The following is a 222,590-nucleotide window of genomic DNA, read 5'->3' on the forward strand; positions in this document are numbered from 1 at the left end:
AAAGGGCTGAGATTACAAGTGTGAGCCACTGTGCCTGGGCAACTCAAGTCCCCTTCACCTTCAGTCATTCAGTCAACAAACACCAAATACTTGCTCCACACTAGGCATGCCCCAGGCCAATGAATGAGGCTTGGTCCCCGCCCTTAGTGAGCTTATATAAGAGGAAGACTCACAAACAGTGGGCTTTTTGGATGGAAACATGAATGAATGAATGAATGAATGAGTGAATACAAGCTGCCTTTCCTCTCCACTGCTGTCTGGGTGATCACGCAGTATGTGCGGCAGGTGCCTATCCCGTCCCATTCCACGTCCGCTCTGGAGGGTCCTAATCTAGGACACCTTAGCGTATCTCATAGATGGCCAGCTATGGATCTAAGATTCATTGGGCCAATGGATTTGTACTTTTTTGGTGGGCTAATAGTCACAGCTGTGTCTCTCTATTTTATTTTATTATGTTATTATCTTTTATTTTTTATTCTTTTTTGAGACAGGGTCTCTGTCACCCAGGCTGGAGTGCAGTGGTGTGATCTCAGCCCACTGCAACGTCTGCCTCCTGGGTTCAAGCGATTCTCGTGCATCCACCTCCCGAGTAGCTGGGACATCCGGCTAATTTTTGTATTTTCAGTAGAGACGGGGTTTCGCCATGCTGGCCAGACTGGTCTTGAATTCTAGACATCAAGTGATTCACCTGCCTCGGCCTCCCAGAGTGGCAGGATTACAGGGGTGAGCCACTGTACCTGGCCTGTTTTTGTATTTTATTATCAAAATCTAGTGGATTTTATTAACTAGGCTTATGTTGAGGGCCGGACGCGGTGGCTCATGTCTGTAATCCCAGCACTTTGGGAGGCTGAGGTGGGCAGATCACCTGAGGCCAGGAGTTCAAGATCATCCTGGCCAACATGGTGAAACCTCGTCTCTACTAAAACTACAAAAATTAGCCTAGCATGGTGGCACGTGCCTGTAATCTCAGCTATTCAGGAGGCTGAGGCAGGACAATCACTTGAATCCGGGAGACAGAGGTTGCAGCAAGCCGAGATTATGCCACTGCACTGCAGCTGGGGCGACAGAGCGAAACTCCGTCTCAAAACAAAAAAACAAAAAACAAAAAAACTAGGGTTATGTTGGCATCGCTTGCTTTTTTTTTTTTTTTTGAGACAAGGTCTCGCTCTGTCACCCAGGCTGGATTCCAGTGCTGTGATCATAGCTCACCACAGCCTCAAACTCCTGGGCTCAGATGATCCTCCCACCACAACCTTCTGAGTAGGTGGGAATACAGGGGTGCACCACGACACCTGGATAATTTTTAAAATTTTTTGTAGAGGTCAGGGGTCTCACTATCTTGCCCAGGCTGGTCTTGAACTCCGGGCCTCAAGCGATTCTCCTGCCTTGGCCTCCCAAAGTGCTGGTATTACAGGCACACCATACCAAGCCTGCATTTTCACTTAAATTCGCATTTGGAGTACCTAACCCCCACACATGTGGGTAAAGAACCAAACATAAGTTTCCTTGTCAGCTGCTGCTGCTTTTTTTTTTCTTTTGAAACTGAGTTTCACTTTTATTGCCCAGGTTGGAGTGCAATGGTGAGGTCTTGGCTCACTGCAACCTCTGTCTCCCAGGTTCAAGCCATTCTCCTGCCTCAGCCTCCCAAGTAGCTGGGATTACAGACATCCGCCACCACGCCCGGCTAATTTTTGTATTTTCAGTAGAGAAAGGGTTTCACCATGTTGGCCAGGCTGGTCTCAAACTCCTGACCTCAGGTGATCCACCCGCCTTGGCCTCCCAAAGTGCTGGGATTGAGCCACTGCACCCGGCCCCCTGTCAGCTTCTAAATGTAATGGCTTTCCTGGTTCCTTGGTGCCTAGAACAGTGCTGAAATTTCTCATGTATTCGGATATCTGTTGCTAATAAGTTTTGTTCGTTTTGTTTGCCAAAACTTGATTTTCCCATCCCTTTGGGAAGCCAAGGCAAGAGGATCACTTGAGGCCAGAAGTTTAAGACTAGCATGGCCAGGCCGGGCACGGTGGCTCACGCTAGTAATCCCAGCACATTGGGAGGCTGAGGCAGGCGGATCATGAGGTCAGGAGTTTGAGACCAGTCTGGCCAACACGGTGAAACCCTGTCTCTACTAAAGATACAAAAATTAGCCCGGCGTAGTAGCACGCGCCTGTAGTCCCAGCTACTCAGGAGGCTGAGACAGGATAATTGCTTGAACCCAGGAGGCGGAGGTTGCAGTGAGCCGAGATCGCGCCATTGCACTCCACCCTGGGCGACTGAGCGAGACTCCATCTCAAAAAAAAGACCAGCGTGGCCAACATGATGAAACTCCGTCTCTACTAAAAATACAAAAATTAGCCAGGCGTGGTGGTGCACGCCTGTAATCCCAGCTACTCAGGAGGCTGCGGCACGAGAATTGCTTGAACCCAGGAGTTGGAGGCTGCAGTGAGCCTAGATTTCACCACTGTACTCCAGCCTGGGTGACAGAGTGAGACTCTGTCTCAAAAAAAAAGAAAAGAAAAAAAAAGAACTTGATTTTCAGGGAATGAACTTTCCTAGTGAGGTTTCTTTAAAAATCTTTAATTTCCTGTGTCTGCAGTATGTCAGGAGGTGGTTCACAGCTCATTTCACTTTGCTTGAAACAAAGTATAAGCTTTCAGTTGGGGAGGAGTGTTGCTTGTTTACTACTTTTCAATTCATTAGTAGAAGAGATAAAATTGTGCCTTATGTTTTACCTCATGGTAGGGCCCAGAACAATGCAATCTGGAAATAAGTACACCTGTTTTAATTTTTTTGCACTTTTTGTGTGTGTGGAGACAGGATCTCCCTATGTTGTCCAGGCTGGTCTCAAACTCCTGGGCTCCAGCCATCCTCCCACCTCTGCCTCCCAAAGTGCTGGGATTACAGCATGAGCCACCACGCCTAGCCTATATTTTATTATTTTATTTTAGTTTACTTTAGTTTCTATTTATTTATTTATTTATTTTTGAGACAGCGTCTCACTCTGTTGCCCAGGCTACAGTGCAAAGACATGATCTCAGCTCACTGCAACCTCCGCCTCCCGGGTTCAAGTGATTCTCCTGCCTCAGCCTCCCGAGTAGCTGGGACTACAGGCACCCACCACCACGCCAAGCTAATTTTTATATTTTTAATAGAGACGGGGTTTTACCATGTTGGCCAGGATGGTCTCAATCTCTTGACCTCGTGATCTGCCCGCCTCGGCCTCCCAAAGTGCTGGGATTACAGGCATGAGCCACTGCGCCCAGCCAGTTTACTTTAGTTTCTTTTTTTCCTCTCTTTAAATTTTTTATGCACAAGTAGATTTTTTATTTTTCTTTTGAGACAGGGTTTCTAGCACCAGGCTGGAGTATACTGGTGCAATCATGGCTCACTGCAGCCTCTAACTCCTGACCTTAGGCAGTCCTCTTACCTTACCTCAGTAACATGATATAGGTTGTTTTTTTGTTTGTTTGTTTGTTTTTTGTTTGTTTGTTTTTTTTTTTTGAGACGGAGTCTCCCTCTGTCGCCTAGGCTGGAGTGCAGTGGCACGATCTCGGCTGACTGCAAGCTCCGCCTTCCGGGTTCACGCCATTATCCTGCCTCAGCCTCTTGAGTAGCTGGGACTACAGGTGCCTGCCACCACGCCCGGCTAATTTTTTGTATTTTTAGTAGAGACAGGTTTTCACCGTGTTAGCCAGGATAGTCTTGATCTCCTGACCTCATGATCTGCCCACCTCAGCCTCCCAAAGTGCTGGGATTACAGGCGTGAGCCACTGCGCCGGGCAATATAGGTTTTTATAAGAATTAAATCTATTATCAAGCCAGGTGTGGCCGCTCATGCCTGTAGTCCCAGCACTTTGGGAGGCCAAGGCAGGCGGATCCCCTGAGGTCAGGAGTTCGAGACCAGCCTGGCCAACATGGTGAAACCCCGTCTCTGTTAAAAATACAAAAATTAGCTGGGCATTGTGGCAGGCAACCTATAATCTCAGCTACTTGGGAGGCTGAGGCAGGAGGAGTGCTTGAGCCCAGGGCAAGGCTACAGTGAGCTGTGATCACATCAGTGCTCTCTAGCATGGGAGAGAGAGTGAGACCCTGTCTCTCAAAAAAACAAACAAACTATGATAACTGAATAATAAAAAGACAAGCAACCTTCACAAAATGGGCAAGAAACACACATGACCAATGAGCAAAAGATGCTCCACTTCGTCTGTTATTAGGGTAATGCAAATCAGAATTACAGTGAGATATCTTTCATACCCATAGCAATCAGACAGGAAAAAGCAAAAGCAGAAAATAAGTATTGACAAGGATGTGGAGACACTGGAACCCTAGCGCATTGCTGGTGGGAGTGGAAAAATCATGCAGCCACTGTGGTACTTTGATGGTTCCTCAAAAAGTTAAATATAAAATTACCATGCGAGGCTGGGCACAGTGACTCACGCCTGTAATCCCAGAACTTTGAAAGGCCGAGGTGGGAGGATTGCTTGAGGTCAGGAGCTTGAGACCAGCTTAGCCAACATAGTAAAATCCCGTCTCTACTAAAAATACAAAAATTAGCCAGGCGTGGTGGGACTGTAGGTGGGACTACAGTCCCAGCTACTTGGGAGGTTGAGGCACTGCACTGCAGCCTGGGTGACAGAGTGAGAGAGACTTTGTCTCAAAAAAAAAAAAGAAAAAAGAAAAAGAAAAATGTCATGTGAGGCTGGGCATGGTGGCTCACGCCTGTAATCCCAGCACTTTGGGAGGCTGAAGTCGGAGGATTGCTTGAGGCCAGGATATCAAGACCAGTCTGGGCAACATAGTAAGACCCCATCTCAATTTTTTTTTTTTTTTTGAGACAGAGTCTCACTCTGGAGTACAGTGGCGTGATCTCGGCTCACTGCAACCTCCACCTCCGGGTTCAAGCGATTCTCCTGTCTCAGCCTCTCAAATAGCTGGTATTACAGGTGTGCACCACCATGCCCGGCTAATTTCTGCATTTTTAGTAGAGACGGGGTTTTACTATGTTGGCCAGGCTAGAAAAATATTTTTTTAATTAAAAAAAAAAGAATTAGGGACCGGGCGCGGTGACTCACGCCTGTAATCCCAGCACTTTGGGAGGCCGAGGTGGGCGGATCATGAGGTCAGGAGCTCGAGACCAGCTTGGCCAACATGGTGAAATCCCATTGCTACTAAAAATACAAAAATTAGCTGGGCATGGTGGCTTGCACCTATAATCCCAGCTACTCAGGAGGCTGAGGCAAGAGAATCGCTTAAACCCTGGAGGCAGAGGTTGCAGTGAGCTGAGATCACGCCATTGCACTCCAGCGTGGGTGACAGAGCGAGACACCGTCTCAAAAAAAAAAAAAAGGTTAAAATGGCAAATTTCATGTCATGTATATTTTGCAAAAAGGAAAACAAATCCACACCAAACTGAGACTTTTTCTTCAACTAGTTAGAATGAGATTAAGTTAAAGGGAAACCTTTTCACGGTTTACTCCAGTGCCCTGTGGTTGCGCATGGAGGCAGGCTGGCTGGCTCAACACGACTGAGATCGGGATTACGGAGGTAACTCATGCTAACCAAGCTCCTACAGACTGAACTATAAAACTAGAGCACCTTTCCCCCATGCACAGTTTATAAGGGGAAACAGAATTGTCAGCTGGACTTAACAGAGCTTTCGTTCTAAGCTGTTTACGTTCTCTCCGTCTGCCAACTGCATGCATGGAAATCCCCATAGGGCGGCAGCTGCCCAGGGAAGGGATTGCATTAGGATTTAGCAATGTCATCGGTCCTGTCCCCCACCTCCTCATACTGGGGTACCCTCCCGAACACTCCCTTGCCCCACATACTTGTGGGATTTCAGAACCAGTGGGGAAGGGCACGGCTCTGAGTGCAGGGCGGAGGAGGACTTCCGCCACCTGGAAACCGAGGGCCTGGGGCTGCAGGGGAAGTGACCAGTGTCTGTGCTGCCAGGGAGCCCTGGGAGGTGGCCATTCAGAGGAGGGCAGCGGCGGGGGAAGGTGCCCACAGGCCACCAAAGGCCACAGCAGGCGCAAGGGCTTGGGGCCAGGAGGGACAGCCCTAAAGCCACCGTGAAAAGGATAGCCCTGGACAGCCAGGCTGACGCAGGAGAGAGAAAAAGATCTCGGTGTTGGAAGAGAGAGAGAGAGAGAGAGAGAGAGAGAGAGAGAGAGAGAGACACTAATTATTGGGGTGGGGAGGGCATTTCTCACTGTTGATTTTTAACACCGAAGACATTAAGAAAAAAAAAATTGTACTCCAGCCTGGGCAACAGAGTGAGACTCTGTCTCAAAAAACAGAAAAAGAAAAAAATTGGTAAGTTTCACTATGTAAAAATGAAACTTCAGTATAACGATACAAAAAAAGGCCGGGCACGGTGGCTCATGCCTGTAATCCCAGCACTTTGGGAGGCGGAGGTGGGAGGATCACCTGAGGTCAGGAGTTCGAGACCAACCTGGCCAACATGGTGAAACCCCGTTTCTACTAAAAAAAAATACAAAATTAGCTGGGCGTGGTGGCAGGCGCCTGTAATCCCAGCTACTCGGGAGGCTGAGGCAGGAGAATTGCTTGAACCCAAGAGGCAGAGTTTACAGTGAGCTGAGATCACGCCACTGCACTCTAGCCTGGACAACAGAACGAGACTCTGTCTCAAAAAAAAAAAGCCACAAAAAGTCAAAAGACAAACAGCTACACATAACAAACAAAAGGCTTTTTTAAAGATAGGGTCTTGTTCTATCACCCAGGCTGAGTGCAGTGGTGCAACCTCAGCTCACTGCAGCCTCTGCCTCCCAGGCTCAAGCGATTCTCCTGCCTCAGCCTCCCAAGTAGCTAGGATTACAGGCATGCACCATCACACCCAGCTAATATTCCTATTTTTAGTAGAGATGGGGTTTCACCAGGCTGGTCTCAAGCTCCTGACCTCAGGTGATCCACCCACCTCGGCCTCCCAAAGTTCTGGGATTATAGGTGTGAACCACTGCATTGGGCCTTTCTTTTTTCATGTATAAAGCGCTTATACAAGAGAGTAAGGGAAAAAAGCAAAAGACCTGGACTGGGCGCGGTGGCTCACGCCTGTAATCCCAGCACTTTGGGAGGCTGAGGTGGGTGGATCACCTGAGGTCGGGAATTCGAGAGCAGCCTGACCAACATGGAGAAACCCAGTCTCTAGTAAAAACACAAAATCAGCCAGGCGTGGTGGCACATGCCTGTAATCCCAGCTACTCGGGAGGCTGAGGCAGGAGAATTGCTTGAACCCAGGAGGCAGAGGTTGTGGTGAGCTGAGATCACACCATTGCACTCCAATGTGGGCGACAGAGCAAAACTCGGTCTCAAAAAACAAACAAACAAAAAAAGCAAAAGACCAAATTGTGAAATGCAAAAGACATCATGAATATTGTTCGCAGAAACAGAAATGCAAATGGTTAATAAAAATATAAAAAGATGCCCAACTTTGCTCACAATTAATGTACATGTCAGAATTGCTATAAAATGCTACTTTCCCCCAGAAATGGGAAGGTATGGAGGATATGGACATTCTCTTTTATTTTCTTTTTTTTTTAAGACAGAGCCTTGCTCTGTCACCTAGGCTGGAGTGCAACAGCATGATATTGACTCACTGCAAACTCTGCCTCCTGGGTTCAAGCAATTCTTCTGCCTCAGCCTCCCGAGTGGCTGGGATTACAGGCACCCACCAACACACCTGGCTGATTTTTGCATTTTTAGTAGAGACAAAGTTTCATCATGTTGGCCGGGCTGGTCTCTAACGCTTGACCTCGTGATCCGCCTGCCTCGGCCTCTCAAAGTGCTGGGATTACAGGTGTGAGCTACCGCGCTGGGCCGATATGGACATTTTCATACCCTGTTCATTGTACAGTGGTCCAATCTTTTTGGAAAGAAAATTGGCAATGTGTATCAAAATTTTAGGTGCACAGATCCTTTGATAATGTTGATGCTAAGAATTTGCTTTAAAGATATACTCATGGATGGCTGGGTGCGGTGGCTCACGCCTGTAATCCCCACACTTTGGGAGGCCGAGGCGGGCGGATCACGAGGTCAGGAGATTGAGACCAGCCTGGCTAACACAGTGAAACCCCGTCTCTACTAAAAATACAAAAACAAAATTAGCTGGGCGTGGTGGCAGGCACCTGTAGTCCCAGCTACTCGGGAGGCTGAGGCAGGAGAATGGAGTGAACCTGGGAGGCGGAGCTTGCAGTGAGCTGAGATCATGCCACTGCACTCGAGCCTGTGCAACAGAGCAAGACTCCCTCTCAAAAAAAAAAAAAAAAAGATATACTCATTGCCAGATGCCGTGGCTCACCCCTGTAATCCCAGCACTTTGGGAGGCTGAGGTGGAAGGATCACTTGAGCCCAGGAGTTTGAGACTAGCCTGGCCAACATGGCAAAACCCTATCTCTACGAAAATACAAAAATTAGCTGGGTGTGGTGGCGGATGCCTGTAATCTCAGCTACTCAAGAGGCTACGGCACAAGAATTGCTTGAACTCAGGAGGCAGAGGTTGCCATGAGCTGAGATTGTGCCACTGCACTCCAGACTGGGTGACACAGTGAGACTCCGTCTTAAAAAAAAAAAAAAAAGATATAAGAGAATGCCAAGCCAATTAACATTGCAAAAATATAAGAAACAACTTAGGCTGGGCGCGGTGGCTCACGCCTGTAATCCCAGCACTTTGGGAGGCCGAGACGGGCGGATCACGAGGTCAGGAGATCGAGACCATCCTGGCTAACACGGTGAAACCCCATCTCTACTAAAAATACAAAAATTAGCCGGGCGTGGTGGCGCGCTCCTGTAGTTCCAGCTACACGGGAGGCTAAGGCAGGAGAATGGTGTGAACCCGGAAGGCGGAGCTTGCAGTGAGTCGAGATCGCGCCACTGCACTCCAGCCTGGGCGACAGAGCGAAACTCCGTCTCAAAAAAAAAAAAAAAAAGAAAAAAAAAAAAAAGAAACAACTTAAATGTTCATCATTAGGGGACTGGTTAGAAAAATATGCATAGTATGATCTCATTTTTATACACATTAAAAGGATGTGTGTGTGCCAGTACAGGTTTTTGTTTGTTTGTTTCCTGAAAGGATGTCTTTGATTACAGGTACTAGAGGACTAAGAGAGTACACTCCCCCTTTTAAAAATCATATTCATGGCCCGGCGCGGTGGCTCACGCCTGTAATCCCAACACTTTGGGAGGCTGAGGCGGGCAGATGACCTGAGGTCAGGTGTTCGATATCAGCCTGGCCAACATGGTGAAGCCCCGTCTCTACTAAAAATAAAAAAATTAGCCGAGCCAGGTGGTGCATGCCTGTGATCCCAGCTAACTCGGGAGGCTGAGGCAAGAGAATCGTTTGAACCCGGGTAGCAGAGGTTGCAGTGAGCTGAGATCATGTCATTGCATTCCAGCCTGGGCAAGAACAGCAAAACTCAATCTCAAAAAAAAAAAAAAAAAAAAAAAAATCGTCCAGGCACAGTGGCTCAAGCCTGTAATCCCAGCACTTTGGGAGGCCCAGGCGGGCGGATCACGAGGTCAGGAGATCGAGACCATCCTGGCTAACACGGTGAAACCCCGTCTCCACTAAAAATATAAAAAAATTAGCCGGGCGTGGTGGCGGGCGCCTGTAGTCCCAGCTACTTGGGAGGCTGAGGCAGGAGAATGGCGTGAACCTGGGAGGCAGAGGTTGCAGTGGGCCGAGATCGCGCCTCTGCACTCTAGCCTGGGTGACAGAGTGAGACTCTGTCTTAAAAAAAAAAAAAAAATCACATTCATAGCTAGGCACGGTGGCTCATCCCTATAATCCCAGCACTTTGGGAGGCTGAGGTGGGCAGATCACTTGAGCCTAGGAGTTCCAGACCAGCCTGGGCAACATGGCAAGACCCTGTCTCTACAAAAAAATACAAAAATTAGCTGGGCGTGGTGGTGTGCACCTGTAGTCCCAGCTACTTAGGAGGCTGAGGTGGGAGGATCACTTGGGACCAAGAGATAGAGGCTACAGTGAGCAGTGATTGTACCCCTGCACTGTAGCCTGGGTAACAGAGCCAGACACTGTCTCAAAAAATAATAATAATAACAAATAGAAAAATTAAAATCATATTTATCTTACTTTGTTTTTTAAAAATTCATTCATCCTAGGATGGGTGCAGTGGCTCACGCCTGTAATCCCAGCACTTTGGGAGGCCGAGGTGGGAGGATCACCTGAGGTCAGGAGTTCGAGACCAGCCTGATCAACATGGAGAAGCCCTGTCTGTAATAAAAATACAACATTAGCCGGGCATGGTGGTGCATGCCTGTAATCCCAGCTACTTGGGAGGCTGAGGCAGGAGAATCACTTGATTCCGAGAGGTGGAGGTTGTGGTGAGCCGAGATTGCGCCATTGCACTCCAGCCTGGGCAACAAGAGCGAGACTCCGTCTTTAAAAAAAAAATTAGCCCAGTGTGGTGGTGCACACTTGTGGTCCTCGCTACTTGGTGGGGGTTGAGGCAGGAGAATTGCTTGATCCTGGGAGGTGGATGTTGCAATGAGCTGAGATCATGCAACTGCACTCCAGCTTGGGCGACAGAGTGAGACTTCGTCTCAAAATAAATAAATAATTAATTAATTAAAAAATCCACCCATCCTTTACTTTTCATTGCAAATGCTACTTTCTTTTTTCTTTTCTTTCTTTTTTTTGAGACAGAGTCTTGCTCTGTTGCCCAGGCTGGAGTGCAGTGGTGCTATCTCGGCTCACTACAAGCTCCGTCTCCTAGGTACACGCCATTCTCCTGCCTCAGCCTCCCAAGTAGCTGGGACTACAGGTGCCTGCCACCATGCCTGGCTAATTTTTTTGTATTTTTAGTAGAGACGGGTTTTCACCGTGTTAGCCAGGATGGTCTCCATCTGCTGACCTTGTGATCTGCCCGTCTCGGCCTCCCAAAGTGCTAGGATTACAGGCGTGAGCCACCGCACCTGGCTGCAAATGCTACTTTCTCCATGAAAAATTTTCTGCTTTGTGTCTAGCTTTCTTGTGCCATCTTGACACATTTACCTGAGTGTATATTGTATTTGATTCATTCGTCATATCTGCTTGAATCAGATGGTTATTGCTGGCGAATAGACAACAGTATTTAAGAATTCGGGCTTTGGATCCGAGCAGGTTTAGATCAAAATCTGGTTGTGCCATCTGTGTATCCCAGGCTGAGTACTGAGCCTTTCTGAGCCTCTTTAGCATGAGGGTGGAGGGGCATTCGGAGCACTTGCCACAAAGGCAGCAAGCAATGAGATAATCTATTAAGTGTCGAGCCTGGTGTGTGGCTCCAAGGACTGCTCAATACATGTCAGCCATAATCACATGTTTCTGGAGAGCACAGATGGTCTTGCAGGCTTTCCAGAATATAGTAGGTGTTCAGATTCTTTCTTGATACTCATTGGTGCCCCTCGCTTTCTTCCATTATCTCCGGGTCAGTCTGAGCTCATCTGGGATTGGAAAACACAGCAGGCTGGTATGAATGAAGTCAGCCTACAGCCCCAGGTACAAGCCAGAGTGTGGTCAGCCCCCTCTCTAGGTTTAGCGGGAAGGGAATGGATAATTAACACTTTCTCACTGCTGGGAAAACAATGAAAAGTACTTGATAGTGGGTTAATTTCTTTTTCTTTTTTCTTTTTTTCATACAGAGTTTCACTCTGTCCCCCAGGCTGGAGTGCAGTGGCGTGATCTCAGCTCACTGCAACCTCCACCTCCCAGGTTTAGGCAATTCTCCTGCCTCAGCCTCCCAAGTAACTGGGATTACAGGCACCTGCCACCATGCCCGGCGAATTATTGTATTTTTGGTAAAGACAGGGTTTCACCATGTTGGCCAGGCTGCTCTTGAACTCCTGACCTCAGATGATCCATCCGCCTCGGCCTCCCAAAGTGCTGGGATTACAGGTGTGAACCACCGCGCCTGGCCAGATGGTGGGTTAATTTCACTTTTGAACAGCATCATTCTGATTGGCTTTTCCTCCTCCTTCCAACCCACTGTTCAAAAATTCCCTTTATTATTTGATGAAAACTTTCCCAAGTGGGTCATCTACCTTAAGTGTAATAAACACCAGGTCTTGAAGGGGTTAAAAAAGGTTGCTATGATTCACCAGAAAAAGAGGAAAGGCTTGGTAAATGAAATGCTAAAGAATCAAGAAACTGGTAGTTAGGTCCACGGTGGAAACAAAAAGAGAAAAGGAAGGATGCAGGTATTTGTTGTCAGCATTTAACCTAGATTTTTCTTCTCTTGATTTTATGACTATGTTGCAAAGCTATAGGTTGTCTATATTTTATATATATATATATATATATATATATATATGGAATTGTTCTAACATCTATAACAATATACCGTAATAAAAGTTATGTGACTGTGGTCTGTCTCTGCCTCTCTCTCAAAAATATCTTCTTGTACTGAACTCAGCTATTTTTGGACCGCGGTTGACCGTGGGTAACTGAAACTGCAGAAAGCGAAACTGCAGATAAGAGGGGGAACTACGGTAGACGCCACCCACCCGTTAGTCACTTGGGAGCCGTCTGGGTTATCAGATCAACTGTCTGCAAGTATTGCATTGTTTGTGTTCAAATCACCCTTATTTTCCATCATAATGGCCCCAAAGCACAAGAGTAGTGATGCTGGGAATTTGGATAGGCCAAAGAGAAGCCGTAAAGTGCTTCCTCTAAGTGAAAAGGTGAAAGTTCTCGACTTAATCAGGAAAGACAAAAAATCCTATGCTGAGGTTGCTAAGATCTACGGGAAGAATGAATCTTCCATCCGTGAAATTGTGAAGAAGGAAAAAGAAATTCGTGCTAGTTTTGCTGTCTCACCTCCAACTGCTAAAGTGACGGCCACAGTGCGTGATAAGTGCTTAGTTAAGATGGAACAGGCACTGCATTTGTGGGTGGAAGAGATGAACAGAAAACGTGTCCCCATTGACAGCAACATGTTGCGCCAGAAAGCCTTGAGCCTATACCAAGACTTCAGCAAGGGATGCTCTGAAACTGACACCAAGCCATTTACTGCGAGTAAGGGATGGTTACACAGATTCAGGCATAGATTCTCACATCATTACAAGAAGAAGAAGGGTGAGTACAGTACAAGTTATTTTGAGAAAGAGGAGAGAGAGAGAGAGATGGATCACATTCGCCTAACTTAGTACTTGCTATACTTGTTCTATTTTGTTATCATTGTTGTTAATTTCTTCCTGTGCCTAATTGGATTTGGTATTATCCAAGGTTTCAGGCATCCACTAGCCATCTTGGAATGTGTCCCCCACAGATAAGAGGGGACTACTGTATTCGCTCTCTCTCTCTCTCTCTTTTTTAACTTTTATTTTAGGTTCATGGGTACATATGCAGGTTTGTTATATAGGTAAACTTGTGTCACCAGCGTTTGTTGTATAGATTATTTTGCCACCTGGGTACTAAGCCTATCTAATAGTTATTTTTTTTCTGCTCCTCATCCTTCTCCCACTGAGGCAGGCGGATCACCTGAGGTTGGGAGCTCGAGATCAGCCTGACCAACACGGAGAAACCCCGTCTCTACTAAAAATACAAAATTAGCCGGGTATGGTGGCGCATGCCTGTAATCCCAGCTACTTGGTACGCTGAGGCAGGAGAATCGCTTGAACCCGGGAGGCAAAGGTTGCGGTGAGCTGAGATCACGCCATTGCACTCCAGCCTGGGCAACAAGAGCGAAACTCTGTCTCAAAAAAAGAAAGAAAGAAAGAAAAGAAACATGGACTTTTTTCATATTAAAAAAAGTTTTGAATGCTAAATAATACCATCTAATATTTATATAACACGTACCCAAGTTGATAAAGTATTTTCATCTACATATCATCTGATTTCCCCAAATCCCTGGAGGAGGCAGAGAAAATACTATGGAGGTTTTATTTTTAACAACTTAAATTTAGAGCTTTATATTTAAAAACTTAAATTTTAAAACTTCAAAAAACAACTACAATGTTAACATAATCCTAAATAGCAGATAAAATTCATCTAAATCCTGCTACCCCAACAAAGAAAACTGTTTATTTCAACTGGTGCTACATGAATATTCGTTTTACTGTGTCGGCCAGATGCTCACACAAAAGGCAGAGCTGGAGCTGGAAGGTCTATTTAGATCACACCTACATTATTAATTGTTATGAATAAATTATAACTTGGATTTAGTCTTTTTTCCCCACCTTTGGATGAATTCTAAGAACCATACATACTGGAAAAGGTCGTCATTTATTCAGGATTCTAAATATTCAAATTATTCAAACAAAAAACCATTCAAAAACAGTGTTTTATAATCAGTATTAAAAAATATCATTGTGGTTGGATGTGTTGGCTCATGCCTGTAATCCCAGCACTTTGCGAGGCTGAGGCAGGCAGATTACAAGGTCAGGAGTTTGAGACCAGCCTGACCAACATGGTAGAATCCCGTCTCTACCAAAAATACAGAAATTAGCCGGGCGTGGTGGTGCTCGCCTGTAATCCTAGCTACTCAGGAGGCTGAGGCAGGAGAATCGCTTGAACATGGGAGACGGAGGTTGCAGTGAGCCGAGATCACGCCACTGCTCTCCAGCATGGGATACAGAGTGAAACTCTGTCTTAAAAGAAAACAAACAAAAGAAAAAGTGGCTGGGCACGGTGGCTCATGCCTGTAATCCCAACACTTTGGGAGGCCGAGGTGGGCGGATCATGAGGTCAGGAGTTCGAGACCAGCCTGACCAACATAGTGAAACCCTGTCTCTACTAAAAATACAAAAATTAGCTGGGCCTGGTGGCACGCACCTGTAATCCCAGCTACTCAGGAGGCTGAGACAGGAGAATTGCTTGAACCCGGGAGGCGGAGGTTGCAGGAGCCGAGATCGCGCCATTGCACTCCAGCCTGGGCAACTGGAGTGAGAGACCTTGTCTCAAAACAAAAAGCAGAAAACAAAAAAACAGAGTATCTGAACTTTCACCAGAATTATGGTTTTGGGCAATCTGGTCTGGGCGCAGTGGCTGAAAGTGCAATGGCAGCACTTTGGGAGTCCGAGGTGGAAGGATCACCTGGGCTTAGGAGTTTGAGACCAGCCTGGCCAACATGACCAACATGGTGAAACCTCGTCTCTACTAAAAATCCAAAAATTAGCCGGGTGTGGTGGTGTGCACCTATAATCCCGGCTACTCAAGGGCCTGGGGCAGGAGAATCGCTTGAACCTGGGAGGTGGAGGTTGCAGTGAGCTGAGCTTGTGCCACTGCACTCCAACCTGTGTGACAGAGTGAGACTCCATCAAAAATAATAATAATAATAATAAATAAATATAATATAATATATGAGAGACGGTGGGTGCAGGTGCTCTCGCCTGTAATCATAGCACTTTGGAAGGCTGAGGCAGGAGGATTGCTTGAAGCCAGGAGTTTGGAACCAGCCCGGTCAACATAGCAAGACTCCATCTCTACCAAAAAAAAAATGATATAACAGAGTCACCAAAAGAGTATTCAGTTTGGATTCAAAAAAACATCTTTAAAAAGAGCATATGATCCCAACAACAGAGATCTCAACAAAGTGGCATAACCACCGTTCTGTCACCGTGGGCTTTCAGGGGTTCCTATGCAGGGTCCCATGATCACGTGCTATTTCTTTTTTCTTTTCTTTTCTTTTTTGTTTTGAGATGGAGTCTCGCTCTGTCTCCCAGGTTGGAGTGCAGTGGCGCGATATCGGCTCACTACAACCTCCGCCTCCCGGGTTCAAGCAGTTCTCTGCCTCAGCCTCCCGAGTAGCTGGCATTACAGGCGCCTGCCACCACGCCCGGCTAATTTTTTGTATTTTTAGTAGAGACAGGTTTCACCATCTTGAGACGGAGTCTCGCTCTTTTGCCCAGACTGGAGTGCAATGGCGCGATCTCAGCTCACTGCAACCTCTGCCTCCCCGGTTCAAGCGATTCTACTGCCTCAGCCTCCCGAGTAGCTGGGATTACAGGCACATGCCACCATGCTCGGCTAATTTTTTTTGTATTTTTAGTATCGATGGGGTTTCACCATGTTGGCCAGGCTGGTCTCAAACTCCTGACCTCGTGATCCTCCCACTTCGGCCTCCCAAACTGCTGGGATTACAGGCATGAGCCACCGCGCCAATCACATGCTATTTCAAAGCAGTCAACGAAGCTCTAAGCCCAGAGTCTAAGCGAAGATGCATCTGAGTTGGTGGAAGTGCTCACGTGGGGTCCAGATCCATCTCTAGCTTGGCCAAGGCCCATTTGACCTGGCTTTGTTTCCCACCAAACAGAAGAATGGAAAAGTCACATCATATGGACGCTTATCTGAAGACTAAGCTAAACATTAACAAAAAGAGAGGGGGAAATAATTGAAATAACATGGATGGTTCTGCCAGCTGTTGGACTCTGTACTTATGTCCTGACTGACCATGAGCTGAGAGCCGCAAATCTGCTCTTGCTGAAGCCCCAATCCAGTCTGCATCTCTTGGTATATGCATCCTGTGATTCTAGTATTTTTTTTTTTTTTTTTGAGACGGAGTTTCGCTCTTGTTGTCCATGCTGGAGTGCAATGGCATGATCTCGGCTCACAACAACCTTTCCCTCCCAGGTTCAAGCGATTCTCCTGCCTCAGCCTCCTGAGTAGCTGGGATTACAGGCATGCGCCACCACGCCCGGCTAATTTTATATTTTTAGAAGAGATGTGGTTTCTCCATGTTGCTGAGGCTGGTCTCGAACTCCTAACCTCAGGTGATCTGCCTGCCTCGGCCTTCTAAAGTGCTGGGATTACAGGCATGAGCCACTGTGCCCAGCCCGATTCTAGTCTTTAAAGGAGGATTTCCTGGCTGGGTGCAGTGGTTTACGCCTGTAATCTCAGCACCTTGGGGGGCTGAGGCAGGCAGATCACTTGAGGTCAGGAATTTGAGACCAGACAGACCAACATGGTGAAACCCTGTCTCTACTAAAAATCCAAAAATTAGCCGGGCATGGTGGTGCATACCTGTAATCCCAGCTACTCGGGAGGCTGAGGCAGCAGAATCGCTTGAGCCCAGGAGTTGGAGGTTGCAGTGAGCCAAGATCGCACCATGCACTCCAGCCTGGGCACCGGAGTAAGACCCCGTCCCCTCCCAAAAAAATCAATAAATAAAATAAAGGAGGACTTCCTACTACATCATTTTTAGACACAAATCAACTATTATTTTTCTTCTGTTGCCCAATCCCCAAAACAGTAATCTGATCCTACATTTGAAAAAAAACCTGGGCCCAGTGCAGTGCCTCATGCCTGTAATCGCAGCACTTTGGAGGCCACGGCAGGAGGCTTATTTGAGCCCAAGAAGTCAAGACCAGCCTGGGCAACATAGTGAGACCCGTCTCTACAAAAAACGAAATTAGCTGGGTGTGGTGGCACATACATGTTGTCCCAGGCATTTGGGAGGCTAAGGTGGGAGGATGGCTTGAATCTGGAGTTGGAGGCTGCAGTGAGCTGTGATCGAACCACTGCAGTGCAGCCTGGGTGATACAGTAAGACCCTGTCTCAAAAACAGGAAAAAAAAAAAGTAAAACAAAACCCCAGCTTTGCAGAGAGATAGTATCCAAAGTGATTTATAACAATGGCCACAATTAATGTAGTATCTATGCCACTAAGATGAAGGAGAAATTGGTTGACAAGTGTTCCAACAAGCCGCAGTGAGCCAGACCTTAATGAAGACAGAACACGCAAGATCTTTATGACTGTAACACATGAATTTGAGGGTTACAAACCTTAATGGCAAAATGCTCAGAAAAACGCTTTGTCTGCATACACATTGCCTCAACAGAGACAGCTTTCTGACTAGAGGTAATTCAAAACCAGCTCATGTTGACCTAACCGTTTTAGGAATTGCTTCAGTCTCAAAGAAGTTGGAGTTGTTTATGAAGAGGCAGCAAAATTCCACTGTGGGCCCGGTGCGGTGCTCACGCCTGTAATCTCAGCACTTTGGGAGGCTGAGGAAGGCAGATCACTTGAGGTCAGGAGTTCGAGAACAGTCTGGGCAACATGTTTAGTAGAAACCCGTCTCTACTAAAAATACAAAAATTAGCTGGGCGTGGTAGTGCACGCCTATAATCCTAGCTACTCAGGAAGCTGAGGCAGGAGAATCACTTGAACCCGGGAGGTAGACGTTGCCGTGAGCCGAGATCGCGCCACTGCACTCCAGCGTGGGTGACGGAGCGAGGCTCGGTCTCAAAAAAAAAATTCCACTGTGAACCACTAAACAAATTCATAGAAGAAAGGAACTACCTTCCAAACGTTTTCACGATGATAAGAGTCATCTTGGCTAAATAAACTTCTGCCTTGCTAACTCACTTTGTAACATCCCCCCAAATTCTACTCCACGACTCCACTATACCCAGGAAATCCTTTCCCTGACCCCTCCAGGTGGAGAAACCACTCTCTCAACAAAAGATACTCACTGAAGTCCACAGCAGCTGAAATCTGCATCTCGTAGGCTGGCTGCTCTTACTAGAGTGAGTTATAGGCTTCTCAAGAGTTAAATTTGTTCCTAAATATATGCCAGTGGCACGTGGTATTGGGAATAGAGAATTTAATTAAATATTACTAAATGTCAATGAAATACAAGTGCAAAAAGAAAGTTGCTCTTGTGCAAACTTAATGAATGACTTTCGAGACAATCGACAAAGGAGAGTCACAATCTTATTAGGCAAGGACCGAAGGGATCCTAGACATTGTCCGGGAAATCGCAAAAATTCAGGCTTCTGTAATCAGATTGCTTCTCCGGTGAGCTTTACGCTCTCCATGTATTTTTCAAAAAAAATCCAACATGAAAATTCTAGAGGAGGCTTTATTGGGTGCGGTCTGTGCAAGAGAGACGATGGGGAATGCCAATCGGAGAACCCAGATTGAAAGGAAAGGTTTTTGGAACCCACATCAAAAGACTGGCTGCTCGGAAAGTTTTCTCGCTAGCGACAAAGGCTTGGAGGCTGGAAAAAGCGTCGTGGTCGCCACCTACCGAGAAGCGGCGGGTGGGGGGAGGATGGCCGTCGTGGCCCGAATCCCCAGTGGGTGGTACTGGGTGGGGGGGCGGGCGGGAATCAAAAAACCACTCAATCTCGTGCTTTACATAAACATCTAAAAATCGTCGGCCTCGGGGTTGTAAAGTTTTGGAGTTTAACTTAGGTGAACAGTAATGTCTCTCCATTTTCAAAACCCACCGGCTAATTCAAGTTGAGAAGCAAAAAATAGTGGTAGGGGGAGGAGTTTGAGTTAAATCGCATCGCGGTTGACAGAACAAAACAGGAGCTACGAGTCAGGATTTCTGCTCCCACTCCCTTGCAAGTTTCCTTCCAAATCCTGAGGGAGAGATAGAGGCGGAGGGTCTGGGGGAGGAATTAAAACACAAGGTCTCCTCCCCTCTCGCCTGTCCGAACTTGGGGGCAACGGTCTCTTTGGAGGCCAGCTTGGAAAACACTAGAGAGGAGTTCTTTGTGTCCTGGAGGGTGGTGCAAGGCGGAAGGACTCCCCTTTTGCAGAGCAAGGAGGGCGACGGCCCAGCCCGGGGCTCCCCGGCTTTTGCAGCTTCCCTGCCTCGCAATTTGCAAGGAATGTGGGGTGCAAGAGCAAGTGGCGGACTTGGACGGCGGCTGGCGCTCGGTGGGGACGACGCCGGAGCCACCACCCGTCCAGATTTCCGTTTCTGCACCCCGGCTCCCCTCCCCCACCCGGGCGGCCGCGCAGGCCCCAGGTGCAGCCATGTTCTCGCTCCCACCACCCTCGCCTCCATTGACAGCCCTTGCTGGAGAGGGCCGGGCGCCGCGCTTGCCTCGTCCTCGGGTTCGGGGCTAGCCGGCGCGGTGCTTCCTGGGAGTTGTAGTCCACGACCGCCGCCGCCGCGTTGACGGGGAACGCATCCGAAACTACAACTCCCGCTGGGCGGCGCTGCGGATGCGCAGGCGCAACGCGCCTTCGAGGAACAAAAAAAAAAAAAAAAAAAAAAAAAAAGAAAAAAAAGAAAAAAAAAAGGAGGAGGAGGAGGAGGGTGAGAGAGAAGCTGGGAGAGCAGAGAAAAGGGGCCACCGGTCGCCCCCCCGCTTCCCCGCACGCGCTCTCCAGCCGCGGCCGCCCGCCTGCCGCGGTCACCCCGGCCTCTGCCTCTGTCCCCCAGTGATCGGATCAAGGCGCTGAGCGAGGCCCTGCCTGCGGGGCGGCCATGCGGCGGTGACAGGAGCGCGACCGACACGCACGGGCCCCTCGCCCCCTCTCGCCTCCCGTCCGCTCGCCAGCTCCCCTCAGCCGAGGCTGCTCCGCGGCGGCCGCAGCCCGCGCGCGGCCCACACTCGCCTCCCCTCGGCACCCCCGGCCCCGGAGCTGCCTGGAGGCGGCCGCACTCGGGTGAGTCCCTCTCGCCTCATCCCCGCGCCCCCCGCCCCCGCCTCGGGGGCCATTGCGAGCGGGGGCCTTTATTAGAGACTTTGCCCCGCCGGGGCCTGCAGGGACAGGGGCCTGGGAGCCGCGGCCCGCCGCGCGCGGTGTGGGGCCTTGGGGGGCGCCCGTGCCGCCTCCCCCTACCCCCACCCCCACCGCCTCGCCGGGTCTCGAGCCCCGCCGGCCTTGGCAGTGGCCGAAACGAGGCGATGGGGGTGGGGCGGCACGGACGCGGTCGCGGGGGACGACAGTGGCACGCGCGCGCCTCAGTGCGCGTGGGGGAGGGGCGCGCGCGCCGACCGGCGTGCGGTGGGGGGGCGCCTCGCGCGTGCGATCCCGCGCGCGAGCGAGCGAGCGGCCCTGCGGGCTGCGCATGCCCCGCCGCGCTGATTGGCCGGCTAGGCGGTGCGGGGGCGCGCGCGGTGCCAGGCCCGAGCCGTCGTGGGGTCGCGCTCGCCTGGTGTATCTGGGGCTCCTGCGCCGGGGCAGCAGACGCGCGGGATTGGCCAACCGGCGCGGGGGCGGGGCCGCGCGTTGCCTGGTAACTGCGGCGGGCGGGGGAGCGGGAGCGCTGTCCCCCGCCCCGCCCCGCTCCCAGGTGGAGTCCGCAGTGGGCTTTGTCCCGGGCCGGCCCGGCGCGCCTGCCCCGCGGGGCCTGTTCTTTGGGGGAAATAAACACAATGACCGGAAGGAAAACTTCAGCTTTAGGCCATGAAAATTAAGCCGTCTGGGTTCAGCCAGCACCCAGACGACGGGAGTGCAGAGGAAGAAGGAAAATGAAATGGAAAAAGCTGTCTCCTTCCCGCTCCCCGACTTCTCCACTTTTTCTTAATCCAGCTTTTGCTTTTTCGTGTAGCGAATTTTGTCCTCCCTAGGTTATGGATTTGCGCTGATTTGCGGCTGGGGATGTTCACAGGTGGGGTGCTGTTGGAGTAGTGTCCACTCTTGGCGATGCGCAGCTCTTGCTGACTACTGACCTCCTTTTTTTAAAAAAAATTATTTGTGGAGATGCGTTCTCACTTTGTTGCCCAGGCTGGTCTTGAACTCCTAGGCTCAAGCGATCCTCCCACCTTGGCCCCCCATAGTGCTGGGATTACAGGTGTGAGCCATCGCTTTCGGCTTAATTTTCTTTTTTTTTTTTAGAAACAGGGTCTCTCTGTGTTGCCCTGGCTGAAGCGCAGAGTGGCACAATCATAGCACATTGCAGCCTCCAACACCTGGGCTCCAGCGATCCTCCTGCCTCAGCCTCCTCAGTGGCTGGGACTACAGGCGCATGCCATCATGCCCTGCTAATTTTTTTTTTTTTGAGATGGAGTCTCACTCTGTGGCCCAGGCTGAAGTGCACTGGTGTGATCTCGGCTCACTGCAACCTCTGCCTCCCGGGTTCAAGCCGTTCTCCTGCCTCAGCCTCCTGAGTAGCTGGGATTACAGGCGTGCCCACCACGCCCGGCTAATTTTTGTATTTTTAGTAGAGATGGCGTTTCACCATGTTGGCCAGGCTGGTCTCCAACTCTTGAATCAAGCTGAAAGCAATCGGCCCGCCTCGGCCTGCCACCAAAGTGCTGGGATTACAGGCGTGAGCCACCGCCCTGGGTCACGCCTGGCTAATTTAAAATTTTTTTTTAGAGATGGGGTCTTCTTGTGTTGCCTAGGCTGGTCGGGAACTCCTGGACTCTGGTGATCCTCCCGTTTAGGCCTCCCAAAGTGGTGGGAGTACAGGCTTGAGCCACCACGCTGGGCCTCATCTCTTTTAAATTCAACTTTGCCGCAGACAATGGCTTGATCAGCCAACAGTGCAGAGGAGAAGTCTCCAGTCCTTCAGGGAACAAAAGGGGAAGTTAGTTTGCAAATGAGAACGTGCAGGTAGAGTGCCCTGCGGAGGCGGGGTCTTCTCCCCAGGCTGAGGCCTGTGGTGTGGGATGACCGATTTTATTTCCTGCTACAGGATTTTTCTGTGGCTGCTACCTTGGCTTTCGTTTCTCCTCCTCCTTGAGATCTTGGTCTTTTGGCTGGAATGACATTTTTCAGCCTATGGAAATCTTTCTTGCTCATATGCAGCCACTTCCTTAAGGTCTTCTCTTTTTTTTTTTTTTTTGCTGCTGTTGTTGAGAGGGTTTCGTTCTATCCCCCCAGGCTGGAGTGCAGTGGCGCGATCTTCGCTCACTGCAACCTCCACCTCCCGGGTTCAAGCGATTTTCCTGCCTCAGTCTCCCCCGAGTAGCTGGGATTACAGGCGCCTGCCCCCAAGCCCCGCTAATATTTGTATTTTTAATAGAGACGGTGTTTCGCCATGTTTGTCAGGCTGGTCTTGAACTCCTGACTTCAGGTGATCCGCCTGCCTCGGTCTCCGAAAGTGCTGGGATTACAGGCGTGAGCCACCGCTCCCGGCCTGTGGTCTTCTCTTATATTGCATAGTCAGAGTTTGTTCCTTCTTAGTCTCCCAATCAACTTGTGTGCCCTTCCTCGCAGGGCACCTTTATTTTCTCTCTTTTTTTTCCTTTTCCTTTTTCTTTTCTTTTCTTTTTTTTTTTTTTTCGGAAGCGGAGTTTCGCTCTCGTTGCCCAGGCTGGAGTGCAGTGGCGCGATCTCGGCTCACTGCAACCTCCGCCTCCCGGGTTCAAGCGATTCTCCTGCTTCAGACTCCTGAGTAGCTGGGATTACAGGAGCGCTCCACCACGCCCGGCTAAGGGCACTTTTACTTTCCTCTGCATCTGGCCTAGTCACTGGGTGTTGAGCTCGTAGGGGCAGGGACAAGAAGCCTTTTCCTCCTATGTCTTTCTCCCTCCACTTCCCCCTCCAGTTTGGCATCGTCCTCGTGCCTTGCCGGTGGTAGCAATGCTGCTTACATTTGAGTGTCTTCCGTGCCCCCTCCATGGCTCTTGAGCGCTTTGGATGTACAGTATTTTTCTTATTTAATCTTTGTGACAAGTCTGTAATTCTATTCTATAGAGCGGAACAAGTCTAGAGAAGTTGGAGAGTTCTGTACTCTTGCTTGCCTAGCACATGAACCTGGCCAGTGTGACTCAACCCCTAAGCCGAGGTTGTGAAACCACCGCGCCTGGGCGTCCCCGGGAGAGCTGGCATGTGCGGACTCTGCTTGCTGGGCCCTACCTCCCAGGCTGATTCTGCAGGTCTGGGGAGTTGCCCCACAATTTGCATTTCGATTAGCTCCCCAGGTGGTGTTGATGGTGGCTGCTTCCCGGACAGCCCTTTGAGAACCATTCACAATGGTGCAAAATGAAGGGAGAGAAATTTATTGGAGATATTTGCTTTTTCTTACTTTAAAATTAGATCTTGGCCGGGTGCGGTGGCTCACACCTGTAATCCCAGCACTTTGGGAGGCCGAGGGAGGTGGAACACCTGAAGTCAGGAGTTGGAGACCAGCCTGCCGACATGGCGAAACCCCGTCTGTACTAAAAATACAAAAATTAGCCGGGTGTGGTGGCGTGCGTACGTAGTTTCAGCTACTTGGGGAGGCTGAGGCAGGGGGATCTCTTGAACCCAGGAGGTGGAGGTTGCAGTGAGATGAGATCTCACCACTGCACTCCAGCCTGGGCGACAGAGCGAGACTGTGTCTCAAAAAAAATAAAAATAAAATAGATGTTAAAGAATGAAAAATAATTCGGACGACTGACGGTAGATTGCTCAGAAAACTGGCTGAGAGTTGAGAATTCCTGTTAGCCATGATTAGAAAAGTTAAAAGTTTCATAAGTCTCCAGTTTAAAAAGGGGCCATGGATTTAAGTGTGGAATAAAATGGGAAATCTTTGGAAGTTTGGCTTTTTTCCCACTCTGATTTATTTATTAATTTAGTCGCAGCACGGGCATTTGTTACATTATCCTCTTCAGATGCCCAAAGTCTGCCACACCACCACACAGAAGGTTTGAGTGATAGGACCACAGCTTGTAGTTTTGGCCCTTGGAGGTAGGGGGGTTGGGGAGCATTGTGTGCTGAGTCTCCTCTGCCACATGCCCCTCCAGCGATTCAGCTTACTCAAATATGACTACAGAGACTGACATTAAAATGTAGGCTTTGGGGGTTCTTTTTGCGGGACGGGGTTGGGGGCAATTCTTGCTGAGAAAGATTTTTAGGTTTTTTCTTTCTTTTTTTTTTTTTTTTTTTTTTTTTTTGATGGAGTTTCACTCTGTCGCCCAGGCTGGAGTGCAATGGCACAATCAGCTCACTGCAACTTACGCCCCCCCAGGGTCAAGTGATTCTCCTGCCTCAGCCTCCGGAGTAGCTGGGATCATAGGCATGCGCCACCATGCCTGGCTAACTTTGTATTTTTAGTAGAGACGGGGTTTCTGCATGTTGGTCAGGCTGGTCTCGAACTCCTGACCTCAGGTGATCCGCCTGCCTTGGCCTCCTTAAGTGCTGGGATTACAGGCGTGAGCCACTGCACCTGGACCCTTTTTTTTTTTTTTTTTTTTTTTTTTTTTGAGACACAGTCTTGCTCTATCGCCCAGGCGGGAGTGTAGGTGCGTGGTCTCGGCTCACTGCTACCTCTGCCTCCTGGGTTGAAGTGATTCTCCTGACTGAGCCTCCTGAGTAGCTGGGATTACAAGCACGCACCACCACGCCTGGCTAATTTTTTGTATTTTTAGTAGACACGGGGTTTCATCATGCTGGCCAGGCTTGTCTCCAACTCCTGACCTTGTGATCTGCCCGCCTAGGCCTCCCAAAGTGTTGGGCTTACAGGCGCCCTGTGATTTTTAGGTTTTTAAAATTATAATGGATTTCTTTCCGGGGAAAATAACCGCAGATAGGTGGGAGGAATGGTTTTAGTTTACAGTTGATGACCCCCCTCCTTTCCCCACCTACACCCTTAGGCGAGTTGTACACACTCCTCAGGGGATCCCAACTTCCATGGCCACTGTCCTATGTTCTGGCATTTTCGATGACCCATAGGTGGACAGGTTGTTATCATCTAAAGGAGCTGAACACTGAACAATTACTAAACACTTAACCTTTTCTGTTATTACTGGTTACCAGCTATTTGCATTGCATTTCACCTAATTCATTTCTACTGTTGTTTCATTCTTTGTTGATGACATGAATGTTTTATATAAACATGAGTTTTTGCAATATGCTTCATAACTGGGGTGGTATAATTAACACGAAATTGTTTTACCACTGGCTTAAATAGATGGATGTCAAATCATTTTTATGTCAGTCTAAGGGAAAGTATTTATTTATTTTTTTGAGATGGAGTCTCGCTCTGTGGCCCAGGCTGGAGTGCAGTGGTGCCATCTCAGCTCTCTGCAACCTCCGATTCCCGGGCTCAAGCGATTCTTGTGCCTTAGCCTCACGAGTAGCTGGGATTACAGGCATGTGCCACCATGCCCAGCTAATTTTTTTGTATTTTTCATAGAGATGGGGTTTCACCATGTTAGCCAGGCTGGTGGTCTCCAACTCCTGACCTCAAGTGATCCACCCACCTCGGCCTCCCCAAGTGCTGAGATTACAGGCGTGAGCCACTGCGCCTGGTTCGTTTATTGAGTGAAGGTTATTCATTGTTAATAACTGAAAGAAAGTAGAAAATACACCTAATCAGTTGCTTATTCTAATTGTAGAGTTGAGATACTTGGGAATCAGTAGGCTTAAGCTGGCAGCATAGCTCTATGAAGACTCATACTCGGTTAACTAAAGTGTATTGGGGCTACCTACCTGGGGGAGCAAAACGCCTTAGTGTCTTAGAAGATGTGTGTTTTTTTATTGCATTTTATTTTATTATTATTTATTTTTGAGACAGAGTCTCGCTTTTGTCACCCAGGCTGGAGTGCAGTGGCGTGATCTTGGCTCACTGCAACCTTCGCCTCCTGGGTTCAAGCGATTCTCCTGCCTCAGTCTCCTAAGTAGCTGGGACTATAGGCACCCGCCACCATGCCCGGCTAATTTTGTATTTTTAGTAGAGACGGGGTTTCACCGTGTTGGCCAGGTTGGTCTCAAACTCCTGACCTCAGGTGATCTGCCCGCCTTGGCCTCCGAAAGTGCTGGGCCACCGCACCCAGCCAAGGATGTGTGTATCCTGTAAAAATTGTGTGGGTACGTCATCGGAAGAGGTGAAGGTATTGTCTTGATAATTCTTCATTCTCCATTCTTGCCCTGTCGTCCTTTACTGTTGTCCTTTTGTTCTGGAACTCTCCCTGCTGTCTTCCTGTTTGTTTTCTCCTCTGTAAAATTCTTGTTTTGGTATTCCATGCCTGTTTCTGGCAGTACTCATTTGCTTTTTACCACTTTGGCCTACTGAGAAAGTAAGAGAAAGTTCAGTATAGCCAGGAACTGTCAGAGTTGTTGGAGGATTGACTCATTCTCCTTTGGTTGTAACTTGTTTCTGTTTTTGTTTTTTTGAGAAGGAGTCTCCCTCTGTCGCACAGGCTAAAGTGCAATGGCGCGATCTCGGCTCACTGCAACTCTCGCCTCCCAGGTTCAAGCGATTCTCCTGCCTCAGTCTCCTGAGTAGCTGGGATTACAGGTGTGTGCCACCATGCCCGGCTAATTTTTGTATTTTTAGTAGATACAGGTTTCACCATGTTGGCCAGGCTGGTCTCAAACTGCTGACCTCAAATGATCCACCTGCCTCAGCCTCCCAAAGTGCTGGGATTACAGGCATGAGCCACCACGCCTGGCCAACACTCTATGTAGGATTTTTAAAGAACTAGTTACTTAAAAAATATATCATGAGAGGGAAGACAAATTTATAAATTGAGAGAGGGTTTATAGCTTATGGCTAGCGACACAAGTTTGAAGTCTGACTGCCTGGATTCCAGTCCTGGCCCTTGCCGTTTCCTGCCTGTGCGACCTTGGGCATTTCACTTCATCTTTGTATGTTTCCCTATTTTTTGTTTTTTTTTTTTGAGACAGAGTTTTGCTCTTGTTGCCCAGGCTGGAGTGTAGTGGCGCGCCTGGCTCACCGCAATCTCCGCCTACTGGGTTCAAGCGATTTTCCTGCCTCAGCCTCCTGAGTAGCTGGGATTACAGGTATGTGCCACCACCACGCCTGGCTAATTTTGTATTTTTAGTAGAGACGGGGTTTCTCCATTTTGGTCAGGCTGGTCTCGAACTCCTGACCTCAGGTGATCCACCCGCCTCGGCCTCCCAAAGTGCTGGGATTACAGGTGTGAGCCAACAGTGCCCGGCCTATTTTTTATTTTTATTTTTATTTTTTGAGACAGTGTCTTGCTCTGTTACCCAGGCTGGAATGCAGTGGCATGATCTCAGCTCACTACAACCCCTGCCTCTCGGGTTCGAGTGATTCTTGTGCCTCAGCCTCCCGAGTAGCTGGAATTATAGGCATGCGCCACCACACCTGGCTAATTTTTGTATTTTTAGCAGAGACAGGGTTTCACCATGTTGGCCAGGCTGGTCTCCAACTCTTGACCTCAGATGGTCCGCCCACCTCAGCCTCTCAAAGGCTGGGATTACAGGCCTGAGCCACCACGCCTGGCCCCTATTTTTAAAAATGGAGTTGATAATAGAACATGTTTCGCTTCTAAGAGCTGTTGCAAGGATAGAGTTTAAGTGCTTAGGTTGCTGTCTGGCATGTAGTAGACACTCAAGAAATATTAGTCATAAAAGTACTATTATAAAGACTTTTGGGAAATTGAGGAAGCGAAAATTTTACTAGTAATATCGACTATGACGTTAATCTCCAAGAACTCTGGAGAATATGAATTGCAAGGGCAAGGACTTATTCCTCTGTGGGATTTTCCCCTGTGACTGTTACATTGTTTTTATGTTTTGTTTTGTTGAGATGGAGTCTCCCTCTGTCACCCAGGCTGGAGTGCAGTGGCGGGATCCCAGCTCATTGCAACCTTCACCTCTGCCTCCCGGGTTCAAGTGATTCTCCTGTCTTAGCTTCCCAAGTAGCTGGGACTACAGGCGTGCGCCACCATGCCCAGCTAATTTTTGTATTTTTTAGTAGAGAAGGGGTTTTACTATATGTTGGCCAGGCTGGTCTGGAACCCCTGACCTCAGGTGATCTGCCCATCTCAGCCTCCCAAAGTGCTGGGATTACAGACGTGATCCACCGCGCCTGGCCAGAGCTTGACAGTTGGATTGATGAAACCTGAGAATGTATGCTTTATATGTTGTTCATTTTAATTTGTTATATCTAGAAATTTAGCTCTTACTGTTGACTATAACACATACATGACGTGAGTAGAATTTTATCTAGATTGAGTTTTCAGACCGTAATTGGTTTCAAGAAAATAAATAAGGTATTGGAAGTGAACTAAAATTAGTAACTGGCTTTGGCATTAGACTTTAATGCACTTAAATTACATGATCTCATCTGTGAGATAATTTGACAGAGGAGGACGATGGCATGTATTATGTCCATATGAGGAAAGGGCAGAGAAATAGACCCTGCAAGATTCATTAGTGTTACTCCTTCCTCCTGTTCGTTTTCTTTCTTCGTTTTCCCCCCCGGTAAGCATTAAAAAAAATTTTTTTTGGCTGGGTGTGGTGGCTCACTCCTGTACTCCCAGCACTTTGGGAGGCCATGACTCACTTGAGGTCAGGAGTTTGAGACCAGCCTGGCCAACATGGTGAAACCCCGTCTCTACTAAAAATACAAAAAATTGGCCGGGCACGGTGGCTCACACCTGTAATCCCAGCACTTTGGGAGTCCAAGGCGGGTGGATCACGAGGTCAGGAGATCGAGACCATCATGGCTAACATGGTGAAACCCTGTCTCTACTAAAAATACAAAAAAAAAAAAAAAAAAATTAGCCAGGCGTGATGGCGGGTGCCTGTAGTCCCAGCTACTCAGGAGGCTGAGGCAGGAGAATGGTGTGAAACCGGCAGGCGGAGCTTGCAGTGAGCTGAGATCGCACCACTGCACTCCAGCCTGGGTGACAGTGTGACACTCTGTCTCAAAAAACAAAAACAAATTAGCTAGGCGTGGTGGTGCGCACCTGTAATCCCAGACACTCGGGAGGCTGAGGCAGGAGAATCACTTGAACCCTGGAGGCGGAGGTTGCAGTGAGCCAAGATCACGCCATTCCACTCCAGCCTGGGCCATAGAACAAGACTATGTCTCAAGGAAAACAAACAAACAAAAAAACACATCTCTACTGAAAATACAGAAGTTAGCTGGGAGTGGTGACAGGTGCCTGTAATGCCAGCTGCTTGAGTGGCTGAGGCATGAGAATCACTTGAACCCGGGAGGTGGAGGTTACAGTGTACCGAGATCTTGCCACTGCTCTCCAGCCTAGGCGACAGAGCAAGACACCATCTCAAAAAAAAGAAAATCCTGTAAGATGAATTTGTTCCTTTATGAAGAATAAATTTGTGTCTGCCATTTACACCGTGAATGCCTTTCTTTGGAGTGGTTCCTTGTAGTGTTTTTTGTTGTTGTCGTTGTTGTTAAATTGTGGTAACATATACTTAACACAAAAATTACCATTTTAACCTTTTTTTGTGGGGGGAGGGACGGGATGTCACTCTGTTGCCCAGGCTGGAGTGCAGTGGTATGCTTTTGGCTCACTGTAACCTTCGTGTCCTAGGGTCAAGACATCCTCCCACCTCAGTCTCCCGAGTAGCTGGGACTACAGGTGCATGCCACCACGTCTGGCTTGATTTTTTTATTTTTTGTGGAGATGGGGGTCTCACTATGTTGCCCAGGCTGGTCTCCAACTCCTGAGCTCAAACAATCTGCCTGCATCTGCCTCCCAAAGTGCTGGGATTAGAGACATGAGCTACCACACCCAGCCTGATTTTACCAAAAGAAACTTTTTTTTTTTTTTTTGAGACAGAGTCTTGCTTTGTTGTCAGGCTGGAGTTCAGGGGCATGATCTCGGCTCATGGCAACCTCCATCTCCCGGGTTCAAGTGATTCTTCTGCCTCAGCCTCTCAAGTAGCTGGGACTACAGGTGCGCACCACCACGCCCAGCTAATTTTTGTATTTTTAGTAGAGATGGGGTTTCACCATGTTAGCCAGGATGGTCTCAGTCTCCTGACCTCATGATCCACTTGCCTCGGCCTCCCAAAGTGCTGGGATTACAGGCGTGAGCCACCGCGCCCAGTCTTAACCATTTTTAAGTGTATGTATAGTTCAGTGGTGCAGAACTTTTTTTTTTTTTTTTTTTTTTTGAGACAGGGTCTTGCTCTGTTGCCCAGGCTGGAATGTAGGATATTATCAAGTTCATCTGTGTGTTAGAATCTCCTTCTTATTTAATCCTTCTTGTGGTTTTTGGAGTCTTTGTTTTGTAGCATGGCAAAGCCCATTGTGTGTGTGTGTGTGTGTGTGTGTATGTAAGAAGTATATATAATTATATTATGGTGTACTTGGAGAAGTGGAGCATGATGAAGAGTTTGATCCATAATATAACTGGTTATATAGAACCCTGTTTAGCAGACAGAGCCTAGGAAGTTTTCTGATTGTATAGGTTCTATGCTTTTGAGAATTCCTGCTTGTGTTTTGATCTCATTTCCATACACAGTCCTTAAAGATCATATTTATTTATTTATTTATTTATTTATTTATCGAGATGGAGTCTCACTCTGTCACCCAGGCTGGAGTGCAGTGGCATGATCTTGGCTCACTGCAACCTCCACTTCCTGGGTTCAAGCAATTCTCCTGCCTCAGCCACCTGAGTAGCTGGGATTACAGGAGCCGGCCACCACGCCTGGCTAATTTTTGTATTTTTAGAAAAGATGGGGTTTCACCATGTTGGCCAGGCTGGTCTTGAACTCCTGACCTCGTGATCCACCTGCCTTGGCCTCCCAGAGTGCTGAAATTACATATGTGAGCCACCGTGCCTGGCTAAGAAGGGATCGTTTAAATTTTTAAAAATACATTAATTTATTTTTATAGAGACAGGATCTCGCTGTGTTGCCCAGGCTGGTCTCAAACTCCTGGGCTCAAGTGATCCTCCCACCTCAGTCTCCCAAAGTGCTGGGATTCAGGTGTAAGCCACCACGCCCGGCCCAAAAGAAGGGATCTTTTATCATGTCGGGAACAGTAACTATTCATTTATTCAACATACTGATGGGCTCATCCTATGAGGCCTCAGAACACAGCATGTTTCTTGGAAAATACTGGCATGGGCAAATGACATTGTTGAGAGCTTCAGGATAAAGAATCTTTTAGTTTAGTTTGTATATCCAGACTAGTTTAGTTTTTTTTTTTTTTTTTTTTTTTTGAGACAGTCTCGCTCTGTCTCCCAGGCTGGAGTGCAATGGCACAATCTCAGCTCAGTACAACCTCCACTTCCTGGGTTCAAGCGATTCTGGTGCCTCAGCCTCCTGAGTAGCTGGGATTACAGGCGTGCACCACAATGTCTGGCTAATCTTTGTGTTTTTTGGTAGAGAACGAGGTTTCATCATGTTGGCCAGGCTGGTCTCAAACTCCTGACCTGAAGTGATCCGCCCGCCTAGGCCTCCCAAACTGTTGGGATTACAGGCGTGAACCATCGCTCCCAGCTGGAAGGTGACTTTTTTTTTTTTTGAGACAGTGTCTCCCTCTGTTGCCCAGGCTGGAGTGCAGTGGCACGATCTCGGCTCACTGAAACCTCCGCCTCCTGTTCAAGCTCTTCTCGTGCCTCAGCTTCCTGAGTAGCTGGGACTACAGGTGCACGCCACCATGCCCAGCAATTTTTGTATTATTAGTAGAGACGGGGTTTCACCATATTGGCCAGGCTGGTCTCAAATTCCTGACTTTGTGATCCACTCACTTCGACCTCCCAAAGTGCGGGGATTACAGGTGTGAGCCACCGTGTCCGGCCAAGGTGACTTTTTAAAGTTAAATTTTAAAACGATCTTTGAGGAGTAAATTTGACATAAGCAGGTGTTCATGCACAAATGCCTTAAAAGGTACACATACTTCATTTCAAAGCAGTTATTTATTTTGACACTTGTCTCATTAATTTTCCTGCTCTCTCAGAAAATAGGTTATTTTATTTAGCCGTGATAATTAATGCAGTTTGTTGGGAAATAAGCTATTTTCAATTTACCAGGCTTGGATTTGGTGAGTTTTTATGTAAATTAATAGATATATGTACATATATTTTTAAAATAACTATTTTAGTGAAGTTTAAATTATAAATGCTTGCTCATTCACTGAATGCTTTTGTGATGCACTTTATTAAGAATTGACATGCATTCTGATAACAACTTTGTAAGGTAAGTATGCAGACTGTTGTCATTTTCCAGACTAGTAAATTTGGGATTAAAGAATCCCAGGGTCACCTGTAAGATTTGAGACAGGACTTGAATTCAGAACTTTTGCCTGATTGCAAAGCTCACCTTCCTAATAGCTTTGCTCTGTTGCCTGCCTTCTGTGAACAGTGCTTTTAAAAAAGTAAAGATTGTCGGGTGTGGGTGGCTCACGCCTGTAATCCCAGCACTTTGGGAGGCCGAGGTGGGTGGATCATCTGAGGTCAGGAGTTTGAGACCATCCTGGCCAACATGGTAAAACCCCGTCTCTACTAAAAATACAAAAAATTAGCCAGGTGTGGTGGCATCTACCTGTAGTCCCAGGTACTCGAGGCAGGAGAATTGCTTGAACCTGGGAGACGGAGGTTGCAGTGAGCTGAGACTACGCCACTGCATTCTAGCCTGAACGACAGAGTCAGACTCTTTCTCAAAAAAAAACAAAAAAAAAACAAAAAAAAAAAACACCTCAAGAACAAAGTAAAGATGGACCTTTAGATAATAGCTACTTGATTTTCATTTTCTCTTCCAAATGGTTTTTCCAAAATCCAACTGAGTTTTAAATTTGGAGTCATGTCAAAGGGACACATTCTTTGTGTATTGGCAGAGTAAGCTGCTGCTGTTTAAAAATCTGGACTATCAATTTAAAAGTATAATTAATACATATGCAAAAATGGTGTCTTAAACTGTGGTGCAAGGAAAATAGGTCTTTCCGAATAGCTGGTAAGATTTTTCCTTGTTTGTTTTTTAAGGATGTTGTTTTGGCTACTGTGAAACTCAGAACTCAGAGCTGAACTTGTGATCCACTGATTGGGCAGATCCTTTTTTTTTTTTTTTTTTTTTTTTTGAGACAGAGTCTCACTCTGTTGCCCAGGGTGGAGTGCAGTGGCGTGATCTCAGCTCACTGCAACCTCAGCCTCCTAGGTTCAAGTGATTCTCTTGCCTCAGCCTCCCGAGTAGCTGAGATTACAGGCGTGCACCACCACACCCGGCTAATTTTTGTATTTTTGGTAGAGACAGAATTTCACCATGATGTCCAGGCTGGTCTTGAACTCCTGACCTCAGGTGATTTGCCCACCCTGGCCTCCCAAAGTGCTGGGATTATAGGCATGAGCCACTGCACCTGGCTAGATCTTTTCTTTATTATTTTGTCATTCTTTCCTTCACCTGGCTTTTTAAAAAAGTTAAATTTAGCTATTAGCTGTCTGAAGTGTCTTGTTTTTTTTTTTTCTTTAATGGGGTCACCATACTATAAAGCTTTAAGTACGAATACAACACAGTTGTAAATCGTTTCAAATCTTAACCCTTCAAATTTATTTTATTTTTTCTTGAGGGATATTTGTTATTTATTGATGTAAGTGCCAGCTTTATTTCAGCAGATAGAAATTAACAATTTTGTATCTTAAAATGTCAGCATACGCCCCTAGAAAAATTTCACAGCCGGCTGGCCATGGTGTCTCACGCCTGTAATCTGAGTACTTTGAAAGGCCACGGTGGGAGGACTGCTTGAGCACGGGAGTTTGACACCAGCCTGGGCAACATAGTGAGACCCTGTCTCTACCAAAAAATCAAAAAAATTAGCCGGGTGTGGTGGTGCATTCCTGTAGTCTCAGCTACTAAGAAGGATGAGGTGGGAGGATTGCTTGAGCCCAGGAGGTTGAGGCTACAATGAGCCATGTCCCTGCCACTGCATTCCAGCCTGGGTGACAGAGCAAGACCCTGTCTCAAAAAAAAAAATTCAAACCCTTGATTTAAAAATCAATCCTGATCAAAGATTTGGCCTAGGGATTTCTTATTTTATTTGGAAGTACTTGCCATTCATATATATGTATGAGTTATATATATTCATATATATATGAGTTAAAAATTAAAGTCAAATGAACTAAAATGAGTTCTTTGGCTCTATTTCTTATCTGCTGAAGTGTATATGTTAATATACATTAATATAAATCGTGATAGTTTATATCCTGTTATTAAATATTTGTAAAACAGAACCTCTGGCCGGGCACGATGGCTCTCGCCAGTAATCCCAGCACTTCGGGAGGCTGAGGCGTGCAGATATTGCCTGGGCTCAGGAGTTTGAGACCAGCCTGGGCAACATGGTGAAACCCCGTCTCTACTAAAATTACAAAAATTAGCCAGGAGTGATGGTGCACCCCTGTAATCCCAGCTACTCGGGAGCTGAGGCAGCAGAATCACTTGGACCCGGAAAGCAGAGTTTCCAGTGAGCCAGGATCGTGCCACTGTACTCCGGCCTGGGCAACAGAGTGAGACTCTGTCTCAAGAAAAACAAACAAACAAACAAAAAAAAACACAGAGCCTGTGAATTGCTGACCTAATTTATTTTCCTTGGGAAAATACCTAGTAAGCCTATGGAGATAAACTCTTAGAATTGAAGTATTGTTCATTATAAGCAAGGCATACAGAAGTCCTGCCTATTCCAGGTCTAGTGTAGTCTCTGGAGAACTTATCTTTTCTAAGATACTATGTACAGTAAACAGGAAGCTCTCTGTTGGAGGATATGTCAGAGCTGGAGATTGGACTAGAATACTGAAGACAATATCGACAACAATGACATTTTTTGAGAGTTTATGAGTTTACTGTTTTGTTTTTTTTCTTTTGAGACAGAGTCTCATTCTGCTGCCCAGGCTGGAGTGCAGTGGCACGATCTCGGCTCACTGCAACCTCTGCCTCCTGGGTTCAAGCGATTCTCCTGCCTCAGCCTCCCTAGTAGCTGGGACTACAGGCGCGTGCCACCACGCCCGGCTAATTTTTTGTATTTTTAGTAAAGATGGGGTATCACCGTGTTAGCCAGGATGGTCTCCATTTCCTGACCTCATGATCTGCCCGCCTTGGCCTCCCAAAGTGCTGGGATTACAGGCCTGAGCCACTGCCCCGAGCTGAGTTTACTGTTTTAAGTGCTACCTGCATTAACATCTTTAATCCTCATAGCAATCCTGAGATGTGAGGTAGGCACTATTATGATCCCATTTTAAAGTTGAGAAAAATGAGGTTAACTAATCTGAAAAATATAGTAAGGGACAGTGTTAATATAAAACTAGGCAGCCAGACAACTCCTGCTCTTAACTGCTATGTGGTTTTTGGATTTGTTTGTTTGTTTGTTTTTGTTTTGTCTGAGATGGAGTTTCTCTCTTGTTGCCCAGGCTAGAGTGCAATGGTGTGATCTGACCTCAGCTCACTGCAACCTCTGCCCCTCAGGTTCAAGCAATTCTCCTGTCTCAGCCTCCCGAGTAGCTGGAATTACAGGCATGCGCAGCCATGCCTGGCTAATTTTGTATTTTTAGTAGAGACAAGGTTTCTCTGTTAGTCAGGCTGGTCTCGAACTCCTGACCTCAGGTGATTGCCTCACCTCGCCCTCCCAAAGTGTTGAGATTACAGGGATGAGCCACCACGCCCGGCCTCTTTTTTTTTTTTTTTTTTTTGAGACCAGTCTTGCTCTGTCGCCAATCTAAAGTGCAGTGGTGTGATCTCAGCTCACTGCAACCTCCACCTCCCAGGTTCAAGCGATTCTCCCGCCTCAGCCTCCCGAGTAGCTGGGATTACAGGCACCCACCACCACACCCAGCTAATTTTTGTAGTTTTAGTAGAGACAGGGTTTCACCGAGTTGGCCAGGATGGTCTAGATCTCTTGACCTCGTGATCTGCCCACCTCGGCCTCCCAAAGTGCTGGGATTACAAGCGTGAGCCACCGCGCCTGGCATAAAACTATTTTTAAAAGAAGAAAAATAGCTACAAAATTTAAAAAGCAGGTAAAATGTACAACTAATATAAACCAGCTAGTGATCTATGACTTTTTTTTTTTTTTTTTTTTAACAGGGTCTTGTTCTGTCTCCCAAGCTGGAGTGCAGTGGTGTGGTCATAGGTCACTGCAGCGTCGAACTCCTAGGCTCAAGTGATCCTCTTGCCTCAGGCTCCTGAGTAGCTGGGACAACAGGCGTGTACCACACCTGGATACTTTTTAAATTTTTGGTAGAGAAGGGATCTCACTCTATTGCCAAGCTGGTGTCGAACTCTTGGTCTTAAGCAGCCCTCCCACGTCAGCATCCCAAAGTGTTGGGATTTCAGAGGTGAGCCACGGCGCCCAGTCTGAGTCACTTTTAAACTTAGAAAATAGTTGCAAGAACAGCAAATAAACAAAACTTGCTCACATATCTTTCACGTAGAGACTTGCATTCAAGTTCTGCCCATCGTTTTGGTGATGGATGTCCTTTATTGCAAGACTGTAATCCAGGATCACATTTCCACCCAGTTTCCTTGCCTCTCTAATATACTTTTTTGAGATGGAGTTTCACTCTTGTTGCTCAGACTGGAGTGCAGTCGTGCAATCTCAGCTCACTGTAACCTCTGCCTCCCGGTTTCAAGCAATTCTCCTGCCTCAGCCTCCCGGGTAGCTGGGATTACAGGCATGAGCCACCACGCTCAACTAATTTTGCATTTTTTTTTTTTTTAGTGGAGACGGGGTTTCTCCATGTTGGTCAGGCTGGTCTTGAACTCCCAACCTCAGGTGATCCGCCCACCTCGGCCTCCCAAAGTGCTGGGATGATGGGCATGAGCCACTATGCCCAGCCCTCTAATATATATATATATTTTTTTGAGACGGAGTTTCACTCTTTCACCCAGGCTGGAGTGCAGTGGCACCATCTCAGCTCACTGCAACTTCTTCCTCCTGGTTCAAGCGATTCTCCTGCCTCAGTCTCCCAAGTAGCTGGGATTACAGGCACCTGCCACCACACCCAGCCAATTTTTGTATTTTTAGTAGAGATGGGGTTTTGCCATGTTGGCCAGGCTGGTGTCGAACTCCTGACCTCAGGTGATCCACCCACCTCGGCCTCCCAAAGTGCTGGGATTACAGGTGTGAGCCATCCATCCCGGCCTAATATACTTTATTTTAGAACAGTTTTTCAGTGTTTTGAGTTTCATTCATGCCCTTGACCTTTTTGAAGACTAGAGGCATTTTTATAGACTGTCTCTTAACTCAGGTTTGTCCAGTGCTTCCTCATGCTTATATTGAGGTTAAGCATTTTGAGCAGGAATATCCATGTTTTCCTTGCATTTTGTTGGGTGGGACGTGGTGTTTGTCTGTCTGGAGACTAGTGTTAACTTTGATGACTTGGTTACGATGGGATGTGCCATGTTCTCCTTTTTTTTAAAAGAATGAATATTTTTAAAAGAAGAAAAGTAGCTATGAACTAGTATTTTGTGGTACAATACTTTGGCAAAATGAAAATATCTCCTTTTAGTATTGAGGAATCCTATTTCTTTGAGAGGCTGTTTTTTTTGGGGGGGGCAGAAGGTCAGTTCATAGACTTAAATACCATTATAGTTGTTGTCTAAGCCCTTGAAAACTTAATGTTTTTCTAAAGTTTAAATTTGTAGATAATGGAATTTGAAAAATATTTAAAATCGGATTAAATTTTACAGTGTATAGTGTGGTTTGAAAGAGAATGGGGGGCTGGGCGCAGTGGCTCACACCTGTAATCCCAGCACTTGGGAGGCCGAGGTGGGCAGATCACTAGAGGTCAGGAGTTGGAGACCAGCCTAGCAAACATGGCAAAACCCCGTCTCTACTAAAAATACAAAAATTAGCTGGGCATGGTGATGGGCGCCTATAGTCCCAGCTACGCAGGAGGCTGAGGCAGGAGAATCGCTTGAACCCGGGAGGCAGAGGTTGCAGTGAGCCAAGATCATGCCACTGCACTGCAGCCTGGGTGACAGAGCAAGACTCCATCTAAAACAAACAAACAAACAAACAAACCAAATAAAAAGACAGAGAATGGGGAATTGAGGACATCTAGTCAGTTGGATAGATCTGGATTCTATTCTTAGCAATTCTGTGATCTTGGGCAATTTACATTGTCTTTTAAGTTATCAGCTGTTCTTAGGTTATAAAAAGATCCATTTTGTAAATTGTGTCAAGCAGATGTCGACCATTTATAATAAACTTATCAAGATATGAAGTTAATTTCTTTGCTGTCATTCGAAAGACAAACTGATAGGGTCAGCAAACTACCTTAAACATGTTCTCATTAAAACAAAAATTAAAAACACAGCTCCTATAGCCAGACGTGGTGGCAGATGCCTGTAGTCCCAGCTAATTGGGAGACTGAGGTAGGAGGATCCTTTGAGCCCAGGAGTTTGCAGCCATCTTGGGCAACATAGTGAGACCCTTATCTGAAAAACAAACAAACAAACAAACCAAAACCCTAGCAAAGCACATTTTCTATAGAAGCTACTCAGTGGACATAATTAAAACAAATGGTAGTATCTTGAAAAAATTAAGACATTTAGTGTGAACCACATGTCTAGAAAAAAAAATTAAATAGAAAACATTAAGATATTTACAAAGTCTGTGTTTACAATCTGAACTGATTATATTAAATGTATACTGACATTTTAGGGATGAATAAATTTCCTTCTGAAAAACAGATTTTAGTTTTGGCTTTTAGTACTTAATAATTATAGGGAGAACATGGAAATATTAAATACCAACAATTTGGCTGGGCATGATGGCTCATGCCTGTAATCCCAGCACTTTAGGAGGCTGAGGCGGGCAAATCACTTGAGGTCAGGAGTTCAAGACCAGCCTGGCCAACATGGGGAAACCCTGTCTCTACTAAAAATACAAAAAAAGCTAGCTGGGTGTGGTGTCAGGTGCCTGTAATCCCAGCTACTCCGGAGATCCAGCCAGGAGAATTGCTTGAACCCAAGAGGTGGAGGTTGCAGTGAGCCGAGATTACGCCCCTGCACTCCAGCCTGGGCGACAGAGTGAGACTCTGTCTCCAAAACAAAACAAAAACAAAACAAAAAACCGAAAAAACCCCAACAGTTTCAGAGATGAAAAGATTTAGGCGGCCTAAAAGATTGCCAAAATGTAGTATTACATGATAATCTAAACTAGTTTTAATGCAGCTGAATCCTGGTTTAGACTAAAGTCAGCTGATTGAACTACTAGTATTAGATCTTTTGGATTTATTTTAAGCACTATTTTAGGACAAAATATCTAACATTTTACTTGATGAATTTTAACTTTTTCTTACCACTCATTGTTTTGAAGAAATTACTTTGTAAAAGTTTGAGATGTCACTAATTTTTCCCTTGGCATTAAGCGATACATGAATTCATTTTATTCTTCTGACTGAGGATGTTTCTGTTAGTGTATACATTCAAGAATATGATGATGCCATTAGTCATTTAATTTTGTTGAAACTTGGCTTTAGTGGCTGTTAATAAAATGAATTGGTTGGCCAGGTGTGGCACTTTGGGAGGCTGAGGCGGGCAGATCACCTGAGGTCAGGAGTTCCAAGACCAGCCTGGCCAACATGCTGAAACCCCATCTCTACTAAAAAAAAGAAAATTAGCCGGGCGTGGTGACATACACCTGTAATCCTAGCTACTCGGGAGGCTGAGGCAGGAGAATTGCTTGAACCCAGGAGGCGGAGGTTGCAGTGAGCCAAGATCACGCCACTGCACTCCAGCCTGGGCGACAGAGTGAGATTCTGTCTCAAAAAAAAAAAAAAAGTAAATTTGGGTTTTACAGTTTTTCCTCTTATACAAAAGATAACTGGAGACTAGATCTCAAAGAATGAAGACAGCTGGAAAGCTGGAAGACACCAGAAAACCAAGAAAGAGAGAACTTCCCTGAAATACTGGCCAAGGCAGAAGTGCATCCACCAGTACTGCAGACTCACCGCTGTAGTCCATTTTTTGGAATAGGGGGACAAAAACTTAGGTTTGGACGGAAAATTTCTCTGGTAAAAGTATTATTTCTGTCTGTCTCTCTCTCTCTCTCTTTAATGGACACGGGCTTACTCTGTCACCCAGGCTGGAGTGCAGTGGTGCCATCATGGCTCACTGCAGCCTTCACCTCCTGGGCTCAAGCCATCCTCCTGTCTCGGCCTCCCAGAGCGCTGGGATTACAGGTGTGAGCTACTGAGCCCGGCTTTTTTTTTTTTTTTTTTTTAACTCAAGCCTGTTGAATAATTACAGAATTGAATACCATTACCTGTCTTAAATACTGTCTTCCAGGGACAATATCCTAGTGGCAATTATTTTAGCTAATTTTGAAGGTTTTTCTCAGTTTTTATTCATCTAAGCATCTAGGGGTTTAGTGATTATTGTCTGAATGCAAAACATTGAGTTAAGAAAGATACTGATTTTTGCAGTCTTGAGTTTATCTCGCCTTCCTTAAGTAAAGGTGCAGTGTAGATCTTCATTGCTTATTACAAGTAAAAATAGTAGCCTGTAGAAATTTGTGCAGAAGAAAATAAAATAATGGGCCTGGTGTTTCTCATCAGTTTAAATCCATTTCACCTTCGTTGAGACTGAGTCTTCAGTCTTTTAGGTGGCGAGTCAAGGTTTTACTAATTTAAACTATTGTCTAAATTCAGGGCTGTCTTTCATTGTTAAAGGAGATAGTTTGCCTGACAGTACCTGGAAGCAGTGTTTTGTGACATAAGTAATGTGTTCACCTAGATAATCGGTCTGTAACCTACTCATATATATATATTTTTTGAGACAGAGTCTCGCTCTGTCACCCAGGCTGGAGTGCAGTGGCGCGATCTCGGCTCACTGCAACCTCCGCCTCCCGGGTTCAAGCAATTCTCCTGCGTCAGCCTCCTGAGTAGCTGGGAATCCAGGTGTGCGCCACCATGCCTGGCTAATTTTTGTATTTTTAATAGAGATGGGGTTTTAGCATGTTGGCCAGGCTGGTCTCGAACTCCTGACCTTGTGATTTGCCCACCTCAGCCTCCCAAAATGCTGGGATTACAGGCATGAGCCACCGCGCCCAGCTATATTTTTAAAAATTTTTTAATTTTTTGAGATGGAGTCTCACTCTGTTGCTCAGGCTGGAGTGCAGTGGCGTGAACTTGGATCACTGCAACCTCCGCCTCCCGGGTTCAAGGGATTCTCCTGCCTCAGCCTCCTGAGTAGCTGGGATTACAGGCGCCCACCACACCCAGCTTATTTTTGTATTTTTAGTAGAGATGGGGTTTCACCATGTTGGCCAGGCTGGTCTCGAATTCCTGACCTCAAGTGATCCACCTGACTTGACCTCCCAAAATGCTGGGATTACAGGCGTGAGCCGCTGCCATATTTTCCATTTATTTTTTTTTTAACCAAATGCCTTATTTTCTTAGAATGTGACTGATGCTGATACAGAAAGTTCAGTGTCCACTATCATCTTTGCTTTCTAATGAAAAGGATATTATACTTTGCTTCAGTCAGTTCGTTTATGATGAGTGGCAGTTAATTCTCTGCTGAAAGACTGTGTAGTATTATAGTTGCAATCACTGTCTAATTATTTACCTTGTGTTGATTATGTTTTTAAAACCTGCCATTCTTTGATTGTTATTATGCATTAAAAAGGCAGTTTGGTCTTGAACTCTAGACCTCAAGCGATCCTCCTACCTTGGCCTCCCAAAATGCTGAGATTACAGGTGTGAGCCACCACACCTGGCTGTAAAGAGGCAATTTGGAATTTAGAGAGGGATTCTAGTCCCTTGTTAAAGAACTAACTCTAGGCTGTGCACAGTGGCTCTCGCCTGTAATCCCAGCCCTTTCGGAGGCCGAGGCAGGCAGATTTCCTGAGGTCAGGAGTTCAAGACCAGCCTGGCCAACGTGGTGAAACCCCATTTTTACTAAAAATAGAAAAATTATCTGGGTGGTGGCGGACACCTGTAATCCCAGCTACTCAGGAGTCTGAGGCAGGAGAATCGCTTGAACCCGGGAGGCAGAGGTTGCAATGAGCTGAGATCACACCATTGTACTCCAGCCTGGGTGACAAGAGCCAGAGTCCATCTCAAAAAAAAAAAAAAAAAAAAATATATATATATATATATGTATGTATGTATGTATATACACATATATATATGTATGTATATACACACATATATATAATTTTATATATTTATTTATATATATTTGTGTATATATATTATAACATGAAAAAGAAATAGGGCATGAATGTAATTTAAATAAAAGAGTGTTCTAGCACCTGCCCACTTGCCAGTCTGACTGGAACCTTGTTTTGAAGCAGAAATGTATTGAAAGTTCAGAAGTATCTCAGAGAACAGCATCATAAAAAATATTAAGAACCTCAGTTTTTATGAGGGTAATGATAAGGTTTGTAAAAATCTTCAAGCGCGTTCTTCCTTTCACTCACTATAAAATATTTTTTTTTGTCTGGGTGCAGTGGCTTATGCTTTTAATCCTAGCACTTTGGTAGACTGAGGCGGGAGGATCATTTGATCTCAGGAGTTCGAGACCAGCCTGCGCAACATAGTGAGACCCGATCTCTACTAAAAATACAAAAAATTAGCCGGGCGTGGTGCTGCAAGTCTGTAGTCCCAGCTAGTAGGGATGCTGAGGTGGGAAGATCGCTTGAACACAGGAGGTGGAGGCTTCAGTTAGCAGTGATGGTGCCACTGTACTCGTCCAGGCAACAGAGTGAGACTTTGTCTCATAAAACCCAAAACCAAATGTTGTTGTGTGCTGTTTGGTATTAACAGCAAGGAATCAGATAATTAAAGCAGAAGTACAGACAAAAAGAAAATTTTATGGAATTAGTTATTGGCTTATTTTGAGGAAGAATGGATCAGAACAGCAAGGACACGGATAAATCTAATACCTGAAATGGATCTCCAACAGGAAACTCGAGGATTTCAAACAATGGCTAGAGTCTTGTTTTCAGAGATAAAGAAGGCATCACATATACAGTAGCCAACCAGAATCGGAGATAAACAATGAAATAGCAACAGGCCAATTGAGTTCAACTTTGAAACTCATGAAGGAGAATTAAAATCAAATCAGGGAAACGAAAGGTGAAGTCAAAAAACGTTGAGAATAGAAGAACTGAGGAGATTGAAAAAATGGGAGGCTGGGCGCAGTGGCTTATGCCTGTAATCCCAGCACTTGGGGAGGCCAAGGCGGGCAGATCACCTGACGTCAGTAGTTCAAGATCAGCCTGACCAACATGACGAAACCCCATCTCTAAAAAAAATACAAAAATTAGCTGGGTTTGGTGGCAGGCACCTGTAATCCGAACTACTTGGGAGGCTGAGGCAGGAGAATTGCTTGAACCTGGGAGGCAGAGGTTGCAGTGAGCCGAGATCGTGCCATTGCACTCTAGCCTGGGCGATAGAGCAAGACTCTGTCTCAAAAATAAAAAAAAAGAAAAAAAGAAAAAAAAATGGGAAAGAAGGCATACCAGGCTCACATAGCTGTTATTTTTTGTGTGTCTGTTTAATCACAGTATATCCCGTGTCATCTTGTTCTGACCAGCCCACAGTAATTGGGTTTGGGTAGGCTCATGACACATATGCCCAGATCTTTTACACAAAATGTAATGGGAAGGCTGGGCATAGTGGCTTACGCCTGTAATCCTAGCATTTTGGGAGCCCAAAGCAGACGGATCAACTGAGATCAGAAGTTCGAGACCAGCCTGGCCAACATGGCAAAATCCTGTCTCTACTAAAAATACAAAAATTAGTCAGACGTGGTGGTGCACGCCTGTAATCCCAGCTACTCGGGAGGCTGAGGCAGGAGAATCACTTGAACCCAGGAGGTGGAGGTTGCAGTGAGTTGAGATTGTGTTACTGCACTCCAACCTGGGCGATAAGTGAGACTCCGTCTCAAAAAAAAAAAAAAAGTAATGGGAGGATGTGATAGTTCTCTGCCTCTGGGATCACAGGACAGGAATGTGGTACGCATGAAGGTGCATGTGGCTGTCAGGTCTGCCTTAGGGAGGACACCCTTCTGCTTAAGCTGAGAGAATTCTAATGACTTATTTTGTGGTTTTGGATCTAGCTATATGTGGAGCCAGTATAACCTTTAGACTTAATTAATTAAATGAAGCAATAAAAGTTCTCTTTTGTACTTGATCTTGTTTGAATTGGGAATTGGTAACCTCGCAATCTAAAGTAGTTCTGGCTAATTCATAAATTGTTCTTGAGAATAAAGGATATGGAAGGTATGGTTCCCAGAGTTGGTGAGGTTAGTTATTCTTACTGAAAACAACCAACACTGTTGTAAAATTATAAAACAAAACTTTTGTGAAAACACCAGAAAGTTGAAAAGTAGAGAAAATTTGAAGGGCTGGGTTATGGGAACTCAATTGACAGAAGTGAGAATTACTCTTGTCCTGAAGGCAAACATTTCACCACTTGACCTTGAGTTTTAAAAGCTTTGTGGGGTGAGAGACTCAGAATAGTCTGCATCCTTACTTGTGGCCTGGGTTAACTTCTACTGGGTGGGCCAAGGAACCAAGTCTCGAACTTGGATTAGAGTGATTCTAGGCAGGTGTTGTCTCTTGACACCTGGAGGAAGCTGCCTTCACCCTAGGCTTAAGATTATAAGTAATTTTTTCACGTAAAATAACTAACTCACTAAGATAATTAGGCATAGAAGGGAATAAGAACCATGCATAAGGGTAAGAACCACTGGGAACAACAGAAATAGTCCTGCAAAAACTTGAGATTTGGAATTATCAGAGACTATAAAATAACTGCCCCATTACCAAAGAAATATGACAATCTTGAAATTCCTTAGAGAGTAGGAAACTATAAAATATGACTTAGCAGTAACTAGAAATCATAGAAATGAAAATTACAAACAAAATTAAAAACCGGATAGGTGTTTTAACAACAGAATAAAAAGATGAAGAAGGAGTTAGTGAAATGGAAGGTAAGCCAGAAGAAATAATTGTTTAGTATGGAGAAGAAAACGTAAAAAAAGGTAAGAAGCTAAAAGGATAAAGTGATGACTAACATACATTAATGTGAGTCCCAGTAGGATAGGAGATAGAGAATGGGGCAGAATCTAAAGAGACAATAGCTTAGAGTTTTCCACATCGAAGGATACCATTTCATAGTTAAGCCCATGAATGACAGACATATGTTTAATAAAAATAAAATCTACACCTAGAATACACAGTGAAACTGTAGAAAACATCTTAGACAAAGAAAACCTCTTAAAAACAGCAGGAGTAGGAATGGGAATCACCTAAAAAGAGACCGTAGATTACTTCTCAATAGCGACAGTGGAAGCCAAAATATAATGACACCAACAGATAATGAAATAACCTTAGTGTGCTGAAAGAATATAATTGTCAACCTAGGTTTCTATTCCAGCGAAAATACCTTTCAAGAAAAATTTTTTAGCAAACAAAAACAGTTTGTCACCAGAGGACAGCAGGAACACAAAAGAATGAGCAAATTATGTCATAAATACGTGGTTACATCTAAAGGAAAATTAAATTAAGCAAAAATAGTGTTGCATCTAAAAATACAGAATTAGGCCGGGTGCGGTGGCTCACGCCTGTAATCTCAGCACTTTGGGAGGCTGAAGCGGGCAGATCACCTGAGGTCAGGAGCTCAAGACCAGCCTGCCCAATGTGGTGAAACCCCATCTCTACTAAAAATACAAAAATTACCCGGGTGTGGTGGCGGGCGCCTGTCATCCCAGCTACTCGGGAGGCAGAGGCAGGAGAATTACTCGCACCCAGGAGCTGGAGATTTCAGTGAGCCAGGATCGTGCCACTGCACTCCAGCCGGGGCAACAGAGCGAGACTCCTTCCCCCCACCAAAGAAAAAAAAAACTTAAAAACTCGTACCTAGTTGCATTCCTTATGAGCACAGAGCAAAATGTCCTCATTTTACCTGGTTTAATTTTTTTTTTCTTCCACGGCCTCTTTTACTGGGAGACCTCTGAGTTTTGATGTGTCATGACAGATAGGAGAGGTCATATCCTTGTGATTTGTGGTTCATTGCTGGTGACATCAGAAAGTAAAGTCAACCAGGAAAAGACTCCATGGGCCTGGCTCAGGTGGCTTCTGGAGCACCACCTCCATCAAGGAGCTTTTCCTGGGGTCCATGTGTAGTCCATGTTGCCTGCTCTCCCACCCAGGGTTGCTGTGCTTATTATACAAGATGGCCAATAAAGCATGACATATATTCAATAAATGTTCATTTCTTTTTCCAACCCTTCTTATTTTAAGTTGAGGGTATTCATAAAAGGGATTGAGCATTTCCATTTATGGACGAGGCAACTGAGTACAGCCCCCAGGGGCACGCAGCGAGATGGCTGTCTGCTGAACCCATACACCAGCTCTCTAGGCGTTTGGTCCTGTGGGGACCGGTGCATCAGATGCTTCCTAAGCTGGCGTCACCTGCCTGGCCCGATGCCTCCTCTGGTGTTCATTGTTTAATTAATGCCACCTCCTGATGGCAGTTTCTTTCTGGGAAGAGGAGAAAAGAGAGCCGTCCCCAAGTGAAGGGTGCAGGGAAGCCTCCACGAATAGTTTCAACTAAGGACTGTCCCAGGAAGGAAACTCTTGGGATGGGCAAAGAACAGCGAACTTCCGGTGTGACCCGGATGCACCCATTTCCAGAGAGCAGGAAGCACAGAGAAGGCCCGTGGGTCGCCCTTGGGGTGCTTTCCATCCTGCAGGGCTCGCTGCCTGCCCTGAAAGTTCTGATAAAGACATAGGACCTTCATCACCAGGGGCGCCCCGTGGGCTGTTGCTGTAGCGTCTGTCCCCCATTTCTTACACACATTGAGTGTGATTGTTACCAGTGGAGGGTGTCCAATGGAAGAAGCACCAAAAGCCGAGATTTATTGAAAGTGGAAGGTACAGTCCACAAAGAGGGGGCGGGCCGAGCCTGGGGGCTGAAGAGCCCCTTTACAGAATTTTCTGGGGTTTAACTACTTTCTGGGGTTTAACTTTCTGGGGTTTAATTTTCTAGAGGTTTCCCATTGGTTACCTGGTGTACATCCTTTGTAAATACAGTAGTGGCCTGCAAGCAGTCTGATTGGTTGTGAAAAGCAACCAATTAGAGGCTGACTTGAAGTTACAAAGGTTACACCCTATGCAAGCATCTGTGGAAAGCAACCAATCAGAGACTAAAGTGAAGTTACAAAGTTACACTTGTATGCAAATGACGACTTGCCCTGCCGGGCTCCAGTAATCCCAGTACTTTGGGAGGCCAAGATGGGTGGATTACTTGAGGTCACGAGTTCCAGACCAGCCTGACCAATATGGTGAAACCCCCTCTCTACTAAAAATACAAAAAATTAGCCAGGTGTGGTGGCAGTTACCTGTAATCTCAGCTACTCGGGAGGCTGAGGCAGGAGAATCGCTTGAACCCGGGAGGCAGAGGTTGCAGTGAGCTGAGATAGCGCCATTGCACTTCAGCCTGGGCAACAAAGCAAGACCCTGTCTCAAAACAAAAACAAAAGGCCGGGCGTGGTGGGAGGCCAAGGTAGGTGGATAACCTGAAGTCAGAAGTTCCAGACCAGCCTGGCCAACATGGCGAAACTCCATCTCTACTAAAAATACAAAAATTAGTTGGGCGTGGTGGCGGGCACCTGTAGTCCCAGGTACTCGCGAGGCTGAAGCAGGAGAATCGTTTGAACCCGGAAGGCCGAGGTTGCAGGGAACCCAGAACGTGCCACTGCACTCCAGCCTCGGCGATAGAGCTAGACTCCGTCTTAAAAAAAGAAAAAAAAAAGTCCGGGGGCGATGGCTCACGCCGGTAATCCGGCCGAGGCGGGCGGATCATGAGGTCAGGAGATCGATACCATCCTGGCTAACATGGTGAAAACCCGTCTCTACTAAAAAACACAAAAATTAGCTGCGCGTGGTGGCGGGCGCCTGTAGTCCCAGCTACTCTGGAGGCTGAGGTGGGAGAATGGCGTGAACCCGGGAGGCGGAGCTTGCAGTGAGCCGAGATCGTGCCACTGCACTAAAGAAAAAGGAAAGGAAAAAAGACTTGGTCGCAGTCAGTCTGGGATTCGTTGCAGGAAGCAACCAATCAGAGGCTGAAGTGAAGTTACAATGTTACACTCCTGTGCAAACGTCTGATTGGTTGCAGAAAGCAACCAATCAGAGATACTTTGAATTTTCCATCTGGGACACAGAAAAAGTGGGGGTGGTGGTTTGCAAACTGAGTAGCCTCCCATCCTTTTGTTACTTAGGTGTGAAAAGTTGGGGTTTTCCTTTTGATTTAGTTCTAGGAAGTCAGCATGAATTGGCCTTAGGTTCCCTGCCTCCAGACCCTATTCTCCGGCCTCATGATGACTTGATGGCAGATTTATGGCGATTAAAGATGAGAAAAAGTGGTAACAGCAGTAGGCAGAAAATTGCCCTAGTTTCATGTTCTGACTGTGATAGTGGCAATATGACCTTGACAAATCACTGCATTTGTAAAATGAGAACACATCTCTGTTTTCTTTCGCTGGGGAATTAAAGGAAAAGTGAGATTATGAAGAAATACTATGAATTTTCAGAAATAATGAAAGTGTACGCTAAGTGAATGTCTAATTATAGAAACATATATGCCTTTGTTGTCCATTTCGCCTAAGCCACATTTTAATGGAAATTTACTTAGACTTGGGGGAGAGGGAGAGGGAAAGAAAACCAGACAAATTCACTTAGTTTTATCCAAGAGAAAAAGAATGGGACCTAAGCTGTTAGGCCAAATAATTTCTATAATTTACCTATTCACTTGCTTGATACGGCCTTTACTTCCGTCTCTAGTCAGGGACCCTTGTGTTGGGAATCAGATTTGCTTCTGTTTGTTCAAATATATGGGGATAAGTGTTTTGTTTGTTTTGTTTTTGTTTTTTTTTTTTGAGATAGAGTCTTGCTTTGTTGTTTGGGTTGGAGTGCTGTGGCGTGATTTTGGCTCACTGCAACCTCCACCTACTGGATTCAATTGATTCTCGTGCCTCAGCCTCCTGAGTGACTGGAATTACAGATGGTACACCACCATGCCTGGCTAATTTTTGTATTTTTAGTAGAGACAGTGTTTCGCCACATTGCCCAGGATGGTCTCGAACTCCTGGCCTCATGAGAGTCACCTGCCACGGCCTCCCAAAGTGCTGGGATTACAGGTTTGAGCCACTGGGCCCAGCCAAGTGTCAATTATTTTTTATTATGGTTTGTATTTATTTATTTTATTTTTTTTGAGGCGGAGTCTCACTCTGTCGCCCAGGCTGGAGTGCAGCAGCGCAATCTTGGCTCACTGCAACCTCCGCCTCCTGGGCTCAAGCGATTCTCCTGCCTCAGCCTCCCAAGTAGCTGGGATTACAGGTGCGTGCCACCATGCCCGGCTATTTGGAATTTTTAATAGAGACAGGGTTTCACCATGTTGGCCATGCTGATCTCGAACTCCTGACCTCAAGAGATCCACCCGCCTCGGCCTTCCAAAGGGCTGGGATTACAGGCGTGAGCCACCACGCCCAGTGGATTATGGTTTTTATTATAAAGCGCAACTTCCTAAGTATGTATGCTTCGTTACTTGTTGATGGGTAATCTGGGCTAGCAGTTAATTCACATGGTAACAGATAAAGCTAGATCACAGTCTTTAATAATAGGGAAATAGAGCATCCTCTTTAATAATAGGGAAAAGATTTACTGACATTTTTAGGCATAACAGTTTTCTGCTGACAGCTCCTCAGCTGCTTGTCCACGTTCTCCAGAACCCTGGGGCTTTAGTTAAGGAATACTCGGGTGTTGTCAGTAAATTAATTTGTTTTTACAGTTACTATTCTTGTTTCCAGTGTTTAATTTTTAAATTTTTCAGTTATCTTTCCATATTAAGTTTATTTAATTATTCAATAGCTCCCTAAAAGTAGAATTAATTCAACTAAATTAAAAGGGACAATTTTTAATAGGCATCTAATTTGCATGCTATTTACAGAAAACCTTTTTAGTGTTTCAGTTTTAGAAATTTGCTTTAGATTTTGCCATCTTAGTATGTCTTTATATGGTGTATTGTTTTGGTTTTATTTTGGTAAAATATACATAATTTTTTTGTGTGTGTGACAGGCTCACTCTGTCACCAAGGCTCCAGTGAGGTGGCGTGATCTCGGCTCACTGCAACCTCCGTCTCCCAGGTTCAAGCGATTCCCCTGTCTCAGACTCTTGAGTAGCCGGGATTACAGGCGCCCACCACCCTGCCTGGCTCATTTTTGTATTTTTAGTAGAGGCAGAGTTTTGCCATGTTGGCCAGGCTAATCTCGAACTCCCGACCTCAGGTGATCCACCTGCCTCGGCCTCCCAAAGAGCTGGGATTAGAGACATGAGCCACCACGCCTGGCCAGTATGTTTTTATATGGTGTGTTGTTTTCATTTTATTTTGGTAAAATATACTTAACATAAAATTTACACTTCTAACCATTTTGTTTTGTTTTTTTGAGACGGAGTTTTGCTCTTGTCACCCAGACTGGAGTGCAGTGCTGCGATCTCCGCTCACTGCAGCCTCCGCCTCCTGGGTTCAAGCAATTCTCCTGCCTCAGCCTCCCAAAGTGCTGGGATGATAGGCATGAGCCATCGTGCCTGGCCAGAATATGCTGTATTATAAAGAATCTTACATGTTACTTGATGCCTGTGATCTATTTTCTTAGTAAGAAGAGAAACTTCTCTCCACTCAGCCTCAGTCCACTGTACCCACTCTTTTGTGTGTCAGGATGTTCAGGGGAGAAGAGGGCTTAGCATCTCTGTCCTGTGTTGAGTTGTGGTTGCCCGTCACTGGGCTGTAAAGTGCCTTGCCTCGTCTTGTTCTTACTTGGGAGAAATTTCACTGATTCTGGGTGCCACCTGGATTTATTTGGGGTGTGATATTGACCCAATTTTCTGGAAATAACAATATATAGAAAATTAGGGGATAGATTCTTTATCTTATGAGGGTTTGGGCAAGTCAAATACTTAGTTTCTGAGCCTTATTTTGTCTCTAGAGCAAGAAAACTGTAAATTAGGCAGCCGGTGAGGGGCCCTCACAGCTTTGGCTGTGGGTTCAGGACACCAGATTTCTACCACTCACTTTCTTCTTACTTCTCCTGCACAGGGATCATGGCCCAAGTTGCAATGTCCACCCTCCCCGTTGAAGATGAGGAGTCCTCGGAGAGCAGGATGGTGGTGACATTCCTCATGTCAGCTCTCGAGTCCATGGTGAGGCCTTCTGTTCCATCATTCCATAGTTGGGTAGGCCTGCACTGTAGATAAGGTTGATTTGTTTTTGTGGAAGATAGAATTTTATGGTTTTTAGTTTTAATGAGTACTTTTTCTTTACTTTTTTTTTTTTTTTTTTTTTTTTGAGACGGAGTCTTGCTCTGTTGCCCAGGCTAGAGTGCAGTGGCGAGATCTTGGCTCACTGCAACCTTTACCTCCCGGGTTCAAGCGATTCTCCTGCCTTAGCCTTCCGAGTAGCTGGGATTACAGGCGCCTGCCACCACACCTGGCTAATTTTTTGTATTTTTAGTAAAGACAGGGTTTGACCATCTTGGCCAGGCCGGTCTCGAACTCCTGACCTCTTGATCCACCTGCCTCAGCCGCCCAAAGTGCTGGGATTACAGGTGTGAACCACTGCCCCAACCAATGAGTAGTTTTTCTTCTTGAATAGTTATGGGTTTAAGCCTTTCACATCACAGTCATTCATTCATTCATTCATTTATTTGAGACAGAGTTTCGCTCTTGTTGCCCAGGCTGGGGTGCAATGGCATGATATAGGCTCCCTGCAACCTCTGCCCCCTGGGTTCAAGTGATTCTCATGCCTCAGACTCCCGAGTAGCTGGGATTGCAGGTGTGCGCCACCACGCTCGGGTAATTTTTTGTATTTTTAGTAGAGACAGGGTTTCACCATGTTGGTCACGCGGGTCTCGAACTCCCGACCTCAGGTGATCCACCCACCTTGGCCTCCCAAAGTGCTGGGATTATAGGCTGAGGTCAGGAGTTCAAGACTAGCCTGGCCAACATTGTGAAACCCTATCTCTACTAAAAATACAAAAAAATTAGCCAGCGTGGCAGCGTGTGCCTGTAGTCCCAGTAACCCGGGAGGCTGAGACAGGAGAATTGCTTGAACCCGTGAGGTGGAGGTTGCAGTGAGCCGAGATCGCGCCACCACACTCCAGCCTGGGCGACAGAGTGGAACTCTGTCTTAAAAAAAAAAAGAAAAAGATGCCCATAAATATTTTGTTCCCAGGTTGTTATGGTGGTATTATTTTTAGGGGGGAAAATTGGAATCACCAACCTTTTAAATAATGTTATCAGTAAATCATTCAAGGTATATTCATTAAATGGAATACTATATACTCTGTAACATTTTAAAAGAATATTTAATCTCGTAGAAATATGCTTAGTAAAAGTCAGTAAATACTCTGCCCACCTAAAAGTGATTCTGGCTGTGTGTACACAGGGGAATACTTCTGGAGGTGGGGATTATGTAATGAATGCTGTAGTGTGGGTTTCAGACCCCCACCCTCCTTTTGTACTGAGGGCACTAATTGCCCCAGGTGCCATGGCTGTTCGAGCCACCTTGTACAAGATTCCACCCTTTCCCAGGGGAGGGCCATGCCAGCTCCCAGCTCTGGGTGCAGCTACATCAGTGTTCAGTGCTTCGTCTGTCCAGCCCTGCCTGCCTTCCGCCTCCCAAGTGCTGTAATTGACAGTGCCCCCCAGCAAGCCTGTGTAAACTCTCAGTCTACTACTTGGAGAATCTGACCTATAAGAGATTACAAGGGAATTGTGTTTTTTTTTTCCTTATAAATTCTGTGTTGTCTTTTGTTTAAAATCAGGCCAAAAACTATCTTGAAAGAGAAGTACCTTTAAAAAATGTTGTTAGTTTTTTTAATTCATCGAGCAGAAATGATGCTCTTAAACGTCCGCCTGTAACATGATGTTTGCTGTTTGTATTGTAGTGTAAAGAACTGGCCAAGTCCAAAGCCGAAGTGGCCTGCATTGCAGTGTATGAAACAGACGTGTTTGTCGTCGGAACTGAAAGAGGACGTGCTTTTGTCAATACCAGAAAGGATTTTCAAAAAGATTTTGTAAAATATTGTAAGCATTGTATTTTTATCTTTTGCATTTCATTAATTTTAAGCCTAAATATTTGTAGGTAAGACAAGTTATATTATTTTCTTTCTTTCTTTCTTTCTTTTTTTTTTTTTTTGAGATGGAGTTTTGCTCATGTTGCCTAGGCTGGAGTGCAGTGGCACACTCTTGGCTCACCACAACCCCCGCTGCGTGAGTTCAAGTGATTCTCCTGCCTCAGCCTCCCAAGTAGCTGGGATTACAGGCACGCGCCAGCACGCCTGGCTAATTTTGTATTTTTAGTAGAGACGGGGTTTCTCCATGTTGGTCAGGCTGGTCTCAAACTCCCGACCTCAGGTGATCTGCCCACCTTGGCCTCCCAAAGTGCAGAGGGATTATAGGCGTGGGCCACTGCGCCTGGCCAAGTTATATTTTCTTCTAAAACAGAATGAGGTTTAAACTAAAAAAGATTTTCTGAAATGTTTATGGAGACATTTCAAAATGCTCAAAAGGAATCACTGAAATATGTCAGGATAGATACTGAAGAGTTAAGAAAAATGGTAGTGTTTGTTGTACGGTGTTCCTTGCTTGGCTTTACTCTGGGTTAATGAGATGCATTAGAGAGAAGGTAATGAAGGTAGAGAAATTTTGAATAGGTTAAAACTTTTACTCAGATAAGGAGTTATTTTCTTTTTCTTTTTTTTTTTTGAGACAGAGTTTCACTCTTGGCCCCCTGGGCTGGAGTGCAATGGCACGATCTCGGCTCATTGCAACCTCCACCTCCCATGTTCAAGCAATTCTTCTACCTCATCCTCCCGAGTAGCTGGGATTACAGGTGCCCACCACCATGCCTGGCTAATTTTTGTAATTTTAGTAAAGACAGGGTTTTGCCATGTTGGCCAAGTTGGTCTCAAACTCCTGACCTCAGGTGATCTGCTTGCCTTGGCCTCCCAAAGTGCTAGGATTTCAGGCATGAGCCACCACTCTCGGCTTTTTTTTTTTTTTTAAGAGATGGGGTCTCGCTCCGTCACCAGGCTGGAGTGCAGTGGCGCGATCTCCGCTCACTGCAACTTCCACCTCCTGTATTCAAGCAATTCTTCTACCTCAGCCTCTGGAGTAGCTGGGATTACAGGTGCACACCACCATACCTAGATAATTTTTTGTATTTTTAGTACAGACAGGGTTTCTCCATGTTGGCCAGGCTGGTCTTGAGCTCCTGACCCGAGGAGCCCACCTCGGCCTCCCAAAGTGCTGGGATTACAGGCGTGAGCCACCACATCCGGCCGGGAGTTCTTTTCTAGATAAAAAGTTGGTGTGTTGAAAACCAGTGATTCACTGTGCAAGTTTGTTTAAGCATATTGCAAAATTAAACAGTTCTCCTCCACTCCCTCACAGATACGAGTCACCTTATCACAGTCTTCAGTGAGTTTTGTAATCTGCATTTAGAGCAGTGGTGAGCTTATTTGACATTGGAACAGTGTTGAAATTTACTATAGGGTTTTAATACCCACAGCCTTTCACAGTATGACCATTTTCATATCTGTGTTTAACCTAACACTGTAGGTTTTATGTTAACTGATTGATACAGCATTTTCTTAAAAACATGGAAAGGGAACAAAAAAAGCTAGGGTATCTATAGGCACATATTATATATGGGCATACCTCATTTTTTGTTGTTGTCATTTTTGTTTTTTTGAGACGGAGTTTTGCTCTTGTTGCCCAGGCTAGAGTGCAATGGTGCGATCTCGGCTCACCGCAACCTCTGCCTCTTGGGTTCAAGTGATTCTCCTGCCTCAGCCTCCCGAGTAGCTGGGATTACAGGCATGCACCACCACACCCAGCTAGTTTTGTATTTTTAGTAGAGATGGGGTTTCTCCATGTTGGTCAGGCTGGTCTCGTACTCCTGACCTCAGGTTATCTGCCCGCCTCGGCCTCCCAAAGTGCTGGGATTACAGGCATGAGCCACTGTGCCCGACCGGGCATATCTCATTTTTTTTTTTTGTGCCTTGCAGACACTGCAGTTTTCACACATTGAAGATTTGTGGCAACCTTGTGTCAAGTCTATTGGTGCCATTTTTCCTGCAGCATGTGCTTACTTGGTTCTCTGTGTTGCATTTTGGTAACTCTTGGCATAGCATTATTTGAGACTTTTTCATGATTATTGTATCCGCTGTAGTGGAATTTTTTTTTTTTTTTTTTTTTTTTTTTTGAGATGGAGGTTTGCTCCGTCACCCTGGCTGGAGTGCAGTGGTGCGATCTCGGCTCACTGCATCCCCTGCCTCCTTGGTTCAAGGTATTGAGATCAGTGATCTTTGATGTTACTATTGTAATTGTACTGGGAGTCCTCGAACGCACACATATAATATGGCAAACCTAATAGGTAAATATGTGTTCTGACTGCTTCACCAATCGCCTGGTCCCCCATCATTCCCTTTCCTCAGGCCTCCCTGGTCCCTGAGACACAATATTGAAATTAGGCCGGCCAGGCACGGTGGCTCATGCCTGTCATCCTAGCACTTTGGGAGGCCGAGATGTGTGGACCACGAGGTCAAGAGATCGAGACCATCCTGGCCAACATGGTGAAACACCATCTCTACTAAAAATACAAAAAATTAGCTGGGTGTGGTGGCGCGTGCTTGTAGTCCCAGCTATTTGGGAGGCTGAGGCAGGTGAATTACTTGAACCTGGGAGGTGGAGGTTGCAGTGAGCCAAGATCGCACCACTGCACTCCAGCCTGGCGAAAGAGCAAGACTCCGTCTCAACGAAAAAAAAAGGAAATTAGGCCAATTAATAGACCTATAGTGGCCTCTGAGTGTTCAAGTGAAAGGAAGACTTGCAGGCTGCTCACTTTACATCAAAAGCAGAAATGATGAAGCTTAGTGAGGAAGGCATGTCAGCAGCTGAGGTAGGCTGAAAGCTAGGCTGAACAGGTAGCCAGGTGGAGAATGCGTAGGAAAAGTTCTCGAAGGAAATGAAAACTGCTGCTCCAGTGAACACGCAAATGATAAAGCAAAACAGCTTATTGCTGATAGGAAGAAAGTTTGAATGGTGTGGATAGAAGATCAAACCAGCCACAGCATTCCCTTAAGCCACAGCGTAATCCAGAGTGAGGCCCTAACTCTCTTCAATTCTGTGAAGGCTGAGATGGGTGAGGAAGCTGCAGAAGAAAAATTGGAAGCTAGCAGAGGTTGGCTCATGAGGTTTAAGGAAAGACACAGTCAGCTGGGGGCGGTGGCTCACGCCTGTAATCCCAGCACTTTGGGAGGCTGAGGTGGGCAGATCGTCTGAGCTCAGGAGTTCAAGACCACCCTAGGCACCCTGGTGAAACCCCGTCTCTTCTAAAATACAAAAAATTAGCCAGGCCTGGTGGCGTGCACCTGTAGTCCCAGCTGCTCTGGAGGCTGAGGTACGAGAATCGCTTGAGCCCAGGAGGCGGAGGTTGCAGTGAGCTGAGATCTCGCCATTGCACTCCAGCCTGGACTCTTGAGATCTGTCTCAAAAGAAAAAAAAAGGAAAGACAGAGTCTCTATAACATAAAAGTGCAAGGTAAAGCAGCAAGTGTTTGATGTAGAAACTGCAGCAAGTTCTTTAGAAGATCTAGCTGAGGTAATTCATGAAGATGGCTACACTCACAAAACCCGATTTTCAACGTAGACAAAACAGCCTTATATTGGAAGATACTCTCTAGGACTTTGCTAGCTAGAGAGAAGTTCATTCCTGGCTTCAAAGCTTCAAAGGACAAGCTGAATTCCTTGTGAGGGGTTAACGCCGCTGGTTACTTTGAAGCCATGTTCATTTACCATTCTGAAAATCCTGGGGTCCTGAAGAGTTACACTAAATCTGCTCTGCCTGTGCTCTATTGATAGAACAATAAAGCCTGGATGACAGCACATCTCTTGATAGTGTTGTTCACCGAATATTTTAAGCCCACTTTTGAGACCTACTGCTCAGAAAAAAAGATTGCTTTCAAAATATGACTGCTCACAGTCACTCACAGAGTCCTGATGGAGGTGTATAAGGAGATGCTTGCCATTTTATTTTTATTTTTTATTTAGTTTTTTTTGAGACAGAGTTTTGCTCTTGTTGCCCATGCTGGAGTGCAATGGCGCGATCTCAGCTCACTGCAACCTCCATGAACACTGTTGAAATGATAACAAAGGATTTAGAGTATGACATAAACTTAGTTCATAAAGCAATGGCAGGGTTTTGGAGGATTGACTCCAATTTTGAAACAAGTTCTACCGTGGGTGAAATGCTACCAAATAGCCTCACACTACAGAGAGACCTTTCATGAAAGCAAGAGTCAATGTAACTTTTATATGCATTGGGAAACCAAAACATCTGTGTGACTTTACTTTATACTTGTATTATTGTGGTGATTTGGAAATGAACCTGCAGATGCTTGTATGCCACTAAGGTCTAAAGTTAAACTTCTGATGTCAGTTTAGATTAAATTGGTGATACATTCAGCAACTTATTAGTGAACAAAAAGTTTTGTTAATTCACGAATTTTAATTCCCAATTGTATTTTTAGTTTGTTTTAAAAACTATCCCCTGCCACTGTATTCCTCCCCCTGTCCCTTACCCCCATGCTGTAATCTTCTAAGCTTTATGTTAGTAACTTATTTTTAAAATGTTGACATTATTATAATGTTGAGAAATGTTCAAGCATTGATTATGTTTCTGTGTTTCTTTATACTAATAATGCTGTTTTGATTGTGTGTGTATCAGCTGCTGTCTGCCCCACCAATACCATAAGCCCGCCTGCAGCTGTACTTATTCTCCCCTTCCCTGTCCTGCCTGGCTTATGTGGTTCTCCACTGGTTAGAACTAAGCATTAAGGGCGCTGTCCTCAGCTGCAAGCTGTAGTCACTGTCCATCAGTATTCATACTTTGTTTTTATTGCTAATAATTTTTTTTTTTTTTTTAAGGAGTCTCGCCCTGTCACCCAGGCTGGAGTGCAGTGGCGTGATCTTGGCTCACTGCAACCTCAGCCTCCCAGGTTCAAGCGATTCTTCTGTCTCAGCCTCCCGAGTAGCTGGGATTACAGGCACACCTGGCTAATTTTTGTATTTTTAGTAGAGATGGGGTTTTGCCCTGTTGGCCTGGCTGGTCTCGAACTCCTTACCTCAAGTGATCCACCCACCTTGGCCTCCCAAAGTGCTAGGATTACCGGCGTGAGCCACCGTGACTGGCCTCATTGTTAATAATTTGATCCATGGAGAATGGTTTCTGTATCTAATTCTCCTTCTTCTCTTTTTTTTTGAGACAGAGTCTCACTATCGCCCATGGAGTGCAGTGGTGCGATCTTGGCTCACTGCAACTTCTGCCTCCCAGGTTCAAGCAAGTCTCCTGCCTCAGCCTTTCTAGTAGCTGGGATTACAGGCGTGTGTCACTACACTCGGCTAATTTTTTTTTTTTTTTTCGAGACGGAGTCTCGCTCTGTCGCCCAGGCTAGAGTGCAGTGGCACGATCTCAGCTCACTGCAAGCTTCACCTCCCGGGTTCACGCCATTCTTCTGCCTCCGCCTCCCAAGTAGCTGGGACTACAGGCGCCCACCACCATGCCTGGCTAATTTTTTGTATTTTTTAGTAGAGGTGGGGTTTCACCATGTTGGCCAGACTGATCTTAAACTCCTGACCTCAGGCGATCTGCCCTCCTTGGCCTCCCAAAGTGCTGGGATTACAGGCATGAGCCACTGCACCCGGCCTAATTCTCAAGTACCTCTTACTTGTTTGTGTAAAGTACTTTGCAGATAAGGAGCAATAATGGTCTTCTGGAAGGTAATCAATAGGTTTATGAGGCAATCATAGAAATTCTTCAGGAGAATTCTGAGCGCTTTTCTGGGATTTAGAAAAGCGTTGTTCAGCAGAAAAAAGTATCATGTGAGTCTCTCACATAATTTAAAACTTTCTAGTTAGAACATTAAAGAAAAATAAAGAAAAACAAGTGAAATTCATTTTACTGGTAATACTTTAACTTATTATATCTAAAATATTTCAACATGTAATCAATTTAAAAATTATTAATGGGCCGGGTGTGGTGGCTCATGCCTGTAATCCCAGCACTTTGGGAGGCAGAGGCAGGCGGATCACGAGGTCAGGAGATCGAGACCATGTGGCCAACATGGTGAAACCCTGTCTCTACTAAAAATACAAAAATTAGCTGGGAGTGGTGGCGCGCACCTGTAATCCCAGCTACTCGGGAGGCTGAGGCAGAAGAATCGTTTGAACCTGGGAGGTGGAGATTGCAGTGAGCCACGATCGTGCCACTGCACTCCAGCCTGGTGACAGAGCAAGACTCCGTCTCCAGAAAAAAAAAATTATTAATGGGATATTTGTCATACTTTTTTTGTACCAAGTCTTCAAAATCCAGTGTGTATTGTACACTCATGAAACATCTGAATTTGGACCAGCCAAGTTGCAAGTGCCACATGTATCTATTTGTTATCGTGCTAGACTTTGCAAGCCTAGAATTTTTTTGTGTCGATAATCTTCTCATATTTAAATTTGTAACCAATACAAATTTTCTTTTTTAAAGTAGTACAAGGGTACTGGTATGTAGTATTTTTAGCTATAGCTACACTTATTTCAGAGATGGTCACCATTTCATATTACTTTCATTCATCTAAGTATTTTAGATTTTTATTTGAAAAGTTCCCTTTTAAATCTCCATCTCCCTGCCTTTTATTTTTTATTTTTTTGAGACGGAGTCTTGCTCTGTCGCCAGGCTGGAGTGCAGTGGTGCAATCTTGGCTCACTGCACCCTCCACCTCCCGGGTTCAAGCAATTCTCCTGCCTCAGCCTCCCAAGTAGCTGAGACTACAGGTGTGTGCCACCATGCCCAGCTAATTTTTGTATTTTTTGTTTGTTTGTTTGTTTGTTTGTTTGAGACGGAGTCTCACTCTGTCGCCCAGGCTGGAGTGCAGTGGCGCAATTTCCGCTCGCTGCAAGCTCCACCTCCCGGGCTCACGCCATTCTCTTGCCCCAGCCTCCTGAGTAGCTGGGACCACAGGCGCCCGCCACCACGCCCGGAGAATTTTTTGTATTTTTAGTAGAGACGGAGTTTCACTGTGTTAGCCAGGATGGTCTCGATCTCCTGACCTCGTGATCCACCCGCCTCGGCCTCCCAAAGTGCAGGGATTACAGGCGTGAGCCACCGCGCCCGGCCTAATTTTTGTATTTTTAGTAGAGACGGTGGTTTCATCATGTTGACCAGGACGCTCTCAATCTCTTGACCTTGTCATCTGCCAGCCTCAGCCTCCCAAAGTGCTGGGATTACAGGTGTGAGCCACCGCACCTGGCCTTTTTTTTTTTTTTTTTTTTTTTTTTTAATTTAAGAGACACAGTCTCTATCCATCACCCAGGCTGGAGTGCTGTGGTATGTTCTCGGCCCCATCATAGCTCACTGCAGCCTTAAACTTCTAGACTCAAGCAGCCCTCACTTCAGCCCCCAGACAGCTAGGACTGCAGACATACAACACTATACCTGGCTATTTTCATTTTTTTGCAGAGATGTGTCCTTGTTATGTTGCCAAAGCTGGTCTTGAACTCCTGGGCTCAAGCAATCCTCCTGCTTCAGCCTCACAAGGTGGTGGAATTACAGGCGTGAGCCCTTGGGCTTGTCCTCTTTTTTGCTTTTATAACAAATCACAAATGACTTGCTATTTTGTTACAAAATAACAAATCATTGGTTACAATGATTAATAAATGTTAAAGAATGGTTAAGAAATAGTTTTTTCCTGTTAGAATACATGATAAAAGTAGTTTTCCCTGTTAGGATACAGGAAAACGATTTTTACTAAAAACCAAATATTAAGGTAATGGATATGGACCTTATTATTATTTTTTTATTTTATTTTTTATTTTTTTTACAGGTGTTGAAGAAGAAGAAAAAGCTGCAGAGATGCATAAAATGAAATCTACAACCCAGGCAAATCGGATGAGTGTAGATGCTGTAGAAATTGAAACACTCAGAAAAACAGTTGAGGACTATTTCTGCTTTTGCTATGGTAAAAACAATAGATTTAATTTTTCTAAAAGATACATTATATAATTGAATTTTCTAAAGGGAAGCTTATGTAATTGATTCGAAAATCATATAACACACATTTTCAGTGACTGAATGGATTAGCAATAACCTTACTTTCTTCCACTTCCATTTTGAAGGAACCCAGGAGGAAGTGTGGCCAGTAGAGCTGTTTCTTTCTTTCTGTTTTTTTTTTTTGAGATGGAGTCTCGCTCTGTCGCCCAGGCTGGAGTGCAGTGGCACGATCTCAGCTCACTGCAATCTCCGCCTCCCGGTTTCAAGTGATTCTCCTGCCTCAGCCCCCTGAGTAACTAGGATTACAGGTGTCCGCCACCATGCCCGGCTAATTTTTGTGTTAAATTTTAGTAGAGATGGGGTTTCACCACATTCGCCAGGCTGGTCTCGAACTCCTGATCTCAGGTGATCCACCCACCTTGGCCTCCCAAAGTGCTGGGATTACAGGCGTGAGCCACCATGCCTGGCCTAGCTGTTTCTTTCTAATAAGCATGCTCATCTCTCTAATTCCATGCAAAGCCACCTTTTCTTACTCTTGTCACATCATAAAACAAAGCTCTTACAAGAAAACAGTCAAAGGAGGAGATTGAGGTTTTACTGCAGGGTCATAGGTGAAAATCAATTCTCTGGAATGGGATTTTCAGTATGTGTGAGGCTCGCTGCCCAATAGGTTGACAGTATATACTCATTTGTAAATGGGAAGTTTGTATTTACCTGATAAGTTTTCAATGAGAATATTAGCCAAAACATTCCTGGTATTTTATGGTAATAGTTGGATGTGCTGGGCTTCTGTATTCTGAGGCCAAATTGTACCTGAGAATATGCCAGGATGGGACCATCTTCAAGAAAGACAATAGTGCAAGAAACCAACCATTGCTCTCTCTATGTGTTTTTTAAAGTAAAATATTTTATCTACTTTTCATTTTGGCCCTTCGGATCAGTTTCAGGTTTAGACCTTCTGCTGACATGGGGAGATAGAATGCTGTAGTATTAATTAATTTTGAAATCATATATTATAAAAAATCATGGATGCCCTTATTAAGCCACAATAAGCTAGCGATGATTTCATTTTGTAATCTTACCATTGAATGATGTTCATCCGCTTTTCATCTGCCCCAGGGAAAGCTTTAGGCAAATCCACAGTGGTACCTGTACCATATGAGAAGATGCTGCGAGACCAGTCGGCTGTGGTAGTGCAGGGGCTTCCGGAAGGTGTTGCCTTTAAACACCCCGAGAACTATGATCTTGCAACCCTGAAATGGATTTTGGAGAACAAAGCAGGGATTTCATTCATCATTAAGAGGTGAAGTGCTTTCTCCCTTTGTACCCATCAACAGTTGATTCGTATAAATTTGAATATTTAGCTTACGTTAATGTATTTTTAAAATTCATATTTAACACAGAAGTCATTTAAATGTATGCTTTACAATAATTTTGCGTATTCATACGAAGTTTTGTTTTGTTTTGTTTTAATGCAGACCTTTTTTAGAGCCAAAGAAGCATGTAGGTAAGTAAGTGCTTTGCTTCCTTGATAGCTGGCTGGCCTCCGTTTTGCTAGATTTTCATACACTTTAATGGTTTCTGTTTTATTGTCTTTGAGAATATGATGTCAGACATTTTCGGATGGGCTGTTTAGATGTTTATATAATCCACAAAAGGTTCATTGAGCTAAAAAAGTGGAGACTTGTTTTTTTGTTTTCAGCTTCGCTGCTTGTTTTCTATAGAAGATCATACATCTGCCCTCACTTACCAGAATTATGAGTAGGATTTAATTGACCTAATGTCATCGACTCGGCAAGACGTTGTTGGGCACAGCATTGGGTGGGGAGGGGATACGCAGCTGTGTATCAGCATTACCACTTTTGAGAGCTGTGAGTCTCACGGAAGAGAGAAAATTCTGTAAAATGAACATGGCAAGAACATTGCATCCCTACGGCAAGAATGGCTCTGAGAAAGTGCTGTGGATGTTATTGGAGGTTGGATTCCTTTATAGTTCAGGAAAGAGTTCATGAGGAAGAGAGCATTTCCAGGAAGGGCGTTTGAAGAATGATGCGGATTTCAGCTTCCTTTAGGGAAGTCTAGCCATTTCATTTGAAGGGAAAACAGGATAAAGAGTAATACCCTTTAGAGCCAGGTTTATTTGAGACTTTCGGAAGTAAATAACCAGTATCATTGGAATACTTTTAAACATGTAACTATGAAAGGAAAAAATTATATATACATAAACATACACATTGTGTTTTCTGTTAACCTTTGTCTTATTCTCATTGTGGTGAAAAGATTAATTTTTTAGCAGCTTTATTGAGGTATAATTGATACACCATAAAATTCACCTGCCTTTTTTTTTTATTATTATTTTTTGAGACGGAGTCTTGCTCTGTCGCCAAGGCTGGAGTGCAGTGGCGCGATCTTGGCTCACTGCAGCCTCTGCTTCCCAGGTTCAAGTGATTCTGCCTCAGCCTCCCGAGTAGCTGGGATTACAGGCACATGCTGCCACGCCCGGCTAATTTTTTGTATTTTTAGTAGAGATGGGGTTTCACCATGTTAGGATGATCTCGAACTCCTGACCTCAAATGATCCACCCGCCCCGGCCTCCCAAAGTGCTGGGATTACAGGCGTGAGCCACTGTGCCCAGCCAAATTCACCTGTCTTAAGTATATAATTCACTAATAGTAGATTTACAATCTTAAAATGTTTTTAAGGGGTTTTTACCCATCATCACAGTCTTAATTTTGGGATGCTTTCATCGTCCCTGTCTCTGTTATTTCATGAATGTTGTAGAAATGGAATATGTAGTATGTATCCTATTGAAATGAGCTTTTTTCACTGAGCATCACTCACTCGAGGCTCATCGAGCTTGGTAGGTGTAGCCGTAGCTTCTTTTTATTGCTGAGCACTAACTATTCTGTGACATGAACATACTGTCTGTTGATCCAGTCATCAGTTTATAGATATTTTGGTTGTTTCCACCTTTGGGTATTGGGAATAATGTTACAGTGAACATACTTGAGCAAGGTTTTGTCTGGACATATTCCTTGATATCTCTTGGATATTTACGTAGGAGTGCAATTACTAGGAATAGGGTAAATTTACACTGAACTTTTTTTTTTTTTTTAATTGAGACGGAGTCTCGTTCTGTCACCAAGTTGGAGTGCAGTGGCATGATCTTGGCTCACTGCAACCTCCGCCTCGTGGATTCAAGAGATTCACCTGCCTCAGCCTCCTGAGTAGCTGGGATTACAGGCACGCGCCACCACACCCGGCTAATTTTTGTATTTTTAGTAGAGACGAGGTTTCACCATGTTGGCCAGGATGGTCTCAATCTCTTGACCTCATGATCAAGGGAGGCCTCTCAAAGTGCTGAGATTACAGGCGTGAGCCATCGCGCCCTGCTACACTGAACTTTGAAGAAACTGACAAGCTGTTTTCCAAGGTGGCTATACCATGTTATATTCTCACAGCAGGATAGGAGGGTTACCCCCACATTGCTGCCAACTTACTTCTTGATTTTAGCCATTGTAATAGATGTGAAGTGGTATCTAATTTTTTTTGATTTTTAAAAATTTCTCTAGTGATTGTTGATGTGTTTTTACTTTTCTTTCTTTCTTTCTTTTTTTTTTTTTTGAGACAGGGTCTCACCCTGTCGCCCAGGCTGGAGTGTAGTGGCGCCATCTCAGCTTAGTGCAGCCTCAACCTCCCAGGCTCAAGCAATCCTGCTGCCTCAGCTTCTCAGTAGCTAGGACTACAGGCGTGTGCCACCATACCCAGCTCATTTCTGAACCTTTTTTTGGTAGAGACAAGCTCTTGCCGTGTTGGCCAGGCTGGTCTGGAACTCCTGAGCTCAAGTGATCCGCCTGTGTCAGCCTCCCAAAGTGCTGGGATTACAGGCTTGTGTTATCTTCAATTGTGCTTATTGGTCATCCATACATATTTTTTGGAGAAATATCTATTTAGGTCCTTTTCCCATTTAAAAATTGGGTTTGTTTGTCTTTTTATTATTGAGTCTTGTTTTTTATATAGTCTTGATATAAGTCTCTAATTGATGATTTGTTAAAAAAAAATTTTTTTTTTCTTTTTGCAATGGTGTCACTCTGTTATCCAGGCTGGAGTACAGGATTTGGGAATATTTTCTCCAATTCTAATAAATCTACATTATCCTTATTGTATAACTTGTCTTCTTCCCTTACTTGGTAGTATCCTTTGAGGCACAAACGTTTTAAATTTTGATAAAAATAAGTTTATTCTTTTGTTAACTTGTGCTTTTTTTTTTGAGACAGAGTCTCGCTGTGTCACCCAGGCTGGAGTGCGGTGGCATGATCTCAGCTCACTGCAACCTCTGCCTCCCGGGTTCAAGCAATTCTCCTGTCTCAGCCTCCCGAGTAGCTGGGACTACAGGTGCCCGCCACCATGCCCGGATAACTTTAGTATTTTTAGTGGATACGGGGTTTCACCATATTGGTCAGGCTGGTCTCAAACTCCAGACCTCAGGTGATCCACCTGCCTCAGCCTCCCAGAGTGCTGGGATTATAGGCGTGAGCCACTGCGCCTGGCCCTCACTTAAGCTTTTGACTTCATATTCAAGAAACCATTGCGTAAACCCAAAGGCATGAAGATATGACTTCTGTGTTTTCTTCCACAAGTCTTATAGCTTCAACTCTCACATTTAGATCTATGGTTCATTTTGAGGTCATTTTTGTATATTATACAAGGTAAAGGTATAAATTCATCTTTTTGCACGTGGATATCCAATGATTCCAGGACAATTTGCAGAAAAGACCGTCCTTTCCCTCAAGATATCCTTGTTATCTTTGTTGAAAGTCTTTTGACTCTTTGTTTATTTCTGGGCTTTCTATGTAGGAGATCATGTTGTGTGAGAATCAAGACAATTTACCCCTTTCTTTGCAATCTAAGTGCCTCTTATTTCTTCTTCTTGTTGCTCTGACTAGAATATAAATGTCACACAGCATTGGTGATAGCAGACATCACCTTGTGATATTAGTAGGAAAGCATTCTGTCTTTGACCATGAAGTATGATGTTAGTGGTAGGATTTTTGTGTAAATCTCTTTTAAGATGGAGAAATATTTATCATGTTTATGTTAAATTTCAGACTTAAAAGTTTTTTTTAAACTTAATTATTATTTTTATTTATTTATTTATTTATTTATTTTTTTATTTATTTTGAGATGGAGTCTTGCTCTGTCGCCCAGGCTGGAGTGCAGTGGCATGATCTTGGCTCACTACAACATCTGCCTCCCAGGCTCAAGCAAATCTCCTGCCTCAGCCTTCTGAGTAACTGGGATTACAGGCGCCCGCCACCACACCTGGCTAATTTTTATATTTTTTTAGCAGAGACGGGGGTTCACCATGTTGGCCAGGCTGGTCTCAAACCCCTGACCTCAAGCAATCTACCCATCTCAGCCTCCCAAAGTGCTGGGATTACAGGTGTGAGCCTCCACGCCCAGCCTAATCTCAGCATTTTGGGAGACCAGAGTGGGAGTCTCCCTTGAGGCCAGGAGTTCGAGATAAGCCTGGGCAACATAGCAAGATCCAATTTCTACAAAAAATAGAAAACAATTAGCTGGGAGTGGTAATGCATGCTTCTGTAGTCCCAGCTACTCAGGAGGCTGAGGTAGGAGGATTGCTTGATCCTCGAGAGTTGGAGGCTGCAGTGAGCTATGATCATGCCACTGCACACCAACCTGGGCAACAGAGTAAAACCCTGTTTCTAAAAAAAAAAAAAAAAAAAAAAAAAAAAAATCTGTTTCATCATTTATATGTCAGCAGAGTCATATTCTCCATATTCCATCTTACTAGACAAATGGTATGTTTCTGCATTTCTCTCACTGATGAAAATAAGAGCTTTTTCATTCAAGGAGGTTGTGGTTGGGTGAAGGGATGAAAAGCAGTGTTTATTCTGGTGTGATCCAGAGCTGCAAAGCCTAGTTCTACCCCACTAATTCTATATTTAAAGCCTTTAGACATATTATATTTGAAATGTTGAAAAACTAACTCCAATTTTTTTTTTTTGTATGTAGGTGGTCGTGTGATGGTAACAGATGCTGACAGGTCAATACTATCTCCAGGTGGAAGGTAAAACCTAATTTCATTACTGCTGTTTAACTCCCACACCTCAAAAAGTTTTAGTTGTTAGATAATTGAGATATCAGAATATTAAAAAGGCCTCATGTCACACATCTTAAAGTTTAATAGGCAAGGATATCATTTGGGGATCTTGTGAACATGCCCTCTTTGACTTGGTATTTCTGAATAGTAGAGTTCCTGGGAAAAGCCAGAGGCATTGGTCACACTGTGAATTGGCCTTAGAGTGGTATTTGGAAGTTAATATGCTATTCTGTAGTATTTTATTATACTGTTTTCCCCAAAAGATAGATAGAAATTAAAGTACTAAGTTCAGTTGGTAACTCTTTTTTTTTTTTTTTATTTTTGAGATGGAGTTTTGCTCTTTTTGCCCATGCTAGAGTGAAGTGGCGCGATCTCGGCTCACTGCAACCTCTGACCCCCTGCTGGGTTCAAGCGATTCTCCTGCCTCAGCCTCCCAAATAGCAGGGACTACAAGCATGTGCCACCATGCCCAGCTAATTTTTTTGTATTTTTAGTAGAGACGGGGTTTCACCGTGTTGGCCAGGCTGGTCTCGAACTCCTGACCTCGGGTGATCCACCTGCCTCGGCCTCCCAAAGTACTGGGATTACAGGCATGAGCCACCACGCCTGGCCCGATAAGTCTTAATATGCTACTCTGTAGTATTTTATTGTACTTTTTTCCCCAAAAGATAGATAGAAATTGAAGTACTAAGTTCAGTTGATAACTCTTTTTTTTTGTGGAGACAGAGTCTCCCTCTGTGGCTCAGGCTGGAGTTCAGTGGCATGATCTCAGCTCACTGCAACCTCCACCTCCCGGATTCAAGTGATTCAGGTGAGCGCCACCACGCCTGGCTAATTTTTGTATTTTTAGTAGAGATGAGGTTTCACCATATTGGCCAGGCTGGTCTTGAACTCCTGACCTCGTGATCTGCCCGCCTCGGCCTCCCAATGTGTTGGGATTACAGGCGTGAGCCACTGTGCCCGGCCCAATAACTCTTATTTATGCAATAAATAAATATGTCAGTTTTAAGCTGAGTCAGGTTTGCACCCACCTTGGTCAAGGGAGGGATCTTAACACTTTGAGACCCAGAGACTTTGAATGCTGTGGGAATGGCTGTCACCAGCACGTGGCTTGATCAGGGCTTTCTTCTCCTTGCAGTTGTGGCCCCATCAAAGTGAAAACTGAACCCACAGAAGATTCTGGTATGTACTAGCACTTTTAGAATCAATGGTGAAATTAAGGAAGACTTTTCCTTAGTGTAGAAGTTTATAGTTTGACTCAATTATTGTTTTGTTTTGATAAGAAAGAGGCAGTCACTACTAATGTATTCCAACTGTGACACTATTTGTTAATGTTATCACATTAAGACCCAGAAAGGTAATTTGCTCAGTAAGTGGTAGGCAGAGTTCTTTGCCAGTTACATATGTTTGTAGATAAAATGTATTTTTTTTTCCCGTTGTACAGACATATAATGTAAGAGGTCAGCTGTTCTATAGTGCTTTTTACAAAAATCAATAGAATGCCCCCTTCGTCTCCACCTTCCTTCTCTGCACTCCTGTTTTCCACTCTCCAAGGAGACCATTTTCAATTCTCAAATAAAATTGCTATTTAATTCCTTATTTATTTATTTATTTTTTGAGATGGAGTCTTGCTTTGTCACCCAGACTGAAGTGCAGTGGCACGACCTCGGCTCACTGCAACCTCTGCCTCTGGGTTCAAGCGATTCTCCCACCTCAGCCTCCCGAGTAGCTGGGATTACAGGCATACGCCATCACGCACGACTAATTTTTGTATTTTTAGTAGCGACGGGGTTTCGCCAGGTTGGCCTGGCTGGTCTTGAACTCCTGACCTCAAGTGATCCTCCTGCCTCAGCCTTCCAAAGTCCTAGGATTACAGGCATAAGCCACCGTGCCCGGCCCCCGTTTATAATTCTGTTCTGTCCTAGAACCGTGGCACCCAGATGTTCTCAGCATATGTATTTATTTCATCATTTCCCAGTGTTATCCTGTGTCCTAGTGCCACTGTCAAGCCTCCCGCTGCTCGGCCCTGTGCCCCTTATTCACACGGGACACTCCTTAGTGGGCTGTCACCGCCCTGCCTGCCCCCTCATCTCCCTCTGTCTGACCAGGCCCTCGGCAGCTTCCCCAGCCCCTTCCCCGGCCCTTTGTCAGCCTTCTCATTCTGCCATGCTTCCTGGGCAGCCACCTGCCCCGCTTCACCCCATCTAAGGGCATCTCGAATGAGTTGTTGGGGAGGAGGGTAGGGCCGCGTTAACGTGTGTGTGCGTGCATGTGAATGAGAGCTTTTATGTATGTAAGTGTATTTTGGGAGAGCTGCAAGAAAGTGTTGAATTATCCTTTTTTGGAAAAGGTATTTGAGTCTTTTACACTGTTTGCTGGTTTTACAGAAGGTTTTTCTTTTTTCTTTATTTTCACTCCATAGGAAATCTCAAATTTTTGTGTGGTTTTCAGTAGATTGTGCCAAAAAAAATCATCATTTTGCAAATGTTTCCCCTTAATTCATATATTCATCTCCTGAATATTTAGTTTGCTTCTAAAAAGAAACATGCTGAATTCAGAAACCCCATGTGTTTAATTGAATTCTTTCAACTGTCTTTATGTACACATCAGCATCATTATAGGTTTTTTTTTTTCTCTTTTACACTTTGCATCTTTGTATTCTTAATTTATCCTGCAAATAAGATGTACATTTATAGCCAGGGTGCAGCCAGGAGACAGAAACCATATCAGTTATTGGAACAGAGAAAATTTAATGTAAAGATTGTTGGCCGGGTGCAGTGGCTCACACCTGTAATCCCAGCACTTTGGGAGGCTGAGGCGAGTGGATCACCTGAGGTCAGGAGTTGGAGACCGGCCTGGCCAACATGGTGAAACCCAGTCTCTACTAAAAATACAAAAAAAATTAGCAGGGCATGGTGGTGGGCGCCTGTAATCCCAGCTACTCAAGAGGCTGAGGGAGGAGAATCGTTTGAACTCAGGAGGTAGAGGTTACATTGAGTCAAGATCGTGCCATTGCACTCCAGCCTGGGCAACAAGAGTGAAACTCCATCTCAAAACAAAACAAACAAAAACAGATTGTTAACTGGTTATAAAATTGTTAACTTTGTAACCTTAAGGAGAATACTAAGGTTTTTTTTAAGGAACAATTCTAGGCAGTGGCTGCCACCCCATCAGCTTTCCATCTGACTTCTGAGGTGGGGTAGTGTTTGGCTGGTGCTGGTGGCTGAGGGGCATGGTGAGGCTGCTTCTGGTAGTGTTGGAGACATTGCCAGCCGGGCACAGCTGTTGTGATGGGAGGGCCTGCTTTGGCCAGGCTGAACGAGGGTACCAAGGAGTGACCTTTTTGGGATGAGAATGCAGACAAGAAGCCAAAAGGAAGGCCCAGATCTCTTCTCCTCCTCTAGCCTTTCTCTCTGTAGTGTATCTTTGTGGCAGAGACTCACATGGAGCCAGCTGCTATGCAGAGCTCAAACTTCAGCAGAAACCCAGAGGATGGGTTTGCAACTGAGAGACATCAGTTTTGTGGGTGGCCCAGGCTGTTCTCTTTGGCTGCTCAGCATATATACACACCCTTCCCTGCACATTTGACCTTCTGTACAACAACGAGACAACTGTTCCATCTAAAGAGATGCAACTTTACTTCCTACAAAGAAATCCATTTTTACTCTCTCCTCAAAATGGGGGGACACAGTGTTCCAGCAGTCACACCCATCGCTGGGAGACTGACTGAAAATCCAGTCGCGAGCTATGTTACCTGCTCTTTAAATGCAGTGCAAACCTATTTGAGTAATCTCTAGTCTAATGGACAAATGGAAAGGAAACTTCCAGCCAAACTATTGTGAAATACTACCACACAGAAGAGAATAGTTAGTATATGCAAGCATATAATCTTCACACAAACACATTTGTAACAGACAAGGAAGACAATAGGCATAGTCGCCACAGTCTACGTTTCTGCAGCTTACCAGACTTTTTTTTGGATTTACCTTTTTATTTTTATTTATTTATATTTTTTGAGACAAGGTCTCACTCTGTCGTCCAGACTGGAGTGCAGTCGTGCGATCTCGGCTCACCACAACCTCCGTGTCTCAGATTCAAGCGATTCTCCCACCTCAGCCTCCCGAGCAGCTGGGATTACAGACGTGTGCCACCCAGCCAATTTTTGTATTATTCATTTATTTATTTTAGTAGAGACGGGGTTTAACCATGTTGACCAGGCTGGTCTTGAACTCCTGACCTCAGGTAATCATCCGCCTCAGCCTCCCAAAGTGCTGGGATTATAGGCATTAGCCTCTGCACCCAGCCAGTATGTGTAAGGTTCTTTAGCCAATTGGAGTGACCCAAATTTTTATTCCTGAAGGGTCTGAATCCCCAGTGGATCTGCCTTTTTTGTTAGCTGTAATGCTGTGATTTTCTTTCTTTCTTTATTTTTTTTTTTTGAGACGGAGTCTTGCTGTGTCGCCCAGGCTGGAGTGTAGTGGTACCATCTCCGCTCACTGCAACCTCCACCTCTTGGGTTCAGGTGATCTTTGTGCCTCAGCCTCTCGGGTAGCTGGGACTACAGGTGCGTGCCACCACTCCCGGCTAATTTTTGTATTTTTAGTAGAGACGAGGTTTCACCATGTTGGCCAGGCTGGTCTCGAACTCCTGACCTCAGGTGATTCGCCCGCCTGGACCTCCCAAAGTGCTGGGATTACAGGCACGAGCCACCGCACCTGGCTGTTAGCTGTAATTTTCTATTAACTTTTACTGATGGACATGAAAGTGCTAAGTTAGCCCAGAGAGTTGCAAAGGTCTCAGATGCAGTGTTCTCTGCCACCACTGTGTAGCAGCAAAACACTTTCCCCTTGGTGATTGAAGGCAATGGAGTAACTCCTTTTTTTGCTTGTTGCTTCAGGGATGCATACCCTTTGTATATCAATTTAACTCTCTTTGAGCTCTTTCTCTAGAGTTGAAAATATTCTTTACAAAGTTGCCCAAGTCAGAGCTCACGATTTCGTTTGTGTTAGGGTTGGTATGACTGTGGTTGAATATCTCAGTCTGAAATGTGTATGTGCACCCATGCATTGTTCATTTCTTTTTCTTTTTTTTTGAGAGGGAGTCTCGCCGTGTCACCCAGGCTGGAGTGCAGTGGCACAATTTTGGCCCTTCCCAAAGTCAACTTTTTAATAACATCGATTGCTTTTGCCTATTTTGACCTTCATATGAGTGGAATTACACAACATGTACTCTTTTGTATCTGGCCACAAAGGTCTGCTTCAAATCATCTGTCCTAATTGTGGGCAAAGCTTTATGCAGAAAGGTGTGCTTTGTACCCTTACACAAATCCCTGTAATAAAAGGGATGTATTAGGCAGAAAAAAACCAATGTATCTCATTATTGAAATTGTTGACCATTATGCTATCTCTCCTTTGGAATACTGAGTTATTAAAACTGATGTTTATAAGTGTGTTTCAATGGTTTATAAAAGTATTTTTAATATTAAGTGAAAAGGGAGTGTGGTAAAATTTTCTTTGATTCTAAAGATAAGAATTTGCTGGAGAAAAGAGCAGCACATAATTGCAGAATATTAATAAATGGTTAAAACTTTGCATTGGCTGGGATTATAGTGATTTTTTACCTTCTGCTACCTAGCAAACTTTTGTCTTTTCAAAGACGTAAAGTCTTTACTTAAAATAAATATGCATTGCTGTATTTATAGGGAGGGCAGAGAGGATTTCCCTACACAATCTAGCTGAAAGTTCTCACATGCAATCATATCATTGCATTTGCTTTTCTAGGCATTTCCCTGGAAATGGCAGCTGTGACAGTAAAGGAAGAATCAGAAGATCCTGATTATTATCAATATAACATTCAAGGTAATTTGAATTAATGCAATTTTTCTTTCTAAAAATTATTCGTGGTTAAAATTAAAATTTGCTCATCAATTGCTTTAATTTCTTAAATAATATTTTATTGATCAGTTCTTGATTGACATATATATTGTAATTCAGTCCCGGGGATAAAACATTTAAAAATGGGGCTAAAAGATCAACTCAGACAATCCAGAGGGGATATGTAAAATAGCCATTTGTGTTCTTAAAAGGATGAGCAAAAGTTGTGGCACAATTTAGAATTCAATCCCAGGTTCTAGTGTTGCAAAATAAAACAAACCTATTAGGCAAATGCAGATAATGTCAGCTTAATTTTTTCTCACTGCATAATTATAGTATATTAAACACTTAAAGTAAAAAATCTGGTTAGCTTTGCCATCTACATATCTAATACACCATCTTCATTGCATCCAAGATAATGAAATATCTATAACCCCAAAAGTTTCCTGTGTCCCCTTGTTATTCATTGCCCTGCCCAGTATTCAGGCAACACGGATCTGTTTTCTGTTTTAGGTTAGTTTGCATTTTCTATAAAGTCTTATGAATGAAATAATAAAATGTGGACTATTTTCATGGGCCGGGGAGCAGTGTGGCTTCTTTCATTTCAAATGATTGTTTTGAAATTCATCCACAGCGTTGCACGTATCAGTAGTAGATTCCATTTGATTGTTGATTTGTATTCTATTGTATGCCTGAGTCAAAATTTATTCATTTCTTTGTCTGTTGATAGCCATTTGGGTTCTTCCAGTTTGGGGCCATTACAAATAGAGGTACTATGAACATTGTGTAGAGGCTTTTGTGTGGACATAGGCCTTCATTTCTCTCTTTTTTTTTTTTTTTTTTGAGACAGAGTCTCACTCTGTTGCCCAGGCTGGAGTGCAGTGGCGCGATCTTGGCTCACTGCAACCTCCACCTCCCAGGTTGAGGTGATTCTTCTGCCTCAGCCTCCCGAATAGCTGGGATAGCAGGTGTGTGCCAACACACCTGGCTAATTTTTGTGTTTTTTAGTAGACACAGGGTTTCACCATGTTGGCCAGGCTGGTCTCGAGCTCCTGACCTCAGGTGATCCACCCGCCTTGGCCTCCCAAAGTACTGGGATTACAGGGGCTAACACGCTTTTTTAAAATGAAATATTTAAAACCTAAAAGCATAGTATCAGTCTGCCCAGGTTTAGTGAACCATAGTATTTGTCTCTTCTCTCCTCCCTCCAAGAAACAACGTGTAACTATTTCATTGAAGCCTTTCTTTGGGCTCCCCCAAATCCCCACTTTTCTCTCTATTCTTAAGTTAACCATGATCTTGAAAACTGAGAATTGTCCTTCCTGATGGTGATGTGCTTTACTACGTAAATATTCTCCCGGGAGTGTGTGTGTGTGTGTGTGTGTGTGTGTGTGTGTGTGTGTGTGTGTGTGTCATGTCATATTTATTGTTTTATATATGCCACTTCCTGAGTGAAGCTTACACAGTGGTACACTGTATGTGTTGTTGAGTATAGTCTGTCACTCAATTTAAGTTTTCAAGATTTATCTTTTTTTTTTTTTTTTTGGCGTGGGGGTGGGGATGGATTTTTGCTCTGTCGCCCAAGCTGGAGTGCAGTGGTGAGATCTCGGCTCATTGCAACCTCCGCTTGCCGGGTTCAAGCAATTCTCTGCCTCAGCTGGGATTTATCTGTTTTGTCACAAGTAGATTTAATCATGTCATCATGGTAGTTACACTGTGTGATTATAATACAGTTCGTTTTTTCGTTCTTCTACATAAAGACATTGATGTTTTCTTCTAAAACTTTTGTATTCCAAAATAGGCTTGGATATATTTCTCTGTGCACCTCAGTGCTCCTGTAAAATAGTGACATTCAAATGTGAGTGTTGGGAATGTGTTGATTTTCTCAATGAGTGGTAGGCACCTCAAGCATTTGAGAGGTGGAGGTTAAGTATGTTTTAGGGTGAATAAAATCAAGTACCATTTTTAGGGTGAATAAAATTCAAATATGGGACATTAAAATAATTTGAAAGTATAGTGATACGTGAAGGTATTTTGAGTAAATACCAACTAAAAAAAATATAGTTTAGCAATATTGGAAGCCAAAAACAGTAGTAGCAGGATAGAATAAGACTATGTCGTATTTAAAGGAATTGGTCACTAAGTTGATATAACAACCATTAGTTTGTATGTGCCTAACTATGTATCCTCACAGTAAAAGTAAAAATTATTTACAAATTATAAGTCTCTATAGATATGTACAGTCATGTGGGAGATTTTAACCAATGATATACGTCTAGCTGATGAATACTCTTTTAACATTTATATGCTAAATAGAATATTTTCACTACAGTTAATATATGTAAGCTAACTATAGAAAACTGTGTACCCAAGAAATAAGTTTATTTACAAAGCATGAATCATTTATAAAAATTGACTGTATACTTGTTCACAGTCTTAATAAATTCTCTGAACATACTGAAATTAAATTATTAATAGAAAACATACACAGTGGGAATCCTAGGAAACATGCTTGTAATTGACTTAATGAGGGCCTCATTAAAAATATTTAGACCAGAATATTGAGAATGCCACATAGTTAAACTTGTGAAGAGCAACTAAAGCAGTACTTAGAGGTCAATTAGTAGCCTTCACTAAGGTTGCATTTTTAAATCCTGTAAATAGCACATCTTCCTTTTCTTGAGCTCTGTATATTTTACTCAGAGTCAGAAGACTAGGAAGCAGTGGATCTAGCATTTGAATTTAGGAGTCTACATTCCAAGACTTGCTCTTCTTTGAGATTCCAAATAGAAACTATTTCTTTATTTCTCATGCAATTGATTTTTTTCTCTGATGTGTCCTTTGCCTGTAATGTGTAGTGTGGTGCATCTTTGTGAAATTTCTTAGGCTTTAGAGAATGAAGCCTTTCAAACAACTTCGGATGTTTTCCCAATTCTCTTCAGAGATAGTTAACTGAACTGTGGTCATATTAATGCCAAAATGTGTTTTATATTAAATAGCCATTGAAAACACAATGTTTTGTTTTCTATTTTAAAACTATTATTATTTTAATCATTAAAAAGTTTGATGATAACATGTAAATGTGTTGTCAAAATATAGCAGTTTGTGAAGTTGAATTTAACTCAGAGTACTTTCTGTGTTTTGGAAAGAACCTTATTAGAAAAAGTGCCCGCTGTGCTGGAAGAAAGGGAGAATGAATTAATAGCTGTTAGTTTGTCACATTTCTATTTCAGTAGAGATTCAAGGAGATGGTTTACGTTATTTTAGAGATTCTAAGGAAGGTATATAACATTTGGTTCTGCATTTTTCTTCAGTATGACAAAAGAGTAAGCAAATATTTGCCAAAGAAGAAACAAATAAACCTGTGAGATAAACCTGCATTTGTAATCTGTATGAAGTAAAAGTTACAGTTTACTGTTATGAACATTGTACTGTTTTAAAAAACCCACATCTTCCATTTTAGACATACCATTCCCATTCAATCCATATGTCCAGTCATCTTCAAAATTTCTTTTGACTGTTTACATATGAATTCACCTGATTACATTTTTCCATTCACCAAGACCATAAATTGACATTGCTCATCTTGTCAGTCTTTTTTTTTTTTAATTTTTTTCTTTTTATTTATAAAAAGGCCATTCCATGTATCTCACCCAAATTTGTTGACTAAAGTCACCCCACATTTTTTTTTGGGGGGGATTACTTTTGAAGTATTATCTTTGTATCCCAAAGCAGGCCCTTCTGAAACTGATGATGTTGATGAAAAACAGCCCCTATCGAAGCCTTTGCAAGGTATAATCTTTTCACTTCCATTCTCCCACATACTGCTTGTGTTTAATGTTTCCTTATATTGCACAGACTGTGTTTTAATATTTATAAGTACAGTATTACTTTTCTAAATGGAAAAGGAAAAAAATGTATTGGCCTTTTTTTAACATATAAATGAACTTCACAAGCAACAATTTTTCAAAAATCAATTTTCCCTTTTGTGAATCTAGTAATGAATCTCGAAATGGGTACATGACACACTTTCCTATTGAAGGTAAAGTACACATTTATACCTTATCTCAGAACAGTCAGAAGCCAGGTTACTGTTTTATTGGTTAGTGATGCAAATATTGATAAGGTCAGGTTGATACTTAGTATTTAGAAGAATTCTGAAATAGCACTTGTTAATCTGTAAGTTTCGAATTGATTGCCTTTTTGGCAATTTTTTACAGTGTTCCCAAACTTGATACTCATAGGCTATTAGTAATGGCATTTACTTCTATCTATTCTGGCTTTGAGTGCATAAGATGTATTTTCTTTAGGCTTAGCATATAATGTAAATGTAATTGTTTATTTCAGATTTTAAAAGACATACAGAATTATTGCTTACACGAACAATCATCTTAACTGTTATTCTTTGCTGAAATTTTACTTTTTACCTACTGGCCTCATCATTTCACTCTCATTCCTTTGACCTCACATCTCTTTTTTCTTTGACTTTTACAGTCAAATAACTTAATGCTCCATAAATTCAAATATTAAGATTAAAAAAAGAGAAAGGAAGTGTGTAGAGAAAGCATATTTTAAAAATGAATTAAAGAGTGACTCATAGGTATAGGTTTGTAGATTTACCTAGAGTTTGAGTTCAGGTGAGTTTTCACAATATAAAGTAAGTGGAAAAGAATCCCCAGATAATTGTGACATGCTAAAGCTAGATACTGAGAACCAAAAAGATGTGACCTCAGTATGGGACTTTTAATTCAAGGATATTAGCTACCAAATGACAGTTTTTCAGACCGTAAGCATTGCTTTTTAAAAATCAAGATAAAATACATTTATAACATATCTTACTTTTAGTATAGCTTCTGAATTTAGTTCTCAATAGATAAGACAAAAGAGATGAACATCTGCTTCCTTTCCCCTCAAGCGATGTATTCTTACTAATAGGTAATATGTTTTTTTTTGGTACTTAAAGGCAGTGTTTTTCAATCTTTTCCATGTTAGTAGCTCAGATCTTTAAGGACAGAGGATACAAATTAGGGGGCAGCTTGCGTTCTTAATCCTAAGTGGCTCTCTGATGTCTTAGATTCTTCCTTTCCTTTTTGTGAGTAAAACTTCTGCTCTAGTAGGATGAGCCTGTTCACCTTGTGACTGCCTAACTGATCATTGCTTTATGTTCCAGTTTTTAGAAGCAGGCAGATTATATTACCTGACTTAAAATGCTTTTGAGACTAAAGGTAGTATCTTAAATTTTAACTTACGAGTTTCCTTTAAGTACAACTTTGATGAAATTATGGGGATTGAGTTTCCATGGCTTTCACCATAGTGAAAATGGAAAGCATGAAACATTCCACAGCAAACCCTGAACTTATTTATAGGGAGTTAATTAAGTGTCTGATCACAGCAAGCATTTACTCTGATCTGTTTGTGTATGTGTGTCTTTGACAGATGAGCATGGTACTTGAAGCATAATTCTGCTTCCTCAGATTCCAATATCTAGTAATTTTATCATGTAGTTATAGTAACTAATATTAAATCCCCAAACCTACTTAGGTCTACTCTGTATTTGTGTTTTCAAATAATTTTTTTAGCTTCCAAATAGAAGCGTTGTATTCTTTTCTGAATTAGAAAACATTGTTCGACTTAACTGCTAAAGAGTTAGACAATCATTTTGCATATGTTTATTATGTCTTAGATTGTTTGCATTGTTACCTAGATTCTCTTTCATCTTTCAATGTCAGTTTTTATTGGTTTATTATATGTTGTTTATTTTCTTTTTAGGAAGCCACCATTCTTCAGAGGGCAATGAAGGCACAGAAATGGAAGTACCAGCAGAAGGTTAGGAGAAAAAGAGATTGCATATTTTCCACTATTTGTTGTATGTTTATTCTATTTTATAGATTCTATTATCCTTAAAACACCTTATTTGGAAATAAAAGGTGATTCCCTTGGTATGCCTTCCTAGCCAACAGGTTATTATTTTTTTAAAAATTCTAAGATGTAATATACTTCTTTGACCATACTGATTAATAAAGCCTATGGGAATGAAACTAAGTGGTAAGTAAAGCTCTTACATGATGCAAAATGCTACTTTTTTTTTTGTCCTGGTTTTCTTGTGCCATATTAAATATCTTTTAAGGAAGAATAGCTTCAGTGTTTCAGAATTAAAATTACTAGCTCCATTCATATTTTATTTTCAAATGTATTTTTTAATACTTCTAGTCTCTTAGTAGGGTAGGAATTTAGTCTACATAAAATTTATACAGGAGAGAGTTTCTCCCTTTATTTTGTACTCACAACTACTCCATAAATGACTTTGTCAGTTTACCAGCTCTACAGCTTTGGTTTTAGAATTGAACGCCTGACTGAGGTACAGTTCTTTTTGTTTAGAATCCTGAGTTCAACTTATCATGTAGGGTGGCTTCTTATTTCCAAGGTGTTTAAACGGTTCCACACAAATTTTTGTAGATTTCTCCCAAGGAAAATGACTGGTAAGGTAACTGAATCTTGTTTTAGAATTATTTCTCTCATAAATTGGTCATGTTATCCCTTATTTTTCTAGAATGAAAAGAGGAGTCTGTTGTGTAACTGCTTATATTCCATTGTATTTACATTTTTATTTTAATTAAAAAAAAACATTTGTTTGATCTTTTACCTTCTTTGAGGGAAAGGCAATCTTAAAAGTTCCCCAGTATAGGCTGGTTTCTCCAAATTCAATTATAGAATTAGGGTTTCTCCCTGGAATACATTTCTCTCAAAAATACTGATATGCTCATTGTAAACCGTTGGTTACATTTCCCTGTCAGCCCTTTTTATAGAAGATTGTGTGGGTGAATGTTGTATGCTTTACTGTGTGGAGGTGGGTATCTTCTGAGTGACAGAGTTTTCAGCTTTGAATAGGCGGGATTTAGAACAACAAGACCTAGGTAATAGATCATGTGCAGTACGAGGGCTCATTGGGCAGTACCGATGGCTCACCGCCTTGCAGCCCCGCCGGCAGGTACTGCACCTTGAAGACTGCGTTTTTAGGACATTTTTACTGTCATATTCCAGTGTTAACAAAGTTGAATCGAATCTGGGTTCTGGCCTTTATTCCTTTACTAACAAGTAAACATAATCTTTGGCAAATCAATTAATCTCTCAACCTTTGCACAATGAAAGAGAACTAATGAAAATACTCTATAAGCTTCTAGCACTAACACTCTGATGTACATTTGTCTTGTGTAGGAACAAATATGAATGAACTTTGTAATTTTTGAAATATGTTGCATACAAAGCCAGAGGATATAGTCTTGTGTGCACTTGTGACACTCAGTCTCTTGATAGGAAAGTCTCCATTGTAAAGCCTGGGTTGTGGTTTTATTGAACAGTAGAAACCACTCCTCACATTTCTGAAAGGAGAGAAGAAATTCTAACCAAAGTAGAAAGCATTTGTTTCTATCCGAGCATCTTCTAGCTGTGGCAGGAAATTCATTGTGACTTTGTCATATCCTCATTCCTCCAAGACTATGGGATTTTTTTGAGTCAATTTCTGCAGGTAACATGTTATCATCTAAATTTTTCCAGAGTTTTTCTAATTTTTGTTTTCTTTTATCCCTATTTATAATGACAAGGGTCAAATTTTAATTTCATTAATATGAAATGAATGAAAATGCCAGTGGATTTTTATAGTAGGCTGCTTTTGGAGTATCAAATCAGTAAAATGTTGGAACATATGGAAACATGCTTAATAATGAATGTCATTTTAGAATTTTATTTTTTTCAAGATTCTACTCAACATGTCCCTTCAGAAACAAGTGAGGACCCTGAAGTTGAGGTGACTATTGAAGGTTAGTTATCTAAAAGCCTTGATTCCAAAGTTTACTTCTGGTCATAAAAATACTTGTCACATTCACATTGCTAAATATGCATTTCATTCATTTTTAAAGGAGACTTGTGGGACGAATACATGTGTCTGTGTGGCCAAAGCAGCCCACTCCCCAGTGCTTTGGGAGTTTTAGATGACAGAATGAGGCCGTGAGAATTAGCATTGGCCCACGGGTGGCCCAAGCTATCCTTGCTATCAGTGGGAGTTGAAAAGAGAAAAAGAAAATTATGACCAGACTTGATACACACAAAAACAGATTCTATAATCTATTGGGTTGTGATAGAAGAAGACTTATTTGGAGCTGGAATCCCTAATTTCTAATTAAGTAAAGTGGAGGAGAAAGTGTTGATAGTTTAGTGAGTAATTTTTAAAGCAAGTCCCTGCCCCCTTCAACGACCCGCAAATACTACTTAGAGGCTGACATACAATTTATCTTTCAAAACTGTTTTGAAGCAATAGCTACAAATATATTCTACAATACTCTCTATAGCTAAGATTGCTTCAAACCTGTTTTTTTCTCCAAAGATAAGCTTGAACTCAGCTGAGCCAGTTTATCCTGAATTATTTGAAAATTCAGCTAATAGAATTATTAACTATCACTTCATATTAATAGTTATTAAATGAGCATTGCGTTTTTCCTTTTAAATTAATGTCTCACAGCTGGGCACGGTGGCTCACACCTGTAATCCCAGCACTTTGGGAGGCCAAGGTAGGCAGATCACCTGAGGTCGGGAGCTCAAGACCAGCCTGACCAGCATGGTGAAACGCCCATCTCTACTAAAAATACAAAACTAGCTGGGTGTGGTGGTGCATGCCTGTAATCCCAGCCACTTGGGAGGCTGAGGCAGGAGAATCGCTTGAACCCTGGAGGCAGAGGTTGTAGTGTGCTGAGTTCACGCCATTGCACTACAGCCTGGGCGACAGAGTGAAACTCCATCTCAAAAAAAAAATTAAAATTAAAATTAATGTGTCACAATACTTGTGTAAGTTTCTTCCCCTGAAAGTACTTCTTTCTTGTGGTAAAATGTGAAAATGGTACAGTAAATTGTACAGTGGAAAGTTTTCTTCACCCTCACTCTGCTCCCAAGTCCCAATACTGAGGGATGTATGCCAGCTTATTGTGTCTACTTAGAGAAATAATTGCAGTACATATCTTGATGCGAAAATACACAGATGCTTTCAGCATACATTACAATGCACATTTTAAAATATTACATATTCCATAGGCCTCCCCCTCCCATAACTGCACATCTTGGTACTTTATTAGTTTTTTTTTCTAGCTGCTGCGTAACCTTTCTTGGTTTGCTGTCTGTCTCTCTTTCTCTCTTAATAACCTGTCACCTACTGATGTCACTTGGTTATTTCTAGTGTTTGACTACTCCAAACTACTCAACGTGTCTGTCTTCATTGCTTCTAAAATATAAGTCAATTAGTAGCTTCCACTTAATACAAGAAATCTTTTCATACTTCATGTGTTAACTTAATATACAGATTTCTTTTTTCATAAATATAATTTTTCTAATCTAAAACATTTTGCATTGTTTACAGTCCAGCATTAAATGGTTGAAATTTAATTCGTTTTTAGTGAGAAACCTCATTAACAGGAAAAAAACTTAAGAACATACAAATATTACAACTACTCAGCTGTGCCCTTTCTATGGAGATATTAATAGGAGGTTATTAAAATTATAAAAATAAAGCTTTTAGGGTAGGACTAATAACCATTTTGATTTGTCAAATCTTAAAGCAGATAGAAGCTGTATTTTTTTTTTTTTTTTTTTGAGACAGAGTCTGGCTCTGTCGCCCAGGCTGGAGTGCAGTGGTGCGATCTCGGCTCACTGCAAGCTCTGCCTTCCTGGTTCACGCCATTCTCCTGTAGAGGCTGTATTAAAATGGTTTAGAATGTAAATACTTGCTTTTATAGTATAAGACTTTTAAAGAAAGGTTACGAAAATCCAGAAATAAATGGCTCATGAACCTGAAGCTTATGTCAGCCTTTTGAACTTTAACTGTTTTGGATGGAGTAATAAATCTCTTTTCTTTTCATTTATTTGTTTATTTATTTATTTATTTGTTTTTGAGATGGAGTTTCACTCTTGTTGCCTAGGCTGGAGTGCATTGGCGCTATCTCGGCTCACCGCAACCTCCGCCTCGCAGGTTCAAGCGATTCTCCTGCCTCAGCCTCCTGAGTAGCTGGGATTACAGGCATGCGCCGCCATGCTCGGCTAATTTTGTATTTTTAATAGAGACAGGGTTTCTCCATCTTGGTCAGGCTGGTCTCGAACTCCTGACCTCAGGTGATCTGCCCACCTCGGCTTCCCAAAGTGCTGGGATTACAGGCATGAGCCACCGCACCTGGCCATTCATTTCTTTTAAACTAAGACATTGTGCCATAAGCCTGATTTAATGTTCACATTTGTGATTAAGTAGTAGAATTTTGCTAGTAGACCTCTTTCTTTTCAGAAGACCAGTGAAATACCAGGTCTGAGTAAAGTAATCCTTTTAAAAGGTAGCATTTTCCATGTCATATGTGCATATACACACACACATTTTATGTATTATATATAAAAAATATGTATATTATATAGAAATTACATCAACAATTAAATTCCTCATTTTTTTAAGAAGATAAAAAACTGTCTCAATATTAACAAGGAAGGTCAAGTGAGAACTTACATGCACACCTCTGGTTAATAATGTGTATCATATATTCTTTCTGGAAAGATTACTTCCAAATGGTAGGAGCTATTTAGATACCCGTAGTTAGGAAATAAAATTTTGGTATATCTTCATAACAGAAAAATATATAGCCATTGAAATCCTGATAATGTTTTCCAATAATCTGAAAAAAGATCTCTAATATAAAATGTTCAGTGGAAAAAAAAAAAATCCTGCCTTGAGAACAAGGCAACTTGAAAAGCAAAAGTGCATCTAGAGGATAATCTTAGTTTTGTTTTGGAAAATACTCATGCTTGGTAGGAAGACGGACAAAAATAAACTGAGATATTCCTGCTTGCTTGGAGACGACTTAATTTTCTCCTTTTATATCTTTTCACATTTCCCAAATCATTGGTAGAAAAAAAAACAGAACTTTGTTATCAAATAAGTCTGTCCGATTTTTCACAGTGTTTTCACCTCGATATCTTCATTTGCAATTATGTGGAGTTCTGAAGTGGCTAATTTGACACCGACGCGGACGTGTTTGTGGATACAGGGTCATTACTTACCCACTGCCGGTGCGCTCTGAGCTGTGCACTTCCATTTGTGGCGTTTTATTTGTACTTGGAGTCGGTGGTAAACATTTAAAACATACGTGACTTAGGTTTGGGAAATCGGCCTTGGACTAATAGGACCGCATGCCTCAGTTTTCGTAAACACCGTGACTACATTTCTGGGTTAAGGTGAATTGCCGTCAGGTATGTTATCTCTAATGTGTGCAGAGAAAACCTTATCAGACTTGTTTCAGGTCTAGCTGTCATGGGAGTGCTAAGAACCGTGTAAAGGAGGTTTCTTTCTTGCGCAGTTCTCTCTTAGGGCCTAGCTTCCCAAACCTGAGTCACTTACCTGTTACCTGTGTTCCTTCTGCTGTGGCCTAACTCTCTGTTCATTACTTAACCTGATTTTTTTCCCTTAAATTGATTTTAAGTAAATTCATTTTGTGATGAATTTTACGTCTTCCTAAGTCAAACTCTGGCTTTTTTATTTCTCATATTTTGAAAGGTATATGTAAATAATTTCAAATATAATTGACTCACATGACCACACGTGGCACACTTACTGCAGCTGGTACTGTAGGTTTTTTAGGATCTCTGTAATTGAGGAGGTTAGCGTTGGAAAACTTCTGTGTTTTTTATTTTTATAGCTGCCAATCAGACACTTAATGAATACACAATTATATATGTAAAAAAAGGAGTCTCAGAGGAATTATGTACTAAGATTTGAATAATACGTTTTTAGAGTTTCAGTATTTTAGTAGGGTTTATGATGGGCAGTTGGACTACCTACCATCCCTTTCTTGTGGAATTTATGTTTAAGATAGTGCCAGATACTTGACTGCAGCATATAATTAGGGACTAAACTATTCATATGTTCATTTAATCCCTCCACAAATACTGAGCACATTGTATGTACCAGGTGCTAAGAGTTTTTTTTTTTTTTTTTTGAGACGGAGTTTCGCTCTGTCGCCCAGGCTGGAGTGCAGTGGCGCAATCTCGGCTCACTGCATCCCCTGCCTCCCAGGTTTAAGCAGTTCTCTGCCTCAGCCTTCCTCCGAGTAGCTGGGATTATAGGCGCCCGCCACCATGCCTGGCTAATTTTTTTTGTATTTTTAGTAGAGACGGGGTTTCACCATTTTGGCCAGGGTGATCTTGAACTCCTGACCTCGTGATCCGCCCACCTCACCCTCCCAAAGAGCTGGGATTACAGGCATAAGCCACCGCTCCCGGCCTCTTTTTTTTTTTTTTTTTTTTAAGACGGAGTCTTGCTCTGTTGCCCAGGCTGGAGTACAGTGACCTGATCTCGGTTCTCCGCAGCCTCCGCCTCCTGGGTTCAAGTGATTCTCCTGCCTCAGCCTCTGGAGTAGCTGGAACTACAGGCACACGCCACCATGTCCAGCCAATATTTTACTTTTAGTACAGACAGGGGTTTCACCATGTTGGCCAGGCTGGTCTTGAACTCCTTACCTCAGGTGATCCACCCGCCTCGGCCTCCCAAAGTGCTAGGATTACAGGCATGAACCACCGCGCCTGGCCACGGTGCTAAGAATTTAGTAGTGAATAATTCAGTGGCAAATCCTCGGGAGTGTTTTGCAAATAAGAGTGACACTTTTTGTCCTTCACTTCTAGGAAACGTGGTGACTATGTTGAGAAAAGGGGGAAAAAAAAAAAAAGAGAAGACCTAGAGCAGTCAATAGTTTTTTGACAGAAAACTAGCTTGGGAGCCTCTTGGAACTACCTAGGGCACAGAGAAGAGTGCTTTAGAGCAGGTTGGTGGCAGGGGAGATAAGAAGTTGTTGATTCTGGGGAGATTTTGAAGACAAAGCCACCAGGCTTTGCTGTTTATTGTTTAATTCTTGTATTTTCTTAAATGTCTCTGCAGCACTTTTAAAATGGACATAATTGCTTAGGTTAGCACTTGAACACTTTGTTTTAAATTTTTTTTATTGCTGCCAAATAGTCATTTAATAAATACCCAATTGTTTATGTAAAGAGTTTTAGAGGAGCTATAAGTGGTATCCATGGGTGAAAGAATGAATCCATTTATTTGAAATGTATAGGGTAATTAATGGCTCCAGTTTTGAAATAGATATATTACCTGGTGTTGATTGTTTTTTTAACTTTGAATAGATGTCAGATTGTATGATAACACATTCCCAGTCTGATTATGTTGAAGCTAAGAGTATCAGAACATATTGTAACATAGTCTATTTATTGATTCACCGGCCAGAATGCAGTGATAAACAGCTTTAGCTCTGAAGCCTGTATTATCTTTAGGTGTATTCGTTAATATGTTGCAAAAAGGAAGTTGGTGTTTTCTAAACACAAATTTTGAGTTAGGGACGGTGTTGCCAACTTGAAGGTATTGGCGGAGTGCTTTTGTTAGTGTGGGTAGCATAACTATTGTAAATTCATGAATAGCACCTTTTGCATATTAAAATATCTTAAAATGGGCCAGGTGTGGTGGTGTAATCCCAGCACTTTGGAAGACCGAGGTGGGTGGATCACCTGAGGTCAGGAGTTTGAGACCAGCCTGACCAACATGGTGAAATTCCATCTCTACTAAAAATATAAAAATTAGCTGGGCGTGGTGGTGGGCGCCTGTAATCCCAGCTACTCTGGAGGCTGAGGCAGGAGAATTGCTTGAACCCAGGAAGTGGAGATTGCAGTGAGCCAAGATCGTGCCACTGCCCACTGCACTCCCAGCCTGGGTGACAGAGCAAGACTCCATCTCAAAAAATAAAATAAAATATCTTAAAATGTATTTTAAAAGCTTTACATTTTGATTATGGAAACAGAGTTTGGGCTTGAATTTGAAGCATGCTGAAACGTGTGTCTTGTTAAACAAAAATGGTTGTTTATACTTTGGAAACGGCAGATAATTGGAAGAGCAATGCCCAGTATGTGAGGGCAGGCCCTAGAGCTTTAGTTGATGTTTTATGCTTCAGAGTAAAAAGTAATTTTGATCCTTTGTGGAAAGGATTTTAGGTCGAGAAACCCATTTTTTTTCTTACTTTCTCAAAACCAATTAATTGCAACAAAGAGTTAATTGCAGAAAAAATTGAGGATGTGGTGAAGTTTATAGCTGTTCTGATGCCTGAATGCCATGTTCCATATGACTTAAAACACCCAAAGATTAATTAATAAGTTTATGAAACAGGGTTTTTAAAATAGAATATATGGTGTGATATTTTATCAATAACTACATCCAGCTGGGTGCGGTGGCTCACACCTATAATCCCAGCACTTTAGGAGGCCAAGGCAGGAGGATCACTTGAGGCCAGGAGTTCAAGACCAACCTGGGCAACATAGGGGGACCCCTATCTCTACAAAAGTTAAAAAAAAAAAAATTAGCTGGGCGTGGTGGTGCAGGCCTGTAGTCCCAGCTATTTGGGAGGCTGAGGTGGGAGGATCACCTGAGCCTGGGAAGTCGAGGCTGCAGTGAGTGGTGCTCCAGCCTGGGTGAAGGAGGGAGACCCTGTCTTAAAAAATAAAGTAACTACATTCATCTCTATATATGTTCACATTTAACAGATTGAACTTTATTATTTGTCAGTGAAGAGGAAAATGTGATATCCCTGATATTTTCAATATTTTACAGTCTTTGTTGTATTAAAAAAGCACTCTAGTAGATTTGCCTTTTTCTCTTTCTTTTTTTTTTTTTGGTTTATGATCGATTGGGTTACCTTCATAAAATATATTTATGCTATTAAATCTATTGTGGTCTAAAATGTTTGTGTGACTGAAAAAGTGAAGTCTTTTCAGTAAGGAAAACCTGTCTTCCCTTCCCCTGGGCCTCAGCTGTGAAGTTTGGATTTGGACTGAGATCCATGGGATGGAGCTCCACAGGTGTCCCTTCCATTCCATCTACAGCTGTGTTTCCTTTCTCATGTCATTCTACTCTAGCAGCTTTCAGTTTATGTCACTCAATGAATAGTCAGCTTAAATGATGATCTATAAGGATACTTAGGAGACCTTAACCTATAGGGGAAATACTTTTATTTTAGAAGTTACTGCTTAATGTTTGTAAAAAAATATATAGTAATATTAAGCATTTATAATGCTTTGACAGTATTCATAGGTGAAATGAGTGTATTTTGTTTTAACCTTTGGAAGCCAGCATAAAAATACTCTTAAGGTTTCTAAAATCTGTTTGGGAGTTGGAAAATCGGGTTTTTTAAAAAGTATATTTTCAGAATTGAGGTCCAAACTTACACACTTCTGTTTTCCAGATTGTTTCTACTTAGGTTGGAACCTTAATCTATTTATAGGGTGTCTTGACCATTTTTAATCCTTACAGTCATACAAACCCAGGTGCCAGTCAAGTTTTATTTCACAGGGAGGTTGTCATTTTAAAATTGTTTTCTGTCCTGGTCCCGTGGCTCATGCCTATAATCTCCGCACTTTGGGAGGCTGAGGCAGAAGGATCACTTGAGGCCAGGAGTTTCAGACCAGCCTGGGCAACATAATGAGACCCTGTCCCTACAAAAAATTAAAAGAAAAATAGCCAGGTGTGTTGGTCCCAGCTATTTGGGAGGCTGAAGCAGGAGAATCATTTGAGGCCAGGAGCTCGAGGTTGCAGTGAGCTATAATCATGCCACTGCCCTCCAGCCTGGGCGATAGAATGAGACCCTCCCGACAGATAGATAGATAGATAGATAGATAGATAGATAGATAGATAGATAGATAGAATGAGACCCTGCCAATAGATAGATAGATAGATAGATAGATAGATAGATAGATAGATAGAAAGAATGAGACCCTGCCGATAGATAGATAGTTTTCTATCAAATTTTTTCCTAGATTTGAACATGTTTTTCTAAAGTAGCATTCAACACATCAGCATTTTATAGCGTCATTAGTTGTTACTATGATTATGTTTTTCTGAAATAGTATCCTTTACAAAAGCACTTCTGTCTTTCTAAGCACATACATAGGTCCTAAAATGAATTTGTCTGATGTTGGTGACCTCGGAACCATTTTCTCCAGTTGATTAGCACGGCCAGCCAGTCAATAATTTCAGGTCACTGTTGGCCTTAGAGGAAGAGCCCAAAGGCAGCAAGCAAGGGTGCTGGTGTCCAGTCGCCTTCTAGAAGCATTTTCACCTTCCCTTAAGATTTCCCTTGATTAACACAGAAGTGTCTATAGAAGTGACCCAGTGCTGCCCCGGGCAACATCGTATATTAGGCCAAATTTGCATTTCTTACCTTTATGAGAAGCACCCTCGTAGTCTAGTGGAGTTACACACACACAGTCTGATCTCAGCTGTGCTCTCCAGAGATACAACATAGTCCAATCAAATAACATCCTCTGAGCCTGTTTCTTTAGCTGTAAAATAAGAATAACAATTATACCCATCTAAAAAGATAGTGTCTTGTACTTGAGTGATCTTTTTTCTATGATACTGTCTTTAACACAATAATTATTTTCTTCACCATACCACATTTGTTTTTAAATAAGAATTTCTTAAAATGATGTTTTCAGTATTTTATAGATGATGTTTGAGCAGCAATATTAATAGCATGTTACCTGACACTTTGAGGGACTAGAAGATGACAGTGGCAGCTGATATGACCCAGATGTCTCTAATCCTAACATGAGGTGTACTGAAGGGTCACAGCAGAGTGAGTTCCTGGTGTATCCACAAGGAAATGAGCACGGAACTCTCACAACAGCGTGTGTGCTGTGCGCTGTGCTTGAATAGCTGACTGCTCCTTTATACACAGCCTCTGTGCTGACTGAATCAACAGTATCTGTTTCATCATAATGCAGCCCTATTTCTTTAAGCCCATACATTTTGCACTTGTTAAAAGTATTTGAACAGGCCAGGCGCGGTGGCTCACACCTGTAATCCCAGCACTCTGGGTGGCCGAGGTGGGTGGATCACTTGAGGCCAGGAGTTTGAGACCAGCCTGGCCAACATGGCGAAACCCCATCTCTATCAAAAAAATACAAAAATTAGCCGGGCGCGGTGGCGGGTGCCTGTAATCCCAGCTACTTCGGAGGCTGAGGCATGAGAATCGCTTGAGCCCAGGAGGTGGAGGTTGCAGTGAGCCAAGATTGCATCACTGAACTCCAGCCTGGGCAACAGAACAATTCTCTGTCTCAAAAACAAAAACAAAAACAAAAACAAAAAAAAACTATTTACCCAATTTCCCTTGCTTATGCATGCTTAAATTTTGTATAAGCTTAAATATCTTTTCCATCTAAGCTGTACTCTATCCCCTTTTATAACTTTAGGTGGCTGTCTTTATTAAAAGTTTTTTCTTGAAAGTCTTAAAACAATATAGTTCTTGGCAATTTGAAAGTTATTTGAGAAGGGGAAATTTATAATGACAATTCAAATGAAGCAAACTAAAAAATAATGAAGAAAGACAGAGGAAAAAGCAGTATTCACTTGAACACATCCCAAACAAAGAAAATTTCAAATGTAACAAGGAAAAAGCCTGCTAAAGCTCACAATACAGAAATAACTATTGATACTCAAAATAGCTTTAAAGCCCTGCTCACCTTTTGAATGTTGGGAATTGACCAGGAGGTGACTGTAACTGTAAGATGGTTCTTCCAGTAATGACCATTTTCTTTTTCAAGATGATGATTATTCTCCACCGTCTAAGAGACCAAAGGCCAATGAGCTACCGCAGCCACCAGTCCCGGAACCCGCCAATGCTGGGAAGCGGAAAGTGAGGGAGTTCAACTTCGGTAAGTTCTCAGCGAACGACGTGACCTTTTCCTTCATCTTCTGGATTCTCAGTGTGACTGATAAATGTTGCAACATGCTCTGCAGGGGGAAAATGCTTTAGCGTCTATTACTGCATCATAATCTCATCTTTGGAAAGCCAGGAGCATTTTGAAAATTACATTACAGACATTGTTTAAACATAGTTTGGATTTACCAAAGCATAGGACATTGTCTTGTCTGATGTTAATTAGTCAGCTCAAGATTAGTGCTAAAGACTTAGTAATTTAGTTATTTCTCTTAGCTTTAAAATCTTTATTTCAGAACTATTTCACCTCTTGGTTTTCTTTTTTTTTTTTTTTGCTCTGTGTTACTGCAGCTGCTAATCTGTGAGCTCTCAATGGATGATGTATCCTAGCAAGGGACTGAATGAGATATTAGCGGCAAATTATGTTGATGATTCATATTTTGAATAAATGGAATATTAAGCTTGTATACATCTTGAAAATAGTACTTTAATATTCTACTGTGTCGTAGTCACAATGATTGGATATGAATTGAATTTTTGTACTTTTTAAATATGTTTTTGTTCTTTATTTTTAATTTTTATTATTATTTTTTTGAGACAGAGTCTTGCTCTGTCACCCAGGTTGGAGTGCAGAGGCACGATCTCAGCTCACAGCAACCTCCGCCTCCCGGGTTCAAGTGATTCTTCTGCCTCAGCCTCCTGAGTAGCTGGGATTACAGGCGCCCACCACCATGCCCAGCTAATTGTTGTATTTTTAGTAGAGATGGGATTTCACCATGTTGGCCAGGCTGGAATCGAACTCCTGACCTCAGGTGATCCGCATGCCTCAGCCTCCCAAAGTGCTGGGATTACAGGCATGAGCCACTGCACTTGGCCTGTTCTTTAGCATTTTAAGTTGCAACTATATATCCGTAAAGTCTTATTTCCACACAACTGAGACATGTTTTAGGAAGTTTGCTAAAAGACCCCTGGAGACCTTTATCGTGGTCTCCCTTTTGTCGTGTTTCATTTGCTTGATCTTTTCTGCCCTCCTGCTTTTCAGAAATTAAAAGGCTAAAAAGAGGTGCTAAATGTTAAAACTTCTCGTGTAGTCTCCCATGAGACTATTAAAAGTAATGGCAAAAGCCACAGTTACTTTTGCACCAACCTACTAATTCTAAGAACCACCAAAAAGGGGAAAGTTCTTGGAAAGCAGTAAAATGATATGGACAGTTGGGATGTAAAAATGTAGAAAATATGTCATTGTATGTTCAGTCATCCCAAGACCCTAGTGCTGCCCCGATGGTAGGGACTTCTTAATGAGAATTAACTTTTGCTCAATTTTCAGAGAAATGGAATGCTCGCATCACTGATCTACGTAAACAAGTTGAAGAATTGTTTGAAAGGAAATATGGTATGTCTAAATAGGAAAATTCCTGTAATACTTTGTTCATGAGCATTTACACAATGGCGTTACTGTTCATCATGGGGGTGATGTGGACAAGCCCAGCCCAGGGCTGCCAGTGAACCGTGCCACACTTTCTTACACGTCTCTCATTGTAAGGTCCTTAGTAGTGTCTGTCTAAATATTAGAAACAGTCTTTGTTTCTAGATTACAGTAAAGCTAAGGAAAAGTTGTATTTCTGTAGTTATCAGCTAACATTTCTTTTAAACTTCCAGCATGGATATTTGGGAATTTATTTACATATTTATTACAAAGCTCTGGATCTTGGGGGTTTCATTAAAAATTATTTTTTTAACTGACAGTTTCTGTTAATCTACTTTGTTAAATCCAGTATTTGCTGAGATCCCCCTATTGTCTCTACTTTTATCTTTTTTTTTTTTTTTTTTTTTTTTTTTGAGACGGAGTCTCTGCATTGCAGTAGTACAATCTCGGCTCATTGCAACCTCCGCCTCCCGGGTTCAAGCAATTCTCCTGGCTCAGTCTCCCAAGCAGCTGGGACTACAGGTGCCCGCCACCATGCCCTGCTAATTTTTGTATTTTTAGTAGAGACAGGGTTTCACCATGTTGGCCAGGCTTGTCTCAAACTCCTGACCTCAAGTGATCCTCCCGCCTTGGCCTCCCAAAGTGCTAGCATTACAGGCGTGAGCCACCCTTCCCGGCCACTGCTTTTATCTTGATGTATAACTGAGTTGATGCTAGATTTCAATTCCTTCTTTGTCCTTTTACTATTCTGTCCTATAGCCACCTTTATATAATGATCAAAGAAATTCGCAATTTGTTATTATCATTTTTATTTTTTATAAAATATTTAAAATGATTTAAAATAAAAATCATTTTATTTTTATCATATTTATTATCATCTGTTATCATTTTTATTTGGATGACTATTTACTTTGCCATTAACTAGCAAGCGGTAAAATTGTATGATATGCAGTTTTAACTGAATTGCTATAAGTGAAAATTTAAATGCAATAAACCATATTGATGGTATTTGTGTTAACAAACTTAAAATGAGCATTTTTTCTTCATCATGAGTAATATAACCTACCCCTCAATGAAAATCTACAATTAGAGTAAATTTGCTAATGAATTCAGTAACTTTTCCATATTTTTAGTGGTTTACTTAAGGTTCTCTTAGTGTTTCTCCCAGTTTTTAATAGCTTACACCTTTTTTGCCCGTGGTTTTTTGTTTTTTGTTTTGTTGTTGTTTTTTTTTTTTTTGAGATAGAGTTTTGCTCTTGTTGCCTAGTCTGGAGTGGCACGATCTTGGCTCACTGTAACCTCTGCCTCCCAGGTTCAAGCAATTCTCCTGTCTGAGCCTCCTGAGTAGTTAAGATTACAGGTGCCCGCCACCATGCCCAGCTAATTTTTGTATTTTTAGTAGAGACAAGGTTTCACCATGTTGGCCAGGCTGGTCTTGAACTCCTAACCTCAGGTGATCCACCCACCTCGGCCTCCCAGAGTGCTGGGATTACAGGCGTGAGCCGCTGCGCCCGGCCTCATGTTTTCTATTGGTTCATTATGAAGCAAAAACTTCATAGCATGTGCTACCTGGAAGCACTGTAACCTAGTGGTAAGATCATAGGCTCTGGGGACACAGTGCCTTGCCACGTCTCTTCTCCTGTCTGAGTCTTAGTATCCTCTTTTGTGGTCATGAGAACTGAAGATCTATCCTGGAGATTGATAAGATAGTAAAGTGCTTCACGTAATACCTGGCATACATGTAATAAATGCTTCCTGTGTGTATATATATACACACATATACATATATATGTATATATACATATACACATATACATATATATATATATATACATAAACACATATACATATATATATAACACAGTGAAACCCCCGTCTCTACTAAAAATACAAAAAATTAGCTGGGCGTGGTGGCGGGCACCTGTAGTCCCAGCTACTCGGGAGGCTGAGGCAGGAGAATGGCGTGAGCCCGGGAGGCAGAGCTTGCAGTGAACCGAGATCACACCACTGCACTGCAGCCTGGGAGACACAGCAAGACTCCATCTCAAAAAAATAAAAAAAAAGTTAAAGAGCACTACAGATTCAATGATTTATTATTCTTTTCTACAAATTGTGTTTAAATGATATCTCTTTCTCTTTTTGTCCTTATAGCTCAAGCCATAAAAGCCAAAGGTCCGGTGACGATCCCGTACCCTCTTTTCCAGTCTCATGTTGAAGATCTTTATGTAGAAGGACTTCCTGAAGGAATTCCTTTTAGAAGGCCATCTACTTACGGAATTCCTCGCCTGGAGAGGATATTACTTGCAAAGGAAAGGATTCGTTTTGTGATTAAGAAGTAAGACTCTTGGATTCCTGTTGAACTCTTGTCTCTTTTCTGAGTAATACGTCTTTTTTATTGTTGACCAATATTCATTCACCACTAGGTTCTATGTGATGAAGTTTGAGTTATTTTATGTATTTTTATCTTGCACTTTTTAATTTATCTGGGTCCAGCATTGCATCAGTCATGCAGTGTTGGCATTCGAAGCATGAACAGTGCCCGCACTGGATTGGCATGCAACTCACATTTTCTTTCACAATTTTCTGCTACTTTTGCTAAAGAACATAGAATCCACGCCTTGTTTTTAGGCCTGATATATATATATATTTTTTTTTTCGAGATGGAGTCTCACACTGGAACCCAGGCTTGAGTGCAGTGTCGCAATCTCAGCTCACTGCAACCTCTGCCTTCCAGGTTCAAGCGATTCTCATGCCTCAGACTCCCGAGTAGCTGAGATTACAGGCGTGCGCCACCATGCCTGGCTAATTTTTGTATTTTTAGTAGAGACGGTGATTCACCATGTTGGCCAGGCTGGTCTTGAACTCCTGACCTCAGATGATCTGCCAACCTCGCCCTCATAGGCCTGAGATTTTTAAAGCATGCGTGGGAATATATGATTGTTTTTATAGATGTGCAGAGGAAGATAGTCTTGAATGCAATATGACATTAAAGGATCCCATTTAAGATTTTTGTAATATGCTTCAAAGACCTGTGGGTTGCAAAGTTACCTCTTTACTTGTGAGGATACATGCTCCATGAAGCACCTTATGAGACAACTTGCAATTATTAGTTTGCTTTTTACTCTGTAGAAACCTCAAATTAAGATTTAGTTGTGGGCTGGGTGTAGTGGCTCACACCTATAATCCCAGCACTTTGGGAGGCCAAGGCGGCTGGATCACCCGAGGTCAGGAGTTCGAGACAAGCCAGGCCAACAATGGTGAAACACTGTCTCTACTAAAAATACAAAAATTGACCAGGTGTGGTGGTGGGCGCCTGGAATCCCAGCTACTTGGGAGGCTGAGGCAGGAGGATTGCTTGAACCCGGGAGGTGGAGGTTGCAGTGAGTCGAGACTGCGCCATTGCACTCCAGCCTGGGAACAAGAGCAAAACTCCGTCTCAGGAAAAAAAAAAAAAAGATTTAGTTGTGCTCAAGCATCCAGATTATCTTTTCTTTTCAAAACCAGCCTTACTGACTAAATGTTAAATATGTACTAGTCGTTATTAGTTTGCTGAATATTACCTAGTGATTATTGAGTATTTATTCTCACCTTTCAGACATGAGCTTCTGAATTCAACACGTGAAGATTTACAGCTTGATAAGCCAGCTTCAGGAGGTAGGTCTTCAATCTCGAGGCAGATCAGAAGATTATGTGCAATAATTATTTCACGCTTAACATTGATTTCTTCTTTATGTTACCTTCCACATGAAATAATATGTCTCTAACTATTAATTATGTGCCATTACAGGAGAATTCATGTTGTCAAAATTCTAATAATTTCTAGAAGAATAAACGCATCTTCTTTTTATTAACCCATTGTAAATACTTATAAATATTGCATTTATGGGTAGACAGAAGTAAAAGAACAATATTTGTTCTACTTTTGATGCAAGATTTATCTGGCATAATGCATTGAACAGTTTATTATTGAAGTCTACACGAGTCAATGGAACAAGCATTCATTGAATGTCCATGATATGCAGGACATAAGAAGGTTTCCTTTTAGAGCATGGAGCCATTTATATCATCTCTTAATTGTTAGATGTATTTTGTTTTGTTTTGTTTTGTTTTTTGAGAGGGAATCTTGCTCTGTTGCCCAGGCTGGAGTGCAGTGGTGCGATCTCCGCTCACTGCAACCTCCCGCCTCCTGGGTTCAAGCAGTTCTCCTGCCTCAGCCTCCCTGTAGCTGGGATTACAGGTGCCTGCCACCATGCCCAGCTAATTTTTGTATTTTTCGTAGAGACAGGGTTTCACTATGTTGGCCAGGCTGATCTCAAACTGCTGACCTCAGGTGATCTGCCCACCTCGGCCTCCCAGAGTGCTAGGATTACAGGCATGAGCCACCGCGCCCAGCCTGTTAGATGTGTTTTAAAATAAATAGAAATATAATTGATTTTCTTGCTTGCTTTTGCTCTGGAGTGGAGTGGAGTGAGGATAAAACAGAATGGAATCACCCTGTTGATATTTACTAAGATAGAAGGACTGCAGCAAGATCATAGCCCTAATCTTCCTGTAGCAAGTGTTACCTGCTAGCTGTTCCTGAATACACTGAGTTTTGCTTTTTCCTAGCTCTAATGAATGTTTCGTTCTTCCTCTTTTTGTACAGTGTCAGCATTGTTTTAGAAATAAATACATTCTAGAATCTTAGGAATAATTTTATTATTGTCTTTTTTTTTTTTTGAGACGGAATCTCATTCTGTTGCCCAGGCTGGAGTGCAATGGCGCAATCTCAGCTCACTGCAACCGCTGCCTCCTGGGTTCAAGCGATTCTCCTGCCTCAGCCTCATGAGTAGCTGGGACTACAGGCGTGCGCCATCACGCCTGGCTAATTTTTGTATTTTTAGTAGAGATGGGGTTTCACCATGTTGGCCAGGCTGGTCTCAAACTCCTGACCTCAAGTGACCCGCCTGCCTCGGCTTCCCAAAGTGTTGGGATTACAGGTGTGAGCCATTGCACCTGGCCACGAATCTTAGAAATAATTTTGGCCATAGGAAAAGGAAAAGTTATACCTCTTATTTTATAGTAATAATGTTTAATAATCAAGTTATTAAACCCATTAAATTGAGAACACTTGTATTACTGTTATTTTGACAGTAAAGGAAGAATGGTATGCCAGAATCACTAAATTAAGAAAGATGGTGGATCAGCTTTTCTGCAAAAAATTTGGTAAGTCTGTTTTTTTTAATTACCCCTTCAACTAAAATGTATTACTGAGTAACATTTTTTTAAATGTTGTTTTATTTTAGGAAAGTAAATACAGTGAATAGGACTCAGCTTTAGTTTTCCCTGTTTTTTTTTTTTGGGTTTTTTTTTTTTTCTTGAGAAGGAGTCTTGCTCTGTTGCCCAGGCTGGAGTGCAGTGGTACGATCTCAGCTCACTGCAACCTCCTCCTCCCGGGTTCAAGCAATTCTCCTGCCTCAGCGTCCCAAGTAGCTGGGATTACAGGTGCCCGCCACCACGCCTGGCTAACTTTTGTATTTTTAGTAGAGATGGGGTTTCGCCATGTTGGCCAGGCTGGTCTCAAACTCCTGAATTCAGGTGATCCACCCGCCTCAGCCTCCTAAAGTGCTGGGATTATAGGCGTGAGCCACCGCGCCCGGCCCCCATTCTATGAATTATCTGTGGAAAGTTATTTCCTTTAAAATGGCATGCTCGTGAGGTTGAAGGGGTAAAGAACATTGATCTGGTTGCCACGCAGATGAAAGTGTAGTCGGAAATGTGTTACCAGTTTGCCATAGCCGATGGAGGAGGGTAATTACGGTCCTGAACAGTTAGTAGCAAAAGGCTGCTTCCAGATAGTATTTAGGTTGTGTCCTCTATTGTCCATGATGATTTTCTTTCTCTCTTTTCTTCCTAAGGATATTGAAAAACAAACTTTAATCTTTTAAAGATCTCAGAGCTATTAAGATTGTCTTAGGACCAGGACACTTAAATCTGCCCAAATCTGGCTGTTGATGATCGGTCATCTCTACTTGTCTTTGCTGTATTAAGTCTATTCAATAGTTAATAAATATGTTTCTAGAAAGAGTTTTTTTCAAGTAAAACAAAATTGACCTGTGCCTTTCTTTGGATTGTACTAAAATCTGATTTCAATACAAATGTAGTCTCCCGAATTGCTTTGATTTTTGTCCAGCGGAAGCCTTGGGGAGCACTGAAGCCAAGGCTGTACCGTACCAAAAATTTGAGGCACACCCGAATGATCTGTACGTGGAAGGACTGCCAGAAAACATTCCTTTCCGAAGTCCCTCATGGTATGGAATCCCAAGGCTGGAAAAAATCATTCAAGTGGGCAATCGAATTAAATTTGTTATTAAAAGGTAAGATGATAATCTGTAGAAATAGTTTCAGTGTCTTCCCTGAGAAGAGGTTAATTTGATGAAGAAGGGCCTTTTGTTTACCTTATGACTTATTTCTATTGACAATGAAGGCATTAATATTTAGATTCACTTAGTGAACAAATATTAGTATAAGCATCAGATGTGCAAAATTGGGTCTAACAAGAACACTGTCCTTGGGGCCTTCATACAAAGAAAAATGCACTGAAGGCCGGGCGCGGCAGCTCACGCCTGTAATCGCAGCACTTTGGGAGGCCAAGGCAGGTGGATCACTTGAGGTCAGGAGTTCAAGACTAGCCTGGCCAACATGATGAAGCCCCATCTCTAGTAAAAATACAAAAATTAGCTGGAAGCGGTGGTGCAAGCCTGTAGTCCCAGCTACTCGGGAGGCTGAGGTTGGAGAATCACTTGAACCCTAGAGGCGGAGGTTGCAGTGAGCCGAGATCGTGCCACTGCACTCCAGCCTGGGCAACAGAGCGAGACTCCATCTCAAAATAATTAAAAAAAAAAAATAGAAAAATGCAATGAAGTGTTATTGAGCGTTTTTAAGGGAGAAGGCAAGGATGGCACACCCAGCTCGGTCACTTGTGCATCCAGAAGAGATGGAAGGTGTTTCAAGTGAAGGAAATCATATGAGTAGGGGGAGGAGGTGGCAAATATGCCTGCGTATCCACAGAACTCACCCACCGTGTGTGGAGTGAGGACTGCCACGTGGGCGTGGTGGGGTTGCATGGATCGACTTGGGTGGGCAAGTGGAGGAAGGCCTGAGATCCTACGAACACAGAGGCAGTCACGAAGTGGTCTCGAGGCAGATGCCTCTGAAAATAATGTGGATCCGCCCTTTAGAAAGGTAATTCTGGCTTGATTTTGAAGGATAACACAATGGTTAGTTTGGGTGCGGGGTTAGGAACAGAAGGCCTCTCTCCACTCATTGACGGGATGTGGAAGGGTAAACCTTCCTTACTGATTGGGGTCATGCCTCTGTGTGTTTGTTGGGACTGAGTTATAAGGGATAGGAAACGTTTAAGATGCTACAGCGAGCTGCTTCTGGCTGTGCTGTGGGACAGTTCATGTAAGATTCAGAAACAGAATTGAGCTGGTTTGGGGGAAAAGTGACTTTCGCCTGTTTATCTTAAATATAGGATGATTTTGAAGGTCTCACCCGAATATCTGAAAATTGCCATTTTCAAAATAAACTCGTCACCAAAATGATTTTTTTTTCACTATAAAATGAAGGCAGGATGAACCATATTTATAACTAATTGGCAATGAACAGCTGTGTGAGAAAGGCCTGTGAGTTGCTTCTAAATGCTTTATTACTAATATCAACTCTGTTTCTACAGACCAGAACTTCTGACTCACAGTACCACTGAAGTTACTCAGCCAAGAACGAATACACCAGGTAAACTAGTTGTGAAATCCTTTTTTAAAAACACAGATCAGCCAGGCTCGGTGGCTCACACCTGTAATCCCAGCACTTTAGGAGGCTGAGGCGGGCAGATCACAAGGTCAGGAGATCAAGACCATCCTGGCTAACATGGTGAAACCCCATGTCTACTAAAATACAAAAAAATTAGCCGGGCCTGGTGGCGGGCACCTGTAGTCCCAGCTACTCGGGAGGCTGAGGCAGGAGAATGGCATGAACCCAGGAGGCGGAGCTTGCAGTGAGCCGAGATCACGCCATTGTACTCCAGCCTGGGCAGCAGAGCAAGACTCTCTCAGAAAAAAAAAAAAAAAAAAGCACAGATCAATACTTTGTAAGCTTTTAAAAGTTAATCTTTTAAAATTATGGAAGTCCCCCTTCCCCTGCCTCCCCAAAAAATCATTTGCAGAAGCTCAATCCAGCCACTCCTTGATTTATCAATGTGAACACCTGCAGTGCACAGATAACTCAAGCTTTGACCGTAGACCACTGCTATCCATGAGAAAGGCAGTGTGCCCCACAAATGCAAGCCACATGTGTAATCGTCCACGTTCTAGTTCAGCCTGTAATCATTATAAAGAAATACACAGGGAAGTATTTCACGGTCTTTATCCCATGTTCTTTATTTGACAGTTGGCGCGTCTTTCATACTCACAGCATATTTCAGTTCCAAGTAGCCACATTTCAAACATTTCAACTGCTCGGGGATAGTACCTGCTATATGCATTTAGACCTTAATGTTTATTCATATGTATCGTGTTCCTAAAATGGCAAAGACTGTAACTCTGACCTGCACACAAATATCACAGCCTAATAGGGAAGATCTAAGAAGTCTCTGTTCAATGAATGATGTTATTTTCTTTATTAGAGCTCTAAGTGTGCCTTTATTTCTTTCCTATCTTTTTTTTTTTTTTTTTTTTTTTTGAGACGGAGCCTCACTCTGTCATCCAGGCTGGAGTGCAGTGGTGCAATCTCGGCTCACTGGGGCCTCCGCCTCCCGGGTTCAAGCAGCTCTCCCGCCTCAGCCTCCCGAGTAGATGGGACTACAGCTGCACGCCACCACACCTGGGCTAATTTTTGTATTTTTAGTAGAGATGGGGTTTCACCATGTCAGTCTGGCTGGTCTTGAACTCCTGACCTCAGGTGATCCACCTGCCCTGGCCTCCCAAAGTGTTGGGATTATAGGCATGAGCCACTGCACCTGACCTCTTTCTTTTTGTTTGCCGTTGTGTAATGTCAGAGGAAGTGACCACACTCTGTAGATCATCAGCCACCTTAGGAACTTCTGTTGCCAAGAACCAATAAATGCCCATACCCTGTAGTGTGTAAATGCCCATACCCTGTAGTGTGAAGTTTTCTGTTGTTAGAAATAAGTGTTAGGAATCAAGTATGAAATTTGTGTGTGTACTAGGTGTATACAGATTGGTGCAGTTAATCATGCTCACGACTACTAAGGTGAACAAATGTTTCAAGTTGGGTTCCTGGGTGTGCCCTAAAATACTTCTCCTTCAGCTCTCACAGCACCTTGTGGACATGAGTGAAGGTCAGTCAGTGTGCCAAATAGATTTTGTGTGGATTATGGCATGGAAAGTGGCTGAGAAATTCTGTAGCAGGGTAACAAAATTATCTTGGTCCAGGAGTCCTGTAGTGGAGAAGATAAAAGTCAATGCTTAACTCATAGGTTAACCTCAGCATGCTTTTGATTTGGTCAAGCAATCAAAGTACTGGTGAAGAATTGAAGATTGGAAGTGACACATTTTTTGCTCAGGGAAGTAATGGAGAAAGAAAAATCTTCCTGGAGGTAGATCTTCAGTTTGGATTAGTCTGAACATGATGAAACCTGTAGAAACCTTCATTTCTCAAGACAAAGCTCAAATTCAAGGTTGTGAGGAATGCAGTCACCACTTTTGTTAGGGGCAGTTGTGACAGTGAGTGACTGCAAAAACTGAGAATGCGAAGCCTCTATTGTAAAAAGAATGTGCAAGTGCCATAGAAGTCACTGCAAGGATTGGGTGCTGGAGCAGTGCCGGACCTGCCATCGTCACCAGAGTGCAGCAGATTCACCAGAAGGAGAATCTCCACTCTTGTCGTCACTAACAGCACTTGACTTTGTCCCATTCATAAAAGATCTTGGAAGGAATTAAAGGTGCTTGGTGGTTCCTCATTCCAACAACACCTTACTTGGCCTGCCCGTGGAACATGCGTTAGTCTTTGGACAGGACAACTCGAGTCACAGACCACAAGAGAAAAGAATTTTGTGGCCATCAGAATTGTCTGCTTAAACACACCACGGGTGCACAGTGTCCTCAGCTTGGTGAAAGGGAGATGTCACACGCGAGAAGGCAGCGGAGCCAGGCATGTGATGGAGTGGGAGGTGGCACCTGGCTCTGTGAGGAGGCTGTGAAGTCCTGCATGGGAGGAGCAAGGTGGGGGAGGAGGGGGTGGGGGTGGGGCAGAAGAGGAGGCTGAGCAGTTAATAGAGGCGCTCGACCTTAGAGGAGGAGAGTCCGAGGTCTTTATTGGTAGTATTCAAATGTGGTTCATCCAGAGTTATTTTCTGTGGCTGAATGGCCTACTCTGAAATCCACAGGGAAAAAACAACTCACATTCAACCCTTGAGATGCTAAGTTTTCTTTTAAAGTAAAGGAAATGTTATAAGATTTTCTGAAACCACCAACCTTTAGCGATATTGTCAGACCTTCTCCAACATTTTCCACTGCATTTGTCAGCAATCAGAGATGACCTCCACACCGAGGCGAACCCTCCACCCCCCGACCCGTTTCCTCTTTCTCTCTTTCCCTCCTTTGCTCATCCAGAAACACTTCAGTCATCCTGCATTGTCTCCAAGTTGACCTCCATCCTCATCCGCACCTCGTCCACACCTGAATACTCTGTCCACATCAGTGATATTCTACATGTCTTTATAATAGCTTTTTTGTTTGTTTGTTTGTTTTTTAAATTTTGATGCTTAAAAGGCAATGGTTGTCTTAGGGATAGGAAAACACACCCCACTGTCACTGTGAGTGAAGCTGAATAACGTCTCTAGGTCTTTTACCATTGCTTTCTTTTTTTTCTGAAGTGATTTTTCCTTTTATGTCCATTGCTTTAAGCCATTTGTGAAATTGCACAGTGATTTCTGGAGTGGGGACAGAAGGAAGGCGGTAGTAAAAGTCATTGGTGCTGTGGCCCAGTTGGCTGGAGGAGGTGCAGGGCAGGGCGGCCTGCGCTGGGGCAGCTGGAGGAGCACAGATGTCCCCACGGGCAGGTGGATGAGTTCTGAGAGCTGGAGGGCCGGTACAGTGTCCTCCATGGTTCCAGCTTGTGGGCTTGATCAGGCCGTCACCTGCGGTGGCCACTGAGCTGGCGATGAACTCCGTGGCCTTGGAGTCGCCCTCGGCAGAGATGATGGCCGCCGTCTTCTGCTGCTCAGCCCTTGCCACCACAGATCTGGCCCTCTCTTCTTCCTGCTGAGCCACCTCTTTGGTTCCACTGCTTCTGCAAATTCCTTCCCGAAGGTCAGATCCAAGGTCACAGCATCCAGGAGGAGCCCAAAGGTTGCTGCTTGCTCCGAAGTTAATTGCTCACCTGTCTGGAGCCCAGCTCTCCCTGCGTGATCAGTTCTCCAGCGTCAGCCTGAGCCGCCCCCAGCTTGAGGAGCTCCGCAGTGATGGATGGCAGCACATTCTTCATTGGCTTCTCCAGTAATTGGAAGATGCAAGGACCTGGCCAGCAACAAGGTGGGAAGAGGACGCCCAGTGTGATGGTGACAATCTTTGCTCACAGTGATGATTGGTGCATAATGTGGTCAAGAGCAGCAGTCAAAAATAATTGGTTTCTTTTCCCATGGGATGAGAAAGTGCGTTCCTTCCCCTATCACAGTGTCCTGAATGCCATGGAATTGGTCGAAGATGACAGACAGCTCTCTGTGCAGCATCACATTGTAGAAGGCAGAGTTCCCCACACCTCCTGCAGAAGCTAAGGACAGGGCAGACTTGGCAGCTGTGTTTCCATCTGCTGGACCCACTCACGCCTGCGTCCACTCCAACCCCCCACATGAATTCCGTCCCTTTATCATTGATTTCTGATGCGAAAAGTCACTTTGATTAGTGAAGTGTTGCTTTATGTAGATTTTTAGGCACACATCTGTTAGATAAAACGAGGATTGCCTGTAGAGAAAGCAAATAAAAGCAAAGTCCCTCTTGTTGAAACTGGTGTGGGAGCCCTTGAACCTCATGCAGCTGGCCTCCCTGCTCTGACCGAGTTCCCTGAGGGACTTCTCCAAGGAGGAATGTGTGAGAAGCACTGATTTTGAGCACTCTTTCATGTGGACAAATTTCACTTTATTTACAATGTAAACTTAAATTTAAATTCTGTCTTTCTAGGCTGGGCACGGTGGCTCACGCCTGTAATCCCAACACTTTGGGAGGCCGAGGCGGGCAGATCACTTGAGGTCAGGCATTCAAGACCAGCTTGGCCAACATGGTGAAACCCTGTCTCTACTAAAAATATAAAAATTAGCCGGGCGTGGTGGCGGCTACCTGTAATCCCAGCTACTCGGGAGGCTGAGGCAGGAGAATCGCTTGAACCCAGGAGGCGGAGGTTGCTGTGAGCTGAGATCACGCCACTGCACTCCAGCCTGGGCGTCATAGCAAGACTCTTTCTCTAAATAAATAAATTAATTCTGTCTTTCTGCAGTTTTTCTGATATTTGGCAAGTACTGGAAATTATTATTTTCCTTAAGACCCCAAATTTTCACACCAACATGGCACATGTATACATATGTAACAAACCTGCACGTTGTGCACATGTACCCTAGAACTTAAAGTATGATAAAAAATAAATAAATTAATTAATTTAAAAAAAAAGACCCCAAATGTTTGCTTTTAACAAAACTGAATTAAGAGAATCACTGCAGGCCGGGCGTGGTGGCTCACGCCTGTAATCCCAGCACTTTGGGAGGCCGAGGCGGGCAGATCACGAGGTCAGGAGATCAAGACCTTCCTGGCTAACACCGTGAAACCCCATCTCTACTAAAAATACAAAAAGAAATTAGCTGGGCATGGTGGCGGGTGCCTGTAGTCCCAGCTACTCAGGAGGCTGAGGCAGGAGAATGGCGTGAACCTGGGAGGCGAAGCTTGCAGTGAGCCGAGATCGCGCCACTGCGCTCCAGCCTGGGCGACAGAGCAAGACTCTGTCTCAAAAAAATAAAACAAAACAAACAAAAAAGAATCACTGCAAACAAGAGTACTTTCTAGCAAAATCCATTCTGATTTGCAACAGCACTGATAAATAACATGGTTATTGGGTTTCTTTTTGTTTTCCAGTCAAAGAAGATTGGAATGTCAGAATTACCAAGCTACGGAAGCAAGTGGAAGAGATTTTTAATTTGAAATTTGGTAAGTAAAAGCCAGTATTTATGTCTTTAATAACATATCAACAAAGGGCCATGTCTGAATGAAGTATAGAAGTTCGGGACCAGCCGGGTGCAGTGGCTCACGCCTGTAATCGCAGCACTTTGGGAGGCCAAGGCGGGCGGATCAGGAGGTCAGGAGATCGAGACCATCCTGGCGAACACGATGAAACCCCGTCTCTACTAAAAATACAGGAAAATTAGCCGGGCGTGGTGGCGGGCGCCTGTAGTCCCAGCTACTCGGGAGGCTGAGGCAGGGGAATGGCTTGAACCCCAGAGGCGGAGCTTGCAGTGAGCCAAAATCGCACCACTGCACTCCAGCCTGGGCGACAGAGTGAGACTCTGTCTCAAAAAAAAAAAAAAAAGAAGGAAAAAAAGTTCAGGACCTAAAGAAGGAAGGTCCCAGAAACTGGGTTTCTGTTTCTTTCTACCACTACACTTGCTACTGAAACCAAGCAGATGACTTCATTTCTCTTGGATTCCACTTTCTCACGTGTCAGAATGGGAGAGGAAGGGAGGTGTTGGGATAAGTTTCAGTTCCACTGTTTGTACTTCTCGTCTGGCTAACACCCATGTGGCAAATAGGTTTCATCATTTGTTTCAGCTTAGATTTGTTGACAGCGGTTTCCTGGAGTGCTGTCTTGAGAACGATTCTGAGGAGGCTCAGCAAGAAAGAGTGTTTCAGTTGATTGGGTGTGTCTGTCATGGAGAAGGAAGTAAGGAGTGGGCAGTGCTAGCAAAATTCCCGGGGCACTTCTGTCCATTATCTCAATACCTGGGGTTGACATTTCCTGTCTCAGATCAGGAGTCCTGACTACCCTGCCTCTGACCACTCGAACTGAGTGCTGCTTAGCTGTATCGTAGACACCGCCTGTTTGTGAACAGACACCCTGCTTCTTGATGATAACACAAAGGCCAGCAGGGTCCACTGCTGTGTGGAATGGCCTTCGGTCATTTCTGCCCAGAGCATAGAGGTCATTTTCACTAATAACATAACTCTCCTTTTGATTGAAAGTGTTAAAATGTTCCTCCTAAAAGCACTTATTTTTTAGGCTCGTTCTTCAGATTTGCCCCATATCCTAAGCAAAATGCCTTCAATATGAAGTGGATATTGCTTGACCGTAGGGAGCTTGTCCATACTGTACTCGAGAATGTAGACACAAAGAAAGAATGTCTGTGTCAAATGTTATCCTCCGCAACTTAACGTTCTCTTGCACTTTCAGCTCAAGCTCTTGGACTCACCGAGGCAGTAAAAGTACCATATCCTGTGTTTGAATCAAACCCGGAGTTCTTGTATGTGGAAGGCTTGCCAGAGGGGATTCCCTTCCGAAGCCCTACCTGGTTTGGAATTCCACGACTTGAAAGGATCGTCCGCGGGAGTAATAAAATCAAGTTCGTTGTTAAAAAGTAAGTTCTTTTTGCCACTGTAGTCGTTTCTGGAATCAAAACAATAAAATGACATTTCTGTTAAGATGTTTTTCAAGCTAGAGGTGACAGGCGTGGCTGTAAGTCCTTGATGGCAAAGCCTGGCTGTGAGCTGCAGTCCGGGTACTGTCCATTGCCCCTGCCCATACTCAATCATCTTCATCCGTGCAAGGAAAATAGTGACAATCGCCTCCGCGGAGTCACCGTGAGGCCCCGTGGTGACTCGCAGTATGCCTGAGTACTTGAATGGAAGTTTAATTTGCTGGTTTTTATCTGCTCTGTTATTCCTGGTCAATCTTGAGAGCGACTAAATATTGATGATTGAGTTTCTTTCTTTTTTTTGAGACGGACTCTTGCTCTGTCGCCCAGGCTTGAGTGCGGTGGCGCAATCTCAGCTCACTGCAACCTCCGCCTCCTGGGTTCGAGCAATTCTCGTGCCTCAGCCTCCCGAGTAGCTGGGATTACAGACTTGCACCGCCACGCCTGGCTAATTTTTGTATTTTTAGAATAGATGGAGCTTCACCGTGTTGGCTAGGCTGGTCTGGAATTCCTGACCTCAGGTGATCCACCCGCCTCAGCCTCCCAGAATGCTGGGATTACAGGCATGAGCCACCGTGCACGGCCTAATGATTGATTTTCTTATCTACATTTCTGCAGAATTTTAGTGGCTAAAGAAAGTACACTAGTGTTTTTTTTTTCTTTTTTAATGAAAATAGTCACTTATTTACTCTTCATAAAATGGCTTACCAGTCATGGGAAGGAAAAGTCAGGGTCTTTTGTCCACAACACTAGGAATTATTGTGTTACAGGATGATTCTGTGAATGCCTTTAGAAAAAAAACCCTGATCACATCACGACCGTTTTACTAGCTGTGAGGCCACCACTGTGCTGGCTACTGTAACACTTCTTGGTTTTCTTTCTAGACCTGAACTAGTTATTTCCTACTTGCCTCCTGGGATGGCTAGTAAAATAAACACTAAAGGTAAGAGACGACGTGTACTCCGTATCCTATTTGAGCGCATTAAGACACTCTTTATCCGCATTCCTTAAATCATACGGAATCGGCCAATATCTCTGTGGGGCTTGGAGTTGTTTACTTTGCTTTCTAAGGTATTTTATTTAATGGAACTATTTTTCTTTTTTTTTTTTAAAAAAACAAAACATTTCATTGGAAATGTCACATTTGCAATCCCAGTTCATTCATGTTTTCACAGCTTTGTTGAGCCCCTGTGGAGGATTACACTACAAGTTTAATTCTGCAGGTTTCTTTGAAAAGAACCAAACTGTATGAATTTTAATACTCTGCTCTTATAAAGCATCTCCTTCTGTATTTTTTTTTCCCTACAATATACAAAAGGAACTCTGCTTATTTTACAGCTTTGCAGTCCCCCAAAAGACCACGAAGTCCTGGGAGTAATTCAAAGGTTCCTGAAATTGAGGTCACCGTGGAAGGTAAGGGCCAGTCCTCGGTATGTTTCTGTTCATTCTCTAGTTTACTAATTATGTCAGTTCACTAGCTATGTGTTTATACAGGTTTATACAGATGACGTTAACCAAACTAGCTTTTAACTGTGAACAGCTGCCTGTGATAAAGCTAAATTTCTGAATGCTTCTAATTGAAAATTTTTAAATCCTTAATAGAAAACAGATAACATGGATCACATCATAAACTTCCCCCAAGAAAAGTCCTAAAATGCTTTTCCTTTATCATAACAAATAAGGGTGCAGAGTCATGTGGAATGTTTTATCTTTTTTTTCCTCTTCATTTTTTTCTATTGTTTTAAGGAAAGAAAGTTTAGGGTGGTTTAAACAGCAGTGCCTTGAATAAAAGTATTTTCTTTTTCTTTTTTGAGACAGAGTCTGGCTCTCTTGCCCAGGGTGGAGTGCAGTGGCACAATCTCGGCTCACTGCAGCCTCCGCCTCCCGGGTTCAAGTGATTCTCCTGCCTCAGCCTCCCAGGTAGCTGGGATTACAGGCGTCCACCACCAACTCCAGCTAATTTTTATATCTTTAGTAGAGACGGGGTTTTACCACGTTGGCCAGGCTGGTCTCGAACCCCTGACCTCAAGTGAGCCACCACGCCCAGCTGGTTCTTGTCTTTTCAGGCTCACAGTGTTAAAATACTGCATACAATACTAAAGACAATCTCCAACCAACTGTCAAGTATGGATATTTCTTCCATCTCTTCATAAATGCAGAAGGAAATCACTGCATTAGGATCATTCTCTACATCCCAGGTGTCAAGTTTTTAAATAAGAGTTTGCCGTACTGGTGTTGAGTGGCGCAGAAGTCCCTATTTAGTCATGTGGCACACTTTCAGAGAGCCTGCTTTCTCATAAGATAGCCAACAAGCATCCATGGACAACTTACACCTGATTAATTATTTCTGTTCAAAAATGCCAAGAATTAAAAATATATTGAACCCTTGACTTTCCTCCTTCCGGAAGAGATCAGAGGAAGATCTCTCTTATATACAAGATGCCAGCCTTTCCTAAAGGGCAGAGCCAAGTTCACGGGGCCTGGGAGGCCTGCTTTAAGAATACAAAATTAGGGCCAGGCGTGGAGGCTCACGCCTGTAATCCCAGCACTTTGGGAGGCCGAGGCAGGCGGATCACCTGAGGTTGGGAGATCGAGACCAGCCTGACCAACATGGAGAAACCCCATCTCTACTGAAAATACAAAATTATCTGGGCCTGGTGGCGCATGCCTGTAATCCCAGCTACTCAGGAGGCTGAGGCAAGACAATCGCTTGAAACCAGGAGGCAGAGGTTGTGGTGAGCCGAGATTGCGCCATTGCACTCCAGCCTGGGCAACAAGAGCGAAACTTTGTCTCAAAAAAAAAAAAAAAAAAGAAGAAGAAGAAGAAGAGAAGAAAAATGGGTTTCTGTAGAAATAGAAAAATGGTTTCTGTGGAACTCGCCGGAATGACAAGAATACCCATTTCAATTTGAACCTAGCTTTGTTTTCTGGCACAGGCTGGACTTGAAGATTGTAACCTAGAGACACTTACGTCATTAAATGTGTGTTGATTATCATTATTTTTTCTGTCTTTTAGGCCCTAATAACAACAATCCTCAAACCTCAGCTGTTCGAACCCCGACCCAGACTAACGGTTCTAACGTTCCCTTCAAGCCACGAGGGAGAGAGTTTTCCTTTGGTAAGTAAGCGTTTTATTTTTCTTTCTTTCATAGTTTTAAATAGAATACGTTCATTATGTTTCATTTTACCAGGTGAATTGTTCCTATTGGTGAGTCAGTATATATCAAAGGTTAAAGGAATAGCCCGTAGAGCCAGGCTGCCTGAGTTCAGATCTGAGTTCAAATCCGATGCCACTTGGGCAGGCGAATACACCCTGCCTCAGTTTCCCTTTGTGCAAAATGGTAATAACATTACTTTCTTTCTCATGAGGTTATGGTGAGGATTATAAATACTGTCATTTAAAGTACTTAGAACCATACCTCGCATGTAGTAGAGACTATAATTTGTGGGGGCATTTTGGGGGTTTTCATTTGTTTTTTCTTTATTTTAGCATTTGTTCACTTATTTGTAGTCAACATAAAAGCAATGTACTAAAACAGTTTGCTTATGTATCAGGATGGGAGTAGTTGTCAAGTCATATCATGGTAAAAGATTATGCATTTTTTATTTCTTCTTAAAGATGCACAAATAAGGCCAGGCGCAGTGGCTCACGCCTGTAATCCCAACACTTTGGGAGGCCGAGGTGGGCGGATCACCTGAGGTTGGGAGTTCGAGACCAGCCTGACCAACATGGAGAAACCCCGTGTCTACCAAAAATACAAAATTAGCCAGGCATGGTGGCGCATGCCTGTAATCCCAGCTACTCAGGAGGCTGAGGCAGGAGAACTGCTTGAACTCAGGAGGTGGAGGTTGCAGTGAGCAGAGATCGCACCATTGCCCTCCAGCCTGGGTAACAAGAGCGAAACTCTGTCTCAACAAAAAAAAAATAAGATGCACAAATAAGATGAAACACTCCTGCCTGTGAATGTGTATTGATAAGTACTGTGATAAGTATTGCAATTTAACTCTCTTATGTTTTATATGCAGAGGCCTGGAATGCCAAAATCACGGACCTAAAACAGAAAGTTGAAAATCTCTTCAATGAGAAATGTGGTAAGTCTATTTTGAAACCTTCTTACTGCCACGCAGGGTGCCTTCATGGGAGTAGGAGGGAGCAGAGTGGGATACTGAGCGTTGGAGTATCCCTGTCATTGGCAACGTGTGGGTTTTTCGGGATTGAATGGCGTCATTTCGCCCATGTTCTGTTTCGTGTACGCGGCTGTTTTGCAGGGGAAGCTCTTGGCCTTAAACAAGCTGTGAAGGTGCCGTTCGCGTTATTTGAGTCTTTCCCGGAAGACTTTTATGTGGAAGGCTTACCTGAGGGTGTGCCATTCCGAAGACCATCGACTTTTGGCATTCCGAGGCTGGAGAAGATACTCAGAAACAAAGCCAAAATTAAGTTCATCATTAAAAAGTAAGGAAACTGGATGAAGTGGGATTAGCATGAGTTGATTGTGTTTGACACTGGGAGATGGGTATGTGGGTTTGTGTTTGTGGCAGGGCTGAATTAGCTCTGGAGTCAGAAAAACTGCTTTTTAAGCTGCACTCTTGTATATGTTTAAAACTTCTGGCCAGGTGCGATGGCTCACACCTGTAATCCCAGCACTTTGGGAGGCCAAAGCAGGTGGATTACCTGAGGTCAGAAGTTCAAGACCAACCTGGCCAACATGATGAAACCCATCTCTACTAAAAGTACAAAAATTAGCTGGGCGTGGTGGCACGTGCCTGTAATCCCAGCTACTTGGGAGACTGAGGCAGGAGAATCACTTGAACCCAGCAGGCAGAGGTTGCAATGAGCCAAGATCGTGCCACTGCACTCCAGCCTGGGCAGCAAGAGCAAAACTCCATCTCAAAAACAAAAAAAAAAAAAAAAAAGAAGAAGAAATTTTCCTTATGCTGCTGGTAGAAGGGAAGGAGGACTCCACCATACTAGAGAGATAACGACTTTTGGTTGCTAAATCTACACAGCTATGTTGTTACTATTTGATGCTGCTGGAATCTGAGCAGCTGTTTAGTTTTTCAAGTCCTTTTATTTCTCCAACTTAATAGAATATTTTCAATTTCTCCTGTTTGCTTGAACATCTGTGGATTAGGCTAACATAATTGAAATAGATAGGAATGGGCCGGGTGCGGCCATAAATCCCAGCACTGTGGGAGGCTAAGGCAGGCAGATCACTTGAGGTCAGGAGTTCGAGACCAGCCTGGCCAACATGGTGAAGCCCCATCTCTACTTAAAATACAAAAAAAAAAAAAAAAAATAGCCAGGGGTGGTAGCTGGCACCTATAATCTCAGCTACTCAGGGAGGCTGAGACAGGAGAATCACTTGAACCCAGGAGGCGGAGGAGATCGTGCCATTGCACTCCAGCCTGGATGACAGAGTAAGACTCTGTCTCAAAAAAAATTAAAAAAAGAAATAAGAATAATTGGAATTTTATAGTACATGCTAATGCACATGAATTATTTGAAATCAATTGAAATGAATTTTAGGTTTCATTTGCTTGGTGTCAGGCTTAATTTTGAGTCACCCAGGGATGCTCTCAAGCAAAGCTGGCCACTTTTTTTTTTTTTTTTTTTTTTTTTTTTGTGAGACAGAATCTCGCTCTGTACCCAAGACTGGAGTGCAGTGGTGTGTGATATCGGCTTACTGCAAATTCCGCCTCCTGGGTTCAAGCGATTCTCCTGCCTCAGCCTCCAAAGTAGCTGGGATTACAGGCATGTGCCACCATGCCCAGCTAATTTTTGTATTTTTAGTAGAGAAGGGGTTTCACCATGTTGGTCAGGCTAGTCTCAAACCCCTGACCTCATGATCCGCCTGCCTCGGCCTCCCAAAGTGCTGGGATTACAGGCGTGAGCCACCGCGCCCGGCCAATGGCCACCTTTTATGCTTTTGGCCAGGTCTGCAGAGGTTTGGCAGCCTCTAAGCCCTCTGCTTCTGCTTCCGGAGTGAGAGCCTCAAGTGCTCCTGTTTTCACAGCCCATCTTGTGTTTCCATGCTGCGTTTGTGGGGCGTTTTCTCTTTGCATCCTCAATTCTGGCGCTGATTCTTTTCAGGATACATTCTAACCTTGGAAAGAAGATGCCAATAAAACCAGTGTAGGGGAAGGGCAGCCAATGAGAGGCAGCAATGGATGTTAAATTTACAATTGTGGTTTGTCTTTTTGGCTGTGGTTCTTTAGATAAGCATGTGATTTCTGTTCTTCATGACTAAGAATTGAATTTAGACTTTACAGAGTTACTGGTTTGTAAATCTTTGAGTTGTTTAAATTTTAATGTTAGAGTTTTACTGTTTGATCAGCACATTTTTTTTCTCTTTTGTCTATAGGCCCGAAATGTTTGAGACGGCGATTAAGGAGAGCACCTCCTCTAAGAGCCCTCCCAGTGAGTGTATTTTCTGTATTTTCATTGCTATAGAACACACGCTCTTAGGCATGCATTGTGCAGCTGTGGTTTACAAACATTGTTTAAAGAATAGCCATTGAGGCCAGGCATGGTGGTTCACGCCTGTAATCCCAGCACTTTGGGAGGCTGAGGTGGGTGGATCACCTGAGGTCAGGAGTTTGAGACCAGCCTGGCCAACACGGCAAAACCCTGTCTCTACTAAAAATATAAAAAATTAGCCAGGCGTGGTGGCAGGCGCCTATAATCCCAGCTACTCAGGAGGCTGAGACAGCAGAATCACTTGAACCCGGGAGGCGGAAGTTGCAGTGAGCCGAGATCGCACCACTGCACTCCAGCCTGGACAACAGAGCAAGACTCATCTCAAAAAGAAAAAAGAAAACCCATTCAAAGTTGTAGTTCAGGCTATTTCACAATTTTTAGTTATTTAATAATTGGGTGGCTCTGTGAGTGTGTGATGATCTCCTAAGTACCCCCAGGAAGAGAAAAACAGTGAAAGGCAGCCCTTCAGGGGGCATCATGTCTTCTTGAAATGATCTACCATGGAAAGAAAGAACCTTGAACAGGACTGAGATAAAACAGTCTCAGACAGCATGATTATTAGAGATGTTGACCGTGTTTTCTACAAATTCTGATTTTAAATGTATATTTTCAGGAAAAATAAATTCATCACCCAATGTTAATACTACTGCATCAGGTGTTGAAGACCTTAACATCATTCAGGTGACAATTCCAGGTATGAGTTCTCTGCTTCCATCAGAGTTTTTGGGGGTCTCTTCAGGGCCTCTTGGACTTTCCCAACTAGAGAGGTTTGCTCAGCTCATCCGGGGACTCGGATACATTACACGTTGCCTGGTGCTCCTCCCAGACTCCTACAGCAGTTGCCTTCCAAATACAGTTGCTCTCCAAACAGCAACGGCAAGTTTTGGCACTTGGCATGAGCTAAATCCTGTTAACCACCCAAATGGCTAGTCTGTTCCTTAAAAAAAGTCTATATGAGACCGGGCACGGTGGCTCACGCCTGTAATCCCAGCACTTTGGGAGGCTGAGGCAGGAGGATCGCTTGAGGTCAGGAATTCAAAACCAGCCTAGCCAACGTGGTGAAACCCTGACTCTACTAAACATACAAGAAAAATTAGCCAGGCCTGGTTGTGTGTGGCTGTAATCCCAGCTACTTGGGAGGCTGAGGCAGGAGAAGTGCTTGAACCCGGGAGGTGGAGGTCGCAGTGAGCCGAGATGGGGCCAGTGCACTCCAGCCTTGGTGACAGAGCCATACTCCATCTGGGAAAAAAAAAAAATCTATATAAAACAGCAGGTAAAGGTCTTTATAACAAGAATAAATTTGTAGCATTTTTAGTTAGGCATTATTTTAAACAATTTCAAATTTAATTAGCTCAAAGTGCTCAAATACTTAAATCATTAAAAAATGGAAAATGCTTGAAAACATTACACAGAGCTCCTAAAAATTGGGATTAAAAGTGCATCATTGAGCAGCGGCTTGTACCTGTAGTCTCGGCTACTTGGGAGGCTTAGGCAGGAGGATCGCTTGAGCCCAAGAGTTCAAGGCCAGTCTGGGCAACATCGTGAGATACCATCTCTTTACCATAAAAAAAAAAAAAAGCAGTATTTAAGTTTTGGGTTTTCTCTGAACTGTTTCAGATGATGATAATGAAAGACTCTCGAAAGTTGAAAAAGCTAGACAGCTAAGAGAACAAGTGAATGACCTCTTTAGTCGGAAATTTGGTAAGTTTTGCATTTGCAAAGTACAGTTGCTATAAGCAAAGAGATTTGTTTTAATAAGATCTTTTCAGCAGATGATGGTTGGATGGTTGTAATCCTATATAAAAGGAGTTAAAATTTAAAAGTGAGTTGTTTGTGCTAAATTTATTTAATAAGATACCATTAGTGTTACACTATTGATTGTCAGTATGAAAGTTAATGAATTTAAGGTTCACCATCTGGCAGTGTGGCTCACACTTGTAATCCCAGCACTTTGGGAGCCCGAGGCAGGTGGATCAGTTGAGGCCAGGAGTTCGAGACCAGCCTGGCCAACATAGTGAAACCCTGTCTCTACTAAAAAATTCAAAAAATTAGCCGGGTATGGTGGTGCACACCTGTAATCCCAGCTACTCAGGAGGCTGTGGCACGAGAATTGCTTGAACCTGGGAGGCAGAGATTGCAGTGAGCTGAGATCAAGCCACCACACTCCAACCTGGGTGACAGAGCAAGACTCTGTCTCAAAAAAAAAAAAAATTTAAGGTTCATATTTAAATTTGTTTGAAGTGTACAAAGACCTTAGTTAACAGCAGAGACAGTCTTTAAAATAAATGTTGATCTTGTGCTTTTGACAGGCTGTTTAAGGCGGTGGGTTAATCTGTGCTGTTGTGCTGTTTGTCTCACTGTCCCTGTAGGTGAAGCTATTGGTATGGGTTTTCCTGTGAAAGTTCCCTACAGGAAAATCACAATTAACCCTGGCTGTGTGGTAGTTGATGGCATGCCCCCGGGGGTGTCCTTCAAAGCCCCCAGCTACCTGGAAATCAGCTCCATGAGAAGGATCTTAGACTCTGCCGAGTTTATCAAATTCACGGTCATTAGGTAAGTGAGAGTTTCCTGCTTAGTCACAGGAGCGAATCTGGAGCTCATGAGGCTGACTCTTCTAAAATGCAGCCACAGGTAGTCATCGAATCCGGCTTCCTATGCTGTGCAATCAACAAATCAAAATAACTTGTGTCATCATTAGAATGTCAGATGTGCTTCTACGAACTAAGCTGACTCTTTTAATTCTTTGGCAAAGGGTTGGCAAACTAGGACTGTTTGCCAAATTCAGGCTGCCTCCTATTTTTAGAGTCTTCCTGAAACACAGCTACACCCGTATTATCCATGGCTGCTTTCCTGTCACAGTGAGTAAGTAGCTGGGACTGAGAAGGCATGGCCTCCAAAGTCTAAAATATTTACTCTCTAGCACTTTGTAGAAAAACCTTAGCTAGGCACAGTGGCTAACGCCTGTAATCCCAGCATTTTGGGAGGCCAAGGCAGGCAGATCACCTGAGGTCAGGAGTTCCAGACCAGCCTGGCCAACATGGTGAAATCCCATCTCTACAAAAATAAAACAGTTAGCTGGGCATGATGGCGGGTGCCTGTAATCCCAGCTACTCGGGAGGCTGAGGCAGGATAGTCGCTTGAACCCAGGAGGTGGAGGTTGCAATGAGCCAAGATCATGCCACTGCACTCCAGCCTGGACGACAGAGTGAGACTCCATCACAAGAAAAAAAGAACTTTGTCAACCTCTGTCTTAGGGCGCCTTGTCACAGGCTTCGGGTCAGACGGATTCAACCTTGCATCAGCCATTTGTTAGCCAGGTCACTCTGTTCTTTGTCTGTAAATGAGATTGATCGTTGTTCCCACTGAGAGTGTCAGCTCCTTCCCGTAGAGCAGGCATGATGATTGTACTCACCTCTGACACCATTGTGAGTGCCACATTCCTTCCCACGTCCTTGTCACTGTAAGAGATGCCCACCTGAGCACCAACCCCAGGTTATCTTCCCCTTTGTCTTCCAGCCCCCCAGAAACAGCTACGACTCAACCTACCCAATCATTTCATCATCAGATTGCCACTGTCTCTAGTTCAGGTCTCTTGGAACTGGCACTCAGAAATCTCATAATAAATCCTCTTGAGGCTTCTCATACACTCGTCTTCTTCCAATCTTCTTTCCCTCAAAATCTCATATTTTGGTTCCACTTCACCCACCGTCATTCTCCATATCACTCCCAGGAGTTAGGCAAAAAGCCCCTTCCGTTCTTCCGTATGTTAAACTTAGAATCACTCTGTTCCCTGCTCTGCGTTTCTATTTTTTGTTTTTCCTCCATTTACTAGTAGCTTAACACTTTCTAACAGTGTTCTTATTATTGATACGTATCTATCTCTTCCATAAGCTTATAAGGTCACGGATAATACTTCTCATTGTAGTACGTAAATGACGTGGGCTAGATATGAGTTGAATAAACAGTTATACCTGTAAATTCTTACAGAGTGAAAATAAATTGTTATACTTTACAATTTGTTTCTCTCTTTAGACCATTTCCAGGACTTGTGATTAATAACCGTGAGTATTTTGTGAAGTGTTTTGTTTTTGTTTTTTCCTGGGGTCTGACGTGTGTGCGTGTGAGTGTGTATACATGCTTAACGTATATCACGTTACTTCACCTATGTCAGTAACCAGGCCAAATACTTGTTTTAGCCCTCAGTAAAAACACCAGGCACTTCCTAGTTGTAAAATTATTCAAGCTTCTTAACTTCCTATCCTCGATGCACTTAATCATAAAATGGTAATAATAGCACCGATTTTGGGGGAGTCGTTCCAGTAGATGGAAAGCATCTGGAACAGGTGTCAGCAAGCTCCTGCCGACGTGTATGCATAAAGTTTTATTGAAACCACCATCGTGTCCATTTGTTTATGGCAGAACTGAGAGATGGCAGCAGCAAGTGTGTGCCTGCAAAACCTAAAATATTTACTAATTGGCTCTGCAAGAAAAGAGTTTGCATCCCCCTAACCTAGAACAGTGTCTAGCCTCTAGTATGTGTTTAGCCTACAGTATGTGCTCAGCGAATACAATCTATATTTATTACTGCTTTTATGACTGTTATAATTACTGTGCTTGGATTTCGTTACAAAGTAAGTCACAATGTGCCTGCTTCTGTTAGTATTTCAGCACAGTGCCTGGCACACATGGGGCTCTCAAATATTGCTGAGCGAGTGAACAAATGTCCTTTCAATTCCTTAACGTTGATGTCATTTTCAATAGTATTTTGAGCCAAACTTAATTTTGCGAGTGTGTTTTGTTTTCTTAACTTTATTATTAAAAATGTATAAAAGTGAGGCCAGGCGTGGTGGCTCACGCCTGTAATCCCAGCAGTTTGGGAGGCTGAGGCAGGCGGATCAGTTGAGGTTGGGAGTTGGAGACCAGCCCGTCCAACATGGTGAAAGCCTGTCTCTACTAAAAATACAAAAATCAGCTGGGTGTGGTGGCACGTGCCTGTAATCCCAGCTACTCAGGAGGCTGAGGCAGGAGAGTTGCTTGAATCCTAGAGGTGGAGGTTGCAGTGAGCTGAGATCGTGCCATTGCACTCCAGCCTGGGCAACAAGAGCAAAACTCTGTCCCAATAAATAAATAAATAAAATGTTCTCTTTTGTTCCTGTTCTTGTGCGGTAGTGTGGTATAGAGTTTTATGGTAATTACTGTGAATTAGTGATTCTGAGGGACATATCAGAACTCTGAGGTTTGTTTCCTTCTCATCTTGAGGGAAACAGCAAATGTATGTTAAAATGCTTTTCCAAGGGAACAACACATCCTTACATTATTTAAACCAATCTGCTTCATTTTCAGAGCTGGTTGATCAGAGTGAGTCAGAAGGCCCCGTGATACAAGGTGAGCGAGGCAGGGGAGGGCCCGGAGCTACTCCTGCCTGCACAGTGGCACAATGGCGTGCCTGCGTGTGGCTTTGGCTCTCAGTCACCTGCCCTGAGGGGACTCAGTTACACAGCACACACATGCTTCTCTGTGGTTTTCACTCCTGGGTTTGACAGCTGATCAAAACATAAATTCAAGCTGTGGGTCCTGATTGAGAACTGGGGGCTGCAGACCATTTGCACCCCCTATCCCAGCTCAGGCCTAACATCAGGAACCCCAGGATTAATGGGTAGGATGAAATGGCAGAGCAAGAGGGCCGTCACTTTAACCTGACTCTGCCATCCATTTCTAATGTCTGCCATAAGTCAGTGAGCAAAATGTTCTTCAGTAGAAATGTACACATTGTGCTCTTAAAAAATTCCTTAAAAAACAAGTGGAATGGCCTGGTGCTGTGTGAGTCATTGAAAGTAATGAGACTGGGCGCGGTGGCTCACGCCTGTTATCCCAGCACTTTGGAAGGCTGAGAAGGGTAGATCACTTGAGATCAGGAGTTCGAGACCAGCCTGGCCAACATGGTGCAACCCCGTCTCTACTAAGAATACAAAAACTAGCCAGACGTGGTGGCGTGTGCCGGCTACTCAGGAGGCTGAGGCAGGAGAACCGCTTGAGCCTGGGAGGCGGAGGTCGCAGTGAGCCAAGATCGTGCCACTGCACTCCAGCCTGGGCAACAGAAAGGAGATTCTGTCTCAAAAAAACAAACATACGAAGAAAAACAAAAAAAGTAATGAAAAGCTTTTATTAAAGGGAGTAAACAGAAGGATAAGGGAGAAAGCATAACTAAGGAGCTTGTTTTCATGGTAGAGCTATGTTAAGACTCTGCTCTTTCAAACTTCAGTTGCATATGTGAACTTAGGACCACATTTGAAAAACAGAAATTTGAAAGTACACTTGGATAATCGTGTGCTCCATCTCAAGACCGTGAGCATTGTTTCATCATGCACCTGTGTTTGTACAGAGTCTAGAGGGCTTTTCTCCTCTTCCTCCTCCTGGGTTCTTTACATAGTATAAAGCAGCTGTTGAACAATGTGGAAATCAGTCTCTGTGTTTCTCTTTAGAATCAGCTGAACCAAGCCAGTTGGAAGTTCCAGCCACAGAAGGTAAAAGGGTGGGGTGGTCCTGCAAGTCCTTAAGACTTCTTCTTTCTTCTTCTTCTTTTTTTTTTTTTTAAAGACAGAGACTTGCTCTGTCACCCAGGGTGGAGTGAGGTTGCGCGATCTCTGCAACCTCCGCCTCCCGGGCTCAAGCAGTTCTCCTGCCTCAGCCTCCCGAGTAGCTGGGATTACAGGCCTGCACCACCATGCTTGGCTAATTTTTGTATTTTTAGTAGAAACGGGGTTTCACCATGTTGGCCAGGCTAGTCTCAGACTTCTGACCTCAAGTGATCCGCCAGCCTTGGCCTCCAAAGTGCTCGGATTACAGGCGCGAGCCACCTTGCCCAGCCAAGACTTTTTTATCAGGACAAAGGATTGTGCATTTAAACTATTTCACTAGAACTGGGTGGTGGTTTTGCTCTCTTTCTTCTGGGTGAATTGGATTTGCAGGTTATGCTGTTGAGTGATGACGCATAGCTGCTTTTGCTCCATTTCCCCCAGATGACTTGGTAAATTCTCCGTGAATGACTCTGCTACATAACCTAGATAACCTAACGTGTGTCCTTTAAATGCATGTAAGCCAGAAGATGTATGTTACTTTGAAAACATAAGTAACAAAATTTTGAATGTATTGCTAAAGAGATGTCTCTCTGAAGCTCTTTTGATGTTTGGTGTCTTGTCCTTCTTATTAAACCATATCTTAGTAAATAGTTTGGTACGAATGGATTTATCACTGAGCAGGTCTGCAAAATAATTAATCGGTACCGTTTTGTTTCTGTTGATAGAAATAAAAGAGACTGATGGAAGCTCTCAGATCAAGCAAGAACCAGACCCCACGTGGTAGACCTCTTCCCTCCTAGGGTAAATCAGCTTCTGTGTCAGGGATGCTGTGTGGTGTCCATCTGAACCCCCTGCATACGCGTAGCTAATGTGATCTCCCCACTTTCACATAAGATGGTGGCCCTGCCTTCAGGGAATGTGGGAGCCAGGTGGGAGCCTTCCCGGATATTTAAGCTAGAAGATTCTACAGGGAGATTCTCCTTGGATCAATATATGTCTCTCAGTCAAAGATGTAAAAGCACTTTTGCCTTAAAAAGAATGTTCTGTTTCTAAATAGAGTCAACGTTGTCCTCCTCATTGGAATTCACTATGAGTCAGAATCATTAGACTGACTTTTTTTTTTCCATAGTAATAGTATTTTGCAGAGTCTCACAGAGCTGCAGATCTTTTGTTCATCTTGCAGAGTTAACAAGTCTGATCCTGTTAGTCCAGATTTCTTAAATTTGGCCAAGTTATAATAGGAGCAGTAGCTTGAGACCCGAAGTCAGGAAACTTTGACAATGGATTTTTTTTTTTAATCCAGAGACTTGTACTGGAATTTGCCTTACCCTGTCAGCTCATGGACTTAAGGTTTCATCCCGCTTTATGAGTGCTTCTGAATCCAAGTCATTGTTACCTGAATTTGCAAATTAAGTTGTGATATTCGTGACTGTTAAATTCCTGTAATTAGATTAACCTCTTTGCTTGCTTGTTTGTTTTCTCTCCTATTTTAGCTTAAAGTATCAGTGGTTGAGAAGAGCTTTTCGGACCTGTTACTACCCCAAGCTGTGTAATATACTTGTATAACAGAAATACCTTCTATACAAACCTTTTTTTCTACTTTTAGATAGAAATGTCTACTTTTTCAGCAGTTCTGTGAATTAAAGAGCAGAGTGACTGTGGGTCTGGAATGGCTGGTGTACTTGGGAATGTACTATCAGGATTTTACAGCAATGCTGGGAAATGACAGGGAAAATGACAGGAATGAATCTCACCAGATTTTTTATGTACTCAGCAGAGCCTTGAGTTACGGTGTTTATTTTCCAATCAAGTGAAGATATCTCCTACTTCTCCTACTGGAACATCTCAGCTTCTGCAGTGAAGAAAAATTCCTGTGATAGTTCAGTTCTTTAGTTTTTCTATTTGAAAAAAAAAAATCATTTAAATGATCCTTTGTTCACGGCTCTCCTTAATGACTGAGTGAACAGTTCCTATCTGTATATTTGACTAAACCTTTTCCTAAGCTATCTCTCATGGTTCCTATGTTTTTTTATCATAATTAAAAGCAAAACCATCTGGATCACCTAACAGTCAGAGGTCAGTATCTCAGCGTGTGAATTATAGAGGAAATACAGAGAGAACCTCTTCCACTTTTACTTTTCGTCCAAATAAAATGCATGGTGTACCAGAAGTTGAAGATCGGGTTGAGGATTGGGGCTAGCTCGATGACACTAAGGCCCCAACATCGCGGGACCTGCTGTGGCGCGGATTCTTAGGAACGCTGTTCTAGCCGGCCCCCTCTCCAGGGGTCGCCGTGGCCGGCATTATTTCCTAGTTCTTCTTGTAACCCTGAGGTGCCAGCGCGGGGAGTGAGGAGGGGTCAGGGGGCTAAGGATGCAACCTCTGACGTTCTGCGCCTTCCTAGGAGAGTCTTACATGTGTTGAGATTTCACAAGCAATGCGAGTTGTAAAATACCAGCTCTACAAGAAGCTAGGCTCTGTGACGGCATAGTTTTCAGTAGCTTTATCACAATATTCACAATGGAGAATTATATGACATGGTAGCAGAAATAGGCCCTTTTATGTGTTGCTTCTATTTTACCTCAAATTGTAGATATAGGGTAATCAATAAAATCCATCCATGCCTTTCACACACTAAGTCATTGCTCTCTCGGCTGTTTTCATGGTCCTGTCTGGGGAAGCTTGGGGGTGGCTCGGCGTAGGTGGGACGCAGACCAAGGCCGAGGCTGGCGCTGGGCAGAGCCCGCCGGGCCTCCCGGGGACAGCGCCACTTGCGGTGTTTCTCAGACCGCTGCTGCCCATCTCCTCTGAGCGGGCCAGGGCCCCCACCCTTCCATCTGGGCCATGCCAGCTGTGTATGGAGAGCCGCTCACATACGACATTGGGTGCCAAAAGCCCCTGCCATCGAGAGCTCATGCAGCAGTCCCTCCTGCCTGAGCCCACACACTGACTCTGAGGCTCTTCTGTTCTCAGCGTGGTCCCTGCCTCTGCCGTGCCCTATCCGCGTGTGCCAGAAAGGGAAACTGATCTCATGATTCACCTGCCTGCTAACCTGGGAGGAGACTGCTTCTCTGATAGCATCTCACAGTTCTTTTAACATGTTCTTAAAATGTGTCCTGCCGCACCACCCTCAGCCACACCTCCCAGCACCCATCCTGGAGAATCAGGGCCATGGCAAGGCTGCCGTTGGCAAAAGCCCAGCTCTGCCATGAATCTCCGTTCAGTTACTGGTTTCACACTCATTTGTGAGGTCACAGACTTGCCAAGGATATTCATGATTCAATCCATTACAACAATTCTGTGTGTACATAACACATTTTTTCCTTTCTTTTTTTTTTTTCCTGAGACAGTCTTGCTCTGTTGCCCAGGCTAGAGCACAGTGGTGCAGTCTCAGCTCACTGCATCCTCCACCTCACAGGTTCAGGCAATTCTCCTGCCTCAGCCTCCCGAGTAGCTGGGATTGCAGGCACCCACCAACACACCTGACTAATTTTTGTATTTTTAGTAGAGACGGGGTTTCAGCATGTTGGCCAGGCTGGTCTCAAAATCCTGGCCTCAGGTATATACACATATTTTTACACACACACACACACACACACACACACACACACACACATAAAGGATTTAAGCCAGGTGCTGTGGTGTACAACTGTAGTCCCAGCTACTAGGGAGGCTGAGGTGGGAGGATCACTTGAGCCACTGCAGTGATTACACCACTGCACTCCAGACTGGGTGACAGTGAGACCCTGTCTCTTAAAAGAAAAAAGAAGAGGCCTTAGCTGCCTGCATTAATTAATGAACAGGCAGTGTATTTCTGTTCTTTTTTTTTTGAAGACGGAGTCTCACTCTGTTGCCCAGGCTGGAGTGCAGTGGCGCAATCTTGGCTCACTGTAACCTCCGCCTCCTGAGTTCGAGATTCTCCTGTCTCAGCCACCCCAGTAACTGTGATTATGGCCACCTGCCACCACGCCCGGCTAATTTTTGTATTTTTAGTAGAGACGGGGTTTCCCCATGTCGGCCAAGCTGGTCTCGAACTCCCAACCTCAAGTGATCCACCTGCCTCGGCCTCCCAAAGTGCTGGGATGACAGGTGTGAGCCACCAAACCCAGCCTCAGGCAGTGCATTTCTAAAAGGCAGATAGTGTGATTGTTCAGAGGGTGAAGGGGAAGTTAAACTTGTCCAGTAAAATCTTCGTTAGCCCGGTATTCTGGATTGAAAAAGCAAAATATAGTTCAAGTAGGTCTCTTCAGTGTATCTAATAAGCTCTTGTTTCTGAAACAACTGATTCCTTGGCCGGGCGTGGTGGCTCACGCCTGTAATTCCAGCACTTTGGGAGGCCAAGGAGGGCAGATCACTTGAGGTCGGGAGCTCAAGACCAGCCTGGTCAACATGGTGAAACCTCGTCTCTAGTGAAAATACAAAAATTAGCCGACTGTGGTAGTGCACACCTGTAATCCCAGCTACTCGGGAGGCTGAGGTAGGAGAGAATTGCTTGAACCTGGGAGGCGGAGGCTGCAGTGAGCCAAGATCACACCACTGCACTACAGCCTGCGTGACAGAGTGAAACTCTGTCTCAAAAAAACAAAAACCTCCTGATTTTTTTTTTTTTTTTTTTTTTTTTTGAGATGGAGTCTGGCTCTGTCGCCCAGGCTGGAGCGCAATGGTGCGATCTCGGCTCACTGCAACCTCTGCCTTCTGGATTCAAACGATTCTCCTGCCTCAGCCTCCAGAGTATCTGGAACTACAGGCGCCTGCCACCACGCCCAGCTAATTTTTTGTATTTTTAGTAGAGATGGGGTTTCACCATGTTAGCCTGGATGGTCTCGATCTCCTGACCTCGTGATTTGCCCACCTCGGCCTCCGAAAGTGTTGGGATTACAGGCATGAGCCGCCACACCCGGCCGCCTCCTGATTTCATAATAATTCAAGGGACAAACATAATTACTTCCCAGGTAAGGCAGTAGAGTGACTAAGAACAAATCCACTTCTGGACAGCCATTATATAGGGGACATTTTTATCAGAAAAACAGTAAAAGCAAGGAAATGTCTCCCTCCCAGGACTGTATGAATTAAACCCTGCCTGCTGATTGCCAAGTGACAACTCCCATTCCAAGCCCCTGGTCCTCAGTGGGGAGGAAACCAAAGCTTTGTCCCTGGAGGGAGGTCCTGCGGGAATGGCCAGGGACGCATCCGCTCTCAAATGCTAGAGCTGGCAGTTGTCATCTGCTCGTGAGAAGGTTTCGCCTTTGCCTGTCCCCACCCCCGTCCCTCCCAGGCCATCAGCGCACATCAGAGTTAGCACATTACATGATGCCTTAATCTTCTAATTGGTTTAAGTCAGCTGACATGTAAAGTGAGGTCTGGGAGACTGTTCTGGAACTGTATAGATGAGGACGTTGTTGCCCCAGTCTTATTCAGAAGCTTGAGGATGCAACTTGGACCTGGGTCTGTGGTCCCCTAGGACCTGAAACTCATATAGAGCCAGCTGCCAGTTCCATTTTGAAGTAGGTTGGTCTCTCTCTCTCTTTTTATTTTTTGAGACAGAGTTTCGCTCTTGTTGCCCAGGCTGGAGTGCAATGGCACGATCTCAGCTCACCGCAACCTCCACCTCCCAGTTCAAGCGATTCTCCTGCTTCAGCCTCCCGAGTAGCTGGGATTACAGGCATGTGCCACCACACCTGGCTAGTTTTGTATTTTTAGTAGAGATGGGGTTTCTCCATGTTGGTCAGGCTGGTCTGGAACTCCTGACCTCAAGCAATCCGCCCGCCCCAGCCTCCCAAAGTGCTGGGATAACAGGCATGAGCCCCTGTGCCTGGCTGTAGTTTGGTTTTTCTGAGCCTCCTCCTGGTTCCCATTTCTGTTTTTTTGTTTTTGTTTTTGTTTTTTCTCCAAAGACCAAAAGTTCCACCAGAGAGGAAGATCGAGGGACCAGGCCTTTCTAGTTTCCACATTACACTCTAAGTGCTGGTCTTAGTAAATTCAAGGCACCTGGTGGGCTTGACCATTCGGGGGCAGATAATTGTTACACACCAAAGGGGCATCTTTTGGAAAGTCACTGCCCAGTAACCACTTCCATCTTCTGGAAGGTCGCTGCTCATCTTCCTAAATGGAAGCCCCAGTTTCTGGACTTGGATGTGTTTTGAGGATCTGATGTTCTCCCAAAGTGCCTCAGTTTCCCTATGATGGGGAAAGAGGAAGGGGACGGATTTTAGGAATGGAGGTGACCTGGAGGCCGCTGTCCCTGTCCTTAGACCTGCGAGTCCAGGGGGATGACCGCAAACAGGGCTGTGGGGCCTTTCTTTACTCTCAAAAGCATCACTTCCCCTGCCTGGAGTTCAGATCCTGCCTGGATCCACGGTGGGAAGGGAGCTCTGGCTCTCTGTACTTCACCCACGGCTGCCCACTCACCTGGCTCACAGGGCAGACTGGATGCAGCTTTCAGCCAGTTGTAGAAATCACAGGTCCCTGGCTGGGAACAGTGACTCAGGCCTGTAATCCCAGCACTTTGGGAGGCCGAGGCGGGCGGATCATGAGGTCAGGAGATCGAGACCATCCTGGCTAGCACGGTGAAACCCCGTCTCTACTAAAAATACAAAAAATTAGCCGGGCATGGTGCTGGGCGCCTATAGTCCCAGCTACTCGGGAGGCTGAGGCAGAATGGCGTGAACCTGGGAGGCCAAGCTGGCAGTGAGCCGAGATCGCACCACTGCACTCTAGCCTGGGTGACAGAGCGAGACTCCGTCTCAAAAAAAAGAAATCACAGGTCCCTAGGGGCCTAGTGGCCCATCGGTGACAAAGGGCAGGTGGACCTGGTGTGGCTGCACCAGAGGGGCCTTCTCATCCTGGGAACTGGGCTAAAAACCAAGCCCAGACTGAGGCCCATGCTTTTGTCCCCCCAGCCGCCTCGAGGTCCCTCCTTACCTGCCCCCTGCACCCCTACCCCATCTTAACTCTTTTTTTTTTTTTCCAAGATGGAGTCTCGCTCTGTGGCCCAGGCTGGAGTGCAGTGGTGCAATCTCTGTCCCCTGCAACCTCTGCCTACCAGGTTCAAGCTATTCTCCTGCCTCAGCCTCCCGAGTAGCTGGGATTACAGGTGTCCACCACCACACCCAGCTAATTTTTGTATTTTTAGTAGAGACGGGTTTCCCCATGTTGGCCAGGTTGGTCTCGAACTCCTGACCTCAAGTGATCCGCCTGCCTTGGCCTCCCAGAGTTCTGGGATTACAGGCGTGCGTGAGCCACTGCGCCTGGCACCGCACCTTAATTTTGAGGAAGTGTTGGGAAAGCTGGCTCTGACATCTCTTGTGAGGCAAGCCCAGCTGGGGAAGGTGTTTCCTGCCTGACTTCCTCCCCAGAAGCAATAGCAGGGCTTGCTGTGGCATCCGCTTCCTGCGGGGGCTCAAGGTTGCTCGTTCCTCAGGCTACATAAAGCAGTAAGGACCCACCCAGGAGGACCCCTCCAGAGGTGTGAGGGCGATTTGGTGGACACAGGTAGGGCCAGCGACAGAGCAGAGGGCACACCTCCCAGAGCCCCAAATGCCACAGGCTGAGAAGGTCTAGCTCTAGCTGCATCCAAAGGACCTGTTGAACTCCTGTCCCGATTGACACTAAAACTGTCCCCTCCTGTATGGTGCCCACACCCTTCAGGGGAAACCCCTGGATAAACAGCAGTCACTGCAGGTCTCCAAAAAGACAAGGCCGGAACAGGGAACCTGGGGTGCATGTTCAGGAAGCTGTGGCAAGTGTTGACACCACAGCCCCAAGTTTCTTTTTCTGGCCCGCGGAAGATGAGCTTCAGTCCCATGGAGGTGACAAGGTTGTCCTCCTGCATGATGGGGCTCTGCGGTGCCTCTGCGCCTGGGTAACCCCTCACCGAGAAAGCCACGTCTACAGGTCCCACCTGTCTGCAGGTGTGCCGCCCCCAACTCCAGGCCTGTGTGACTTAGCGACTGTCCCAGATCTCTCCTGGGAAGTGGCGCAGGGGCCTGGCCCTCAGTGAGTCCCAGAGGGACCGCACCACCACTGACTTCACTGTGCTGCTTGGAGCTGGGGAGATGTGGAAACGGCCACTCCAGACCCAGTGACTGGCTGGTGCTTAGGATGTGATTTCCTCATTACTGAAATTTGTTTCAAGTGTACAGAAATCACCATCGGCCACGTGCAGTGGCTCACGCCTATAATCCCAGCACTTTGGGAGGCCGAGGCGGGCGGATCACCTGAGGTCAGGAGTTCGAGACCAGCCTGGCCAATATGGAGAAATCCTGTCTGTACTAAAAATACAAAAATTAGCCGGGTGTGGTAGCGGAAACCTGTAATCCCAGCTACTCAGGAGGCTGAGGCAGGAGAATTGCTTGAACCCAGGAGGTTGGAGGTTGCAGTGAGCCGAGACTGCGCCATTGCACTGCAGCCTGGGCAACGGAGTGAGACTTTGCCTCAAAAAAAAAAAAAAAAATTTCACCAAAGCCCCTGGGGGTGGTGGTGCACTGCGGAGTTTATAGCCTTCCTGGGTGGCAGAGGGCAACTGGGCCCCTGAGCACAGAAGTGGGGCTCCCGCGGGGGTGGGGCTGGCTTGGAAGGTCCCCATTCCTGTGGTGCATATTTGATGAGGGCCCATGTCGTGCCTGGAGCTGGGCCAGAAGCCACAGTGCAGTGCAGTGGGGACAGACCCAGCCTGTCCATGGGCTTGGTTACTGTCAGCCTGGCCGTGTCAGGGAAGGCTTCCAGGCCACCCACACAGCTGCACCACACCCAGACAAGCTCTCCAAGGGACATCATGAGACTGCTCCACTGTCAGAGCCCCGGGCCGGTGGTCCCAGCAACTTGGGGTGCCTGCTGTCCTTCATGTGACATTTTCTTCATTCAAAGCTCAATTTAAACAGCAAGAAGCCTCCCTGCCTCCTACCTGGCAATTTCCCTGCCCCGCACCTTGGAGGCAGCCCCTGCGCAGTTTGCATCTGGTGATGGCCAACGTTTGCCACCCTAGTACTTGACCCTATTTAATCCTCACGGCAGCCCATGAAGTAGGTACAGTGGTCAGTGCCATTTCACAGATGAAAAGACAGAGGCTCAGGGAGCTTCAGCCACGTGCACAGCTCAGCCGTCAGCCTGCACGTCTCCCCACGGGGCCTGGGTCTCCGTCTGACTCCCCTAAGTCGAATGCCTGGGGCCTGGAGCCCATTCTCTTGTGTCCCTAGGCCAAGGGCTGGAGATCAGGTCTAGGGGAGAAGGGAATTCCCAGGGGTGTGGTTCAGGTGTGTCCTGGGACAGTCTCCCAAGGGCAGGTCCCTGATTCCCCTCTGCCGAGGCCTCAGGGTCCACCCCTGCCAAGCAGAGCCCAGCGCAGGTGATTTGGCTGATAAAGGAAGATGGGTCTCTGGGGAGGCAGCAAGTGGCCCACTTTCTTCTTTGCTTTTTTTTTTTGAGATGGAGTCTCACTCACTCTGTCTCCCAGGCTGGAATGCAGTGGCACGATCTCGGGTCACTGCAACCTCCGCCTCCCGGGTTCAAGAGAGTCTCCTGCCTCGGCCTCCTGAGTAGCTGGGATTACAAGCACCTGCCACCATGCCCAGCTAATTTTTGTATTTTTTGTAGAGATGGGGTTCACCATGTTGGCCAAGGCTGGAGTGGCCAGCGTTTCTGCCTATTGACACCTGCCTGCCAATACAGGGTCGGTCACACAGAGCCAGCGTCATAGGTACCTTGGGGCCCATCCTGCTGCCCTAGGCAGGAGGGAGAGCTGGTCCTGTGGGCTGGCCCAGGAGACGGTCACCCAGGGCTGTCCAAGGGGATGGATCCTGGCTGTCACTCGCTCAAGAAGAGGCAGCAGGAGAGGCTTAGGTTAGATCTGGGAAAGAACTGTCCCACCCAAAGGCTGATTTGCTCCAGTCCTGGGAACTGCTAGATTCCCTCTCCTGATAAAATGTCCCAGAGGGCACTGCGTGGGTCCCATGCCCTGACGCCAAGTCGCCTTTCTCCTGATATGGTACCCACTGGCCTGGCCTTGGGGATTTCCTGGTTAAAGAAATAGCGAGCTCAGCCCATCTGGGGAAAGCCAAGTGGCCTGAGGGCGGAGACGGTGACATTTGGAAAAAGGCCAGGACTGGCAGCTCAGACCTGGAAGCCCCCACTCCCTGCCAGCCTGGCTTGAGGTGAGAGCCTTCCTCATGAGCCCCCTACCCCCACTCATTCATTCATTCATTCATTCACATTGTTCAAGGGCAAGGCATGAGAGTACAACAGTTAAATCATGGGCCTGGGTCCAGACTGCCCAAGTTCAATCGCGGTTCTAGCCTGGCGCGATGGCTCATGCCTGTAATCCCAGCACTTTGGGAGGCTGAGGCAGGCAGATCACTTGAGGTCAGGAGTTCGAGACCAGCCTGGGCAACATGGTGAAACCCCATCTCTACAAAAAATACAAAAATTAGCCGGGCGTGGTGGCACGAGCCTGTAATCCCAGCTACTCGGGAGGCTGGCACAGAATTTCTTGAACCAGGGAGGCGGAGGTTACAGTGAGGCAGGATTGCGCCACTGCACTCCAGCCTGAGTGACACAGCAAGACTCTGTCTCAAAACAAAAACAAAACAAATCCCAGTTCTGCATATACCAGCTGTGGCAATCTGTTTTCCTCTCTGTTTTCCCATCTGTGAAGTGGGGAAAATTGTACCCACTCCCTGACAGCCTCCTTGTGAGGAGAAGATACGGTCATAAATAGAAAGCACCTAGAATAGTGCCTGACGTAGGGCAGGGCGGCGGGGTGCAGGGGGCCCTTCCTATTAGCACTCGGGACGTGGGGGAATTCTTGGGGCCCTGGTATTGTTCTAACACCCAGTGATGGTTCACCAGCTGTCTCCTTTATAATAATTAGGTAAGAGATGTGGTTTTCTACATATTTCACAATACAAACATTTTTAGAAATTCTATTTCCTTCCCCTGAAAAAACTCTCTTATCTCTTTATTACTTCCTTCCTTAACTTTATTTTATTTTATTTTATTTATTTATTTTTTGAAACCAAGTCTACTCTGTTACCCAGCCTGGAGTGCAGTGGTGTGATCTCGGCTCACTGCAACCTCTGCCTCCCAGGTTCAAGCGATTCTTCTGCCTCAGCCTCCCAAGTAGCTGGGATTATAGGCTTGCAATGCCATGCCTGGCTAATTTTTTTATTTTTAGTAGAGACCCGGTTTCACCGTGTTGGCCAAGCTGGTCCCGAACTCCTGACCTCAGATGACCCACCCACCTTGGCCTCCCAAAGTGCTGGAATTACAGGCATGAGCCACTGCACCTATCTTTTTTTTTTTAATTAAAAAAATTATTTGGTACCTTGTTTCATCCATGCATTAAATTAAATCCTGGCCAGACACAGTGGCTTATGCCTGTAATCCCAGCATTTTGGGAGGCTGAGGTGGGAGGACCACTTGATACTGGAGCTTGAGACCAGGCCGAGCAGCATCTCGAGACCCCGTCTCTACAAAAAAAAAATAATAATAATAATAATAATAAATAAAAAGTGGAAAAAATCCTATGTCATCCTGAAAAAAGGCTGTAAGCCTGCTTACAGAGGTCATTACAAGGTCAAACTCAAGTTCGGAGCGCTTCCTGCCTCTGCTCATCCAACAAACTTGCTGGATACCTCCTGTCTGCAGAGCACTTTGAGGGAACATAACAGGGTCTTGGGAGGCCACAGGAGGAGAGTTGAAAGATCACAGCCAGGGGCTCAGGGTGTCCACAGGACAAGTACCCTTGGCCAGGCAGTTACGCAAGTGTGGAAAGACTGCTAGAGGAAGGGAAGGAAGTGCCGAGAGCCCACAAAATTCTCTGCTTACAACCAGCCCCACTAGAACCTTCCTCTGCCCTGCCTCGACATGCCCAGGAGAGCACCGCTGCAGGTCTGGCCTCTGTGCTGAGCCTTTTTTTTTTTTTTTTCCTGAGACAGAATCTCACTCTGCTTCCCAGGCTGGAGTGCAGTGGCAGGATCTCGGCTCACTGCAACCTCCACCTCCCTGGTTCAAGTGATTCTCCTGTCTTACCCTCCGGAGTAGCTGGGATTACAGGTGTGTGCCACCATGCCCAGCTAATTTTTGTATTTTTAGTGGAGACTGGGTTTCACCATGTTGGGCCAGCTGGTCTTGAACTCCTGACCTCAGGTGATCCGCCCACCGTAGCCTCCCAAAGTTCTGGGATTAGAGCTATGAGCCACCATGCCTGGCTACCGTGCTGGGCCTTTCGAGGAGGCATTTGACAGGGAAGATGAGAGACAAATTGAGTGTCAGGGAAGGGGTGTTGATAGAAAAATTACAGGAGAGCACACAACTTTCAGCGGGTGAGCCCAGTGCCTGAGCTGCGGGACCACCCTACCAATGACCTTGAACTTATCTGACTGCAGCCTTGAACTCCTGAGCTCAAGGAGTCCTTCTGCCTCAGCCTCCTCCCAAGTAGCTGGGACTACTGGCACATGCCACCATGCCCAGCTAATTATTTTATTTATTTTATTTTATTTTATTTTATTTTATTTTATTTTGAGATGGAGTTTTGTCCTTGTTGCCCAGGCTGGAGTGCAATGGTGCAATCTCAGCTCGCCGCAACTTCTGCCTCCCAGGTGCAAGCGAATTCTCCTGCCTCAGCCTCCTGAGTAGCTGGGATTACAGGCATGTGCCACCACGCCTGGCTAATTTTGTATTTTTAGTAGAGACGGGGTTTCACCATGTTGGCCACGCTGGTCTCGAACCCCTGACCTCAGGTGATCCACCTGCCTCGGCCTCCCAAAGTACTGAGATTACAGGCATGAGCCACCGCACCTGGCCCCACTTGTGGAACTAGCATCTATCTGGAGAGGAGGCAAACATCGCCCACCACCTCCCGCTCTCTCCTGTCACCACTGTCCCCACCATCATTCCAGAGGTCACCCTGGCTTCCAACACCACAGCCTGGCTTGGGCAGTTTTCAAGCCTCGTATAAATGACATCCTCCAGAACATGTGCTCTGTGCCTGCCTTCCTTCCGTCAGTGATGTATCTGGAAGATTCCACTGTGTCGCCCTGTGGGACAGGTCCTTGTCATTGCTGAGTAGATCCTGTTGCAAATGCCTATCTCTCTTCATGGAAAGATCCAAGATACACAGATGGAAATCATCATAGGAAGGGCTGGCAAGGCCGTTCACACCCAGGGCTGGGGACCTCAGGGTGGAGGTGGGGGACAGTAAGGACCAGAAGGAGCAGGTGCCGGCGGGTGATGTGAGCTTTCTTCTCTATAGAGAAGTGAAGGCCGGGTGCAGTGGCTCACTCCTGTAATCCCAGCGCTTTGGGAGGTCGAGGCGGGCAGATCACTTGAGGTCAGGAGTTCGAGACCAGCCTGGGCAATTTGGTGAAACCCCATCACTATAAAAATACAAAAAATTAGCCGGACATGGTGGTGCACGCCTGTAATCCCAGCTATTTGGGAGGCTGAGGCAGGAGAATTGCTTGTACCCGGAAGGTGAAGGTTGCAGTGAGCCGAGATCATGCCACTGCATACCAGCCTGGGGGACAGAAAGAGACTCTGTCTCAAAAAAAAAAAAAAGAAAAAAAGAAGTGAAGCACTTGCCAAGCAAATCTTTCAGAGCAGGTGGAGTGGACCCTACACCTCTTGGATAATAAATGCACTGGATAATAAAAGCAGGAACAGGCCAGGTGCGGTGGCATGTGCCTGTAGTCCCAACCTACTGGGGAGGCCAAGGCAGGAGGACTGCTTGAGCCCAGGAGTTGGAGGCTGCAGTGAGTTATGACCAGGCAACTGCACTCCAGCCTGGGTGACAGATAGAGACCCTGTCTTTAAAAAAAAAAAAAAAAAAAAAAGGGCCAAGCACAGTGGCTCATGCCTGTAATCCCAACACTTTGGGAGGCTGAGGTGGGTGGATCTCCTGAGCTCAGGAGTTCAAGACCAGCCTGGCCAACAGGGTGATACCCCTTCTCTACTAAAAATACAAAATTAGCCAGGCGTGGTGGCGCACACCTGTAATCCCAGCTACTTGGGAAGCTGAGGCAGGAGAATCGCTTGAACCTGGAAGGCAGAGGTTGCAGTGAGCCGAGATTGTGCCACTGCACTCCAGCTTGGGCAACAAGAGCGAAACTTCGCTTCAAACAAATAAATTAACGCCCAGCATGTCTTGGCTTTCATCTGCCAGACCTCAACCCTCACCCCCAGGAGATCAGGTCCGGACCATGAGCTGACCCTGGACTCAGGCAAGGGTGAGTTGGTGCAGCCCTGGCCTGCTGGGAGGCACAGGCTGCAGCAGGCTGCCTGGGGCTGAGGCCCGCCACTCATGAACTCATGACCTTGAATGAGCTCCAAAAGCTCTGGGCCTCCCAGGCTCTAGGGGGAGTGGGAGAGAGAGGCCTCAGCCTGTCCCTGGGCATGCTGCCCCCTCCTCACCTCTTTGTCCCAAATCCCCTTCCTGGCAAAGCTGACAGTCTTAATATCACTCTGGAGAAAACTGAGTCAGCCCTAAGGAACAATTCAATGAACCATTTGCTTACTTGAGGATTGGAACTCAAGTCTCACTCAAAGTCTGTGCCATTTTCGTCCCAGCTGTCACTGGCCCTCATCCACACACACCCAAGGATGAGCATCTAACGCTTGCATGCACACTCCCATGCCCGCGTTCATTCACTCATTCATTCATTCATTCACTCATTCATTGACTCATTCATTCATTCACTCACTCATTCATTCACTCAGTGAATGTTGCAGTCACGATCCAAATATTTATGGCCTCTGTGTGCCAGGCACTAGATGGAGGGGCTGGGGCTAGAGCCCCTGATAACCCGGTCATGCCCTAGCTTTCCTGGGACACACATTGTGGTAAGGGGAGACTAAAAAAATTAAGTCAGGCCAGGCACGGTGGCTCATGCCTGAATCCCAGCACTTTGGGAGGCCGAGGCGAGTGAATTACCTGAGGTCAGGAGTTCAAGACCAGCCTGGCCAACATGGAGAAACCCAGTCTCTAATTAAAAAAAAAAAAAATTAACCAGGTGTGGTGGCACATGCCTGTAATCCCAGCTACTCAGGAGACTAACGCAAGAGAATTGCTTGAACCCAGGAGGCAGAGGTTGCGGTGAGCCGAGATCGCGCCATTGCACTCCAGCCTGGGAAACAAGAGCGAGACTCCATCTCAAAAAAAAAAAAGTGGGAGGCAGAGGCAGGAGGATCACTAGAGGCCAGTAGTTTGAGACCATCCTGGGCAACATAGCAGGACCCTGTCTGTACAAAAAAATTAAAAAAAATTTAACCGGGCATGGTGGCACACACCCGTAGTCCCAGCTACTCCAGAGGCTGAGGCAGGAGGATCGCTGGAGCCCAGGAGTTGGAGGCTGCAGTGAACTGTGATCCCACCACTGCACTTAAGCCTGGATAACAAAGCAAGACCCTGTCTCAAATAACAATAGCAATAATAATAAAGAAAAATTAAATGCAATTTGCGATGCATCAGTGATAAGTGCTCTGCAGAAAAAGGAGGCAGGAAGAGGCTGAGAAAGGTATGAGGTTTGCTATGCAATGTGAAGTTATCAAGGAAGGCTTCTCGGAAGAGGTGACATTTGAGCAGAGAAATGGAGGAGAGTTATGGAGGGAAGATGGTGAATGGGGGGAACATGGTCAAGACCAGGAATATGGTCAAGGGGGGAAAGATGGTCAAGGGGACGCAGCAAATGCAAAGGCCCTGAGGCAGGAGCAGCTTGATTCACCCCCAAAACCCGTGGGGCCCGTGCAGGCGACGGGAAGGACAAGTGTAAACCCTTTTCCTTGTCCCTGCAGGTGTGTGTGAACATGAGTCTGCCCATGTTTACACCCTGCAAGCCTGAAGAGTCCCCAGAAACTGAAAGAAGAAGCAAAGCCCTTTCTGTACCCTCCCTGCCCCCTGTCCCGACCGCGACAAAAGCGACTTCCTCTTTCCAGTGCATTTAAGGCGCAGCCTGGAAGTGCCAGGGAGCACTGGAGGCCACCCAGTCATGGGGGACACCTTCATCCGTCACATCGCCCTGCTGGGCTTTGAGAAGCGCTTCGTACCCAGCCAGCACTATGTGAGTAGCTGGTGGAGGGCATCCCGTGGGGGGAATACGGGAGGGACAGCACGGCCACCCTTGCAGTCCCAGGGCCAACCAGCTCCAGTGAGGACTAACGGGGCAGGGTCTTGGGCACCTGGTCCCTGGTCTTTGAGCCTGGATCTACCCCTCTGATCCCTGGGAAGACAGTTCCCTTGGACCCGCCCTGGGCCCCAGCCCTTTACTGTCCCCGCCTGTGTCCCCAGCCAGGCCCTCAGCCTTAGCCAGGAGTCCTCTTTCTGCTCCCCTGCCATGGCCAGGCAGCCCAGCGCTCTCTCAGGTCCGAGGCCCACTCCTCCAGGAAGCCTTCCCTGACTAGCCCAGCTATCAGAGAGTGGCCCTCCCAAGAGGGAGGCCTGGAAACTAAAGCTCTCTCTCTCCCCAGCTGCCTGTAGTGTCAGTTAGAGTCTTATCCTCTCCAGTAGGGTGACACCATGACAGGGGCCAATAGAGTCCTCCCATCTGTCCCCAAGGAGGCTGGACAAATGCCTGCTCAGACACACAAGTCCACTGGGTCCCCTAATCCCATAGGAAGGCCAGGGAGGAACTACATTTAGGAAATTGAAGCTTGTATGGAACATTTAGTCCTATGTGCCAAGACCTTTCTCTTTTTTGTTATTTTTTTGTTTTTTGAGACAGAGTCTTGATCTGTTGCCCAGGCCAGAGTGCAGTGGCACGATCTCAGCTCACTGCAACCTCCGCCTTCCAGGTTCAACTGGTTCTCCTGCCTCAGCCTCCAGAGTAGTTGGGATTACAGGTGCCCACCACCACGCCTGGCTAATTTTTGTATTTTTAGTAGAGACAGGGTTTCACCATGTTGGCCAGACTGGTCTCAAACTCCTGACCTCAAGTGATCCACCCACCTGGGCCTCCCAAAGTGCTGGGATTACAGGCATGAGCCACCGTGCCTGGCCTGTTTTTTTGAAATGAGGTCTGGAGTGCAGTGGTGCGATCATAGTTCACTGCAGCCTCGACCTCCCAGGCCCAAGTGATCCTCCTGCCTCAGCCCCTTGAGTAGCTGGGGCTACAGGCGCACACCACCATGCCTGGCTAGTTTTTAAAATTTTTGTGGAGATGAGGTTTCACTATGTTGTCCAGGCTAATCTTGAACTCCTCGGCTTAAGCAACCCTCTGGTCTCAGCCTCCCACAGTGCTAGGATTACAAGCGTGAGCTACCGTGCCTAGTCACTTTTCTCCTTTTCTTTGTAACTTTCAGTTTTGAAATTTCAAATTTACAGAAAGGCTACTGGGTGTCAAAACGGTACCAGTCACTCCAATAGTCTTTCACTCACCTTCATCCACACCTCTCTTTCTGGGGATATTTTCTGAATTATTTGAGAGTGAGTTGAAGACGTGTTTCTTTACCTCTAAATACTAGTTGTTGGGCATTTCTTAAAATCAAGGCATTCTCTTACATAATCACAACACACGTGTCAAAATCAGGAAATTAACATGGACAAAACACCATTATCCACCCACAGACTTTACTGAGGTTTCCCCGATTATCCTGCTTGTCCTCTGCAGTGAAAACTTTTTTCAGGTCTAGGATCCAGTCAAGGATCAATGTCATAGCCTTTAACCTTCTTTAATCTGGATCAGTCTTTTTTCTTTTTCTTTTTCTTTTTTTGGACACGGAATCTCACTCTGTCGCCAGACTGGAGTGCAGTGGTGCAATCTCGGCTCATTGCAACCTCTGCCTCCTGGGTTCAAGAGATTCTCCTGCCTCAGCCTCCTGAGTAGCTGGGAATACAGGTGCGCGCCACCATGCCCAGCTCGCATTTTTTGGTAGAGACAGGGTTTTGCCATATTGATTCTGGATCAGTCTTTTTTTTTTTTTTATGAGATGGAGTCTTACTCTGTCACCCAGGCTGGAGTGCAATGGCACAATCTCCACTCACTGCATCCTCCGCCTCCCAGGTTCAAGCAATTCTCGTGCCTCAGCCTCCCGAGTAGCTGGGATTACAGGCATGCGCCACCATGCCCGGCTACTTTTTGTATTTTTAGTAGAGACAGGGTTTCACCATGTTAGCCAGGCTGATCTCGAACTCCTGACGTCAGGTGATCTGCCCGCCTCGACCTCCCAAAGTGCTGGGATTACAGGCGTGAGCCACCGTGCCAGCGGATTCTGGATCGGTCTTAATCAGTCTTTGTCTTTTGCAACTTTGATGTTTTGCAGAGAGCAGACCAGTTACCTTGTAGAATGTCCCTTAGTTTGGGTTTATCTTCATTAGATTCAGTTTGTGTATCCAGGGCAGTGGATCTTAGATGCAATTCTGTCTTCTTTTTAATTTTTTTGAGAGGGAGTCTCGCTCTGTCACCCAGGCTGGAGTGCAGTGGCACAACCTCAGCTCACTGCAGCCTCCGCCTCCCGGGTTCAAGCAATTATCCTGTCCCAGCCTCCCAAGTAGCTGGGATCACAGGTGCCCATCACCACTACCGGGTAATTTTTGTGTTTTTAGTAGAGACAGGGTTTCACCATATTGGTCAGGCTGGTCTTGAACGCCTGACCTCAGGTGATCCACCTGCCTTGGCCTCCCAAAGTGCTGGGATTACAGACGGGAGCCAACATGCCCAGCCTTCCTGCCCCTCCCGTCCCCTCCCCTCTCCTCCTGTCCCCTCCCTTCCCCTCCCCTCCCCACCCAAGCTGGAGTGCAGTGGTGCAATCATAGCTCACTAAAGCCTTGACCTCCAAGTCTCAAGCAATTCTCCTGCCTCACCTGGGGCCACAGGTGTGCGGCACCACACCCGGACAATTTTTGTGTTTTTAGTAGATATGGGGGTCTCGCTATGTTGCCCAGGCTGGTCTCAAACTCTTGGACTCAAGCGATCTTCCCACCTCGGTACTAAAAAGTGCTGGGATTCCAGGTGTGAGCCACCGTGCCCAGCCTAGGTCCTACTTTTATCTCCAATTTACAGATGAGTCCATTTGAGAGAAGCTGACCCTCTTGCCCTGGGTCTCAAGGCTGGGGCGTGGCAGCACTTGGGTCCACGTTTGTGCCCTTTCTGCAATCCAGGACAACCGCAAAGATGGTCCTCACCCCAATCCTCTGGGCTTCCTCCAGTGGGTAGTGGGATCCTGGGTGCACACAGCAAAGCCTCTTTGGAGGCTGAATGGGGTCCCCCGACTCTGGCTTTCCCCCAGGTGTACATGTTCCTGGTGAAATGGCAGGACCTGTCGGAGAAGGTGGTCTACCGGCGCTTCACCGAGATCTACGAGTTCCATGTGAGTGTGGGGATGGAGGAGGGACAGGGACCCACCGTTCCAGCTCCACCCTTTGGGAAGGACCTTAGCCCAGGTGATGGGGAAACTGCAGAACCCAGAATCCCCTCCCAGACCACAGTTAAAGGGGATTTATTTATTTATATAAATTTTTGTGACAGGGTCTTGCTCTGTCACCACTCTGAACACCTCATGTTCTCTGATTACAGGCATGAGCCCCCACGCTCGGCCTTTTAGGTGGTTTTGAGAGGTATTTAGGTTTGCAGTGCAGGGGCGCAATCATAGCTCACTGCAGCCTCGACCTCTGGGGCTCAAGCGATCCTCCTGCCTCAGCCTCCTGAGTAGCTGGGACTATAGGTGCGCATCACCATGTGTGGCTAATTTTTGTATTTTTTATAAAGATGGGGATCTCACTATGTTGCCCAGGCTGGTCTTGAACTCCAGACCTCAAGTGATCCTCCTGCCTTGGCCTCCCAAAGCTAAGGGGGCATTAAAAGAAAAAAACATTTTTCCCCCTGAAACATTTAAGTAGTCTTACTGAAAACAATAAAACACAGAAACACCAGATTCTCATTTTAAAGTAAAACAGACAGGATCTCCCAGAACCTTCCTAGAATGGAACCATTCTTGTCGCTTTTGAAAAACAAAGCCAAGTTCTAGATCCCAAATAAATGCACCTGCTGGTGAACATTCTCCTTGTGGTTCTCGTCCCTATGTTAGTTATTTTCCTAAATTTTACATTTGTACCTTTTTAAGAATGAGTTATCAGTTTTTTTATATTTGCTTTTCTTTTGAGATGGGGTCTTGCTCTGTCACCCAGGCTGGGGTGCAGTGGTGCAATCACGGCTCACTGCAGCCTCAACCTCCAGGGCTGAAGCGATTCTCCCATCTCAGCCTCCCATGTTGAGATCACAGGTGTGCACCACCACACCTGGCTCCTTTTCCTGATTTGTTTTTTGTAGAGATGGGATTTCGCTATGTTGCCCAGGCTGGTCTCTAACTCCTGGACTCAAGTGATCCTCCCGCCTCAGCCTCCCAAATTGCTAGGATTACAGGTTTGAGCCCCTGCACCTGGTCAACCTGAGTTTTAAGAGGATCCCTTTGGCGACTGGATTGAGGACAGACAAGAGTGGACGGGGGACACAAGGAGGCCATTTTCGTTATCCAGGCCTGGTAGTGGCTAGGGCCAGGAGGGTGGGGTTGGTGGGAAGCAGTCAGATCCCAAAGAGATTTGGGGATTGGAAGCAAAAGGATTTGCTGGTGACTTGCACATGGGAGGGAGAGAGGTCAGTGCCTCTGCTAATCAAGGAATCCAGATTGCCACCGAAATTTCTAGGCCCGAGATATTTAGGTAGTGTCTCACTCTGTCACCCAGGATGGAGTGCAGTGGCACCATCTCGGCTCACTGTAACCTCCGCCTCCCAGGTTTAAGCGATTCTCCCACCTCAGCCTCCTGAGTAGCTGGGATTACAGGCATGTGCCACCACTCCCGGCTAATTTTTGTATTTTTAGTAGAGACGGGGTTTCACCACGTTGGCCAGGCTGGTCTTGAACTCCTGACCTCAAGTGATCCACCCACGACAGCCTCCCAAAGTGCTGGGATTACAGGCGTGAGCCACCATGCTCGGCCTTTTAGGTGGTTTTGAGAGGTATTTAGGTCACTTCCAATCTCGTGCTTTTCCAAGTGTTGTAAACTACAAATATTCCTTCACGTCTTCTTGTCTTTTTAATGTTTAGAAAACCTTAAAAGAAATGTTCCCTATTGAGGCAGGGGCGATCAATCCAGAGAACAGGATCATCCCCCACCTCCCAGGTGAGCACGGGGCTGAGCCGCCTGTCAGGGGGTCATTGGCGGGGGCTCACCTGCCCTCCCAGCCCCTCTCGGGCTTGACCTCATGTTCTCTGGTGCCAGCTCCCAAGTGGTTTGACGGGCAGCGGGCCGCCGAGAACCGCCAGGGCACACTTACCGAGTACTGCAGCACGCTCATGAGCCTGCCCACCAAGATCTCCCGCTGTCCCCACCTCCTCGACTTCTTCAAGGTGCGCCCTGATGACCTCAAGCTCCCCACGGACAACCAGTGAGTGAACTTTTCACCCTGCCAGGTGGGAGAGGGAAGGAGGGGTGGGACTTTCTGTGTTTTGCAGATGAGGAAACCAAGGCTCAGAGAGGGAAAGCCACCTTCCCAGAGCCACACAGCCAGAAAGAGGAGGCAAATTCCACCTCCGGCCCCTGTGACCCCGCCAAGCCTCCACCTTAATCTTTCACACCTCAGGGCACTGGGGGAAGCACTCGGGGCTGGAGGTTCAAAGTCCTGGGTCCTCATCCTGACATTATGGCCACCTGGCCATGGGACCTGGAGCCAGTCACCACTGCTCTCTGAATGCAGGTTCTCCATTTCTATAATGGGCAGTGAGGATCAGATGAAGCATTGGGTGTCTTGCGGAGCCCCCCAGAAGGATGTGGGGTTGATGCCTCTGCTAAGTGCTGAGCATGTCTGGGGTCTCCTGTACCCAGGACCCTGTGTGGAAGGCACCTGAGAGGCTGAGGGAGCTCCAGGCAGGCTGGGGAAGTCCCCTTCTCCACTCCTCTCTGGTCACTGAAGCTCGAAGTGGGGAGCATGAGGACAGGACGTTACCCCTTGTCAAGGCACCCAGGCTGCCAAGACAGAGACAAGCAGCATTGCTCCGGCCAGCACTTATTGACGCTTGAAGGTGTCCCCTGGCCCAAGGAAGGGCAGTTATCATCAGCCCGGGAGGCGGGGGAAGGATGGACTCTGCAGTGGGGTCCGCTCCTCATTGCCTGCTCTCTCAGGGCTCCAGAAGGAGGAAGAGGCCGGGCACAGTGGCTCACACGTATAATCCCAGCACTTTGGAAGGTCGAGGTGGGCAGATCACCTGAGGTTGGGAGTTTGAGACCAGCCTGGCCAACATGGTGAAACCCCATCTCTACCAAAAATATAAAAATTTAGTCAGGCATGGTGGTGTGCGCTTGTAATCCCAGCTACTTGGGAGGCCGAGGCAGGAGAATCGCTTGAACCCGGGAGGCAGAGGTTGCAGTGAGCTGAGACTGCGCCACTGCACTCCAGCCTGGGTGACAGAGCGAGACTCTGTCTAAGAAAAAAAAAAGAAAAGAAGAAAGAAGATGGCCTGGGAGCCCGCAAGAGCATTTTCCAGGCTTAGGGCATCCTTTGGGTCTGCAGAAGGCTATGCAGTGTCCTCCTCATGTCCCTCCCTTGGGCTGCCCGAGCAGATCCGCCCGCCCCCATCACTTCCTGAAGCCCTTCCTCAGCCAGTCCAGTTGCTGTCTTCTCTCCGCAGTGCCCCTTCCCTTTCCCGGGTCCCTCTTCTCTTGGGAAGTTCTTCTGCAGGTCTACCCAGTGCCTCTTCTTCCTCCATGGGAAGCCAAGGGTCTCACCCAGACTGTTCTCTCCTCAGGACAAAAAAGCCAGAGACATACTTGATGCCCAAAGATGGCAAGAGTACCGCGACAGGTGAGAGGACGGGGGGCAGCCGGCGGGGGGGGACACCCTGAGGAGACCCAGAGTGTTCAGGGAATGGAGCAGGGGCTGGGAGCAGGCTGGGAGGGCTCACAGCTACCCTGCTGAAGAATTGGGTCTTTGGGCCGGGTGCGGTTGCTCATGCCTGTAATCCCAGCAGTTTGGGAGGCCGAGGCAGGTGGATCACTTGAGGTCAGGAGTTTGAGACCAGCCTGGCCAACATGGAGAAACCCTGTCTCTACTAAAAATCCAAATTAGCCAGGCGTGGTGACAGGTGCCTGTAGTCCCAGCCACTTGGGAGGCTGAGGCAGGAGAATTGCTTGAACCCGGAAGACGGAGTTTGCAGTGAGCCGAGATCGTGCCACTGCACTCCAGCCTGGGCAGCAGAGCCAGACTCCATCTCAAAAAAAAAAAAAAAAAAAAAGAAGAATTGGGTCTTTGGAAGGTCCCTGGAGACTGAAAGGAGCCCTTTGCAGGTGGCAGTGCAGAGACCAGCGCAGACCCTTGCTACTGGCAGCCGGGGGAGTGTTTGCGGCTGAATGAATGAACAGGTTTTGGAGGGCAGTGTGGCCTTCAGAGGCGATGCAGGGCTGTGGCAGTTTCTAATACTTATTGCACAGTCACTGCTAATAACAATAATAATAATAATACCTAACATTAATGGAGTGCTTACTCTGTGCCAGCCACTATTTTGTTTTTGTTGTTTTCAGTGACAGGGTCTCGCTCTGTTGCCCAGGCTAGAGTGAAGTGGTGTGATCATAGCTCACTACAGCCTCGACCTCCTGGGCTGAAGCGATCCTCCCACCTCAGCCTCCCAAGTAGCTGGGATTACAGGTGTGTGCCACCATGTCCAGCTAATTTTTAATTTTCTGGTAGAGATGGGGTCTCACTACATTGCCCAAGCTGGTCTTAAGCTCTTGGCCTCAAGCAACCCTCCTGCCTCAGCCTCCCAAAGTGCTGAGATTATAGACATGAGCCACTGTGCCCGGCTTTTTCTTCTTCTTATAAGGACACGAGGCCTGTTGGGTTAGGGCCCACTCTACTGACCTCATTTTAATTTAATTACCTCTTGAAACGTACTTAAGAGTACCTTTCTCTTAATACACCCACACTGTAAGGTACTGGGTGGTTAGGACTTCAACATATGAATTTTGAGAAGGCGGATGTCAGCCAATACTAAACAGCATCAGCACCTCCACGGTTGGATGAAGGGCTGGTCAGAAATGCACACTCAGGTCCCACAGTGGACCTACTGAACAGGATAGGCATTTTAGCAAAATCCCAGGTATTCGGGTGCACCTTAAAGTTAGGAAAAGGTCAGGCACTGTGGCTCATGCCTGTAATCCCAGCACTTTGGGAGGCCGAGGCGGTTGAATCACCTGAGGTCAGGAGTTCGAGACCAGCCTGACCAATATCGTGAAACTCCATCTCTACTAAAAATACAAAAATTAGCCAGGTGTGGTGGCGGGTGCTTGTAGTCCCAGCTACTTGGGAGGCTGAGGCAGGTGAATTACTTGAACCTGGGAGGTGGAGGTTGCAATGAGCCAAGATTGCACCACTGCACTCCAGTGACAGAGCGAGACTCCATCTCAAAAAAAAAAAAAAAAAAGTTGGGAAAAGGCCAGGTGCAGTGGCTCCACACCTGTAATCCCAACACTTTAAGAGGCTGAGGTGGGAGAATCCTTTGAGCCCAGGAGTTCGAGACCAGCCTGGGCATTGTCCCAAGACCTTGTCTTTACAAAAAATTAGCCGGGTGTGGTGGCATACGTCTATGGTCCCAGCTATTCGGGAGGCTGAGGCAGGGAGATTGCTTGAGCCTAGGAGTCCAGGGCTGTAGTGAGCTGTGATCACGTCACTGTACTCTAGCCTGGGCAACAGAGCAAGACTCTGTCTCCAAAAAAGAAAATAAAGTTGGGAAAGGCTCACTAACTTCATCAGATGAGAACAAGGACATGTTTGAAGTGTGAGGCCGAAGCCTGGAGAACGCTATGCGCCCAGGAAATGCAGGGCAGCAGAGACTCAAGATGCCAGCGCCTGTTCTGGAGGCCCAGATGGGCCCTGCAATGCCCACTCACCCTGCCCTCCCTCTTGCCCCAGACATCACCGGCCCCATCATCCTGCAGACGTACCGCGCCATTGCCAACTACGAGAAGACCTCGGGCTCCGAGATGGCTCTGTCCACGGGGGACGTGGTGGAGGTCGTAGAGAAGAGCGAGAGCGGTCAGACCTCCCACCTTACGGGGCTCCTTCCCCTGGTGCTCAGGAACCCACAGCCACAAGCCCCCTGCCAAGGCTCAGGCAGCCTTGCCCCTGGGAGGACTCCGGCTCTGTTAGGGGCCCTAAATGTCCTCCCCACACTGTGGGTCGCCTTCTGTCTTAGTGTGCACCCTGTGGTGGCTGTGGGCATCTGTGCATGGCAGGCCGGGGCGGGGCATGTCTGCGTGTTCTGTCTGGATGGGTATGGGACCGTCTGTTCATTATGAAGTGGGCTCAGAGCTGTGATTCTGTGAGCATGTGTGCATGCATGCATGTGACCTCATTGTCCAGTGTGGTGAAGGTGACATTTCCAAATCTGAGCATTGGACATCAGTGTGTCTGTGTCCCTGTGTCCTCACCATCCCTGATGGCTGCAGGGAGCCGCTGGGCCCTGCCCCTCAGTCACATTCCCGCACCTCTGGCACAGGTTGGTGGTTCTGTCAGATGAAAGCAAAGCGAGGCTGGATCCCAGCGTCCTTCCTCGAGCCCCTGGACAGTCCTGACGAGACGGAAGACCCTGAGCCCAACTATGCAGGTGCCCCCTGCCCTCCGAGGCTGTAGGGGTGTGGGAGAAAGGGGCAGGCAGGGCTCAGGGATATTGAGTGACTGCTTTGGAGTCTGGGCTGGTTGCTGGCTTGGCAGAAAAGTCAGGGCTAAGATCTCATCGACTCTGGCTTGGGGGCCCTGGCAGGTTGTGATGCCCTTGGTCTGGACAGGGAACCAGGAGGAGGAGCAGACGACTGGGGAGAGTGGGAGGCCAGTGGTGTCTGTGGATATGTGGCCAGGTTCAGTGGGAAGCTGAAGGATGAGCAGACCTTAGGCTCAGGAAGGAGGGCTGCCTGGAAGTGGGGGCATCATCACTGACCAGAAAGGGAAAACTGGCAGTGCCAGGGCTGGATGGGGCCTGCATTGAGCTTGAAAAAAACTATAATAGAATTGGTTACCATTTTATTTTATTATTTATTTATTTATTTTACTTTTTTGAGATAGAGTCTCACTCCCTTGCTAAGGCTGGAGTGCGGTGGTGCTATCTCAGCTCACTGCAACCTCTGCCTCCCAGGATCAAGTGATTCTCCAGCCTCAGCCTCCCCAAGTAGCTGGGATTACAAGCATGCACCACCATGCCTGGATAATTTTTGTATTTTTAGTTGAGACGGGGTTTCACCAGGTTGGCCAGACTGGTCTCGAACTTCTGACCTCAGGTGATCTGCCTGCCTTGGCCTCCCAAAGTGCTGGAATTACAGATGTGAGCCACTGTCCCTGGCCTGGTTACCCACATTTTAAAATGGAGTGATTTCACCCTTTTATGTGGATTTACAGCTTTTTTTTTTTTTTTTGAGACAAAGTCTGGCTCTGTCACCCAGGCTGGAGTGCAGTAATGCAATCTCAGCTCACTGCAACCTTAGCCTCCTGGGTTCAAGCAATTCTCCTGCCTCAGCCACCTGAGTAGCTGGGATTACAGGCATGCACCACCACGCCAGGCTAATTTTTTGTATTTTTAGTAGAGATGGGGTTTCGCCATGTTGGCCAGGCTGGTCTCGAACTCCTGACCTCAGGTGATCCGCCCGCCTTGGCCTCCCAAAGTGCTAGGATTACAGGTGGGAACCACCTTGCCCAGCCTGTGGCTATCGTTTAAACACTGGGAAGGCCTGCAGCCCCCAGGCCGACAGTTAGCTGCAGCTGAGCAGTTCCCAGTGCCAGGTAGACGGATGCTCCACCCACCTACTCATGGCTGATCTCTTGTCATAGTGAAGTGTCTGGACAGACCTTCATCGTTATGGGATCTCTGGTCCCCAGAGTGGGTGGCAATGAATGGGAGTGGACAAGCTCACCTGGGTGTAGGGGGCAGAGGGCCGAAGTCCAGAGTGTACCCCCAGAGTGGGTGCCAGCAGGAGCTTGCCGAGGGATCTGGGATGGAGCAGGAGGGTGGAGGGAGGAGACCCAGAAGAGGGGGAACTGTGGGCCCTGGGTGGGTCTGGAGTGCCTGGAGGAAGCCCAGGCGCAGAGAGGAGAAGATGGGATGGGTGGCGAGCCCCAGGCTGGGCCGACCTCACACTGTGCTCTGTGCCCCTGCCGTGGACCAGGTGAGCCATACGTCGCCATCAAGGCCTACACTGCTGTGGAGGGGGACGAGGTGTCCCTGCTCGAGGGTGAAGCTGTTGAGGTCATTCACAAGCTCCTGGACGGCTGGTGGGTCATCAGGTAGGAGGGCCCCTCTCCATCCAGAGCACCCATCTGAGTCAGCCCCAGCCAGGACGGGGTGTTTAGGGATCTGGGGTGACTTGTCCCTGGGACTCTGGGTAAGCCACTGCCCCTCTCTGGGCTTAGTTTCCATCTCAGTAGCAGGGAGGAATGAGCCCACCCTTGCCTGTCTTGTGGGGATCCAATGTCCTTGTCCAAGTGGGTGCATTTCTCCTTTGTGATTTAGGGTCTCTTCCCAACCATCTATTATTATTCCTTCTCTGGCAACATGGTGAACTGTTGTATAAATAATTACATTCCTAGCTAGGCGCAATGGCTCAGGCCTGTAATCCCAGCACTTTGGGAGCCCAGGACAGGACGATCATGTGAGGTCAGGAGTTCGAGACCACCCTGGCCAACATGGCAAAACCCTATCTCTACTAAAAACACAAACATGAGCCGGGTGTGGTGGTGGGAGCCTGTAATCCCAGCTACTCGGGAGTCTGAGACAAGAGAATCACTTCAACCCGGGAGGCGGAGGTTGCAGTGAGCCAAGATCGCGCCATTGCACTCCAGCCTGGGCAACGAGAGCGAAACTCCGTCTCAAAAAAAAAAAAAAAAAAAAAGATTACTTTCTTTTTATCATTCCTTTATCTTTTAAAGCTTTCTTGCAGTCAGGTGCAGTGTCTCATGCCTGTAATCCCAACACTTTGGGAAGCTGAGGTGGGAGGATCACTCAAGGCTACAAGTTCAAGACCAACCTGGGCAATGTAGGGAGACCTCTGTCTCTACAAAAAAAATTAAAAAATAGCTGGATGTGGTAGCACACACCTGTAGCCCCAGCTACTCAGGAGGCTGAGGTGAAAGGATCACTTGACCCCAGGAGTTGGAGGCTGCAGTGAGCTATGACTGCACCACTGCACCCCAGCCTGGGTGATGGAGCAAGACCCTGTCTCAAAAAAAAAAAAAAAAAAAAAGCTTCCATTGCAATTCCCATCTGTTTATCCTCCAAATGAATGCAGAAATACTAATTATCTTTTTTCTGGTTCTGGGGAACACAGAATTCTAGCGGCTTGTGGAGCCATTTCCCTGGAGCCATGGGGCCTCCCAGGTCCTTTCCTGTGTCTTCATTTTTTACGAATTTTTTCATTTTTTGAGACAGGATCTTGCTCTGACTCCCAAGCTGGAGCACAATCATCGCTCACTCAAGCGATCCTCCCACCTCAGGCTCCCACGTAGCTGGGACTACAGGTGAGCACCACCACATCTGGCTAATGTTTTTTAATTTTTTTGTAGGGATGGGGTCTCACTATGGTGCCAAGACTAGTCTTAAACTCCTGGCCTCAAGAGTTCCTCCTGCCTTGGCCTCCCAAAGCACTGGGATTACAGGAATGAGCCTCCATGCTGGGCCTTTGCTGGCGTCTTCAGAGCCCTAGGTCACAGGGCCAGCCTGGCGCCCTGCCGCAAGCTTATCTTAAAGCTGGGACCACAACATGCATACCTGCAGCCGGGCCCGGGGCCAGAGGGCTTTGAGGCAGCATTTCTCAGCCTTTTAGACACACACTCTGTTAACCCCCATCCTGTGTCTCTGATAATCTTCTTGTGATCCTCCCACCAGCCAAGAATTGGGTTTTATGTGAACCTTGTATTATGCAAAGTTTTCTTTTGTTTTTTTTTTCACTCCCAAATATAATATTGAGAATAGAAAGAAAGTCTTTTCAACAAATGGTGCTGGAACAGATGGATTTCCATACTGGAAAAAAAAAAAAAAGAGCAAAAAACAAACCTAGACCCCTTCCTCACACTGTACACATATGTTTACTTCAGATGGATCACAGGTTTATCCCAGAGTAAAACCTGAAACTAAAAACCATTTGGGGCTGGACAGGGAGCTCACGCCTGTAATCTCAGCACTTTGGGAGGCTGAGGCAGGTGGATCACTTGATGTCAGGAGTTTGAGACCAGCCATGACCAACATGGTGAAATCCTGTCTCTACTAAAAAAATACAAAATTAACCAAGTGTGGTGGTGCATGCCTGTAATCCCAGCTACTTGGGAAGCTGAGACAGGAGAATTGCTTGAACTTGGGAAGCAGAGGTTGCAATGAGTCGACATCATGCCATTGCACTCCAGCCTAGGCAACAAGAGCAAAACTCTGTCTTGGGGTTGGGCGGGGGAAAAGCATTTGGAAGAAAGCATAGAATTTGGTGGCTTGGAGGTAGGCAAAGGTTCGTAGGAGACAGAAGGCAGTTAACATAAAAGAAAAATTGGCAAATATAATCCGCCAATGTCTTCTTTTTTCTTTACTTTTTTCGGGAGGTAGAGATAGGGGTCTTGCTATGTTACCCAGGCTGATCTCCAACTCCTGGCCTCAAGCGATCCTCCCACCTAGATCCCTCAAAGTACTGGGATTACAGGCGTGAGCGACCGTGCCCTGCCCATTCTTGCCAATGTCTTATAGCAAATACCTGTCCCCTGCGGTGACCTGGATCTGCTAACCTCCACCCCTGCCTAGACTGTGGAAGGATTGCTGGAAGGGTCTCAGTTGCACAGACCAGGAAACTGAGGCCCACAGAGGCAGGTGTCCGGTTGTTTGCAACCTCTCAGCCTGTGCTAACCCCAATTGTTCAGAGAGAGCCCTGAAACCCTCTCCTCTGGGCGCCCCCAGGTGACTGCCCCAGCCTCAAGGGCTGCCTCTGTTGCAGGAAAGACGACGTCACAGGCTACTTCCCGTCCATGTACCTGCAAAAGTCAGGGCAAGACGTGTCCCAGGCCCAACGCCAGATCAAGCGGGGGGCGCCGCCCCGCAGGTAAGCGGGGGTCCCCGGGGCTGGGCGGGGTCGAGCGGGGCGCACCACGGGTTCGCTCTGTCTAGGCCATAGCTTGGCAGTGCCGGGGCGGGGGCTCTCAGCCTGGCAGGAGAGGCAGGACCCTCACGGGGGAAAGGGGCTGGACGCGCCTGGCCGCGGTGTGGGGCTGGCACGGGGGCGGAAGGAAAGCGGCGATGCCCGGGGGCTTTGGGGATGGGCAGTCCAGGGGGGGTCCCCGGAGAGGGGGACGACAGACCGAAGGCTGGTGAGGGGCGTGGAAAACCGCCCAGGCTCTGCTGCAGGGCAAGGGTCCTTGTCGTGACGGGGGCAGCCGCCTCTTGTCCCGCCGGGGTCGTGCAGACTACCGGCCCCCTACTGCCCCCCACTTCCTCGGACCAGGGGTGCCCATCTGAGTCCCTGGGGGCAGGGGCGCCCTCGGGCTTTGACGACGCCCCGTCCCGCTGGGCCAGGTCGTCCATCCGCAACGCGCACAGCATCCACCAGCGGTCGCGGAAGCGCCTCAGCCAGGACGCCTATCGCCGCAACAGCGTCCGTTTTCTGCAGCAGCGACGCCGCCAGGCGCGGCCGGGACCGCAGAGCCCCGGGAGCCCGCTCGGTGAGTGCAGCGGGAGAGGGCAGGAAGGGCAAGCCCTAGAGGCGGAGTCAGCGGGAGAGGCGGGGCCAGAGGTAGGGCCAGAGTAGCGGGGCGGGACCAGAGGGCGGAATCAGAGGGAGAGGCGGGGACTGGAGGCGGGGTCAGAGGAGGAGCCAGCGCTAGGGGGCGGAGCGATCCCTAAGAGGCGGAGTCAGAGGGAGAGGCACAAGCGGGAGGCGAGGCCAGAGCGCGGAGCAGGAGTTGGAGACCGCGGCGGGGCGAGGCCAGAGAGCGCTGTGGGCGGGGCCAGTGTGCGGGGCGGGGCGTCTGACTCGGCCCCGCTCTCTGCCCGCAGAGGAGGAGCGGCAGACGCAGCGCTCTAAACCGCAGCCGGCGGTGCCCCCGCGGCCGAGCGCCGACCTCATCCTGAACCGCTGCAGCGAGAGCACCAAGCGGAAGCTGGCGTCTGCCGTCTGAGGCTGGAGCGCAGTCCCCAGCTAGCGTCTCGGCCCTTGCCGCCCCGTGCCTGTATATACGTGTTCTATAGAGCCTGGCGTCTGGACGCCGAGGGCAGCCCCGACCCCTGTCCAGCGCGGCTCCCGCCACCCTCAATAAATGTTGCTTGGAGTGGACCGAGGCTCTGCAGGAATGCAGGGAGGGCCGGGCTCCGCCCCAGGGTTATTTCTAAGTTGAGGACAGGAGGTTGTGAGTTCTGCTGGGGGGAAGTTGCAAGAGCCGAGGTCTGGTTGCATGTTGCCCTGGTCTTGGCCAAGAACAGGTTTGCACAAGGCCAAGTTCAAGAGGAACTCCCGGTTTCCTGCTGACCGTTTGGTCAGAAACCACCTGCTTGGACTCTGGCGGAAGAGTGCTGAAGATGGGTGCACACAGTGCAGCAGGGCAGCCCTGTCTCATGACAGGAGACAGGCTGCCGTCCAGGGTGTAGGAGTGACCTCATAGCTGGGATAAAAAATATATTATAACTTAGGTTCGGGCGCGGTGGCTCACGCCTGTAACCCAGCACTTTGGGAGACCGAGGTGGGAGGATCCGTTGAGCTCAGGAGTTCGAGACCAGCCTGGCCAACATGGTGAAACCCCATCTCTACCAAAAATATAAAAATTAGCTGGGCGTGGTGGCATGCATCCATAATCCCAGCTACTGGGGAGGCTGAGGCATGAGAATCGCTTGAACCGGGGAGGCAGATGTTGCAGTGAGCCGAGACGGCGCCACTGGACTCCAGCCTGGACAACATGGTGAAACCCCATCTGTACCAAAAATATAAAAATTAGCTGGGCGTGGTGGCATGCATCCACAATCCCAGCTACTGGGGAGGCTGAGGCATGAGAATCGCTTGAACCGGGGAGGCAGATGTTGCAGTGAGCCGAGACGGCGCCACTGCACTCCAGCCTGGACTACAGAGCGAGACTCTAGCTCAAAAAAAAAAAAAAAAAAAAGTAACTTAGGTGCAGGGTGTCCTCTGTTATTCACTGAGACCGTGCCCCGGTTATGAGGTTGTACCAGAAAGCAAGTATTCACTATGCACACTATTCACCGCTCACCCTAGCATTGAAGCCAGCCTGTAGCCTGAAAGCCTTTGCTTTGAGGGCAGGTCTTTCCCCAAAATGCAGACACGAAGGTGCAAAGTGAAGCTGCCAGTCTTGCAAAAGATGTAACTTGTCACGAAGGCCACGAGTGGCAGGGAGAGCTGTCCCACATTTGCGGAAGTGGCTATGTGAGGACGGGGGAGGCGGGTCCCTTAGAGATAAGAGACAATCATAAGGGGAGATATCAGAGAAAATCGTAAGGGGAGCAGATGGTTGTCAAGAGAATAGGCTGACCATCGAAGGACTGGCAGAAGCTTTCAGAAAACCACTGGACGGCTGGGCACAGTGGCTTAGGCCTGTAATCCCAGCACTTTGGGAGGCTGACGCGGGTGAATCACTTGAGGTCAGGAGTTCCAGACCAGCCTGGCCAACATGGTGAAACCCCATCTCTACAGAAAATATAAAAATTAGCCAGGCGTGGTGGCACAAGCCTAGAATCCCAGCTACTTGGGAGGCTGAGGCAGGCGAATGGCTTGAACCCAGGAGTCAGAGGCTGCAGTGAGTCGAGAGTGTTCCACTGCACTCCAGCCTGGGTGACAGTGCAAGACTCCTTCCAAAAAAAAAAAAAGAAGAAAAAAGAAAACCACTGCAGCTCTAAACTAGTTCTGCATTTTTGCCGAACCTGGTTTGCTGGAAAAGCCCAGCACCAAAGGCTATCATACAAAGCTGTGGGAAATTGAATCACCAACCTCACCCCTTCTGCTTGTTCAGTTGCAGTTATAACCCTTTTATTAAATACAGTATAAAATACCACGCCTCTAATCCGAGTGCTCTGGGAGGCCAAGGTGGAAGGATTGCTTGGGGCAGGGAGTTCAAGACCAGCCTGGGCCACACGGTGAGACCCATCTAGACAAACATTTTTAAAAATTAGACAGGTGTGGTGGTGTGCACCTGTAGTCCCAGGCTGGGTGGGAGGATCGCTTGAGCCCAGGAGTTTGAGGCTGCAGTAAGCTGTGATCGTGCCACTGTACTTCAGCCTGGGTGACAGAGCAAGACCCTGTCTCTAAAAAAAAAACAAATTAAGGCCAGCCACAATGTTTCACGCCTGTAATCCCAGCACTTTGGGAGGCCGAGGCAGGCGGATGACTTGAGGCCAGGAGTTCGAGACCAGCTTGGCCAACATGGTGAAAGCTTGTCTCTGCTAAAAATACAACAACAACAACAAAATTAGCCGGGTGTGGTGGTACACGTCTGTAATCCCAGGTACTCAGGAGGCTGAGGCGGAAGAATCACTTGAACCCGGGAGGCAGAGGTTACAGTGAGCCGAGATCACGCCACCACACTCCAGCCTGGGCGACAGAGCATGACTCTGTCTCAAAAATAAATAAATAAATAAATAAAAATAAAAAAATACATACATATAAAAAAGAAGAGAAAATACTTATTTTCATGATTGTTTCATTTTTTTCCAAGCTGAGGTCCTGACCAAATGTTTCCCCGTGGTTTTTGTATATTTCTGATCCCCTTAAAGTGGCCCTTGCAGCGTGCTGGGGAGGAGGCCTCTCGGTGGGTGGGTGATTGGGAAGCCACGCCCACAGGGAAGGGAGAAAAAAACTGAAGTTGCCTGCTCTAAGGGCTGCACCTCTGTTTAGCCAACAATTTTCTTGAGGCCAGTCATAGTGCTGGGCTCATTCCATCATCTCCAGTTCTGAGACCAACACTGTCTGGTAGGTGTTTTATGGATGAGGAAACCAAAGCTCATAAAATTAATTAAGTGGTTTGCTTATGAAATAATGCAAGAAAGCAACAGTGCTGGGAGGTGGAACCGGGTTTTTCTTTTCTTCTTCTTTTTTTTTTTTTTGATGGAGTTTCGCTCTTGTCACCCAGGTGGAGTACAATGGAGCGACCTCAGCTCACTGCAACCTCTGCCTCCCGGGTTCAAGTGATTCTCCTGCCTCAGCCTCCCGAGTAGCTGGGATTACAGGTGCCCGCCACCCTGCCCAGCTAATTTTTTGTATTTTTAGTAGAGATGAGGTTTCACCATGTTGGCCAGGCTGGTCTTGAACTCCTGACCTCAGGTAATCCGCCTGCCTTGGCCTTCCAAAGTGGTGGGATTACAGGCATGAGCCACTGCGGCTGGCCCAGGCTTTTCTTTTTGATTCTAAGGCCTTCCAGATCCAGTACTTTATCCTGACCCTGCAGAGCTCAGGATCTGTGGTTCAGGCCTGCGGCTCAGAGGAGGGAATACGGCACACAGGTACGTGCCAGGCCAAGTGTGAGGGGGTCTGGCTTCCAGGGCCCTCTGCAGACCCCTAGTCCCAGGGCCTGTGTTGGAGGAGAGATTGGCTCTTTCCTCTGCCCATCCTGGGATGAGAAGTCGGGGACTTGGGATAGATGCAGTGCAATCCCTGCCCCTGAAAATTGACAAAGACCCACCAAATCTAGCCCCTACTCCTAGGCTGGGCCCCTGCCCATCTCCCTGGACCACACCACTCTCAAGGGCTCTCGTTTGCAGACACCCCATTGCCCTACTAAAAACCTCTCCTGGCCAGGCTTGGTGGCTCACGCCTGTAATCCCAGCACTTTGGGAGGCTGAGTTGGGTGGATCACCTGAGGTCAGGAGTTCCAGATCAGCCTGGCCAACATGGTGAAACCCCGTCTCTACTAAAAATACAAAAATTAGCTGGGTGTGGTGGGGGGCGCCTGTAATCCCAGCTGCTCGGGAGGCTGAGGTAGGAGAATTGCTTGAACTCGGGAGGCAGAGGTTACAGTGAGCTGAGATCGTGCCACTGCGCTCCAGCCTGGGCAACCGAGCAAGACTCCGTCTCAAAAAAACAAACGAAAAACCTTTCCCAGCCATTCAGTCATTCCCACAGTCTCAACTCAGTCCTATGAGTGACAGTGCATGTCAGTGGCCATCATATCTCAAGCCATCCTGGTCCCAACACACATTCCTGGGGCCTTGGGAATTGATTCAAAGCAGAACAGCTTCATGAATGGTCCGGCCAACAGGAGGCAGCCTAGGCTGAGCCCTACTGTCCCCTCCCTATCATCTGATTGGTGGACCACCAGGGAGCCACACACATGACAGATGATGAGGGCAGAGGCTGCATGACAGATACCTGCTGGGTCTCCATGTCAGGCACAGTGGCTGCTTAGGAATGAAGCACATGGGCCAGGTGTCGTGGCTCACACCTGTGATCCCAGCACTTTGGGAGGCCAAGGCGGGTGGATCACTTGAGGTCAGGGGTTCAAGATCAGCCTGGCCAACATGGTGAAACCCCGTCTCTACTAAAAAATACAAAAATTATTCGGTTGTGGTGGCGCATGCCTGTAGTCCCAGCTACTCGGGAGGCTGAGGCACGAGAATCACTAGAACCCGAGAGGCGGAGGTTGCACTGGGCCAAGATCACACCACTGCACTCCAGCCTGGGCGACAGAGCGACACTCCATCTCAAAAACAAAAAGTGAAGCACATGGACTTTGGAGTCACATGGACCCTGGTTTGAATCCTGACAACTCCTATAATGGCTGCGTGACCTGGAGCGAGCCACTTAGCCACTCTGAGCTTCAGCTTCCCGTCTATGAAAGGGGGCTGCTCTGGTCCTGCTGCTCGGCCACACCTCTGATATGTGGTGTGAACGAGTGCTCACTTCCACCAAGACCTGGACTCCCCTCCAACTCCCGTTATAAACCAGCCTATCTGGGATTCCTTCTCCAAAAGAGCGCTGAGCTTGCCAGAGCCAGCTGTACCTGAAGTCAACGACAGGAACTGCCTGGAGTGGGGTCATTTCCCTGTGTCTAAGGATAGGCACCTGGGCTCCAACTGGGCTCCTGGCCTGGGGGTTGCTCTCTCTCTCCTGCACCCCCTGTCATTTTTATCAAAGTCCTATTCTCCATTGCTTCCTGAGTGGGTCATTAGGTGGAGATCCACAGCCTTCCTCCACGCTGGTCGCGTGAATTCCCCCAATCTGGAAAGTATTCACAATTTTGTGTCACTAATTCCAGTGACTAATAGAGATCACACACACACACACCTTCAAATGACAACCTGCCAGGAGAAAAATGCTATAAAGGGAAAGATATCACTTTGGGAAGCTGAGGCGAGTAGATCGCTTGAGCCTGGAAGTTTGAGACCAGCCTGGGCAACAAAGGGAGACCCTGTCTCTACAAAAAAAAAAAAAAAAAAAAAAAAAAAACCACAAAAAACTCCACAAAAATTAGCTGGGCATGGTAGCATGCACCTGTAGTCCCAGCTACTTGGAAGGCTGAGGTGGGAGGATCACTTGAACCCAGGAAGCAGAGGTTGCAGTAAGCCAAGGTCGCACCACTGCACTCCAGCCTGGGTGACAGAGCGAGCCGATTTCCTTGTTTCCAAAAATAAAAAAGGGAAAGATATTATTGGGTCAACAGAGAAAACTAGAGTATGAACAGTAAACTGGATAAAATAATTGCAACAACGTTCAATTTACTGAAGTTGGTAAAGGAAACGTTATTGTGTAAGAGAATATCCCTGTTCTCTGAAAATACTCACTGAAGTATTTAGGGGTAAATGATATACGTAACTTTCCCTTGAACGGTCCAGGAAAAAAATGAACATCCATTTATACACATATCATGGATACTCATAGACATTTGCTTATACACACTTACCATAGGTACTGATTATAGATACACATACACACATATGAGTGAGAGGGAGAAGGAGGGAAGGGGGTAGGGAGACAAAGTGATCCAATAATGAAACAAGGGTGAAATGTTAACAATTGAGAGTCTGGCTAAAGGGCATGTGAGTATTTTCCATACTATTTTTATTTTTGCAACTTTTCTTTTTTTTTTTTTTTGAGACAAAGTCTCACTCTGTCGCCCAGGCTGGAGTGCAATGGCACAATCTCGGCTCACTGCAACCTCTGTCTCCTGGGTTCAAGTGATTCTCCTGCCTCAGCCTCCTGAGTAGCTGGGATTACAGGCACGTGCCACCATACCCGGCAAATTTTTGTGTTTTTAGTAGAGACAGGGTTTCACCATGTTACCCAGGCTGGTCTCGAACTCCTGACCTCAAGTGATCCACCCACCTTGGCCTCCCAAAGTGCTGGGATTACAGGTGTGAGCCACATGCTTGGCCACAACTTTTCGGTAACTATTCATAGTAAAAAACAAACAAAAAAACCCCTCTAAACCTTAACTTACTTTGTCTAACTTTTATAGACAAAGTCTACGTTATTTGCTCTGGGGTTTTCCATTTTAAACCTGACCTTTCTGGCTCTGGGTTTTTCCATTTTAAACCTGACCTTTCTGGTTCCAGGTGAAGGCAGAGACAGATAACATAGGATTATTGTATGTCAGTATGTTTTCAACTATTTCTCCTGAAACTTGGAAACGTATTAGACCATGTGGGATACCACGCGGACGGGAACGGGGGATAAATGTGTGTTCATATATACTCCTCCACAAATATACATGTCTCAGGCTGGGCGCAGTGGCTCACGCCTGTAATTCCAGCACTTTGGGAGGCCAAGGCCGGCAGATCACTTGAGGTCAGGAGTTTGTGACCAGCCTGGCCAACATGGTGAAACCCTATCTTTACTAAAAATACAAAAATGAGCCGGGCGTGGTGGTGGGCACCTGTAACCCCGGCTACTCGGGAGGCTGAGGCAGGGGAATCACTTGAACCCCGGAGGCAGAGGCTGCAGTGAGCCCAGATCGCCCCATTGTACTCCAGCCTGGGTAACAGAGTGAGACTCCGCCTCAAAAAAAGAACCCCCAAAACCAAAAAGCAAATATACACGTCTCTCTCCCTATTTCTCTGTTGATTGATTTAAACTTCAAGATGCCAACTACAGTGCCTATCAGGGTGGCAGGCAGGTAATGTGAATGAATGAAACAAGCCAGGCATAAGAAAAGTCAACTACCAATAATACAATAAAACTTTCTTGATTTTTAATGAATAGTGAGGCATACAATGTAATATAAACAAGTATGATACTGCAGATTATATTTCTGATTCAAAGTGGAAAAAAAACTGAAAAAAAAAAAAGTTTAAGAACTCATTTTGTCAGCTGGGCACAGTGGTTCATGCCTGTAATCCCAGCACTTTGTGAGGTCGAGGCAGGTGGATCACCTGAGGTCAGGAGTTGGAGACCAGCCTGGCCAACATGGTGAAACCTCATCTCTACTAATACAAAAATTAGCCAGGCATGGTGGCGCACGCCTGTAGTCCCAGCTGCTCGGGAGGCTGAGGCAGGAGAATCGTTCGAACCCAGGAGCTGGAAGTTGCAGTAAGCCGAGATCACGCCACTGCACTCCAACCTGGGCGACAGAGCAAGACTCCATCTCAAAAAAGAAAAAAAAATTCATTTTGTCATCTCCCAATCCCTTGGGACTAGAAGACTCCAGCCTTTCCCACCATAGGGCCCTGCCAGGAGTTTTCTCTCCATCACGTTGCGATGTGGAGTACAGAATCCCACTGGGAATCCTTTAACTGGGAGCAGTATTTTGTTTTGCTCAGTTTCATAATGGAGAACAGCTGTTCGCAGATGTAGGTGCTCCCGAACATGGAAAGAATCTTTGCGCAATGGTGCTTGTATTTCGGGTAGCTACCCCAGAGGTACTTGTAGAATTCTGGTATTCCCACCTTGTCGTATTTCGTCTTCAGGACCGTGTTGCATTGCAGGTCGATAACCTCCATCTGGAGCTCCTCGTGCACACTGTCGATCTTCGTGGAGAACGGGGAGCTGAACAGAGTCAGTTCGCTTTCGTAGAGTTTGAAATCAGACAGCCTTTTCTGGAATTCGGTCTGGAGTTCCGCGATTTTGGGAATGTAGTTCAGGCCATCGCTTTCATTTCTGGAAGCCAATTTCAGGGTGGGAAAGTGGGCCAGATTATTCCTCGTCAAATGAGTCTCCCAGAGGCACAGTTTTGCTAGGAACGCCCGGATCAGGTCATACATCTGCGTGACGATTTGGGAGTGTCCTTGGAGAGAGATGTTCAAAGCGTTCAGATGCATCGTCATGTCAACCAAGAAGGCCAGGTCTCGGATCCAATCTATGGAGCTCAGTTGAGGCAGGGGTTTCCCTCTGGATGACATGAAGGAGTCGATTTCTTCCAAGGATTCGAAAAATCTCTTTAGCACGAGCCCGCGACTGAGCCACTTAATCTCCGTGTAGTACAGGAGGCTACCATACTGGCTGTCCAGCTCATAGAGCAAGGTTGTGAACTCACTGTGGTTCAGTCCCCGGGAGCATATCCAGTTCACGGACTTCACTACCACGTCCATGACGTGGTCCATCTTCAACTTCTGAGCACAGAGTGATTCCGGATGAATTATACAACAGATGGACTTCAGTTCCGCACCCTTGCAGAACGTCGCCACCCTGGACTTCAGTTTTGTGACAAGCCCGTTATTGGCATCCACCATCGCTGGGGTGCCAGTGGAGGCCACGCTTACTAATTTCGACCAGTCGATACAGAAGTTTTTCAGGCTTTTCTCAACACGCGAAAAGATCTCGTTGCCAGATTTTGTACCCGTCATGGGCACCGTGTCCAGAAGTTCTTCGGACACATCGAAATTCTCATCGACACCACGGATGAATATGGCCAACTGGGTGGTATTATTTATATCCGTGATCTCATCGATTGCGATAGAATATGCCACAAAAGACCTGATTTTTTCACGTAACTTCTCCCATAAGTTCCCAGCTAGGTCCTCTACAGGCTGCACGGGGGATTTCTGGGTTGGACTTGGGTTTGCAAACACTTGTTTTTGCTCGGGACACTCGGTGTCTGATGAGCCTAAGAGATACTTCCTGAGCCCTTTTTTCAGCTCGTGAAGCTTCTCGTCACGCATTCTTTCCATATACTGGTCATAATGCTTGCTGTGATTGGTTTGATAGTGGCGTCTTAGGTTATATTCTTTGGACACAGACATGCTTTGTTTGCATATGAGACATGTTGGAATATTCTGTACTTCCACGAAGAAATACGCTCTCTCCCACTTTTCTTGAAACACACGGCCCTCCTGGTCTATCTTGCGTTTTCCCACTTTTGACAGAGACAGGGAGACAAAGATATTTCACTTTTCTCTTATCACTACTATGAGGAAAACAACAGCAAATGCTTGATGACGCACGAGAGGGAGGAAGCGGGGCGGGGCAGGGCGTGGTTAACAGGAGGGTGACCCACCCTGCAGAGGGACGGCTGACCCTCAACTCCAGCAAACCGCTGCCAGGATGCCAGCTGTGGCCAGATCTTCAAGTTTTCTAAAGAAAACCTGAAGACTGAATTTTTGTTGTCGTTGTTGTTGAGACGGAGTTTTGCTCTGTCGCCCAGGCTGCAGTGCAGTGGCGCAATCTCGGCTCACTGCAACTTCTGCCTCCTGGGTTCAAGCGATTCTTCTGCCTCAGCCTCCTGAGTAGCTGTTATGACAGGTGCCTGCCACCACGCCCAGCTAATTTTTGTATTTTTAGTAGAGATGAGATTTCACCATGTTGTCCAGGCTGGTCTCGAACTCCTGACCTCAGGTGATCCGCCCACCTCAGCCTCCCAAAGTGCTGGGATTACAAGCATGAGCCACTGCACCCAGCCAGATCTTCAGGTTTTCTAAAGAAAACCTGAAGATTGACTTTTATGAAAGAGTGCCTGGTTTGTGGTGATAATGACTCATTGCAGCCTGGAACTCCCTGGGCTCAGGTGATCCTCCCACTTCAGCTCCCAGTTGCTGGGACTACAGGCATGCACCACACCGAGCTATCTTTTCTTTCTTTCTTTCTTTTCTTTTTTTCTTTTTCTTTTTTTTTTTTTTTTGTAGAGCTGGAGTCTTACCTTGTTGCCCAGGCTGGTCTGAAACCCCAGGCTCAAGCGATCCACCCGCCTTGGCCTCCCAAAGTGCTGGGATTACAGGAGCCACCGTGCCAGGCCTCATCCTTATTTTCAAAAGTACATGAGCCAAACAAAAGACACCTTTGATGAGGTTCAGCATGTAGCTGTGCTTGTTATGTCCAGTTTAAACAGGAATTATTTGATAATATGTTTGCATTTTCTTTTTAGAGACAGGGTCTTGTTCTGTCACCCAGGCTGGAGTGTAGTATTGCAATTATGGTTCTCTGCTGTCTCAAACTCCTGAGTTTAAGTGATCCTCCTGCTTTAGCCTGCCAAGTAGCTGGGGCTACAGGTGTGAGCCACTGTTTCCAGCTAATTTTTAAATTTTTTGTAGAGATGGGGTCTTGCTATGTTGCCCAGGCTGGTCTCAAACTCCTGGCCTCAAGCAATCCTCTTGCCTTGGCCTCCAAAAGTCCTGGGATTATAGGTGTGAGCATTTTAATATATTTTCTCATTTGATTCCCAAGAAAACTTTGTAATAACAGAGATGGGAATGAGCACAGAAAGGCATATGATTTTTACCTACTGTGAGTCTCAAATGACAAGGGTGACGGCCACAGAACCACACAAAACTCATTCGTATAAGTGTGTTCGAGTGTACAGGGGCTAGTGTTTTAGATTTAAAGAACCTGGCCACCCTGCAGGTAATCAAGGTATTTCCAGAGTACACACACATAAAAGTGCACCTTAAGAAAATGTAGGCCATGTACAGCGGCTCATGCCTATAATCCCAGCACTTTGGGAGGCTGAGGCAGGAGGATCGCTTGAAGCCAGAAGCTCAAGGCCAGCCTGGGAAACATAGTGAGACCCTGTCTCTACAAAAAAAAAAAAAAAAAAAAATTATCTGGGCATGGCAGTGCTGTCCCAGTTACTCGGGAGGTGAAGGTGGGAGAATCACCTGAGGGCAGGAGTTCCAGGCTGCAGTGAGCTATGATCATGCCACTGCACTCCAGCCTGGGTGACAGAGTGAGACCTTGTCTCTAAAAAACCCCAATAATAATACAATAAATAAATAAAGATATTATAAAAGATCAAAAAATCATTTAGCAATCAGATGCGTTTGGGAATAAAAATGGAGCATTTTAATAGGATACTTTGGTTTTCTTTTCTTTTCTTTTTTTTTTTTTTTGAGACAGAGTCTTGCTCTGTCACCAAACTGGAGTGCAGTGGCACGATCTCGGCTCACTGCAACCCCCGACTCCCTGGTTCAAGTGATTTTCCTGCCTCAGCCTCCCGAGTAGCTGGGATTATAGGCACGCGCCACCATGCCCGACTAATTTTTGTATTTCTAGTAGAGACGGAGTTTCACCACGTTGTACAGAAGGGTCTCCATCTCCTGACCTCATGATCCGCGCGCCTCGGCCTCCCAAAGTGCTGGGATTACAGGTGTGAGTCACCGCGCCCAGCCTACTTTGGTTTTCAAATGTTACATTAGGAGGTTCCCTGGTGACTCATGCTCGTGAGAACACCTCTCCGTATTCTACTTGACAGGATACTGACTCACTTGCAAGGGCTCCGGGGAAGACATTAAGAATATTTAACAGGGTGGGGGCGGGGGGAGGGAGAGCATCAGGAAGAATAGCTAATGCATGCTGGGCTTAATACCTAGGTGATGGGTTGATAGGTGCAGCAAACCACCATGGCACACGTTTACCTGTGTAACAAACCTGCACATCCTGCACATGGACCCTGGAACTTAAAATAAAAGTTGAAGGGGAAAAAAAAGAGAATATTTCAGAAGCAGAGTGCCTGGGCATTGCTCAATCAGAACAGATGCTGAGCCAGGTGCAGTGGCTTACATCTGTAATCCCAGCAGTTTGGGAGACCAAGGCGGGTGGATCACTTGAGGTCACGAGTTTGAGACCAGCCTGGCCAACATGGCTAAACCCTGTCTCTACTAAAAAATACAAAAAGTAGCTGGATGTGGCGGCACGCACCTGTAATCCCAGCTAATCGGAAGGCTGAGGCAGAGAATCGCTTGAACCCGGGAGGCGGAGGTTGCAGTGAGCCGAGATCTTGCCACTGCACTCCAGCCTGGGTGAGAGAGCGAGACTCTGTCTCAAAAAAAAAAAAAAAGAAAAAAAAAAGAACAGATGCTAGTCTCAGCACTGGAAGGGTTCTAGGGGCCTCTGCTGTGCCAGGTGGAACCCCTTTTGCTTCAGCACTGTAGGGAGGTCAAGCCACGGTCGGAGGGTACTAGGGTGGGACTGCATGGCCAGGCAGGCACTATTTACCAACTAACACAGAGGAGATCGGTACTGTGATCCTGAGTGCAGCTGTGCGGGTGGCCTCAGGGGAGCCCCCACCACAAAGCACACTTGAATAGTGTGCCACATCAGCCATGCGTGGTGGCTCATGCCCGTAATCCCAGCACTTTGGAAGGTGGAGGCGGGCAGATCCCTTGAGGTCAGAAGTTCAAGACCAGCCTGGCCAACATGGCAAAACCCCATCTCTACTAAAAATACAAAAATTAGCCAGGCGTGGTGGCACACGCCTATAGTCCCAGCTACTCGGGAGGCTGAGGCAGGAGAATCACTTGAACCCGGGAGGCGGAGGTTGTGTGGTGAGCCGAGATTGTGCCATTGCACTCTAGCCTGGGTGACAGAGCGAGACTCCGTCTCCAAAAAAAAAAAAAAGAGTGCGCCACATCACACGTCACACTCATGGTGTGATATAGATCACTCTCCTTCAGACTGGTTAATCAAACTCAAGTAACAGAGTTATCTAACTTTATCACATGCAGGAAAAATAAAGCATGCATCGAAGGCTGCATACTTGGGTCCCAGGCTCACGGAAGCAAAAACCCCGTGGTGAGCGCCCACCAAGACACTTCCCATGGCCCAACATTGCCGGAACGTTCTTCTCACCTGTAGAATACTCACCATTACTGAGCTCAAGCCCTGGAAGCGGCCTGAAGAGAAAGACACATTGATAAATGTGACAAGCTCACATTTCCTCTTTTGCCCACTTAGTTTTATTTTTTTTTAATTTTTACTTATTTATTTTTTTACAGAAGAATATTTATTTATTTGTTTGTTTTGTTTTTGTTTTTTTTGAGACAAGAGTCTCGCCGCGTCACCCAGGCTGGAGTGCAGTGGCGCGATCTCGGCTTAGCGCAACCTCCGCCTCCTGGGTTCAAGCCATTCTCCTGCCTCAGCCGCCTGAGTAGCTGGGATTACAGGTGCCCGCCACCACGCCCAGCTAATTTTTTGTATTTTTAGTTTCACCATGTTGGCCAGGCTACTCTTGAACTCCTGACATCAGGAGATCTACCTACCTTGGCCTCCCAAAGTGCTGGGATTACAGGCATGAGCCACTGCGTTGAGCCTTTTGTTTTTGTTTTTTTTGAGACGGAGTCTCACTCCATCACCCAGGCTGGAGTGCAGTGGTGTCATCTGGGCTCACTGCAACCTCCACATTCCAGGTTCAAGTGATTCTCCTGAGTAGCTGGGATTACAGGCACGTACCACTACACCCAGCTAATGTTTATTTTTAGTAGAGATGGAGTTTCACCATGTTGGCCAGGCTGGTCTCAAACTCCTGACCTCAAATGATCCACCTGCCTCAGCCTCCTAAAATGCTGGGATTACAGGCCTGAGCCACCATGCCCGGCCTATTTATTTATGTTTTGAGATGGAGGCTCATTCTGCTGCCCAGGCTGGAGTGCAGTGGTGCCATCTCAGGTCACTGCAACCTCCACCTCCCAGGTTAAGTGATTCTCACGCCTCAGCCTCCTGAGTAGCTGGTATTAGAGGCGCACGCCACCACACCCGACTAATGTTTGTATTTTCAGTAGCAACGGGGTTTCACCATGTTGGCCAGGCTTGCCTCATACTCCTGACCTCAGGCGATCTGGCCCGCCTCAGCCTCCCAAAGTGCTGGGATTACAGGCGTGAGCCACCGTGCCTGGCCCCACTTAGTTTTATTGGACAAATTTTTGCAGAGTATCAACTCTACGCTAGGTGCTGTGTGAGCTAAAACTGGGACGGGCTGCCCATGATCACCGAGGAACAGGGACATGGACACATCTCAAGGAAGCAGAAGATGATGAAGTCAGTGTGAGAGGCAGCATGGCCCAGCGGTCAGCTGCGGGAACAAACCCCCAGCCCAAGTCATGGGACAGACATTCCTGGGCAGCCACATGCCCACCTCGGGCAAGTCAGAGTCTCCAGATTCCTTCTCTTGACTCACTTACCTGATGACTGTGAATTTGATAAACTCAGCTGCCTCCAAGATCCTCCTCATGGAACTGATTTCCAGATAGCCGGGGGCCTTGAATACCACCCCCGGGGGCATGCCATCAATCACCACACAGCCAGGGTTGAATGTGATCTTCCTGTAGGGAACTTTCACAGGGAAATCCACGCCAATTGCTTCACCTGTGACGGGATGAGCAGCATAAAACCAGCTGAGTTTGGCTGGGCACGGTGGCTCACACCTGTAATCCCAGCCCTCTGGGAGACTGAGGCGGGTGAATCACTTGAGGCCAGGAGTTCGAGACCAGCCTGGCTAACATGGTGAAACCCTGTCTCTACTAAAAATACAAAAATTAGCTGGGCGTGGTGGCGCATGCCTGTAATCCCAGCCACATGGGAGGGACCCAGGAGGCAGAAGTTGCAGTGAGCCGAGATCGCCCCACTGCACTCCAGCCTGAGAGACAGAGCGAGACCCTGCCTCAAAACAAAACACAAAACAAAACAACAAATTAAAAAAACAACAACACAAATAAAACTAGCTGAGTTTGTTCCTTACGTTTCCTAAACCAGGATTTTTCTTTAATGTCAGGATTTAGAAGCATCAAATGACAATACTTATGATCAGTCATTTTATTTTCCAGTGCTACTATGATGTGTGAATATAATTTTAAAAGTTTGGAATTAGCATGGGTAGTAGGCAAACTCAGTTCCTCCATCCATTACACAGGGTTATCATGGCGCCTACCTGAAAGGTTTTATGTGAGGATTAAATGATCAAACACATGTTGAGCACAAAAAATAATATACAAGGTAAGCACTCAGTAAAACAAAGATAGCTATTATTATTATTATTGTAATTAGTCAATGATACCATGCAAAAGCTCTTCTGTAAAAAGACATATTGACTAATTTTTATCATAGCTCTTTCACAAAAAGATCAATTTCTTTTTTTTTTTTTTTTTTTGAGACAGGGTCTCACTCTGTCGCCCAGGCTGGAGTGCAATAGCGCGATCTAAGCTCACTGCAACCTCTGCCTCCCAGTTACAACCGATTCTCGTGCCTCAGCCTCCTGAGTAGCTGGGATTACAGGTGTGCGCCACCACACCCGGCTAATTTTTTTGTATTTTTAGTAGAGATGGGATTTTGCCATGTTGGCCAGGCTGGACTTGAACTCCTGGCCTCAAGTGATCCACACACCTTGGCCTCCCAAAGTGCTGGGATTAAAAGTGTGAACCACTGCGCCCAGCCAAGATCAAATTCTTATAAGATAAAGTTTTGTTTTTTTCCTTTTGTAGACCTGGGGTGTCACTTTGCTGCCCAGGCTGGTCTCAAACTCCTGGGCTCAAGTGATTCTCTAGCCTTAGCCTCCTAAAGTGCTAGGATTACAGGTATGAGCCAATGCACCTGGCCAAGTATTCTTTTAAAAAGAAGTATTTTAGGTATATGAATTCTGGATATAAAAAGATATAAAAACTTACCAAATTTTCGGCTAAAGAGGTCATTAACTTGTTCTCTTAGCTGTTTAATCTTTTCAATGCTTGATAATCTTTCCTTCTCATTATCTAAAAATAATTAAACAAATAAACAAACCAAGGTTATTAATGTATTTTCTCCCAAGAAAGCTGTTGGGAGAAATGCCTGTTAGCACCCGAGAAAGTGCTTTACCTGGATTGTTATTCAGTCTACTTTTAGCAATAATTAAGCATCTTGGAAATTTGGAAATGGAAGCCATTACAGACAATAGAGAATTTTCCAAATTATAACCCTATATAAACATACTACATACTACTTTTAAGGAATATTTTCAATATCATACAAGACAAGGATGTTTAGGGCCAGGCGCGGTGGCTCACGCCTGTAATCCCAGCACTTTGGGAGGCCGAGGCAGGTGGATCACGAGGTCAGGAGATTGAGACCATCCTGGCTAACATGGTGAAACCCCGTTTCTACTAAAAATACAAAAATTTAGCCGGGCATGGTGGCAGGCGCCTGTAGTCCCAGCTACTCGGGAGGCTGAGGCAGGAGAATGGCGTGAACCCAGGAGGCGGAGCTTGCAGTGAGCCGAGATCGCGCCACTGCACTCCAGCCTGGGTGACAGAGCAAGACTCCGTCTCAAAAAAAAAAAAAAAAAAAAAAAGACAAGGATGTTTACTTTCACCACCACTTTTCGGCCTTAAAATAGAAATCTTAGCCAATGAAATATGACAAGTAAAAGGAATAAGAGGTACTAGGATTAGAAGGTAAGGTATATTTTTATTTTCTTTCCTTTTTTTCCTCTCTTTTTTTGTTTGTTTGTTTTGTTTTGTTTTGTTTTGAGGCTGAGTTTTGCTCTTGTCACCCAGGCTGGAGTACAATGGTACAATCTTGGCTCACTGCAAACTCCTGGGTTCAAGCAATTCACTGCACCCCTCCTGGGTTCAAGCAATTCTCCTGCCTCAGCCTCCCAAGTAGCTGGGATTACAGGCACCCACCACCACACCAGCTGATTTTTGTATTTTTAGTAAAGATGGGGTTTCACCATGTTGGCCAGGCTGGTCTCGAACTCCTGACCTCAGGTGATCCACCTGCCTCAGCCTCCCAAAGTGCTGGGATTACAGGTGTGAGCCACCGCACCCGGTCTGTTTTTCTTTTCTTTTTGTTTTTTAGAGACAGAGTCTCACTGTGCTGTGCAGGCTGGTCTCAAACTCCTGGGCTCAAGTGATCCTCCTGCCTCAGCTTCCCAAAGTGCTGAGATTACAGGCACATGCCACCATGCCTGGTCCTTTTTTTTTGTTTTTATTTTTTAGATATTTTTCAACACTTTAAAACTTTATTTACTTTTGAATAACTAAAGCAATCACATGGCTCAACATTCAAGAGGAGTAATATACAGAAACATCTCAAACGTCTCTCTCCTATCCCTATCTCAGCGGTCAGTTTCCTTCCCTGGAGGAACTATGTAATTAGATTCTCTTGTATCTTTCCAGATATATTTTACATACACATATTCAGAAAAGAAGATTATTATTATTATTATTATTTATTTTTTTGAGACAGAGTCTCGCTCTGTCACCCAGGCTGGAGTGCAGTGGTGTGATCTCCGCTCACTGCAAGCTCCACCTCCCAGGTTCACGCCATTCTTCAGCCTCAGCCTCCCGAGTAGCTGGGACTACAGGTGCTCGCCACCACACCCGGCTAATTTTTTTGTATTTTTAGTAGAGACAGGGTTTCACCGTGTTATCCAGGATGGTCTCGATCTCCTGACCTCGTGATCTGCCCGTCTTAGCCTCCCAAAGTGCTGGGATTACAGGCGTAAGCCACCGTGCCCGGCCAGAAGATTGTTAATGATGAGCAACAAAACATTTCACCTCTGTGGCCAATTCCAATTCAACCATAGCTGGTGCTCCGTGCTGCCTGCTCTGAGATGCATTTTCCAGGTAATGCCCGGGCTTGTCCAGGAGAAGCAAAATATCCGATTAATAATGTCTGATGTGAGCAAGATGCTCGTTGTGTAGCAACTTGCAGAATATTTTATATTCCCGAAATGTCATTTCTTAGCTATCAGGGTGAACTAAGTGAAAAATGACAGGTCCAAGAGACCAGCCTATGTCAAAAAATAATTAAGACAAAAGGAAAAATGTAACATTAGTCCATACCTGGAACAGTCACTTGAACGATGTTAAGATCTTCAACACCTGCTGCAGAATTTGTAACACTGGATGAATTTGTGTTTCCTTAAAACAGAAGTTGAAGTTTAGAATTTACCAAGAATAAGACCAATTCTCCTTTAAATATGTCTAAGTGCTGCTTTGATCAGAAGCCCAGACTGAATTTTTTTTTCTTTTTTTTTTTTTTTTTGAGACAGGTTCTTACTCTGTCATTCAGGCTGGAGTGCAGTGGTGTGATCCTAGCTCACTGCATCCTCGACCTCCCACGGTCAAGTGATCCTCCCACCTCAGCCTTGTGAGTAGCTGGGACCACAGACATGCACCATCATGCTTGGCTAATTTTTTTTTTTTTTTTTGAGACTGAGTCTATCACCCAGGCTGGAGTGCAGTGGTGCGATCTCGGCTCACTGCAACCTTTGCCTCCCAGGTTCAAGTGATTCTCGTGCCTCAGCCTCCTGAGTAGCTGGGATTACAGACACCCACCACCATGCCCAGTTAATAATTGTATTTTTTTTTTAGTAGAGACGGAGTTTCACCGTGTTGGTCATGCTGGTTGAGAACTCCTGACCTCAAGTGATTCACCTACCTGGGCCTCCCAAAGTGCTGGGATTACAGGCGTGAGCCACCACGCCCGGCTCTAATTTTTGTATTTTTAGTAGAGACAGAGTTTCGCCATGTTGGCCAGGCTGGTCTTGAACTCCTGGCCTCAAGGGATTCACCCACCTGGGTCTCCCAAAGTGCTGGGATTACAGGTGTGAGCCACCCACCACGCCAGCCTTAAATCACACTTTCAACTTCACTTCCTTTAGATACTTGCACTTCAACTGAGTTCACCGGCTGCAGGCCTGCGGAGTTACCTTTGATATTTATCTGTCCACTCCAGTAGCAAAGGGGCTATGTCTGAGTGAATCGTCCTTTTCTTTCCATTCTCCCCCCTCATGTACCCTCAACCCTTCATTCTTTCCTCACGTGAACACAGCACAGTTGAGGCCCAGTTGTGGGTCAGTGCTAACGTGCAAGACTTAAAAAAAAATTTTTTTTTAATTTTTATTTTTAGAGATGGAGTCTTGCTCTGTTGACCATGCTGGAATGCAGGGGCATAATCACAGCTCACTGCAGCCTCAAAATCCTGGGCTCAAGCGATCCTCCCACCTCAGCCTCCCAAGTAGCTGAGACTACAGATGCATGCCACCATGCATGGCTGATATTTTTGTTAGTTTGTTTCGAGGCAGGATCTCACTCCCATCACCCAGGCTGGAGTATTGTGGCACAATTACGGCTCACTGCAGCCTCGACTTCCCTGGGCTCAGGTGATTGGCCCACCTCAGTCTCCCGAATAGCTGGGACTACAGGTGTGTGCCACCATGCCCTGCTAACTTTTTGTATTTTTAGTAGAGACAGGGTTTCACTATGCCCAATTTGGTCTCAAACACCTGGGATCAAGTGATCTGCCCACCTCAGCCTCCCAAAATGCTGGGATTACAGGCGTGAACCACTGTGCCTTGCCTAACTTTTTCTTAATGTTTACTTTTTGCAGAGATAGTCTCACTATGTTGCCCAGTCTGATCTAGAACTCCAGGGTTCAAATGATCTTCTTGCCTTGGCCTCACAAAGTGCTGGGAATACAAGCATGCACCATCATGCCTAGTTATTATTTTTCTTTTCTTTCTAATTTTTTTTTGCACAGCTAATTATGTTGTCTACAACACCTCAAAGCATTGGGCCCTAATGGGAATGGCTGCTCTATTATATATATACATTATACTACATTAGAGATTTCAATCTCTTCCCCACAATTTTTTTTTTTTTTTAGATGGAATCTCGCTCTGTCACCCAGGCTGCAGTACAGTGGTGAGATCTCAGCTCACTGCAACCTCCGCCTCTCAGGTTCAAGCGATCCTCCTGTCTCAGCCTCCCAAGTAGCTGGAAATACAGACATGCACCACCACGCCTGGCTAATTTTGTATTTTTAGTAGAGACAGGGTTTCGCCATGTTTCCCAGGCTGGTCTCAAACTCCTGGGCTCAAGCAATACACCTGCCTTGGCCTCCCAAGGTGCTGGGATTACAGGCTTGAGCCACTGAGCTCTGCCATCCTCCCTGCAATTAATCCTGTTAGAAAGAATGAAAACCATACTTGGCAATGGGGCTTTGGGCAACTAACCTTCGATTTTCACCTCGGCTTCAGGGTCCTCATTTGGTTCTTCTGAAGGGACCAGCGGAGTGGAATCTTGAAAAAAAAATGTCTAAAATGACATTCATTATTAAGTATTCTCCTCATATTCCAACACATTAATGCTCCTATACCAAAAAAGTAGCTTATCCTGGCATTTTAAATATATTTCATATATAAATAATATAAACATAATTTTAATTTTATAAGCAATAATAATAGGATAATAAACAGTAACTGGGCCGGGCACGGTGGCTCGCACCTGTAATCCCAGCACTTTTGGGAGGCCGAGGTGGGCGCATCACTTGAGGTCAGGAGTTGAAGACCAGCCTGGGCAACATGGTGAAACCCCAACTCTATTAAAAATACAAAAATTATCCAGGCGTGGTGGCGCACGCCTGTAATCCCAGCTACTCAGGAGGCTGAGGAGGGAGAATTGCTTCAGCCCGGGAGGTGGAGGCTGCAGTGAGCCAAGGTCGCGACACACTGCACTCCAGCCTGGGTGACAGGGTGAGATTCTGTCTCAAAAAAAAAAAAAAACAGAATCATTTTGGTAGTCCATGTGTCACTATCTCTCTAAGGCAGATATATACAACTAAAAGTAAGATCACATTGCCTGTAAATGGCAAAGATGTCCCACGCCTCTAGGTTTGGAAAGGAAATCTTTATTATTATTATTATTATTATTATCATTATTGAGACAGTCTCACTCTGTCACCCAGGCTGGAGTGGAATGGTGCGATTTCGGCTCACTGCAGCCTCCGCCTCCTAGTTTCAAGCAATCCTCGTGCCTCAGCCTCCCGAGTAGCTGGGATTACAGGTGCCTGCCACCACGCCTGGCTAATTTTTGTATTTTTAGTAGAGACAGGGTATCACCATGTTGGCCGGGCTGGTCTTGAACTCCTGACCTCAGGTGATCTGCCCACCTCAGCCTCCCAAAGTGCTGAGATTACAGGCATAAGCCACCATGCCTGGCCCTTTTTTAAAATTATTAATTTTATCTTGGACATACACAAACCACCGTAGGAATTTAGGCTTTATTCATATGATGCTCAAGATTTATATATGAATGGAGGGAAGTATTATCAAATTTTACTTCTAATGCAAGGATTTCCTAAAATACTATTCGACTCTGTCCAAAAGAATTATGTCATGCCATCCAAAAGACAAAGCAAGAAACAGCACCACTGCAAAGTTAACTTCCATATTCGGGTGCTTTAAGTAGAATCACTCACAGATCAGAAGCACAAGAAGTGATAGAGCCCTTCATGTTATATCTTAGGGCAAGAGCTCAACTATTCATAGTTTTCTGAGAAGACAGGCATGCCAGAAAGTCACCTTCCTTATTTTCCAACTTACATGTATAAAAGAGTATGTTCTCTGTAAAATACTATAAACTTTCAGCTGGGCATGGTGGCTTACGCCTGTAATCCCAGCACTATGGGAGGCAGAGGTGGACGGATCACTTGAGGTCAGGAGTTCAAGACCAGCCTGGACAACATGGTGAAATCCCGTCTCTACTAAAAATACAAAAATTAGCCGGGCGTGGTGGTACGCGCCTGTAATCGCAGCTACTCAGGAGGCTGAGGCACATGAATCGCTTGAACCCAGGAGGCAGAGGTTGTAGTGAGCCGAGATTGCGCCACTGCACTCCAGCCTGGGTGACAGAGCGAGACTCTGTCTCAAAAAAGAAAAAAAAAAGTATGTTCTTTGTAAAATACTATAAACTTCTATAAACTTTTCTTAAAAGAGAGAGAAAAAATGCTGCATTTTTCTAACCTTCCATTGGTAATTCCATTTCTATTACTTCATTGCTTGTGGAAGAAGGGTGGCTTCCTGAAAGAAAAATAAATAATATATAACAAAGGAGAAATACAAAAATGTAAAAAGAAATCACTGAATACAATGCAAACAAGTCAATACCCACACAGGAATACACCTGAAATACTTCTACCCCTTGAAATAAAACTGGCTGCGCGCGGTAGCTCACGCCTGTAATCTCAGCACTCTGGGAGGTGGAGGCGGGCAGATCACCTGAGGTCAGGAGTTCGAGACCAGCCTGGCCAACATGGTGAGACCCCTTCTCTACAAAAAAATACAAAAATCAACCGAGTGTGGTGGCACACGCCTGTAATCTCAGCTATTCTTGAGGCCGAGCCAGGAGAATCACTTGAACCTGGGAGGTGAAGGTTGCAGTGAGCCATGATCACGCCACTGCATTCCAGCCTGGGCGACAGAGCGAGACTCTGTCTAAAAAAAAACAAACAAAAAAAACATAAACCAATTAATTTCTCTGAGTTTCTCACATTCTGGATTTTATTGACTACATCCTTGTGGTGATGTTTTCATATGTGCCTGTATTCCATGCATCTCCTAAAAACTGCTGGTTAGATCTAAAGGCTGGATCAGACTTAGGTCTGATTGTTTTGTTTTGTTTTGTTGTTGTTTTGAGAGAGAGTCTCACTCCAGCACCCAGGCTGGAGTGCAGTGGTGTGATCACAGCTCGCTGCAGCCTTGACCTCCCAGACTCAAGCGATCTTCCCACCTCAGCCTCCCAAGTAGCTGGGGCTACAGGTGTGTGCCACCATGCCCGGCTACTTTTTGTATTTTTTGTAGAGACGGCGTCTCACCATGTTGCCCAGGCTGGTTTTGAACTCCTGGGCTCAAGTCATACACCTGCCTTGGCCTCCCAAAGTGCTGGGATTACAGGTATGAGACACTACACCTGGCCAGGTTTGATTTTTTTTTTTTTTTTGGAAGAATCCTTGACAAAGGTGGTGTGGTGTACTTCCTACTGGATACCGTCAGGAGACCAGTGACCAGTCAGTTCAGGAACTGTCAGTCAGGTCTGCCCATGATAAAGTCCCCATCAGACTTTTATAAAATGGTTTTAATGACCACTGACAATTATTGCCAAGATGCACTGCTTCATTAGGTGGTGCAAAATCATGACAGTCGTGACAATTTATGACTTCTTTTTAAAAGCCTTATGGGTCAGGTGTGGCGGCTCATGCCTGTAATCCCAGCATTTTGGGAGGCCAAGGTGAGTGGATCACCTGAGGTCAGGAGTTCGAGACCAGCCTGGCCAACATGGCGAAACCCCGTCTCTACTAATAATACAAAAAATTAGCCAGGCGTGGTGGCACACGCCTGTAATCCCAGCTCCTTGGGAGGCTGAGGCACAAGAATCATTTGAACCCAGGAGGCAGAGTTTGCAGTAAGTGGAAATAGTGCCACTGAACTCCAGCTTGGGCAACAGAGTGAGATTCTGTCTCAAAAAAAAAAAAGAGTATGTGGATTTAGCCCAGGCATGGTGGCTCACGCCTATAATCTCAGCACTTCTGGAGGCCAAGGCTGGAGGACTACTTAAGCCCAGGAGTTAGAGAACAGCTTGGGCAACAAGGTGAGACCTCATCTCTGTAAAAAAACAAACAAAAGAGTACGTGGATTTAGGCTAAATAGAATCTATTTTATAACTGTAGGATTATTTACTCTAAATGGCAGCATGCTAGATCCTAGGTAAACACACATGGGTGCTCGCCAGTTTTTCAGACAGGTAGTAATTAAAATCTTCCATCCCAAATAACTTTTGGGGAAGAAAATTATTATCAAACAGTATTACCTTGCATATTATATTGATAGTAATTAGGATCTTCTGATTCTTTCTTGACTGAGACAGCTTCTGCTTTCAGTGAAATGCCTTGGAATGTAATGGAAATGATAAAATTGTATGTTAGGTTAAGTTTGCCAACAAAGAAATACGACTAGCTAATATAAGTTGATTAATACAGCAATGTTACAATCAGCAAAAGAACTTGTAGCTCACTCACTATGAACAAATTTGACCTCTTGATACAAAAATAGAAATACTATAAATTAAAATAATATACATATAGAAAACATACATTTGTGTATTTATGTATGTTTATATAAAAATAATATCAATTGTAAAATCAATAGAAAAGGAAAGAAGGAAGGAGGGGACCGGGCACGGTGACTCACGCCTCCAATACCAGTACTTTGGGAGGCTGAGGCGGGCAGATCACTTGAGGTCAGGAGTTTGAGACCAACCTGGCTAACATGGTGAAACCCTGTCTCTACTAAAACTACAAAAATTAGCTGGGAGTGGTGGCGGACGCCTGTAGCCAGCCACATGGGAGGCTGAGGCAGGAGAATTGCTTGAACCCAGGAGGTGGAGGTTGCAGTGAGCTGAGATCGAGCCACTGCACTCCAGCTGGTTGATAAAGCGAGACTCCATCTCAAAAAAAAAAAAAAAAAAAAAGAAAGGAAGGAGAGGAGGATGAAGGAAGGCATCGTGAAGGCGGGAGAGCTTAGTTCTGATTCTAGTCCTAGTTTTGGGAGATTTTCCCCTTCAGGGTGGCTGAATATCCACGTGCATTTACATGAAATGCTGTGAAGATTCTTCTGTCATGAAGCCTGAACTGACATATATAACCATTTTTTTTTTTTTGAGACAGAGTCTCACTCTGTTGCCCAGGCTGGAGTGCAGTGGCATGATCTCGGCTCACTGCAACATCCACCTCCCAGGTTCAAGTGACCCTCCTGCCTCAGCCTCCCAAGTGGCCCACGCCACCATGCCTGGCTAATTTTTGTATTTTCAGTAAAGACGGGGTTTCACCATGTAGGCCGGGCCGGTCTCAAACTCCTGACCTCAGGTGATCCACCCACCCACCTTGGTCTCTCAAAGTGCTGGGATTACAGGCATAAGCCACCGTGCCCGGCTAGGCACTTATAATCTTAACTTACTCACTATAATGGAATGGATTTCAAAACCTGGAGAAGCTATATCAGTACAACCTAATGCCTTTATCAGAGAAGGGTGCGGTTGGCTGCAAAAATTAGCTCAAGACCTCTCCCATCCCAGGATGTACATCCCTTTGCAATGTGACTATCCCATGCTTCTTTTCTAGAAGTAAAGTCTGTTTCTCTGCCATTTTGTTATTATTTTTTGAGACAGAGTCTTGCTCTGTTGCCCAGTGGAGTGCAGTGGCATGATCATGGCTCACTGCAACCTCTGTCTCCTGGGCTCAAGCGATCCTCCTGTCTCAGCCTCCTGAGTAGCTGACTATAGGCATGCATCACCACGCCTGCCTAATTTTTGTATTTTTTGTAGACATGAGGTTTCACCATGTTACTCAGGCTGGTCTCGAACTCCTGGACTCAAGCAATTTGCCTGCCTTGGCCTCCCAAAATGTTGGGATTACAGCTGTAAACCACGGCGCCAGGCCATTCTCTGCCCTTTAAATCTGGCCCTGGCTGTGTGACTTGCTTTGGTCAATGGGACATCAGCCGATGGGATGCAAAGAGAGGCTTGAGAAGAGCTTGATCATCTGTGCCTGCTGCTTCTAGAACCTCATCACCATGGGAGCCAGCCTAGGGTGCCTCCAAAGGGTATGAGGCCACAAGGAGAGAGACCCTGATGTCCCAGCCGGGGCCTCAGACACACAGCCATCCGGCCCTTGCTGAGCCAGTCCAGCCAACACACAGAAATGTAGGAAAGACTAAATATTCCATTCCATTCCATTGGAGCCCTTCCCCTTCTCTTTCCAGCCCAGGCTGGAGTGCAATGGCATGATCTTGGCTCACTGCAGCCTCCACCTCCCAGGTTCAAGTGATTCTCCTGCCTCAGCCTCCCAAGTAGCTGGGACTACAGATGCGCACCACTACGCCTGGCTAATTTTTGTATGTTTAGTGGAGACAAGGTTTCACCACGTTGGCCAGGCTGGTCTCCAACTCCTGACCTCAGGTGATCCGCCTGCCTTGGCCTCCCAAAGTGCTGGGATTGCAGGCGTGAGCCACCACACCCAGCCTCATTTCAGGGGTACTTTTAAATACAGCAATAGATGACTGATACTAAAATGTACATGTAATTTAACCATGAATGTTTGTAATAGCAAAACAAAAAAACTGTGGCATAGCTTGGGGTTCATTGTTTAACATAATTTATAAGTTCTGAGGGGTCGTCTGAAAACCTTTAACAGCTCTGTTGGTATAAGGACAGTGAAGCTAAACATTTAAAAATCTGATTTTCAGCTGGGGACAGTGGCTCAGACCTGTAATCCCAGCACTTTGGGAGGCTAAGGTAGGCAGATCATTTAAGGTCAGGAGTTCGAGACTAGCCTGAACAACAGGGTGAAAACCCGTCTCTATTAAAAATACAAAAACCAGCCAGGTGTGGTGGTGGGCACCTGTAATCCCAGCTACTCGGAAGGCTGAAGCAGGAGAATCGCTTGAACCCGGGGGGGCGGAAGTTGCAGTGAGCTGAGATCACACCACTGTACTCCAGTCTGGGCGACAGCGAGACTCTGTCTCAAGAAAAGAAAAAAAAATTGGCCTGGTGCGGTGGCTCATGTCTGTAATCCTAGCACTTTGGGAGGCCGAGGAGGGTGGATTACCTGAGTTCAGGAGTTTGAGACCAGCCTGGGCAACACGGTGAAACCCTGTCTCTACTAAAATACAAAAAAATTAGCCAGGTGTGACGGCGTGCACCTATGATTCCAGCTACTCAGGAGGCTGAGACAGGAGAATCACTTGAACCTGGGAGGCAGAGGTTGCAGTGAGCTGAGGTCGTGCCACTGCACTCCAGCCTGGCAAGACAAGAAAGAAAGAAAGGAAGGAAGGAAGGAGAGAAAGAAAGAAAGAAGGAAAGAAAGAAAGAAGGAAAGAAAGAAAGAAAGAAAGAAAGAAAGAAAGAAAGAAAGAAAGAAAGAAAGAAAGAAAGAAAGAAAGAGAAAATAAATTAAAACCAGGGAGATGGTTTGTTTTTGTAGCAAATGCTACACACATATCACAAGAAATAAGGACCAATTGAGGACCAGCTCTCAGGAGCCTGCTGGCAGCTGGTAGCAATCCATATCGCTTTATAAAGTCTACAGTAGGAAGTTTTGTGAATAAGGAAGCATATTTTTGTTCAAATGAAACCACATCTCCAACAAAGGCACGTGAGAACCACAGATCTAGCCCAACAGCTAGTGAGGAAGGAAACTCGGCCCCTGGGGACACTGATCACTTCTCACTCTCACCCCCTTCATCTTCCCAGGTTCTTTCTTTTTTCTTTTTTTCTTTTCTTTTTGAGACAGTCTTGCTCTGTCACCCAGGCTGGAGTGCAGTGGTGCCATCTTGGCTCACTGCAACCTCCACCTCCTGGGTTCAAGCAACTGTCCTGCCTCAGCCTCCTGAGTAGCTGGGATTACAGGCATGCACCACCACGCCCAGCTCATTTTTGTATTTTCAGTAGACATGGGGTTTCACCATGTTGGCCAGGCTGGTCTCGAACTCCTGACTTCAGGTGATCCGCCCACCTTGGCCTCCCAAATTGCTGGGATTATGGGCGTGAGCCACCGTGCCTGGCCTCATCTTCCCAGTTTGTATGTGGAGCCTGTGGCTTGGGGTATTCTTTTAATTCTCTGTGACCAGGTAAGACACAGGCAGAAGATATCTGAGCTCTGAAAACATCCAAGGCTAATATTGAGTGGGCAAGAGTTTGAGGCCTGTCACGTCAGAAACGAGACCAAGATTCCACAGCTGACCTGTGCTCACAGCTGAATTGTGCTGAGCTGAAATACTGCGCCCGTTTCTTTCCATTCAACTTGTCTTGGTTTGACCTAGAACCACACTGCACAGGAGAAGCACCATTTTTTGTTCAGACTCTCATCTGAAGCTGGAGCTTCTGCTAAGCACTTGTTTGCATGGGAGTGGAAGGGGACATGTGCACCCACAGTTGTGGCGAAAAGATCCTTGGGTGTGACAAAGGAGGAGGCGGGCCAAGGAGACCCATCCACTGTGTCCCTGGACCCTCCCAAGGAATCCCAGGAACTGCGAAGCATAAACCACATCTTCACTGTCTTAGAGACGCTGCTGTCCTTCCTTCATTTTACTCATGCTAAAGGCTCTATTTTTCTTTTCTCTAGAACTTTCTTTCTTTCCTTTTTTCTGAGACGGAGTTTCACTCTCACCCAGGCTGGAGTGCAATGGCGCAGTCTCGGCTCACAGCAAACTCTGCCTCCTGGGTTCAAGCGATTCTCCTGTCTCAGCCTCCCAAGTAGCTGGGATTACAGGCGTGCGTGGTGGCGCCTAATTTTTGTATTTTTAGTAAAGACAGGGTTTCACCATGTTGGCTAGACTGGTCTCAAACTCCTGACCTCAGGTGATCTGCCTGCCTCCGCTTCCCAAAGTGCTGGGATTACAGGCGTGAGCCACTAGACCCAGCCAGGTCTTTGTTTCTTAACACAGAATATTGTTTTTCTTTTGGATTATGATTATTATTCTTTGAAGCCAGGGTCTCGCTCTGTCACCCAGGCCGGAGTGCAGTGGTGCAATCATGGCTCACTCCAGCCTTTATCTCCTGGGCCCAAGTGATCCTCCAACCTCAGCCTCCCAAGTAGCTGGGATTATAAGTGCGTGCTACGATGTCTGGCTAATTTTTTATTTATAAATATTTTTTGTAGAGACAGGGTCTCGCTTTGTTGCCCAGGCTGGTCTCAAATTCCTGGACTCAGGCGATCCTCCTGCTTCAGCCTCCCAAAGTGCTGAGATTACAGGCGTGAACCTTTCAACTTTTAATGCTTTCAGTATTTTCCCATCCCTTGATTGAACATTTGGGTTTTAAATTATTTTTGTTGTTGTTGTTTCTTTTTGAGACAGAGTCTTGCTCTGTCACCCAGGCTAGAATGCAGGGGTGTGATCTCGGCTCACTGCAACCTCTGCCTCCTGCGTTCAAGCGATTCTTGTGCCTCAGCCTCCTGAGTAGCTGGGATTACAGGCGCCTGCCATGATGCCCAACTAATTTTTTGTATTTTTAGTAGAGACAGTGTTTCACCATGTTGGCCAGGCTGGTCTCAAACTCCTGACCTCAAGTGATCCGCCCACCTTGGCCTCCCAAATTGCTGGGATTACAGGTGTGAGCCACTACACCCGGCCTAAGCTTTTTTTTTTTTAATCTTAACCTGTTAACATTTTTCCTCTAATTAATGCTGGTTTTCTTTTATTGAGGAGTGAGGAGAAGCAAGAATGGGGTCAACCCCATTGAAGAGGGATTTTTTTTCCAGTATACACTGTCATAGTAATGTACCTATATTGTAAAACATTTAGAAATGACAGAAAAGTCCAAAAAAGCAGTAGTATATGTCCAAAAATGAAAACACTGCTCTATTTGTGAGTCAAGTAATAATTCCAAATTTATATTCAAAATGTTTTACTCATTTCAAATTCAGGTTCTCATTCAACTATAAATAAAATAATATTCTGTCCAAAAGTATGTGTATTTAATAACATCTTAGTCCCTATTATGTACTGAATTAGAAGGCTCCCTCTCTCTCTCTCTTTTTTTTTTTTTTTTTTTGAGACAACGTCTCTCTCTGTCACCCAGGCCGGAGTGCAGTGGTACCATTACAGCTCACTGCAGCCTCAACCTCCTGGGCTTAAGCGATCCTCCCACCTCAGCCTCCTGAGTAGCTAGGATCACAGGCATGCACCACCATTTTTTATATGTTTTGCAGAGATGAAGTCTCGCCATGTTGCCCAGGCTGGTCTTGAACTCCAGGGTTCAAGCAATTTGCCTGCCTCGGCCTCCCAAGGTGTTGGAGTTACAGTCGTGAGCCCGCACACCCTGCCAAGGCTTGTTTTCTAGATATTTGAGTAAAATAATGGTTCTGCAAATGAGGCTCCACTGAGGTTAATTCACGCCCTGGTCTTTATTTATTTATTTATTTGATAAAACAAAAGAAAGGTGTCAAATGATAACCTGCTAGATACTTGGTTCTTTTTTTTTGTTTTTTTGTTTTTGTTTTTGTTTTTGTTTTTTTTTGACACAGAATCTCACTCTGTAGCCCAAGGTGGAGTGCAGTGGTGCGATCTTGGCTCACTGCAACCTCCACCTCCCGGGCTCAAGCAATTCTCATGCCTCAGCCTCCCAAGTAGCTGGGACTACAGGCGCACACGAACATGCCCAGCTAATTTTTTGTATTTTAGTAGAGACAGGGTTTTACTATGTTGGCCAGGATGGTCTTGAACTCCTGAGCTCAGGCGATCTGTCCGCCTCAGCCTCCCAAAGTGCTGGGATTACAAGCGTGATCCACCGTGCGCAGCCTTGTTTGTTTTTTTGAGACAGGGTCTTGCTCTGTCACCCAGGCTGGAGTGCAGTGGCGCCATCTCAGCTCACTGCAGCCTCAGCCTCCCAGGTCCAAGCAATTCTCCTGCCTCAGCCTCCCTGGTAGCTGGGATTACAGGCACGCACAGCCACGCCTGGCTAATTTTTGTATTTTTAGGAGAGACGGGGTTTCACCATGTTGGCCAGGCTGGTCTTGAACTCCTGACCTCAAGTGATCCGCCTGCCTCGGCCTCCCAAATTGCTGGGATTACAGGCGTGAGCTACCACGCTTGGCCGATACTTGATTCTAAAAGCATCTTGGTACCCACCAGAATCTTCCATGGGTTCAGTTTTCACATTGATGGGGCCGCAGCTGCAAGGAGAAGGGAACCCTGGTCAGATGGGCAGGGTGAGGACCAGGCACAGCCGCCTGGACACGATGAGCTCAAATGCCCTGGATCTCCGCAGCACCAAATCCCCCTCCTCCCCTCAATCAAATGCAACAATGCCTCCATTTTAACATTAATGTCTTAATAAGTTGTTCCCAAATTAAACGTGTCTACCGAAAGTAGTCTTCTAATTCCAAAGGTCCTTTTGGACAAAGAATAGGATAGAAAATAAGGAAGGGAAGAAGCACATTAACCCTTTACACTCCACTTAAATGCTGTAAGGAGGCCTTTCTGTCATCCAAAAACGAACGCTGTGCATAGTTGTGGATTTTGGTTGCTGTGATTTATCTTTTACCTTTCACTTGGTGATACTATGGATCTCTCCGCATCTGTTACCATCCCAGGGCCACCTGTAGAGGAATGAAAAAACACACACCAGCCCCTTTTAGCACCTCGGAAAATGACTAACATCCAAAGGCATAGAAATTGACAGCAAATACACAGAAAACGGAACTCCCAGATCGAAGCCAACGTGGAAAAGTCATCGAGAGAGAAACTGACTCAAAGCAGCCGCTGTGTTCCGGGGCCATTTGTGTGGGCAGGATGGGGGTTACCGAGGAGTGTTTTGGGGCCAGAGCACGGTCGTGCGGCTGAGCCTCAGCTCACCAGCTGGGCTGCCTCCAGCAACTCACTAAACCTCCCTCTGCCTCCGCTTCCTCGTGAACACGGTGGTTGTGGGAGGATTCATGAATATACGCAAAATGACTAGAACAGTGCCTGCATGTTGTAAGCACTAAGTTAGAGCTGCTATGACACGAGCTCCCCCTTGATCTGTGGTTTCGCGGTCCTCGGTTTGCTCCCCAAGGTCAACCAAAGTCTGCAAAGAGTAAACGGAAAATTCCAGAAATAATTCAGAAGTTTGAAATCACACGTTGTTCTGAGCAGCGTGATGAAGTGTCGTGCCGTCCCGCCTGGGACGTGACTCATCCCTTTGTCCTGCAATCCACGCTGTCTACACTACTCTCCCACTAGTCACTGAGTAGCTGGCTCTGTTATCAGACTGACAGTCCTGGGAAGGCCAGGGTGCTTGTGCTCAAGTCACCTTTATTTGACTTCATAATAGCCCCAAAGTGCAAGAGTAGTAATGAAGGCATATTGTTATAATCATTTTATTTTATCTTTAGTTATTGCTGTTAATCTCCTACTTTGCTTGATTTATTGATTTATTTACTGAGATGGATCTTGCTCTGTTGCCTGGGCTGGAGTGCAGTGGCACGATCTCGGCTCACTGCAACGTCTGCCTCCCGGGTTTAAGCAATTCTCCCGCCTCAGCCTCCCGAGTAGCTGGGACTACAGGCACGCACCACCACGCCCGGCTAATTTTTGTATTTTCAGTAGAGACAGGGTTTCACCATGTTGGCCAGGCTGGTCTCAAACTCCTAACCTCAGATGATCCACCCGCCTCGGCCTCCCAAAGTGTTGGGATTACAGGCGTGAGCCACCACACCTGGCCTGTGCTTGATTTATAAATTAAACTTTCTCTTAGGTAGGTATGGCTAGGGAAAAACATAGTATATGAAGGGTTCTGTACTACCCATGGGTCCAGGCATCTACTGGGGGTCTTGGAGCATATTCCCCGAGGATAAGGGGGGACCACTGTATTATTGTTTTTCTATGATGATGATACAAGTCAGTTGGGACAACAATCCATGGCCACCTGCCACCCTGCCCCTCTCATTTGTCCTTTAATGTGAGTTAGAGGATGACAGGAACTCACCATCCCTCCCGAAACAGACTTTCCACTGTGTTTAGTCCCCGGCTAAGAAGAACTGAAGCATGTCATACACCCAGCAGGTGCCTTGTGAACTGTGCCACCCCCCACCCCTGCCGTCTCCTTACTCCACTTAGGCAGTCTCAGCAAGACATCTTCTTTTATTCTTCTTTATTTATTTATTTTTGAGGCACAGTCTCATTTTGTCACCCAGGCTGGAGTGCGGTGGCACAATCTTGGCTCACTGCAAATTCTACATCTCGGGTTCAAGTGATTCTCCTGCCTCAGCCTCCTGAGTAACTGGGATTACACGCACCCGCCACCATGCCTGGCTAACTTTGGTATTTTTAGTAGGGATGGGGTTTCACCATGTTGACTAGGCTGGTCTCGAACTCCTGACCTCAAGTGATCTGCCCACCTCTGCCTCCCAAAGTGCTGGGATTACAGGTGTGAGCCACTGCGTCCGGCCAATTTTTTTTTTTTAATAGCTACAAATGTATTTTTCTTTTTTTAAAAAATATTCTTTATTTCTTCTAAAAAAAAAAAGGGGGGGATACATCTGCAGAATGTGCAGGTTTGTTTCCTAGGCACATGTGTGCCACAATGGCTTGCTGCACCTATTGGCCCATCCTCTAAGTTCCCTCCCCTCACCCAAATTCAAGTTTTGTTTTTTTTTTTTTGAGACGGAGTCTTGCTCAGTCGCCCAGGCTGGAGTGCAGTGGCGCGATCTCCGCTCACTGCAAGCTCCACCTCCCGGGTTCACGCCATTCTCCTGCCTCAGACACCCGAGTAGCTGGGACTACACGCGCCCGCCACCACGCCCGGCTAATTTTTTTTCGTATTTTTAGTACAGACTGGGCTTCACCGTGTTAGCCAGGATGGTCGCGATCTCCTGACCTTTGTGATCCACCTGCCTCAGCCTCCCAAAGTGCTGGGATTACAGGTGTGAGCCATCACGCCCGGCCCCCAATTCAAGTTTTAATGAAGAAGAAGTGGTTCAGCAGCTCAGAAGAGCCACCAAACCTGAGAAGCTGTCACTTACCCAGCTGACTCTCTGGTCCTAGGAAGGGTCTGCAAGAAAAGCAACACCATTACCCAGCACGGACCAATGAAAAAAGCATGACACATCTGAACAGTCAGCTCTGAAACGCAGCAGGCGGGATGCACGAGTGAATTAAAATTAGGCTATTGGTTTCATCTTTAAATGAACTGAAGGGGCGGGGGTGCAGAGTGTGTCACCTATTTATGATGAATGAAATCCCTGCTTTGTTCTCCAAAATCCATTTCAGGGTTGCAAGGTCGTAATTCTCAGGGTGTTGAAAGGCAACGCCTTCCGGAAGCCCCTGCACTACCACAGCCGACTGGTCTCGCAGCATCTTCTCATAGGGAACAGGCACCATCACTGTTGTCCCTAAGGCTTTACCTACAAGAAGACGCAAACGTCTTTGGATGGTGTGAACCTAACGTTCTACCAGTTTTTTTTTGTTTGTTTTTTGTTTTTTGTTTTGTAGAAACAGAGTCTCGCTCTGCCACCCAGGCTGGAGTGCAATGGCAAGATCTCGGCTCGCTGCAACCTCCACCTCCTGGGTTCAAACAATTCTCCTGCCTCAGCCTCCCGAGTAGCTGGGACTACAGGCACACACCACCATGCCCAGCTAATTTCTTTTGTATTTTAGTAGAGATGAGGTTTCACCGTGTTTCCCAGACTGGTCTCGAACGGCTGAGCTCAGGCGATCTACCCACCTTAGCCTGCCAAAGTGCTAGGATAACAGGCGAGCCACTGAGCCCAGCCTAGTTTTTTTTGTTTTTGTTTTTGTTTTTAATTAAGAGACAGGGTCTCGACTGGGCTCACTGCAACCTCTGCCTCCTGGGTTCAAGCAATTCTCCTGCCTCTGCCTCCTGAGTAGCTGGCATTACAGCCGCCTGCCACCATGCCCGACTAATTTTTGTAGTTTTAGTAGAGACGGAGTTTCACTATGTTGGCCAGGCTGGTCTCGAACTCTTGATCTCAGGTGATCCACCCACCTCAGCCTCCCAAGTAGCTGGTGTGAGTCACCGTGCCCAGCCTGTTATCTAGCTTTTTAAAACACTGCAAAGGATTTTTGAAAATTATTTTTATTTTATTTTGTAGAGACAGGGTCTTACTATGTTGCTCAGTCTGGTCTCAAACTCCTGGGCTCAAATGATCCTCCCACCTTAGCCTCCCAAGTAGCTGGGATTACAGGCTCAAGCCACCATGCCCAGCGTATTTTTTTTTTTAATTCCCATCTTCATGCCTATGGAAAGACATGGGTAGGTGGAGTGACAACTGAGGGGTGAGGGAGGTGACTGAGCCAACATTGACTGTCTTTAGCAATACACTGGCCTTGATGCAGGGCTCTCTAAAATGGGATCAAGGAAGAAAGAGTGATCAATACAGAAGTTTCCACAGAGCAGAAGATCCAAGATCCACATCATCTTCTATAAGAACACTTAATCTGGTAATTAAGAACTGGTGGGCCGGGCGCGGTGGCTCACGCCTGTAATCCCAGCACTTTGGGAGGCCAAGGTGGGCGGATCACGAGGTCAGGAGATCGAGACCATTCTGGCTAACACAATGAAACCCCGTCTCTACCAAAAAATACAAAAAAAGTTAGCCGGGCACGGTGGCGGGTGCCTGTAGTCCCAGCTACTCAGGAGACTGAGGCAGGAAAATGGCAGGAACCCGAGAGGCGGAGCTTGCAGTGAGCCGAGATTGAGCCACTGCACTCCAGCCCGGGCAACAGAGCGAGACTCTGCCTCAAAAAAAAAAAAAGAACTGGTGGCCAGGCACGGCGGCTCACACCTGTAATCTCAGCATTTTGGGAGGTCGAGGCAGGAGGATCACCTGAGGTCAGGAGTTCGAGACCAACCTGGCCAACATGGCAAAACCCCATCTCTACTAAACATACAAAAATTAGCTGGGCAAGGTGGTGGGCACCTGTAATCCCAGCTACTTAGGAGGCTGGGGTGGGAGAATCGCTTGAACCCAGGAGGCAGAGTTTACAGTGAGCTGAGATTGTGCCAATGCACTTCAGCCTGGGTGTCAGAGCAAGACTCCTCTCAGAAAAAAAAAAAAAAAAGAACTAGCTCCTCGCTTGATAAGCATATGGGTTTTGAAATGTTCAAACATTCTAAGTAGTCATGGCAATAAGACTGTCTGTGACACTGTCCTACTCCTGGGTGAACCACTTAGAGAATTCATGCTTGGCTGGGCGCGGTGGTTCACGCCTATAATCCCAGCATTTTGGGAGGCCAAGGCAGGCGGATCACAAGGTGAGGAGTTTGAGACCAGCCTGGCCAACATGGTGAAACCCCATCTCTACTAAAAATACAAAAATTAGCTGGGTGTGGTGGCGGGCGCCTGTAATCCCAGCTACTTGGGAGGCTAAGGCAGGAGAATCGCTTGAACCCAGGAGGCGGAGGTTGCAGTGAGCCGAGATCGCACCACTGCACTCCAGCCTGGGTGGCAGAGCAAGACTCCATCTCAAAAAAAAAAAAATAGAATTAATGCTTAAAGTGAACGTTACCATAACAAAAGCAGAAATAGTCCTCCACTGCCTTCCTGAGTATTTCCGTTTCGCCTGAGTGGACCTGCATCCCGTTCACAGGGCAGGGAGGTTTCACCTCACACAGTCCCTCTGCAACGCCTGCAAATGGATGATTGGCATTAGGTCAGTTTCTAAGCATTTGTGCTGTACACTTCCGTACTTTGTTTCTGGTATTGAAAGAAAAAAGGGGAAAAAAGTGAATAAATATAAAACAAGATCTTTTAAAGAAAAACAAGAAAAAATTGTATTTATGATAAACAGGTTAATGAACTATAAAAAAATCAACATATAAAGAAATAGTAGTAGTTTAAGGAAATTATTATTTTTAGAGACAGGGTTTCACTCTGCTGCCCAGGCTGGAGTGCAGTGGGATGATCGAAGTTCCCGGCAGCCTCAAATTTCTGGGCTTAAGCGGTCCTCCCACCTCAGCCTCCAGGAGTGCCCCATCACACCTGGCTAACTTTTAAATTTTTTTTAGAGATGGGATCTCACTATGTTGCCCAGGCTGGCCTCTAACTCCTGGCCTCAAGTGATCCTCCCATCTTAGCCTCCCAAAGTGTTGGGATTACAGGTGTGAGGCACTGCACCCATCCAGAAATTATCTTTATAACAGAAATTTGATTTGCTATACAGTTGAAACGTGGCAATAATTGTATAGGAAGACTATACCCCTGAACCCATTCAAGACCAGCCCCAGAATCAATTGCTCCTCCAAAAGTTTTAAAACTGATTGTTTTCATCAGTCTAGTCAGAAGAGAGAAACCACATAGTAATTTGAACACAGAAAGGTTTTTGTTTTTTTTTTTGTATCAATGTAAGGGGCACAAGTATAGTTTTCTTTCTTTCTTCTTTTTTTTTTTTTTTTGAGACAGAGTCTCGCTGTGTCACCCAGGCTGGAGTGCAGTGGCATGTTCTCCACTCACTGCAAGTTCTGCCTCCCGGGTTCACGCCATTCTCCTGCCTCAGCCTCCTGAGTAGCTGGGACTACAGCTGCCTGCCACCACGCCCGGCTAATTTTTTGTATTTTTTAGTAGAGATGGCCAGAATGGTCTCGATCTCCTGACCTCGTGATCCGCCTGCCTCGGCCTCCCAAAGTGCTGGGATTACAGGCGTGAGCCACCACACCCCGCCAAGTATAGTTTTCTTGCATGGATATACGGTGTTGTTGGTGAAGTCTGGGGTTTTAGTGTACTCATCACCCAAATAATGTACATTGTACCCATGAAGTAATTTATCATCCCTTACCCACCTCCTGCCTCCCACCCCTGAGTCTCCAGTGTCTGTTATTTCACACTCTATGACCATGTTTTTGTTTGTTTGTTTTGAGACAGAGTCTCACTCTGTCGCCTAGGCTGGAGTGCAGTGGCGCAATCTCAGCTCACAGTAATCTCTGCCTCCTGGGTTCAGGAGATTTTCGTGCCTCAGCCTCCCTAGTAACTGGGATTACAGGCACCCGCCACTACACCAGGCTCATTTTTGTATTTTTAGTAGAGACAGGGTTTCACCATGTTGGCCAGGCTGGTCTCGAACTCCTGGCCTCAAGTGATCTGCCCACCTCGGCCTTCCAAAGTGCTGGGATTATAGGAGTGAGCCACTGCACCTAGCCTCACATTCTATGTCCATGTGTACCTATTATTTAGCCCCTCTTGTAAGTTAGGACATGCCGCATTTGCCTTTTTACGTCAAATGATAAAGACAATAGCCCCCAATCCCATCCATGTTGCTGCAAAAGACATCATTTCATTCTTTTTTTTTTTTTTTTTTTTTTTTTTTTTTTTGAGAGAGTCTTACTCTGTTGCCTAAGCTGGAGTGCAATGGCATGATCTCGGCTCACTGCAACCTCTGCCTCCCGGGTTCAAGCAATTCTTGTGCCTCAGCCACCTGAGTAGCTGGGATTACAGGCATGCACCACCGCCCCCGGCTAACTTTTATAATTTTAGTAGAGACGAGGTTTCGCCATGTTGGCCAGGCTGGTCTAGAACTACTGATCTCAAGTGATCCATCGCCTCGGCCTCCCAAAGTGCTTGGATTATAGGCATGCACTACCATGCCCGGCCATTTCATTCTTTTTTATGGCTGAATAGTATCCCATAGTGTACGTACCACATTTTCTTTGTCCCGTCATCTGGTGATGGATGCTTAGCTTGATTTGCACATCTTTGCTATTGTGAATAGTGCTGTGATAAACGTTCAAGGCAGGTGTCTTTTTGATAGAATGATTTATTTTCCTTTGGGTAGATGCCAAGTAGTGGGCTTGCTGGATTGAATGGGGGTTTATGTTTAGTTCTTTGAGAAATCTCCATACTGTTTTCCATAGAGCTTGTACTAATTTACACCAACAGGTGAAGTTTCCTAGAAGAGTCGTCAACTGGTAACATGGGATTAGCTGCTAGAGGGACTGAGGACTCTAAAGAGAACATAAGCAGCAAATTGCAAGAGCATCTGTGACTGCTGGGCTAAGGCAGGGGACCCAGGAGGGAGCAAATCCAGGAATGGGGTGGCTCCCCAGGGCCGAGATCCAGACCTCATTAAACAGGATTTGGTCACGGCCCACTGGATAGTGGGGAAGCCTGTGGGGGTGTCCATGTGGTGGCTGGCAAGCAGGGGCCTGCTTTCTGGGGGTGCTGGTGGAAATCACTAGACAGTTACCCTGTGGGTGCCTGCAACACTTTCTGGGCGTTATAAGGAAGATGGCCTCTAGTGTGCTAGTGGAACTCTCTGGAAGCTACCTGGAGGGTGATGCCAAGAGAATTTGCTGGGAAGCCATGCTCTGGGGAACTGGTGGAACTCCCTAGGAAACTGCCTGTGGGTATGGTGCCACTGAAATTCACTGCGAAACCTCCTTCTGCAATTTTCTTTCTTCCTTTTTCCTTTCCCTTTTTTTTTTTTTTTTGTCTTGCTCTGTCACCCAGGCTGGAGTGCAATGGCACGATCTGGGCTCACTGCAACCTCCACCTCCCGGGTTCAAGCGATTCTCCTGCCTCTCCCTCCCGAGTAGCTGGGATTACAGGCTCCTGCCACCACTAAAATTTTTGTATTTTTAGTAGAGACGGGGTTTTCCCATGTTGACCAGGCTGGTCTCGAACTCCCAACCTCAAGTGATCTGCCCGCCTTGGCCTCCCAAAATGCTGGGATTACAGGCGTGCCTGGCCCCAAGTGGAATTTATTCCTCAAATACAAGGATGGTTCAACATATTTAAATCAATCAATGTAACATACCACATTGACAGAATAAAGGACAAAAGCCACATGATCATCTCAATTGCCACAGAAAAAGCATTTGACAAGATTGAACATCCTTTCATGATAAAAGCACTCTACCAACTAGAAGTGGTAGGAAATGACCAATGTAATAAAGGCCATTTATAAAAAGTCCATGGCTAATATCACTCAACAATGAAAGACTGATAGCTAAGATCAGAAATAGCAAAGATGGGCCAGGTGCGGTGGCTCACCCCTGTAATCCCAGCACTTTGGGAGGCGGAGGCAGGCAGATCACTTGAGGTCAGGAGTTTGAGACCATGCTGGCCAATGTGGTGAAACCCCACCTCTACTAAAAAAATACAAAAATTAGCCAGGTGTGGTGGCACGCACCTGTAATCCCAGTTACTCAGGAGGCTGAGGCACGAGAATCACTTGAACCTGGGATCCGGAGGTTGCAGTGAGCAGAGATCAAGCCAGTGCACTCCAGCCTGGGCAACAGAGCAAGACTCCATCTCAAAGAAAAAAAAAAAAAAAGAAATGGCAAAGATGCCCTCTCTCCCCACTTCTGTTCAACACAGTTTTGGAAGTCCTAGCCGAGCAATTAAACTAGGTAAGAAAAAAAAAGGCCTCCAAATTTGAAAGAAAGAAGTAAAATTATCTCTGTTCATAGATGATACATGATTTTGTATGTAGAAAATCCTAAAAATTCCACACAAAAATCTATTTGAACTCCAACATATTCAGCAAAGTTGCAGGATACTACATCAACACACCAAATCAACTGCATTTCTATACAGTAACAATGAACAATCTGCAAAGGAAATAAAACAATTCCATTTACAATAGCATCAAAAAGAATAAAATCCTTAGGGATAGACCTAATCAAGGAAGGGAAAAATCTGTATACTAAAACAATAAAACACTGCTGAAAAAAATTAAAGAAGACAGGCTGGGCGTGGTGGCTCACGCCTATAATCCTATAATCCCAGCACTTTGGGAGGCCAAGGCAGGCAGATCACTTGAGGTTAGGTGTTCAAGATCAGCCTGGGCAACATGGCGAAGCCCTGTCTCTACTAAAAATACAAAAATTAGCTGGGTGTGGTGGTGCATGCCTGTAGTCCCAGCTACTTGGGAAGCTGAGGCAGTAGAATCGCTTGAACCTGGGAGGCAGAGGTTGCAGTGATCCGAGATCAAGCCACTGCACTCCAGCCTGGGCAACAGAGCAAGACTCTGTCTCTCAAAAAAAAAAAAAAAAAGAAAGAAAAGAAATTAAAGAAGACACAAACAAATGGAAAGACATCTCATGCTCATGGATTGGCAGGCTTAATATTGCTAAGATATCTGTACTACCAAAAGCCATCTACAGAATTATTGCAATCCCCATCAAAATCTCAAGGGCACTTCTCGTACAAATTAAGAAATCCACTCTAAAATTCACATGGGGCTGGGCGCGGTGGCTCACCCTGTAATCCCAGCACTTTTGGGAGGCTGAGGAGGGTGGATCACGAGGTCAGGAATTCAAGACCATCCTGGCCAACATGGTGAAACCCTATCTCAAAATACAAAAAAAAAAAAAAAAAATTAGCTGGGCATGGTGGCATGTGCCTGTAATCCCAGCTACTTGGGATGCTGAGGCAGGAGAATGGCTTGAACCGAGGAGGCAGAGGTTGTGGTCAGCCGAGATCTCTCCACTGCACTCCAGCCTGGGCGATAGAGCGAGATTCTGTCTCAAAAAAAAAAAAAAATTCATATGGAACACCAAGGGACTCTGAATAACAGAAGTAATCTTGAAGAAGAGCAAATTTGGAGGTCTCATACTTCCTGATTTCAAAACATATTATAAAGTAATCAAAACAGCATGATACTGGCATAAAGACAAATAGATCTACGGAATAGGGTAGGGAGTCCAGAAATAAACCCTTGACCAAATATTTAGCATGCATGCCAGGTGCAGATCTCAGCTACTTGGGAGGCCAAGACAGGAGGATCACTTGAGCCCAGGAATTTATGACCAGACTGGGTAATATAGCAAAACCCTGTCTCAAAAAAAAAAAAAAAAAAAAAGCTGGGCACGATGACTCACGCCTGTAATCCCAGCACTTTGGGAGCCAGAGGCAGGCGGATCACCTGAGGTCAGGAGTCTAAGACCAGGCTGGACAGCATGGGGAAACCCTGTCTCTACTAAAAAATACAAAAATTAGCCGGCTGTGGTAGCAGATGCCTGTAATCTCAGCTATTTGGAAGGCTGAGGCAGGAGAATGGCTTGAACTCAGAAGGTGGAGGTTTCAGTGAGCCAAGATCATGCCATTGCACTCCAGCCTGTCCGAAAGGGCAAAACTCTGTCTCAAAAAACAAAAACAAAAACGAAAAACCTGCGGCCATAAAAAAGAAAGAAATCATATCCTTTGCAGCAATGTGGAGGCAGCTGGAGGCCATTATCCTATGTAAATTAATGCAGGGACAGAAAACCAAATACCACATGTTCTCACTTGTAAGTGGGAGCCAAACCTTGGGTACACATGGACATAAAGATGGGGATGGGAACAATAGACACTGGTGGCTCCTAGAGGAAAGAGGGAAGTGGGGGCAAGGGTTGCAAAATGAACTACGGGGTACTATGCTCACTACTGTACCCCAAACCACAGCATCACACGATATACCCATGTAACAAATCTACACGTGTGCCCCCCGAATCTAAACTAAAAGTTGACATTATTAAAAGAAAAGAAAATATAAAAAGATTATCACACCAATTTCAGAACAGTTTCATTACAAGATGAATACTAGAGAAAATATTTGCGACAACAAAATTAACATGCAACTATGAATCTTAAAAAAATCTACAAGTAAATTTCAGTGATTAGAAATTCAACTGGCATCTGACATTAATGAATTGAGAATACCCTTCTTGTGTATCAATTACATACTGTATTATTTAAAGATGGCTTCATTTTTTAATCTGTCTTTTTGATAGTGGAGACCTTAATTTGGGATCTCGGAAGTAAATTTGAATCAATCTATCACTCAATTCTCCCCTCTCTCATCTCTCTCTCTCTCTCTCTATCCATTCATCTAATCTATCTATATACATATATATATATAATTCCTGTCTCCCTTATCTATCCATCCATCTAAGCTATCTACATACATATATATATATAATTCCTCTCTCTTATCTATCATCTATCCATTTATCTAATCTGTCTATATACATATGTATATAATTCCTCTCTCTTATTTATCTATCTACCTATCTATCTAATCTACTTATACACACACAGACACACACACACACACACACTTTATATACCCTCTGCCAATCCATAGAGACCCCTCTCTCTGTACATACACACACACACACACACACACACACACACACACACACACCCTTATACCCTCTGACGAACCTTTCTGATTTTTATCCTTTCATGGTTACAAGGAATATTAAATTGCTGTATCAATACTTGGTAAATAACCTACAGTGTTAGAGATTACCACCATAAAAGGTGTAGTTTTTTGTCTGGTTTTGTTTTGTCTTGAGACCGGGTCTCGCTCTATGGTCCAGACTGGAGTGCAGTGGTGTGATCACGGCTCACTGCAGCCTTGACCTCCCGGGCTCAAGAGATCCTCTCACCTGAGCCTCCTGAGTAGCTAAGACAACAGGCGAGTGCCACCACGCCCATCTAATTTTTTTTTGTATTTTTTAGTAGAGATGGAGTCTTGCCATGTTGCCCAGCTTGGCCTCAAACTCCTGAGCTCAAGTGATCCATCTGCCTTGGCCTCCCAAAATTTTGGGATTACAGGAGTGAGCCACCGAGCCCGGCAGAAGGTGTAGTTTTTAACACTGTAGAGTAGTTCCTTGACATATGGCCACATATACTCACTCACACTGGATGCTTGCAGCACACCGTGGCATATTGAAGGCTCTGAAATTGCCATACTAAGAAAAGGAAAAAACGGCCAGGTGCAGTGGCTCACACCTGTAATTCCAGTACTTTGGGAGGCAGAGGTGGGCAGATCACTTGTGGTCAGGAGTTTGAGACCAGCCTGGCCAACAGGGTGAAACCCTTTCTCTACCAAAAATATAAAAATTAGCTGGGCATGGTGGAAGGTGCCTGTAATCCCAGCTACTCGGGAGGCTGAGGCAGGAGAATCGCTTAAACCTGGGAGGCGGAGGTTGCGGTGAGCCAAGATCGCACCACTGCACTCCAGCCTGGGTGACACAGTGAGACTCTGTCTCAAAAAAATAAAGAAAAAAAGAAAAAAGGAGTAATTGTATAATGGCTATTAATAGGCAGTAATACACAACAAGCTCTGAAAAAGTTTTTCCCCCTTCCTTTGGAAAGGACTAAAGAGTATTTTGTAAAATGGTGTTTATTTTAGGAATTAAAGATAATTTGTTCTATGTCCTTGAAATTTATTCTAATAAACCAGAGTACCGCTGAGGACCTAGTATAAAATAAAATGACCATTTGTCTTGGACTCTGCAGTGTTAAGCAGTGTTTATTTGGTAAGCTGAATCCAAGAAGATGTGTTAGGATCGTTTCTAGGAGAATGCTTATGATAGCTTAGAAGAAAATACTGTGGAAGTCTTGCCTGCGATCCTTTTGAGATTGGGAATACAAAGGATAAAATTAAAACACCTACAGTATTTTGCAAAATCTTTCTGAAAATCCGTCCTGGCATTAACAAAAGCGCATCCTCTCTCGGTTCCGACGACAAACACGTCTGTTTCGTACACTGCGATGCAGGCCACTTCTGCCTTGGACTTGGCCAGTTCTTTACACTGAAACAGAAACAAAAAGCGATGTATTATCTACAAGGGCAGATCCAAGTTTGTGGGGCCTGGGAGGCCTGATTTAAGAATACAAAATTAGGTAGCAAAAGGAATATTTATTTATTTATTTATTTTTGAGACGGAGTCTCGCTCTGTCACCCAGGCTGGAGTGCAGTGGCGCAATCTCGGCTCACTGCAAGCTCCGCCTCCCGGGTTCATGTCATTCTCCGGCCTCAGCCTCCTGAGTAGCTGGGACTACAGGCGCCTGCAACCACGCCTGGCTAATTTGTGTGTGTGTGTGTGTGTGTGTGTGTGTGTGTGTATTTTTAGTAGAGACGGGGTTTCACCGTGTTAGCCAGGATGGTCTCGATCTCCTGACCTTGTGATCCGCCCACCTTGGCCTCCCAAAGTGCTGGGATTACAGGTGTGAGCCACTGCGCCCGGCCAGGAATATTTATTTAGAATGAGAAAAATCACTGAGAAAGGAAATCAAAAGAAATTTATCAAGCAAACACCATAAACATCATAAAACCCAAAGAACATATTTTTATTGACTGCCTGACATGGATCTTCCAATATGCCTTTTCCCTACATTTTTGGCTGCAGACTTTCTGGTTACCTCTTCATATATACCTTTTTTTTTGAGATGGAGTCTTGCTCTGTCACCCAGACTGGAGGGCAGTGGTGCGATTTCGCCTCATTACAACCTCCGCCTCAGCCTCCCATGTTAGCTGGGATTAAAGGTGCCTGCCACCACACCCAGCTAATATATTTGTATTTTTAGTAAAGACGGGGTTTCACCAAGTTGACCAGGCTGGTTTCAACTCCTGACCTCAGGTGATCCACCCTCCTCGGCCTCCCAAAGTGCTGGGATTACAGGCGTTGAGTCCCCATGCCCAGCCGAATTTGTTTATTGTTTATCTCCCGAGTAGGATATAAGATCTCTGTAAGGCGGACCTTCTCAGGTCTTGTGACTCCAGTTCCTAGAAGAGGGCCTTGGCTTAGGAAGTGCTTCATGGATATTTGTCAAATGAAAGGAATGTGATCAGTTCTTAAACAATGTCCCTGGGGAAGATATTTCGAGTTTTCTTCAAACAGATCCTAATGCTTTATTATTATTATTATTTGAGAGAGGGTCTTGTTCTGTTACCCAGGCTGAAGTACAGTGGTGCAATCCTAGCTCACTGCAGCCTTGATCTCCTAGGCTGGAGCAATCCTCTTGCCTCAGCTTCTCTAGTAGCTGGGACTATAGGCATGTGTCACCACGCCTGGCTAATTTTTAAAATTTTTTATTTTTCCTTTTTTTTTTTTTTTGAGACGGAGTCTTGCCCTGTTGCCCAGGCTGGAGTGCAATGGCGTGACCTCGACTCAGTGCAACCTCTGCCTCCCAGGTTCAAGCGATTCTCCTGCTTCAGCCTCCCAAGTAGCTGGGATTACAGGCATGTGTCACCACTCCTGGCTAATTTTTTGTATCTTTAATAGAGACGAGGTTTCACCATGTTAGCCAGGCTGGTCTCGAACTCCTGACCTTGTGATCTGCCTGCCTCGGCCTCCCAAACTCCCAAAGTGCTGGGATTACAGGTGTGAGCCACCGCGCCCGGCCTAAAAATTGTTTTTAGTAGACAGAAGGTCTTGCTATGTTACCCAGGCTGGTCTCAAAACTCCTGAGCTCAAGTGATCCTCTGGCCTTGGCCTCATGAAGTGGTGGGATTACGGGCGTGAGCCACCCTGCCTACCCCTAATGCTTTCTTCTAAAATTAATTCCAACTTATTTTTTTTTTTTTTTAAGAGTCAGGGTCTTGTGCTGTGCAGGCTGGAGTGCAGTGTCATGATAGCTCATGATAGCTTACTGCAGACTTGAACTCCTGGGCTCAAGCAATCTTTCCATCTCAGCACCCCAACTAGCTGGAACTATAGCACCATCCCCTCCAGCTAATTTTTTAAAAATAGTCTTGTAGAGACAAGGTCTCACTATGCTGCCCAGGCTGGTCTCCAACTCCTGGCCTCAAGCCATCCTCCCACCTCGACTCCCAAACCGCTGGGATTACAGTCTGACTATGCTAATTTTGATCACTTGAATGAGGTGGTGTCTGTCAGGTTTCTGCACTGTAAAGTTACTGATTTTCCATTTTTAATCAATAAATATCTTCTGATCAGGTACTTTGGAGTTATGTAAATTTCTCATCAAATTTTCACCCACCAGGTAAAGTTTATCTTTTGGATGTAAATAGATATATATAAATAGGCTGTTTACTTTTTTTTTCTTGAGACAGAGTCTCGCTCTGTTGCACAGGCTGGAGTGCAATGGCACAATCTCAGCTCACTACAACCTCCGCCTCCCGGGTTCAAGTGATTCTCGTGTCTCAGCCTCCTGAGTAGCTGGGAATACAGATGCCCGCCACCACGTCCAGCTAATGTTTCTATTTTTAGTAGAAATGGGGTTTCACCATGTTGGCCAGGCTGGTCTCCAACTCCTGACCTCAAGTCATCCACACACCTTGGCCTCCCAAAGTGCTGGGATTACAGGCGTGAGCCACTGCACCTGGCCTATTTACTTTTGAAATTAGATTTTTAAAATATTCTCAAACATGGTAACAAAGGTTACCATTCATTACATTTCAGATCTGGGAAGCTTAAGTTTATATAATTGCATCCATAATGTAATATACAAATACATAAATAATCTGACAAGCCCATTACCCTCTATAAAGGATACCCTTATATAGATGTCAGGCAGCAGGCAAACATCAAAAGTGATACTGAAGCAGCCAGACACGGTGGCTCACGCCTGTAATCCCACCACTTTGGGAGGCCGAGGTGGGCAGATCACCTGAGAGTAAGGAGTTCGAGACCAGCCTGGCCAACGTGGTGAAACCCCGTCTCTATTAAAAATACAAAAAATAAGCCGGGCGTAGTGGCCGGCGCCTGTAATCCCAGCTACTTGGGAGGCTGAGGCAGGAGAATTGCTTGAACCCGGGAGGCGGAGGTTGCAGTGAGCCGACATCATGCCACTGCACTCCAGCCTGGGCAGCAGAGCAAGACTCTGTCTCAAAAAAAAAAAACAAAAATTAGCTGGATGTGGTGGCTGGTGCCTATAATCCCAGCTACCCAGGAGGCTGAGGCAGGAGAATTGCTTGAACGCAGGAGAATTGCTTGAACCCAGGAGGCAGAGGTTGCCGTGAGCTGAGATTGTGCCACTGCACTCCAGCCTGGGTGACAGAGTGAGACTCTGTCTTAAAAAAAAGAAAAGAAAAAAAACAAAAGGGATACTGAAGTGTTTCATGATTCTGTCATTTCGACAATGATCCATCTATGGAATGTCAGACAAGTGTCAGGCTGTCTCACCATGGATTCGAGGGCAGACACGAGGAATGTCACCACCATCCTGGTCTCTGAGGAGGACTCTTCTTCAACAGGCAGGGTGGACACTGCTACCTGGGCCATGATCCCTGTGCAAGAGAAGCAATAAGAAAGTGGCAAAAATTCAGAGTCTGAAACCCACATTTAGAGATGTGAGGGTGCTCACCAAAGATCTAGTTCAAACTTTCCTCTTGAGATGAAGAAACTGAAATTTAAAGGCATTTAGTGACTTGCCCATGAGCTCCTGAATAGTAATGCTAACTTATTTTATTTTATTTTGTTTTATTTTGAGACAGGATCTTGCTCTGTCACCCAGGCTGGAGTGCAGTGGCGCAATCACAGCTTACTGTAACCTCTGCCCCCTGGATTCAATCAGTCCTCCCATCTCAGCCTCCCCAGCAGCTGGGACTACAGGTGAGCGCCATCACGCCTGGCTGATTTTTGTATTTTTTGTAAAGACGGGGTTTTGCCATGTTACCTAGGCTGGTCTCAAACTCCTGAGCTCAAGCAATCTGCCTTCCTTGGCCTCCCAGAGTGCTGGGATTATAGGTGTGAGCCACCACACCCAACCCTGCTAACTCTCTTTCTTTCTTTCTTTTTTTTTTGAGACTGAGTTTCACTCTTGTTACCCAGGCTGGTGCAATGGCACGATCTCAGCTCACTGCAACCACCACCTCCTGGGTTCAAGTGATTCTCCTGCCTCAGTCTCCCGAGTAGCTGGGATTACAGGTGTCTGCCACCACACCCAGCAAATTTTTGTATTTTTAGTGGAGATGAGGTTTTGCCATGTTGGCCAGGCTGGTCTCGAACTCCTGACCTGAGGCGATCCGTCCGCCTTGGCCTCCCAAAGTGCTGGGATTACAGGCGTAAGCCACCGTGCCCAGTCAACTTTCTTTTTTAAAAACTATTTATTTATTTAGACACAGGGTCTTGCTCTGTCACTCAGGCTGGAGTGCAGTGGGGCAATCTCAACTCACTGTAGGGTCCGAAGCAGCTGGGACTACAAGCACACTCCAGCAAACCTGGATTTATTTATTTATTTATTTATTTTGTAGAAACAGGGTTTTGCCATGTTGCCCATACTGGTCTTGAACTCCTGGTCTCACGTGATCCACCTGCCTCGGCTTCCCAAAGTGCTGGGATTATAGGCATGAGCCACCATGCCCAGCCTTTTTTTCTGGAACAGAGTCTTGCTCTGTCGCCCAGGCTGGAGTGCAATGGTGCGATCTTGGCTCACTGCAACCTCTGCCTCCCAGGTTCAAGCGATTCTCCTGCCTCAGCCTCCCAAGTAGCTGGGATTATAGGCTCCCACCACCACGCCTGGTTACTTTTTGTATTTTTAGTAGAGATGGGGTTTCACCATGTTGGACCAGGCCAGTCTCGAATTGCTGACCTCAAGTGATCCACTTGCCTAGGCCTCCCAAAATGCTGTGATTACAGGCGTGAGCCACTGCACCCAGTCTTTTTTTTTTTTAAGACAGAGTCTCATTCTGTCGCCCAGGCTGGAGTGCAGTGGCACGATCTCCGCTCACGGCAAGCTCCACCTCCCAGGTTCACGCCATTCTCCTGCCTCAGCCTCCCGAGTAGCTGGGACTACAGGCGCCTGCCACCACGCCTGGCTAATTTTTTGTATTTTTAATAGAGACGGGGTTTCACCATGTTAGCCAGGATGGTCTCGATCTCCTGACCGCGTGATCCGCCCACCTCAGCCTCCCAAAGTGCTGGGATTACAGGTGTGAGCCACCGCGCCCGGCCCGCACCCAGCCTTTTACATTTATTTTTATGCTAACTTTATAGAATATATTTTCCACTAAACCTACACATGGCCTCCCCGTAAAACAAACTCAGGTATTATGTGAGAGGAGCATGCTGTTTCCCAGATGAGGAGAGGAGGATTTGTACCTTATTGATCCAATGATGTTTAGTCAGATTTCAGCATGGTTGTGACAGCTACCACACTATTTCACTTACACATAGAAAGGGTATAATGGGTTTGTGTGCTAAAGATAGGAAGAGAAAATTCCTTCTTTCCCACTTCCCTTCGGACTTCTGTCTCCTAAAAGCTCACTCTAAATTTTGCCAAGATTTTTTTTTTTTTTTTTAGCTTTTTGTTTGTTTTGTTTTTAGAGACAGGATCTCACTCTGTCACCCAGTCTGGAGTGCAGTGGCACAATCATGGCTCACTGCATCCTCCAACTCTCAGGCTCAAGTGATCTTCCTGCCTCACCCTCCCGTGTAGCCCCAGCTATGTTTTGCATATGGGACTGCAGGCATGTATTACCAGGCTCAGCTAATTTTTAAACATTTTTTTGTAAAGATGGGGTCTTGCTCTATCGCCAAGGCTGATCTCAAATTCCTGGGCTTAAGCCATCCTCCTGTGTCGGCCTCCTTAAGTGCCGGGATGACAGGCATGAGCTACTGTGCCTGGCTGATACATTTTGCCAAGCTCTAAATGAAGTTAGCTTTAAGAAATTTCTTTGAAAAAAATTCTCTGAAATCTTAAAAACAACTTTTTGAAATGGAACATGCAAATTAAGTACCTGTCAGCTACCATCATATCCCTCCAATATTTGGCTTAATTCTATTTGTAAGCAAAAGATACACAGATCAACATGAGTGTGCATGCGGAAGGAAGACAGAAGATTTTTCTATTGAGTTTCACTCTTGTCACCCAGGCTGGAGTGAAGTGGTGTGATCTCTGCTCACTGCAACCTCTGCCTCCCGGGTTCAAGCGATTCTCCTGCCTCAGCCTCCCAAGTAGCTGGGATTACAGGCAGGCGCCACCATGCTCGGCTAATTTTTGTATTTTTAGTAGAGACGGGGTCTCACTATGTTGCCCAGACTGGTCTCCAACTCCTGGGCTCAAGCGATCTTCCTGCTTCTGCCTCCCACACCAGTGCTGGGATTACAGGTGTGAGCCACCGCGCCCAGCCGGTATTGTTTTTCATAGCAAAGACTCTGTTCTGGCAACAGAGCTGGAGTCAGAAAAAGCAGCCTCAATTGCCTCTCTGCTTTTTGGCTAAGATGAAGAGTAGCAAAAGCGGCATCCAGCCATGAGACGCGTAGGTCCTAGAAAGTCTTTTCTTGAGCATTCTAGATTCCACTCACCAAGCAAATGCACATCAAAGAATATGTAACGGCAAAGACATGTTAAGTTCCCATTCACCAGAACACTCCCTTAGATCATGCTCCATCCTGATTCTTTTGGAAGCTCAGAGAATTTCCATTCGTAATCTTTATTTTGTCTTTAGCATCCCCGGGAGAGAAAAGGGCGTAGAAGTATTCTCATTTTACAACTTAGCAAGTTGTCCAAGCAAAGCTAGAACATACACCAGGACAATTTTTGCCTAGTGCTATTTCCACTTCTTCACACCTGCAATTGCCATTGATCTATGATGTCATCACACTCAATGTGTATTAAGAAATGGGGCCGGCGTGGTGGCTCACGCCTATAATCCCAACACTTTTGGAGGCTGAGGCAAGCGGATCACTTGAGGTCAGGAGTTCGAGACCAGCCTGGCCAACATGGTGAGACCCCCCCCTTCTCTACTAAAAATTAGCTGGGCATGGTGGCAGACACCTGTAATCCCAGCTACTCCGGAGGCTGAGGCAGGAGAATTGCTTGAACCCAGAAGGCGGAGGTTGCAGTGAGCCAAGATTGTGCCACTGCCCTCCAGGTGGGGCAACAGAGTAAGATTCCGTCTAAAAACAAAAAAAGGGAGATGCCACAGCAACAGCCCAAGGGGCACCCCTGGTGATGAAGGTCCTATGTCTTTTTTTTTTTTTTTTTTTTTTTGAGACGGAGTCTCACTCTGTCGCCCAGACTGGAGTGCATGATCTCTGCGCACTGCACCCAGTGGCATGATCTCTGCGCACTGCAAGCTCTGCCTCCCAGGTTCACGCCATTCTCCTGCCTCAGCCTCCCGAGTAGCTGGGACTATACGCGTGTGCCACCATGCCCAGCTAATTTTTTGTATTTTTAGTAGAGACGGGGTTTCACCATGTTAGCCAGGATGGTCTCGATCTCCTGACCTCGTGATCTGCCCACCTCGGCCTCCCAAAGTGCTGGGATTACAGGCGTGAGCCACCGCACCCGGCCGGTCCTATGTCTTTATCATAACTTTCAGGGCATGCAGCAAGCCTTGCAGGATGGAAGGCACCCTGGGGACGGCGACCCACGGGCCTTCTCTGTGCTTCCTGCTCTCTGGAAATGGGTGCATCCGGGTCACATCAGAAGTTTACTGTTCTTTGCTTGTCCCGAGGTTCCTTCCTGGGACAGTCCTTAGTTGAAACTATTCATGGAGCCTTCCCTGCACCCTTCACTTGGGGACGGCTCCCTCTCTTCTCTCCTCTTCCCAGAAAGAAACTGCCATCAGGAGGTGGCATTAATTAACAATGAACACCAGAGGAGGCATCGGGCCAGGCAGGTGACGCCAGCTTAGGAAGCACCTGATGCACTGGTCCCCACGGGACCACATGCCAGGAGAGCCACGGGCTGTACTCAGGCATCTTGTCTATTGAAGAAGATACTAAATCAACTGCTTATTTATTTATTTTTATATGTATTTTTTGAGACAAGGTCTTACTCTGTCACCCAGGCTGGAGTGCAGTGGTGCGATCTCGGCTCACTGCAACCTCTACCTCCCAGGTTCAAGCAATTCTCCTGCCTCAGCCTCCCGAGTAGCCGGGATTGTAGGCACCCGCCACCGGGCCCAGCTAAGTTTTCTATTTTTCAGTAGAGACGGGGTTTCACCATGTTGGCCAGGCCGGTCTTGAACTCCTAACCTCAGTTGATCCACACGCCTCAGCCTCCCAGAGTGCTGGGTCTACAGGCGTGAGCCACCATGCCCAGCCTTATTTTATATATATATATGTATTGGTTTTTTTTTTTGACATGGAGTCTCACTCTGTTGCCCAGGCTGGAGTGAAATGGCATGATCTTGGCTCACTGCAATCCCTGCCTCTGGGGTTCAAGCAGTTCTTCTGCCTCAGCCTCCCAAGTAGCTGGGATTACAGGCAGCTCCCACCATGGCCGGCTAATTTTTTGTGTTTTTAGTAGAGATGGGGTTTCATCATGTTGGCCAGGCTGGTCTCGAACTCCCGACCTCAAGTGATCTACCTGCCTTGGCCTCCCGAAGCCCTGTGATTACAGCCATGAGCCACTGAGCCTGGTCAGCTTTTTTATTTCTAAGAGTCAGAGTCTCACAATGTCACCCAGGCTGGAGTGCAGTGGCTTGATCATGGCTCCCTGCAGCCTCCAACTCCTGGACTCAAGCCATCCTTCCCCCTCATCCACACTGGGATTACAGCTGCAAGCCACTACACCTGGCTCAATCAACTACTTCCTATGAATGTTTCACTTCTGACCTTTTATGAATCCCCTCAACTTAAAATCCAAAGGAGTCACATATTATGTAATTCCATTCATATTAAATTTCTAGAATAGGGAAATCTATAGGAACTGAAAATAGATTAGTGGTTATTTCAGGTTGATAGCTAAAGGGTAAAAGGTTTCAGAGTGATGAAAATGTTCAAAAATTGACTGTGATGGCCGGGCACAGTGGCTCACGCCTGTAATCCCAGCACTTTGGGAGGCCGAGGCGGACGGATCACGAGGTCAAGAGATCGAGACCATCCTGGCCAACTTGGTGAAACTTTGTCTCTACTAAAAATACAAAAATTAGCCGGGCATGGTGGCGCACGCCTGTAGTCCCAGCTACTCGGGAGGCTGAGGCAGGAGAATCTCTTGAACCCGGGAGGCGGAGGTTGCAGTGAGCCGAGATCCCACCACTGCACTCCAGCCTGGGCAACAGAGTGAGACTCCGTCTCACAAAAAAAACAAAACAAAACAAAAATTGACTGTGATGATAGTTGTACAACTCTGTGAATCTATTTCAAGAAACCACTGAACAGTACACTTTATTTTTTTTAATTTTCTTTTTTTTTTTTTTTTGAGATGGGGTCTTGCTCTGTCTCCCAGGCTGGAGTGCAGTGGCACAATCACAGTTCACTGCAACCTCTGCCTTCTGGGTTCAAGCGATTCTCCTGCCTCAGCCTCCTGAGTAGCTAGGATTACAGGCGTGCACCACCATGCCCAGCTAATTTTTTGTATTTGTAGTAGAGATGGGGTTTTGCCATGTTGTCCAGGCTGGTCTTGAACTCCTGACCTCAGGTGATCCACCCTCCTTGGCCTCCCAAAGTGCTGGGATTATAGGTGTGAGGCACTATGCCCACCCCTATTTTTTAAATTTTTATTTATTTTTTCTGACAGGGTCTCATTCTGTCACCCAGGCTGACGTGCAGTGCCATGATCATAGTTGGAGTACAGTGGTGCAATCACTGTAGCCTTGACCTCCTGGGCTCAAGCAATGCTCCTGCCTCAGCCTCCAGAGTAGCTAAGATGACAGGCATGTGCCACGACACTCAGCTAATTTTCTATTTTTGTAAAGAGGTCTCACTATGTTGCCCACGCTGGTCTCAAACTCCTGGGCTCAAACGATCCTTCCACCTCAGCCTCCCAGAGTGTTGGGATTACAGGCATGAGCCTCCGTGTACAGCCTGAACTGTACACTTCAAATGGGTGAACTGTATAAGTATATGAATTGTATCTCAATAAAACAGTTTTTATCATATTTATTTATTTGTTTTTGAGACGGAGTCTCACTCTGTGGCCCAGGCTGGAATGCAGTGGCACGATCTCAGCTCACTGCAACCTCCGCCTCCCGGGTTCAAGCAATTCTCCTGCCTCAGCCTCCCAAGTAGCTGAGATTACAGGCTTGGGTCAACATGCCTGGCTAATTTTTGTATTTTTAGTAGACACAGGGTTTCATCACGTTGGCCAGGCCAGTCTCAAACTCCTGACCTCAAGTGATCTGGCCTCCTTGGCCTCCCAAAGTGGTGGGTGACAGGCGTGAGCCACCGCGCCCAGCTAAAGAGATTTTTAAAAATCAAATAAAATCAAAGAGAGGTTGGATGGAAAAAAAGAAAATTAACATGTACTGAACTACACTCTATGCGCCGATGCTTTTACGATCACCCAATTTAAAACCTACACACCCTCCAAGGGAAATATTATTTTCCGTGAAAGGACACAGAGAGCATGGGAGCCTGCTGGTGGGTGTGCAGATGGTTTAAGGAATGGCAGAGGCTGCAACCGCAGTGGAGGAGCAGAAAGGCAAACAGAAGAAAGGCCCCATGAGGGGAAAATAAGATGGGTGACCCACATGTCCCAGGTGGGACAGTCCTAGTCCACACCCACCCTGCCAGTGAAATTATTAACAATGCTCCCTTCATTCTCAAGTGCCTGGAAGATGAATTATAAGATATTTATGTATGGGTTGTTGTGTGTGAAATGCACACACAAAATTACTAGAATCATGGCACCCCACGTCCTTAAAACAACCTCCAAACTCAGAGAGGTCTCTCCCTGACGCCGACCAAAAGGCAATCAAAACACCGATCTCTTAACTCAATGCTTAAGTCTGCATACTTTATTTAGCATGAAGAAAAATGGTCAAAACAATCATGCAATCCATTTCCTGTGAAATAAAAAAAAAAGTTTTAAATAAAAATTCTTCTTTTTTTTTTTTTGAGACAGAGTTTTGCTCTTGCTGCCCAGGCTGGAGTGCAGTGGCTTGATCTTGGCTCACTGCAACCTCTGCCTCCCGGGTTCAAGCGATTCTGCTGCCTCAGCCTCCTGAGTAGCTGGGACTACAGGCCCGTGCCACCATGCCCAGCTAATTCTTTGTATTTTTAGTAGAGACAGGGTTTCACCGTGTTAGCCAGGATGGTCTTAATATCCTGACCTTGTGATCCACCCGCCTTGGTCACCCAAAGTGCTGGGATTACAGGCGTGAGCCACCACTCCTGGCATGCCCAGCGAATTTTTGTACTTTTAGTAGAGACGAGGTTTCCCCATATTGGTCAGGCTGGTCTTGAACCCCTGACCTCAGGTGATCCACCTGCCTCAGCCTCCCAAAGTGCTGGGTTTACAGGCATGATCTACCACGCCTGGCCGAAAATTCTTTTACCTGATGTAAACTAGACTAGATGAGGATTATGTTTTTTTTATTTATTTATTTATTTATTTATTTATTTATTTATTTATTTTGAGACGGAGTCTCGCTCTGTTGCCCAGGCTGGAGTGCAATGGCGTGATCTCAGCTCACTACAATCTCCACCTCCCTGGTCAAGCGACTATCCTGCCTCAGCCTCCTGAGTAGTTGGGACTACAGGCGCCCGCCACCACGCCCAACTAATTTTTGTATTTTTAGTAGAGATGGGATTTTGCCATGTTGGCCAGGCTGGTCTCGATCTCTTGACCTCCTGATCCACCCGCCTCAGCCTCCCAAAGTGCTGGGATCACAGGCGTTAGCCACCGTGCCTGGCCGATTTTTTTTTTTTTCTTTTTTGAGACAAGGTCTCACTCTGTCACCCAGGCTGGAGTGCAGTGGTGCACTCTCAGCTCACTGCAACTTCCCCATCCCGGGCTCAAGCAATCCTCGTGCCTCAGCCTCCTGAGTAGCTGGGACCACAGGCACGTGCCATCATGCCCAGCTCATTTTCTGCATTTTTTTTTTTTTAATAGGAGGTTTCACCATGTTGCCCAGGCTGGTCTCAAACTCCTGACCTCAGGTGATCTGCCACCTTGGCCTCCCAAAGTGTTGGGATTACAGGTGTCAGTCACCTGCCTGGCCCCTGTGAATTCTGACATATATAAAGTTACATAGGTAAAATTAAGGTATAAAACAGTTCTGTCATCCCCAGAATATTATACCACAATAATCCCTAAACAAGCTCTGATGTCAAAAGTCTGCTTTTTTACAAAAAAGAAAATAAAAATAAAAACACAAACAAAAATAGAAATAAAAAAATTGAAAAAACCGAAGAATAAAATAATAGGCAGGATGATACCACGTGGAATTCAAAAAAAGATACTATCAGTTGGCGTCAACTATGCTACCAGTAATCATTTAAAAAACAAGTGTTTCATAATAATTATTATCATTTTTTTGAGGCAGGGTCTCACTCCGTCACCCAGGCTGGAATGCAGTGGTGCAATCACAGCTCACTGCAGCCTCTGCCTCCCTGGGCTCGGATGATCTTCCCACCTCAGCCTCCTGAGTAGCTGGAATACCAGGCATGCGCCACCATGTTCAGCTAATTTTTGTATTTTTTGTAGAGAGGGGGTTTCGCCATGTTGCCCAGGCTGGTCTCGAACTCCTGGGCTTAAGTGATCTGCCTGCCTCATCCTCCCAAAGTGCTGGGATTACAGGTGTGAGCCACCGCGCTGGGCTGAGTGTCTCATAATTATTGTGCTTTCTTTGCATTTTGTACATAACAACAAATGGAGGCAGGAATGTTGTCTTTTATATTTTATGATTTGGAACACAGCATGCATTAATAGAAAATTGAAAATAATGAAACATGACTATAAGCCAACACTGTGTTTCCTGTCCCAAGTACATTTTCCTGAGAAAATTTCACTGCACTCTAATAAAGCTCAAAAATCCTTCACCATAAGAACTTGTACCACAGAATAAAATCTCCCAAAGCCGATATAGTTATTAACCCTTTTTTTACTCACATCTGAAGTGCCAGCACCATTTACTGAGATCACAGATTTTTACATAGTACTTAACTTTTTACTCTTTTATTTTGAGATGGAGTCTTGCTCTGTGGCTCAGGCTGGAGCGCAGTGGTGCAATCTCAGCTCACTGCAAACTCTGCCTCCCGAGTAGTTGAAATTACAGGTGCGTGCCACCACATCTGGCTAATTTTTGTATTTTTAGTAGAGACTGGGTTTCACCATGTTGGCCAGGCTGGTCTCGAACTCCTGACCTAAGGTGATCCGCCCCGCTCAGCCTCCCAAAGTGCTGGGATTACAGGCATGAGCCACCGTGCCTGGCCCTTTTTGCTCTTTTAAAACTGTAGATGTAAACTCCAAAAACTTCCAAATCTCATTTTGTCTTCCCAGCAATGCTGGAGGCGTTTCTGTCCTTCTAGTGTAATATTTTACTAACGAAAAGCAAATACCTAGAACAATCTCCAGCCTACAGGTCAAATCCAGACCGCAGCCTAGTTTTGTAAATTAAGCTTTGTCAGAACACAGTCACATTCACTTGTTGACATCTTGTCTACAGCTGCTTTCCTGCAAAGGAAGGTTTGCATGCATGTGACAAAGACCCCATGTTCCCAAAGCCAAAAATATTTACTATCCTTACAAACAAAGTTTGCCCATCACTGATCTAGAATCTGTATCTATCCCTTACAACCTTTCATCATTTGGAATGTCATCCACTTCCTTTATGAAAACTCTGAAATCTTGAAATAGAGGACTGGTTTATTTTTAAAAACTGTTTCTAGATTTTCCCTTCCAAAGATTAATTTTTCAGGTTTTAAAGGGCTTAGTTTTTTTGTTTTGGTTTGGTTTTGAGACAGAGTCTGCTCTGTCCTCCAGATTGAAGTGCAGTGGTATCATCACAGCTTACCATGCGCCTGGCTAATTTTGACTTTTTTTTTTTTTTTTTTTTTTTGTAGAGACAAAGTTTCACTATGTTGCCCAGGCTGATCTTGAACTCCTAGGCTCAAGCGATTCTCCTGCCTCAGTCTCTCAAAATACTGGAATTATAGGAATGAGACACTGTGCCCAGACCTGGGACTTGTTTTCTGTTTTGTTTTGCTTTTTTTCTTTTGAGATAGGGTCTTGCTCTATCACCCAGACTGGAGTGTAGTGGCATGATCATAGCTCCCTGCAGCCTGGGACTCCCAAGCTTAAGTGATCCTCCCACCTTAGCCTCCCAAGTAGCTGGGAGCACAGGCGCACACCACTGTACCCAGCTAATTTTTTGTTGTTGTTTTTTGTTTGTTTTGTAGAGACAGAGTTTTGCCATGTTGCCCAGGCCAGTCTTGAACTCCTAGACTCAAGCAATCCTCCCACCTCAGCCTCCCAAAGTGCTGGGATTATAGGCGTGAGCCACCACACTGAGCCGCAGGGCTTGGTTTTAATTAATAAATTCTACCTTCTTCACAGCTCAGCCTACAAGTACAAACACAAGAGTACATGTTTCACCATTCAACAAAAATGTAATGAGCACCTGCAATGTAAAAATGTATACTAGTAGCCAGGCGAGGTGGCTCACACCTGTAATCCCAGCACTCTGGGAGGCTGAGGCAGGTGGATCACCTGAGGTCAGGAGTTCCATATCAGCCTGGCCAACATGGTGAAACCCTGTCTCTACTAAAAATCCAAAAAAAAAGGACAGGCGTGGTGGTGGGTGCCTGTAATCCCAGCTACTCGGGAGGCTGAGGCGGGGAGAATTGCTTGAACCCGGGAGGCGGAGGTTGCAGTGAGCCAAGATCATGCCATTGCACTCCAGCCTGGGCAACAAGAACGAAACTCCATCTCAAAAAAAAAAAAAAAAATTAGCTGGGCATGGTGGCACGCACCTGTAATCCCAACTACTCAGGAGGCTGAGGCAGGAGAATCTCTTGAACTCAGGAGGCGGAGGTTGCAGCAGGACGTGATTGTGCCACTGCACTTCAGCCTAGGTGACAGAGCAAGACTCTGTATCCTTCCCCCCAAAAAAAAACGTATACTGATGGCAAGGAGTGGAGGGGAATCACAAGCAATACAGTAAAAGGAGCCAGACACCCATGAAATGGCCTCAGGGCATGTAGGAACGCAGATGAATCCACTGGGAGGACAAGAGAAATGAAGGGCCAGGATTCTCCCCCTTATCTTCAGCAGACTCATTCCAAGACCCTCAGCGGATGCCTGGAACTGCAGATAGTGCCAAACCCTAAATCTATTATGTTCTTTTTCTTTTTTGAGATGGAGTCTCGCTCTGTCGCCCAGGCTGGAGTGCAGTGACGCGATCTTGGCTCACTGCAACCTCCGCCTCCCAGGTTCAAGTGATTTTCCTGCCTCAGCCTCCCAAGTAGCTGGGGGTTACAGGTGTGCACTACCATGTCTGGCTAATTTTTGTATTTTTAGTAGAGACAGGGTTTCGCCATGTTGGCCAGTCCGGGCAACATAGTGGGACCAGCCTGGCAACATAATGGGACTTCACCTCTACAAAAAAATTAAAAATTAGCCAGGTGTGGGGGTGTATGCCTGTGGTCCCAGCTACTCAGGAGGCTGAGATGGGAGGATTGCTTGAGCCCAGGAGGTCAAGGCTGCAGTGAGCTGTGATCCCACCATTTCAACAGGGCGAGGCCCTGGGTAGGACTCTGTCTCAAGAGAAAAACAAAGAAGGCCTGCCGGGCGTGGTGACTCATGCCTGTAATCACAGCACTTTGGGAGGCTGAGGTGGGTGAATCAACTGACGTCAAGATTTCGAGACCAGCCTGGCCAACATGGTGAAACCCCGTCTCTACTAAAAACGTAAAAATTAGCCGGGCGTGGTGGTACACGCCTGTCATCCCAGCTACTCTGCAGGCTGAGGCAGAAGCATGGCTTGAATCCGGGAGATGGAGCTTACAGTGAGCCGAGATCGCAACACTGCACTCCAGCCTGGGCGACAGGGCGAGACTGTCTTAAAAAAAAAATAAAGGCAAAGGTGACAGGTATGGAATTTTCAACTTGCATCAGGTCAGCGGCATTCAATAAGTTTTGGATTTTGGAACGGTTCAAATTTTGGATTTTTGGATTAGAGATGTTCAACCTGTACATACATACCTACGATGAATTTTAATTTATAAATTAGGCACAGTAAGAAATTAACAACAACAATAATAAAATAGAATATCAAGTACTGTAATGTTATGTGAATGTGATCTCTCTCTCTCTCAGTATAACTTGTTGTAACGTACTTACCCTTCTTCTTCTTCTTGTAATGATGTGAGAATCTATGCCTGAATCTGTGTAACCATCCCTTACTCGCAGTAAATGGCTTGGTGTCAGTTTCAGAGCATCCCTTGCAGAAGTCTTGGTATAGGCTCAAAGCTTTCTGGCGCAACATGTTGCTGTCAATGGGAACACGTTTTCTGTTCATCTCTTCCACCCACAAATGCAGTGCCTGTTCCATCTTAACTAAGCACTTATCACGCACTGTGGCCGTCACTTTAGCAGTTGGAGGTGAGACAGCAAAACTAGCACGAATTTCTTTTTCCTTCTTCACAATTTCACGGATGGAAGATTCATTCTTCCCGTAGATCTTAGCAACCTCAGCATAGGATTTTTTGTCTTTCCTGATTAAGTCGAGAACTTTCACCTTTTCACTTAGAGGAAGCACTTTACGGCTTCTCTTTGGCCTATCCAAATTCCCAGCATCACTACTCTTGTGCTTTGGGGCCATTATGACGGAAAATAAGGGTGACTTGAACACATACACTGGGACACTGTGACGGTCGATCTGATAACCGAGCCAGCTACTAAGTGACTATGGGTGTGGAGCGTCCACAGCGTGGGGACGCTGAACAAAGGGGACGATTCACTGCCCAGGCTGCACAGCGCGAGATTTCATCACAGCGTGCAATTTAAAACTTACGAATTGTTTATTTCCGGAATTTTCCATGTAGTATTTTCAGACCACGGTTGACCTCAGGTAACTGAAACAGCGGGTAAGGGGGGACAACTGTACTTCCAGGTTCTGCAGCCTGAGAATGAGAGAAGGGACTGTGCAGGCTGAAGGCGTGGGGGAAGAGCCAGGGCCCTGGGGAGCAGACGTCAGGGACTAAACTGGAAGGCAAGCAGGAAGAACCGTGACCCACTCCAAACCGCCACTGAAGATTGATCCCAACTGCAAGCCGGTGCCAAGCCCCGCGTCCACGGAAGTCACACAGCCTATGACGCCTTCCTCTCCAAATGGAAGCAAAGAGGAGAAGAGGCTGCTGGAGTCTTCAATTGCAGCCGTGAGCAATCTCCAACTGGCCAGTTTCCAAGCTTATATCTAGACATCTGCTTACTTCAAATTACCAGCACGAAACTAAAACATGATTTTTTTTTCCTTAAAACACAAAGCTTGGCCCATCAATTCCAGTCCTTGGTATACACCTATGAGAATTGAAAACAAATGTCCGCACAAAAACGTGTACACCAATGTTCATAGCAGTATTATTCATAACAGCCAAAAGGTGGAAATTACCCAAATAGCCATCAATGGATGGAAAATCAAAATGCTGTGTATTCATATCATGGATTTTTATTCAGCCATAAAGAAGGAAAGAAGCCAGACACACAAAAAACTTCTTGGGATGATTCTATCCACACAAAATGTCCAGAATAGGCAAATCCACGGAGACAAAAGTGATTGCCAGGGGCTGGGGATAGGGACGGGGTGGGGACCGGGGAATGACGGCCTAATGGGGTTGGAGTTTCTTCTCCTCGGGTGCTGAAAGCGTTCTGCAATTAGTGGCAAAGGTTGCACAGCTCTGTGCACTGAATTATTCACTCTTAAAACGTGAATTTTACAATGGATCTCAACGAAGCTGTTATTAAGAAACAAGAAAGCTTGGGCTTGAGGGATGGAGAATACAGCCTTGCGAGCCTTTTTCCCCCTAGAACTCGAAACCAGAATTGCAACGGGAAATTCCCGGGCCTCGGCCTTTTTCCTTGGGAGTCTGGATTGGTTTTCCGCCAACAAACAGATCCCCGGAGGCCGTCGCGAGGACCATACCCACGGACAAAACCCACAACCTGGGCCTCTAGGCAACGCGTGACGTCAGGGGGCGGATCCGGGGCGCAGTTGCCTGGTAACAGCGGCGGCCCCCGCCCCCTTATCTAACCAATCAAGCGCGTCTGCACGCAGCGCGAGCGCCCCACGTACGACGGGCGGAGCGTGGCATCACGCACATCCCCGCTCGGCCAATCAGGAAGGAGAGGGATGTGCGCTCCGTGCGTACGACCATTGCCCCCGCGGCAAGGCTTCCCCGCCCCCACCCTCACACCTCTGGTCCTGCCAGCAGGGATCGGGGTTCGGGGGTGCCTCGCCTCGGGGCGCCGGGGTGTCCCGGGGGGCCACCTCCCGCTGCGGCCGGGCGGCCTCCCTTCCCCAGGCCCTCAGGAGGAGGACGTTCCGAAAGGCAACCCGCCCTTAATGGCGGCGTCGGCGGCGGGGGCGGGGTACGCACCTGAGGGCGCTGGGCCGCGCCGGGCCGGCCGCGGAGTCCGAGGCCTGGGCCACCGGGGAGCAGCCGATGGCCGAGGGCGGCGGCCGAGAGCCCCGCGCGGGGGACGAGCACGCTTCGGGGCGTGTGGGTGGCGGCCGAAGCCCCTGCTCGCCACTCGCCCTCCTTTTTCTCTTTCTTTCTTTCCCCCCCTTTTCCCCCCTTTTTTTGTTTGCTTCCTGGAAGGCAGCCTCGACTCGTGTGTCCGCAGCGCCCCAAGTGGGAGTCGCCGTTTCCGGTGCTGTCGAATCCAATTTAGCCGCGCTGTGCATTTGCTTGGGGGCGTGCAGCCCCGTCCCGCGAGGTCCAGACCCCCTCAGCCATCGCTGATTGTGGGATGGATTGCTGGCGGGGCCTTTCTCACCCCGGACACCGCCCCCAGACGTGCATGCAGTTGCTTGCTGTTATTTAATTTTTTTTTTTTGAGACGGAGTTTGGCTCTTGTTGTCGAGGCTGGAGTGCAATGGCGCGATCTTGGCTCACTGCAACCTCAGCCTCCCAGGTTCAAGCGATTCTCCTGCCTCAGCCTCCGGAGTAGCTGGGACTACAGGCGCCCGCCACCATGCCTGGCTAATTTTTTGTTTTTTTTTTTTAGTAGAGATGGGGTTTCACCGTGTTGGCCAGGATGGTCTCGATCTCCTGACCTCGTGATCCGCCCGCCTCGGCCTCCCAAAGTGCTGGGATTACAGGTGTGAGCCACCGCGGCCGGCCAGGTTACATTTTCATATGGTTATGACTCCCAAATATTCATCTCCAGCCCAGACCATTCCCCTAAACTCCACATCTATATAGCCAACTGCCTGCTTTGAAATCTCCACTTGTACAGCGACTTAAGAAAAAAAATTTTTATCTTGGAGAATGAATAGGCATCCCAAGAAGAACATGTCTCACGCTCCCCACACTTCTCCTGCAGTCTTCTCCAGCTCAATGAATGAAACTCCATTCCTCCACTTACTCAAGCCAGAAGCCTTGGAAGCATCTTATTCCTCCCACGCTCCACACCATTCCTTCAGATTCCTCCGGCAGCTCTAACTTTGCCCAGATTCTACCACTTTCACTCTCTCTCTCTTTTTTTTTTTTTTTTTTTTTTTTTTTTTGCTATGTGTGTTGAGGGGAGATGGACTTGCTCTGTCACCCAGGTTGGAGTGCAGTGGTACAGTCATAGCTCACTGCAGCCTCAACCTCCTGCACTCAAGCAAGCCTCCCACGTCAGCCTCCCGAGTAGGTGGGATCACAGGCGCACATCACCTCACCCGGCAAATTTTAAAAATTATTTGGCCAGGCGCAGTGGCTCACGCTTGTAATCCCAGCACTTTGAGAGGCCAAGGTGGGCAGATCACAAGGTCAGGAGTTCAAGACCAGCTTGGCCAACATGATGAAACCCCATCTCTACTAAAAATACAAAAATTAGCTGGGCGTGGTGGCGGACTCCTGTAATCCCAGCTACTTGGGAGCCTGAGACAGGAGAATCTCTGGAACCTGGGAGGCGAAGGTTGCAGTGAGCCGAGATCACGCCACTGCACTCCAGCCTGGGCGATAGAGCGAGACTCCATCTCAAAAAAAAAAAAAAAAATTATTTGTAGAGGCTGGGTGCGGTGGCTCACGCCTATATTCCTAGAACTTTGGGAGGCCAAGGCGGTCGGATTGCCTGAGCTAAGGAGTTCGAGACCAGCCTGGGCAACACGGTGAAACCCCGTCTCTACTAAAATACAAAAGAAATTAGTGGTGGCACGCGCCTGTATTCCCAGGTACTTGGGAGGCTAAGGCAGGAGAATTGCTTGAACCCAGGAGGCGGAGGTTGCAGTGAGCCGATATCGCACCACTGTACTCCAGCCTGCGCGACAGAGCAAGACTCTCTCCAAAAAAAAAAAAAAAAAAAAATTATTTGTAGAGACAAGGTCTCCCTGTGTTGCCCAGGCTGGTCTCAAATTGCTGTTCTCAAGGGATCCTCCTGCCTCCTTCCTCAGCCTCCCAAACTGTTGGGATACAGGCACGAGCCGAGCCTGGCCTCTACCAATTTCTAATGGCCCCCACTACTACCAAGCCAACACTGTCTCTTGCTGTAGACTCCTAATTTGTCTCCCTAATTCTGCCCTTAACCCTCTTCCATTCTTAACACAGCAACAAAAAGAATCTTGTAAAGTGTAACTCATTTCACTCTTCTCAAAAATGTCCATTTCAGAGTAAAGGTCCTAATTTACGCTTCTGTCCACGACGAAGTGACAAAGACCAGATATACCCTCCCAGCTGCAACAATAAACAAAAAAATGCATGAAACAATGTTTTTTTCAAGACACTAGACATCAGGTGACAAAAGATAGTGTTCGAGAGATGGTAAACGTGAGGTGAGCCCTGCAATTGCTTAGCTTACAGACTTGAGAGTTTATCAGGTCATCACACAGGGAAGGAGAACTAAGACAAGAGACCAGCTGACTTCCTTGGTTGTAACAGAGCTAAGTCCAGAAAGAACAAGGTAACTGCAGCTTATAAGGAAGGGTACCAGAGAGAGAGTTTTGCACAGAGAGAGAACCCCGGAGATCTGCAGAGGAACCCCTGGAGTATGTAGCAGAGTACATCAGCATACACGTGTGACATAATCACTTGCTTCTAGGGAAAGAACCATCTGAATGCATTGGAATAGTGCTTGACACTCAGACAGGGCCAAGAACAATGCCTGTTCAGAATTCACAGGTCATTGGGTAGAGGACTAAGCAAGGTCTTGCCTCATTAGAGGGGAAAATTAGCCTTAGATTGCACACTGCCTAATACCCACCTAACAGGGCATAACAGCAAGACTTGAATGCATCAAATGGTTCCCAAGTAGCTTTTTTTTTTTTTATTTTTTTGAGATGGAATCTCACTCTGTCTCCCGGGCTGGAGTGCAGTGGCACAATCTCGGCTCACTGCAACCATTGTTTCCCAGGTTCAAATGATTCTCCTGCCTCAGCCTCCCTAGTAGCTGGGATTACAGGTGTGCACCACCATACCCAGCTAATTTTTTTTTTGGAGACAGAGTCTTACACTGTTGCCTGGGCTGGAGTGCAGTGGCTCAATCTCAGCTCACTGCAACCTCCGCCTCCTGGGTTCACGCGATTCTCCTGCCTCAGCCTCCCTAGTAGCTGGGATTACAGGCTCACACCACCACACCCGGCTAATTTTTTGTATTTTTAGTAGAGACGGGGTTTCACTATGTTGGCCAGACTGGTCTCGAACTCCTGACCTCATGATCTGCCCGCCTTAGCCTCCCAAAGCCAGCTAACTTTTTTGTATTTTTAGTAGAGACGAGGTTTCACCATGTTGGCCAGGCTGGTCTCAAACTCCTGACCTCAAATGATCCTTCTGCCTTGGCCTCCCAAAGTGCTGGGATTACAGGCGTGAGCCACTGTGCTCGGCGTGGTTTCCAAGTAACTTAACTGTATTCCAGAACACAGCTCAAGAAGAGTTCTGGTAATACAAATATATCCAGCTTCAAGAAAGGTAAAATTCACAGTGTATGGTGTCCAAGCAAGGATTACTGACATACAAAGAAACAGGAACATGTGACCGGTAATGAGGAGAGTAAACAATGTAAATCAACCCAGAACTCACCCAGATATTAGTATTAGCAGAAAAGGACATTAAAACAGTTATTATAACTATTTCAAATGCTCAGACGTTAACTAGAGATGTGGGAAATATTAAGAAGACCCAAATTGAACTTCTTTTTTTTTTTTTTGAGATGGAGTCTCGCTCTGTCACCCAGGCTGGAGTGTAGTGGCGTGATCTCCGCTCACTGCAAGCTCTGCCTCCTGGGTTCACGCCATTCTCCTGCCTCAGCCTCCCGAGTAGTTGGGACTACAGGTGCCCGCCACCATGCCCGGTTAATTTTTTTGTATTTTTTAGTAGAGACAGGGTTTCACCATGTTAGCCAGGATGGTCTCGATCTCCTGACCTCATGATCCACCTGCCTCGGCCTCCCAAAGTATTGGGATTACAGGTGTGAGCCACCCGCGCCCGGCCTCCAAATTGAACTTCTATAGATAAAACCTACATGAGGTTTTTTTTTTGCAACAGAGTCTCGCTCTGTTGCCCAGGGTGGAGTGCAGTGATGCAGTCTCGGCTCACTGCATCCTCTGTCTCCCAGGCTCAAGTGATTCTCCTGCCTCAGCCTCCCAAGTAGCTGGGATTACAGGTCACACCACCACGCCCAACTAATTTTTGTATTTTTAGTAGAGATGGGATGTCACCATGTTGGCTAGACTGGTTTCGAACTCCTGACCTCAAGTGATCCTCCCACCTCAGCCTCCCAAAGTGTTGGAATTAATAGGCGTGAGCCACTGCACCCAGCCTACAATGAGATTTTTTTCTAAAAAGTACACTGGATGGGATTAATGACAAATTAGACATTGCAGAAGAAAAGGTTAGTGAATTTGAAGGCACAGCAATAGTAACTACCACAACGAGAAAAACACACAGAGAAAAAAGAATTAGAAAAAGAAACATTAATGAGCTTTGGGACAACTTCAAGTAATCTAATATACAAATAATTGAAATCTGTAAAGGAGAGGAAAGACAATCGTCCGAACAAATAAAAACTATAAACCAGGCCGGGTGCAGTGACTCACGCCTGTAATCCCAGCACCTTGGGGGGCCGAGGCAGGCAGATCACTTGAGATCAGGAGTTGGAGACGAGCCTGGCCAACATGGTGAAACCCCATCTCTACTAAAAATACAAAAAATAAACCAGGCATGGTGGCGTGCGCCTATAGTGCCAGCTACTTGGGAGACTGAGGTGGGAGAATCGCTTTGAAACCCAGGAGGTGGAGGTTGCAATGAGCCAAGATCACGCCACTGTACTCCAGCCTGGGGAACAGAGTGAGACCCTGTCTCAAAAAAAAAAGAAGAAAAGAAAAGACATTAATAACAGAAAGATGCTTGACAAATCCCCAAATATTTGGAGACCAAATAACACACTTCTAAATAAGCTATGGAATAAAGGAGAAATGAAAAGGGATATTAGTCTTTTGAACTAAATGAAAATAAAAACACACACCCACATCAGAATTGGTGAGATGCCGCACAGAACACCTATATTAGGAAAAAGAAAATGCCTTGAATTAATAAATTCAACTACTTAAGAAACAAGAAAATTAAGAGAAAATTAAATACAAATTAAGCAGAAGAGAGGAGAAGGACTAATAAGGGTAAAATCTGAAATCAATGAAACAGAAAACAGAAAAACAATAGAGAAAATCAGTGAGCCCAAAGCTGCTTTTGTGGGATGGTGTATGAAATTGACAAACTTCTAGCTAGACTGGACAGAAAAAAAATGAAGACACAACTTAACAATATTAGGAATTAAAGAGATGAAATCAATACAGATTTTACAGACATTAAAAGGATAATAAGGGAAAACTATAAGCAAGATTATGGCACTAAATTCAACAACTTAGATGAAACGGACATATTTCTTGAAAGACACCAATTACCAAAGCTCACTCAAGAAGAAAAGGATAACTTGAATAGCCCTATAACTATTAAAGACATTGAAATTATAGTTTAAAACCTTTCTACAGGTCAGGCGCGGTGGTTCACGCCTGTAATCCCAGCACTTTTGGGAGGCCAAGCTGGGCAGATCACTTGAGGCCAGGAGTTTGAGGCCAAACTGGCCAATGTGGTGAGACCCCCATCTCTACAAAACACAAAAACAAAAATTAGCCGGGCATCATGGCAGCTGCCTGTAATCCCAGCTACTCAGGAGGCTGAGGCACAAGAATTGCTTGAACCCAAAAGGCGGAGGTTGCAGTTAGCCAAGATCATGCCACTGCACTTCAGCCTGGGCGAAAGAGCGAGACTCTGTCTCATAAAAAAATGTGTATGGAATCTCAAGGGATGATGAATAGCCAAAATAATTTCTAAAAGGAAAAACAAAATTGGATGATTCACAGTTCCTGATTTCAAAACTTATTACAAAGTTACTGTAATCAAAACAGTTTGGTACTGGCATAAAGACAGACATATGGAATAGAATAGAAATCCCAGATATAAACCCTCACACATATGGTCAGATGATTTTTGACAAGGGTACCAAGACCATTCGACAGGGAAAGGACAGTCTTTTCAATAAATGGTGCTGGGAAAACTGGATAGCCATATGCAAAAAAATGAAGTGGCATCCTTACCTTACCTTGCATGATATACAAAAATTAATCAAACTGAATGAAAGAGCTAAATGTATTAGCCAAAATTACAAAATTCTTTTTTTCCTCTTTCTTTCTTTCTTTTTTTTTTTTTGAGACAAAGTATTGTTCTGTCACCCAGGCTGGAATACAGTGGCACCATCATGGCTCACTGCAGCCTCAATTTCCCAGGTTCAAGTAATCCTTCCACCTCAGCCTCCTGAGTAGCTGAGACTATAGATGTGTGCCACCATGCCCAGCTAACTTTTGTTTTTGTTTTTTGTAGAGATGGCATCTCACCATGTTGCCCACATTGGTCTTGAACTCCTGGGCTCAAGTGATCTGCCCACCTTGGCCTCCCAAAGTGCTGGAATTACAAGCTTGAGCCACTGTGCCCAGACTATAAAACTCTTAAAAGCAAATGGGAGAAAATTTTATGACATTAGATTTGGTATAGGTATATTGAACTTCATTAAAATGGAAAATTTTTAGGCATCAAAGGACACCATCAACAGAGTCCCACAGGATGTGAGAAAATACCTGCCAATTATATATCTGATAAGGGATTAATATCTAGTATATATAAAGAACTCCTATAACTCAACAACAATAGCAGAAACAACAATACCCCACAAGACCCAATTCTAAAATGGGAAAAGGGGCTGGGCACGGTGGCTCATGCCTGTAATCCCAACACTTTGGGAGGACAAGGCAGGAGGGTCACCTGAGGTCAGGAATTCAAGGCCAGCCTGGCCAACATGGTGAAACCCCGTCTCTACTAAAAATACAAAAATTAGCCTGGTGTGGTGGCTCACATCTGTAATCCCAGCTACTCGGGAGGCTGAGGCTGGAGAATCGCTTGAACCCAGGAGGCGGAAGTTGGAAGTTGCAGCGAGCTGAAATTGCACCACTGCATTCCAGCCTGGATGACAGAGCGAGATTCCGTCTCAAATAAAATAAAATAAAATAGGCAAAGGGCCAGGCATGGTGGTTCACTCCTGTAATCCCCACACTTTGGGAAGCTGAGGTGAGCAGACCACTTGAGCCCAGGAGTTTGAGGCAGGTGAATCGCCTGAGCTCAGGAATTCGAGACCAGCCTGGGCAACATGGCAAAATCCTGTTTCTATTTAAAAATACAAAATTAGCCTAGCATGGGGGTGCGTGCCTGTAGTCCCAGCTACTCAGGAGGCTGAGGTGGGAGGATGGCCGGGAGTGGTGGCAGGAGACCGGGAGGCAGAAGTTGCAGTGAGCTGAAATTAAAAAAAAAAAAAGGAATGAAGTTCTGCTACATCTTACAACATGAAAGGGCCTTGACAGCATTATGCCACATGAAATAATACAGACACAAAAGGACAAATGTTGCTTTGGGAGGCTGAGATGGGAGGATTGCTTGAGGCCAGGAGTTTGAGATCAGTGTGGGCAACATAGCGAGATAACATCTTTACTCCCCTCAAAATTTATGTATTTGTTTATTTATTTACATATATATCTCTATCTATCTATCTAGCTATCTTTTTTTTTTTTTTTTTGAGGCAGAATCTCACTCTGTCACCCAGGCTAGAGTGCAGTGGCGCGATCTCAGCTCACTGCAAGCTCTGCCTCCTGGGTTCACACCATTCTCCTGCCTCAGCCTCCCGAGTAGTTGGGACTACAGGCGCCCACCACCACGCCCGGCTAATTTTTTGTATTTTTAGTAGAGATGGGGTTTCACCGTGTTAGCCAGAGTGGTCTCGATCTCCTGACCTTGTGATCTGCCTGCCTTGGCCTCCCAAAGTGCTGGGATTACAGGCATGAGCCACTGCGCCCGGCCCCTATTTATTTATATTTTTGAGATGGAGTTTCGCTTTTATTACCCAGGCTGGAGTGCAATAACATGATTTCAGCTCACTGAGGCCTCCACTTCCCAGGTTCAAGCAATTCTCCTGCCTCAGCCTCCCGAGTAGCTGGGATTACAGGCACCCGCCACCATGCCTGGATAATTGTTTGTATTTTTAGTAGACGTGGGGTTTCACCATGTCAGCCAGGCTAGTCTCAAACTCCTGACCTCAGGTGATCTGCTCTCCTTGGCCTCCCAAAGTGCTGGGATTACAGATGTGAGCCACTGTGCCCAGTCAAAAAAATTTAGTTTTAAAGTTAACTGGGTGTAGTGGTGTGTGCCTATAGTCCTAGCTACTTGAGAGGCTGAGGTGGGAGGATCCCTTGAGACCAGGAATTTGAGACTGCAGTGAGCTATGATCGTGCCACTGTACTGCCTGAGCAACAGAGCAAGACCCTGCCTCTTAAAAAAAAAAAGAAAAAAAGTGTTATTTTACTTATATGAAAGAATAGGCAAATTCATAGAGACAAAAAGTAGATTAGAGGTTACCAAAAGCTGGGTAGAAGAGGAGAAAGGGAATTGTTGCTCAATGAATACAGAGTTTCTATTAGGAGTAAAGTTTTAGCTTGGTTTTTTTCCCCAACTGGTCTCGAACTCCTGGGCTCGAGAGATCCACTCACCTCAGCCTCCCAAAGTGCTGAGATTACAGGTGTGAGCCACTGCACCTGGCCACCACTACTGTTTTCAATGAGAGCAAATGGATTAAAAACCACAAGAAAATATTTGCTTTATAACTATTGTTTTCTTTTCTTTTCTTTTTTTCTGAGATGGAGTCTCACTCTGTCCTGCTCAGGCTGGAGGGCAGTGGCGTGAACTCGGCTCACTGCAGCCTTTGCATCCTGGGTTCAAGCCATTCTCCTGTCTCA

General features: G+C 45.8%; 3 protein-coding genes, 1 long non-coding RNA gene and 1 pseudogene across 32 annotated transcripts, besides 31 other annotated features; 2 read left to right on the top strand and 3 right to left on the bottom strand.

Moving 5' to 3' along the window:
• Positions 5,736 to 5,815: a silencer, noted in NCBI's record as "silent region_18283". NCBI's record gives its function as "represses an Ori minimal core promoter by ATAC-STARR-seq in GM12878 lymphoblastoid cells {active_cell/tissue: GM12878}" and the evidence as "EXISTENCE:reporter gene assay evidence [ECO:0000049][PMID:35858748]".
• Positions 6,036 to 6,095: a silencer, noted in NCBI's record as "silent region_18284". NCBI's record gives its function as "represses an Ori minimal core promoter by ATAC-STARR-seq in GM12878 lymphoblastoid cells {active_cell/tissue: GM12878}" and the evidence as "EXISTENCE:reporter gene assay evidence [ECO:0000049][PMID:35858748]".
• Positions 12,576 to 12,705: an enhancer, noted in NCBI's record as "active region_26166". NCBI's record gives its function as "activates an Ori minimal core promoter by ATAC-STARR-seq in GM12878 lymphoblastoid cells {active_cell/tissue: GM12878}" and the evidence as "EXISTENCE:reporter gene assay evidence [ECO:0000049][PMID:35858748]".
• Positions 19,556 to 19,715: a silencer, noted in NCBI's record as "silent region_18285". NCBI's record gives its function as "represses an Ori minimal core promoter by ATAC-STARR-seq in GM12878 lymphoblastoid cells {active_cell/tissue: GM12878}" and the evidence as "EXISTENCE:reporter gene assay evidence [ECO:0000049][PMID:35858748]".
• Positions 19,796 to 19,915: an enhancer, noted in NCBI's record as "active region_26167". NCBI's record gives its function as "activates an Ori minimal core promoter by ATAC-STARR-seq in GM12878 lymphoblastoid cells {active_cell/tissue: GM12878}" and the evidence as "EXISTENCE:reporter gene assay evidence [ECO:0000049][PMID:35858748]".
• Positions 19,936 to 19,985: an enhancer, noted in NCBI's record as "active region_26168". NCBI's record gives its function as "activates an Ori minimal core promoter by ATAC-STARR-seq in GM12878 lymphoblastoid cells {active_cell/tissue: GM12878}" and the evidence as "EXISTENCE:reporter gene assay evidence [ECO:0000049][PMID:35858748]".
• GTF2I (general transcription factor IIi) lies at positions 20,006 to 122,980 on the top strand. 6 transcript variants are annotated; one of them, NM_032999.4, is made up of 35 exons: positions 20,006 to 20,356; positions 51,412 to 51,515; positions 53,261 to 53,399; positions 61,249 to 61,383; positions 62,535 to 62,718; positions 62,894 to 62,922; positions 67,452 to 67,506; positions 68,678 to 68,721; positions 73,320 to 73,397; positions 77,145 to 77,204; positions 79,182 to 79,238; positions 81,167 to 81,229; positions 91,074 to 91,184; positions 92,517 to 92,582; positions 94,767 to 94,950; positions 96,211 to 96,269; positions 97,749 to 97,820; positions 98,788 to 98,971; positions 100,333 to 100,391; positions 105,737 to 105,808; positions 107,046 to 107,229; positions 108,171 to 108,229; positions 108,625 to 108,699; positions 110,303 to 110,404; positions 111,313 to 111,378; positions 111,556 to 111,739; positions 113,649 to 113,704; positions 114,378 to 114,458; positions 115,382 to 115,465; positions 116,134 to 116,317; positions 117,797 to 117,825; positions 119,108 to 119,149; positions 120,247 to 120,288; positions 121,068 to 121,143; positions 121,836 to 122,980. In NM_032999.4, exons 2-34 carry the CDS (start codon positions 51,417 to 51,419, stop codon positions 121,124 to 121,126), a joined length of 2,997 nt encoding a protein of 998 aa, NP_127492.1. In that variant the 5' UTR covers positions 20,006 to 20,356; positions 51,412 to 51,416; the 3' UTR covers positions 121,127 to 121,143; positions 121,836 to 122,980. The 6 variants fall into 6 exon arrangements, with proteins under 6 accessions (NP_127492.1, NP_127494.1, NP_001157108.1 ...); NM_033001.4 differs by lacking the exon at positions 81,167 to 81,229; NM_001163636.3 differs by lacking the exon at positions 81,167 to 81,229 and having other exon boundaries at positions 77,148 to 77,204.
• Positions 20,086 to 20,265: a silencer, noted in NCBI's record as "silent region_18286". NCBI's record gives its function as "represses an Ori minimal core promoter by ATAC-STARR-seq in GM12878 lymphoblastoid cells {active_cell/tissue: GM12878}" and the evidence as "EXISTENCE:reporter gene assay evidence [ECO:0000049][PMID:35858748]".
• Positions 20,286 to 20,575: a silencer, noted in NCBI's record as "silent region_18287". NCBI's record gives its function as "represses an Ori minimal core promoter by ATAC-STARR-seq in GM12878 lymphoblastoid cells {active_cell/tissue: GM12878}" and the evidence as "EXISTENCE:reporter gene assay evidence [ECO:0000049][PMID:35858748]".
• Positions 20,646 to 21,165: a silencer, noted in NCBI's record as "silent region_18288". NCBI's record gives its function as "represses an Ori minimal core promoter by ATAC-STARR-seq in GM12878 lymphoblastoid cells {active_cell/tissue: GM12878}" and the evidence as "EXISTENCE:reporter gene assay evidence [ECO:0000049][PMID:35858748]".
• Positions 21,936 to 22,165: an enhancer, noted in NCBI's record as "active region_26169". NCBI's record gives its function as "activates an Ori minimal core promoter by ATAC-STARR-seq in GM12878 lymphoblastoid cells {active_cell/tissue: GM12878}" and the evidence as "EXISTENCE:reporter gene assay evidence [ECO:0000049][PMID:35858748]".
• Positions 22,436 to 22,575: an enhancer, noted in NCBI's record as "active region_26170". NCBI's record gives its function as "activates an Ori minimal core promoter by ATAC-STARR-seq in GM12878 lymphoblastoid cells {active_cell/tissue: GM12878}" and the evidence as "EXISTENCE:reporter gene assay evidence [ECO:0000049][PMID:35858748]".
• Positions 23,464 to 24,106: an enhancer, noted in NCBI's record as "H3K27ac-H3K4me1 hESC enhancer chr7:74075507-74076155 (GRCh37/hg19 assembly coordinates)". NCBI's record gives its function as "activates a minimal SCP1, AML or CMV promoter by ChIP-STARR-seq in naive H9 embryonic stem cells {active_cell/tissue: H9 hESC(naive)}" and the evidence as "EXISTENCE:reporter gene assay evidence [ECO:0000049][PMID:30033119]".
• Positions 23,500 to 23,779: an enhancer, noted in NCBI's record as "active region_26171". NCBI's record gives its function as "activates an Ori minimal core promoter by ATAC-STARR-seq in GM12878 lymphoblastoid cells {active_cell/tissue: GM12878}" and the evidence as "EXISTENCE:reporter gene assay evidence [ECO:0000049][PMID:35858748]".
• Positions 25,031 to 25,110: an enhancer, noted in NCBI's record as "active region_26172". NCBI's record gives its function as "activates an Ori minimal core promoter by ATAC-STARR-seq in GM12878 lymphoblastoid cells {active_cell/tissue: GM12878}" and the evidence as "EXISTENCE:reporter gene assay evidence [ECO:0000049][PMID:35858748]".
• Positions 25,161 to 25,240: an enhancer, noted in NCBI's record as "active region_26173". NCBI's record gives its function as "activates an Ori minimal core promoter by ATAC-STARR-seq in GM12878 lymphoblastoid cells {active_cell/tissue: GM12878}" and the evidence as "EXISTENCE:reporter gene assay evidence [ECO:0000049][PMID:35858748]".
• Positions 27,599 to 27,648: an enhancer, noted in NCBI's record as "active region_26174". NCBI's record gives its function as "activates an Ori minimal core promoter by ATAC-STARR-seq in GM12878 lymphoblastoid cells {active_cell/tissue: GM12878}" and the evidence as "EXISTENCE:reporter gene assay evidence [ECO:0000049][PMID:35858748]".
• Positions 29,296 to 29,345: an enhancer, noted in NCBI's record as "active region_26175". NCBI's record gives its function as "activates an Ori minimal core promoter by ATAC-STARR-seq in GM12878 lymphoblastoid cells {active_cell/tissue: GM12878}" and the evidence as "EXISTENCE:reporter gene assay evidence [ECO:0000049][PMID:35858748]".
• GTF2I-AS1 (GTF2I antisense RNA 1) lies at positions 51,225 to 91,206 on the bottom strand. The gene is made up of 4 exons (NR_110044.1): positions 90,993 to 91,206; positions 89,690 to 89,810; positions 62,498 to 62,668; positions 51,225 to 51,559 (listed from the first exon to the last, which is right to left on the bottom strand). It is a non-coding gene; the product is annotated as a GTF2I antisense RNA 1 (long non-coding RNA).
• Positions 96,225 to 108,135: a non allelic homologous recombination region, noted in NCBI's record as "sub-region SSN1'-SSN3', recombines with sub-region SSN1-SSN3 within the WBS centromeric block B recombination region". NCBI's record gives the evidence for it as "EXISTENCE:restriction fragment detection evidence [ECO:0001124][PMID:12796854]".
• Positions 96,225 to 222,590: part of a biological region, named in NCBI's record as "Williams-Beuren syndrome medial block B recombination region", that runs on past the window's edge. NCBI's record gives its function as "recombination_partner: LOC106029311 | LOC106029313".
• On the bottom strand, positions 103,745 to 104,409 carry PHB1P15 (PHB1 pseudogene 15; annotated as a pseudogene).
• Positions 105,838 to 106,654: a meiotic recombination region, noted in NCBI's record as "meiotic double-strand break mapped by DNA meiotic recombinase 1 chromatin immunoprecipitation followed by single-stranded DNA enrichment and sequencing in the germ cells of some male individuals with the PRDM9 A/A genotype". NCBI's record gives the evidence for it as "EXISTENCE:chromatin immunoprecipitation-seq evidence [ECO:0000229][PMID:25395542]".
• Positions 108,136 to 154,447: a non allelic homologous recombination region, noted in NCBI's record as "sub-region SSN3'-SSN6', recombines with sub-region SSN3-SSN6 within the WBS centromeric block B recombination region". NCBI's record gives the evidence for it as "EXISTENCE:restriction fragment detection evidence [ECO:0001124][PMID:12796854]".
• Positions 125,347 to 126,614: a meiotic recombination region, noted in NCBI's record as "meiotic double-strand break mapped by DNA meiotic recombinase 1 chromatin immunoprecipitation followed by single-stranded DNA enrichment and sequencing in the germ cells of some male individuals with the PRDM9 A/C genotype". NCBI's record gives the evidence for it as "EXISTENCE:chromatin immunoprecipitation-seq evidence [ECO:0000229][PMID:25395542]".
• Positions 129,728 to 130,229: an enhancer, noted in NCBI's record as "H3K4me1 hESC enhancer chr7:74181785-74182286 (GRCh37/hg19 assembly coordinates)". NCBI's record gives its function as "activates a minimal SCP1, AML or CMV promoter by ChIP-STARR-seq in naive H9 embryonic stem cells {active_cell/tissue: H9 hESC(naive)}" and the evidence as "EXISTENCE:reporter gene assay evidence [ECO:0000049][PMID:30033119]".
• Positions 134,580 to 135,125: an enhancer, noted in NCBI's record as "H3K27ac-H3K4me1 hESC enhancer chr7:74186639-74187184 (GRCh37/hg19 assembly coordinates)". NCBI's record gives its function as "activates a minimal SCP1, AML or CMV promoter by ChIP-STARR-seq in naive H9 embryonic stem cells {active_cell/tissue: H9 hESC(naive)}" and the evidence as "EXISTENCE:reporter gene assay evidence [ECO:0000049][PMID:30033119]".
• On the top strand, positions 136,299 to 151,603 carry NCF1 (neutrophil cytosolic factor 1). Its single transcript, NM_000265.7, has 11 exons — positions 136,299 to 136,391; positions 139,555 to 139,635; positions 141,370 to 141,445; positions 141,545 to 141,710; positions 143,068 to 143,123; positions 145,227 to 145,349; positions 145,813 to 145,920; positions 147,470 to 147,587; positions 150,272 to 150,376; positions 150,847 to 150,992; positions 151,327 to 151,603. The coding sequence occupies exons 1-11, from the start codon at positions 136,320 to 136,322 to the stop codon at positions 151,446 to 151,448; spliced, it is 1,173 nt and encodes a 390-aa protein (NP_000256.4). The 5' UTR covers positions 136,299 to 136,319; the 3' UTR covers positions 151,449 to 151,603.
• Positions 149,774 to 150,476: an enhancer, noted in NCBI's record as "H3K27ac-H3K4me1 hESC enhancer chr7:74201830-74202532 (GRCh37/hg19 assembly coordinates)". NCBI's record gives its function as "activates a minimal SCP1, AML or CMV promoter by ChIP-STARR-seq in naive H9 embryonic stem cells {active_cell/tissue: H9 hESC(naive)}" and the evidence as "EXISTENCE:reporter gene assay evidence [ECO:0000049][PMID:30033119]".
• Positions 151,355 to 152,014: an enhancer, noted in NCBI's record as "H3K4me1 hESC enhancer chr7:74203411-74204070 (GRCh37/hg19 assembly coordinates)". NCBI's record gives its function as "activates a minimal SCP1, AML or CMV promoter by ChIP-STARR-seq in naive H9 embryonic stem cells {active_cell/tissue: H9 hESC(naive)}" and the evidence as "EXISTENCE:reporter gene assay evidence [ECO:0000049][PMID:30033119]".
• Positions 154,447 to 158,952: a non allelic homologous recombination region, noted in NCBI's record as "sub-region SSN6'-SSN7', recombines with sub-region SSN6-SSN7 within the WBS centromeric block B recombination region". NCBI's record gives the evidence for it as "EXISTENCE:restriction fragment detection evidence [ECO:0001124][PMID:12796854]".
• Positions 158,439 to 213,893, bottom strand: GTF2IRD2 (GTF2I repeat domain containing 2). 24 transcript variants are annotated; one of them, NR_170885.1, is made up of 17 exons: positions 213,655 to 213,893; positions 211,400 to 212,578; positions 198,568 to 198,671; positions 195,093 to 195,231; positions 187,221 to 187,340; positions 184,912 to 185,095; positions 184,715 to 184,814; positions 182,257 to 182,311; positions 181,842 to 181,885; positions 175,027 to 175,104; positions 173,184 to 173,240; positions 171,396 to 171,477; positions 169,222 to 169,299; positions 167,065 to 167,148; positions 165,586 to 165,769; positions 164,273 to 164,301; positions 158,439 to 160,553 (listed from the first exon to the last, which is right to left on the bottom strand). NR_170885.1 is itself a non-coding variant. In NM_001368300.2 (17 exons), the coding sequence occupies exons 2-17, from the start codon at positions 211,878 to 211,880 to the stop codon at positions 158,950 to 158,952; spliced, it is 3,336 nt and encodes a 1,111-aa protein (NP_001355229.1). In that variant the 5' UTR covers positions 211,881 to 212,578; positions 213,655 to 213,893; the 3' UTR covers positions 158,439 to 158,949. The 24 variants fall into 24 exon arrangements, 16 of the variants coding, with proteins under 16 accessions (NP_001355229.1, NP_775808.4, NP_001375008.1 ...); NM_001368300.2 differs by having other exon boundaries at positions 171,396 to 171,461; positions 184,715 to 184,743; NR_170881.1 differs by lacking the exon at positions 211,400 to 212,578 and having other exon boundaries at positions 171,396 to 171,461.
• Positions 158,953 to 165,660: a non allelic homologous recombination region, noted in NCBI's record as "sub-region SSN7'-SSN9', recombines with sub-region SSN7-SSN9 within the WBS centromeric block B recombination region". NCBI's record gives the evidence for it as "EXISTENCE:restriction fragment detection evidence [ECO:0001124][PMID:12796854]".
• Positions 165,661 to 195,087: a non allelic homologous recombination region, noted in NCBI's record as "sub-region SSN9'-SSN11', recombines with sub-region SSN9-SSN11 within the WBS centromeric block B recombination region". NCBI's record gives the evidence for it as "EXISTENCE:restriction fragment detection evidence [ECO:0001124][PMID:12796854]".
• Positions 194,813 to 195,966: a meiotic recombination region, noted in NCBI's record as "meiotic double-strand break mapped by DNA meiotic recombinase 1 chromatin immunoprecipitation followed by single-stranded DNA enrichment and sequencing in the germ cells of some male individuals with PRDM9 A/A and PRDM9 A/C genotypes". NCBI's record gives the evidence for it as "EXISTENCE:chromatin immunoprecipitation-seq evidence [ECO:0000229][PMID:25395542]".
• Positions 194,941 to 222,590: part of a non allelic homologous recombination region, noted in NCBI's record as "sub-region SSN11-SSN13, recombines with sub-region SSN11'-SSN13' within the WBS telomeric block B recombination region", that runs on past the window's edge. NCBI's record gives the evidence for it as "EXISTENCE:restriction fragment detection evidence [ECO:0001124][PMID:12796854]".

The sequence above is a fragment of the Homo sapiens genome, chromosome 7 (genome assembly GCF_000001405.40).
Source record: "Homo sapiens chromosome 7, GRCh38.p14 Primary Assembly".
Classification (NCBI taxonomy): domain Eukaryota; kingdom Metazoa; phylum Chordata; class Mammalia; order Primates; family Hominidae; genus Homo; species Homo sapiens.

Coding starts and splice junctions, on each gene's coding strand:
- NCF1 (NM_000265.7), top strand. CDS start 136,320: ATGGGGGACACCTTCATCCGTCACATCGCCCTGCTGGGCTTTGAGAAG. Junction 141,446..141,544: donor GATCATCCCCCACCTCCCAG/GTGAGCACGGGG, acceptor CTCTGGTGCCAG/CTCCCAAGTGGTTTGACGGG. Junction 145,921..147,469: donor CCCTGAGCCCAACTATGCAG/GTGCCCCCTGCC, acceptor GCCGTGGACCAG/GTGAGCCATACGTCGCCATC.
- GTF2I (NM_032999.4), top strand. CDS start 51,417: ATGGCCCAAGTTGCAATGTCCACCCTCCCCGTTGAAGATGAGGAGTCC. Junction 79,239..81,166: donor AATGGAAGTACCAGCAGAAG/GTTAGGAGAAAA, acceptor ATTTTTTTCAAG/ATTCTACTCAACATGTCCCT. Junction 115,466..116,133: donor CCTCTTTAGTCGGAAATTTG/GTAAGTTTTGCA, acceptor CTGTCCCTGTAG/GTGAAGCTATTGGTATGGGT.
- GTF2IRD2 (NM_001368300.2), bottom strand. CDS start 211,880: ATGGCCCCAAAGCACAAGAGTAGTGATGCTGGGAATTTGGATAGGCCA. Junction 195,232..198,567: donor TGTCTGCCCTCGAATCCATG/GTGAGACAGCCT, acceptor TTTCTGTTTCAG/TGTAAAGAACTGGCCAAGTC. Junction 187,341..195,092: donor GAAAGATTTTGCAAAATACT/GTAGGTGTTTTA, acceptor ATCCATTTGCAG/GCGTTGCAGAGGGACTGTGT.